Source organism: Ambystoma mexicanum, chromosome 9, assembly GCF_040938575.1.
Source record: "Ambystoma mexicanum isolate Mex_15411 chromosome 9, UKY_AmexF1_1, whole genome shotgun sequence".
NCBI lineage: Eukaryota > Metazoa > Chordata > Amphibia > Caudata > Ambystomatidae > Ambystoma > Ambystoma mexicanum.
In genome coordinates, this window is record NC_090931.1 from 1,525,355,406 (window position 1) to 1,525,643,763 (window position 288,358).

At 48.2% G+C, this 288,358-nt stretch overlaps 1 pseudogene; it reads left to right on the plus strand.

Annotated features, from left to right (window-relative positions):
* The first annotated feature begins 100,883 nt into the window (after window positions 1–100,883).
* Window positions 100,884–225,407, plus strand: LOC138489418 (zinc finger protein 850-like; annotated as a pseudogene).
* The last annotated feature ends 62,951 nt before the right edge of the window (window positions 225,408–288,358 follow it).

Genomic DNA, 288,358 nt, shown 5'->3' on the forward strand with positions numbered 1-288,358 from the left:
TGGTGGGCTATCCATTTCTCAGGGAGGAGAGTGGCAAGTGAGGCAGTGCCATGGTGTGTGTGATCCATGTCTCAGGAAGGAGAGTGCCATGGTGTGTGTTTATTTTTATTTTATTTTATTACATTTGTTATACGCCCAGACCCGGGGGTATCACGGCGTAGTTACAGACAATGGGAGAATGCAATCTTAGAATGAACACAGAGGTACACAGGAGTAGCAGTCAATAATATACAACAATATACAAAATAGTCAGATATTATACAACAATATACAAAGTAGTCAGATATGTACAATTAATTGGAGCGTATTAGTGCTCTGGTTCAGTTAGTACTTATTGAAGAGCCAAATCTTCAAGAATCTTTTGAATTTAGGGAAGGAAGTTTCATTCATGATGTGGGTGGGTAGAGCGTTCCAATGTCTGGGGGCCAGTGTTTTGAAGCTACTACCCCCTGCTTTCTCTCCTTTGTATCTGGGGGTTTCAAGGTATGCGTTTTTATTGGACCTGAGGAGTCTGGTCTGGGGCTTCATCATGACTGTGTTGTTGAGGTATTTGGGTGCTTTGTTAGCCCTGCATTTGTGAGTGATGCTCAGGGTTTTAAATATAATTCTAGCTGCTTGGATGGGGAGCCAGTGGTGGTCTCTTCTGGTGTTAGAGATATGTTCAGATTTTTTGATGCCTAAGGCTGCTCTGAGGGCTTTGTTCTGCATGAGTTGAAGTTTGGCTATGTTGGCTTTGGAGGTGCCAAGGAAGAAGATATTACAATAGTCTAGCTTAGACAGTATGAGTGATCTGGCTAGAGTAACGCAGTTATTGGCTGAGAGGAATTTACGGCTGAGGGAGATGAGTTTGGAGGTGTAGGAAGTGGACGAGGCTAATGTGTTTACTTGTTTAGACATGGATAGTGTTGCATCTAAGTAGACGCCAAGGGTCTTGATTTGTTTAAGAACAGGGATTATGGTTCCATCGATGGTGAATGATTTGAAAGCGGGCTCAAGGGTATTGACTTTGCTGGAGAAGCCTAGTATGAGGAGCTCGGTTTTGTCATCGTTGAGACAAAGGCTATTATTAGCCATCCAGTTTTGAATGAGTGAGTAGATTTGGTTAACCAGGAGGGAGTCTTGTTCGTGATTGCCTGAGAGAAGAATGAGGATTTGGGTGTCATCGGCGAAGTTAGTATAGATGACACCCATGGCATCCAACGCTGCGAATAATAGCTTAGTATAGGCATTATACAGAGTGGGGGATAGGCAGGAGCCTTGCGGCACACCTGCCGGGACAGGCACTGGGTCTGCTGATTCTTTGCCGATGGATACTCTGGAAGTCCTATCAGCCAATAATGATTTGATCCAGTTGGTGGCATTCTGAGCTAGGTTGAAATTGTTTGCTAGAGTGTTACAGAGTTTATCGTGGTCGACCAAATCAAAGGCCGCTGAGAGGTCCAGGAGCATCAGTAGACAGAGTTTACCTGCTTCTCTAGTGGCATCCATTTGGATCTTCAGATCAAGGAGGGCTGTCTCTGTGCTATGGTTGGGACGGAATCCTGACTGACGGTCTCCTAATAGTTGATGGTGTTCCAAATGGTTCTGAATTTGGCAGTAGGCTATTTTATCAATTATTTTTAGGAGAAATGGGACCGTTGTAATAGGTAGTTGGTGGGTATTGACGGGTCCAGGGATGTTTTTTTTAGAAGTGGTGTCACCCAAGCTTTTTTGATACTGGTGGGGACTGTGTTTGTGAGGAAAGAGGCATTGATGAATTTGGTGATGATGGGTGTAAGGGTGGGGGCACAGAGTTTCACTAGGTGGGAGGGGAATTGGTCTTCTTTACAGTTGGAGGCTTTAAGTTTCATTATGGTGTCAAATACTTCTTTGTTAGACACTGGTGTGAATTGAAATGGGGGGCCAGTAGTGGCATTTGATGTGGTCATTGATATGGTGGGTGGAGTTTTGTCAGCTAGCAGCGTTTTTTTACTATCGATTTTATTTTGCAGTAGGAGGATTTTAGTTGAGAGGGCGTTTTGTATAGTGGTGCACCAGTCTTTACTAGCGTTGGAAGGTGCTGAGGATTGACAAGGGTTTTCAAGCTCTCTAAGGATGGTAAACAGTTCTTTGCTGTCTGAGGAAGCATTAGTAATACAAAGGTTAAAGGCATTGGCTTTTTGGGTGATTATTGCTGATGTATATGTTTTGTTGACGTCAGCGAAGGCTAATGGCGATTCTGGGGTATCGTTTTTCTTATGGAGGTGTTCAAGTGATCTTTTTCTGCGTCTTAAGGCTACAAGTTCCTCATTAAACCAAAAACAGTAACGTTTGTCAGGTCTACAGGTTTTAGTGGAGATGGGAGCAAGTAGGTCAATAGTTTGGGTAAGGCATTGTTGGTATTGTTCTAGTTTCGAAAGTTTCTGGTTTTTTTGGGGGTGATATGATCTGTACTAGCGTTGTCTATAGTGAAGTTAATTACATAGTGATCTGACCAATTGACTGGGAGGATGGAGTCAATGGTGACTAGAGAGTTAAGAGTGAGAAGCCAGTCCAAGGTTCTTCCTTTTGAGTGGGTGGGTTTATCTATCAACTGTACGAAATTCATTTCTGACATGGCTGTATAGAATGTAGATGCATCCGAGTCCAGGGGGTCATTGTATCCTAGGTTAAAGTCACCGAGGACTATGCATTTAGTTTTAGGCTTGATGAGGGGAGTTAGGAGTAGCAGGATGTCCAAGTCGGGGTGTGTATTTTTATTGGGTGATCTGTACACCGCTAATAAGTTGGTAGTGGTTTTGGGGTTGGAAGTATACTTCACTAGTAGGAGTTCATAACCTTGTATCTGTTCTATTGGGCAAACTCTGATTTCCAGAGTGGTTTTGGCTGTTATGGCAACTCCACCTCCTTGGGTGTTTGTCCTGTCTGTTCTAAGGATGCTGAATCCCGGGGGAATGGCAAGGGCTAGAAGTGGTCCTGCCGCTGGGATGAAGCCAGGTTTCAGTGACCACCAGCATATCAAGATGTGGGTCCTCGTTGAGGTCATGGATATCTATTGCATGGGCACCTAGTGAAGGGGCATTGATGAGTGCACTTTTGAGGGTGGAGGTGAGGGCAGTGGGTGGTGTGTTACCTAAAATGGGGGAAAAATCAGTGGTTTTGTTCTTGGTTTGGTATTTGAGTGGTGCTTTGTGGAGGCTTTTGTGTTGGAAGTTGATGGGCGTGGTGTTTAGTTTGGTCAGTGTATTGGGTGTGGTAGTGAGTGAGGTAGCTAGTAGGGACATTTTAGTTCTAGATATGAGTCTATTGAGTCTTTCAATACCCAGAATGGGTGTGGTCCTATCATTAATGCTAATAGGTTTGGTGTGTTTGTATGTGGACGGGTTGGGACTGAGGCACGGGAAGTCTGAGGTTGCTGCATTCTTGATGGTGGCAGGTGTAATGTGGGATTGAGGAGATGGTATGGAGAAAGGGGGGTGTGTGGGGAGGAAGGGGTGGGGCAGGGGATAGGGAAGTGGCGTTGACAACCTAGTCTGGCTAATCCTTCACCAACCTTGATGAAATGTCCTCTTATGCATGGTGTAGCACTAGGGACTTATCAAAAAGGGAACATGATAATGGTAAGGAGAGCCAGCATTATATTGGTGGGGGCTGAGTGGGCAGAGATAGAGTTCAATGAACTATTTAGGCACATGGGTTAAATTCAATAATCTGTGATCCATGTCTCAGGGAGGAGTGTGGCAAGTGAGGCAGTGCCATGGTGTGTGTGATCCATGTCTCAGGAAGGAGAGCGGAAGGTGAGGCTGTGCCATGGTGGGCCATCCATTTCTCAGGGAGGAGAGTGACAAGTGAGGCAGTTCTATGGTGGGCTATCCATTTCTCAGGGAGGAGAGTGGCAAGTGAGGCTGTGCCATGGTGTGTGTGATCCATGCCTCAGGGAGGAGAGTGGCAAGTGAGGCAGTGCCATGGTGTGTGTGATCCATGTCTCGGGAAGGAGAGCGGAAGGTGAGGCTGTGCCATGGTGGGCTATCCATTTCTCAGGGAGGAGAGTGGCAAGTGAGGCTGTGCCATGGTGTGTGTGTATGATCCATATCTCAGGGAGGAGAGTGGCAAGTGAGGCAGTGCCATGATATGTGTGATCCATGTCTCAGGAAGGAGAGTGGCAAGTGAGGCAGTGCCATGGTGTGTGTGATCCATGTCTCAGGGGGGAGAGTGGCAAGTGAGGCAGTGCCATGGTGGGCTATCAATTTCTCAGGGAGCAGAGTGGCAAGTGAGGTAGTGCCATGGTGTGTGTGATCCATGTCTCAGGGAGGAGAGTGACAAGTGAGGCAGTTCTATGGTGGGCTATCCATTTCTCAGGGAGGAGAGTGGCAAGTGAGGCAGTGCCATGATGTGTGTGATTCATGTCTCAGGAAGGAGAGTGGCAAGTGAGGCAGAACCATGGTGTGTGTGATCCATGCCTCAGGGAGGAGAGTGGCAAGTGAGGCAGTGCCATGGCTTGTGAACCATGCCTCAGGGAGGAGAGTGGCAAGTGAGGCAGTGCCTTGGTGGGTGATCCATGTCTCAGGGAGGAGAGTGGCAAGTAAGACAGTGCCACATTGTGTGTTTTCCATGTCTCAGGGAGGAAAGTAAACTGCTGTCTCTAAACCACCTGCTCTGCTGTCTCTGAACCACCCAGTCTAATCAATCACTGTCAGCCCAAGTAACATGCAGGGTCTAAGCTGCCCACTGCCCCCCTGCCGGCCTCTGCCAATGCACTCTTATCATGCATTGCCACCCCCCAGCCCTCTGCAGTAAAAAAACAACTAGCCGCACACACCAGGCACTGCCCACCCTCAATCGTATGCAGTCTACACAACTCTCTGTCAGTACTCTGCTTTCCCTAAACTCCCAGCTTTCCCTCAGTGCTCTTCACTTTCTTCACTGTACCCAGACACCGTCCCCAACAATGCATTGCTATCTGTATACCCCCCACTTTGTCCAGGCACGTTATCCCCTCAGTGCTCTACACTTTCTAAATTACTCACTGTCCCCAAGTGCAGCTACCTGTGAGTGCTCTGCAGTCTGTAAACTCGCCACACTCTCCAGGTACTAACACCCCTCAGTGCTCTGCTGTCTGTAAACTCCCACCTATTTCCAGGAACTGTCACCACTCAGTGATCTGCTGTCTCTAAACTACTCTCTGTCACCAGCCACTCACCCCTTGGGTACAGGGACGCCCTCCCGCAGTATGAAGAGCTACCATGAGGCAGTATATGAGGGATTGGCATAAGCTCCTCGACCTCCCCACCCTTTGGGTGTGCTGTTGACAGGGGGACATGGTGAAAAACACTTTCAATGCATGGGTGACTTAGGAAGTTGCCACAACACACCCTCATCCACAGGAAACCTACCTCTGGCAGCTGCACACTCCATACATCTTTCTCAAGTGGTATTGTTCTTCCCTTCAATGCTTGTTGGCTACCAGTGGAGTCTTTCCCCACTCTCTTGCTCCACTAGAGACATAGGAAACAGCCCCATGCTGAAGATCCATGCCATGTTGGACCTTTTGCCTGAACCTAAGATGACGGACCAGCTTCTTAAGTTGACAGTCACTGCACAGAGAATGCAATCAAGAAAAATTGCCATCAATGGAGTATTCAGAAGATTCACATGGCAACCATTAAAGAAAGATGCCAAACACCTGCAGGAGAACGAAAGGGAAGTAACAATTCCTTTTCTTGGAGATTGACAGACCAGGGAATAGCCAATCAAAACTTTTGGTGAAAAATAAAAAAAATAAACATCACTTCACAATAGCCCGCAACGTTGTACTCAGCGGCATGGCCCAGTTTGCCGAGCTAAACTGAGAAGGTGCAGAGGAAGAACACAAACTTGGTCAGAGCCAGGAGGGCAAGGTCATGTCCCAGAAAACAGTGCAAGAATAGACCTTTCTCACAGTGTTTCCTAAAGCCCAGAATGGTGCACCCATAATCCTTTGAACCTGAAAGACTAAGATGTGGAAGTGGAGAGAATGCAAAGAGCCTGCTTATGGCTACATCTCAGATACTGGCAGGGACCAGCTTCAGGAGGAGACACTGGCCCAGGAGGGAATCCTGTGGCTGCTGTGTTACAATAACACTGCCAGACAACAGCTTTCTACAAGAGGGAGCATGTGCCTGCCAGTGTGAGTGTGTTGGCAATATCTCATAGCTGTATGAGGACGACTGAGCATTGGGCCTGCTGTGATGAATCCCGTGGAGTAATTACGGATCCCCAGCCTGAGACCTCCTCCCACGTGGCCAGGGGACGGCAGCTGCTACCTGATCCTGACCCTGCAGGTGTTATTATGAGGCAGGATCACATGTGAGGAGATGGCTGTCGGGGAGATGTGGTGACTCCATCAGGAGGGACGCAGTATACGTCCCTTATAAATGAAGAAGACCCTATAATTCATAAATTCCCGATGGCATGTTGTCACTTTTCAAATCCTTTCCAAGCTGAATACCATTGACACCTCCTATGTACACAATACACACATAACATCTCATGTCTCTGATGGTTTTGGACTAAACAGAAATCCCAAACAAAATCACAGTAGAATTCCTATTAATCCTATGGATCCCAACTCCCATAATGCCTCAAGTACTGAGACGAGGTTGATGAAGAAAGAGTTTGTATTGAGTGGAAAAAACCCTAAGCTAAACACGCATACTAGTTGTTGCAATGTGGTTCACCTGTGCGCAACATTTAATGAAGGTTTACACTTTCCAACAGTAGTCAGAAAGAAGAAAAGCAGCTTGGGCGAAGCTGGAAGCAGAACCGCCAGTGAAGGCAGACGTACAGGAACGAACCGTTCTGAAGGAGGCAGGTACTTTCAAGCTGCTGCTTGTCAACATTTCTAACAGGAGTGGCAGGAGATCCAGGGGAGCATGGCAGACTCCAGGGAAGAGCCACAAAGGTACCGGCAGCAGCAGAGAGGCTGTCAAGGACACAGTCTCGCTGAACAGCAGCAACTTTACCAGTGAATGAATGCAAGGCCGGTGGAAGAGCTGAAAGAGTGTCTGCCAAGCGGAAGACGCCATTCCCGAGTTAAGACTTCATCACGCCAACATACCATGGTCGGATACACTATGAAACACTGGTGAGCTGGCCCAATGATGGTGGGAACCCTGGGGTGTACCGACAGGCACATGGACGATTAAAAGTGCATTTTGAATATCGACCAAGTAAATTAGACAGAATTTTGGAAAATTCCTCATACAAAAGACATCAATATGGGGAAAGTTGGAGCAAATATTATCACACGCAGATGAATGTTATTGAACAAGCTGTACGACAAAAATGCACAGGTCTGCATATGTGAGAAGTTTATATGCGGAAAGCTGGAGCAAGAGTTGCTATAAGCAAAGGAACACTAGTAAAGAAGTTAGAAGACAGAAGTTGACCAAGTCTACATGTGTTAGATGTCCATATGGGGATGCTTAGGGCAAGTAGTATTTGAAGTCAATGAAGTATAGACAGTGCAGGTGTACAACTGTGCTTACTGGGAAACAGAGAGAACATTAAAACATGCCCTGATAAATAACATATATCAGGCAGTAAGCCTTTTGGGGGGGGCAGGAGAGTACACCAGGGGATCTATAAAACCCAGAAGCAGATTACTGGCAGGGGAGTACACCAGGGAATCCACTTAAAGTGTATGAGAGAAAAATAAATTGTGAAAAGATACCTGGCAGGAGAGTATACCAGGGGGTATTAAGAATCTACTGGCAAAGTCATCCTTGAGACGCTGTTTTATAAAAGAGAAATGTTTACCATCTTTGGAAATATATTGTGTAAAAGAAACACTTTGGCATCCTTGAGGAATTTGTGTATGGAAGAGGAAGCATTGTTTGGAAAAAAGACACTTTTGCCAACATTCCTGAATATTCCAGGGGCAGGGAACTACCCTCTGGATTCACTGACTTCTCCTTGGAAGACACCATTTCTGTTGGATTAATTTTCTATGTTCTTTACATTTGAACACTTGTTGGCTAAACCTACATCAGAGGCACATTTCCTTGCACTTTCAGTCGTTAATTTCTAGTGTGAGGGTCATATATGTTTGGACACAAGGAGCCTCATCACAAGTTGGGTGGTATCCTGGCGGTAATACCACTGGAATACCGCCGGGGCAATTAGCGTTACCTCCAAGCCCTCTGGCGCTATTAGCAGTAACTGTAATTCCCCACTCCCCATTGGGTCCATTGAACCCCATAGGGAATTTCTAGCGCAATTAGCCCGCGCTAATAGCGCGCACTAGTAGCGCAGTGCTAATTGCGCCCAAAAATTGGAATTTTCCTGGTGGATTTACCCCCAGCTATGAAATTCAGTGAAAAAACTTTGTTAAAGGGACATTATGGTTAAGTTGCGCTACTAAAAACCTATGAAATTCAGTGAAAAAACTTTGTTAAAGGGACGTTATGGTTCAAAGTAAAACCGAAAAACCCCAAAATCTTTATCGTGTCTTACGTTTTTGCTACACTTCTTCAAAAGAAGTCTTTCAGCACAATCTCTGTCTGTCAAGGTAAAAAAAAAATAGAACCTTATACTGGGAGTCGTGGGCCTCTCCGGGCCGTGAGAAAAAAATGGAAGCAGCTGACCTTCACTGTGAACGAGCATAAATGCTTACTTTGCAACATTCTGTGTAAAGCCATCTGTGAGAACTTGCTGTTTACACCTTTGTATATTGTTTGCGTGCTAATAAAAAAAGTTTGTTTAAGGGACGTTATGGTTCCAAGTAAAGCCAAAAAAACCCTGAAATTCGCCAGTTATGGTAAGCTAAGCAACCATAACTCGCGCCACCACCGTGCACTGCTAACACTAACACCCAGGACATCAAAGATGACATCACAAATGTCATTGATGACATCAATGATGACATCACATGTCTGCCTCTCCCTTTTTTCCCTTTACTGACATATCTAGGCCACTGTAATAATGAGGCACACAGAAATGGAGGTGAGTAAGAGCTTTATTCGAGGCCCCCGGGGTAGTCACAGTGGAGGCACCAACTGGCGAGGCACTCTCAAATGGAATATACATGCACGAGGTTCTAAAGAGACTCGTGCATGTATTACCATAACATCTCCCCCACCTAAGGCAAAAAGAAAAAAGAAAAGCAAGGGGGAAAAAACAGGAAAGTGAGGGGGAAAAAAGGGGGTCAAGTGGGAGAGGCAGAGGGAAGATGGGTAAACTGGGGTACATTAGTAATAGACATAGTCATTGTTGAAGTTTTGGATGATTTTGCGGTTCCTTCTGGACATTCTTCCAGTGGGGACTCCTTGATGCATGGAGTGAGGTCTATCATTGTCCACATGTTCACGGAGAGATTCTCTTAGGGGATGTGAGGTGTGTTGTGATGGTCTGTCAGGACTGTTGTCCTTAGATATGCTGGTCTCTTGGATGTCTTTTGTTACTTTTATGAGATCATCTCCAGACCATCTCTTTCCATCATCGAAGATGACAGACTTCCCATGACAACTCACAACTCTCTGTGGAGGTCTGAAGATGGATTCACCCTTGAGGGTTTTCTTCGGTTCTTTGACACATACCCAGTCTCCTTCACGAACCATCATCTCTTTTACTCCATGTCTGGAGTCGTATTGTCTTTTTTATTTTGCTTGTTTTTCTCTTACTGTCTTTTGAAGTAGATCCATGTTCACCCTTGCTTCTCCCATGTATAAGAACATCCACGCCGGTCTAAATCGGTTGGTTGCAACCCTACCTCGCATGAGGGTGAAGGGCTCTATGTTTGTGGTGGTGTGTGGGGTTGTTCTATACGCATGTAAAGCTTCTTTGAGGGTTTCTCTCCACGGGAGGTTGTTGGCCGTGGCCAGTTGAACTACGCTCTTCACGAGCCTGTTCATGCGTTCCACAAGTCCGTTGGAAATTGGATGGTACAAAGATGTTGTTATGTGGCTGATGTACCTTTTCTTGAGGAATTCCCCAAATTCCATAGACATGAACTGAGACCCGTTGTCCGAAACCACTTCCTTGGGGTCTCCCTCCCTGTTGAAGATCTCTGTCAGGAAATCTGTGACTTTCTTTGAGGTCACATTGTCCTCAGCTATTCCCCATTCTGTCCATTTAGAGGTGTAATCGACAAGTACTATGATATATACTTTGACTGTTTCGAGGTTCGCGAATGGACCCATGATGTCGATTGCCAGTTTAGACCACACCTGTTTGGGAGGTTCAATAGGCTGTAAGGGGGTCTTTCTTAAGATCTTGGACTTGTCACTCATGGCACACGTGGAGCAGTTTTTGACCAGTTCTTCTGCTTCTTTCCACATTCCTGGCCACCAATAGTTGTTTCTCAACTTGTTTTTCGTCAAGCTCCTTCCTAGGTGACCTTCGTGTGCCAGTTGGAGTACTTTTTTTCTGAGTTGGGTGGGTGGGATTACTCGATCGCCTCTGAAGATATGCTCATCGTCCATTGATAATTCTTCCTTGAAGGGAATGAAGGTAGTTAAAGCCTCTCCCGTTTCCACCCAGTCATTAGCTATCGCTTCCCTGATTTCTCGCTGTTCCGGATCAGTATTGGCATTAATTTTCCATTCATCTCTCGAGATGGCAGGGTTTACGACAACTATGATGTCTTCATCTGGAGATGCAATCTCAGTGTCGATGTTGGTCGATAATCTGGAAAGACAATCTGCTACTTGGTTTTGTGGACCAGGAGTATAGCATAGTTGGAGGTTGTATTGCATGATGTCGAGGAACCAACGTCTTATTCTCGGTGATATAAGGTGAGGGGTTTTGGACTGACGGACATTTACTAGAGGTTTATGGTCTGTTTTCAGTATGACGGGTAAGCCCCAAATTAGGTTCCTGAAATGCTGAAGAATCCACCTCAGACCTAGAGCTTCTCTCTCAATGGTGGAATAGTTTAGTTCGGCTCCCCTCAGTACTCTTGATGCAAATGCGATCGTCACGATGTTCTTATCTTGTTGCTGTTCCAGGATACCACCCAGTCCGGTTTTACTTGCATCTACGGATATGATGGTTTGGCTTTACAATCGAACATTCATAAGGCTAGAGCTTGGTTAATTTGGAATTTGATTTCTTCGAATTCGTTCTTGCATTCAGTGGACCATATGAATTTGGCTGCCTTCTTCAAGATGTTCCTCATGTTTTTGGTCTTATCAGCATAGTTGTTTATAAACTTGGAGTAGTATTCTGTCATCCCGAGGAAACTCCTTAATTGGTCTTTACTTTGAGGCTCGGCGATATTCATTATGGTGTCCATGAGTTTCCTCTTGGGGCTGATGCCGTTGGCGTCAATGGAATGGCCCAGGTATGAAACTCGGTCGCACTTTATGTTGCATTTCTCTAATTTCAGTGTGAACCCACTTTTTTGTATGACCTGTAGGACACCCACAAGTTTTGCGTTGTGCTCTTCTTCTGTACTGGCTGATATGAGGATATCATCTTGGAAGCAGTGTATGCCATCAAGTCCTCCAAATAGATGTGACATGAGTCTCTGAAAGACTGCTGCGGCTGAAGCGAGTCCAAATGGCATTCTATTAAACATGAATGCACCGAGAGCTGTGACAAAAGATGTTAGGTTCTTTGAGCTCTCTTCCAAAGCTATCTGGTTATAGGCTGAGGAGAGGTCCAGAGTTGTAAAGTATGTTGCAGGTTTCATGGTCGATAGGAGTTCAGATATATTGGGAAGTGGGTGTCTGTCAACCCATATGTTTTTGTTTAGGTCTCTCAAGTCGACGCACATTCTTATGGAATCGTCCGTTTTTTTTACTAAGACAATAGGGACAAGCCATTCTGAACTCTCGATGGGCTGTATGATATTTTCATCGCAGAGGCGCTTAAGTTCTTTCTTCAACGCCTCTTTTGTTCCAAAGGGAATACTGCGGACTCATTGGGCCACTGGGACAGCACCTCTTTTGAGGATTATTCTGTGTTGGAAACCTTTTAGGAGTCCAATCTTGTCGCAGAACACCTTGGGGAATTGTTTTGCTAGATTAGATTTGATGTCCATATCATTATTGAGCACACTCAGCACAGGGATTTCTTCTCCAGGGTGTATTCTTACTCGAAGGGCGGCTTGTTCTTCCCATCCCACAACGGAGGAGCCATCTTTGGCTACAAAGAGTTTGCAATATGTTTCTCTGTCATGGAACTTGAGGTTCACCCACACATATCCCATTATCTCGAAGGGTGTTTTTCCATAACCGGTAGCTCTTACACAAGTTCTTCGCAGGTCATGTATCTTGCCAGAGAGTACACTCAAAAAGGTCTTGAGATCCACGATGGTGTAGGGGGAGCCAGTGTCTACCATTACTGGTAATGATATGCCGTTGATTTGCATTTTGACCCAGGGGCCGTTGCTCTGTTGTTGGGATGTTACAGTGAGTATTTGTACCGTTTGTTGCATTGGACTGATAGATAACATGTCATTGTGCTCTTGGTTGCTTTCAATGACTCTCACAGAGGACGGTCTGGTGAAAGGTCGCCTGGTGAGATCGCCATATCTGGTTGTCTTTCCCCATGTGTTCTTGCAGACTTTGGCAAAGTGTCCAATCTGGCTGCACTTAAAACACTCCATAGCGATGGCGGGGCATTCTTTGTCAGGATTTGCATGCTTGTACCATCCGCACCTCTGGCAGCGCGTTGGATTCTGGGAGTTGTATGGCCTCGCTCTGTTTGAGACAAATTTCGAACCCCTTGATGGCGGAGCCTTTCTTACTGCTGCTACTAGAGGCTCGTAAGGCTCGGACTCAGGGCTGACACATTTGATCTCCACACTGGTCGTGTGGTCACGTCTTTCCCTCATGCATCGATCTCCCAATTCCATGCTTCTTGCTATCTCCGTGGCTTGGTCCAGGGTGGGATTTTTGGTTTGCCACAATTTTTGTTGGATGCGTGGATCAGCCACATTCAGCACCAATTGGTCTCTCAAATACTCATCACAGACACCTGTGAAACTGCAGGTTGACATAAGCGCCCTGAGGGACGCTATGTATGAATCAATAGACTCGCCTTTGAGCTGCTTTCTGGAAAAGAACCTGTATCTTTCCAGTACTACGTTGGTCTTGTTGCCAAAATGACTGGTGAGTTTGGCCAATGCTATGTCAAACTTGCGGTTGCCATCTCCTCCCATGTTGCCGGGTTCAGGAAGGGTCCTGAAAAGTCTCAGTGCTTCTGCCCCTATACAGTTCAAAAGGGTCGCCTCCTTGAGGTCATCATTGAATTTGCTGCCCCCAATGGATCTGAGGTAGACGTGGAATCCATTGATCCATTGTTCCCATGGGCAGGTTGGGCTCCCAGGGCATGGAAGAAACTTGGTGGGAGGCGGAACGCCCTGCATGGTGGTGTGCCTGATTCTAGGTTGTAAGTGGTGAGGAATGGCGTTGAGTGGCACCAGTTGCTGTAGTGATAGGCAGAGGTTTGCAGTACTGTTGGCAGTTAGCAAGGAGGCGCTGGGATACAGTCCTTATAGAATTGCTTGAATGGCAGGGTGGGACCCCATTCAGAGAATGCCCAGGTGTATCTGTACTGCAGAGTCTTTAGGCTTCAGTGTATGGATGGTCCTTAGTACAGATTGTGACCTCACAATGGGCTGGGAGCGCAGGTTGGCTGGTTCAGGGGAAGACCTGATGGAATGTTCAGTTGTGATGTCACAATGGACCAAGATAGTGAGTAATTAGTCCCGGAAGGTCAGGGTAGTCATTGAGAGAATGAAGACTGCTAATGCTGTGTGTGCGTTGCTGGGCAACAGCTAGCAGCTTTTGAAAAAGATGCGGGGTTCTGCTCAGGGCAGCGGTGAGGGTTTTACACAAAAAAAATGCCAGCAAAAGGAAAGCGCACATTTCACCTCGTCCGTTTTACACATAAAATGCCAATGAAAGGAAAGTGTGAGTTTCACTTCGTCCTCCCCCCTCCTCTGACCTGATAGATGGACAGCTCCTGCCGTCTGAAGCACTTTTAGAGTAGGGCAGGAGTGCAATGTGTGCCACTCTGAACTCCCAGCGGGGAGGAGCGGCACCTTTTCCAGTGTAGAACTGAAGGTGGGGGGAAAGGATGTCGAGGCCTCTCTTGGCAGCGCCCGCAGCGGCCTGCCTGTCAGCTGTCAGCAGAAGTCGGCAGCAGTGAAAGGGGGGGGCTGTGCTCGCAGTCAGGTGGCATGATACGCTCCCGGGGGTACTGTGCCTCGTCGCCATTGTAATAATGAGGCACACAGAAATGGAGGTGAGTAAGAGCTTTATTCGAGGCCCCCGGGGTAGTCACAGTGGAGGCACTCTCAAATGGAATATACATGCACGAGGTTCTAAAGAGACTCGTGCATGTATTACCATAACAGCCACATAGTTTTCTTCAGTAACAGTCAGGAAGTAAAAAAATGAAAAGGTACTATATTTGTAGACTTAGGGTCAAGTCACATCATATGAAACATATACATAGTGGAAGACACAGACTTGAAAGAGAGCAATCCTTTCTGTGCATGAAGATAATCATTAGGGTTATCAGCACTTTCTCATAGTTTTATTTTTATTACTCTACCTTCCCTGTATATGCTCATATTTGTATACATTGTACTCACTCTCCTTTCCTTTGGGTGCAGTCACATCATGTGATACACATACATGTGGTAAGTAGCAGCTTTGAAACAGAGCAATCATTTCTCTGCATAAAGATAAGCAGTTAGGTTACAAACTCTTTCTGCTACTACTTTTGCTTTTTTGTTTACTTCACTTTCCCTGTATATACTCATATTTGTATGTGTTGTTGTCTCTTTGTGTTTTGTCTGTAATAATTATGTATTAAGTGAGTTTTATTATCTACTTATTACATGTTTCACAGTACGCAAAACTCTAATAAGGAAGCAGTTATCATTTCAGTATTCAACATGGCAAGATTATGAATATGGCACCTTCATCATGTATGCTGCACACACTGCCTATGTTTCTGCATGAGTAGCTTAGTATACTGGATAGAACTTCAGAATAGAATGCTATTTATATCAATGCATTGCTTAATGCACTAATTAGCTCATGATATTTATCCCAATGATCCTTGACAGTTTTTGGTCAGCATTATAAGAATCCCTTGTACAGAGTTTTTATGAAAAGTAAATGCACATGTGATGTCATCAGTGATGTCATCAATGACATTTGTGATGTCATCTTTGATGTCCTGGGTGTTAGTGTTAACAGTGCACGGTGGCGCGAGTTATGGTTGCTTATCTTACCATAACTGCTGAATTTCAGGGGTTTTTCGGTTTTACTTTGAACCATAACGTCCCTTTAACAACGTTTTTTTACTGAATATATATATATATTACACAGTCCAGTAAGTTGCTAATCCCATAGGAAGAACACTTTTTGGGCAGCTTATAACTTCGCTCCCCTTTGACGAATCATCAGCAAACTTTGCAAAATAAGTATATGTCCCACTCTGAATTTGTTTGCAAATTGTGGTGAGGTTTGGTCCAGGGGGGGCAAAGTTATAGGGGGGTCCCAACATTTATTTTTTTCCCATAGACCTAATGGGAAAAACTTTGCTCACGCCTACAGCTCAAACCGCTGGACGGATTTCCACCAAATTTGTGGCAGGAGCGGCGGCTTAGTCCCGAAAGCGTGCTTTTGTTAATTTGGTGTAAATCCGTCCAGTCGTTTTTTTTAAATGGCCAAAATGTAAGGCAAAAGCATTAGTGATATCTATGTCCGCTCCGCGGACACACTTCCCTGTTCGCTCCGTGGACAGGACACCAATTGGTCAATCGGCTTGCATCATGTCCGCGGACAAACATGTCAGCCAATTGGCTGGAGTGAGGCGTGAGGTGCGTCACATTGTTTCGATGCGCCCGCCATCTTGATCCACCGACAGCGCGGCGGCGAACAGAGGCAAAATGCAATTTGGGGAATTGGTTGGTGTGCAGAAGTGCTTTGGGAGGGTTGGGGAGTAAGAGATGAGTGAAATATTGTATTTGTTTAGGTGGCAGGTGCCCCTGATGTGTTTGCCATGTCCGTTGGCTTCGCAGCTGTCCGCGGACATAATACAATCACTACTAGCTATTTTACTTTAGTATGATGTTGGTTTTGGGTTGTTAGTAGAGGATTGATTGTAATTAATATCCCCTATAAGCAGCCCACATACCACAGTCAAAATGTTTGGTAGCATAGGTGTGTTATGCTGCAGTGGTTGTGGCCAGGGCCTAGAGTCTTGGGTGCATGGCCTAAGACTCTAGACACTGGCCACAACCACCACAGCATAACACACCCATAGAATCAAACACCCATCAAATATCCACAACCCAAATGTTTGTGTACTGTTTCATTTGTAGAGTTTGTATGTGAAGTTGTGGCTTGGATATGCCAATTAAGATTGTAAAATTTGTAATAGGACTGCGTTATAAGACACCTTTGGAAGTAAATATTTTGTATTGTGGTATATGAGTGTGTACATTTTCTTTGAGATCTAATGGTAAATAAACTACTTTGCCACAAATACCTTTCACTAACTCAAAGGGAGGTAATTTTGCTGTTTTTGGTTGAAGGCGTATTATTGCTTGAAACCGGTGCACTGTTTTAATTATGATGCTCTCATATAAATTTAGTTGTTGCAGGGGTTTTGGTAGTGGGAATAATTCCAAGTTATTTGTGATAGCACGTGAAGATGTTTGGTTGTTGTCAAGTTTTGCAGTGCAGTAAACGCAAAGTATTAAGGGGTCAGTAATTTCATATTTGTTTTCTGCTGTAAGGTTGATAGCTAATTGGAACCATTTGGAATCTTCATTGCCTTCTATTTTGTACGTTATGTCTACAGGTTTTGTGCTACTTTTATAAAAAGTCCTGCGGCAACACACACACATGGTTTGGTACTTCAGCGGAGGTACTTTTAAACTTTAGTATTTCTTTTTTGTATGTGTTTAATAGAAGGTTGCTATTTGTACAGTAGTTGCTAGTTCGTTGTAAAGCTAATGCATTTTGTAAGTGGCTTTCGCTTCCAAAATATTTTCTCTGCATATGGTCTATTTCTTCGAGTAGTTGTTTAGCTGTACCATGTAGAAGATTGTTATTTAAATTGGCTAGTGCTAAATCAGGACTTTTGGCAAAGTACAGTTTATGGACCAGATTTCTTATAGTGATGTTTTGATATCATTTTGATGTGGTGGAAGGTGCTTTTGCAAATAGGTCCTGAAATGCAGGCTAATGAATGTCCTTGTAGTCCTGGGTATTTGCGCACTGGACAAGCATCCATATTTTGTAGTAGTTTCATTTTGAATTTGTCTCTGCTTTTTACATACTGATTGGGGAAGTGGCATAAAGATTTGAAAGATTTTTTGGCAATGTTACACATTGATGTGCACAGCCATTTGTAGACTGGATGTTTTGGTTCAGTAGAATGGAGAGGTGATACTAAGTTTTCTGGGGATATTTTTTGAGCAGAGTTTCTTGTTCCATAATGGTTTTATTAAGTTTTTCATACCCTCGTCTACTGCTATGTATGGCAATTGGGTTTGTTTGCTTATGTTTATATGTTTCTTCATTAAAATATGATTCTGTACTCGTGGTGTTACTACATTCACCTCCACAGATGTTTAAGAAGCTATTTCTGTTGATATTTTGTTTATTAAGAAGTCTTTTTTGTAATTTAGTAGTTTGTTTTGTTAGTGGTTTCATTCTGTTTAAAAATAAAATAAATAACTTCCTTTTGGGAAGGATTGCACTGTCTATGAGAGCGTTTAGGATTACTTTTCTACGGAAGTTTTAAGGGTTGTCCATTATTTCTCTCCTGTTTTTATAAGGTTCTTAAGAACTCTGTGGCGGAACATTTTTTGTAAAAAAAAATGTCGGTATGGTTACTTGCTACTACATCAAGATTTATAGGTGCAGTGTTAGCAGTAGTGGTAGCTGAAGTCTTGTCAATCACTTTCTGTTTCGTTTTACATTTTGATAGAGGAGGCAAAGTTTCTGTACTGGAAGCTTGTTTTGTTTCGCTTAATGATTGTATTAGCTGTTTTGTTTGAATTTTTTGTACAAAATCTGCTAGAGAAGGATGCTTATTTTGGACACTTATTTTGATTTGCTCTACTTCTCTGTTGCTTTCTACGGAGTTGAATTTTGGTAGGCATTCTTTGGGGTTTGTTGGAGAAAAAAAGAAAATGTGGGTTGGGCTGTTGTGCAGTGTATGTGTGCTTTGTGCATGAGTGTCTAAGTATGATGGTAAGGATGATTGTGGAGGTGTGTGATTGTGCAATGGGCACTACATCAAGTTGGGAAGGTTATTCTTGTATTTGTGTGTTACTATACTGGGCTTGAGATGACAATATAAAGTATGCACCTGGTAAGGGGAAGCACTTATACTACATCTAATTGGCAAGAGTTAATACTCTTCTTTGTTCTACAATATTAACATGCTAGTGGTTTTGAGTAACAGTTAGAACATTATGTTAGTATTGTACTTACTTTTTTGTATGGAAAGAGTAGGTTTCTTCTAAGTCCTTGCTCGTACCTCAGACACTGCTGCTTTTCAGGAGAGTGGCCTCACTGCAATTGTAAAAGAAAGAAGTTAGTGAATATGTGTGTTTATAGCACTTTTGTTAATGTACAGATTTTATTGTTTGTTTTTGTAGTAGTGTTTTCTTAAAACTGAGCATAGTATGCATATGCACTTTCCTTTGCCTATGTGCATCCTGTGTATTTTATTTAGAATCTTTTAGTTGAATTTGTTTTACAAATGAGTACAATAGTAAATGTACACACACACATTTGTTTTTTAATGTTATGTTTTTGGATGTTAAGAGATAGAATAAATAATCATATGCATGTGTTTCTATTTTTACAGGGTAAATGGCAGAGATTGTACAGAAAATCATGCAATGTATGCATTTGTGAAGGTGTGGGAAAGAAAGCAGTAGGATTTCATAGGTAGTGGTGTTGTTTGAGCTGAGAGCCTTTGTAATGATATTGTCTGTCTGTGTGTGCTTGAATGAAGATGCATGTACTCATCCTGGCTGCGTGTAATTATATAACACAATGGACAGTCTTTTTCATAATTATACTGTTATTTCTGTCATCTTTTAATATGAAATAACATTTTTTTTGATAGCTGTGTGAGTAAACAAAAGTCTGGAGAGCAGACAGGTTTGCAATTGACACTTTGCATCTAGACAGGATTGTGAATGTTAGCACATGCCACACATAGATAGTATTGTGAAAGTCAGCATGTGCCACACTTGATGGATCTTGAATGTTAGCATGTCTCACACTTAGATGGAATGGTGAACAGTAGCATGCGTAACATCTAGACAGGATTGTATATGTTAGCATCTACCACACTTAGATGGAATTGTGAAGGTTAGCCTGCATCACATCTTGATAGGACTGTGAACATTAGCATCTGCCACACTTAGATACAATTTGAATGTTAGCATGTCCAACACTTAGATGGAATGGTGAACAGTAGCATGCGTAACATCTAGACAGGATTGTGAATGTTAGCATCTACCACACTTAGATGGAATTGTGAAGGTTAGCAAGTGCCACACCTAGAATTGTGAACACTAGCCTGCGCCGCATCTAGACAGGATTGTGAATGTTAGCATATGCCACACTTACACAGAATTGTGAATATTAGCATGTTAAATATAATATAACCCACTAACCAAAAATACTTAACACCTCTACATACTTATCTCACTCAGAAAACTCACACACCATCTCTCAGACAACATCCCGCACGCACTTCACAACACTGCAACAACACATAAGCTGCACCAACAGCACACGCGGACTGACATCGATCTGATACACGCACCAAAGCTCAGCACCCGGTGTATACCGAGTTGAAGCTGACAGCAGAACACCACTCCTCTCACTATTATACTCCCTCTTCACCTTACTAACCCATCCCACCTTCTCATTTGCAGATCCGCCAGAGTGCCTGGGGACCAACTCCGTTGGTGACGGTGTGCGGTACAAATACCTTTAAAATTTAACTTCATTATAGCAGATGGGAGAAATTACAGTAAGTTCATTTTACAGTTTATACATGGTAAGTGGTAGTTACTCTGTTTATATGTATTCCTAGAAGAGCTGTACATGTACTGTGTAGAAAATATTCATATCTGTAGTCTGTGTTCGTGCATGAGTCTGCAAGTGGAAATCTTGGGGAGTTTTATAGTAGTTGTTGCTGTAGGTCTGTTGCAATGACAACCAAATTGTACTGAGAGTGGTCAATAGTACATCTAAAGTGCTGATCTGTGATGATAGAGTTAGATGTAGAGTTCTTGAATGTGATTGGTGGATGATTGTGTGACTGTTTAACAGTAGCCAATGAGGAAATGGTGCAGAGAGTGAAGTGGAAAGAATAGAAGCGCTGCCCAATATTACGCTCATCGCAGACACTGCAGGTGTCCGCGGGCAGGGCCTGCCACATCCAGGGTTTCTCAGCAAATGCAGCATGGAAAGGGGACTGTAGGGATCAGCAAATCAGATGTTGAGGTTGTGGTTTGTGTTGAAAGAGGATGTGTGTACTGAAAATGGTAGAGGCGGAGAAAATCAGGTTGTTGGTGGTTGGAGATATGTTTGTGCATGGTTTGGAGTAGTGTGCTAAATGTAGGAATGTGGCAAACAATTTTGATGTTAAAGGAGTGGAGGTGGTGTATAGCACTGTGCCTGGTTTTAATGTGCAGGGAATTGTACACGTTTGTGGAGATATGGGCAGGGTAAACATTCCACATGTAGTTGTTTTGCACTGTGGTTCTTTGTATTTGGGGTATGTCACTGCCCATACTTTGTTGGCAGCTTTGGAACCTTTACTTCAGGCAGTAATGAACATATTTTCAAATGCCAGGGTTATTTTTTCTGGTTTAGTACCTAGGGCAATATGGGACAATAGTTTTGTTTTTTGTCCTCAGCAGGTGGAAAGAGGAAGATGTAGGGTGAGCTTTATTGAGGTAGGTTGCAGAACTTCTCATTCTCTGTTTTACAGTAATGTTGGTGTCATTATATTTGACCCATCCACACTTCTTTTTTATAGATGCAGTGTTGTGACTTCTATTGGTTGTGGCTCCTGCATGGTAGATTATACCTACTGTTGTGAAGGTTTTCTTACCAAGTGATAGTTTACCATGTGTAAATACAGTTAGCTTGCAGTTGTTTTTGGTACCATCTGCATTGTAACGTAAAAGCATTACTATTACGTATTTCCTATGTGTCTGTATTTGTAAGGTGGCAAGACGCCCACACCGTTCATCTCGCTAGTGACCGAAAGTGGGATAGTACAAACACACGTGTGCAAATTATAGACCTCTAATATATAACTGTGGTCAATTTGGCCAGGGTCCGTGGCGTGGCCGGAGGGGGTTGCAGCAGGGTTTGCTCGGACATTCTCATACGAGCACATTTTTTCAGGGCTCGAGACTTGCTTCTTTGGAAAATGTTTACTTGATTTGACGTATGAGGAGGAGATGGGATGAGGTGACAAGTGGTGTGGCCTGACTGAGGGAGTCGCTGGGAGAGTGCAAAGTTCTCTAGAGGAACAAAATAAATCCCTAGAAATGTCGCCCGCATTGGTGAATGGTAGCAAACAATTCATATGTTTTTCAAAAATATTTGTAATGCCACTGTGGTCTGAAGGGCGATTGGCTCCCATTCTGAGTGAAGGTCAGTGCTGTAGAATTTTTGTTTCCTAGCTGAGCAAACCCACGCATCGTACACAGTATAAGGTTCAATTGTTTTTCGACCTTGAAACAAAGGGAGTATTCCGAAAAGAATGCATGAAGGGAGGGATGTAACTGTTTCAAATATGATAATGTTCACCATTCAAAAATTGGACAAAGGAACATCTCATTTCATTTTATGAAAATTTGTTGACCTGAACGGAGTGTCTGCATTACGCCGATAGAATGGAAATGCCGAATATTATGTAAGTTTTACTTTCGACGATTTTATCGACGAACTAGTCAAATAATCATTCGCTGACCATTATTGGTGGGTTACATTGTATTCGGATGTTGTGTGTGGCATATTGCAACAGCACGCAATTACAACTTGTGTGTGTATTTGGTTTTGTCCTGGGTACATGGGCAGTCCACATCGAGATGCGGTTACCCCAGTTTCCACAAACGCGTAATTCAATGCTAATATTTAATTCAAATTTCATTTATGTGTTCTGCTTGGCCTTATCTTGCTCCCTGATTGCAGCGTCAGCCTCCGCATCTCATTTCGAGCTGACCATACTCCATAGCAGTAACTTCTGAAGCAAATTGAAGAGTACTTTGCATGTTGTTTTGTCTGAGTTCCCATTGTTTAACGTCCGTGTTTATCAATAGTTGTAACAGCCAAATTGATGGTTAAAATTGTAAACTGTAATAAAGATTGGCTACTGAGACACATTGCTGTTATCTTTTTTTTAAACAGCTACATCTTGGCTTTCTGCGATTGTCATGGATTCCAGATACCAACTGATGTTGATTTTAACCGTCAGCTGCAGATACATGTGAATGGGTGGATCAAAGTGACGCTTTTTCGGGACGATCGCCATGGTCCGATGTGCCCTTACGCTGTACCAGCGATAAGGAGCAACTTGACATTGCTTACGGTGACCTAGCGCCAAGTTGATGCCAAAGCCTTGCGATTCACAGTGCGTCCAATGCGCTTCTTATACCCAAAAGGAACACCGCATGACTCATGATGTCATCAATGATATTTGTGATGTCATCTTTGATGTCCTGTGTGTTAGTCTTAGCAATGCACGGTGGTGGCGTGAGTTAAGGTTGCTTAGCTTACCATAACTTGCGAATTTCTGTTTTTTTTTTCAGTTTTACTTCGAACCTTAACGTCCCTTTAACAATGTTTTTTTCACTGAATTTCATCGGTTTTTAGTAACACAACTTAACCATAACGTCCCTTTAACAATGTTTTTTTTCATCCACTAAATATAAATATAGATAATGGAAATGTGACAAATGTTTACTAAGACTCCCTTACCTTCCATGTATATAACATAGAAAATACTAAACCCCCAGCCCCGCTAGTGATTTGGATTTCCTCGGACCGAGCGCATGTCCGCAGGTGCACGCTTTCACCATCAGCACTATCCAAAAACTTAGAGGGTATCTTCCATTATTGTATCATACAATAAAAACACACAAACATATTCAAAAAGCACCACATAAACACATTAAATTTAATAATAAATAATAAGTGGAAACTGTATATGTAAGACACCAACCATCCACTGAAGTTGCATTTCCAATATAATGGAATATACCAAAACAAATAAATATGCCTCCAACTGAATTACCTCCCAGAAACTGCACAGCAAAAAGCAAGAGCATACTTACACACCAGTAACAGCAAAAGTTTGTCAAAAAGTAGGAAGTACACTACATTTATTTCATATACTTATACATGTTCTGTATTATGTACACTAAAACTAATATATATATATATGTTTTTTAACACAGAAATGTCCAGTACTTTGGAATCACTGGTAGAGAATTTCCCACGAGACGAGATGAGTGAAGAGAGTGATAATAATGGTAGACACAACATTTCTCTATATAAACCAATTAATAACCATTACTTTATATGTACTTAACACATTTTTTTTAAAGACCTGAAAACCAATAAAACTAATATACCACAATAGATAATAGAAGACCCTCTCAAACGAATGGAACTGAAAATTGAATTATTACTACAAAACTTCAATCAACGAAAAGAGTGTATTGTGGACCACTAAAGAAAGCATTAAATACCACTGTCCCACATGTACCTGTTCCCCCTCTCCATGTCCCAGCCATCTATCCCCAAACCCTCTGCAACAACTAAATTTATATTAGAGCATCATAATTCAAACAGTGCACCTATTTCAAGCAATATTACGCCTCCAACCAAAAACACTAAAATGACCTCCCTCTGAATTAGTCAAAGGCATTTGTGGCAAAGTAGTTTATTTACCATTATATCTCACAGAAAATGTACACACTCTAGGAGTGCAACGGGCAATAGATCAATCTTTAATTGTCTTAGTAAATGGCGTACCGACAAAAGACAAAAATATTTGGCAACAACTCGTAGACTTACATAAAGTTAGACAAGCTCTGCAATATCTAAAAAACAACAATGAATACTACAAAGAAATTAATATTTAAGAAAACCTAAGAGAAACCATTGAAATAATTCAAGAGTCACCAGAAACTGGTCAATTTGAACTTCTAAATCCTACTACAGAATACAATATTTTAGACCATTATACAATTCATCCTTTACACTCTAAAGATGCTATAGATGATGTACTTGAAACGTACCAAATGCGACAAGCCAAAGGATCTCCCATCAGCATATGGGAAAAAGGTATAGAAGCACAGGCCTTTCTGCTACTCTTTCCTAAGTCCTCCTTGCAGGAACCATTTCCCATTCCCATTTGAGCCCCCATAGGGCTCAATGGGAATGGGGAGGGATGTAACAACGGCACATTACAAGTGTCCCGTTGTTACCTCCCTCTTCCCCTTGCGGGACACAGAAAAGACGTCTGGTTTTACCAGACGTCTGATCCGGGTCCCGCAAAGGGAAACTCGTAATCAGCTCTCCTGTAATGAAGGGGGCCTACCCATAACTGCCCCTTTCATTCCGGGAGTGCCAGGGTCGTAATGAGGCCCCATGTGTTAGTATGAACAAGATACAGAAGACTTTGCTGTACTGAAATCACAAGTGAACAATGAACAGCGTAGCATTTTCCAAGAAATTACAAAACAAATTGAACATGGTGTGGAACATGAAAATAAAAACTTTACCTGCCAAGACTACAAACCTATATTACTATATGTGAGTGGTGAAGCTGGTTCAGGCAAAACATTCTTAATCAAAATCATCAGCAAGTTCCTTCAACAACTGACAAACAAAAAACTGTCAGCTGTTGTAACTCCTCCCACAGGTTTAGCTGCCTACAACATAGGCGGTGTCACTTTACACTGATTACTACTCCTTCCAGTAGAACACCAAAACAAATTAGACTATTACAAACTTTCCACAGAAGCTGCAATGGAACCACGCAGAGTTTTCAAACAAATGAAAATGCTGCTAATAGATGAGGTGAGCATGGTCTCCAACCTAATGTTGGCTTTAATTCACCTCAGATTACAAGAGGTCCTCAAAACAGACTACGACCAGCTCTTTGGAGGAAAACACAGTATTGTTTTCAGAGATCGTCAATTGACACCAGTGAAAGCTGAACCTATTTTTAAAACCTTAGGGCACAAACTGTGCCGTAAAACTCTTGGCAGCATAGGAAATGTAAACCTTTGACAACATTTCCAATACAGAGAATAAACTGAAAACATGCGCCAGTCTGCAGACCTCACATACACCAACATTTTAAAAAGTATTAGAGTTGGTGTACTATCTCAAGAAGCACAAGCAATATTGAAAACCAGGCACATCCATGCACTCTATGGCCATAACTCATGTGCTACTGATGTGATGCAACCATTAGCACACAACAATGTCAATTGTATGTCCTTGATGCCAACTCTTGCGAGCTGTTCCAAATTCAATGAAACAATGTTGATAAAAGAAATGCAACCAATAATTGAAAATTGCTCCACAGATAAACTGGACGTGCATGGTATGACAGTACCCATGTGTCAACAAGCCACAACAAGACTAAATACCTTAGAAAACTCTATCTCCAACACAGCTGGTTTGGAGAAAATATTAAAATATCTTTAAACTGTAGAGTAATGCTTAAACGTAACCTTGCTGTGGAGCAAGGACTAGTTAATAGAGCACTTGGTACAGTTGTTGGTTTTCAAACATACCCACGTGACAACAACATTCAATTTGTCAATATTCTCTTTGACAAACTATCAGAAGTTAAAAGGATAGGACACTCAGCAGCCCGCTTCCTTCTTTTCAAAGACATGTATGTATGCAGAAAACAATTTTCACTAGCTCTAGCATACGCAATGACCATTCACAAATCACAAGGTCTTACCCTAGATAAAGCATTAATAGATATTGGTAGCACAGTCTTTAAAGAAGGCATGAGCTATGTAGCACTATCACGCTTACGTACACTTGACGGGCTATTTCTAATCAACTTAGATGCAAGTAAAGTAAATGCTGATATTCCTTGCATTCTATAATACAATAGACTATGTTCACTCTACACTCCCCATCTAAAAACCTATCCTGTTCCACAAGAAGCAAAACGTTGTAAAAGAAAACTACTTCAAACTGAAACGATACAGGATATCACTATAATTCCTCCTAAGAAAAGAAAAGAAACTAATACTTCATCAAGTACCACAATCAAACAAGAATCTAGTGGTCAAAGTAACTCAACTACTTCTTCAAAAAAGCAACGCAAACTCCAAACAAATGACTTCCACACAGAACTATCTGGTCCATTAAAATTTTCAAATGTAACTGCTGTAAATTACTACGCAAATGTAGCAATAAATATTCTATTCCAATTGCCACCAATTATTGAGAACATTTACTTACACAGTACAGAGCAATTGTGTTTGCAGAGGTTAGTCGTTCATAGAAATGCAACCAACAATCCTGACAATATTCAGAGTGTTCATAGAATAAGACAAGAATTGGACTGAAATTGTCAAATTCACTATCAACTCACAAGAAGATCCAGAAGCATTTTAATGTACTTACTACACATACTGGACAACAAAAACATACCTATAAATTAAATCTTTCAGATTTCATACATGTGGAAACATACATGCACTCTCTGCAACCATGTGGCACAGGAAGAAGTCCCTAATGAACGCTTCGTGTATGTATCCATACCTAACTGTGAATCCATTCCATTTCAGCAAGGAGAGCGTTTACTTGTGGCTCTAGCGTGAGATTGTTGTCCATCAGGACTCCCAGGTTTTTTACAATCAGCGAGGGTGCTGGGGTAGTCCTGAGTTCCTTTGGCCAAGGGATGAGTTTGTTTTCTCCTCCATTTTTATTGACCATCATTATTTCAGTTTTGCCTGGGTTGATTTTGAGGGAGTTGGAGTTCATCCAGAAGAATACATTGTGGAGGCAGTTTTCTAGCATTGAGTTTATTTCCGGGTTGTCTTGTATTTTGAAGATTATTTGTGTATAGTCAGCGTAGTTTTAGCAGGTGAGGCCGTGGCTTTTGATGATTCTGATAAGTAGATACAGGTAGATGTTGAATAGTAGCGGGGAGAAGGATGATCCTTGTGGTACTCCACATGTGGAATCTCTCGGGCTGAATTTCAAGGGTTTCATCCATATGGTTTCCATTCTGTTTGTTAGGAAAGATTTGATCCATAGTAGGGTGGTGTTTGTTATTCCAAGTCCTTCTAATCTCGTTATGAGGGTGTCATGGTCGACTGTGTCGAATGCTGCCAATAGGTTTAGGAGTATAAAGGCAGTGCTGTTGTCCGAGTCTGTGTTGATTTTTAGATCATCCTATATTGAGAGTAGAGCCGATTCCATTCCTCTCAGTGGTCTGAAGCCAACTCCCCGCAGGAGCCCTGCTCCCTCTCCTACCCAGCAAGAAATTGGATCCACAGCAGTAGCTGCACCATCGTCGCCCACCAGCAGCGCATACCAGTAAGGTACAACACCACGAGCAGCAGTCCCATCGGTCCCGGGGACGCTTGTATTCTACTTGCCCAATTTTACTTTTATTGCAAAGTCTGCCTGAATCCAGCATGGCGACTCTGAAAATGGCCGCATTCTCGTTTTCGCCCGGTTGCTAAGCAACCCTATCCACTCCGGCACCGGATTGGCTGGAAGCCACTACAAACAGCTTTACCCTCCCAATGTCTGTGCAAGTGCCCCCGACACCCCCCTCATAAGCTTGATTTGTGGTGGTTTGCACCGTTTTGACTGTTTGCCCATTTCTATGCTATTCTGTGCTAGCATGAGGCCAGCGCCTCCTTATGTTTCCTCGCCATACCTAGCCTGTAACTGCATGTGCCCGTACTGACAGCCTACCTTACCCTTTCAGGAAACTGGTCTGATCAAGGCCATTGCCTTTCTATGTTTGTTTGCCTGCCTTATCTGGTTCTGTAATGGCCTGTGCCCAGATCGATTTGTTTGATTGACCACGTGTGAACCTGTTTAGAACGAGTCCAGTGCCTCCCAAGGTTTGCCTCTCCTAACTTGTTCTGTCCCCCACTGACTGCTCGCCTACCTCTCTTGGAAACTTGTTCAAACAATGCTAGTGCCTTAATGTTCGCTTGCCCTAACCTGATCTGGCGTGGCTTGTGACCCGTACTGGTTGCTTATACATGTACTGATTGATTGCCTACCTCTTGCCCTATTGACTGTCTGCCAATTCTGCTAAGTTACTTGAAGAAGTATGGTTAGTGCCTCTTATTGATTGCTGCCTACCACTGCCATTATTTCTATCATTTAGCCTTTGACTGACTTTCAGTCCTAGCCTCACATGGTGATCTGACCCCAAACATTGTTATCACATCCTATAGCCACCGAACATTATTAACTCCTAGAAAGTGCTTCGCTAACACATGTTAACATGCTCCCGCGAGCCTGTAGCCAGACTGTCTACATCATAGCCATCCTACAAAACATTATGTTCCACTCCATGTTACCACACTTACCCACCCTGGCACTTACCTGTAACTTACATAAAACTACAGCTACTAGACTATTTTCAGACATGAATGACCGTAAATCCCCTCTACCAAGCAATCCCTGCCCAACTACTCATAGGAACCTACGTCTTAGAGCTAGATTAGCCAAAATCTATGAGCCCCCCCATCAGTTCTATCCCTACTACAATAGGACTAAGGACTACGTCAACCCGGCCCTGCCACACAAATATAAACTCAAACCTAGCTCCTAACTCTGAGCTTATGCCAACAAATAGATCAGCTAAGCATAGCAAACCTAAATCGTCACAAGTTAGCCATCCAACAACGACTACCACCCCGAATTCTCAGATCAAGGGAGCCCTAATTAAAGCAAGATCTCTAGTAGCACATGCTACACAAATTGCTGACCTGATCATAAGAGAGGACTTTGATTTCCTCGCCATCACTGAGACCTGGCTACGCCTTGCAGCAGGCCCTATGCTCATGTTAGCAGTCCCAGACGGCTACTCCATATTGAGACAAGACAGATTAAAATCTAGAGGAGGTGGTATCGCCATCATCTACAAATGTAGCCTCCCTATGAAATTAACCACTCCTATTGATGTCCTCTCATGTGAATTACTTTCTGTTAAAGTCCCTCTCACTAATGCTCAGACCCTCAATATCCACGTGATCTACCGCCCCCCAGGCCCTCCCGGAACTTTCGAGGATGACATTAACACCATTTTGTCCAGTAACTTTAAAAGCTTACTCAAGTACTTGTACTTGGGGACCTTGACATGGGTTTTAATGACCCACCAGACCAGCTCACCCATACTACATTCAATACCCTCTTAGAAATAGGCTTTACCCAAAGAACTAATGAACTCACCCACAATAAAGGCAGAATACTTGATTGGGTGGCAGACCACAACTGTCAAGCCAATATCCTCTCTATCTCACCTCTAGCTTGGACCGACCACCACCTTGTGTCTTTCATGCTCTCTGCAAACAGACCCCCACCGCCACCAGCTACCAGGGCTCCACCTACGCTAACCAGAAATAAAAAGAGCATTACTGTGGATAGGATTATCCCGGCTTTACTCCCTACCCTCAACACGCTCCCAGATAACTTGGATCCCGAGTTCTTGGTCAAAGAACACAATAAAATTATGACCGCCTTCTTGGACTCAATCCCTCCCCTCAAACTCAGACCAAGAAAACCTAAAACTCACCTGAATAAATGGTTCACACCATTCTTAAAAAACAAAAAAGAAGTTGTGAGGCTGCCTGGAAAAAACTACCTTCAGCAGCTAACAAACTCAAACTCTCTAAACTCTCATCCCTCTATAAAAAAAGAAATATGTCTAGCAAAACGCATATCCTTCGATACGCGTATATCCCAAGCCAAATCTAATATGAAGAAACTATTCTCCATTCTCAAAGAATTAGAGACCCCCATAGCACCCCCTGACACATGCATTAAAGATAAAAAATGGTGCTCAGAGATCCAAAACGCACTAGCCAACAAAATATCCACCTTAAAAAAAAAAGAATTCTAGCAAAAGAGCCTCCTTAAACGACTCTACCCAATCTTAAACAACTGAGAGTAGTACTGCCAACAAATCCACCCGATTCAACTTTACCAAAGTTTCTATTCTCGAAATGGAAAGAATGATCCTGTCCCTGAAACCGTCTAATTGCCAGGGCGATCTCTGCCCCGCACAGCTCATCAAGGATGCAGCCTGAGACCTCTTTCCTTTCATTACAAAGCCTATCAACGTGTCCTTTGCCACTGGAACTATCCCTACCAACCTTAAACAATCCTGAGTACTCCCACTCATTAAAAAAAAACACGCTTGACCCATCTACACCAACCAATTACAGGCCAATTACGACAGTACCTTTTCTTCTAAAAATCCTGGATAAGGTGGCCTATGTACAAATCCAAAAACACTTGGAATTACACCACCTACTGGGAGCCAGACAATCAGGATTCCGTCCTCAGCACGGAACAGAGACAGCTCTTATCGACCTTAAGACCCAAGTTTACGAGCTTAGAGACAACAGCAAAGCTGCCCTACTCCTCCACCTAGACCTATCGGCCGCATTTGACTTGGTTCACCATACTATTCTCTGCAACCACCTTAACACAGCGGCACACTTTTCTGACAATGCAATTACCTGGATTAGATCCTTCCTAAACGGTAGAACCATGAGGGTTTTTTCTCCCACAGCAGCTGCAGACCCCATGCCAATTACTTGTGGCGTGCCTCAGGGCTCTTGCGTCTCGCCTACATTGTACAACATTTTTACCAAACCCATTTTCGATGATCTGGATCATCTCGGTATCATCTATACTAATTATGCAGATGACACCCAGATCCTCCTCCCGCTTTCTGGGGATTACGAAATGGATTTGGACTTGGTGAATAGAGTGTACATTATCATCCAGGCATGGATGGCCACACATGGTCTATGCCTGAATGATGATCAAACTGAACTCATCATCCTGGGCACCACATCCAGCCTAAGAAAACTAGGACCTGATTACTCCTCTTTTACAATTGATGGCAACACTATTAAAGTAGGACATGAGGTAAAAACTCTAGGTTTTTATCGTGACTCAAACCTCACATTTGTCAAACAAGTTAACTCACTAGCGTCCTCCACGGCCTACACTTGTAAACTCATCAAAGCCTTTTCTCTCTGAGACTAGTTGCACTACACTAGCCAGAGCCCTCATCTTGTCTCGCTTGGACTATTGCAATGCTTATCTGGGGTCAACTAAAGCCACTATTAGAAAAATCCAAACTCTGCAAAATAATGCTCTTAGAGCGCCATTGGGCATGTCCAGAAGAGACCACATTTCCGAGATTAGCCGACAGAATAACTGGCTTCCAACTAACGATAAAATCCTCCTCAAAACTCTGTCCCTTACCAACAAATCCCTTAACGATGCTGCACCCACCTACTTGGTCGACAGATTCCACAGACAGATCTCCTTGAGACCTTCTAGAACTGCTTATAAAGATTGCCTCTCTATTCCTAAGTTTAATCGGTCTACAATCGGTGGCAACAGCTTCCCGGTGTAAGCAGCTAAACTGTGAAACGCCCTACCTCCCACACTGAGATCTGATCTACCCTACCAAAACTTCAGAACTAATTCCATCTTGTGGCTGAAAGCGAATGTTCAGTAAACACAGTAAGTAGCTAGGATTCACTGCCAGGAGCCACTACTATCTTGCACCTATCTGTATACTTGTTCACTTACACCCCACTATCACCTGTACCTGCATGTACTGCTGTTGTAAGTAAGTTGTATGTATCATCTGCACTCTTGATTCTGCACCAGCCACCTGCAAATAGGTCCTATCTGTATGTACCTTGTATTTAATTCATGTATGTAAATATGTATGTAAGACCTGTATGTAAATACCTACTCTGTTGTAACTAAGCTTTGCATCTACTTGTAACTGCTGTGCCCTGTTACCCGAGGGTATGTCGTGCATTATAAATAATAAAACAAACAAACAAACTTGTGCCTGGTCTAGTAGGCCGTGCTCCTCTATAAACTCTTGGGTTGTTTTGTATAGGTACATTTCGAGCAGCTTGGCTGTATACGGGATGTTGGAGATTGGTCTGTAGTTGGAGAAGTCCTCTATGTTTCCCGCTGTATCTTTGAGTAGTGGTCTGATGTATTCAGTTTTGAAGGGTTGTGGCACTTTCCCAGTTGCGATGGAATGGTTGAGGACGTTCCTGTGATATTCCATGGGCGTTCCTTGTTTAAGAATTGATTTGTATATGTCTGGTAGGCAGGGGTCTTCTGGGGACCCTTGAGTTATTGCTTTCATTCACCAGTTTGATGAATGTCTCCACTGATATTTCTGGAAATCTTCGTAGTTTGTTTGGGTGTTCCTCATGGGTGTAGGCGGGGGTCGTGGTCTGGTCAGACGGTCTGGTTTGTATAGTTTGCTGGATGTTGGTGATTTTGTTTTTGAAGTGGTCTGCAAAGTCATTGCAAAGTTTTGTGGACGGAGTTGGTGTGTTATTAAATCCCAGAGGGTTTTTGATTTCGTTTATGATTTTAAAGAGTTCTTTTTGGGTGTTTGGTGCTTCGAAGATTCGGTTGTCGTAGTGTTTCCTCTTTGCTTTTTGTATTTCCTTTTTGTATGCCCGGTTGTGTTGTAGGAATTCTAGTTTGTTTGCTGCGTCGTTTTGTTTTCTCCAATCAAGTTCAAGTCTTCGGTTTTTCCTTTTCATGGTGCTAAGTAGTGGGGAGAACCATTTTGCCATAGACCGTTTATTAGAAGATGTGAAGGGTTTTTCTTTGGCGATGTTGTCTATAGTAGTTATAATCCAGGAATGCAGCAGGGTTACCTTTTTATCCAGGTCATCTTCTTCCATGAATGTTGGGTTTTGTTTGCTTAGCTCCAGTAGTTCATTCAGGTTGGAGTTTTTGATGGTTCTCCAATTTCTTTTCATGGTGTTCGTTGTTTTGTCTGGTTGACTGTTTGTTGAGGTGATTACGAAGGGGATGATGAGGTGGTCGCTCCAGGGTATTTGGATTGGGGGTGCCGTGGTAAGGAGTAGTTTGTTCATGAAGATTGCGTCCAGTGTATGCACTGCGGAGTGGGTTACTCCTTTGACTAGTTGTTGTAGGTCCATTGTTGGTAGTTGGCTGGTTAGCAATTTTTGTATGGTCGTGGTTTCTCCTTCGAACCAGATGTTGAAGTCTCCGAGGACTATCAGGTGATTGTGTTTGATGGCTAGGATGGTGATTGCTTCTGTGAAGGCGTCTACGAAGGTTGCGTCGTAGGTTGGTGGTCTATATATTAGTATGAATTTCACGTTTGTTTTGGGGCTTACTGTTAGACATATTTATTTATTTATTTTTATTTATTTGCATTTGTAGAGCGCACCTGCAGCCCAGAGGCATCGTTGCGCTTGTTACAAGAGTTTTCAAAGAATTTTCAGTAGGCAAAGTTACATGTGACCGAGAGGTCTCTTAGCTACAAGTATAGTATTCATACAGTCTCCGTCCCCACTGATCGAGTTTTGGCTGGTGGCAGTGGATACTACTTTTTATATTCGACCGCAAATATATCTCTATGGGATTTTCCCATTGTTCGAGGCTACCAACTTTAATTATTTAATTCTTATAGCCGCGAACATACCGCTGGTTTATTTATTTAATATTAATTCACCGGTTGGTATTTTTTGCCAGAACTCGATTCTAAAATGGCGTTTGTGTTCTCTTCTGTGACTCCAACCCAAGTTGAGCCCTTTGTTCCACTTTTTGGCGGGCTTCTCCACAGAAGCCTCCACAAGTGGTGCCACTCTGTCTGGGTACCATAGGGGGTGTGGGAGGGGTTTAGGCACCCTGGACTGAGTTACCTTGGTAACTCAAGTCGCACTCTTGTGTGATTGGCCCAAGTGGTAAGCCGGCCGGCTCACCACTTAGCATGTTTGATTGACAGCTAGGCTGAGTGAATGGGGGTGTGCTGCATAAAAGCAGGGCTTTGGGGACTGGAACTTCAGAAGTCGCCACAGGACCTAAGAATCCGAGGAGGAAGAAGCTGAGCAGACCTGCAACGACGACACCACCGGTGGAGCCCTGCTGAACCGTCTCACCACTTTTCCCGACGACAGAGGAGATCTCCAGTCCGGAGAGTCTTCTTCCTTTGACTGGTGGGGATAAGCAGTTTCGCCTTCTTTTCACCTTCCTGGAGCATCTCGTGGCCGCCTTGCCTGTGCCAAGCACCCCAGCAACCAGAATACCACGGTTTACCACTACCACGAAGAGAAGGGTAGTACCTTTTAACCGGAGGACTCGACGGCTGGTTTCTTCCCTGGCAGTGCAACGACCTTCATCTTTCCTCCACAGCGAGACCTCTTCTTCCCCTGGATGAGACACCGACTTGCACCTGCTGCTAGGAACAACTGCCCCCGCTGGAGCTTCCTTCACACTTAAGGTACTGTGTCCCGCCTGGCTTCCCTTGCGACAGATCGTTCGGGGTGACAGTAAAGCCTCGACTTTCTAACCTAGACTAGCCTGGGACAACCTAGCTAACTTTTCCTGACTTGAATTTCATCCTTTTTGTGCAAACTATCTACAAGACTCTTTGGGCATAACCCCACTGTGTGAACCTGGACCGCTTCTGCTTGCTCTCTCCAAGAGTGGGCCTTGCAATTGACTTCCTTGCTCTCCAGTAGAACTCTGCCTATCCTACCTTACTGTGGTTCTTTGTAAAAGTATTGAAACTTGTGTGCCGTTTTCCTCCCTTTTCTTTACAACTTATTAGAGGGTCATCCTATGTTAAGCGCTCACCTCTGTCTGAAAATAAGTGGTGTTTCTCACTAAAGACTTGTCTAATAAGTGAATAGGGTTGTATATATATGATAGTGACTGTGTGCTGAATTTACTCACCTCGTTTTTGCTAGTGTAAATTACAAGTGCGTTTTTAAATAAATAATTATATACTTTTACACCAAAGCTCTGGTCAGTGTTTGTTTGTACTACTGTGTCCCTGTACCTATTGTGTATACTCTGCATACTGTCTAACTCTTCTTGAGGGAAGTCTGACTGCTCATCCACAGCTACCAAGTGAATCTGTGTGGTACAGACTGCTACCAAGTGGCTTTACAGGCAAACACCTGTAGTCTTAAATCTTTTGCAGTGGTCCCTAAGGGAACTGCACAGGTTTCTGCCTAACACTGGTGTACAGCGGTGGGATTTGTATTGAGTATACAATTTAGTGTGCTTAAAGATACCTTAGTGCAACTAACCACAAAGCGTAGCACTAAAAGAAGTATTTTCTAAGACCTGTCAACTATGGAAAGTTATAGTCAAGAGTCCCTTGCTACAAAAACTGCTGATTGTTTAAGAGTTCTCTGTAAGCATAAGAATCTCCTGACTAAAGGCAAGAAAATGGAGCTAATAGAAAGGTTGTTAGCAAACCAAAGTCTGGATGGTGGTTCAGAGGAACCTACCATTCCAGCAACTGTAGATAACAGCAATGATATTGATATGAATGTTAGTATTGATAACTTTGAGTCAGAAGCAGAGGAGGAAGTTGAAGATGTTAAAGTTGTCTCCCCTGGGCCTCTACCTGCCCTGCCAGCTGTACCTACTGGACCCTTAACAGGTCCCACACTTAATCCTCAATATATGGAACTAGAAAAAATGAAGCTTGAATTAGAATTTAAAAGAATTAATGCTCAAACAGAACAACGGAACCAAGAACTAAGGCTCAGAGAAATGGAGCTCAACCATGAGCTAGAAATGAAAAGATTGTCTGTGGAAAGTGCTTCTCTCTCCGAATCTTCTAGGAGTTCCAGTCCCAAAAGACCCTGGATGCCTAAGGAGTTGGTGGGTATGTATGTACCTAAGTTGGATGTGTTGGACTTGTTGAGTTTGTTTGAATATAATCATGGGCTCCAGAACATTACAGGAAATTAGTTACTTTCCTGGTTGTTCTCTAGGATCCCCCCTGTTGCAACTGATGTGGTAATGGAGTTGGGGGAGGAGAATAAGAAGGATTATGAATGTGTGAAACTAGCTTTGATAGCTAGATTTGGGAAGACCCCTTCCCAGTACCTTAAGAGGTTTAGGACCCTCAAAAAGAATGATGGTACCCCTTGGGCTACCTGGGTCAGTGAGTGTTTGAAAAACCTAGAGGGATGGATTAAGGGTTACAAGGTGAACACTTATGAGGGAATGAGAAATCTTGTAATGTTGGAGTCAATTTATGATGCCTGCTCTCCTGAGCTCAGACAGCACTTGGTTGATTCAAAGGAATTAGATCCTAGAAGACTAGCTAAGGCTGCTGACTTGTGGGTTGCCAACAGGGTTACACACAAGGATTCAGGGGTCACTCAGAAAAAGGATGAGGGAAAGCAGCCACCAAAAGGGAACCAAGAGATTTTTAATACCTCCCAACCCAAAGAAGGCCCCAAACAACAAAATGACCAGGGTAAACCCCAGGGTAAACCACAACAGGCTAGTGTACCTTCTGGTCACAAACCAGAAGGAGGTCAGGCCAAGCCACCCTTCCAGAGAGCATTTGGAACATGCTATCTCTGTGGGGCAACTGACCACATCAAAGGAGATCCCAGATGTAAGGGTAAACCTACAGGGATCAGCACAGTCTCCTTAGCCTTCACTCCTGAGGAGGAAGTCCAAATGGCTAGTGCTCACTTTGAGGTCTTTGCTGAAGAACCTTTGGGTCTTCAAGCAAGTGTAACAGTAGAGTCCATGGGTCTGGCTAGTGATCAGAATAGGAGTGTGTACAACTCCATACCAGAAAACTCTAAAGTTTATTATATGGACAGTGTTCTTGTCATTGGTCAGGATACTCCTGCCAGGCGACACTCTGGGGCCAGCAGAACAGTAGTTGATGAAAGCTTTTTCAGGCCTGAGGATGTTGCTAAGGCACCCAAAGGTCCCACTAAGATGTCTGGAGGCCCTGTCCAAATGGTTCCAATTCTACCAGCCCTCATTCAGTGTAATGACATGACAGTATTGATTCCTGTCAGTGTTCAGACTGAGGTGCCTGGGAGAGTCCTGTTGGGGAATGATCTAAGAACTCTAGGAGTAGTATCCAGTACCCCCAGGCCTCCCAGTATGGAGACCCAGAACCAAACCAAATTGGCTAGAGAGGCTAGCTTAAGGAACCACTCTAAGCCTGTGTGAACTTCTACTGAGACCCCCACTCCAAGCCCTGGTGTTGGTAAGTTGACCTCTGGCCCAGGCAAATTTCAGGCTAAAATGTTAGGGAAATGGGAGCCCCAACCAAGCTCCATCATTGTTCCCCCAGTTTTAGAGTCTGTGACTCCCCCTGCTTCTGAGGAAGAGGTGGATAGACCTACTGGAACCCTAACTAGGCCTAAGAGAACTGGTAATTCTCGGTGCTGGTGGAAAACCAGAAAAGAAAAGTCTAATGCCAAAAACCTTCAGACTGTTGGACCTTCCACAGAAGACTCCAACCCAATTCCTAGTCTTAAGGGGGAAACTCCTAAAGTAGGTAAAGGTAGATCTAAGAGGAAGGAGAAGCATGTACCTTGCTTATCTCCATCCCCTCCAACCAAGAAGCCAAAAACCCAACCTTCTCCCAACAGAGAGGTGGTGAGGACCTCTGGAGGCCCCTCTAGATCTAAGGGAATCCTTTATAAGGACCCCTCAAAAAAGCCTAACACAGGTTCAGAAGTTGTACCAACTTCTGAGGGACTGGTCAACCAGATCCCCTATAACTTTAAAAAGACTAATGTTCCTCAAAGGGTTTGTAGGTCATATAGCTTACAAAGGAAAACCTTTGACTCTACCACTGAACATAAGTTAGGGTGTCACCACCAAAATGCTGATGGTCTCTCTAGGGTGTTTATACCCGACTAGAGGTATGAGATTCATCCAGGTGTGGATCAAATCCTCCTGTCCCTTAGTCTGAGGGCGGGGCAAGTGTTAGGGAGAATTCTCTGTAAGGGCTAATTTCCCAAACCTAGTGAGTACCCCAGCAGCTTTGCTGGATTTTTGGGGTTTATTTTTATCTCCTGCTAAGAGTGAGACTCTGTTTACTCCCACTCTTGGACATGATTTTAGGTGTTCCTTTATCTTTCCATGTGTTTAATGGGCTATGGGGTCTTTTACTCCATAGGGTCTCATGTGTTTTTTATGTGGTTTACACAGCACCCTCTGTGCCGTAACCCAGGGGTGTCGTAGCGACCCCCCAACATAGACTCTATACCCTGGGACTGACTACTGTCTCCCAGGGCATGTAAAGTCACAATTGGCTTTACTAGTCCCAAATTATGAACATAAACCAGTACAAACCATCATATTGTGGACGTAATGGCCGGGGCAATTCGATTGCCCCGGGGTCTGTTGTTCGAGGGGGCACGTCTCCGTCCCCCCTGATCGAGTTTTGGCTGGTGGCAGTGGATACTACTTTTTATATTCGACCGCAAATATATCTCTATGGGATTTTCCCATTGTCCGAGGCTACCAACTTTAGTTATTTAATTCTTATAGCCTCGAACATACGGCCAGTTTATTTATTTAATATTAATTCACCGGTTAGTATTTTTTGCCAGAACTCGATTCTAAAATGGCGTTTGTGTTCTCTTCTGTGACTCCAACCCAAGTCGAGCCCTTTGTCCACTTTTTGGCGGGCTTCTCCACAGAAGCCTCCAAAAGTGGTGCCACTCTGTCTGGGTATCACAGGGGGTGTGGGAGGGGTTTAGGCACCCTGGACTGAGTTACCTTGGTAACTCAAGTTGCACTCTTGTGTGATTGGCCCAAGTGGTGAGCCGGCCGGCTCACCACTTAGCATGTTTGATTGACAGCTAGGCTGAGTGAATGGGGGTGTGCTGCATAAAAGCAGGGCTTTGGGGACTGGAACTTCAGAAGTCGCCACAGGACCTAAGAATCCGAGGAGGGAGAAGCTGAGCTGACCTGCAACGACGACACCACCTGTGGAGCCCTGCTGAACCGTCTCACCACTTTTCCCGACGACAGAGGAGATCTCCAGTCCGGAGAGTCTTCTTCCTTTGACTGGTGGGGATAAACAGTTTTGCCTTCTTTTCACCTTCCTGGAGCATCTCGTGGCCGCCTTCCCCGTGCCAAGCACCCCAGCAACCAGAATACCACTGTTTACAACTACCGCGAAGAGAAGGGTAGTACCTTTTAACCGGAGGACTCAGCGGCTGGTTTCTTCCCTGGCAGTGCAACGACCTTCATCTTTCCTCCACGGCGAGACCTCTTCTTCCCCTGGATGAGACACCGACTTGCACCTGCTGCCAGGAACAACTTCCCCCGCTGGAGCTTCCTTCACACTTAAGGTACTGTGTCCCGCCTGGCTTCCCTTGCGACAGATCGTTCGGGGTGACAGTAAAGCCTCGACTTTCTAACCTGAGCTAGCCTGGGACAACCTAGCTAACTTTTCCTGACTTGAATTTCATCCTTTTTGTGTGAACTATCTACAAGACTCTTTGGGCATAACCCCACTGTGTGAACCTGGACCCCTTCTGCTTGCTCTCTCCAAGAGTGGGCCTTGCAATTGACTTCCTTGCTCTCCAGTAGAACTCTGCCTACCTGCCTTACTGTGGTTCTTTGTAAAAGTATTGAAACTTGTGTGCTTCCTTAACCCTGCCTTTTTCCTCCCTTTTCTTTACAGCTTATTAGAGTGTCATCTTATGTTAAGCGCTCACCTCTGTCTGAAAATAAGTGGTGTTTCTCACTAAAGACTTGTCTAATAAGTGAATAGGGTTGTATATATATGATAGTGACTGTGTGCTGAATTTACTCACCTCGTTTTTGCTTGTGTAAATTACAAGTGCGTTTTTAAATAAATAATTATATACTTTTACACCAAAGCTCTGGTCAGTGTTTGTTTGTACTACTGTGTCCCTGTACCTATTTTTTTTTTTTTGTAACATTAGTTTATTACAACAGAAAGAAAAACTTTTTGTTACATTTGTGCCACATCTCCTCAAGGCTTTTACTAGCTAAAATCACTAATTATGTTTCAAGTGTTTAACTGTAGTGCGTCCATAAAGTTTATTATTGCGCAGGTTAACTGAGTATTAAAACCTGCGATCAGGTAACACCACCAGGAATCCATGTTTCCTGACGAGGGGGCAAAACGATCTAAATGCAGACTACGCTGCGCTGTAATGGCACCACAATCCAATATTAGATGTCTCACCGATTCTTGGCCAAATTTGCAGAATCTACATTTTGCCGTCTGCACCAATGGATCATTTCTCAGGAGCTGTAACTCCCTAGTTTTATATAGATTAAGTCTCATCCGCAGGAACATGTTACGATGGTATTGTGATGGGAATGTCTCCAAGTATTTTGGAATTGCATCCAGTTTATTTAGCGCAGTTCCAAGGTCCAAGGAAGTTGTCAGTTTATTCCGGCGTTCTTCATTTCTTAGCCAATTATGATGACGAATTTTTTTCTTCGCAATTTGGGGGCGAAGTAGTACAGTTTCTACAGAAACTACAGCATCTTCTAATACAAGAAGTAGTTTTTTCTCCCACTCCTTTAGTAACAGTGCAGATGAATGTTCAGAAACAGAGTGTAGTATTTCATAAGGTTTTACTACCGTCTCCATCCGCATTTTCCTAAACATGGAGATTAATTTCCACAGAACAGTTCCATATAAGGCCTCAATACATAGCTCATATCGTATTGCCACAACTGATGAGTTATTTGGTAGTCTCAACACTTTACGCCAAAAGCTACCTTCGAGCTTGTCCCATAGGTCTTTTGGAAGATTCCAACATGTTTCACTCCCAAAAGTTATTGCGGGAACTACTTTTTGAAGGTAAAATGATAAAACCGGTTTTAGAGTAAATTTGCCGTAAGCTGCATGCAATTTTGCTCCTTGTAATGCAAACATTTTCATTCGGGTCACCAAGTCTTGGCTCCACTCCCATTCTCGAATTGAGTTGTTAAACAGAACACCTAAGTATCTTATATTGTCAGTTGTCGCAAGAGGTTCATTATTTATCTTCCATTCGAAGTTACCTGGCTTCTTTGATTTACTTTGACCCACCTCGATGATTTTTGATTTTTTGATATTGATTCGTAGGTCATTTTGTATGCAATACAGCTGAAATTCATTTAGCAAACGCTGCAGTCCAATAGGAGTAGAGTCCATAAACACAATATCGTCGGCATAAACAGCCCAACTCAGTTCATGACCATTCACCAACGGAGGAAAAACTCTTAGTTCACTTAATGTTAAAGGTAGATCAGAAATGAAGAGCTTAAACAGCTGGGCTGCCAAAGGGCAACCCTGTTTAACTCCTCGTTTTGTCAGTATCTCATCAGATAAGTCGCCTTGTTCGTTTAGCCGGACTCTAATTGATGTATTTGAATGTAACGCAATCAGCGGGGCCAGCAGCTCATTTGGACATTTCCAAGCACAAAGTTTTTTCTACAGCAGGTTGCGATTTATACTGTCGAAAGCCTGGCTCAGATCTATAAAGGCGATATATAGTTTCCTCTTACGCCTTAATGCGTCTAGTTTTAGGCAATTCAGGAGCATCAAGTTAAGCTCAACTCCCACACCTCTTGTGAATCCGGTTTGACGTCCATCAACAGCTGCTACTTCTTCGGCCCAGTGAGCAAGACATTTCTGAAGAAAGGACCCAAATACTTTCCCGATTGTATCCAAAAGGGCAATTGGGCGATAGTTGTTAGGATCGTCTCGATTGCCCCTTTTGAATATCGGGACAACCACCGCCTTGGACCAAGAATCAGGCAGCACTCTTTCCAGAGCAATTCTTTCGAATAAGATACTCATCAGATTTGCCCATATAGAGCTGTGGTTTTTTAGCATCATGTTTGAAATACCATCAGGGCCGACTGCTCTGGAAGAGTTTAACTTCTGAATTGCCTGTTTAATATCTTCCTCTGAGTCTGCCACATTCCATCTTACATCAGGGAGTTCTGGTTGGGAGATCTTGATACAGTTGCAATCATCAAATATTGTAGTAAAATGCGCCACCCAGCTTGCTCCACTTACACCATTTGACATTGCATAGGTATGTTTAATCCCACCGGTGTTTATTATCTCCCAAATGTGTCGACTATCTTTTTGCAAAATAAGTTTCAACATCTGTTCCGCTTGAGCTTGGACTCGACTCAGATTGAAGGATTTCATCCAGTTTCGGTAACGCTGTTTTCTTTTTTGAATTAGTATGTTATTACAGGAGTTAGGATCCCTTCTTAAGATCCTGATGTCGTTTCGAAGATTTTGCTTCTCTCGTTTTATAATTGGGTTAAAGGTATGTTTTGGTTCGACATCAAGCCCTTTTCGTTTGTTGGGCCTTGTTTTGTATTGATGTAATAACAATGTATAATTTATCTTTGCCGATATGTCGGTCGCGTTAGTAAAACGGGATTTTATCTTACCCAGCTTTGGTACATTCAGACGTAGCCTGTTGGCTCCATTGTTTATGGTAATTCTCTCCGGGTATTTTATCGAGGTTGTTTGTTGAACTTTCAGCCATTTCAGCATTAGTGCGTCATGGTCGCTTTTTTCTGTCTCGGTAACTTTGAGAGTGATTATTTGGTCCAAAAAATTCCTAGATACCCAGATATAATCGAGCGTCTTCATGGAATCTCCTCTCTTCCAGGTAAATCCTGGGGGGATGTCGCCACGAGTGCAGCCATTCAGCATAGAGCAATCTCTAAGGGCCAGTTCCTTTGCCCATCTTTCACCCCGATCCAGCACATGTTCGATGCTCCTTGATGTAGTTGTTATGTTTTTTGTCAGTGGTTTATTTACCCAAGAATAGTTGAAATCCCCACATATTATAATTGCAGGATCAGTATATAAGAGTAAACATTCGTCGATTGCAGACATAACCTCAGAAATGAATCTAGCTTGTGATATCATTGCTGGATTCCAATAGATATTCACTACCAGAATCACCTTGCCTTTGGAATTTAAGAACCTGGAGTTTTGAATTGTCGTAACTTGTGCGAACATGTTTGGATTTTTAGTTGACAGAATCTTCCAGTCCTCACTGTTATTTATCATGGTGATCAACCCAGAGAAAGGGCGGCCAAACAAGTTCTTTCCTGCCGGATTAAGAAAAACAGTATATCCATCGCACACTGGGCATTCACGTAGCCATGTTTCTTGTAAGCATATAATTGAGGTTTTATCTGCTAATTGCCATTGACCTTCAAAAAGGTGGGAAAAGCCTCGTGTATTCCATGACATTAATTGGTTATTAATGTCAAAATCCTCCACGCTAAGCTACTGTCCAATTTGATTTGCGTGACTTTGGCACGGTGATCGCTGTATCCTCATGTGGTCCCAAAGTTCTTTTCTTCTTTTTTCCTTCTGTGTTTGTTCCATAGTAGAATGTGGGAAACTTGCTACGTCCTGAGCATCATCACATATAATTTCGAAGCCGAAGAACAGTAAGTCGGCAGCAGCATCCTTTACGGCTTCCTTTAACGTGCTTGAATTAAGATGCAGGTTTACCCAGTCCAGATGGTCTTCAGAAATATACTCAACGACCGCTATGTCATCTGATTTGATAGCTCGGAGAGTAGGTATGCAGTGTAGAAGTGTTAATATGTTCCGACGATTCAGATTTACTTCTTTTTGTTCTAACAGGACATTTTTAATTTGTATTTTCCAGATACCTCTCACAGATGGAGCATTCAACTCTGTGTTTTCCAAATTAGACTTTCTGCCAAGTTTTTCGATTTGTGCTCTTGTTAATTTCGGATTCAATTTAGCGCACATGTCATTTTGTTGGTCATGGGCAGCTGTCGATTTACTACTCTGCTCTTTTGTTTCCATGCCTATTGGCAAAGGCAGAAGCACCTTTTTGTTGTTATTGTTTGCTTGCCCACTTACTTGTGGTGGAGTGACCATTCGAAGGCTTGGTCTAGGCTGAATCTCTTTTGCCTTACTCGAGTCACCCGATAATTCTTCCACCATAGTGGCAGCCACTTCTTTTTCTTCGTCATCGTCAATTGAATAGGTTGAAAGATCACATAAGTCAATAGATGACTCAGATATTTCGTCATCATTACACCCTGAACTGTCTCTTGTTCTTTTCAAGCACCGTTTAGGCACTCTCGTTGATTCAATTTCTTTTATAGCATTAACAGGCTCCTTTAGTTGTTTCGCCTGACGTTGAAACATAGACAGGCGTGGTGGTGTTGATAAATTCCGTATGAATTTTTTGCTGCCCATTTTTCGCGCACGTTTGGCCACTTGCCTCTGGGTGGATTGCGTCTGTAGATTTTTTTCCCCTCTCTTTTTCTCCATGAGTTGGTTTTTGCTCGCTTTCTCTGCTGTTGTAGATTTATTGAAGATCCCAAATGATAGTATTTCAGATAAGTTTCCTGGAACTGCTCTTTCCACGTCAGTCTCTGATGACCGTTCCCCTTGTACTAGCTCCGGCTCCGCCGGTGCTATGATAACGGCATCCTTATTAGTATTGTCAGGTGCCTCTTGCTGGGACAGTGGGTTGAGCTGAGCACGCGACGTTTGCTTTTTGCTTGCATCATTTGAATTCAAGCCCTTATCACTTTCGTCTGTGACATTATTCTCAATATTCGTTTGCACCTTAGCTGGCCATGCAGAGCCCATTTTACAGCTAGCCAGTCCTGAGGGCTTGAAACAAGGATTTAGAGTCGCGCCGGGCTTACCATTTGATGAATCAGTCAATAAAGGTAGTCTAGGTAAGTCGTCGATTCCTGCGCTTCCTGTCCGACTATTGGTTGGATTATTATGACGCATCCATTTTGTGCACTCAATTACTGCATCAATCAAGCCCGCATTATCACCATTTGCCTGGCGAGCAAGTTCGCATAGTCTGCTTTGCCATTTTAGAGATGTTTCAGCTTCATAGTCCATTCTGTGCGTTATTGCTTGCGAAAAGGTTTCTAATGATGAGATCTTGGCATTTACAGAAGCCAAAAGCGTCAATTGGTCACTCACAGCATCATGCAGGTATTCATACAATTTCATGAATGGTAACAAGGCAATTGATGTTGCAGCTAACACATTATTGTGAATTTGTATTCCAGCCGCTGTGGATAGCGAGCTTTTAGAGGGGGGATCTGACCTTTCTTGTTCAGAGACATCTTGGTTCTCTACAGGCGGGACTCTCATTTCCTTGCTCCGACCAGTCAACTTGGAATTACTCATGATAGCTCTGGCCTCAACATCCTTTGAGCCTACTGGTTCCATGTTTGCATCCGATTTTTGAAGTATCAAGTTGTCTATAGCTGACATGGACCCCTCAGACCTGAATGATGTGTTCCAAGATGAATTACGTACTAATTCATTGTCTGCTGGTTCTTTTCTAGATGAGTGTGCCGATTGATTATGTCGAAAGCTGTCATTCAAACGCTCGTAGGTTGCTAGAAAGTCGGCTTTTAGCCTTGTGGCCAGCCTAGCTTCGCGTCCTGACAGTTCAGTCGATGGTACTACTGTAGGTATCTTTCCTCTAGAGGGGTCTTGTGAATTTTGTCTCTGAAGTGTCTGTGTTTTATTTGTGCCCACAGCCTCAGGGCAGATCCTTTGTCTAAGATATTTCTCCGCCGCTGTGGTAGTTTCAGGTGACATTGCATTCGGCAATTCAGTTGGCATAGGATCAAAACTCGCCCCCCCACCTGAGATTATTTCATTTGCTGGGTTAGAACCAACTACCTTCATAGTACTGGAAGGTGTTGCTGGCATAGGTACGTTTTTTGTGCTAAGTGGAAATATTGGAAAGAAGGGTGCAGACTGCATTCCTGTTCTTCTATGATCTGCCAAGGGGGTAGGCAGTGAGACTTCAGTCTGAGATAGGACATTTGGAATGTTAATACCCAATAAATCGAGGTCAGTTGGTTCAAAGGGAGAGATTTGTGGGGTTTCATAAGCGTCAATATAGACCGAGGGCGAAAAGGGTTTTTCCGGTTCAACACTGCTGCTCTTAAGATTGTCTGTCTGCATATTTTGACAAAGTGCTATGGCATCATTTCTACCATTTCTCGTGCAAGCAGTCTCTGTCTGCGGAAGACCCACAACTGTTTGTGACAGATATGCTAAGGAAGGCACTGTGCCTTTCAACGGTCGACTGATTTCCAATCTGTCCACCATTATAATAGACCCAGTTGATACATTTTGTACAGACAAATCCACCAGGCTTACCTCCTTGTTTTGCCTCAACGGTGGCTTCCTTCGATGTAGCAGTGATTTTTGTCGGGTCTGTGGTCCCTCCTTCAATGTTGTGGTCATCATTTGTGCTATGATATAGTTGCAACTCAGCCGTTACCAGGATGTAATCCAGGAAAAGAAACTTGTGGGAAGCGTATATGTTCAAGCGTGTGATACTAGCTCCAGATGCTACAGCGCCAAACAGCCGCACAACAGCCGTTGGCCTTTACCCCTGTCGGGCTTAACGCCGCGAGGGTGGTAGCCTCGGTCTTTTGTGGGCGGCCTGTGTCACGTGATGAGTCACGTGCCTGCCGTGGCCCCGCCTCCTCCAGGAAGCGCAGGAAAGCCGACAGGAGCTTCGTTCTTACTCGCAGTGCCGGGTAGATGAGGATAAGGTATCCGCTTCAACAAGTACACTCCTTCAATTAGCCAGAGCACAGCGCTCGGGCGGTAGCCTCGGTCTTTTGTGGGCGGCCTGTGTCACGTGATGAGTCACGTGCCTGCCGTGGCCCCGCCTCCTCCAGGAAGTGCAGGAAAGCCGACAGGAGCTTCGCTCTTACTCGCAGTTCCGGGTAGATGAGGATAAGGTATCCGCTTCAACAAGTACACTCCTTCAATTAGCCATTGTGTATACTCTGCATACTGCCTAACTCTTCTTGAGGGAAGTCTGACTGCTCAGCCACAGCTACCAAGTGAATCTGTGTGGTACAGACTGCTACCAAGTGGGTTTACTGCCAAACACCTGTAGTCTTAAATCTTTTGCAGTGGTCCCTAAGGGAACTGCACAGGTTTCTGCCTAACAGCGAGACAGTTTTGTTGTGGAAGGAATGGTCTGGCTGCAATGATGATTTTAGCGTAGTAGGCTGATGATGTGGAGATGGCATTCACTTGTCTGTCCATGGTGAGGTTTGAGTCTAGGTAGACACCAAGTGTTTTGACATGGTCAGACACCTTGATGGGTGTATTGTCAATAGTGAAGGAGGAGTATTCCTGACTGAGGTTACCCAGGGTGGTGGGTGAGCCGATGAGTAGGAGTTATGTTTTTTCGCTGTTTAGGCAGAGGCAATTGTCAGCTATCCAGGATTGGATAGTTGAGTATATAGCCGTGAGATTAGACATGTCAGTCTTGTAGTCACCTGTGAGTGGGATTAACACCTGCGTATCATCCGCATAATTGGTGTATGATATGCCCATGGCATCCAGGATGCTAAACAGTGGCCTGGTGAAAAGGTTATAGAGCGTTGGCGCTATGCATGACCCTTGTGGGACTCCACATTTAAGGAGGCTCGGGGTGGCAGAGTGTCATAAATCACCAATGTATCAACTGAAAAGGATACAGTAACCAAAAAAGGATACACTTTAGTAGGGCTTTCACGGATCCTATCTTCACACGACTTGATTGAAGGCAGGTCAAATTAGACCTTCCAAATGATACAACTCTCTGACTGGATAAAACAGGCAGAGAGATGGATCACTGGAAAGGGCGTGGGATTTGTACAGGAAGTAAGCCTAAAATAGATAAGTATCATAAGACACTGTCCCAAATTAAATACTAAGAAACACAGAATTGGAATCAATCCAAACACTGACCTTAAGGCTAAACTGAAGAATTCCAGGACGATATCTTGTAGAGTTCCAAGAGTAGAACAAACGACAAAGGAAGGGGAAGATTAGTAAGGGAGACTTATCCCAAACGGCACGAGGCTCTCGCTAGATACCGGGTTGGTGCACCACAAGGTAGCGTCCAATGTACTGTGCACATTCCCTTTCCATTAGTTCATGAAATACTTCCTTTCCCACAAAGAACAAAATAAGAATCTCACCTGTTGATTGTCACAGGTACCAAAAGTTCGAAGAAGTTCAGAAAAACACGTACAGGATTGCACGTGACAGCATACACGCAGCCAAGCCAGGCGCGCCTGTAGACAGCGGTTCCGCGTGTAGATTCAGACACGCGACCAGGATTTACGCAGCTCTGGACAGCCGCGCCTGTAGGTAGCGTTTCCGCGTGTAGAATCAGACACGCGAACAGGATTCACGCAGCTCTGGACAGCCGCGCTTGCAGACAGCGTCCGCGTGTAGATTTGGCATGTGAACAGGATTCCCGCAGCTCAGGACAGCCACGCTTGCAGACAGCGCCCGCGTCTAGATTTGGCACGCGAACAGGATTCCCGCAGCTCAGGACAGCCGCGCTTGCAGCCAGCGTCCGTGTGTAGATTTGGCACGCAAACAGGATTCACGCAGCTCCGGACAGCCGCGCTTGCAGACAGCGTCCGCGTGTGGATTTGGCACGCGAACAGGATTCACGCAGCTCAGGACAGCCGCGCTTGCAGACAGCGTCCGCGTGTAGATTTGGCACGCAAACAGGATCCAAGCAGCTCAGGACAGCCGCGCTTGCAGACAGCGTCCGCGTGTGAAGTTGGCACGCGAACAGGATTCACGCAGCTCTGGACAGCCACGCTTGCAGACAGCGTGTGGAGTTGGCACGCGAACAGGATACACGCAATCCAGGAGTTAGCGTGTGGAGGAAAACACGCTCAAATTAGGCCAAAGAAGTTTGCTGACAGGAATGCGAGAACGCAGGTCCGGAGTTCAGCTATAAACGCCAAAATTGACTTAATCAGAAGCAGCGAATGGAGTTTCCACGCTGCTTATGTACGCACTGCCGTGATACACGTGACGGACCTAAGTCACGTGAAAATTAACGACGTGAAAAATGCAGACGTCGTTTTCCGGGCAATGTATCGAACAACCTCCATTTTGAGTAAAAAGGTCTACTGGTTCTGTGGGCGTAACTCATCTTGTATGGAGAAGTAGTTCCTGGTCCAGGGGTGAGTCCGGCAGGCATGACAGTGCCACCCCCCAAAGGAGCAGCTTCTCCCCTTTTCGAGTGGAATCGCCTTAATAAAGCAGGAGCATGAATGTTCGACAGAGGTTCCCAGGATCTATCCTCGGGACCGTAACCTTTCCAATCTACCAGATAAAATGGTTTTCCAGACCGCAACCTCATGTCCAGAATGTCATGCACTTCATATTCGTCAGACCCTTTCACTGAAATAGCAACAGGCCGTACAGGTAATCTAGTAGCATCCGAACACGGTTTGATGAGTGATACGTGAAAAACGGGATGCACTCGCCACCGTTGTCGCAAAGCTAAACGGACAGCAGCCGGATTTATAACTTGGAGAATTTCATATAGCCCAATGTATTTAGGCAACAATTTCCTTTTGCCGGGTATTCTCAAGTTTTTTGTGGACAGCCATACCTTCATTCCTGCTTTGTAGAAAGGTGCAGCAATTCTATGAGCCTCGGCATAGTACTTGTCTCGTTTTTTAGCTTGTTCCAATTGCTGCTCAACTTTTTTCTGTAGACTTTTAAGATCCCTAAAAGTACGTCCTGCTGCAGGAGTGTCCAAAGACAAACTGGAGTCAAAAGGAATGGAACGTGGGTGTTGCCCATACAAAGCATAGAAAGGTGAAGTACCTATAGCACTATGATGGGAATTGTTATAGGCGAACTCTGCTGCCGGCAACACATTGAGCCAATCTGATTGAAACTGCAAGCACAAACATCGCAGATATTGTTCCATAGTGCTATTGACTCTCTCAGTCTGTCCATCCGTTTGAGGGTGATAAGCACTAGACAACCTGTCATCAATTAATAAGGCCGAATTTAGTGCCTTCCAAAAACGTGACGCAAATTGTGATCCCCTGTCAGTGATGATCACTGAAGGCAGACCGAAAAAACGGAATATATGCCGGATGAATAAATCAGCCAGACCAGCAGCTGTTGGTACACCAATACAGGGGATGAAAAGCGCCAATTTTGGAAAGTAGTCCACTACCACCCATATGGTATCGTAGCCTTTATTTCTTGGACGTTCAACCACAAAATCCATTGATATCATGTCCCATGGTTTTTTGGGAACGGGTAGAGACTGGAGTAGCCCCACTGGTTTGCCAGGAGTAGTCTTGCATTGACTGCATACTGAACACGTTGAAACATAATTTATAACATCTTGTGTTATAGACGGCCACCAACACCATCTTTTCAAAAGTTCTAGAGTCTTCTTCTGTCCAGGATGGGCGGCAATCAAGGAATCATGACCCCAACTGAGGGCTTTTTTCTGAATGGTATCAGTTGGTAGATAGAGTACTCCTTTTTTAAAAGGCAAACCATTGTATATATCAATGTTCAATTCTTGGATCAATTGTGGATTTAGTTTCACCCACTCCTGTAATTCGTTTTTTAGAGACGGTTGTGCAGAACAACTACATATCCCGTGATCTGCCAACAGCTTGTTTTGTCCCGATGATTCCTTCACCTCTTCACCGATACGAGACAAAGCATCAGATTTGACATGTTGTCTGGCAGGGCGATAAGTAATTTGAAAATCGTATTGAGCAAAGAACACATGCCATCTGGCCTGTCTAGCTGTGAGACATTTCATGGTTTTAAACGACTGAAGGTTTCTATGATCGGAATACACCGTCACCTGTTTTTTGGCCCCAAGAAGATGATGTCTCCACTCTCGGAAAGCATCTTTGATTGCAAGTAATTCACGCTCAGTGACAGTATAGTTCTGTTCATAAGGGGTAAGTTTACGTGAAAAGAAAGCAACTGGATGCTCCTCCTTAGTTTCTGCACAAACCTGCGAGAGTACTGCTCCTGTAGCAACACTGGATGCGTCTGCTTCAACGATAAACTGACCATCCGGATCAGGATGCTGAAGTACAGGTGTGGTTGTAAATGCTTCTTTTAACTTCTCAAAGGAAGCTTGGGCATTTTGGTTCCAACAGAATGGAATTTTAGAGCTAGTTAAAGCTGTCAGTGGGGCCACTGTTTTGGAAAAAGAACGTATAAATCTGCGATAGAAATTCGCAAATCCTAGAAATGACTGTAGTGACTTGACATTGTGTGGGATAGGCCGATTCAATATAGCTTTCACTTTAGAATGACTCATTCGAACACCATGATTGGTAATGTCATAACCCAGAAATTCCACTTCTTGTGTATGAAAAACACATTTCTCGGCTTTAACAAAAAGAGTATTCTCTCTAAGTCTTTGTAAAACAGCTGAGACGTGTTTAACATGTTCTGGAAAGGATGATGAATATATCAAAATGTCATCCAAGTAAATCACCACGAATTGATCCATCATATCTTTGAAGATATCGTTCATGAAGAACTGAAATGTGGCTGGCGCGTTACAAAGACCAAAAGGCATCACTAAATATTCGTAAAGTCCGTACCGCATCTTAAAAGCGGTCTTCCATTCGTCTCCTTCACGAATGCGAACCAAATTGTAAGCGCATCGCAAATCCAATTTAGAGAAGTACTTGGAAGTTCCTAATTGGTCTAACAGGACATTAATTAAAGGTAACGAATACTGATTCTTTATGGTGATGTCATTAATAGCCCTGTAATCAATGCAAGGCCTTAGGTCTCCTTCCTTCTTTGGAACAAAGAATAAAGGAGAAGCAGCCGGTGATTGGGATGACCGTATGAATCCCATATCCAGAGCTTTATTGATATATTCTTTCAAGACAGCATCTTCTTTGAGAGTCAAAGAATAAACTCGACCAGTAGGAATTTTAGCTCCAGGAATTAGTTCAATTGGACAATCATATTGCCTATGTGGAGGAAGCTGTTCTGCCTGACCTTTGTCAAACACATCGGCAAAATCTGCATATTCACTTGGTATGTGCGTACCTTTTGGATGTACCACATTGATAGCAGAGATCCCCTCAATGGAGGCCAACATATGGGATTTATTTGATACCACCTGGCTGGTAAAGCAATGTTCGTTGCAAAAAACTGAAGGATATTGGATCAATCCCGTAACCCAGTCTATTGCGGGATTATGAAGAGTCAACCAATTAAGACCTAGTATAATTTGGTATTGAGGAGCCGCAATGACATCGAAGACTATCTCCTCCGAATGACCATTTGATAAAGTCATCTGAATAGGTACAGTCTCCTGAGTTACCATACCGGAAATCAAGATTGATCCATCCACTGTATTAACAGTTTCAGGTTTGTTCTTGTCTATAAGGGGTATAGAACATTTCTTGGCATACGTGATATCAATGTAATTATTAGTGGCTCCCGAGTCAACCATAGCCTTGGAAGCTAAGTCTTGATCATTGAAACGTAACATCATCTCAACTGCTATCGGTGCATGAGTTGGAATTATAATGGAGTCCGATGTAACACTCGACACAGGGACTCCTGCTACTGTCGAGCTTTGGCGTTTCCCGAAGGCTTAATTGGTCTTTTAGGACATGCCGCCAAGAAATGCTCGGAGGAACCGCAATACATACACAAGTTATTTCTCTTTCCGTTCTCTCTTTCGGCTTTAGACAACCGGCCTCTCACTGCGCCAATTTGCATTGGTTCAGGATCATTCGAAGAATGTGCCGGTGGATCAGAACGAACTGATGCCGGAAGAAAAGGTTTTTTCTCTCCTTTTCGGGCATTTCTTCGGGCGTCAATTTGTAAAATCAAATCAAGAAATTCTGAAAAACCTGTAGGAACCACTGGAACCGTGGACAATGCGTCCTTGAGTTCTTCTGAAAGACCCTTGTAAAAAACAGCCATCTTATTGTCTTCCGGCCATCGGGTTTCGGCCGTTAATTGGTTGAATCGCGCAATGTAAGCCAACAGAGGTTGAGTACCTTGTTGTAAATTGAACAACTCCAGATTTGTGGTTTGGGTAGCATAGCGCATATCAAAGACTTTATTCATAGCCGCCAGAAGATCATCGCAATCGTACAACAAGGGGCTATTGGACTCCAATAAAGGATTTGCCCAAGCAGCAGCTGTTCCCCCCAAATGAGAAAGCACGAATGCTGCTTTAGTAGTAAGATCAGGAAACGAATTAGGCCGGCAAAGGAAATGAAGTCGGCACTGATTAACAAAGGTTCTATAGGTTTTAGGATCACTTGTGAACCTTTCCGGAGGAGCCAAGAGAAACTGTGTGGGCATAACCACTTTAAGAGTTTCCTGTGATAATGATGGTGCCGTAATCCCAGATCCAGATGCAATGGCTGCTGGAATCTGCACTCCCTGAGGAATGACTTGCATGGCATCTTGTATAACATCCATTCGATGCCGTATCATATCCTGTGCCGTAATCATTTCATTTCTCAAGTCAGAAATTAACTGAGTCAAAACAGTTATAGGATCCGTACCCTCCATGGCTTCTGATTCTGTCATAAATCACCAATGTATCAACTGAAAAGGATACAGTAACCAAAAAAGGATACACTTTAGTAGGGCTTTCACGGATCCTATCTTCACACGACTTGATTGAAGGCAGGTCAAATTAGACCTTCCAAATGATACAACTCTCTGACTGGATAAAACAGGTAGAGAGATGGATCACTGGAAAGGGCGTGGGATTTGTACAGGAAGTAAGCCTAAAATAGATAAGTATCATAAGACACTGTCCCAAATTAAATACTAAGAAACACAGAATTGGAATCAATCACACTGACCTTAAGGCTAAACTGAAGAATTCCAGGACGATATCTTGTAGAGTTCCAAGAGTAGAACAAACGACAAAGTAAGGGGAAGATTAGTAAGGGAGACTTATCCCGAACGGCACGAGGCTCTCGCTAGATACCGGGTTGGTGCACCACAGGGTAGCGTCCAATGTACTGTGCACATTCCCTTTCCATTAGTTCATGAAATACTTCCTTTCCCACAAAGAACAAAATAAGAATCTCACCTGTTGATTGTCACAGGTACCAAAAGTTCGAAGAAGTTCAGAAAAACAGGTACAGGATTGCACGCGACAGCATACACGCAGCCAAGCCAGCCGCGCCTGTAGACAGCGTTTCCGCGTGTAGATTCAGACACGCGACCAGGATTCACGCAGCTCTGGACAGCCGCGCCTGTAGGTAGCGTTTCCGCGTGTAGAATCAGACACGCGAACAGGATTCACGCAGCTCTGGACAGCCGCGCTTGCAGACAGCGTCCGCGTGTAGATTTGGCACGCGAACAGGATTCCCGCAGCTCAGGACAGCCGCGCTTGCAGACAGCGTCCGCGTGTAGATTTGGCACGCGAACAGGATTCACGCAGCTCCGGACAGCCGCGCTTGCAGACAGCGTCCGTGTGTGGATTTAGCACTCGAACAGGATTCACGCGGCTCAGGACAGCCGCGCTTGCAGACAGCGTCCGCGTGTAGATTTGGCACGCGAACAGGATCTACGCAGCTCAGGACAGCCGCGCTTGCAGACAGCGTCCGCGTGTGAAGTTGGCACGCGAACAGGATTCACGCAGCTCTGGACATCCGCGCTTGCAGACAGCGTCCGCGTGTTGAGTTGGCACGCAAACAGGATACACGCAATCCAGGAGTTAGCGTGTGGAGGAAAACACGCTCAAATTAGGCCAAAGAAGTTTGCTGACAGGAATGCGAGAGCGCAGGTCCGGAGTTCAGCTATAAACGCCAAAATTGACTTAATCAGAAGCAGCGAATGGAGTTTCCACGCTGCTTATGTACGCACTGCCGTGATACACGTGACGGACCTAAGTCACGTGAAAATTAACGACGTGAAAAATGCAGACGTCGTTTTCCGGGCAATGTATCGAACAACCTCCATTTTGAGTAAAAAGGTCTACTGGTTCTGTGGGCGTAACTCATCTTGTATGGAGAAGTAGTTCCTGGTCCAGGGGTGAGTCCGGCAGGTATGACACAGAGGCCGAGTCAGAGAAAACTTTCATAGCCCTGTCTTTGAGAAAGGAAGTGATCGAGTCGCGTGCTTAGGGGGAGAAGTTAGCCGCAGAAGCAAGCTGACCGCACAGCGTGTTGTGGTCGACCAGGTCGAAGGCAGCTGATAGGTCCAGGAGTAGGAGAAGTGCAGGTTTGCCTATATCTCTCAGGTCGTCCATTTCGTATGATTTGGGATTCGCATTTATCGATGTTTAGTGGGTCTTCCAATTTGATATCTATGTGTTCATTGTGAATGTTTGCCAGTCCTCCCTTCTTTTGGTTTTTCTGTTTACTTGGAGGCATTTGAAGTATTCAGGCAGGCAGTTGTTGAGGGTGATCTTGTAGTTGTCGTCTAGCCACGTTTCTGTTGCAAACAGGATGTCGATCCCTCCGTCACAGAGCAGATCGTATATCTTGGTGGCGTGTTTGGACATGGACCTTGCATTGATGAGGTTGCAATGGATCTTTTTGGTGTGGTTTTGCTTGTTAGTTGTTCCTGGTTTTGGTTTGTGGTTGTTTGGTTGCGGTGCATCGTTATTGGCATGGATGAGGATCAGCGAAGGCTGCATCTTCATTGTAGGAGGCCGTATGAGGATCAGCGAGGGCTGCATCTTCATTGAAGCGGTCTGCTGGATTGAAAGCTTAGCTGTTCAGTGTTGTTGCTTCTCCGCTTGCGTCGGTTAGGTGAAGGTCTGTGAGGGGTTCTTCTTCGTTGAATTGGTCAGTTAGGTTTATGTTTGGGTTGCTGGTTATAAGTTCTCCATCGTCGTTATGTCCGGTGTGCCGCTGGTGTTGAGGCTGTCCTTCTGTTTTTGTGATGTATGGGGTGATGGGGTCGGACTCTATCCACATACTTCTTGGGTGCTCCCATCTTTTTCCTGGTTGTCTCGGGCTGTTCCTTATGTAATAGTAATGCTTTTGCGTTACAATGCAGATGGTACCAAAAACAACTGTAAGCTGACTGGATTCACACATGGTCAAGTATCACTTGGTAAGAAAACCTTCACAACAATAGGTATAATCTACCACGCAGGAACTACAACCAATGCAGGTAACTACACTGCATATATAAAAAAGAATTGTGGATGGCTCGAATGTAATGATAGTACCATTACTCTAAAGCTTCAACCGACATTCCATGTGACAACAGGTAGGACTTATTACTTCAAGTGGCTCGTATATGTTACACTTTAAAATCATATTATGCATGGAAATTTTATACATTGCTTTTTAAACAGTGTACAATGGCAATGTCCGTCGATCAGTAATGACAGATTTGAATATACATTTGCTTGACAACTTTACATGTAGGTGTTCTGGGATGGGCAAGGGTCGTTCCATTCTAATATGAATATCCATTTTAACGTGAACAATCAACATTATAGGTTGTGAGCCTCCTCACAAATGGCTTAGAAGCATGGACAGAACTGGGTGGCACACGGGTTTAACATTCATGTCTGCTTCAAACGGGGAACAGTACTGGGGGTTATGTACACATATATCATGGGTGTGGGGGTCTGTGGGAGGTCAAGGCATTTTGGATAGGGACAGCTTTGTTTTTCCCAGACCTCAACTTAAGGTCCGGTCACCGCCAGGGCAGTGATGTACTGCGGAAGGTAAATGATACAGTGTGTGTTCTGTTTCTTGTTCGCGCCTAGTTGCTCGTGAGAACAGGCCTTCAGTGGAGCCGCCGTGGGGAGGAGGCTGGGCAAAGTGCAGGCTCACTGTGCGCGGTCAAGTGGGGGAGAGCTGCAGCTCTGCAGGCTGCTTGTTCCACTGTGGCCTAAGTTGGTGTGCTCAAAATGGAATCTAAGTGTATTACAAAATGGCGTCTATACCCTGCTACAAGGGGGCCATGCAATCTCATGCGTTGGTCCGCAGCTATCCCACATCCTGGGCCCAGGCGCATGGGTGGCAGGGGAAGAGTCACAAGCCTCACGTAGGAGAGGAATGAAAGGGGAGGGGGGTCCTAAAGACCTTTCCTCCCAGACATTTCCCCCCTTTTGTTACTTAAGTAATGAATATTGTAACTCACCCAACCTTCTTCATTCCTTTTCATCGGCTACTGCCTCGTCCCAAGCTGGTGTACCTTTTATTGGCATCCAGGCCCTACATACTCCCCGGAGACTCTGTCCTGCTCTGGCATATTTGTCTGGGGTGCAGGTCATATAGATACATCCCCCATCCCCTTCCAAATCTACCCATACCTCCTTATATCATGCTCATTCCAGGGGCTCCCTTATTGTCGTGTGATACAATCTGTCCACTACATCCCTGTCATAGTACAGTGCCACCATTCTATACTTGGGTTCAGGGTCGTCACCTGTTTGTACCTGCTCCTCCTGTGTAATCTGCACTGCTCCTTTAGCATTGCCCATTGTCACCATCATCATTGTACCATTAGGAACCATGTTTGCGCAGCACCGAAGACCTAGCTGGCACACACAAAAAATCAGGAGCAAAAATACTATGATGGGTATCAACATTTGAACAGTCATTCCGAGCCAGGAAGGTACCCATGAACATTTTTTGTCAAACCAAGAGCTTGGTTCCACACCTCCTTCCTTCTTCATACGCTTGCCCAGGTTGTGCACTGCTGTGATAACGTAAGACAGTGCTCCGTTGTCCGCATCTACAGAAGGCGCGAACGTGCAACATGCCTCCTAATTTCTCGGCAAACACCTCCACCCATCACCGTTAACAGGTCTACGATATACCTGTTCTGCATTGTCATTAGCCGCAGGGCCCTTAGCTCCACCTTGATCACGTTGAACCCTTCTTCAGTGTCGTTAGCCAGTTGGATCAGATCCCAGCATGTGATCTGAAGTCACTTTGCGTTGGCTCGTGCTTGGATACTGGGGACGAGGGAGGCAAATAATGTTTCAGCTGAGTTAAATAGCCGGAACCTGTCTGGAATTTGCGCCAAGAGTTCTGAGGAAGCTTTGGATATGTAGTTGGATGATCTCTGTTTTCGTGATATCAGGCTTTGTACGTTGTCCGCGGATAGGGCATACATTACCGTCTCTCCTGTTGGTGGTGTGTGTTCTGGAACTTGGACGGCTTGCAGTTCCTTTGCCCCTTCGATATGGCTCTCTGAACCACCATCAGGGCAGAGTGCAGCGTTGCCAAAGAACATGTGCCCCTCCAGGATTGTGGAAGGGCGGCTGTCCCTTTCTTCATATCAGGAATGATGAGTGTTTTGTTACAGTTCTTGTTTGTACCCATGTTGTTTTTCCCTTCACCAAGGAAGCATAGTTCATATGGAATTTCTTTTTGCAGTTTGAAGGGTTTTTCCAGGGCTGTGACCCAAGTGAGCTATGTGATGTGCTCGGCCCATACTGGTGTGCATGTTTTCTCGACCCATTGCAGTTTTTCTGCCGCCTGCCCTCATAGTGCTTCTGCTTTGCATTTCACTTGTTCTTCTTTCCATTTGTTTTCCGAAAACAATTTTCCTTTAATAACCAGAAATGGTTCCTTCAAGCATATCACTCCTTTAGGTCTTGAGTAGCACTTTTTTTCATTCTGTAGCATTTCAAAAGAGAACGTGTGTGCCTGGTAGGTGTTCTTTATTCTACATAAGGTGAAATGAAGGAGCTACTGGGCGTCTGCAAGAGGCAGTTCTTGGGGCAGGAGTACCTTAGGTGTACCGGAGGCATGGGGTATTAGAGAGCATATGTAGCAGCTCTCATTGGTCGTTTGTTTGGATGTGAGACTCATGTCTGTATACCATTTATTTGACTGGTGCGGGTGCCTGGGGTCTTCTATCGTGTCTAGCCCCAGGCCGGAGTACTCGTAATATTTTCTCCTCCCAACCGCCCTTGTTCTCCGATTGCTTCTGGGGTGTACTCGTTCATGCTCTAAGACATGTGGTGTTGGAGTAGTCTCACCCGCCCCCCCTTTTCCCACTCGTCATATAGGGCAATAAATCTTTCAGTCATTTCCACATTATCTTCCTTTATACCTGTGGGGGACCCATACTTTATAGAAGTTTCAACTGTACCGTGGCAGCGGTGGTGGTTGTGTCATACAGCCAGGATAAAGCAGAAATTTTCAATCATTTAACTCGTGAACACTATATGCAGAGGCATTGGGTGGGGACATAGGACGTGGGGTTACTCGCTTGATGTCAGTAGTATTTAAATGTTGTGTACCATCATGGTGGGTGTCATGCCCCATATGAGCTGGAAGCCGTCCCATATAAGATAAGTTCCTTGTTTGATCATGCTGGTTCCATTCCCTCCCCCCTCATTTATATCGATAGATATAAATGTCACTGCCCAGTGTAAAACTAGACCAAACATCAGTGTGAAAAATATTACAGCATATACAAACAGGCCACACTCATACGAATATCTGCGCAAGTCAAAATTAACATTCCCATTTCTGTCTGCCCTAACAACGTTCATAGCGGGCCCAATCTGTTGCCATGGTTTCTCCTGCATAGTGAAACATAAAAGTGCATTAAGCATCCCAAAACATTTTAAAACATTTACTGTAGCATTTTCATTTGTCAATTTTAGAGAAAGAAGTGAACATGTAAGCATGAAGGTGTATATAAAGAGAGAGAAAGAGAGAGAGAGAGAGAGAGAGAGAAATATAGATAGAGATAGAGATAGAGATAGAGAGAGAGAGAGAGAGAGAGAGAGAGAATAACATGTCAATAATCCATTATCAACATTATGTACATTACAGTAGTAATTCATTTAATCTTTATGTGTCACCTGGGAACTGGTAAAGAGACACTTTTCTTTCCTGCAATTATTAAGTCTGTGTTCCCTCCACATCTACTCTCCCTTCTCCTTCTGGTGTGACACTGTTGTAAGCCATTCACACGTCTGTCAAATGTATCCAGTATCTCAGGCCTTTCACTTTGACTGCAGTTGGTATGCAATACACTACCTTGTATGGGCCATGAATTCTTGGAGCATTCCACCTACAAACGAAACTCCTTATGTACACCATCTCCCCTGGCATCAACTGACCTGATGGGCTATCTACTTCAGGTCTCGTTGTTTCACTAAATTCCTCGCGTGTGAATGGGGGTGCTAGTTGTTTTGCTATCATACGGGCTGCCTTTGTCAGCTTTGTCAAGTATTCATTGAATTCTTCTCCTAACACTGTAGCGCTTCTGTGGGTGTCTGAATGTCTGCAGAGTGGAGAAATTGCAGTGTGCATGCGTCTTCTTGTCACCATTTTATGGGAGGTCCTTGCTGAGCTGAATCCTCAACTCAAACAAGGCAAGAAGTAAGCAGTACACCCAATTTTTCTTGAGTGTAAAACACAACTTTGACAACCTCCCCTTAAGGAGGCCGTTGATCTTCTCAACCACGCCATTACTTTGCGGGGGATAAATAGTGCACAGTTTATGCTTAATTCCTAGCAGGGCAGTAACCTTCTTGAACAGATCATTGACGAAATGTGTGCCATTATCAGAGCGAATTACGTTACAAATTCCCCAGCGCGGAAACTCTTCCCGCACTAAAAACTTTGCAGCGCACTTGGCATCCGGGTGGGCACTCGGGCCTGCCTCTAGCCATCTTGAAAAAGGACAAAGCACCACTATCATGTAGCGTGACCCATTGCATATTTCTCCCACGTCTGCATAATCAATATGCAGCTCCCTAAAGGGGCCTGTTGGCTTGGGCAATGTTCCTCGCAATGTTCTCAATGTAATTCCTGAATTGTATATTTGGCAGGTTGTACATTCCATTGCAAGTTTTGAAAGTTGTTCCTGCAACCCTGGGATAAACCAATTCTCTTGTATCTCAGCGGCAATGTGCTGTTTTGCATTGTGAGCTGGAAAGTGAAGTTGTTGGAACGCTATATCTAGTAGTAATGTGGGCCATTACTACTTTACCTGTATTGTTCTGTTGCCACAGGAGGTCTGTGGATGACTGGCTGCACCCCCTTTTTTCCCATAGCTCCTTTTCCTCTGGTGACGCCCCGTTTTGTACTTCTAATATTTGAGATATGGGCATTGAGTTATAGCCATCTGGGCAATCCTCTTCCATGGTTTTCTGTATCAAGTACTCACCTGTTCTTTGTTTTGTTAAGTATGATGCCTCCTTCGCGGCTACGGCTGCTGCCGCTTTTCCCAAAGAGATGACGTCAGTATTGTTTGTATGGGCCTGGCACTTCACTATTGCTACAATTGTAGGTTCTTTTAGTGCTTATATCAACTGTTTCAGTAACTCCGCGTGTTGCACAGGGGACCCATCTGCTCTATGAAACCCTCTTCTCCCCCATCTAGCCAACCCCCTGTGTACTGTAGTGGTCATGTAGACCGAGTCTGTATAAATTGTGACGGCACACCCCTTGGCTGCATGTAAAGTTTCAATGAGTGCTACTAGCTCTGCTGCTTGTGCTGAATAGTGGGCTGGCAATCGTTGCTGGACGAGTACTTCATATTCATCTTTCTCTAGTCTTACAACAGCTATTACCACATGTTTTTCTCCTGTGTCTGAATTGATTGATGCTGACCCATCTATGAAGTATATTTCTCCTTCAGCCAGTGCATTTTCACTTACTGTGGGCGTATCCCCATCCTCTCCTCTGTATGTTGCACAATCATGTGTTTGCATGTCTTCCTCTGTGCATGCTTCTTTGATAAATGTTGCAGGATTAACTGTTTTGCATTTTACTATGTGTATGTTGGTGCTGAACAGAATAACTTCATATGCTGTGGCTCTCTGAGTGGTCAATGTGCTTTTTGATCTTTCTAATATGGCGAACAGTGAATGTTCTACGAACAGGGTCACGGAACATCCCATCACAATTGTTGCACTCTTTTCAATTGCGAACGCTACGGCTGCGAGAGATTGCTCGCAGGCGAAGTGTCCTTGCATCACTGCATCTAGTGTTCCACTGTAATAGGCCAATGGTTTGTGCCCCAGAGATGTCTTTGGGTTAGGACCGCTGTCATAATTGTCCCATTGCAATGTGAAAATAAGTAAAACACACGTTCGTAGTATGGGTTCGCGAGTACTGGGGCCATTGAAATTAGCTCCTTGATTATTGTGAAGGCCTCATCTATTTCCGCTGTCCATTGTATTTCTGTGTTTTCTCTCTGTGCTTCCTTGAGTCCCTGCAGTAATGGCTTTGTATATCCTGCATATTCTGATATCCAAGCCCAGCAGTAGTTAAACATGCCGAGGAATTTCTGCATTTCTTTCACTGTTTTGGTTTGCTTACTGCTTTGCTGGCAGCCACCCTGTCTGGTACGATTCGTTTACCATCCTTTGAAATCAGTTGTCCCAGATACAACATTTTTTGTTGACAGTATTGTAATTTTTCTCTGTCTACTTTATAACCCTTGTGGGCCAACAATGTCAAAAGGGTAATAGAATCCTTCCTGCACTCATCCTCATTTTTTCCACGAATCAGCAAATCATCCACGTACTGAATAATTGTGCTTTCTATGGAACATTTCCTAGATCTTTGTGTAAAATCCTGTTGAATATACTTGGGCTTTCACAGTACCCCTGGGGCAACCTACAATGTTTGTACCTCTTTCCTCCCAATGTAAATGCTGTCAGATATCGGGACTCTTCAGCTAGTGGTACTGAGAAGAATGCATTCTTCAAGTCAACCACTGTGAAACAGGATGCATCTTTCGGTATACTGCACAGAATTGATGCAGGGTAGGGGACCAATGGGTACTCTTTCTGTATGACATCATTAAGTGGGCGTAAGTCTTGGATCATCCTCCAGGCCCCGCCCTTTGCTTTCTTGATGGGGTAAATGCAGGTACTGCATGGTGAATTTAATGCACAATTATTCCCTGTTCTAACAATGCAGTGATCTTTTCTTATATCCCTTCCTCTGCTTCCCAGGACAGTGGGTACTGTTTTACTCTGGGCAGTAATGCTCCTTGTTTGAGTTTTATCTTAACTGGTGTTACCTCATGCAACAGTCCCACATCATGTGGGCCGGTGGTCCACAGGTCAACTGGTACTGATTGCAAGTCACTGTCAAAAGATGATGGTGGCGCTCCTACCACTGCCATCAGCTGCACTGGTACCTGTCTTGTCTGTATCATAATGTCACAGGGGATTGCTATCTCCATTATTATTTCCCCATCACTGTCTGAATCTGTGAAGAGGTCTTCGTTTGATCATTCTTGCAGCGCAATGTTTGCATTGATGCACAATACTGTGCACCACTGGCAGCCATGTATGTCCATTCCAATAACTGCTATCCTCTGTGATGATACCTGTACTGCATGCAAGTCTAATGACATAACTGTTCCTGGCACTATCTCTGGACGTACTACAGGGCAGAAAACAAACTCTGCAGGCACCCTCCATTCCTGACGCTTCAATTCTGGGACCACTCATGCCAGTGTTTTCAACCCCTGAATAAACATGTCTGGGTCAACTGGTATGCCGCGTACTTCTAGCGCTGTTCCGCGTGTGTGTAATACCAACATGACTCGCAATGGGCAGATCCCAGGTGTCGAGCTAACTATCCCCCTTTTGGTGAAAGAAATAGTCATGTTGAGCTTGCTGAGAAGGTCCCTCCCCAGCAAGTTGATTGGAGATTGTTCATAATACAACAGGGGAGCTTGTACTGTTTTATCCCCCACTGTTACCCCTGCATCTCCAATTTATGATTAGATAGCGGAAACCTACCTTCTCGTAGGCATGACTTTTCAGCTCCTGAATCTACCATAAAAATGAATTGTTTGTTTCCTATCTCTGCCCCTATCAATGGTTCCTCTGATGTATTGAGGGTCGTCGATAGTACTGGACACGCAAGTGCTCTCTGTGGGCTGTCCTATGCCGGGTGTCTCGTGGTACCCCCTTGCATGAAAACATTTCCTGATAACATGGTCACCCCTCCAAAGGGTGCAGGTACGCCATTTGCGGCTGTGGCGAAAGGGTTTCCCTTTGTGTATGGCATGTGCTTGTGGCATTGTGGGTGTTGCTGGATATTATAAGTTTGCTCCAGACAACAAAAGCAGAACTACCTATTTGCGCTTCGCTTAAACTTGATCAAGACCAAAGATAGAATCAGCCACTGGGCAGGTTCTGGTGAGACGAACACAAAGTGTCCGCTTTGTTTCACCAACAAAGAATCAATAAAACATCTTACTTTATTTTGCCCCGCTCTCCGAGCGCAGAGAACCACTCACCTAGGCCTATTGCTCGAAGGACTTTCAACGATGGCCGCTGAAGAGTGGTGGCAACTAATGTTCTATGGGGTAAACAAACAATTGATCTTTGCACTAACATTGTTCCTGGTAGACATAGAGAGAGGCTTGGAAAATATAGACTCTGAGGGTCTAAGAGCCTGAATCAGTGGGTCCCTTATCATTACAGCAATCACAGGAATAACTCGAGTCAATGGTAAACTTGAGGCATGCTTATTTTTCAACAGACAAAGTACAGTGATGATACACACTCATTCTGATATTGACACTAACAGGCCGATTCATGGAATAAATGTGCGCCGAAAATTCCGGCGCAGAGGGGCCTATACGTGCGCTGCGCCGAAAAATAGCGAAAAGCGCAGGGAAACCAGCGCACGTCGATTCATGGAAGTCCGTGCGTAAGAAAAGCATAGGACGTGCGCTGAAAAAGTGTGCGGCGCACGCCGGCGCACAGGTCAACCAACGGCGTGCGCCACGGCCACTGCGCTATCACTCCGAGCGCAGCGCACAGCTCTAAAGTAGGCGGAACACAGGGCGGGACACTCGGAATGGGGAATAAAATGGGGCACAACACTCGGAATGGGGAAGAATGTGGGCGGCACGGGGAAGTACAGGAGGCAAGTGCGCGGAACGCCCACACGCTCTCCGGCAACACGTATTCATGGATTCGAACAGGGCAAAACAGCGCTCGATCAAACCAGCGCACAGGCCCAAAAACGTACGCCACAAGTAAGCAGGCGGTAGCGTCCCGACGCACTCAACGAAAGTGCGCCAAAACCTGCGCCAACAAATACCACCCACATACAGCAATGGGCCATACCGTGACCCCAAAGGACTAATGATGTGCAAAGGTGTACGCCATTTACACGGACACCCACTGTTCAAAAATTCGCGCGTGTGTGTACAACGGGTTGCGCGAGAAGTCACTCGCGCGATTGCCCTGGGTACGTGTATCCGGGGGTGCGGGGAAGTCCCACACGCGCCCTGGCCACGTCGATACCAGGGGTGCGTGTGAAGTTCCACACGCGAAAAGCCAGGGTACGTCATTTACAGGGGTGCGCGGGAAGTTTCACACGCGAAAAGCTAGGCTACGGGAATTCCAGGGGTGCGCGTGAAATCCTACACGCGAAAAACTAGGGTACGTCATTTACAGGGGTGCGCGGGAAGTTTCACACGCGAAAAGCTAGGCTACGGGAATTCCAGGGGTGCGCGTGAAATCCTACACGCGAAAAACTAGGGTACGTCATTTACAGGGGTGCGCGGGAAGTCCCACACGCGATTACAGCAGGGTACGTGTATTTCAGGGGTGCGCGGGAAGTTCCACACGCGATTACAGCAGGGTACGTGTATTTCAGGGGTGCGCGGGAAGTTCCACACGCGAATAGCCTGGCCGCGTGTATTTCAGGGGTGCGCGGGAAGTTCCACACGCGAATAGCCTGGGCGCGTGTATTTCAGGGGTGCGCGGGAAGTTCCACACGCGAATAGCCTGGGCGCGTGTATTTCAGGGGTGCGCGGGAATTTCCACACGCGAATAGGCTGGGCGCGTGTATTTCAGGGGTGCGCGGGAATTTCCACACGCGAATAGGCTGGGCGCGTGTATTTCAGGGGTGCGCGGGAAGTTCCACACGCGAATAGCCTGGGTGCGTGAATTTCAGGGGTGCGCGGGAAGTTCCACACGCGAATAGCCTGGGCGCGTGTATTTCAGGGGTGCGCGGGAATTTCCACACGCGAATAGGCTGGGCGCGTGTATTTCAGGGGTGCGCGGGAATTTCCACACGCGAATAGGCTGGGCGCGTGTATTTCAGGGGTGCGCGGGAAGTTCCACACGCGAATAGCCTGGGCGCGTGTATTTCAGGGGTGCGCGGGAAGTTCCACACGCGAATAGCCTGGGCGCGTGTATTTCAGGGGTGCGCGGGAATTTCCACACGCGAATAGGCTGGGCGCGTGTATTTCAGGGGTGCGCGGGAATTATCACACGCGATTTGGCTTGGTACGTGTATTACAGGGGTGCGTGCGAAGTTACACACGCGATTAGGCTGGGTGGGTCCTGTCACCCTCGATGGCCCCTGCAGGCAGCCCACAAAACAGGGGACTACCCTGCACACCTGCTCATGTCTCCCACCACCCCCACCCCCCCAGTCACCAGGGGTACCCTCCACCAGGCCCCCACTCATGTCACCCACCACCCCCACCCCCCCAGTCACCAGGGGCACCCTCCACCAGGCCCCCACTCATGTCTCCCACCACCCCCACCCCCCCAGTCACCAGGGGCAGCCTCCACCAGGCCCCCAACCATGTCTCCCACCACCCCCACCCCCCCAGTCACCAGGGGCACCCTCCACCAGGCCCCCAACCATGTCTCCCACCACCCCCACCCCCCCGCCACCAGGGGCACCCTCCACCAGGCCCCCACTCATGTCTCCCACCACCCCCACCCCCCACCATCCAGGGGCCCCCTCCACCAGGCCCCCACTCATGTCACCCACCACCCCCACCCCCCCAGTCACCAGGGGCACCCTCCACCAGGCCCCCACTCATGTCTCCCACCACCCCCACCCCCCCGCCACCAGGGGCACCCTCCACCAGGCCCCCACTCATGTCTCCCACCACCCCCACCCCCCAGCACTGTGGGGAACCTGCCAGCAGGCCCCCACACATGTCCCCCTGGCCCCAGGTCCTGACGATACACAATCATGGCAGTAATGGCCAGCATACCCAGCACAAACACCCAGGCAAGGATTGCATCCACCCACATAGTGAATGCAATCACATGACACAACCCCAATGCCAAGTATGCAAAAGAACACATGTCCGTCACACACACATACACAATGGGTGCAAGTGAATGTCAAAACCCATATCATGACATGTAACAAACCAATGAGAAAATAACACAAGTGTAAGAAAATATAAAAAATGTATTAAATACCAAAAATAAGTGAAATTTTCAAACATACAACGATGTGGCTAAGTAAATAAATGGTCCATGTCCGAGAACAAAAGTGATAAACAAAAAAACAAAGGAAAAAAAAATTAAAATGAATTTGTCCAAAGCAATATCATGTAATAGGAAATTAATGAAAAACCATTACGTCATGGTGAAAACAATAAGAAATTAAAAAAATGTATCTCCCAAAAAAACAAAACTATATACAGGAATGTTCCAGGGTCCATGAGCCCAACACCAAAAATGAAACCTACCACTAACTAATGAAAAATATATGTACAAAAAAGTGGCCATTGTCCGAGCGGTCCAAAATAATAAAAATAAATAAAGGAAACCTAGCACTAACTAACTAAATAACTATATACAAAGGCAGCGGGCAAGTCCTGCGGCTCACTTGGTGATGTTGCTGGCCAGGGCATCATCGAACTCCATGTCGATGTCCTGGAGGCGGGACTCTGTCCTGGCCCCGAGGTCTCGCAGGGACAACCCCATGTCCACCTCAAACTCCCTGCGAGCTTCCTCGAGGCACTCAGCCCGCCTCAATGCCTGACGCATGGAGAACTCCGCCCTGACCATGGTGAGCCGCTCCTCTTCCGCCCGCTGCCGCTCCGCACCTATCCGCTGGCCAAACTCCTCCCACACGGAACACACCACCATCCCAGGGTTGCCCTGCCCTCCGGCCGATGCCTGCCCCTCGGATCTTGATGGCCCCGAGCCATGATGCCTCCCACGTCGAGCCCGCTGCTGCCTCCGACGCCACTGCCTCTGCCAGCACGACGGCATCCAGGCTGATGGAAACCACCGACGCCGTCGTGCACGTGCCCTGCCCGATGATGCCGTCACATCTTCCATCTGCTGGGGTCCACTTGCTGTGTTGTCCACCCCTGCTGGACCTCCGACTCCCAACTGTGGCAGGGATGGGATCCCCACCGAGCTGGCTGCATTGATCGGGGCAGGTCCACAGGGGGCCCTGGTGGCATCTGGGCCGGAAGACGGCAAGGAGAATGACCGGTGGATAGCCTGCACAGAGGAGGAGAGGGCCGTCAGATTGGCCAACACATGCAGGAAACCCCCGAACATGGCCGATCCCAATTGGGCCACGTCGGCACGGTGCACTTCGTGATGACGTGCGTGCTCCTCCCGGGAAGCACGCACGTCATCACGAATCACAGCCGTGCGCATCGCGACCCCAATCAGGACCTTCTCCACGCGGCCAGGGGTTACCACGTCCGCAGGTGGAGGGGAGTCAGGTGACATGGACATCCCCTCTACCTGCGGACGGGCCTGGGACGGGGCATCCCTGCTGGTGCATGGTGGTGCACTCACAGGGTCAGGGACAGTGACATGCACAGGCCCCTCCACGGTGACCTGTGCTGCCTCCTGCCCCTGGCCCTGGACTGCACCACTTGCACCAGCAGGGATGCTCCCACCAGGCCCCATGTGTGCACCAGTGTCGGCCTCCTCCTCCTCTGTGCAAACCACCAACCTGGATGGCTCCTCACCGTCTCCCGCCGTAGCAGGCCCCTGTGGGGGCTCACCCACCCCTTCCGCTGCAGCCGTGGGGGCATCCCCGCCGCCTTGCTCCACAGCGCCGTCTCCGCCCTCTTCTTCACTAGCCGCTGCGTAGAGGGAGACAAAGGACACAAGCATCAGGCTACTGTACAATGGTCCCCTAGACAGGAAGCAATAGCAGATGAGCACCACTGTCAAAGTACACTTCCATCATGTCCCTCCACAACACATGGGTCAGTCCAGGCAAAACACACACAGTAACAGGCATGGTGCATGCCATGGACATTTCCATGCATGTCCAATGGACTCTAGAAACATTCAATGATATGTAACTCACATGCATCATGGCTCATGCATATCACATGCACACACTTCACCTCAGTCACATCCATCTGGCCCCAAACACACCGAACACAGGCGAAACAAGGGTAAGTTGGGTGCGTCACTGAATCTGTGCATTGTCACACACATGTGTCATGCATCCATGGCATGCACAAGTCACAGACACGCAGGTCAGGCACACAGACATGGCTACCATATATGTACCTGGCATCAGCACCCATCCTTCACCCCCATCCATGTCCAGGTACAGAGACTGGCATGCTCTCATGTCCAAAATCTGCATAGGGCTCCCCATGCCGCATTTCAACACATGCAACAACCATGTGGGTCACACATCACTGGTCGCACATGCATTACCATGATGTCCCTGCACACATACATGCATACATGGCCCATGGCACACATACAGGCAAGTATCATAGAACCAGCACACCGCAACATGCCCTGTCTCACACAGTAATGCTTGGACACATACCGCTCAACTCCAGACGGGCCTCCCTCTCAAGGACCTGGGCGTGGAGCGCTGGGCGTACGCGTTCCAGGACCCTCTTCTGGATGGAACTCATGCGGCCCCGGCCCCCCTCCACGAGGCGCCGGGCCTTCACAAGGGTCCTGGACCTCAAGTCCTCCCAGCGCTTCTTGATCTTCTGGACGTTGCGGGTTGCCACCCCCTCCGCGTTGATGGCAACCACACAGTCGGCCCAGATCCTCTCCCGTCCTTCCTTGCTGGCGCGGGACGATCCAAAGAGGGCATCATACTGCCCCAGGACATGCTCCACCAGGACACCAACTTCGGTGGCAGTGAAGCTGGTGCCCCTCTGCCCATCTGGCCTGGGGTTGCCACTGGTGCCAGATGTGGAAGTGCCCGACATGGCAACCCCAGAGGCAGGTGTGGGTGGGCAACTGGGTCCTGGGGCTGGGCTGTGGAGCGATGTAATCCCAGTTGGGAGTCTTCAGTTCCAGCAGGGGTGGACACAGCAACTGGACCCCTGCAGATGGCTGATGTGCAGGCACCAAACGGGCGTTCCCCACTCAGCACGTGATGACGGAACACACGTGGAAACACTGCACGTCAGAGTGTCATCCCGTGATTGGCCTATGTACGTGTATTTCATTGCGTGTAATTGGACAAAAGTGCGCGTACACGCGATTGGCCTATGTACGTGTATTTAATGGGTGCGCGGCCACTTACACACGCAAGTACGTCAGCGAACCTGTATCCCGTGGTGCGTGTGAATTTCCACACGCTATTGGACTGGGAACTGGATTCCAGGGGTGCGCGGGTCACACGCTGTGTCCCGTGGTGCGTGTGAATTTCCACACGCTATTGGACTGGGAACTGGATTCCAGGGGTGCGCGGGTCACACGCTGTATCCCGTGGTGCGTGTGAATTTCCACACGCTATTGGACTGGGAACTGGATTCCAGGGGTGCGCGGGTCACACGCTCGCCTAGAACACGCGCAAAGCATAAAATTGCGGACTTTAACAATAACAAGCTCAGACGCCAGGATGAACATACCGTTCCTAGCAGCAGTGGCAGTGGGCTACCAAAGGAGGAGGAGGAGGATAGTCAGGGCCAGAATATTCACACCCAGAACCAGCCTTTTCGGGATGCCTGATGACCAGGTGTATGGGAGGTACAGGTTTCCACCACACATCATACTGGACCTGGTGACTGAGTGGGAGGATGACCTCACATCACCCACCCTGTGCTCCCAAGCACTCAGCCCCCTGGAGAAGGTCCTCAATGTACTGCACTTCTTAGCCACTGGATCATTTCAGCGGACAAGTGCCATAGTGGGTGGGGTGTCACAGGCCACCCAGTCACGCTGCCTACACCATGTCTTGAACATCATGACTGCACGCCCATCAGTCCGCAGGCACATATACCTGCCCAGAACACCTGCAGAAAGGCATGCTGCCGCCCTGGATTTTTACGGAGTGGCACGATTCCCCAAAGTGCTAGGTGCCATCGACTGCACCCATGTGGCTCTACGTCCCCCCAGGGCATCAGAGCACATCTATAGGAACCGCAAGCACTGGCATTCCATCAACGTGCAGGTAGTATGTAATGCCAAGGGAATCATCACCTCAGTATATGCCAACTATCCCGGGTCCACCCACGACAGCTTCATTTACCGAATGTCCACCCTATGCCGGGACATAGATGCTGGGCGGCATGGCGATACATGGCTGCTTGGTGAATATGTATGCCACTGCACATGCATGCATGTTGGATACTGAGCAAGGTCACAACCCCACCAATGATACCAATCACCACCTCCACAGGGGACAGTGCCTACCCTCTCAGCCCCCACATGATGACGCCAATTCGGAACCCCACCACGCCACCCCAGGTAAGATATAACACAGCCCACATTACAACCAGGGGCATAGTGGAGCGCACATTCGGAGTGCTAAAGTCACGCTTTCGCTCCCTTGACCGTTCTGGCGGGCAGCTGTTATACGCTCCCCCAGTAGTGTGCAGGATCATAGTGGCAGCATGTGTCCTGCACAACGTTGCAACACGCCGGGGCCTGGCCGTGGACATGGTGGTGGCCCCACATCCCCAACCACATGCACAGCCGCTGCGCATGGGAGGGGAAAGGGCACGGGGGGAGGCAGCCCGTACACAGCTAGTGGCTAATTACTTCACATAGAAATCACACCCCTGTGGAGTGCACACTGCCCTGGCACATTCCATCTGACAATCAATGATGACTCAACCTGACACTGATCCTGAATGTCTGGAGAATGAACCGGGAATACCATGTCAGCCTGAGATTGTTCACCTGGAAGTGTCACAATGTGTGCATCCCTACCCACACAGACACCACCAATGCAGTTTTGTGAAGTTACACATTGAAGCAGCTAAAATGAATACCCACTTGCAAAATGCAACAAGAGGACAGTGCCATGTCAGCCAACCCAACCCCAGCACCGCCACACGACACACCGTGCCATGTCATGCTAATTGCAGGTAAACAAAGTAATCCCCACAACATGACATCAGTCTCACTATGTACAGTGGCACTATTAGAAACCTGCAACACCTGAAATGCTCACAGCAATGCCGGACCAACAACATACTTGAGCACGTAGTACCATTAACATGACATCACAAATGTTACATATTAGTAGTCTCACCACCTGGAAATGCCTGCACTCCCACCACTACCAACTGTGCAGTGTTGTCGCCATGTAGAGTTGTAGGTGCACTGCTGCCAACATGGTCCCCATCTCCAGACTAGAGGTCCTTGTGTGGACATGAGGAAGGGACCTGCAAATTGGGAGGTAGACACAGAAGAAGAGTTACACATCAATGCAACATGCAGTGTACAACACAACAGCAATATGCACTATGAATGTATACACAGTATTGACTACAGACTGGCCACACAGCTCATGGGAGTCCAACGTCACTGTGTAATTCACTGTCACTTGGGCACACCCTTTGCAAGCCCATGGAAACGGGAAGCAGGAGGGGTGTGTGTGACTCAAACCCAAGCATCTGAACCAAATACATTACAAGCCTGCATGTGCCCAGCCACAATGCAGCGTATGCCCACAGGAACCACGGAAGCCAACAGATCGAAGCCAACAGATCGAAGCCAACAGATCGAAGCCAACAGATCGAAGCCAACAGATTGTCCCAAAAAATGGGGAATAAAAGAAATCAAAATAAAAATAAAAATAAGAAACAATCAAAAATGGCCATTGATGGGCCCGGGGGGGTTGGGGAGGCCACCCAGGAGGTCCGAGGACAGGATGCACACCAGAACCCACCTGCGTGGATCCTGGGAAGATAAAACACCTCCATGGGCTCATGGCCCACACGGCTACCCTATTGTGGGAGTATCACTGCTGTCGCTATTATCACCCTGTGCAGCTGCATCCGGAGGTGGTTGCACTATGGGAGGCAGCCCACGCAAGGCCCTAGTCTGCTCCTCCATGGCTGCAAGCATGCGGGTGTGGTAGGTCTGGTTCTGGAGGATGAGTGTGCGGAGGTCCCCATGCAACAACTCACGGGATGCCCGGACCTCCGCCCTCGTTGCCTGCATCTCAGCTGAGAGCGTACGGGTGAGACGCTCCAGCTGCTGTTCTGTCCTTTGGTGTGTTGAAGCCTCAAGCTCAACAAGAGTCGTCCTGAGGTGAAGGAGCTCCTGCCTCAGGGCTTCCCTGTGGCCCTGGGACTCAATGGAGATGGCCTCCTGCAGAGTCGCCAGTGCCGCCCGCCTGTCCCTGTTGGACCCCAACATGTCCTCCCTGTGTGACTGGCAGATGGAGTCGGTTGCCTGCTCTAGTCGCTCCATCAGCCTTTCTGGGGGGACAATGGAAGTGGCCACCCTATCCATGGCCTGAGCCATCATCTCGGATGATGCAGCCTGTTGGGTAGCCATACCGTAAATGGATTGCTCCCATGCGGTATTGCCGGGTGGCGTACGGCCACCACGTCGGCGGGCACCACACCTGTCTGGGGCAAGGCGAACTGCGCCTTGCTGTGCCGGCACTGCCTGAGGCTGCAGGACTGCATTCCCCCTCTGATCTGCTGGCCCAGGAACAGGATCAGATGTCGCGGAGTGTGACCCTGCATCCGTAACCACCGAAGGCGTAGCTGCCAACACTGACATCCCCATGGAGGGTACTGACCCTGGTGCAGGTGGGTGAGACAGAACAGAATCCCTCCCTGGAACACTCACCTGCGACGGCACGTAGGTCTCATCCGAATCAACACCTGAGTACAGCTCGGGGGAGGTGCAGCCAGAGACACCCCTTGAGAGCACGACCTGCAGCACTTGTGGGTTCTCACCCACCACCACACCACGTCCCTCACTGGTGGTTGGTCGGCCCTGGGACACCTCCTGGGTCTGCACCATCTCCACAACCCCAGTAGTATCAGGTGCGTCTTCCCCTGCAAAGACATGAAAACAAAGAAATGGAAACAGGCATTAGCACCATGGCACACATTGAGGGCTGAGAAGCAAGAGAACCAGTACTTGATTGACACATGTCCCACATGACTAAAACCCTCCCATGCATGCACCCTCACTGCGTATGAAGTGCAGGCAAATGGCACACACTGATGACACCAAGATGGAAGATGAACAAATTTTCTGCATGCTGCCTGGCAGTGGCATCACACATTGGCCTGTGATTGGCAGGTGAAACACACATGCCATCACACAGATGGCATGTACCATTGCTATTGAGTGAAGATGGAGAGGAGGGCAGCACCTATTCATTCAGTCCAGTTCCCGCATGTAATAGCTTTTCTAATTCTAACAGGTCAGATTTTTCACCTGGAGCTGCCAGTCTGAAATGGTCAAATTGCACAGGGACATGTGTGTACAAATGATATCCAGGTAACAAAGTCACTCCACTTTACCATACCCATGTCAGACATGTGACTAGTGGACAGCGACCTGCCTAGTGAAAGTGGTGGAATGCAAACAAACTGACTGAATGAACAGTGAAAAAGAAGCAAATATGTTGTGTCAAGGTGACACTTCAAGGGCAACTGGCGTGCAGTTGTGCTAGATGTCTACTGTTGGCAGAAGGGATACTGCTATGGCCAAATGCAGCTGCGCAGGAAGGATTGCATGAAGCACATGGCTGACCCATACGACTCAGGCGCACACACTCTCACCTGGCACCCGAACAGAAGCCCTCACACACACACCATGCACATGGATGACACACACATGCATGTGCACTCACCGGACAATGCCTCGTAATCAGCCAGATCTCCCACGCCTTGGATCTGTTCCTCCGTGACGTAGGTCCCAGCGACTGACTCATGTGGAGTGAGTTCCATGTCTACTACTGGAGACCCACCTCCAGTCACTAGAGTTGCAGCATGACTTGAGGCCAGCTTACTCTTTGCCCTGCGCTTTAGGTCATTCCAGCGCTTATAGCAATCATTGGCTGTGCGCCTCACGATTCCAAGGGCACTTACGATGTCCGCAACAGTCTGCCAGTGTGCCTGGCGTTGTGCAGGTGTGGTCTTGGATCCTGCAACAATGACCATCTCGTTGTCATGTCCGGACACATACTCGACAAGTGCATTCAGTTCGTCATCCGTGAAGCTGGGCTTCCTGGACGGGCCGGACTGTGTAGCCGTGTCTGGGGCATCAGCCAGTGCGGGACGAGCACTCTTCCTCTTCCGCTTGGAAGGTGGTGGTGATCCTGAGTGTCCTGCGCCGCTCTGGACACTAGGGGCAGGGGCCCTGGTGGACTCTGTATCAGGAGTGTGGGATTGCACACTCAGCATGGGAGTTGGTGCAGGCATTGGCTCTAGTGTGATGGTGTCAGGGGGAATGTCAGCAGCATGGACTAGGACCGACACTGTCCTGGCTGGGTGTGTGAGGGCTGGGGTGGATGGAGCCGCAGCTGCCCCTGCAGCCTCTCCGCCCTGCCTCCTTGGTGCAGCAGATGACCTTGCTGCCCCAGATCCACGTGGCATGATGGCATCAACGTGCACCAGCGCACGTGTCGTAGCCCTGCTGACCTGGAAGTCAGCCATGGAGTCAGCCAGGTCTGGTGCCACAATGGGCTGGTCCAACAAGGGCTGAGCATGGATGGTGTCAGCCACTTCAGCCTCAACGGGAGGGGGGGAGGGGGGAGGGGGGGGGATGATGGGTGCCCTTGACTGGTCCTCCACACATGGGGGGACAGGCTCACCCTGCAAGTTACGACCACGTCCCCTACCGGATCCACCACGGCCACCACTTGTGGCTCTTCCACCTTTGCCACCCTTACGGAATCCTCGCCTCCCAGCCATGGCACTGATATTAATGTGCGTATGGGAGTGGCTGTAGACAATTGTCCTGGGCAATTGGGGGTCAAAGGGGTTGGGTACCAGATGGTAATTGTACCCTAGTGCTCTAGCACGGCTGATTGTAACCACTGGGGAAAGATGACGGGTCACGCACAGGAGGCCCAAAAAAGGGAGATGACGTGCACGCAACCCCTCCTAGACCACGTGTGCAGAAAGAAAAACCTGCACTACGCTGTGGCACCCAGTAACACAAGAATGAACGTATGCGTGTCACACGCAGCCTAGAATGACCTCTGAAGGGGTAGGCTACACACGGGGCAAGCACAGAAGTTGGATACGTGCGTGACTCACCGTCTGCCAGGTAAAAGAGCGTGAAAAATGAGCGCGTTTGGCTGGCTAAACCCCCGCCAAAAGAAGATGTGTACGCTGTCTGAGAAGACAGGACAACAGTAGAAGGGGACACTGTTTGAGGGAACAGGCCCAGGTAAACCAGTAAAAGAGAAAAAAGAGAAAAAGCTGTCAGAGGTAACAGGGAATACGAACTGGAAACGCCGTGAAGTAAATCGCGTGTGAAAGGACAAGAAGTACAGAATTCACCCACTCGCTCTCCACGAAAAGCACGTACAAGGAAATGGTGTTCTACATGTACCTTATATACAGGCCCACACGTACAGCGTCACTTACGCGGCGTGTACGTTCACCAATCACACGCTTTGTCACTCCTGCGTGTAGATCCATTTTCACCAATCACACGCTTTGTCACTTCTGCGTGTAGATCCATTTTCACCAATCACACGCTTTGTCACTTCTACGTGTAGATCCATTTTCACCAATCACACGCTTTGACACTGGGACGTGTCACGCAACAATTTCCTGCACGTGCAGGTGACTATAGGCGCGCATATGCTGTTGACGGGTTTACGCGCTAAGGGCCTTTGCTGACGTGTGGGATTTCACTCCCTATCAGGCTGTCCACGCGTTCACACACGAGAGACCACGCTCCTGGCTAGGAGGCCAAATTACTGCCCCCCAGAGCCCTGAGCACGCTCCCACCTGCCATCTGCTGCTGCCTGACTGCCTGCTGGCCACGTGCCCCACAGTGCTGGTGGGTGGGGGTGTTGGGAGACATGGGTGGGGGCCTGGTGGAGGGTGCCCCTGCACTGGTGGGGGTGTTGGGAGACATGGGTGGGGGCCTGGTGGAGGGTGCCCCTGCACTGGTGGGGGTGGTGGGAGACATGGGTGGGGGCCTGGTGGAGGGTGCCCCTGGTGGCGGGGGGGTGGGGGGGTGGGAGACATGGGTGGGGGCCTGGTGGAGGCTGCCCCTGGTGGCGGGGGGGTGGGGGTGGTGGGAGACATGGGTGGGGGCGTGGTGGAGGCTGCCCCTGCACTGCTGGGGGTTGGGGGTGGTGGGAGGCATGGGTGGGGGCCTGGTGGAGGCTGCCCCTGGTGGCGGGGGGGTGGGGGTGGTTGTAGACATGGGTGGGGGCGTGGTGGAGGCTGCCCCTGGTGGCGGGAGGGTGGGGGTGGTGGGAGACATGGGTGGGGGCCTGGTGGAGGCTGCCCCTGGTGGCGGGGGGCTGGGGGTGGTGGGAGACATGGGTGGGGGCCTGGTGGAGGCTGCCCCTGCACTGCTGGGGGTTGGGGGTGGTGGGAGGCATGGGTGGGGGCCTGGTGGAGGCTGCCCCTGGTGGCGGGGGGGTGGGGGTGGTGGGAGACATGGGTGGGGGCCTGGTGGAGGCTGCCCCTGGTGGCGGGGGGGTGGGGGTGGTGGGAGACATGGGTGGGGGCCTGGTGGAGGCTGCCCGTGCACTGCTGGGGGTTGGGGGTGGTGGGAGGCATGGGTGGGGGCCTGGTGGAGGCTGCCCCTGCACTGCTGGGGGTTGGGGGTGGTGGGAGGCATGGGTGGGGGCCTGGTGGAGGCTGCCCCTGGTGGCGGGAGGGTGGGGGTGGTGGGAGACATGGGTGGGGGCCTGGTGGAGGCTGCCCCTGGTGGCGGGGGGGTGGGGGTGGTGGGAGACATGGGTGGGGGCGTGGTGGAGGCTGCCCCTGCACTGCTGGGGGTTGGGGGTGGTGGGAGACATGGGTGGGGGCCTGGTGGAGGGTGCCCCTGGTGGCGGGGGGGTGGGGGTGGTGGGAGAAATGGGTGGGGGCCTGGTGGAGGCTGCCCCTGCACTGCTGGGGGTTGGGGGTGGTGGGAGGCATGGGTGGGGGCCTGGTGGAGGCTGCCCCTGCACTGCTGGGGGTTGGGGGTGGTGGGAGGCATGGGTGGGGGCCTGGTGGAGGCTGCCCCTGGTGGCGGGGGGGTGGGGGTGGTGGGAGACATGGGTGGGGGCCTGGTGGAGGCTGCCCCTGCACTGCTGGGGGTTGGGGGTGGTGGGAGGCATGGGTGGGGGCCTGGTGGAGGCTGCCCCTGCACTGCTGGGGGTTGGGGGTGGTGGGAGGCATGGGTGGGGGCCGGGTGGAGGCTGCCCCTGCACTGCTGGGGGGTGTGGGTGCAGGGGGACATGAGCAGGTGTGCAGGGTAGTCCCCTGTTTTGTAGGCTGCCTGCAGGGGCCGTGGAGGGTGTACAGGGAACACCTGTGAGGACCCACCCAGCCTAATCGCGTGTGACTTCCCACGCACCCCTGTAATACACGTACCCAGCCAAATCGCGTGTGATGATTCCCACGCACCCCTGTAATACACGTACCCAGCCAAATCGCGTGTGATAATTCCTGCGCACCCCTGTAATACACGTACCCTGGCTAATCTCGTGTTGAACTTCCCGCATACCCCTATAATACACGTACCCTGGCCAATCGCATGTTAAACTTCCCGCGTACCCCTGTAATACACGTACCCTGGCTAATCGCGTGTTAAACTTCCCGCGTACCCCTGTAATACACGTACCCTGGCTAATCGCATGTTAAACTTCCCGCATACCCCTGTAATACACGTACCCTGGCTAATCGCGTGTTAAACTTCCCGCGTACCCCTGTAATACACGTACCCTGGCTAATCGCATGTTAAACTTACCGCATACCCCTGTAATACACGTACCCTGGCTAATCGCGTGTTAAACTTCCCGCGTACCCCTGTAATACACGTACCCTGGCTAATCGCATGTTAAACTTCCCGCATACCCCTGTAATACACGTACCCTGGCTAATCGCGTGTTAAACTTCCCGCGTACCCCTGTAATACACGTACCCTGGCTAATCGCATGTTAAACTTACCGCATACCCCTGTAATACACGTACCCTGGCTAATCGCGTGTTATACTTCCCGCGTACCCCTGTAATACACGTACCCTGGCTAATCGCGTGTATAACTTCACGCGTACCCCTGATATGCACGTTACCCGCTTTGCGTTCCTTGTTTGGCAGCCCTGTAAACTGGTCCATGGTTAGCGCAGCCCTTTGCGATGATTTAGCGATTTTGATGGCTTTTCCTTGCGCGAGGGCGTTCTTGGGGGCGTTACTGGCGCTGCTGCAGGGTCGCTGCGATACTCTGCGCCACGGCTGGTTTGGGAGCCTAAAATCCATGAATACGCTGTGCGCCGGATTCGGTTTTGGCGCACGCGGCTGGCGCAGACTATCGCACGCGCACGCTGTGCGCCAGCCGCGTGCGCTACTTGTGCGCTGAATTCTATGAATTACCCTGTAAGTAACTTTGTGCAAAGTGCACATTTTTCTTTCTTGTTCCATTGTTTAAAGGTTTGTATAAGCCAATGAAAATAAAACAAATAAAAATTCTTTCCATGTTTTGGATTATATGCCAATGTTTACACTTATTGTGCTGCTTAATCTACATCAAAATTGTATTTAGTCTGTAATGTAATGCTGTCTTGCACATTTTTCATATCCTGATGGCTAACCATTGGGAACTGTTCCATTATTCCCCTTAATAATGTAGGTTGGAGGCCATGTTTAGGATAAGATGAATTGCTGAGCCTTGTTTAGACAGCTCCGTCTGAAACATTGGTATGCATTAGGTCTCTTTTAAATCATGTTGTTTAATCTACCTCAAAACTGTATTTAGTCTGTACTGATATTTTGCACATTTTTCATATTTTAGGGGCTAACCATGGGATCGGATTCATTATTCATTTAAATAATGTAACCTGGAGGCAATGTTTAGGATAGAGCAGAATAATAGAGATTTGCTTAAACCGCTCCTTTTGGGACACTGGTTAAGTTCAGGCCCCTTTTACATATATTGTTTTTATATTGCTGATGTAATGTTGTATTGTTCACCTTGTAAATCATGTCAGAATTTATATTGTTAAATGATTTTATGACAATGGTTTATGTATTTACTGGCAGAATGACGAAAGTTGAATAAAAGCCTAGTCATGATGATGATGATATAAGAACTGAGGGAAGCAGGACATTCCCAGAATCCTGGCCACATACAGCCAGAGCTTCCCTGACTGTGCTGGAGCTGTGATTCAGGCTGTTTGTGAAAGCGTTGGCTCTGGTGCTGCCACCGGCCACACTGCAGTTGGCTGCACAGGAGCCGTGATTCTGGCTGTTTATGAAAGCTTTGGCTCTGATGCTGCCACCGGCCACACTGAATTTGACTGCACAGGAGCCGCGATTCTGGCTGTTTGTGAAAGCTTTGGCTCTGATGCTGCCACCAGCCACACTGCATGTGACTGCACAGGAGCTGCGATTCTGGCTGTTTGTGAAAGCTTTGGCTCTGATGCTGCCACCGGCCACACTGCATGTGACTGCACAGGAGCCGCAATTCTGGCTGTTTGTGAAAGCTTTGGCTCTGATGCTGCCACCAGCCACACTGCATGTGACTGCACAGGAGCCGCGATTCTGGCTGTTTGGCTGTTTGTGAAAGCTTTGGCTCTGATGCTGCCACCAGCCACACTGCATGTGACTGCACAGGAGCTGCGATTCTGGCTGTTTGTGAAAGCTTTGGCTCTGATGCTGCCACCGGCTACACTGCATTTGACTGCACAGGAGCTGTGATTCTGTTAGGGGACTGTCATGGAGATGGTCAGGGGTTGGTGGTGCACTTGTTTCTCCTTGGTTTGTTTTTGCTGTTGTATATATTTCCCTCATGCCTTCCCTCTCCACCCCCTGCACTTCTGGACCCTGGGGACAGCACATGGAGCGTGATAAAGACACGGGCCATAGACATCATCACATTATGATTGGGAAGCTATCAGTAATGGGGTATATTGTGCCTCTGGTACTTAATGGCATCATAAACTCTAGCTCCACTTTGTCTATCAGATTTTCCTCAGGACCTCTAGATGGAATATAGTCCCATAGTCAATAGCTACTCATTGGTAATTCTATTGTTCTCCAATGAATTTCCTGGTTTAGAAAAATACTGCATCAAACTGTGAAAATTAAATTCATACCCAAGTCTCATCTGTTCATGTATGAGGGCAAGCATGATTATATTTGCACTCAATATTGTACATGTAGCTGTGTAGGATTCTCCCAACAAGTACATTTTTCCATGTCTCTCTCCTGATTGTTGAAGGCTCAGAAGCGTGGCTTCTCACAGGATCACCCAATGAGTTTATGAGTGGGTTTTCATACGAGAATTAACAGCTTGCAGGTAGATCTATTGATTTTCAGGCTGCACGTTGACATAAAATAATAAAGGGTACCTCTTCTTCTTTCAACAGAGAATGAGCAGCTGTCAGAAGATTCATCCTGGGGGAAGTCATATGAGTGCACGGAATGTGATGAGCACTTTAATCACACATCAAAGCTAACAATGCATCAGAGATCCCACGCATGGGAAAACCTTACAAGTGCTTGGAGTGTGAGAAAGGTTTACTTAGAGCTCACATCTAACCCAGCATCAGCAGAGCCATACTGGGGTACGGCCATACCAATTTACAGAGTGTGGGAAAAGCTTCATCCAGAGATCAAATCTGTATCAGCATCAGAAGATCCATACTGGGGGCGACACTACAAGTGCTCAGAGTGTGATAAAAGCTTCACTTCTAGCTCCTATCTGCACCTGCATCAGAAGATCCATACTGGGCAGCGGCCATACCATTGTACAGAGTGTGTGATAAGAGCTTCACTCAGAGCTCAAATCTGCGGAAACATCAGACTAGCAGGATATTGGCCACATTCGCATACACACACTACTTAGACATGGGTGACTAGCAGGATATTGGCCACTTTCACATACACACTCTACTTAGACATGGGTGACGAGCAGGATATTGGCCACTTTCGCATACACACTCTACTTAGACATGGGTGACTAGCAGGATATTGGCCACTTTCGCCTACACACTCTACTTAGACATGGGTGACTAGCAGGATATTGGCCACTTTCGCATACACACTCTACTTAGACATGGGTGACTAGCAGGATATTGGCCACTTTCACATACACACTCTACTTAGACATGGGTGACTAGCAGGATATTGGCCACTTTCGCATACACACTCTACTTAGACATGGGTGACTAGCAGGATATTGGCCACTTTCACATACACACTCTACTTAGACATGGGTGACTAGCAGGATATTGGACACTTTCGCCTACACACTCTACTTAGACATGGGTGACTAGCAGGATATTGGACACATTCGCCTACACACTCTACTTAGACATGGGTTACTAGCAGGATATTGGACACTTTCGCCTACACACTCTACTTAGACATGGGTGACTAGCAGGATATTGGCCACTTTCACATACACACTCTACTTAGACATGGGTGACTAGCAGGATATTGGCCACTTTCGCCTACACACTCTACTTAGACATGGGTGACTAGCAGGATATTGGCCACTTTCGCCTACACACTCTACTTAGACATGGGTGACTAGCAGGATATTGGCCACTTTCGCCTACACACTCTACTTAGACATGGGTGACTAGCAGGATATTGGCCACTTTCGCATACACACTCTACTTAGACATGGGTGACTAGCAGGATATTGGCCACTTTCACATACACACTCTACTTAGACATGGGTGACTAGCAGGATATTGGCCACTTTCACATACACACTCTACTTAGACATGGGTGACTAGCAGGATATTGGCCACTTTCACATACACACTCTACTTAGACATGGGTGACTAGCAGGATATTGGCCACTTTCACCTACACACTCTACTTAGACATGGGTGACTAGCAGGATATTGGCCACTTTCGCATACACACTCTACTTAGACATGGGTGACTAGCAGGATATTGGCCACTTTCACATACACACTCTACTTAGACATGGGTGACTAGCAGGATATTGGCCACTTTCACATACACACTCTACTTAGACATGGGTGACTAGCAGGATATTGGCCACTTTCACCTACACACTCTACTTAGACATGGGTGACTAGCAGGATATTGGCCACTTTCGCATACACACTCTACTTAGACATGGGTGACTAGCAGGATATTGGCCACTTTCGCATACACACTCTACTTAGACATGGGTGACTAGCAGGATATTGGCCACTTTCACATACACACTCTACTTAGACATGGGTGACTAGCAGGATATTGGCCACTTTCACATACACACTCTACTTAGACATGGGTGACTAGCAGGATATTGGCCACTTTCGCCTACACACTCTACTTAGACATGGGTGACTAGCAGGATATTGGCCACTTTCACATACACACTCTACTTAGACATGGGTGACTAGCAGGATATTGGCCACTTTCACCTACACACTCTACTTAGACATGGGTGACTAGCAGGATATTGGCCACTTTCACATACACACTCTACTTAGACATGGGTGACTAGCAGGATATTGGCCACTTTCGCATACACACTCTACTTAGACATGGGTGACTAGCAGGATATTGGCCACTTTCACATACACACTCTACTTAGACATGGGTGACTAGCAGGATATTGGCCACTTTCGCCTACACACTCTACTTAGACATGGGTTACTAGCAGGATATTGGCCACTTTCGCCTACACACTCTACTTAGACATGGGTGACTAGCAGGATATTGGACACATTCGCCTACACACTCTACTTAGACATGGGTTACTAGCAGGATATTGGCCACTTTCACCTACACACTCTACTTAGACATGGGTGACTAGCAGGATATTGGCCACTTTCACATACACACTCTACTTAGACATGGGTGACTAGCAGGATATTGGCCACTTTCGCATACACACTCTACTTAGACATGGGTGACTAGCAGGATATTGTCCACTTTCACATACACACTCTACTTAGACATGGGTGACGAGCAGGATATTGTCCACTTTCACCTACACACTCTACTTAGACATGGGTGACTAGCAGGATATTGGACACTTTCGCCTACACACACTACTTAGACATGGGTGACTAGCAGGATATTGGCCACTTTCACCTACACACTCTACTTAGACATGGGTGACTAGCAGGATATTGGACACTTTCACCTACACAATCTACTTAGACATGGGTGACTAGCAGGATATTGGCCACTTTTGCATAACTTTAATGGCTGAAATGCACACATGATTAATAGCACCTCCCAAAATCTCCAAAATGTTTGGACTCCTGTACCTCCGAGTGCGTTCAACCAAAAGCGTGTCAGGACCATAATAATGGTGAAAGGCGCTATAACAAATGACAAGATGAATGAATGAATGAATGAATGAATGATAAACAGCTGTAACCCAGCAGAGGCCCTATCAAACCTCTCTTATTCATAGTGGTCCAGATAAGATTTGCAAGCCAGAGTATTTTACGCTATATTTTTTCAAGTTGGGAGTTAAATGATTTTTTAGAGACTACAAATCTAAATCCAATTCCCAATTGGAAAATGTTATAAGTCAGTACAAATACATTTTAGCTGGAAAAATAATTATTTTTAAATGTAAAGTTTGCATTGGATCATTATATGAACCTTTCACAAAAGTAGAAATAGATGGCATATAAGAAACATCATAAGATCATCACACATATTACAGACCGGTAACATACACACTAAGAATGAATACATTGCATACCTAACTATTGACATACTATTTATGCCATGTGTGCTATAGCTTTACAAACATGTCCTATATAACTAGTCCAGTTTTCTCTAATCTAACCCAACATTTCTCTGGGCTTCTTTGCCTAAGCATGTGCCTCTCTTTGGGGCTTCAATCCACACTTGCACTGGAGGGCAGCCTTCCTACACTTGCACTGTAGTGTGCAGCCTACCGACACTTGCACTGTATTGTGCAGCCTTCATACACTTGTACTGTAGGACAGCCTTCCAACACTTGCACTGTAGGGCAGCCATCCTACACTTGCACTGTGTGGTAGCCTTCCTACAATTGCACTGTAGGGCAGCCTTACTACACTTGCACTGTAGGGCAGCCTTCCCACACTGGCACTGTAGGGCAGCCTTCCTACACTTGCACTGTAGGGCAGCCTTCTAACACTTGCACTGTAAGGCAGCCTTCCGACACTTGCACTGTAGTGTGCAGTCTTCCTACACTTGCACTGTAGGACAGCCTTCCAACACTTGCACTGTAGGGCAGCCATCCTACACTTGCACTGTGTGGTAGCCTTCCTACAATTGCACTGTAGGGCAGCCTTACTACACTTGCACTGTAGGGCAGCCTTCCCACACTGGCACTGTAGGGCAGCCTTCCTACACTTGCACTGTAGGACAGCCTTCTAACACTTTCACTGTAAGGCAGCCTTCCGACACTTGCACTGTAGTGTGCAGTCTTCCTACACTTGCACTGTAGGGCAGCCTTCCTACACTTGCACTGTAGGCAGCCTTCCCTCACTTGCACTGTAGAGCAGCCTTCCTACACTTGCACTGTAGGGCAGCCTTCCTACACTTGCACTGAAGTGTGCAGCCTGTCTACACTTGCACTGTAGGGCAGCCTTCCAACACTTGCACTAAAGTGTGCAGACTTCATACACTTGCACTCTAGTGTGCAGACTTTCTACACTTGCACTGTAGTGTGCAGCCTTCCTACACTTGCACTGTAGGGCAGCCTTCCTACACTTGCACTGAAGTGTGCAGCCTGTCTACACTTGCACTGTAGGGCAGCCTTCCAACACTTGCACTAAAGTGTGCAGACTTCATACACTTGCACTCTAGTGTGCAGACTTTCTACACTTGCACTGTAGTGTGCAGCCTTCCTACACTTGCACTGTAGTGTGCAGCCTTCCTACACATACACTGTAGGACAGCCTTCCTACACTTGCACTGTAGGACAGCCTTCCAACACTTGCACTGTAGTGCAGCCTTCCAACACTTGCACTGTAGGGCAGCCATCCTACACTTGCACTGTGTGGTAGCCTTCCTACAATTGCACTGTAGGGCAGCCTTACTACACTTGCACTGTAGGGCAGCCTTCCCACACTGGCACTGTAGGGCAGCCTTCCTACACTTGCACTGTAGGGCAGCCTTCTAACACTTTCACTGTAAGGCAGCCTTCCGACACTTGCACTGTAGTGTGCAGTCTTCCTACACTTGCACTGTAGGGCAGCCTTCCTACACTTGCACTGTAGGCAGCCTTCCCTCACTTGCACTGTAGAGCAGCCTTCCTACACTTGCACTGTAGGGCAGCCTTCCTACACTTGCACTGAAGTGTGCAGCCTGTCTACACTTGCACTGTAGGGCAGCCTTCCAACACTTGCACTAAAGTGTGCAGACTTCATACACTTGCACTCTAGTGTGCAGACTTTCTACACTTGCACTGTAGTGTGCAGCCTTCCTACACTTGCACTGTAGTGTGCAGCCTTCCTACACATACACTGTAGGACAGCCTTCCTACACTTGCACTCTAGGGCAGCCTTCTTACACTTGCACTGTAGGGCAGCCTTTCTACACTTGCACTGTAGTGTGCAGCCTTCCTACAATTGCACTGTAGTGTGCATCCTTCCTACACTTGCACTGTAGGGCAGCCTTTCTGTACTTGCACTGTAGGACAGCCTTCCAACACTTGCACTGTAGGGCAGCCTTTCTACACTTGCACTGTAGGGCAGCCTTCCTACACTTGCATTGCGGGGCATCCTTCCTACACTTGCACTGTAAGGTGCAACCTTCCTATACTTGCACTGTAGTGTGCAGCCTTCTTAGACTTGCACTGCAGTGTACAGCCTTCCTACACTTGCATTGTATGAGTTCCCAGCAAGCTTCTGTAGCCCCTGGTAGGGTTGTCCAGGATATTTTGCATTCACCTTAATCACTTGGCGATGGAAGCTGTGGTGTTGTGACCATCGTTAGGGCTCAACAGTAACGAGCCTGGTAAACAGCTTGCCTTTTAAGTTAATAGATGCAATGCTCAGAGGTACAGCAGATTGTACATGTTCCTGTAATTAGGGAACCCTCTTCTGCAATGTTAGGCAGAGACCTGTGCAGTTCCCTCTGGGACCACTGCAAAAGATTTAAGACTACACGTGGTTGGCAGTAAACCCAATTGGTAGCAGTCTGTACCACCCAGATTTACCTGGTAGCTGTGGCTGAGCAGTCAGACTTCTCTGAAGAAGAGTTAGGCAGTATATAGAGTATTCGCAATAGGTCAAAAGAACACAGTAGAACAAGCAAACACTGACCAGAGCTTGGTGTAAAAGAGATATACTTATTTATTTACAAGCACATCTAATAAACACACTGGCACTAAGTTTTAAGCAGTTCAGAAACACGGTCACTAAAAGATATACACTCCCTTCAACGATTAATAGACAACTCTTAGTTAAAGCAATACTTATTTTCAGACAGCGGTGAGCGTTTAACGCAGATGACCCTCTATTCAATCAGTAAAAAAAAAGGGAGAGAACGGCAGAGCAAAGATAGAAACAGATCCCAACACTTTTAGAAGAACAGTATAGGAGGCAAAGGAAGGTTAAAACCGTAGAGTCAAAGTTCAAAAAGGCCGGACCCGCTTTAAGAGGCTCCTGTCGAAAAGTGTCCAAGGTCACACGGTTTGAAAGTGAACAAACAGTCTCGCAAAAGGTTCGTAAAAGAGTTGGACCAAAGAAAGGGACTAGTTAGATGGTCAAGGTGGCCAGCCCAGTCCAGAAGGTTAAGGGATTATTATTACCTTGTAGCAATCTTTAGAAAGGGAGGCCTGGCGGACATGGTACCTTAAAATGGTGAGAACGCTCCAGCGGGGGCAGTTGTTCCTGGCAGTGGGTACAAGTCGGTGCTTCGTCCGGGGGAAGAGAGGATCTCGTCGTGGAGGAAAACAGGAGTCCGTTGCACTGCCAGGGAAGAAACCAGCCATGGAGTTCTTAATTAAATGGAGCGGTCCTTTTATTCGCGGTGCAGGGATACGTGGCTATCCGGCTGCCGGGGTGTTTAGCACAGGCAATTCGACCACTGGACGTCCTGGGATGCGAAGAAGAAAGCAAACTGGTTGTGCCCACCAGTCAAGGGAAGAAGACTCTCCAGCAGGGAGATCTCCTCTGTCGTTGGGAAGTGGTGAGTCGATTCAGCAGGGCTCCACCGGTGGTGTCGTGGTAGCAGGTCAGCTCAGCTTCTCCCTCTAAGGATTTTCAGGTCCTGTGGCGACTTCTGAAGTCCCAGTCCCCAAACCCCCATTCATTCAGCCTAACTGTCAATCAAACATGCTAAGTGGTGAGTGGGGTGGCTCACTACTTGGGCCAATCACACAAGAGTGCGACCTGAGTTGGCAAGGCAACCTGGTCCAATGTGCCTACACCCCCTCCCACACCCCCTGTGGTACCCAGACAGAGTGGCATCACTTTGGAGGGCTTCTGTGCAAAAGCCCGCTAAAAGTGGAACAAAGGGCTCAACCGTTGGTTTGGAGCTACAGAGGCGAACACAAACGCCATTTTAAAACCGAGTTTTGGCAGAAAATACCAACCGGTGAATTAATATTAAATAAATAAACCGGCGGTATGTTAGAGGCTATGTTAAAAAGTATTAGCCTCGAACAATGGGAAAATCCCATAGAGATATATTTGCGGTTTAATATAAAAAGTAGTATCCACTGCCACCAGCCAAAACTGCCCCCTCGAACAACAAACCCAGGGGCAATCGAATTGCCCCTACCAGTACGCCCACAATATGATGGTTTGTACTGGTTCTGTTAGTAATTTGGGATTAGCAAAGCCAATGGTGACTTTACATGCCCTGGAAGACAGTAGTCAGTCCCAGGGTATGGAGTCTATGGTGGGGGGTCACTATGACACCCCTGTGTTACTGCACGGAGGGTGCGGTGTAACACACATAGTAAAAACACATGAGACCCTATGGAGTAAAAGACCCCATAGCCCATAAAACACATTAACATTCAAAGGAACACCACAAATCATGTCCAAGAGTGGGAGAAAAAGAGTCTCACTCTTGGCAGGAGAAAAAACCAAACTCCAGAAATCCAGCAAAGCTGCTGGGGGACTCACTAGGTTAGAAAATTCAGCCTAAACAGAGAATTCTCCATAACATGCAAGTCACTGTTCACCAAGAGCAAAATGAAGAGCTGCACTGCCAGGGGTTTAAACTGGACTCCTGTGCAGAATATAATCAGAACATACAGTTTAAGGATGTATAGTATAAAGACAAGGAGGCCCTGCCCCTCCAATGCATTTTCCACATCACACCACTCTCCCGTATGCTTACACTTTTCCGGCTCCTCTGCTAGCCTCCAATACTAATTAACAACTCTCTGTAGAAAGTGAGGGAGTGTAGCAGTAACACATTCACTGAGATATCTGCATACCCACAATACTTTTAAAGCAAAACATATTTAAAGCCTCACCATGATATTATGAGCAGTTTAAGAAAATGCAATGAATCGGCGTACACACAATTATTCTGCAGTACATACAAGATTGTATGCAACATACCCCACTGTCATATTGTTGGGTAGGATTATACAAGTGCTCAGCAAAACCTTTTTTGAATTTCAGGCAGTTACCATATCATTTGTTAAGGTCTATGTCCAATGGAATATTGAAAACCTGGAAAACATGCACTGTGTGTCAAAAGCAATCCAGCTGTCTAAATACCCAATGGGCCTCATTACGACCCAGGCGTTAAGGGGTTAACGATGCCGTAAAAGGTTGTGGCGCCGTTAACCCCTTAACGCCTTACTACAAGGTCCCTTTGCGGCTCCCGACCTTAACGGCTGGTCTGTACTAGCCATTAAGGTAGGGACCCGCAAAGGGACCTTGAAGGTAATTACGGTACCGCAATTTGGGAATGGGGAAGGGCCAATGGTAAATGGGGAATTACCGCCCCGCCAACCTTGGAATGGGGTGGTAATTCCCCATTTCACCATGGCGGGTTCGGTAAGTTACCGGCGTTAGCCATGGCGCTAATAGCGCCATTGGTTAACGCCAGGGTCGTAATGAGGCCCATTGTCTTAACATTATGTACAAGTAATGCCAGGCATAGTCCTTATCCCTTGTCCCTTACAGGCCGAGTAAATGATATTGTAATGTTACTATCCACTTATAGGGTAATGTTAGCAATGCTTAAGTAGGAGACGCTGGGTATGACAGTTACCTACTCTACATCCTTACAGGACAAGCTAATATTTTGGTTTTATAATGTGTTAACTTGCAAGAGTACAGCTTCAAAGTGATTGTGTCATAGAAGTACAAATGATAGGAAGCAAGGGATGAGGTTACGCATCCAAGTAGCCGGCATACTTACAGTCGGTATCCATCCAAAGACTGGAGGGGGTTTATGTACTCCTGCCCTCTATATGGCAGAGTAGAAGCACAGGGGACACCAGACAAGATTCTCTACATGGTAAACATGAATGAGCAATGAAGGCTTAAGCTCTCAGGGGTGATGCGGGCTGGTTCTTAAGTACAGTGTAGAACCCAAACACCCACAAAGGAATGTTTACACACTATATAAATAAGGCTCAGAATATATATATATACACAATCAATAACACATTTTGTGCTCAGACAATAATAGAAAGATACATATATACAATATTGATGGTAACAGAGTTCTTCGACGGGCCGTCAATGGATTCCTTTTTGCGTGAACTCCCTTTAAGGCAGGAGCCACGGGTCATCGAAATTCCAAGAAAACGGTTGAAGAATATATTTGAGACGGCTGCTTCGGTTTTCGCAGTGCTCATTGAAGATTAGTCGTGGACGCCCTGCAAAGATGAGGCATGCGGTGGACCTCAGTGATGAAAGTTCGATGCCACAAAGCAGTCAATGAAGAACGTAGACCTAGCAAGGGCGTTGTGTCATCTGTGTTCTGCTTTGGCGAGGGTTACTTGACCACTGCTGGCTTTCGGATCTTCGTCGTCGTCGTCTTTGTGGACTTCGGGTGGCAGGAAATCCATCTGCGGATTCTCCTCAGTTCGTCAGCGACCTTGACTTTCTCTGGCGGAACAAACCGGTTGACGGTGATGAGCAAGGGAATCCTGGATTTCAAAGTGTCTTAGGCAATGGAGCCTTGCGCCTTCGGTTGACGAGATTACCGCGATCCTCTGAACTTCGGTTGACGGTGGTGGTTGTCGGGGGGGATGGTCGCCGACATCCTGGCGATTCACTTCAGATTCCTCAGTGGTCTCCGGTCGGCAGCCTTTTGAGGACTGACTTCCAGGGAGCCTTGGTGAAGGTTAGCTGGTGCACAATCATCCCTCTTAGCTCGCAAAGAGGTCTCCTAGCCAGGTTCTCTCTGGGTCAGTTCTTGGAGACACAACAGCTTTTCGATTGTGTTAAACGTAAGCAGCAGCAAAACCTCCTTCTTCTTGCTGGGCTTCAAGGTAAACATCAAGTATTGACTTCAGTGAGAGGTCCCCAAATATACTGTTTGGTCTCTCATTCACTCTGCTGGGTCACACTCAGTTAACCATTCATTCAGAAGGGCATTCAGGCAGGCAGGCAGCCAATCAGACTCACCGTGTATTCAGGCCATTCACTTCTATCCAGGTACCCATACCACGGAATGTGGATTCGGACAAGCACTCTGCCTTTCAGCACACAACACTGCATTCATACCAGTTTCAGGCAGGGCAGTCTCATTCTTAGTGTCACACACACAGATACCAGACACCCATAACATGAAATGCGTATTTGTCACACACTGCATTCACCAAGGTCCCACCCCACGGGCGTACCCTTAACATACAGTAATTGGGAAGGCTTCAGTCAGTCCGGCGTGGACTTCCCCACAATACCATATATGGAACTTCCACCCAACAGCCAATCAGGAGAAGGGACAGAGTCGGGGCTTCCCGGGACTTTGGGAAAACAAGGTAACAGCTGATGGAAAACAAGAGGATGTTGGGGCCATCTCATCCCATCAGGAATCCCCTGATTCCTATGGCAGGGCCTGGGTATCCCAAAATGGAGGATACTCAGAGCACCTATCAAGTTCGGCATGGAGCTGCCACCAGACCATACCCTGCTCTGTGGGACACACACAGGTGCCCAAAAACATACACTAGGGATACTGAGTTGTACCCACACCCATGAGTGCCATAAAGGTATCCCAAGGGTCTCTGTTCACCATGACCAAAAAGAGGAAGAGCTGCACTGCCAGGAGTCCCACATGGACTCCTGTGTAGAAAATAACACAGAACACACATGATAAAGGATTACAGGACAAGGATATGGAGACCCTGTCCCTCCAATGCATTTCCAGCATCACAATCCGATATTTGAGCATTCAGCTACATAGTGCGGGTGACGCTCTTGCTAAGATACCGAGTGTAACATAAATTCTGGTGCTTAAACGTTATTCATATTAAAACAAACCTAGAACAAGTTGATGTAGGTAAACATATGGTAACATTTCGTAGAACAAAGGGAGGCAGAGGCAAGGTTGTCCGGTAATATCTAAATGAGTCCTGGGGCAGAGGCCAGAGTCATAATTTATAAGTGTGTTAGAGTCAAGTATAGGATTCATGGGTGGGGAGGGATGGTTATTTGGTTGCAATGTGCAGATCTTCAGTTAATGGAGCCACTTTTGCATATTTGGTCTTAACCTCTTGAGGGTGTTTTCGTGTTTTCAGGTTTTTAAGTTTCTAAGGTCACGTTTGCATAGTAGGGTAATGTAAATAGGCTAGACCAGCATATCAAGACTAGTTCATATAATGTAGCTGTCTTGAAGTAACTGCTGTGGCTTGTGTCTTATTCATTCTTGAGAAGATGTTACTTGTCTGTGAGCGCTTGTAAAACTCTTCTGAGCGGCACCCAGATGGAAGCTGGGCAAGCGCACATGCGCACAGCTCAGAGGGAACATTGGTTGTAACTGTTTACCCGACTTCTCACAAACAGGAGGACGGCTGAAGAGGTGGAGGTTAAGCCGCTTAATAGGATTGGTGATATGTTTAATTTGATTAATAAGCCTGTCGCTGACATATAACCCATACTGGTCAACTCCACCTTTTTCAATATTTAGCCATTTGTCTGCAACTGCTGGATCTACTGTATTTATGCCGTCAAGTACCATTAGATCACAGCTGGTTTCACTGAGGGGGTTTACCATATCTTGTATTCTATGAGTAAGAGACTTGATATGTTTTGCCAAAGCCATCTGTGAATGCTTGTTGTTCTTGTGGTGATGCTCATCTTTTTCCCATCTCTTCGTCTTTGTAGAATTAAATTCTTCAACTTAGCGGGACATCTCGGGACCATAAACCATCCCACGATGCAGAGGTGTTGAATTTTCTGCCAGACCTTCAGCCCTTCCATCACCTTTGACTGATGTGTTATGTTGTTCATGAACTTGACCAATAGCAATTGCAGAGAACGAACGCTTTGACTTTTTTGTGGCAAATTTTCCTTTCATGAATTCTGCATAGGTGTTATTGTGATGCTTTTTAAGTGAAATCATGTCACTTAAGTGGACAGGAATCCATTATGCATAGTGAGTGTGGTCCAAGGAAAAGAACTAGGGAACAATCCTGGATAGCGCCTCTAATTAGAGCTGGAATTCTCCTTCTTGTATCGCTCTTACAAATGTCATAAAAAGGAGTTCTAGATTTAGAATGATATAACAGAATCTAAATTGGGTACATACATCACTTCTCCCTTTACACCAGTCTTCAAGTGACTTAACTTGACTGCTAGCCTCTATGGGGATCATTACGAGTCCCCTACCACCTGATTCCGAGGTCCCCCAACGGGAACCGCAAGGGACGTGTGGTCAGACCACATGTCCCTTGCGGGTCCCGTGAGGGGACCAGGCCGCTAATTACGGGCCTGCCATTAGCAGGCCCGTAAATAGCGCCTTTCCAATTCCCATTGAGCCCCATGGGGGCTCAAATGGGAATGGGGAATGGCTTGTTCAATGGGGGCTTACCAGTCCCGCCAGGGTCGGACTACACCGGTAAGTCCCCATTGAACAACACCGGTGCCGGACCCGCTATTGGTGGCAGTCATGGCGCAAATAGCGCCATGATTACCACCAATCTCAGTTTGAGGCCCTATGTCTTGGCTGTTGTCGTTGTAGGCCTGCTGTGGAAGTAAATAGAGACGGTGTCCGGTCAAAGGGTCGACTACAAAGGGTCGAATGGTCAAAGGATCGACACCAATGGACCGAAAACAAAAGGTTCACATTTTTTTTTTGATTTACATTTTTTTGGGGGGTTTCGTTTAGGGAAAAAAGTGGTGTTTACCACAATAAACAGGGATTGGGGGGACCCCCCCAACAAAAAAAAAAAAATGTCAAAAAATAAATAACATTTTTTTTGATCCTTTTGTTTTCGGTCCTTTGGTGACGACCCTTTGACCATTCGATCCTTTAGTTGTCGATCCTTTGACCTATAACCAATAGAGACTACTGTTTATGATCTGATGATCCCTATGGGTACGAGTCACATGAAATCCTTTTATAAACGAATCTGCTTTTCCAGTTGCAGTAATGTTAGCCGAACAAGTGCTCCAGTGCTCCCACTTTTATCCAATACATTTACAAGACCCTTGCGAACTGCCATCTCAATTTACAGCACAAATATTACAATGAATTGGTTGTCGCCATGAGTTGTTGGCCAGTTCCACTGGATTTGTTTTGCCAAAGCATAGAGTGGCTGGTCAAACATATGATTGGAATCTTACTGGGATTAAGGCCTTCAATTGCTGGTTTCACAATAGCCATTGAATGGTGAATCATGGCCACTGACATAGCATGGTCTGGGAATACAGGAAGAAGGGAAGAAAGTGTTAATTCACAATATTTTGGCATTTCATCTTGTTGATTTGCGTGGTATGCTGCCCAGGTGATTATTTCCTTCCCCTGTAGGTTGTCTCTAGTCAGAACCTGTGTTACATGCTTCAGCCAAGTGTATTCCTTCACCATAGCTTGCGGCGTAACTTGGTAGTTCACTAATTTCTCTTCTACTGTTGGCAGAGGACAATCAGTTCTCATAGGAGGAAGAGGGTGTACGCTGCTGTAGCACTCAGGAAGATGTTTATTCACTTTCTCGGCACAAGGATTTTTAGACATAGGGCCTCATCACGGGTTTGGTGGTAACCCTTAAATCCGGCGGTAGCGCTGTTGCCGCTGGATTTAAGGGTCTGCCAAATCAGGGCTTCGGCCGATTTCTCCCCAGCTCTGAGCTGGGGGGAAATCTGCCGAATATTCGCGCTTATACCGCCTGCGGGAAATCCGCCGGCGGTATGAGCGCATACATTTCCCCATTGAGCCCAATGGGGAATGGGGCATTCCCGAATGGGCTCAATAGGGAATGGGGATTTCCAAATCCGCCAAACCCGTGATCCGGCGCTAATAGCGCTGGTGGGTTTGGCAGTAGGGCAGATAGCACCAGCGCTATTAGCGCCGGCGTTACCGCCCAACTCATGATGAGGCCCATAGTCTGCTAAATCCCAGTAAAATTGTCATCTGGATGTTGAAATATTGATGTCCCTGTACCAAGGAAAGAGTCATGAGCTGTGGAAGTGCATGGATTGGGGTCTATATTGTCGACCACACTAGTCATGAAGAACCCTTCTTGTAACTGAAGAGGAATGACAGCATTTTCTGTTTGATTGTGATGACATACTTCATTGCCAAGTTCTAATGAGATGTGTAGCACACGGTTGTATGATATGCATCGGGAATTGTCAACAAATCACTTCCTTTTCTCAGACAGGCACAGTCTCAAATTGTTTACCTCTCTCTTTCGTGTGTATATAATGGGTTTTTGCCATTCATGTGCCTCCACTTGTGCTAAGACCTTGTCACACAATTATTTGGGCCTAATTACAACCCTGGCGGAACGGGTTAACGGGTGCCGCAAAAGGATGCGGACCCGTTAAACCTGCTCCGCCACATTACGAGGTCCCCTCGCGGGACCCGGTAAACACGCATGGTAAAACCAGGCGTGCTTACCGGGTCCCGCGAAGGGAAGAGGGAGCAAACAACGGGCCACTCGTAATCGGCCCGTTGTTTGCTCCCTCTACCATTCCCATTCAGCCCTATGAGGGCTGCAATGGGAATGGGGAAGGTCCGGGTTCATGGAGGGAGGAATTACCGGGCCCTCCGAACTCGGAATGGCCTGGTAATTCCTCATTCTGGGAACCCAGACCCGGGCGCGATTTCGGGCAATAGCGGTATGGCTACCGCCAAGGTCATAATGAGGCCCTTTGTGTTGTACTTCCTCCAGTTTACAGCTTGCTATGGCATGCTCCGTGCTCACCTTATGTTTCATCTTATTGATAAAGATTGACGTAGCCTTTGAGAGGTTACGATTGCTGGTTGAAACATTCTTTTGTGTCTGTCAATCACCTCTTCTAAAGGCCTCATTAAAAGTTTGGTGGTGCGGGCAAATATGGGTGGTCATTCCGTTACCACAACTTGTTTTGGTGGTAACGGAATTACAGCTGTTTTTCCCGTACCACCAAATCATACATTTGGAGGTACCTTCAACAAATACCCAATTTACCATGCAGTGTATCCGCCCCTGATGGTGAATCCACCAAAAGGCCAATGGAGTCCTATGGACTCCAAAAATGGGGAATTACCACCACTTGTAATCCTGTGGAAGCCCACAGGACCAAGTGGTGGTAATAGTCATTGAGTTTGGTCGTAATTCGGCAAATTTACTGTCATGATGAGGCCCCATTCTCTGGACCATCGTGACTTGTTTTTGCACGTTCGGTTCCTGTTTTATATTTGTCTTTCCTTCCTTCCGACATTCTATACCATTTTCTGACCATTTTCTCGTTCTTAATCCATTAAGAATGAAGTTCTCTTTTTTCCCACCAATACTATCCCCCCTCCTGTTTCCCCTCCATTTGTTCTTTTTTCCCCTTTGCATCTGCCCTTTTCCCTGACTGCCCGCAACCTTGGTCTTCATCTTGATACAAATCTTTCCTATGATCATCATATCTCAATTACGTCTTGTTCCTGCCGCTTTCATCTTTTCAACATCCGGAAAATAAGACCTCAGTGCTGCGAAGCTTCTAATTTCTTCCTTAATTTTCTCTCAATTATTTTACTGTTCTGTTCTTCTTTTTGGTCTTCCCGCCTCCAGTCTAGCTCCCCTTAAATCTATTTCATTCTCCCAATTTCCTTTACAAAATCTCCCTCTGAGCTGTGGCAAAATGTTGGTCATGCTACACAAGTTGTTATGCTTTGCAGGAACATGGTTGTGGAAACTTGGCAAACCTGCTGTGGTCTGCCAATCGGGGTACAGTGTCTTGTCCTTAAACTCTGAGGTCTGTTATCATTTTCTGTTGCTATTCCATGATATCACTACTGCAAACTAAACCCTGGGAAAGCTCTCGCCTTCCCTTGCCTTAGCCAATCCCTGCGCAGCATTCTGTCTGTGGCTGTGTGAGTGTTGCAATTCAGAATGTGTGTCTTCCAGCAAGGGTCTGCCTGCGGTTTCTGCGGTCGGGTGATGAGGAGATATTCTTTCTGCAGGAGAAGATAACTAAATTGTGAGCCCTACGTGTAATGGATTCAGCGAGTGTAAAATATTGGAAATCATGTATTCATCAATAGAAACACTTCTTCTATGTTTCCCTAATTGATGTTAAATGCAGCTGAGTTTAGATAAATTTACCCGACTATGTTGTTCTAAAAAAGGTGTGTTATGGCCTGGCTGAAGCATGGCTGCTAAGGCTCTTTGGACCTAAGCTTGAAGCCTTTTGCTAAAAGGGCTACATGCTTCGCTGCAGCACGCTTTCTCACAGTGACTCTCACAGCTTATATTGCTGTGTAGGTTTGGGACGTTGAATAAATGTGCCCATGTACTCATACTCTCCTAAAGTTATATGACAGGTATATGGCATAAAATAAAGTAAATTAGATAATGCTTATATGCTGATTTGAAAACGTCGAGTAAATATTATAAGCTGATAATCAAGTCCTATGCAAGGAAGCGGGTAATACAGACATGCCAACATTTTGGAGCCCCCGAGTGGGGGGCTTAACCACAGAAATCGGGAGAATGAAATTTCTCACAGAATTGCATTGGTGTTATAATTATTTAGGCAGGAGGGAGCAGTGAAAATAACAATATTCTTAATTGAAAAATTGAAGTCTCCCGCCTAAATCGGGAGGGTTGGCATGTATGTTAATTTGACCGTATGATTTTAGAATTTAATAAACATTTTGTAACTGTTCAATACATGCTAATGAATAAGCCTGAAACTCTTACCCAAAGCTGGTTTAATAACAACATTCTGACCCTCAGACATCTTAGGAGATCTGCCGAATGAACCTGGTGGAAACAGCCTTCACCAACAACACTTGCACTCTACAAATTGGCAGGGAAGAACTTCAAGGCCGCTGTTATCCATGCCAAATCCTCATACTACAACAAAATAATCTGTTATGCAAAATCAAACTCCAAGGAATTATTTGCCATCTTGAGGGACTTTTAAGAGTAAACCTCACACCAAAGCTGCACCACCCAAGGGCTCTGTCTGGTGCCAAGCAATCCACAACATGTTTATTGCCAAAGTTGCCTCCCACCTGCAATCTAGCACATATCACAACAACCAGACCTGTACCATGCCCGCCCCCACACCGTGAGCACAGGACTCCTCCTCACTCCTATCGCCAACCTCAAACAGCTTTCTCATTCGGCCCCAGCACTGTGGCCGAAATTACACAGATCCTACCTATCATGAGGCCCACCTCATGTAAGGGTGACTCCTGTCCCTCAGGTTTTGTAGTCAGCTGCCTTGACATCCTAGTTCCATGGGTGACCAAACTCATTAATCAGTCTTTCCTTAAATGGTGTGTCCCCCTCGACCTTAAAGAAACTTGGATCACTCCTCTACCTAAAAAAAGACAACCTGGACCCCATTCAGCCACAACACTATTGCCCAATCACCAATGTCTGGTTCTTCCTCAAAGTTATGGATCGAGTTGCATACTTGCAACTTCAGAAATTCATCAAGGAAAAGGGCATACTGGGCCACTGTCAATTTGGCTTTCGAGCGCCATACTCGAGCTTAAGTCTAATCGCTCCTCCATCATCGATCAAGGCCACCCGGCCCTGCCTATGCTGCTCGACCTTTCTGCCAACTTCGACCTGGTCGACCATGAATTGTTGGCGACCAGGTTGCAATCTCTGGTAGGTTGTTCAAGTACAGATACACAGTGGCTGGCCTCGTTTCTGGACCCTTGCACTGCCAGGGCCACCCTAGACGATGCCTGTTCCTCTCCTGCATTACTCACCCACAGGGTCCCCTAGGGCTCCTCCTTGTTGCCCACTCTGTTTAACATCTACATCCTCCCACTTCTGGTGATGCTTGGCAACCTGAGTGTCCTGTATACTAACTATGAAGATGACACTCAGGTCATCTTAAAACTCTCAGGCATTTACTCCAAGGATTCTCAGGCCATCAACTACATATATTCCACCATCCATTCTTGAATGGTGCCGAAGTCAATGGCCCTCAATGCAGAGAAAACTGGGATTCTTATTCCCGCATCTAGCCATATGCTGAAGAAACAGGGCCCAGATGATGCTAACGTTTCCATCACCAATGCCATCATTCCAGTTGCAATGAGTGTGAAAACACTGGGTGCCACCCTCCATTCTGAGCTCACCATGAGGCAGCACATCACCAAAACTTGTGCATCCTGTGGGCTTATCAACAAACTCCTCAGTCATATTCGCCCCTTTCTCTCTGAGAAAAAGATGTCTCTTCCGGACTCTTCCCTAGACAACTCACGGCTTGACTCCTGTAATTGTCTGCTGGTCGGCACCACCCAATCGAACTTCTCTGCTCTCCAAGTTACCCAAAATGGAGTAGTAAGAGCAGTTCTGGGTATCCCTAGATAGCATCCTATCTCTGAGGCAATAAGAAAGCTGCGTTGGGTGCCCGCGAGGCAACGTGTGTCTCACAAGATCTTGCCTCTTACCCACATGTGCTTGACCCATGACGCGCCTGTCTACCTTACAGAGCGTCTGAAGCTATACCTACCTGTGTGCTCCCACAGATCACAAGACCAGGCCAAGCTAGTCCAACCCAGATTCCGCCTGATCAAGTACAGGTGGACAAGCAATGCATCCCCTAATCTAAACCTTCTCTCTTCTCTTTCTGACGCTCACTCGCTGTTGTTTTGTCTTGTTCATTCTATGTGCGCCCTGAGGCCCTCGGGCCAGTTGGCACGTGGAAGGAAGGAAGGAAGGGAGGGAGGAAAAAAGGAAGGAAGGAAGGAAGGAAGGAAGGAAGGAAGGAAGGAAGGAAGGAAGGAAGGAAGGAAGGAAGGAAGGAAGGAAGGAAGGAAGGAAGGAAGGAAGGAAGGAAGGAAGGAAGGAAGGAAGGAAGGAAGGAAGGAAGGAAGGAAGGAAGGAAGGAAGGAAGGAAGGAAGGAAGGAAGGAAGGAAGGAAGGAAGGAAGGAAGGAAGGAAGGAAGGAAGGAAGGAAGGAAGGAAGGAAGGAAGGAAGGAAGGAAGGAAGGAAGGAAGGAAGGAAGGAAGGAAGGAAGGAAGGAAGGAAGGAAGGAAGGAAGGAAGGAAGGAAGGAAGGAAGGAAGGATTGATTCAAAGTCTGTCCGGATGTTCCAGCGCATTAAACCTGGCATTTAAGGAGAGATGGTAGACAAATGCCCAGGAGGAGGTGACCAAGACCCGGCCTGTAAAAGCGGCATTTGACTGATATCTGGCAAGGAGATTACTCTCACTCTTTCTCAAAGTGGTTCCGAGGGGACACAGGGGGCGTGGGGTGCTCTAGGAGCCATATAAAACAAATTTGGAGGAGCTCCGGTGGTGACAGTCTCTGCGCATGCTCAGGAGAGTAGTGTCTCCTGGGTGTGTGATCAGTGTCTCTTTTTCTTGGTGATTAGTATCTCCTGTTCTGCGCAGCCTCAGTGCAGTCCTGGGACCCTGCACATCACCCAGTCTCACAGGACATTCCTCTCTTCCTTAGTGCGTTTGCTCCGAATACTCCAAGAGGTCACTGCAGAGTAATCCATTAAGGATCTCTAAGGGAGGAATCCATTCAAGATCACTGGAGGGAAATCCAACCGAGATCACGAGAGAGGAATCCACCCGAGATCACTGGAGCAAAATCCACCCAAGATCACAGGGGAGAGGAATCCATCCAAGTTCACTGAAGAGACATCTACCCAAGCTTACTGGGGAGCACACCATCCCAGATCACAGGAGAGGAATGGCTGGGGAAGAGCCAGATGAGGTGAGGGGCCGCCTGGACTGCTGCTTTTGGGACAGGAGTCATTGCTGCCAAATGGACCCAAGTCATGGGGCTCATCTTCAGTCATCCCTTGTATTTTAGCCAACAATGCGGCGTTCTGGGGGTTGCAGTTTCACATGTTCCACTAAATATGGGCCTTTAAGTGTTAGAATTCCCAGCATGCAGCATGTTCATACCTGCCTACATTTGAGAATTATGCTCCACCCATAGCCATACAAGACTCTGCCCAGTTACACAAGGCTCCGCCCACATGTCAAAAAGGTAAACTATATTGAATGTGTGATCGGCTAAGTGCACAAAACTGCATCAACATTAACTGTGCCCTCAAAAAACACATTTACCATTTGTACAGGGCCCTTTTGCATTTGGAAGCATTACACTAATCTAGATAAAGGCATGTTTTCTAACATGTGCAGGGACTTCTTCTCAGGGACCTCCAAACATCATTTTGGAAATTTGCACCCACACACCATTCCATTCGGAGACGGCCTTCTAGGCTCTTTAATTTGATTCTGGGATTATACCCCTGGTTTCCCTGTTATAACTACAAGACTACACGTCCCAGAATGCAGTTCAGTCATTTCACACTGGCATGCATCTTGTTAAATAGGAGATAAATAAAATGTGCAATGCCTCATAAAGGGTAAACACATTGTTTTCATGTAAACCAAGCAGACATGGCACAGACTAGTATGCATTGCTAGTCTGGTATTTACTTTAGCATAGATGCAGATGATGGGGCTTTCGAATGCTAAGCAGCCCATCCCAGTGAGCTGTGGCTTGACAGGGAAATGGGCCATTCCCACACCCTTGCCTGCTAATGCCTGCAATAAGACGGGGTGACTTAAAAGAAACAAAGAGAATGAGGGGAGAATGCCTGCAGCCTGTATAGACCTACTGAGACATCTCACTAAAATTTTAGCAAGCCCTCCCATCGGTGCTTCGCTGGCAGAAACAAATAAAATTAACCCTTGATTAGAAAATCACAAACAATTTGAAAACCAACCTTTTCGGGGATGCAGGTGCGGCAAGTGTTGCCTTAGCCGTTTCAACGTTGACTGCTCCAGCCCTTCCAAGCCACAGCAACTCTCGGTGTGCTGCGACAACCCGGAGACTCCAAGCTCTTCCGCGGAGACCCAGAGAAGAGCATGAAAACCCTGAGTCTCTTGGATAAACCCAAAGGGTAGGCAGGTATGAGCGTGCTGTTGTCGAAACAAACAGGGCTGAAGGTGTCCTTTATGACATGGGGTCTTTCTCCAGGTGTGCAGCACGTATCATTGTATTTATGGGAGAGGAAGCTGCGTGCGTCTGTCAGAAACACTGTGCATAAAGTTGACGGGTGGACGGATGGCCTAACAGGGCACTTTACAATGGTAGTGAATAGTGGACAGGAAATGATGGAGGTGGCAGAGGAGGATAACTTGTGCAAGGGACATTATAGATTGCCAGTACACCATGTACATTATTTCATCCTGTTTCAGGAGCAAAACGCCAAGTTTTGAACAGTTTTCGGAATTTCAGATGATCCATTGTGTTGCATATCTTTTTAGGTAGGTGATTCCAGGATTTTGCTGCCAGGCGAGAGAACGAAGATCCCTGAATGTTCTCTTGTTGTAAGGTTTTGGTTCTAGTTGTATGTCATGTAGCAAAATAAAAACCTATGAAATTCAGTGAAACAACTTTGTTAAAAGGACGTTATGGTTACAAGTAAAACCGAAAATCCCCAGGAATGTGCCAGTTATGGTAAACTAAGCAACCACAAACCTGCAATGTGTCATGTGGGTAGGTTCCATGCTGTAGACACCGTAAAACATATAAAATATACATTTACCTTTATCTAAATATTATTTTCTTGTTGGAATTCCAGTGCGTTTTTACTATGAATAGAAAGTCTTGCATGAAAACCTGTTTGCAGGGGTCAAAATCCAATACCTTTATCCACCCAATCTTAATTCTATTTACTAAGGCTATGGAGACAATTTTACTAGCATAGTGTGGCCTCTGAAATATTTTTTGTTGAATTTTTATAATGTTTTTCAATAATATGTTTGGAGAAGAGTCAGTATGATACATTTAGTTGGTTACATTAACAACTAACTTTCTAGCTGAGCATCCTTCATTAGCAAAGATGGCTGCACAGCACCATTTGAAATCTGTACAGTTTTGCTTGATCTGCCCACGTGATATAGACCAGCACCTCGAGTGGACCTTTAAAATACACATAATAAGGCTTGATAATACCCCTAGTGCCGGACGTAGCCTCTGTTCTGGTTCTCAGGTGGTAAGTACACCATCATCTGAAGACATGGGGTTTGTTTTTGCACATAAATGCTCCTCGGAAAAAGGCTTACGTCGTACATGCACTGCTTTATGTGCATGCCACTGTGACAGGGCCGAGGAAAAACAGGCCCTGTCAGGGGAGGGAGTCTGATTTTCAATGCCGCTGCCGGTGCCAGAACAGACCCCCTACCCAGACCCTCCTTACCTTCATGGGCTCTTATTTGCATTCCACTGTGACAGGGCTGAGGAAAAACAGGCCATGTCTGGGGAGGGAGTCTGATTATCAACACCTCAGCCGGTGCCGGAACAGACCCCCTACCAGCCTCTCTTTACCCTCATGGACTCTTATGTGCATTCCACTGTGATAGGGCTAAGGAAAAACAGGCCCTGTCAGCGGAGGGAGTCCGATTATCAAGACCTCAGCTGGTGCTGGAATAGGGGTGTAACAGTATATTGGTATACCGTTATAGATACCATGAACAGCTTAATTGAACTATAATAACCGTCACGTTGTTTATACCGGTATACCGTTTTAGGGCCTGCAGCTATTACGTAAGCTTTTCAATCTGATTTGGAAAGGCTGCAGTAAGCAAGTGCTGTGCAGTCTGGATCTTGCACTGTGGGATGTGGCTTCTGCCAAGGGGGCTTTGTTTGCCAGACAAGAGCATAGGGAAAGTGAGGCCACATTAGTAAATGCAGCTTTGATGCTGTGACCGCTCTTTCACTGTGATCAGACGAGTCGGGTTAAAGATCAGCCAATTTGTAGTTTTGGCACCAATTTGAAAGATGGGAAACTACACATCCCAGAATTCAAAGGGGGGCAATGAACTGGATACCCTTCTGATGCAAGTCCACAAAAAAAGTTAGCTCTGTGGACTGTGTGAACACTGGGCCTATCAGTGCTTTGTGCTAGTATATGAATTGCCTATCCTGCCCCCACTGTCCTTCCTGTAGATTTGCACATTGGCACCAAGTTGTTGCTTCGCTTGATCCTTCACCTGCCTTCTGCATATGGCACTGGACTCAAGCAGGCAGGACAGATACATTCAATTTGAAGTATCCAGAGTAATGGGGGTGAGATATTTCTCAGGTCTATCCTCGATTTGTGACACCATCCATGAAAGCATTCCTCTGTCTCAACTCACATGACAAGGGTCTTAATGGACTCTGATCTGGGGAAAATGGTAATGATGGGGTTGTGGTGAGGTGTTGGTCTAAGCCATATTTGTGCCGATATGTATTTTAACTTTGCCATTTTCCAAAAGTTTGTGCCACTATTTTTAAGATGGTAAATTAACATGTATTGAAAGAAATCAACAGCGCCCACTGAACGTTGTCCTGTTAGGATTACATGGTCAGTGGTGACTCCAACATCAGACCTTTATAATACACCAGGCAGATGGTAAACAAGCTATAGTGATTTGATCAATATGCAACCTTTCGGTGAGTGTGTGTTGGCTATGACATTTTGACAAAAGAAACACAATGACACAGGATTTCAGTCCTCACATGAGTGACTTTTCTCCCTTTAATGGAATAAAGCGTCATTAAAACAAACTCTTATGACTGATCACAGTAAGGGGTCATGATGCTCATGTCATGTGGTTCCAAAATAATGCGGGTCGAGGCCGATTTTCAAAGTGATGACCCGTGACTGAGCAGCAAGCTCATTGCTCAAAATGTGCATTTTAACACTTCCACTAGTCCCTCTTTCATTCAAGGTTATCGAGTGAGCGCCATGAAAGACCAAATCTGCAGCCGCCTTAGATTCCTTGAGGATCAGCTAAAAATGTACAGAGACAAGTTTCAAAATGCTGACAATTTATGACCTTTAAGAAAATATTTGTTAAGATTAGTTAACTCCTGCTATACTGCGATAACCATGATATACCGTCATTTGGCAAGAAGGTTATCATACCGCCATAAAACCAATACTGTGACACCCCTATGCCGGAATAGACCCCCTTCCTGCCCCTCCTTACCTTCATGGGCTCTTATGTGCATGCCACTGTGACAGGGGCGAGGAAAAACAGGCCCTGTCAGGGGAGGGAGCCCAAACCTCAACACCTCAGCCGGTGCCAGAACACCCCCCTTCCAGTCCCTCCTTACCTTCATGGGCTCTTATGTGCATGCCACTGTGACAGGGGCGAGGAAAAACAGGCACTTGCAGGGGAGGGACCCCGATTATCAACACCTCAGCTGGTGCCGGAACAGACCCCCTTCCAGCCCCTACTTACCGTCATGAGCTCTTATGTGCATGCCACTGGGACATGGCAGGAACACAGGCCCTGTCAGGGGAGGGAGCCCAAACCTCAACACCTCAGCCGGTGCCAGAACACCCCCCTTCCAGTCCCTCCTTACCTTCATGGGCTCTTATGTGCATGCCACTGTGACAGGGCCGAGTAAAAACATGCCCTGTCAGGGGAGGGAGCCCGATTATCAACGCCTCAGCCAGTGCCAGAAGAGACCCCGTCAAGCCCATTCTTGAATCGCATCCTTGGTGTCTCAAGTGCGCATTTCTTACTTTGGGCACAGGAGGTTGAGAGGGGCAGGGCAGGGAGTATAGCAGTACAGGTCTATTGATTCTCTGGTTGGGTAGGTAGTAGGTTTACTGTCTCAAGCGGGCATTTCTTACTTTGGGCGCAGGAGGTTGAGAGGGGCAGGACAGGCAGTGTAGCAGTACAGGTCCATTGATTCTCTGGTTGGGTAGGTAGTAGGTTTACTGTCTCAAGCAGGCATTTCTTACTTTGAGTGCAGGAGGTTGAGAGGGGAAGGACAGGCATTGTAGCAGTACAGGTACATTAATTGTCTGGTTTGGTAGGTAGTAGGTTCGCTGTCTATGGTGGGCATTTCTTACTTTAGGCACAGGTGGTTTCGAAGGGGCAGGGCAGAGGTTACTTCTTTTTTGATGAGCATTAGGTTGGGTGTGGAGGCATCCTTTCTCACAAGGGGTTTGGGTTGTTGTAGATGGTTTCGGGTAGTTGTGGTCTTGGGGTTTGTGTCTTAGGACGGTAATTGTGGCAGAGCTTTAGATGGGCAAGGTAAGTGGGATTATGTTGTGATGGGTAGGTTGGTGCAGTGAAGAGGCCGGTGAGCCTGTTGGGTGCACTTGTATCGCTGGGCTGGTTATAGAAGGCAGAGAGTGGGATTTGCTTATGGGAAGGTGAGGAGCCTTATTCACAGGCATGATTGCTCAAGCGTAGGTGCGTGTATGCTGTGGGAGCGGTCCTACAATAGTAGTAGTTTGAAGTGGGGGAGGAGCAAGGATGGGCAAGCAGAGGGGAGGAAGGTGCTAGGTCTGTGGTCAGGATAAGTGAGGCACACAATATCACCCCATAGTCGATAGCTACTCTTTGATCATTCTATGTGTCCCCAATGAATTTCTTGTTTTTGAAAAATACTGCATCAAACAATGAAAGTGAAATTCATGCCCAGGTCTCATCTGTTCATGTATGGGGAGCAAGTACAACTAGATTTGTACTCAATATTTTACGTGTAGGTCCGTGTAGGATTATCTCAACAAGTACATTTCTTCCATGTCTCTCCTGATTGGTGAAGGCTCAGAAGCGTGGGTACTCACAGTATCACCCAGTGAGTTTGTGAGCAGGGTGTAAAACAAGGATTAATAGCTCCCAGCTAGATCTATTGTTTTTTAGGCTGTAAAATGACATCAAATAATAAAGTGTCCCTCTGCTTCTGTCAACAGAGAATGAACAGCCATCAGTGGATGCATGCTGGGGAGACGTCCTACGAGTGCACGGAATGTGACCAGCACTTTAATCACACATCAAAGCTGAGAAGACAGCCAAGGTCAAACCCAGGGGAAAGACCTTTCAAGTGCTCGGTGTGTGAGAAATGCTTCAATCAGAGCTCACATCTAACCCAGCATCAGCAGAGCCATACTGGGCAGCAGCCCTACCATTGTTCAGAGTGTGAGAAAGGCTTCACGTATAGATTACATCTTCAGCAGCATCAGAGGATCCATACTGGGGAGAGACCATACCAGTGCTCAGATTGTGAGAAAAGATTCACTTATAAGTCACACCTGTACAGGCATCAGAAGATTCATACTGCGGAGCGACCATACCAGTGTACAGAGTGTGAGAAAAGCTTCATTCAGAGATCAAATCTGCAGCAGCATCAGATGATCCATACTGGGGAGCGACCATACCAGTGTACGGAGTGTGAGAAAAGCTTCACTCAGAGCTCAGAACTGAAGCAGCATCAGATGATCCATACTGGGGAACGACCATACCAGTGCTCAGAGTGTGAGAAAAGCTACACTAACAGCTCAGAACTGCAACAGCATCAGAGGATCCATACTGGGGAGAGACCATACCAGTGCACAGAGTGTGGGAAAAGCTTCACTCAAAGCTCACATCTGCATCAGCATCAGAAGATCCATACTGGGGAGCGGCCATACCAGTGTACTGAGTGTGACAAAAGATTCATTCAGAGATCAAATCTGCAGCAGCATCAGAAGATCCATACTGGGGAGCGACCATACCATTGTACAGAGTGTGGGAAAAGCTTCATTCAGAGATCAAATCTGCAACAGCATCAGAAGATCCATACTGGGGAGCGACCATACCAGTGTACAGAGTGTGATAAAAGCTTCACTTCCAGCTCACATCTGCACCTGCATCAGAAGATCCATACTGGTGAGCGACCATACCAGTGTACAAAGTGTGATAAAAGCTTCACTCAGAGCTCAAATCTGCAGAAGCATCAGAAGATCCATACTGGGAAGCGACCATACCAGTGTACAAAGTGTGATAAAAGCTTCACTTCTAGCTCACATCTGCACCTGCATCAGAAGATCCATTCTGGGTGGCGACCATTCCAGTCTACAGAGTGTGATAAAAGCTTCACTTATAGCTCACATCTGCACCTGCATCAGACGATCCATACTGGGCAGCGACCAAGGCAGTCTGCAGCAGTCTTCCACCTCAACAGCATCCTGTACTACTGCTTTCCTGTTCTGTTGGTCCCGCTCTCCATGCTCAAAAACACACTAGATATCGAGCCTGGGGACAAGGGAAAGGCCGTCCTCCATCTCCAGAGGACCATGTAATGCTGATTTGCTTTTCTGTTGGCCCAGCCCACCATGCTCCAAAAGACACTGGATAACAAGCACTCACCGAAGGCCGAAGAAAAAGCAAAGCAGCCCGCTGCACTCTGCGAAGGTCTGCAAGCATGTGAGGCTGTATGTTTTCAATACAGCCCCTGCTACGCCACCTTACTTCATTTGATACAGGCTCTTTGGACAACTAATGGTTAAAGTACTCAGAAGTCCAGCGGGTCTGGCCTATGATCTGCATCTACTTTTATTTTTAAAAATTAACATCATTTGGAGGCAGCACGGGCCGCGACAGACTAAAACTGCCCCTTGAACCAGTCGAGCATACAGCACTGACTTGATCCATATTTTATGATATTCTTTAACATTTACTTGAAAGAGTATGTTGAAGCATCAAGCTGTGTCACACATTTCACCTGTCAATGGCTCACAGAAAGTGGCCTGCCTGGTTGCTCTCTTAACAGAGTTAAACTTGTTAATGCATGAGATTGAGGGCCTCTTAGACAATATTAATAGTCCAGCTGCAGCACCTGTATCAGACCTCCCTGTTTCAGATAAGTAGTCAGAAGCACCGAAAGGGACACCATGCAAGAACTCTGTGAAAACCCACCAAACACAATGATCTTTTCCTAAATCGAAACCATGTCAAGTGGCACAGCGAGTAGAGCGCTCGCTTTGACATCAGTGCAGAGCCTGCGAACGCAGGTTCGAATCCCGGCAGCGCCAAACTCAGCGTTTCATCCTTCCGAGGTCGATAAATGAGCACCACACACCGTGGGTAATAATAAGCAGCGCTCAGATACCTAAGGGTTCGTAGCGCTATATAAATGCCAAATTATTATTATTATTTTTTATTTCATGTAAAGATACCACCAAATTACTGTCTAACCAAATGGTGGAGATAATTATACCCTTCCATTTGAGATGCATTGCACCATGGAGTGCCCAGTGATGCCTTGAAGTCACCAATTGTTCAATAATCAACCGTCAACTGGCAATTCAGAAGAGGAAGACTCCTTACAAGTCCCTTTTGTTATCTCTGAAGGAATCTGAATTTCCAGTTGCTTTGATCCACTCACTATTTTGGTCAAGGAGCAGTGAACTGTTATGGCGGACCCTAATCCAGATAATACTGTTGCCCATGATGAGCAAAATGGAAATCAAGTCCCAGATCCCTACGTTGCTCACATATTGATTTTGTTACTGGCTGAACTTAGAAGTTTGTGACAAGCTATTGGTGATTTAAAAATTAGTTTGTCATAACTAGATCTGAAAAAATGAACCACTTTGATGAATCCACCTGTGGGTAGGCCACCACCTAGGATCGCTGTATCTGCCCATTTACTGGTAACTAATCAAATGCCTGCTAACGGAATCCCATTTTCCAGGTGATTGAAAATCACATTAAAAACCATCCATCCCCAATCACGGGGTATATTCCACCTAGAAATTATGTGGTAAAAAAACCCAAAACCTCAGATGATGCACCTCATACTGTTGTAGGGAATGGTTGTTGTAGGGAATTGTTATTGGCCCAGGGGACATTATATACCAAAAAGACATAGGATATCATTACAAGCCTGGTAGTCCGGCAATAATGGTGCTGATAGCAACGTACTGGCACCCATTACGGACCACCAGAATATAAGAATGCCTGCAGGGGGCGGTGCTTCCGGCAGGTCTGACCTGCTGAGAGCACCGGCCCCTGCAGGCATGGTTTTCGACGGAGCAGGTGCTTCCATGTCCCCATTCCTGTGGAGTCCTTTGGGACTCCACAGGAATGGGGGCTTACACTTTCCGCCGCCTGACATCCTGGGCTGCTGGGACTTGTGATGTCCCAGTGGCACCGGTATCTGAGTCAGCGGAGCAGTGTTTCGAGTTCGGCGGCAACCCGCCGGTAGCACCAGCGGGTTACCGCCGACCTTGTAATGAGGCCCATAGTTTAAAAAAGACATTTGCCACTATGCATGCTTATAACCATAGTGGAGGAGTATTTATTATATGATATGATATGAAATGATAGGTTATTTATAACACGTTTAAACCAGAGGTTTCGTAGCGTGGACGCAGGGATCGAACCTGTGTTGCTTCGTGTCGTCTTGCTTCCAAGGAGAGCACGTTGCCATTGAGCTATCGACATACATGACCAATGAACCAACATTAATATCAGGAAAACTGGAGGGGAAAGACTGTCTTATCAGTAAGTGTATCTATTGGATATGCCATCAGAAAACACTGCTTGTCAATCATGAGAGAAGATACTATTGAAGCTAGGAGTTTTCACGCCACTGGGCAAGGTGGCCAAGATTATAAAAAAATGACCTTCCATAATGAGGAACTTGCATAGGGTCTTCAATCAATTGACTTCCTCACTATTCCTCCAGTTGGCCGTCACAGGCCTGGTGGATACGACGTAGAATCTTGGCATCGCCATGAGCCATTATGGACTCATCCAAGAAAGAATTAATTATAGTGCCTGGTTGTAACTTGATAGTAGACTATTATACAGTTAGAGTTTCCTCTGCACTGCTGTTCCAAATCCTCTTTATTTTATTTAAATTTACCTTGAATGCCGCAATCTGATATTGTTATGCAGTTTTCTAGTAATTAAATATAATAATTAGTGTGATTGATTGTGTATTACACATTTGAAATAGTTCAACTACAGCATTCATTTTATTGTTGTTTTAATTATGCATCTGTTCATCTATTTTCAATACTGCATATTTCTTGTTGTTTTGATTTATAGCCACTTATGTATTATGATTATCACTGTGATTACCCGTGCTAGTATCCATGGGACTGTGATGTTTTATGACTCATATTCTGTCTTATAAATGTATCAGTATTTGTTAAGGCTTATTGCTGTTCTGTACTTTTATGGTTACTGCTAATGCCTGCATGGATGATGCTCCAGGAAGTTCCCTCCATTCTGCAACCATTTAATGTTGTTGCCTAAAGAGTGATGTCTTATTTTGGTAGCTGGATGATGGTCTGGGGTTTGATAGCTTTAGTTACTTTCACCCGGTGAGTGTGTTGCAAGGACCCCCCTGGGCTTTGTTGCACTTTGAAAATATCTTTTTGAGGCCCCCCCAGGCCGCTTGCAGTGTTGCCTTTTCCTCCTGACTCTCTCGTTCCTTGATTTCCTTCTGTTCCCTCCTCATTCGTCCCTGCCCGCCCCCTCACCTGATTGGCTGCTTTGTGTTTTTTTGCCAGGCTTAGTGGCCTGCACTACCTGGGAGCGCCACTTTCAACCCAGTGTCCCAGGTGAGTGTGTGTTGCAAGGACCCTCCTGGGTCTTTTTGAACTTTGAAAATATCTTTTTGAGGCCCCCAGGGTCGCGTGCAATGTTGCCTTTTCCCCTGACTCTCTCGTTCCTTGATTCCCTTCCGTTCTCCCCTCCCTCCTCCCTGCCCGCCCCCTGCCCTGATAGGCCAGATTACCACTCATACCTGACCTTCCCAGGGCAGCCACTGCCTGGCAGCCCCTGCGGCTATGGGCCCCAATGCAAAGGGCGACTCCCACTAGTGTCTACAGGTGTCAGCAGGGTAAGCCAGTGGCCTGCTGTCTTCCAGCAGCTACTCAGTAAGGTAGGGGGGGCCCGGGTTAGGAGTGGCGCCTTCAGTACACCCCTTAGCAGACTCTCAATCTTGCTGTGTTTTCTCCTGTTGTTAAAATTGCATTGTGAAAGTAGGGCTGCTATGTGGCTCGCCTACTAAATAAGTACTCATCTGGCAAACCTTCCTACCACTATCTAAGCGCCTGTCAACTTGTCTTGTCTGCTTGCTCCTGCCCTGTGTCCCACTCCATTCCTCTTCTCTCCTCTCCCTACCTATTCTATAGTCCTCTTTGTCTCTCCTATCTTCTCCAATTGCTTCTCTATCGACAATCCTGCTCTCCTCACTAAATCTGGTAGGAACATTTTTAAAAAGGACATCCTGATCTCCAACCCAGGTCTCCCTATTGCTAACACCTATGTGCCTCCTCCAAGCAAACTTTCACTGACATCCTCTTTGTTGTTCCCTCACCAGACCTATGGACTCTACATATGGTTTCTGTGCTCTCTCCCTTCTCCTCCTCTCATATTAATGATGGCACCCGGTGAGAGGCCCTCTTGGCCTGCTTCCACTCCTCTAAGGTCATCATTTACATTTACTTGAATGGTACCGTCTCGGTCCAAGGCCCTTAGGCCAACCTTCTCCTCTTTGATAGATGCTTCCCGTGCCTCATCAATTTCCTTTCTTCTCTTGCTGTCCCTTCTCTCCCATCCACGGCTCCCATGCCTACCCATGTGGCCTTCTCCCTGGCTACCTTGCCCCCTCCTCCTTCCTCTTCTGCCTCCCCTCGGGCTGCTTCTACACCTCTGCAGGGCATACCTCTGATTTCTATCCCTCCCTGGAAGTCGTTCAAGGACGGCAACCTTCTCCACATCGGCACTCTAAACTCCTGCTCAGCTGTCAAAAGCTCCTCTGACATCTGCCACCTACTGGAGGAACCTGACCTCGATGTCCTCGGTCTCATCGAGACATGGTTCACAGCCAGCTCTGTCACAAGCTTTTACACTCTCCTCCCTGATGGCTACAAGATCCTCTCTGTGCCCAGATCCACCGTTCTGGAGGGTGTGAAGCCCTGATCTTCCCTGAGTGGATTCCTGCCTCTGTCATTCCTATGCAGGCCTACTCATCTTTCGAATGCCTCATATGCAGGCTCTCTTTCTCTCTCTCCTAGCCATTCCCTTACTCTGGCTATCATCTATCAGCTACCTGGTCATATCACTTATTTACTCTCTGAGTGGGCGGACATCTCCTCTTCCCTCCTGGTCTCAACCACTCATCTCTTCCTTCTTGGAGACTTCAACATCCACCTAGATGCTTCCTGTCCTTCCACTGGGCTCTTCTGTGACATCTGTGACTCTCTCTCACTCTGTATCCTCCCCTCAGGCCCGACTCACTCTGCAGGGCACATTATGGATGTTCTGATCTCTTCAGACCTTCCCCTTTCTATGCCTCTCACCACTCTTCTCTCCTGGAGTGATCACTTTCTCCGTTCCTCCCATCTTACCCTATCTACCCCTCAGGCCAAGCCAACTCCAGCACTGCCACCTACCTTCTCGGTTATCCGACCTATGAAGCATGTGTCAGTTGAGGCTTTTGCCGCCACTTTCTCCCCCTCTCTCTCTCTCTCTCTCTGGCTGACTCACACCCTGACACAGCCCTCTCCATGTTCCACTCTGCTATAACTGATACTCTCTATGTCTTTGCCCCTGTCATCCGCTTGAAGCCCAAAGCCAAGTGCAACTCTTGGTACGATTCAGACCTTGTCACCCTTAAATGCAAGTGCAGGGTGCCTGAGAGGAAATGGTGTGCTTCCTGCACATCCTCTGACAAACTGGCCTGGTGCCTGCTCCAAGGGCAGCATCGGCTCTCTGTCCACACCAAGAAGAGAGCCCACATCCAAGCCCACGTATCCACAGCATCTAACAACTCGGCCAAACCTTTTTGATGGAGCTGGCCAATCCTGCTGCAGTCTCTACCTCTCCTGTCCCCTCCCAGGCCGTCTACATGGCCGTGGTTTCTCATTTCATCTCTAAAACTCAGGACATCCTGTCTTCTCTCGCTTCCTCCCCCTCCTCCCATTATTCCCTGCTCTTCTTCTTGCCCTTTTTTCTGCCAACCCTCCTCCCTACTTCTCTGCCTTTCCCCTGTTCTCCTCAGACGAGGTTTCTAGGCAAGTCCGATCGATGAATGTATCGTCAGAACATGTTCAGCCCTGTTCCTCCAAAACCATCAAGGACCACATTGACAACCTGGCTCCAGCTCTGGCTGATTTATGCAACCACTCCTTCACCACTGGAGTCTTCCCCTCCCCCCTGAAGCACTCCCTTGTGCACCATCTTCTTAAGAAACCCTCTGCCGACCCTTCCTGTCTGGCTAACTATCGGCCAATCTCCATCACTCCTTTCCTAGGCAAACTCCTTGAAATGCTGGCCATCTCCCATCTTAATCTTCACGCTGAGTCTGTTAGTTGTCTCCATGACCAATAGTCTGGCTTCAGAGCTGCCAGAAGCATGGAAACTGCTCTCCTGAAAATCTGTGAATACCTGCTCTCCAACCCTGATTCCAACACCCCCTGTGTCCTCATCTTACTTGATCTCTCTTCTGCCTTTGACATGGTCAACCATGCCATCCTGCTCAACTGTCTCTGTGATAACCTGGGTATCATCGATCAGGCCCGGGCTTGGCTGATCTCCTTCCTCTCTGATCGACCTTCCAAGATCCAACTTGGCTCCTTCCTCTCCTCTATCTCTATATCTACCTATGGTGTTCTCCAGGGGTCTAACCTCTCTCCCTGGCTGTTCAACCAATAGCTGGCACTTCCTGCCCACCGCATTGCCACTCTCTGCCCCGACTTCCAGTGCTATGTGGGTGACACTCAGCTCTTTTTCAGGCTCCCTTCTGCCACTTCTTCTCCTTAACTCATCTCTGACTGTCTGTCTGCCATGCAGGAGTGGTGTGCCGCCAACGATCTCTGCCTTAATGACAGTAAGACTGAGATTCTCCTCATCAGCACACCTGCTCCCCCCTTTCCTGTCACTCTCTGGCCGGCCTCTCTTGGCCCTCTTCCTGCTCCCACCTGTGAGGCTAAAAACCGTGGGGTCATCTTCGACTCCACACTCCCCTTCTCTCATATCTATGACGTCTCTAAGAGCTCACACTACCAGCTGCAACTCCTCAGAGGTATTCTTCCTTTCCTCTCCTTCCCCCAGAGGCTCACTGTCTCCAGAGCTCTTGTTCTCTCTAGGCTAGACTACTGCAACTGGCTGGACTGCTGGATTTCTATATCTGCCTGCCTCTACTCTCCGCCCTCTGCAACTCATCCAAAACAGGACTGCAAGACTTGTCCTTGGCCTCAAGCCCAGGGATCGTATCCCTCCAGGACTGAAATCTCTGCACTGGCTCCCAGTGGCGGCGACGATTAAGTTCAAAACCCTCTGCATTGTCCACAAGGTCTTCTGGGGCCTGAGTCTTCAATACCTTCAACTCTCTCTTCCTAAATATCTTTCTTCTCAAGCTCTTTGCTCATCTGCCTCCAACTCCCTCAGGGTTAGTCACTTCTCCAAGCAGCAAGTTGGTGGCAGATCTCTATCTTCTGCTGGGGCGTCTCTCTGGAACAGCCTCCCTGCCTCTCTGAAACTTGAGGAGAACCATCCGGTTCCGGAAGCACCTCAAGACCTACCTCTTTGCTTCTGTTTTCTCGCCTCCTCTCCCCTGATGATCTCTTGGCTGATTCTGAAACTGCACTGGTTACCTCGCTACCCTCTGATCTCGGGACCAGGTCCCCTCGCTGCCAGTTGCACACCTGCTCTGCCCCACTGCCAACCCTTGCACTCAGGGACTGTTTCTGTATCCCTACAGCCCCTTCTAGCACTTGACACCTGTTGTCTGCACTTACCCCTGCAATTGCTGCCTGCTGTCCGCACTTTTATTTATTATTTATTGTCTTTATTTATATTACTGTTATCCCATGTACTGCACTGCCCCAACCCCTCCCCCCCCGCACTTTTTCCCCTTCCCCCGTCCCCTGCACTTGCGCGATCTGAATGTCACCCGGCCTAGTAGGATTGCTGTCTCTGTCTTCCCTCTGTTTCCCCTCCCTTGCCACGTCACATCTTGAAACACTTGTGTATAGGCGTGTTATAAATCTGTCATGATGCCTGCCCCCGGAAGACCAGACCAGGCCCAGCAGCCCCGGAAGCAGGCATCATGCCACTTGGAGCATGCCCAAAAGCCCCAGTTAGGGGCTGTTTGGGTACAGTCCTGGCGCCTATGGTGCCAGGCTCATAAAGATAAAGTCAGTCCTGGCGCCATGGGCGCCAGGCTCATTATTGATAACTTACCTGAAGCAGACCATGCTGCATACTCACCTGAGAGAGACCATGCTGCGTGAAGACTCAAGCCAAATGAGGCTTAGGAGGGACTATTTTACTGAAGGGACTATTTTGTTACTTGGGTGGAGCTGTGGAAGAATACTTACCTGGATCTTCTTCCAAGGCTATTTAAACCATGCCCGGACAGCCACACGTGCTTCACGTTATTCTGCTTGCTGCAGCGTAACGCTCACCGTGTTTTCAGCAGCTCCAGTCTTCAGCCACGCCCGCTTCAGTCCTGGGACTCCTGAAACAAGAAGAAAAGAAGGATAAAGGTTAGAACAGGAGTTTTCACTTTAATCCTTACCTGAATCCTGATCCATTTCGCCACGGAGCTGAAAGACAGAAGTCTTTGAAGCATTGCTTCGCATTCCTACGGTGCCGCGCTGAACTCACCTGCTTGGCGGTACTTCAGCATTCCATCACGCTCTCTCCATCTCGAGCCGCCCTCCGACACCTAAGGAGACAAAGACAGCAAGGTGAGCAAGGGGACTCTCTAAGGCTATACAAGCTACCCCCAAGGGCTTACCAGATTTACCACGGGGGGTACTCACCTCATCTCGGGTCGGCGCAGTCAACTCTGCTTCATCGCCGTACCCCGGCCCCTAAGGGGAAAACCACAATAGACTTACCTGAATCTTACCAATTGCCATTTGGAAATCTTCGAGTGGATTAATCGGCAACCTGCAAGGAATCGGACAGAGTGAAGATCAGACATTTGAACTCTTATGAACAATTGGACTTTAGAGTCAATACTGGAACTCACCAATTCCTCTACGCCAGTGAAGTAACTGGTCATCAACGCGCCCCTGCGGTCGACGCAGGATAGAGAGCTCATCCTTCCAAACCATCAGGTGAGACTAAGGAGGGGACATCAAGAGTGATCTGTGGGAAGACAACGGGAGTGGGGAAGGTGGGTTGACACTCAATTCCACAGGTGGTTAATTCCCCTTCTCCTTTGCAGAAGAATATTCCTGCGAGCCAGACAAACTAGGCAGAGCGGGCCAGTCCAGTCAGTCATCTCGGCGCTACACGTCACACTGGTGGAAACAACAGCGACCCAGTTCCGGTCGTCGCCCCCGTGGGAACCAGGTGAGCGTAACAGAACGCGAAGACTACCCACAAATACCCACCTGGGCGTCATGGAGACCTCGGAAACTGATCACTTGGCCCAATTATTAGGGGAATTAAGGGCCGAAGTGCATTCCGCTCGCCAAGAAACCAATGCCCTCAGGAGGGAACTGATAGTGTCAAAAGAACGAACTGATGAGTTGGCCAGACAACTATTACAGAGCCAGACTGGACAAACACCTCTACCAGGACTTGGGGCAAGTCCAGCTCCTGTACCATCGAGTAACCCGGTGCAGATAAATTTACCTGGAGGTGTTCCTTTGGCTCCGACTGAACGCTTTGCCGGAGACCCAAAAGGGTTTGCAACATTCATGAATCAATGCCGCTTGCACTTTTTATGTAGACCTGGAGCTTTCCCAAATGATCAGGCCAAGGTAGCCTTTGTACTGTCATATCTCAGCGGCAGTGCGGCGGATTGGTCCATTCCACTAGTTAACCAGGATGACCCGATTCTTCGAGATTTCCAGGGTTTTCGAACAAGCATGGAAAGACTATTCGCCCGACACTCCCGAGGACAGGCTTTGGACAACGAACTTTTATCCCTACGGCAAGGTAACCAGGATTTTTTATCTTACATTGCAACTTTCAATAGATTAGTAGTGGAAACAGAATGGCCTGAAGCCAAGCGAATCACATTATTCCTTCGAGGACTTCGGGGAGAACTCAAAGATGTTTTGGCCCAAATCGTGAACCCGCCTCAAGACTGTGCTGAATATATATTTCCTTTCTGTGAAGGTACAGTGAGCAAAAAGCAATGGCTGCGAACACTCAATGTGGTCAATAACCACTGAACAGGTTATCATGCCTTGTTCTTTCGAGAGAGGGGCGCCTGCAACCTTTTTTGTATTGTTGAAAGGAACTTGGGGTTAGTCACCCTAGGTTACCTGGGGGCAACCAGACGTGGACTCCCTGCTCACTGTGCTTAGAGAGGCTCAGCTTCACCTCACTGATGATGCCCAACAAGGCTGAAACACGTGTATGGGGTTGCTGATGGTACTCTTGTTCAGAGAGGAATTGCCATAGCATTTCGGTGCTGGACTGCCCTTGTGGGCGGGACAAAGACTGATATGCAAATGGATATTTCCCATCTGTGAAGGTACAGTGAGCAAAAAGCAATGGCTGCGAACTCTCAATGTGGTTAATAACCACTAAACAGGTTATCATGCCTTGTTCTTTCGAGAGAGGGGCGCCTGCTACCTTTTTTGTATTGTTGAAAGGAACTTGGGGTTAGTCACCCTAGGTTACCTGGGGGCAACCGGACGTGGACTCCCTGCTCACTGTGCTTAGAGAGGCTCAGCTTCACCTCACTGATGATGCCCAACAAGGCTGAAACACGTGTATGGGGTTGCTGATGGTACTCTTGTTCAGAGAGGAATTGCCATAGCATTTCGGTGCTGGACTGCCCTTGTGGGCGGGACAAAGACTGATATGCAAATGGATATTTCCCATCTGTGAAGGTACAGTGAGCAAAAAGCAATGGCTGCGAACTCTCAATGTGGTTAATAACCACTGAACAGGTTATCATGCCTTGTTCTTTCGAGAGAGGGGCGCCTGCTACCTTTTTAGTGTTGTGCTGAATATATAGATCTAGTGGTCCAGCTCGATCACAGACTTCAAACCAGGAAGGCTGGCCGAACCAAGTTTGAGAACAGGGTGTTGGTTAAAACCCACGTAAGCTCCAAGGGAGTAGATGTCTCAGAACCTATGCAAATCGGGGGGGGTTAAAGGACCCTTAACCCAGAAGGAAAGAGATAGAAGACGCAATTATGTTTATATTGCGGAACTACTGGTCATTTTCTTCGGAACTGCCCTGTAAAACCACCCAAGAAAGTTATAAGAGCAGCAGACGAAAACCATGTGAAATCTGACTCGGGAAACGACACGCCCGGCAAGCGTAGAGGTCCGCTTGCCGAGCTTAAAGAAGGACACTCTGACCTCGCATTTCACCATACCCATGGTCCTTGTAGATCCAGAGCAGCCATCACGCATGCACGCGGTAAAGGCGTACGTAGACAGTGGAGCCATAGGAAATTACTTGGACTGGGAATTGGCTACCAGGATGAATCTATCTCTCACCCGCAAGACCACGGCCGATGTTGTCACCACTGTAGATGGAACGGAAATCGCCTCTGGACCCGTAACTCATTCCACTGCAGAGATGACATTGCTGAGTCAAGATGGGCATCGAGAGGCTATGATGTTTGACTTAATCAAGGCCCCACAGTTTCAGCTGATACTGGGGATACCTTGGTTGGAAAAACATAATCCCTGTATTGATTGGCGAGAGAAGAGACTAACCTTCCCAGAATGTGCTCACACCTGCTACCCAAGGAAAACTCAAAACTCAGTCCTGGCCCCAGTAATTCCAGTAGCCATACAATTACCTGTTGAATACCAAGACTTTCAGGATGTCTTCCAAAAGGAACAGGCAAACACCTTACCACCTCACAGATCGTATGATTGTCAAATAGATCTTATACCTGGAGCACAACCACCTTGCAGCAGAATCTATGCCCTTACGGAACCCGAAAATCTTCATTTGCGCCAGTACCTAGACCAGTACCTTGCTAATGGCTTCATTCGCCCGTCCAAATCCCCTGCATCTTCAGCTTTGTTCTTCGTACCGAAAAAGGAAGGCAACCTTAGAACATGTATAGACTACCATGCACTGAATCAGATAACCATCACGAATCGATACCCACTGCCTTTGATCCCAGAACTACTAGACCAGGTGAAGGACGCTTGTATATACACGAAACTAAACCTTCGGGGGGCATATCATCTGGTACGTGTCAAAGAGGGTGACGAATGGAAGACTGCTTTTCGTACCAAGTACGGACTATTTGAGTACCAGGTGATGCCTTTCGGACTATGCAATGCACCAGCAGCCTTCCAGTTCTTCATGAACGATGTCCTCCGAGAGCTTATCGACGTTTGTGTGGTTGTTTACATCGAAGACATCTTATTATACTCTTTATCAGAATCTGAGCATGTAAAACACGTCCGAGCAGTCCTAGAGAAGTTACGCCAGCATAAATTATATGCTAAACTGGAAAAGTGCATCTTCCACACTACGGAAGTGGAATTCCTTGGATTTATTCTGACCCCGAGAGGAATCCGGATGGATACACGAAAAGTGGATGCCATTCTTAATTGACCTTCGCCAAGTTCAATCAAAGGATTTCAAAGCATGCTTGGCTTTGCCAATTTCTACCGCAGGTTTATCCCGGACTTCTCGCACATTGTACATCCCATTACAATGCTATTGCGAAAAAACAAACGCTTTGTGTGGACAGAGGAAGCCGAGAACGCCTTCCAAGAGTTAAAAGCTAAATTCACATCTGCTCCCATATTAAGACACCCGCGCCCCGACCTTCCCTACATAGTGGAAACAGATGCATCCAGTTCAGCCATGGGAGCAGTCCTTTCCCAAAAGGATCCCGAAACTAACCAGCTTAACCCAGTGGCGTTTTGGTCAAGAAAATGTTCAGCCCCCAAATTAAACTATGCCATAACCGACAAGAAGCTGCTGGCCATCAAGTCCGCCTTCAAGGCTTGGCGGCACTATCTACTGGGTGCCAGACATACCATCACGGTCATCACCGATTACCGCAACTTACAATACCTAAAGACAGCCAAAGCCCAATCTTCGCGCCAACTCCGTTGGGCATTGTTCTTCGCCGAGTTTGATTTTGTAATAACCTATCGACCAGGTTGTAAGAATGATAAAGCAGACGCCTTGTCCCGGATTGGAATGGGAGAAGCAGAAATAACTTTGGAACCCGTACCCATAATTCCGGAACAGAGAATCCTTGGCCTGACATCCATACAGACACTGGAGGACATTCAAAACAAGATCCACCAACTCTTTGATTCCGTTGCCCTACAGGACTGGGCAAAGAAAGGTCCAGAGTACTCTGTCATCGATGATTTATCTTATTACCAAGGCCGGCTATTTTTACCGCAAAAGGAACTACAGGAACTTGTCATTTCCCATTACCATGACACCTTAATAGAAGGGCATCCGGGTATTGCAAAAACCGAAGCTAAAATTAGGAAGCAATTTTGGTGGCCCACCTGGCGAAAGGATGTCAAGTCATTTGTCATGTCTTGTGGCATTTGCGCACAAAATAAAGGGCAAAAGAAAAAACCTGCCGGATTATTGCAACCATTAGACATACCACCTACCCCTTGGCATATCTTGTCATTAGACTTCATCACGGATTTACCCCGTACCAAGGTTACAATACCATTCTAATTATTGTAGATCTTTTTTCTAAAATGGCCCACTTCATTCCTTTAAAAGGGATACCTTCAGCTTCAATCCTGGCCAAGCAATTCCTTGAAAATGTTGTCCGCCTGCATGGCTTTCCTTCAGTGTTAATTTCAGATCGGGGCAGTCAATTAATTTCACTTGTTTTGGAGGAAATGCTGCCAACTGGCACAAATTGATGTTAGGCTTTCAACCAGTCACCACCCTCAGACCGACGGTCAAACGGAGAGGACCAACCAGACTCTTGAACAGTACCTCCGTTGTATGCTACATCAGTCTGAGGGGAATTGGAAAGACATTCTGTGGATCGCAGAGTATGCATACAATAATTCCGTACACTCAGGAACTGGACAAAGTCCTTTTTTTACCATTTATGGGCACCATCCTCGAACCTCGGATTTGGACTCACCCCAGCATTTAGAGATGCCCGCAGTGGACCATTTCCACGCTGTTATTACACAAGCCTTTAAAGAAGCAACCATCCATTTGCAAAAGGCTAAGGAAAAATACAAAAAGGATGCGGATCAGCACAGAAGTGAAGCTCCTCAATACCAAATAGGGGACCAAGTATGGTTAGCCACTAAGCACTTACCACTCAAGGGGACTCGGACCTTTAACCCCAGGTATTTGGGACCTTTTTCTGTCAAGGCAATTATTAACCCAGTGGCCATCAAGTTGGACCTACCTGCTCATATGCGAATCCATCCCGTCTTCCACGTGTCTCTTTTGAAGCTAGTGCAACCAGGAACTAGGCTAACCACTCCACCTGAACCTATCCTCATAGACGGGGAGCCCGAGTTCGAAGTCAAGAATATTTTGGACTCAAAAAGAGTGAGATCAAAACTCTTTTACCTAATTGACTGGAAAGGTTATGGTCCGCAGGAAAGGTCTTGGGAACCTAGTGACCACGTGCATGCACCTCGTTTAGTGAAGAGGTTCCATTGGGAATTTCCAGACAAACCACGGCCAAGGGGGAGAACGACTTTAGGAGGGGCCTTGAGGGGGAGTGCTGTCATGATGCCTGCCCCCGGAAGACCAGACCAGGCCCAGCAGCCCAGGAAGCAGGCATCATGCCACTTGGAGCATGCCCAAAAGCCCCAGTTAGGCGCTGTTTGGGTACAGTCCTGGCGCCTATGGCGCCAGGCTCATAAAGATAAAGTCAGTCCTGGCGCCATGGGCGCCAGGCTCATTATTGATAACTTACCTGAAGCAGACCATGCTGCATACTCACCTGAGGCAGACCATGCTGCATGAAGACTCAAGCCAAATGAGGTTTAGGAGGGACTATTTTACTGAAGGGACTATTTTGTTACTTGGGTAGGGCTGTGGAAGAATACTTACCTGGATCTTCTTCCAAGGCTATTTAAACCACGCCCGGACAGCCACATGTGCTTCGCGTTATTCTGCTTGCTGCAGCGTAACGCTCACCGTGTTTTCAGCAGCTCCAGTCTTCAGCCACGCCCGCTTCAGTCCTGGGACTCCTGAAACAAGAAGAAAAGAAGGATAAAGGTTAGAACAGGAGTTTTAACTTTAATCCTTACCTGAATCCTGATCCATTTCGCCACGGAGCTGAAAGACAGAAGTCTTTGAAGCATCGCTTCGCATTCCTACAGCGCCGCGCTGAACTCACCTGCTTGGCGGTACTTCAGCATTCCATCACGCTCTCTCCATCTCGGGGCCGTCCTCCGACACCTAAGTAGACAAAGACAGCAAGGTGAGCAAGTGGACTCTCTAAGGCTATACAAGCTACCCCCAAGGACTTACCTTATTTACCACGGGGGGTACTCACCTCATCTCGGGTCGGCACAGTCAACTCTGCTTCATCACCGTACCCCGGCCCTTAAGGGGAAAACCACAATAGACTTACCTGAATCTTACCAATTGCCATTTGGAAATCTACGAGTGGATTAATCGGCAACCTGCAAGGAATCAGACAGAGTGAAGATCAGACATTTTAACTCTTATGAACAATTGGACTTTAGAGTCAATACTGGAGCTCACCAATTCCTCTACGCCAGTGAAGTAACTGGTCACCAACGCGCCCCTGCGGTCGACGCAGGATGGAGAGCTCATCCTTCCAAACCATCAGGTGAGACTAAGGAGGGGACATCAAGAGTGATCTGTGGGAAGACAACGGGAGTGGGGAAGGTGGGTTGACACTCAATTCCACGGGTGGTTAATTCCCCTTCTACTTTGCAGAAGAATATTCCTGTGAGCCAGACAAACTAGGCAGAGCGGGCCAGTCCAGTCTGTCATCTCGGCACTGGTGGAAACAACAGCGGCCCAGTTCCGGTCGACGCCCCCGTGGGAACCAGGTCAGCGTAACAAAATCCCATATCATATAATTTCTTCTGTGGGTCGATGCTTTGGTGGTGTTGATATTACTTTAGGTGTGCTGCTCAGAATGTGGTAGTGTTCTTTACTTTTGGCTGTGTCCTTAGGATGAGTGGATGATTTGGTTATATAAATTGGTGTACGCATCGTTTGTGGATGCTGTTTCTTTCCTTTTCTGCTACTAAAGTTCTAGCTTCTTCTCAAATTGTTTCCCTACTGTTATTTCCTTCTACTAGGTCTTCATGCAGTTCATCTCTCTCCTTTTTGTTCTATCTATAACTCAGGTGTTCGCCTTCTTTTCTCGTTATCCTCCTGCCATGCTGCTGCCCTTGCTCTTGCCTCTCGCCTATGGCTTCCCTTTGAGTCACGGCTGTTGTTTAACTTTCTTTGTCTGGTTTTCAAATGTCCTCACAGTCTTGCCCCCTCTTTATCTTTCTTCTCTTATTTCTTTTCATGTTCCATCAGGTCCACTTCATTCTCAGTTCTTTTTCTTCTCACTGTTCCTCCTTGTCCTATTTCTGCTCTTTTTTCTCTTGTCCCTGACATGCTGGAACGTGCTTTCTTTTCTCTTTAATGTTTGTCTTCTTTTCCTGCCTTCTGCTCACATCTTAAGACCTTCCTGCTTACTGGTTAACCTGAGCTTTTCAGTTTGTTGTACATGACTTGTACCGATTTTATCTCTGTGCATCTCTTTGGCATATAGCACTATATAAATAAAAACCAAATCAATCTTTGATCTTTCTCTTTTCAACAAGTCCCTACCTATGGAGAGGTTTAAGAGTGTTACATCTTGGGCCCCTATAATTCCCAACCTCACCCACTTACCTATGGAGTACTCCAAGGATCCACACACTAACCTCTACATTTCAAAATTTACATGACAACCCTACTTGACATCACCAATAAATCTGGTACCCCTTGCTACAACTATGTGGATGACACGCAATTAATCTAAACACTTGTGAACCCCCATTACCAAAACGGGTAAGAAGGTTCCAGGCTGTTTGTAGTTTTTTTGGTGGGGGTTTGTCAGTGTTTTCAGGGGAATTTTCAAATGGTTTTTGTGCCGGTTCAACCTTTAGAGAGGACTGCTTTTGGTGGTGTAGTCCTTTGTTTGTTTCTGCTCCTTTTTCCTTGCTCCTCCCATCTTGATAGCAATTGGCTGAATGAGTCAGGGGTGGCTGTTGTTTGTAAGTGGTGTTCCCTTGCTTGCAGTTAGTAATCCATTGGCATCCTGTACAGCAAGCACATGGTACGAGGTTCCCAGCCTTTTTTAGGTCTTTTTGGGGGGTTTTGTCTGTGGTTTTAGTGGAATTTCCAAATCGTTTTAGTGCTGGTTCAACTTCTTGAGAGGACCGCCTTTAGGGTGTAGTCCTCTGTTTGTTTCTGTTCCTTTTTCCTCTCACCTCCCATCTTGATAGCAATTGGCTGTGGGAGTCAGGGGGGCCTGTCCTTTGTAAGTGGTTTTACCTGGCTTGCAGTTAGTAATCCAGAGGCCTCTGCCTGCTTTTCACTCCCTCCGATTGGCCTGTGTCCTTGGACACATGAACAGGAAACACCCTTCTTCTCCAACCCTCCCAGGGCAGCCTTGACCGGGCAGCTGTCAGCTAAGATCCTGAGGCAAAGGACTGCTCCCTCCTAAGCAGCTCCACTCCGTGTTGACCCGTGTTCTCCTGGGGCACCCGACGCAGAACACCTAGAGCGACAGATAAGGTAAGTACAGTGTGGGCAGGGAATACAGCCATTACTGTACTCCAGTAAAACCATGCCACTCTTATTACCCAATGTCATATAGCCTTATCTTGCTTTTGGCCCATTGGTTTTACTCCGCCACATCTTGCAGTCCGCCTACTTGTGTGTGGTTGACTTATCTTACATTTAACCTAATAGTGTAAGGTAGCCATATTTAGCATTTAGCATAGGTGTGTAAGGTAGCCATATTTAACATTTGGCCTCTTTGTGTAAGGTAGCCTTTTCTTGCATTTAGCCTATTTGTATTATTCAGCTATATCTTGCATTAGACATATTTATGCATGGTAGCATTATCTTGCATTTGACCTAATTGCGTAAGGTAGCCATATTTTGAATTTAGCTTATTTGTGTATGGCAACCTTATCTTACATTTAGCATTAGTGCATTAGGTGGACATATCTTACATGTAGCCTATTTGTGTAAGCTAGACATGTTGAGAAACATTGGTGACATGAGTAGCAATAATTGTGGCAGGGAGCCCAAATCAAATGCATTAAATACAGATACAGTTCAAAAAAGAAAAAGAAAAAAGAGAACACTGTTTTTTTAAAAACAATCAGAAAGGGAGAAACAGGGGTAAAGGGCCAGGCAGAAGACGGGAAACACAATAAATATTACATGAATGTCACATTAATTGCCGATGTAGAAGGATAATCTCATGATGCCCGGAACAAGTTGTTGGGGAACAAGAAAACCAACGAAAAAGAGTTGCTGATTAGCAATCTGGGGCAACAATTAGAAAAAACGACTCACATACTGGGACACTACTATAGTGATAACCTTATAGTGCTCACAGAACACTGTTCTTGGGTTGATAGCTACCGTAATTGGTGAAGAAAACCCCTTTATCTCAGATCCGTGTCACACCCGTGAGCAGTTATTCAGGAAGTACTTAATGGCAAGGTTGACCCAAGAGATAGAAATGCTAATGATAAATAATAGGCGGGGTGTCCAACAACTGCTTCCTATCTAAAAAAAAGGGAAAACATGCAGAAGCAAGAAGTGTGATGAGGATGGGTAAGCCAGATAAAAAACGGACTAACGTGTGTAGCGCGTGGCGTGGAAAGAATAGACTGTTAGCAGAGAACCTAGTATAGTTACCGTAAATGATATGAAGCTGGCGAAAAAAGGAAACCTTCCAATGGTTAGGTGCGGATAAATGTCTGAAAACGCGAATGCGCGGTCATTTCTAAAAACAAGATGGGTAAAAAAGAGCAATATAATGATGATGAAAAGATGACAAAAGATACAGCAAGATTGCATTAGAGAAATCCATCTCTAATAATCCCTAAACTGTATGTAAGACAAAGAGGTTATCCAGTCCCTACATTGCTCAAAGCATCTCAAAAATATCTATCAACAAACCAAGCCGACTTACTGGCCTCAAAATCTCTAACAGATACTCAACTTAGGCCCAGTTCAATTTCTACGCAGTTTTCAAGGGACTCATCGGTTCTGTTCAAATTGGCCTCCAAACATTGGCATCTCTTGCATTTGGATCCAGATTTAACACCTTATATCTCACAGAAGCCTAAATATACCTTTACCAAAGCTAATACCCTTCGCAACAGACTCAGTCCTTCTTTCTTTGATCCTTCGGATGCCAAGATACATCCAACATGGCTGAAGCAACCTGTTGGCTTTTTCAAATGTGGGAGCTGCAACCAGTGTCAATATGCCTATCATAATTGCCAGGAATTTTTTGATCAAATTGGGACTAAAATTGCAATCAAAGATTTCATCAACTGCAAAACCAAATTTGTAGTTTATGCTATTATATGTGTTTGTAATAAACTATACATAGGGAGCACAATTAGAGAACATCTCTCTAGTCTCAACAAAACAGATGTCAATTTACCTCTGGCGTTACATTGGCAAACAGAACATCAACTGGCCAAAAAAGCAGACATACGCTTTTTAGGTTTGGCAAAAGCCATAACTAGCAAACGTGGTGGTAACTTATGTATGAAATTGAGGCAACTAGAATGTAAGCTTATTTGCCATTTTCAATGTACCACCATCGGTCTAAACACAGATCACGAAATGCATGTTTTTTTGTAAACAACTTTGCAAACTTTGTTTTGTTTGTATTTACACTTTTACCGATACCTTGCCAATGGAATGAATCAATAATATATCTAATGAACAGTATACTCAACAAGTACATTCCAGTAGAATGATTTAACTAACTACATCTCTGTTAGCAACCTTACCTTTGTAGAATTAATTGCATCCATAATATATTGTTTGTTTTGGGTCTACTTGTATTTTTCAATGAGATCATTAACATTACCATTGCCTTGTGCTTATTGATATCACCTAATTTGCAACTGTATACCTATGACTAATGCCCTCCTCTGCCACCTTATCTTCTGCATAAGTTATTTCACTTTGAATATTACTTTCAACACATTCAAGCTTCTTGATGTACTGTGGGAACATGTCTTTAATTAATCATCATACAATTCTTTACACATTACAACCGAGCAATTACGCCACTCTTCTACCCATACTTTCTTACTTATTTTTTTTCGCTATACATCAGCCATACCTTCTTTTCACACATACTATGTTACTCATCACTGCACGAACATAACCTTTTTCTTTTTCTTCTAGTAGGAGTCAACTTCATATGGCACTTTCTTACACGCTGCATTCCATATGTCGATGTCATTCTCATTTATACTTGCCAGCATAAGATAAAATACATTACTCTTTTGCCTCAGAAGGGATCCCTTTATTCTTTTACATTATAGTGTCTGATTATTGTTTTTTCTACCTATACATAATGCAAATTCTAGTCTTCCAACTTATTTTTGTTTACCTCATGTCCCGGCGTTTTGCGTGACACGCGTGACGTCATCGTAAAACGTGCATGTGACGTCACGGGCGCGACGCAAGTGTGACGACACAACGCAGTCAGCATTGCATTAAGCTACTGCTTCTTTGCATTTGCCACAGACTTGGTGCACGTACATGATTCAAATGGGGATTGGGCCCCTTCACATTGCATGAGAGCAATTACTGCCTTTCAGATACACTTTCCTTTGTCCTTATAGTATACTTTTAGACCAACATAATGGATATGCACAGACAACCACAAGTCTCATACTTTGTCTATGGTCTTGATTTCTTATAGAAATGGAATGCTGACTAATTTACCTACACGTCCTACAAATACGTTTTGATCATTCGATTTTGAACCTTAGGGTAAGTTTGTTGCCACATGACTCACCCTCTTTTTCACTTTAGTGCTTACATATAATTTAACTTTTCGGTTTCACTCAACCTAGGGTTTTTCCTTATTTTCCCAGGTGGCCTTTTTGTACTACCAGCCACCATTCTACAAATGTGTCCTTTCACTTACCTGGAAATATGGTATGCTTTGCTTCATATCACATGTTCCCACATGCACATTTTGAACCTTGTACCTTTTCTTGTTACGTATTTCTAACGGACGAAAGTGCCTATTATCATTTCTTGTTTGATATTGTCTTTTTCTTTTGATACCCGTGTTGCTTTCACATCTGCAAACCAACTACTGAATCTTGGTATGAAATCTTATTTACATTTTATTTTGGATGCAATGTTATATGCTTATGATTTACTGTTCACATTGCCAAAATGTCATGGATTTCTTTTTGCCTTTTTTAATGATGACACTTTTCTTTCTTATGTTAAATGTCTACATTGTTATTCTTCAAATATTATTTTTATTACTGTATAGCCTTGATAACGACCTGGAAGGTCGAAACACGTGTCGGCTGTTTTTTGACAAATAATCTTTGTAACCGATATAAAGATCACATTCATTATACTATAAGAACTGATGTGAATGAATATTTATTTTCACTTAGACTACAAATACTCTGGATTTGTGCATTGGATCTACCTTCAATCTCCATATTCAAGCATGGAAAGTACATTCATTGCACAATTGACAAAAAGCACCATTGGGAGAAAAGCAGAGAAATGCACGTGTACACTGAAACAGTGCTATCTGTAAATTTGGATAAATGAATGAAACAACAAAAAAGAATGTCTGCACTCATGTAGTGAGCATCTATGTGTAAGAAAGTTAACACAATTCCACACACACTAACATTCTCCTTTCCAATCTCTACATCTTTCTGCCCTTTTTCACACTATACTATGACTTCCACTAATCCATTTTCAAAAGAAATAGTGCAAAACATCTCACACACTTCAAGACTGCAACCCCATAGGCCACAGTTATCACTACAGCACTGGTGTCATGCGCCGAGGGCGCCTCCCTGCTTGGAGGCTCTGGAGGACTTGGAGGTTTTCCGGCCATTAGGTGGTGCCGTTATTCTACCCTCACTACTTCCGGGTTTGTAGGTCTAGTTGTTCTCTTTTCTCTTGCATGCCAGGCCTTCAGCATTTAACCCCTCCCCTTTCTGCGTCGCGTCGCGTTGTAACCTATTCGCTTGCCTTGGGTTAACACGCTGTTCCTGTCTTCCCTCTCCTCTCTTTTCCCTGCCTTCCTTCCCTTTCCGTGCCAATTTTGTTACTGTCCCGCCAGTTCTGACCTGCTCGCGACAGTCCTTGCCTTCCTTCCTTTTCCGAGACTTTCTGTTTTCTCTTTCTGCTTGCCGGAACCGGCTTTCCCCTCTCCGGCGGCTGTTGTTGTTATTTTTTTTGCTCCTTAAAGGATCCCGGTTATTTTTTCTCCTTCGTGGAGCCAGGTGTTCTGATTCTTTCTGCCTATGCTGGGAACTTCCGACGCTCCTAATTGCTGGAGGAACTACCATCTATTCACAGTCTTCAGATATACGATCCGAGAGGTTTTTTCTGACTTCCTGGCTTTTTCCTCTCCAAGGGCTTTTCCGGAGAGGAGCCCATCGGCGCCCTTTTGATAAGGGTTCCGTTGTGGCTTCGCTCCGGGGAAGACCCTATCTCTTCAAAAAGAAACAAAGAGGACGACAAGAGACGGAGTATCAACCGGACAGCATGTTCGAAGAAACAGGTGAGGAGGAGGGGGCATTGTCTGAATTAGAGGCAGAAGAGTCCTCAAGTTCAAAAGTTGGCAATTGGCCCCAGACCAACACACACACACACACACACACACACACACACACACACACACACACACACACACACACACACACACACACACACACACACACACACACACACACACACACACACACACACACACACACACACACACACACACACACACACACACACACACACACACACACACACACACACACACACACACACACACACACACACACACACACACACACACACACACACACACACACACACACACACACACACACACACACACACACACACACACACACACACACACACACACACACACACACACACACACACACACACGCGTTTTATAAACACATCTCCTTATATCTGTCATACACACAGCAGCAAAACTTTCCCACAGGAACACACACATACCAGTACAAACTTCCCAAACAAAAGTAACAGTCATTTGCAGAATCACACTCTACGTATACCTGCCCTCATATTCAGGCGCTCATGCACAGTACACACACATACATTGCACAACTTCCAAACCCACACTTTCCTTTTTTCTCCAAAGGAAACAAGACAATGGGCCTCATTCCGAGTACGGCGCTAACCAATGGCGCTATTAACGCCTTGGTTGACGCCGTACCCGGACCGGCAGCGCCTTGGTGGATGGCGGAATCACCGCCCCATTCCAAGGTTGGCGGGGCGGTAATTCCCCATTCACCAAGGCTCTTCCCCATTCCCAAATGAGCCCCCATAGGGCTCAATGGGAATGGGGAAGATGCAAATAACGGTGACCGTTCATTACGGTCACCGTTATTGGCTTGGAGGCCCCTTTGCGCCCTCGACTTTAACACCTGCTCAAAGCAGGCGTTAAGGGCGAGAGCGCAGAGGGAACTCGGAGTATGGCGGTAAGGGATTACCACCACCGGTCTCGTTACCGGTGGCCGCTATCCCTTACCGCCATACTCGGAATGAGGCCCAATGCCTACCAAAAGCAAGTCTGTAGAAAACAATGCAGAAATAAAATAAAATAAAACTCAAAGCATGCAAAATGACCATCCACCTCTAGCAGACTTTGTACAAAAACTAAAATAATTCAATATATTAAGACAAATGCAACTACCACTTGTGCTAACACTACATCAACCAACATTAACATAGCCACAAGTAAGCAGTCCAGAAAATCTATTTTACAAAACATTTTCCACCATAGAATCCTTCTGAAACATAAAAACAGGGTTCGATCCCGCTCCCCCTTCAAACTTACCACAGAAAACTCAACCTGGAAGCTCTCATAGACAGTGCAGTGCTCCTCAAAAGGAAATTATTTATATTAATTTTAAACAGAATGAAACCACTAACAAAATGAATTAGTAAACTACAAAAAGTACTTTGCAACATCCTCAATATCAACATAGATAACTTTGCAAACATCTATGCAGTTGAGTGGATTCACAGAACCAGCACAGAGCCATATTTCAATGAAGAGGCAGACAAACAAGAGCAAAGAAACCCAATTGCCATACACTCTGGGAGTGCAACGGCCAATAGAACAATCTTTGATTATCCTAGTGAATGGTGTACCTACAAAAGACAAAAACATTTGGCAGCAACTAGTCGACTTAAACAAAGTTAGAGAAGCCCTGCATTATCTTAAAGCGAACAATGAATACTACAAACAAATAAACATTGAAGAAAACCTGAGAGAAACCACCAAAATAATTCAGGATTCCTCATCAACTGGACAATATACTACAGACTCCAATATTTTAGACCAGTATGCAATTAACCCACTGCAATCCAAAGACACCATAGATGATGCACTAGAAACATATCAAATGTGGCAAGCCAAAGGATCTCTAATCAGCATATGGGAAAAAGTGTAGAAGCACAAGCCTTTCCTCTACTCTTTCCTACTGGAAAGGGTGGAAGGTATGATGAAATATGCACACAAATAGCAGCATCAGAATACCGCTCTTTACGAATGTATTCTCAAGACCCCAGATTCAGACAAAACATTGAATACATATTCCACCTCCTCTTTGAAAGCGAACTAGCAACTCTATGTTACAGAGTTGCACACGCATTGAAAACAGGTTCCAATTTTTTAAACATGTCTGCCACGCAGCTACTTCAAAAGGTGCAAGAGAAAGATTCAGTTTTACTGTCAAGTATTACAAATCTCTTGGCAAACATGCGTGGTACTAAAGAATACTGGTTCCGACATCACGCAGATGTACGGTATATGTTACGCAACCTTGGCCCACCCAAATGATTTGTCACTTTAAGTTGTGCAGAGTCAGAGTATGCATGGGAAGAATTGCACAATTTCCTACGCAAAGCAAATGAAAACAAAGCAGGATAGACATGAAAACACCAGGATATCTCTGCTCTCATGACCCTGTAAATGTGTCAAGATACTTCCATCATTGCTTTATTGCCATGCTGCACTTCATCTGTAATAAAACAATTCCTCCCCTCAGGAAGAGCAACACTTCTTTTGGAGAAAAGAATATCAATCTAGAGGAGCACCATAATCCACTTCTTTTGTGGATTAAAGATGCTCCTAAATTTAGTCAAGACAGTGATTCCACTATTTTGCAGTTCATTCACAAATATGTCACTTGTGAAATCCCTTCAGAAACTGCACTTAGTGACCTACATGCACACAATTTGCTGTTTCAAATAAAAAAGTGTGGCAAGTACTGTCGGTGCAAATATAAAAACAAAGGCAAATACTACACCAAATTCTGCTTTGGTTTCCCTAAACCAGTCTCAGCAAAAGGACAAGTAAACAGCTTCCTGTCTACTGTTAGACAAAGTATGAAAGGTAAAACACCTAAGAACACATACTACATAAAAAGAACCGAAGCATCAACGTACATCAATGTTACAATCATTTCCCTCCAGTGGAATGCAAACATAGATGTGCAGTACATTGCAGACAATTCCACTGCAGTTGCACGATATGTCACAGCCTACTTAACCAAAGCTGAGAAAACAGAGCTGAAAGACCTCTGGGATGACATATCATCTGACAAAACACTGTCACAAAAATGATACAGCTTTGACATAAAAATGCTCTCTCATAGAGAATGTGGCTGCTATGAAGCCCCTTACCATTTAACCGGCACAGCCTTGTACGGAAAATCTGCATCCAGAAAAAGAGTTCTTAAATTGTACCAAGACATATAAACAATAGCCAAAAACAATCCCAACAGCCAGGAAATTTTGAAAAACAATTTATTGGACACATACTACCCAAACAGGAGTACTGCTTTGGAAACAATGGGCCTCATTCTGAGTCGGGCGGTAGGGGTTACCGGGCACCGGTAAGGAGACCGGTGCTGATATTCCCCTACCGCCCAATTCTGAGGTCCCCTAACGGGACGCGTAAGGTACGCTTGGTCGAACCAAACGTACCTTACGGGTCCTGTTAGGGGACCAGGGCGCAAATAACAGGCTTGCCATTCGCGAGCCCGTTATTTGCACCCTCCCCATTCCAATTGAGCCCTATGGGGGCTCAAATGCGAATGGAGAATGGTTTGGTCAATGGGGACTTACCGGTCCCTGCAAGGTCGGAATGGACCGGTAAGTCCCCATTGACCAACACCGGTGCCGGACCCGTTATTGGTGGCAGTCATGGTGCAAATAGCACCATGACTACCACCAATCTCGTAATGATCCCCAATGTGTCTGTACCACATCATCCAAAACGTCTCAAACAAAAATTATATTAAATCAGATGAGAAAAAAAGTAAATACATAGTCAAAGGTTATGAGGGCAGCCTGGTTAAACTTACCAAACACAACCTTATTAATCATATGAAGCTATCATTAAAAATTCCTCAATCAAAAACTACCACCAATCTCGTAATGATCCCCAATGTGTCTGTACCACATCATCCAAAACGTCTCAAACAAAAATTATATTAAATCAGATGAGAAAAAAAGTAAATACATAGTCAAAGGTTATGAGGGCAGCCTGGTTAAACTTACCAAACACAACCTTATTAATCATATGAAGCTATCATTAAAAATTCCTCAATCAAAAACTACCACCAATCTCGTAAGGATCCCCAATGTGTCTGTACCACATCATCCAAAACGTCTCAAACAAAAATTATATTAAATCAGATGAGAAAAAAAGTAAATACATAGTCAAAGGTTATGAGGGCAGCCTGGTTAAACTTACCAAACACAACCTTATTAATCATATGAAGCTATCATTAAAAATTCCTCAACATAGAGAACTTTACTACATGTCCCCACTGCAACTTTTTAACCATGGAGAAACGAAGATTCATTGGACACACATGCCTCCTATAAAGATACTTCAATGCAAGTGAAAGCACTCTAATAGATATACAGTTTAAAAAGTATGAAAACATGTTGGACAATGAACACCAAAAATAAGAAGAACTTCAAGCACAGGGAGTGTTTGGCCGAGTGTTTGGTCACTTCTGACTGTCCTGACTGCGCTGAGGAGAACGTTGAAGTATGTTTTGCTGCCAATTGTTAAAGGGGGAGCTGCAGTTGCCAAAACACCCGCCGTGAGCGGAGGGTCGGCGGAGTGTTTGGCCGAGTGTTTGGCCACTTCTGACTCTCCTGACTGCACTGAGGAGAACGTTGCAGTCTGTTTTTGCTGCCAATTGTGAAAGGAGGAGGAGCTATGGTTGCCAAAACACCCGCCATGAGTGGAGAATCGCCGGAGTATTTGGCTGAGTGTTCGGCTGTAGTGAAGGATGTGACGAGGATAAACAACTGCGCTCAGCTCATCCCCAACTGGAAGGACTGCTGGAAAAGGGATGGAGCTAAAGACTACGAGGTGACTAAGAGGTAAACCGGGGCCGGTAAGTGTCATGACCCTTGCCCCTGGCCCTCACTGGCAAGTCAGCCTTCCAGTTAGGGCAAGGTCAAAGGCCTTAAAACCTCATCCTAGACTCTCTTGGAATCAGTCCTGGCGCCTTTGGCAACAAGCTCATAACCATCATGAAGACCAACATTAGAATGGGACTATTTACTTCGGACTATTTATCTTGGGGGGTTCAGGCAACATGGAGGCACACACATAGCTCAGTTACAAGGAACTGAGCTATGCGGTCTAGTCTTTTGGGTGTGGCAGGCCTGCGACTACTTTACCTGGACTACTTTGGGTGTGGCAGGCCTGGGATTATTTTACCTGGACTACTTTACCTGAGACTATTTAAACCGCAACCAAACAGCAGAACATGCTTTGCGTTATTCTGCTGTGGGCAGCGTAATGCTCACTGTGTCCAGTTCTTGATGCCAGTTTACCTGAAACCAACGACCTGCAATGAGAGAAAGAACACTACGAAACTTAGCTGGAACAGTATCCTGTCTTCAATCCATTGCTGACTTCAGTTCCACTCACCTGAAGGTACGAACTCCATCATCCGGCACCGCATGCATCCTGGAATACCATAACCTGGAAAGAGGAGAAAGAAAGACAACATTAGTAAGTGTTTACTCACGTTTCCTCCCGAAGGAAGAAAGCCACACAATTCCTACCTGGGTAGTCATCTGCTGGTCATTATCATTGCTGGAACATTACGGCGCTCGGTGAGGAACATTGAGACCTGCAAGGAGAGGTTAGCAGGTTAGCAATAAAAAAGGAGAAACAGCGCTGCGCATCGCGCATTACTCACCAGACAGCATCGCACACACCACGCTTTCGCCTACTGGCCCATGCTCATCTTCAAACTGCATGACAACACCAAAATACCTTTCCATACCTAAAAGAAAAGAAGCAAGACATTATTATTCGAACTAAGAGGAACATAAGAACTGCATAGAAAGACTGTAAAGCAGCAAACTATGGAGTCGCAGCAGGTCTGGATTCCCAAAGCCCCCCTTGCACCGGTGAAGTAACCGGTGAAGTAACTTGGTCGCTGCTCGCCCCCCACATCTACGTGCCCCTGCCATGAGGAGCAGGACAGAGAATCCACCTTTTACGATATTAAGGTGAGGAGAAGGCCCAAGGGGGGAGGAAGGAGTTGAAGCAAAGGGAGGTGGGAAAACATAAAGACAATCTGGTATTGAATCCAGCTCTCCTATATTGCAGACCCATCTTTAACCAGAGGCCTTACCAAGGGACAGGGAGAGGGTTCGAGAGTGCAAATCATCCAACCAGGGCCGGGTGGTGTCCCTGTGGATACCAGGTGAGCGTATCAGCACGCTGAACTGTACACTGTCCACTTTGGTGTTGTAGACGGACAGGAGACTGTGGGGATTATCCCTTTGATCCTGCCAGACATGCCCTAAATTAGCTCACATAGAAGACTTATTTAAACAAAAGAGCCACAAGGAGGGTGGTGAGGAGTTGCGCCAGTGCTGCAGGGGTTCAGGCGAGATTCTAATCAGAAACCTTGAACCCCGAAAGGAGCCAGCAAACAGCACTGTGGCTAGGGTAGCCCTCGTAGGAGCAGGGCACTTACACCCTTCCGAAAACCTGGGATCCATAAAGCCCATAAAGCCATAAAGAGGGGTGACTCTGGTAAGTTAATGAACTACTGGTACGTCTTGACATAAACTGGCAAGTAAATGATAGTGCTGTCGGACAGCCCAACATTGGAAAAACAGTGTTTGGGGAGCACAATCACCCTAACTCACTCCTAGCTACCACAAATAACAATGGAGCAAACCAATGGGGCTCCCAAAGATGACGGGACCCCAAACATGTGGGGTTTTATGATCAGCACATTGGTCATGGGGAGATAAATGGAGGAGCATCGGAAACAGAGACAGACCCTATGGAATGTGTGATTCTGGAGACGAGGAAGGGCACAGGGTCTTGTCTTAGACAAGAATCGTGCCCTGTCGACATCAGGTTGGAGATAGGTGCCAAAATGATCTCATCGGACAACATTCTGCAAAAAGATCAGGGTCCAGGTGGTTCAAATGAAAGTCCAAGGATGAACAATAACAAGGATCTAGAGGCAGCTAACATAAGAGAGGGAGCAAAGGAGATGCCACACGGCGAAGCTATGCAACCTGTAAATTTGACAGCTGTGGTCCGGGGTGACCGGCATGAAGAAGGATTGGGGGGCCCATCAGATGAGATGTGTTTGACCGCTATCTTGGCCTCCCCTCCCAGGGTCTACAGATTTGGTAAGGTCAACACGGGCATCCGCCCACCTCCAAAAAAACGACCACATGCCATCAATATAACTCCTTGGAAACTCTACACGTTACCCCTGGATATGTTAAATTCTAAGCAAATATTTTTCTTCCGCAAAACGGAGCAACACAAAAATTCTTCTCCAGTGCAACCACAGAAATAAATAATAACACCTTTGCTTACTGAAGGCCTAGTGCCTACTCCTGATAAGCTGAAGGAACCTAATAACTACGTCAATCCCAGAAAACCTGGCACCAATAGTTTGGAGTAAACACTGTCTGAACCTGAAGGACGACCTTGTAGGGAAAAATCGGAGGAGGACGCTAGACATTTTAATCAAATACAAGAAGCAAAGTGTGACCAAGTAGTGGAAACAGCACCTTCAGATGAGGACATCCTAGTGGCAATGGAAATGGCCAATGTTGAGGAAAGGCCCATGAAAAAGTCATGTATTGATGTAGAGCTCATAGCGGCATTGACTGTAACCCTAACTCTATATATGAAGCTCCACGAGATGCTAATGATCAAATAAGAGATCAATCCACCCTAATATCTATGTTACATTCAAAGCTGATCGTCATAGAAAGATTTGTGACGGCTATTAAAGCAAACCTTGAGAAGAATACAGAGCAAATTGTGAATATTTTACGTAGCATAATTGATCCCATTATAGAAGAAAATGTAATAGGAGAGCGTATATGGACAAATCGAAACAGGCAATCATCATTTTGGATGTTAATATAAAACCACAGCGAAGCTAAAGAACAACGGATGCTAAGCTGGTGGCTACGGGGAACCCGAAAGTAGGGGTAAGCAGAAACAACGAAAACAACTTGACGGCCCAGCTTTCGGACTCTATTCAAGATAAGGGACGGGAGAGCCCACTCACTGGTGAATAAACGATACTGCCCATGTAGAGGCAAGAGGTGCACAACTCCGCCCTGCTCAGATAGTCAGTAAGACAAAATGTAATCGACCATCAGAAGATAATAAGGACTCAGGCTGGTTCAAGCAGCAAAAATAAAAAAAAGCTCGATATTCTCTAAACTGATTGAGGTGGGGCAAAAATTACAGCAATTACAATCATTGAACACAAAAAGACAGTTTCTAAAAGCAAGCCTGCTAAAACAAAAGAAACAGCAGAAAAAAAATGTGGCGCCGATATCATATTCATTGAACCGAATCCCTATCACCCAAAACACTACACATCAGGTAGATAACACATGAAGAGCTGCCAATGAGGCGGCTCCGAAGAGCTTGGAGAACTCTGAATTAATGCAGATAGTAACCTCAAGAGATGAGTCGGTTCATAGTAAATCGGGTTAGACTAGTCCAGAACAAAATGGGCCCTATATTGATCCAAATGAGGAAGAACAAAGAGAGCTACTCATGAATTTGTCCACCTATATGATAATGGAGGGTGAAGACACAACCTCTGAGAATGAAAAGAGAAACTCTGTATGCCAGGTTAGGGCCAACCAAAGTGCAGTTACAATGGACTATGAGGGTGACTCAGACAATGAGGAACCTGTAATACAAGACACTCCGGGAAGGTCGAACTCAACTTCAGATAGAAGAAAACAAATTAAAGTGCAAAACTATCCCCATATATCGAGGATGAGAACCCAGAAAAAAAGTATTGAAGAGGAGGAAGGCGATGAATGTCTACCAGAAAAAATCATGTCCATGAAAGCCCAAACAAGCCAGAAAAGAAGATTAGTTAATAACCATTCGCCCCTGGCAGAAGCAAAAAAGAAAAAGGAGTATATTGTGTCAGATTCGGAAGACGAGGAATTGACCTCTAAATTTGTACCATTAAAATGTAGGGATTGTATAAAAAGAAAACTTAGTGTATTTCAAACAATGGATGAAAAAAGAACGACTATAGACAAGCAAATTAAGAGAAACAGAGCAGATACCAGATCCTTAAACAGGGTTGAAAGCCCTGTACAGAAAGGAGGGACCCCGCCATAAAACCCGCCGTAAAACCCAAAGACAATACTACATACGACTATTGACAGAGCGTGTCCTGAGGCGAAAGGATGATCTAGTGCTAAATAGGGCAAACATCATGCAGCTGATACAACGTAATCCCTTTTTGAGAGATAATAGTCTAGCGACTTCTATCTAATCGAATTCCTGGAGGACAAATTACTTGATAAGGCAATAATTTATATGGCCTCCTGTGGGAAAAAGAACCCTCTCATGGAAGCTGCACTTAGATAAATACCCATGGGCTTTTCAGTGTCCGAATATGATGGAGAGGAACTACAACAGGGAAAACAAAATAAAAGACAAGAAACTATAAAGCCAGCCTGCAGAAAGAATAGAGAGAAAACACCAGAAGACATTAAGGGCTCGATTCATGGAATTAAATTGCAATGAAAAAGGGGCGCTTGCGTGCAAAATGCACGCAAGCACCCGTTTGGCGATTTATGGAATACAATGCGCGGGGCTTACCGAAGACTTGCAAGGAATCCACGCGGATCCAACAAGTCACTGAAACACTACGAATGCCTTGCACCGAAGGTGCATACCGTCTTGTGCAGTTACTCAAAAAGGGGGCGGAACACTTGGAATGGGGAACAACAAGCGAAAATGTGGGTGTAACATGGGAAGTATCTATTGTGAAGGGTGGGCACTGCTTCCTCGTTCACTTGACCAAACAAAATTAGTACAAAGTATCATAGTGCATCTTGACACCTTGGCACAAGGTTACTATATGCAAACAAAAGAGAGGAACCAGAAACCAATCTGATTCCAGGTGCGCTCACTCACTGCTCTCCAAAAGACCACGTGACACACATGAGGATTTGGGCAGGAGGCTCACCAGCAGGAAACGTACTGGATCGACAGATTAGACTCTCTAAGTCCAGGCGGAATTAATGAAGAGATACACTATATCTGTTTTTTGTAATAAGTATGGAGATACTACAGTGACAGTCGGGACTGAATGAACTTGGATGATTGCAGAAACATTGAATATCTCTAACTTGGTTATCTTCGGTGGGTCGTGAGGCAGAGATCACATTCCCTGCCTCACATCGACACTCACTGTTCCACAGTTTTTTGTTTAGCTTTTTTGTTTAATATTTACAATTGTGCACTGTGTGATACTGTCCATCATTTTGACCATGTCACCACTGTGCTACCAATTGTATTGGATACACCTGAGATATGAACATCTCCCTCATTATATCAGTAAGCTAAATGGGTTAATCTATTCGACTACAGCTGTGCTGCAGACACTATGGCCCTCATTACGAGGTTGGTGGTAGTCATGGCGCTATTTGCACCATGACTACCACCAATAACGGTACTGTGTCCGGTAAGGTGAGATGGGGGCTTACCGGTCCAGTCTGACCTTGGCGGGACTGGTATGTCCCCATTCACCGAACCATTCCCCATTCCCATTTGAGCCCCAATAGGGCTCAATGGGAATGGGGAAGGCACTAATAACGGTACTGCAAATTGCGGTGCCGTTATTGGCTGTGATTTCCCTTAACGTGTCCCGTCCATAACGCCTGGTTAGACCAGGCATTAAAGGAGTGACCCGCTAAGGGAACTCGTAGTAGGGCGGTAAGTGATTACCGGCACCGGTCTCCTTACCGGTGCCCGGTATCCCTTACCGCCCTACACGTAATGAGGCCCTATGAGTAACATTACTTCTAAATACCACCACTCTTTGAAACTAGTGATAACTGCATACACATAGAGACACAGAGACAAACTTTCAATTTGCTGGCTGACTGAATTAAGATGCTGTGAGGCAGTGGTTGCTTAGCAACAGATGTAAACAGCAAAATGAGCACCATATCCGCATGCGGTGGCGGTTGCTTTTTCTCCCTGTTGCCTTTTTTCATCCAGGGGTTTATGATATGTGAATAGAGCCAGGATTGGGGTAAGCCACATGTTAACACACAGAACAAAGCAGTATGGGTCGTGCACATTTTGAGCTTTTATGTAGGTAACAGCTTGGTTTATTTTGAGTCATTTTCCCTGTGACCGCACAACTACCGCTCGGGTAGGAATGTGCCAGTTACTTGATTGTATGAATGCATCAAAAGCAACACTTTGATGTGCTGATATATTTGCTTGAACAGACAGTGTTTCTCCCTCTCTTTCCATGGGCCTCATTACGAGTAGGGCAGTAAGGGATACTGGGACCGGTAAGAGACCGGTGCCAGTAATCCCTTACCGTCCTACTACGAGTTCCCTTAATGGGTCCCTCCTTTAATGCCTTGTCTGACCAAGCGTTATGGACGGGACCCGTTAAGGGAAATCAGAGCCAATAACGCTACCGCAAATTGCGGTACCGTTATTAGCTACTTCCCCATTCCCAATTAGCCCTATGGAGGCTCAAATGGGAATAGGGAATGGTTTTTTCAATGGGGACTTACCGGTCCCGCAAAGGTCGGACTACACCGGTAAGTCCCCATTGAACAAGACTGGTGCCGGTACCGTTATTGGAGGCAGCTACAGTGACCCACGGACTTCAGGTGCAGGCGCATGAAGTCACGTAGGTTGAGCGAGCAGCACACCAGTATTGGATTGAGATTGTTTATTTATTCCAACATGGAATACAATTGTTTGTCTCCTGTTTCTTTTCTTTTTGCTTTCCTTTATGCTGACATAATTCTGGCGGAACAATGGTATGTGGAAACCTTTGTATCTTTGTTCTTGAAATGTGTGCTTTGGATCTGGAACTGTTGTGATTTGTGATTGTTTTTGACACATTTATATGAACTCATTTGAAATGAAGATACATGCATGGTTATATATGATGATGCAAATCATATGGTAACAATGATAACACAATGCTGTTGAGTTATATGAACAATAGACAGGGCCCTATAGCCCTGACGACGGACGATGTCCAAAATGCATTGGCAAAAAACCTTTGTGGCACTACAAAGTCAGGCAATCCTTGCGTCTTGTCTTTAAATATTGTGAAGAGAGAATTCCCCATGATTTTACACAAACTGTGTTTTTGATTTTGTTTATGTAAATAACTACCACTGAGGAATTTCCTTTAAGCAACTCCTTTTCGAGAGCAGTGAGTGAGCGCACCTGGAATCAGATTGTTTTCTGGTTCCTCTGTATTGTTCGTAACGTGGGAAGTACCACAGTAAAACACTTGCAACGCCCACAGGCGCGCTTACAGCACGTATTCATGGAATCAAGCCGGGCTCCCCGGCGCACGGAGAAAGACGTGCAAATACGGAACCACTGTAAGAAGAAATGGAGATGAGGCATGCACTCTGATTCCCAGTCAGATTTACCTGCTAAAACAACAGTTAGTCTTCTCCTCCAAACGTTTTCTTGACTCTATCAATCATCAGGGAGGCTGTGTTTCTTTTCCTTTTCAGGTGTGTCTGGTTAATTCTCATTAAAGTCTCAATACGGAAACATGTCTGCCACGTGAAAGCAGGTGTAAGCAACACTGTGCATGACAAAAATGCATAAAAAGGCAGCACGAAAAAGCAACGCAAGTATACAGTTACGATGAATGTACCATTTTACGCAGCAGTGATCGTGGGACACCGCAGGAGGAGGAGGATAGCCAGGGCCCACATTTTTCTACCCCGGACTGCCTTTTTGGGATGCCTGATGACAGGTCTATGGCAGATATAGGTTTACACCTCATATCATATTAGACCTGGTCAGGAAGTGGGAAGATGACCTCACATCACCCACCTTGTGCTCCCAAGCACTGAGCCCCTTTGAAACGGTGCTCAATGTACTGCACTTTTTTGGCCACTGGGTCATTTCGACAGACAAATGCCATAGTTGGGGGCATTCCACAGCCCACGCAGTCACGCTGACTACACCAGGTGTTGGCAGTCATAACTGCACGTCCCTCAGTCCGTAGGCACATATACATGCCCAGAAAACCCGCAAAAAGGCAGGCCGCGGTACAGGACATTTATGCAGTGGCACACTTCCCGAAAGTGCTTGGTGCCATCGATTGCACCCATGTGGCTGTACGTCCACCTAAGGCTTCAGAGCACATCTATCACAATCGAAAGCACTGGCATTCCATCAACGTGCAGGTTGTATGTGATGCCAATGGAATCATTACCTCTGTATATGCCAACTATCCAGGGTCCACCCATGATAGTTTCATATTCAGAATGTCACCCCTATACCGGTCACTGGAAGCTGGGAGGCATGGCAAAACATGGCTCATCGGTGAGTATAAATGGCCCTGCAAATGCATGCATGTCACAAACAGATAAAACCACACCACTGACAAACCATGTCACTTCCATAGGGGACAGTGCCTACCGTCTGAGCACCTACATGATGATGCCAATACGGAACTCCACCACACCACCCCAGGTAAGATACAACGCAGCCCATATTGCCATTGTGGAGCGCACATTCTGGGTGCTCAAGTCACGCTTCCGCTCCCTTGACAACTCTGGTGGTGAGCTACTATATGCACCACTAGTAGTGTTCAGGATCATTGTGGCAGCATGTGTCCTGCACAATGTTGCAACATGGCGTGGAGTAGCTGTGGACATGGTGGTGCCCCTACATCCTCAACCACATGCACGGCGGCTGCGCATGGGAGGGGGCAGGGCATGTGGCGAGGCTGCCCGTACCCAGCTTGTGGCACAATATTTCACCTAAAAGCCAACCCTGCGGAGTGCACACAGCCCTGGCACATACCAGGTGACATTTGATGATGATAAAGGGACAATCATCTGTCCCAACCTTACCACCCTGAGAATCTGTCCTTGGAAGTACTACATTGTGTGCATCCCTTAGAACTTAAACCAATTCAATCAGTTGTGTGCCAAAAGGAACACATGGAAGATGAGGTATGCCACTAACAACATGCCAAAGTACACATCTAAATGCTGTTAGGTCACCCAAGCACTCCCACACTTCATAGAACCTGGTTGTCACACCATGGCATGGCATGCAATGTCAAAAGAGATGGGAAACACATAGCACTACTGTCCCAAAGCGCTGAACAATCAATGGCACTAGTTCAGAAAGAACAAGGTGGAACAAGACTGACAAAGAAATTATCTTGGTTTATGGGGCACGAAAAATTGTTGATATCACAGAGTGTAAAATATCTTGGCATGACCGTTAGTTCCTGCCTTAATGACGGCCCATGGATAACGGTGACTAAACGCAAATGCAAACAACTGGCGAATCAAGCCTTAGTGCTAAAAAGGAGATTTGGAAGATTTTCACTTAAAGTCGTTCTGCGATTCTATCAACAAAAGGTAATACCAGTACTAACGTACGGGGCAGAAAATGCTCTGGGTTGCTCATGGGAGGTGTGGTCCTCGCTTGAGAACACTTTTTGGACCAAAGTACTGGGATTACCGAAAGGTACATCGACGGCTTCCATTCGATATGAATTATCGCTAATCTCTATCCACGCAAGAGTATGTTGGAGCCTGTTATCGTTATACCGGAAAACAAAAGCATGCAAACAAATTCCGCAATTTGAAATCTTCCACACTGCCAGTTCATCAGCCCCAGGCATAATGGCAATATGGCTGAAACGCTGCGAAAACTTGATGGCAGGATTTGACACCAACCCAGAGCTGCTTCAAGGTAATCCAGAAGCAGCGAAAACAAAAATTTGGCGGGCGGACTGGGAGTTGACATGCTCTGAAAGAGGGGCATCTAAGATGTTGAGCGAGGTACCACCTTATGCTCAAGCTTTTAATGGCATACAAAAATACATTGCATTATTCCCAGATCCAAATGCTAGAAGGTTGTTTATGAGTTTTCGGCTTAAAACGTTCAAAACGAAAGAACGACTGAGAGCATGGTCAGCCAATGCAAATTTGAACCCGACATGGCGATGCTGTACACAAAAACTTGAAACTTTAAAACATTTGGTACTATTTTGTACTAATCTACGAACAGATAGAAATCGATACCTGGGCCTTTGGAGTGAGCCTCATCCATCTCTTAATGCCAAAGAGTGGTGGCAACAAATGTTCTACGGAATAGATATGAAATTGGTATTACCACTGACTCACTTTTTGGCGATAATTGAAAATCGTTTATTGATCTAAGTATAATATAAACGTCGTGGCCTGGTCCTCTAGGGCAGTGATCATGCAGGACTGAGATGACATGATGGCTCTGAGGTCCGCATGCAACACCTCACAGGATGCACAGAGTTCCTCCAAGATTGTATGAGTCAACTGTTGCATCTGCTGTTCTGACCGTCTACTGCGGGCTGCCTCAAGTGCAGCCAGTGTAGTTCTGAGGTACCTGTACTCTTCCCTCAGGGCGTCTCTGTGGGCCTGACCCTCTGCAACCAGGGATGTCTGCATAGCCCTCAGTTTTGCCCGTCGGCTCCTGTTGCTTGCCTCCATGTGCAGCCTGTGTGAGTGGCATGTGGACCGCAATGCCTGACGCTGGAGCTCCACCTGTCTTTCTGGGGGATCATGGAAATGCCCACCCTATCCATGCCGTGAGCCAACATCTCATATGAAGCACCCTGTAGTTGTGCAACAGTATACATGCGCTAGCAGCCTCACGGCCACCGTGTTGGTGGACCCCACGCCTGCCTGGGCCAAGGAAACCTGGCCCTTGATGTGATGCCACTGGCTGTGGCTGCAAGACTGCATCCCTCCCTTGATCAGCTGTGCCAGGAACAGGAGCCAATACTGTGGAGCGTGACCCTGCACCCGTAACCACCACAGACGGACGTACCAACACTGATTGGCCTTCTGAAGGGTCCTCCCCCCGCAGATGTTTGGGATACAGGTGAGTGCATCCCAAACATCTGCTGGGGGGACGACCCCTCAGAGGGCCAGTCTGTGTTGGTACCCACAGTTTATGCACTCACCTGTGACAGCACAGAGGAATAAAATGATGGTTTACCACCAGAGCCAGAGGTTTCTTCAGAGGCAGACTCATGCTGAGTCCGGACCTGGATGGATTGTAGCACTAGTGGATCATCATGGGCTGCCACACCACGTCATCCACTGATGCTTTGTGGTGGCTCAGTACCCTGTTCATCCTCCACTCCACCTCTGCATCCAGTGCCTCATCATCTGCACACAGACAGAAAAAACCATGAAGACACATGTAAATATCATATCCCACACACATAGGTATAACATGTCATGTCAGTCATGTCACAAACTCACACACGTATGCAGTGTCAATGGAAGGGATGGGTAGCATGAAAGAAGCAATGGATGTGTGTTCAAGGGCTCAACAACACATGTAGTGCATGGTGCATAGCACCTGCTTCACACACAAGGACCTGACTGACATAGTACAGTCACCAACATTGCTGATGCAAATACAAAGATGTCACGTAGCATAGCTATGCCTGAACTGTCAAACAGCATGAGATGGAACTTGATGACTACTGTCCCAGAGCCATGTACAACGGGCGTGACATGACATGACATGGAATTCACAAATTTAAAATACACAAGTGTCACAAGGTGCAACAATGCTAGGGTGGTGGAATCGAGTAAAGGCAGACACACTGATTCCATGAGGCCAGGTCACATTGATATCACGCGGGTGAATAGGCACGTTGAAGGAGAGACCTGGGTTGGAAGGGTGAGGGGGCAGAGCAGTAAATGGGTACAGCCTCAAATTAAAATATAACTACGTAACCAGTAACGAAAATGTTGTGGGCTGGTGGCAGTGGAAGGGTAAGTGCAGACATCTGGCATAAAGTGCTGGTAGTGTTTTGCAAGGATACAATAAACAGCCCCCAAGTGCGAGGGATGCCCGGGAGGCAGTGCATGGGTTCAACTAGTGGCTCAGAGGGCCGTGTTGGAGATCGGAGTGTGGGCAGGTGACTAGTGCATTCTCTCAGTCATCCAGGACTCCAGCAGGGGAGAGGAGGAAAGAAAGCACAACACATGGGGAAGCATCAGATGTGCCTACAGACCCTGAGAACGTTCAGCTTCAATTCCATTGAGGCAGGGAGGCTGTACCAGAGGGAGGCCCCAGCAGAAGATAGACATTAACCACCAACTAATTGCGAGAAGTAGCCACTGACCCGGAAGGAGTAGGAGAGGGATGATTTAAGACCATGAGAAGGAACCACATTTGGAAGATAGTCAAAGGAATTGTGTCCCTAGGATCCATAAGGCCTTGTGGACAATACACAGGGTTTGAACTGAACAGTCGTAGCTACTGGGTGCCAGTGCCATCATCACAGTCCTGGGGAGATACAATACCTGGCCCCAAGACAAAAGTATAATTATCACAGGCCTGTAGTAGATGAGTTGCAGAGGGAAGAGTAGAAGCACAGAAATCTTGGTAGAGGCAGTTGCAGTAGGCTGGCATATGAATGACCCATCCACTGGAGACAGTGAGCTTTTGGGGGAAGGAGAGGAAAGGAAGAATACCTCTGAGGAGTTGCAGCTGGTAGGGTGACCTCTCAGAGACATCAGAGATGTGAAGAGAAAAGGCAAGTGTGGAGTGGACGATTATACCAGGCTATCTGCCATCACAGGTTGGAGCTGGAAGAAGGCCATGAGAGGCTGGACAGAGAGTGAGAGGAAAGGAGGGAGCAGGTGTGGTGATGAGGATTGTCACAGTGTGTAGCTCGTCGTTTGCATGCAGTCTGCAGGACAATAAGCCCACGTAAGTCCACCCTGACATGGTTCACCAATGGCAGTCATACAAATGCAGGCATAAGTGCCAGACAATTGTAACACGCCATTCAATCAACATACACATGTCTTGGATGCACACGCTTCACCACTCACCGGATATTTCCTCATAATTTGGCAGGTCTCCCACGCATTGGATCTGCTCCACATCAATCATATCACTAATGAGCTCTTCACGTGGAGTGAGCTCATCCGCCTCTTGTGGTGACCCACCGCCAGTCACCGGAGTAGAGGGTAAGTTGGCAGCCATCTTCTCTTTGGCTTGGCGCCAGAGGTCATTCCAATGCTTCACTACCTCAGGAGCGGTGCACCTCTCATTACACAAGACGTTTCATTCTATCCGTGACACGCTGACAGTGGGTCATACATTGAGCAGGCATATGTGTGCTCCCTACCAGCACAAGCATGTCATGTTTGTGTTCCCGCACGCAGTCCATAAGGATCTGGAATTCCTCATCATTGAAGCTCCTCTTCCTCGACGAGTGGGTCTCCTGTGCCGTGCCTTGGGCTTTAGCCTGTCCTGCTACTGCACGCTTCACCTTCTTGCAAGATTGTGCAGATTCTGTGTGGCTGAGACCACTTGGGTCAGTAGGGGCTGGAGCACTGGTGGACGGGGCTATGGCATCACACACTGATGCTGGGACAGTAGGTTGCATTGCAGGTAGCCATACCTGGGTGCTGGTGCCAGGACCTTTCACTGCACGTCCCTTCCCCTTGGACACTATGACATCTGCCCCTGCATCCGGGTAGACCAGTGCCGTGACCAATGCAGGCCTGGCTGGGGGACCCAGAGCTTGGGTGGTGGGGGCTGCAGCTGCCCCTGCAGCTTCCTGACCCTGGCTGATGTGGACAGCAGATGGCCCTGCTGCTCCAGGACTCCGGGCTCTGGGGTCTGGCGATGACCATGTTGCTCCTGGATCCTGGGTTCTGGGGACATCAGCATCAGCTGCATCTCCCTGACCTTGTTGGGTGGGGGGCATGGCTCTCCCTCCACGGGCCCGGGTACTTTGGACACCTCCGCCACCTCCACCACCTTGGCCACCTCTGCCACCCTTCCCACTTGTTGCCCTCCCACTCTTGGCACTGATGGATTAGTGCAATGGGAGGCACAGCTATCAATTGTCATGGGCAATTGAAGTGAGGGGCAGTGTATGTGATGTCAGCAACGCTCAATGTAACCCCTGGGGAAATATAAATGGGATGCGTAACGTACATGCACCCCAAAAAAGAAAACTATGTGTACACGACCCCTAGGTAGCTCTGGTGAATAGAACAAATGTTATGCAGGACGCTGTGCACCGAGCAACACAAAAAATGCGTATACGAGGGACACGTAAGGTACTGTGATGTCAAGAATGGAGGTATGCAACACGCAGGGTTACTCACAGTATGCAAATTGCATATATGACTCACCGTTAGCCTCAGAAAATAGGGAAAAGCACCCGCGTGTATACGCAGAGGCAAAACCCCCACCAAAACAAAAAGCTTGCACTGTCGCAGTAGTGAACAAATCGTGTGGCAATGCAAATATCTACAAAGTCCATACATCTCTCTGCTGATGTTCTCCTACACACTCGTTTATCCCGAATCAGAATGTGAACGCCCAACATTCAGCGCGTGTCACATAATTTACGCGCTTAGGCTCTTTCCTCTAATGTCACACTAACCTGCTCTTTCCGCACGTACGGGGTCACTCTGTTTCCGGCTGCCCACGCGAGTAACTCGGAAGACCCACGCTCCTGCCTACCAGCCAATGTACCTGCCTCCAACTGCCCTGAGATGCCTCCTATGAACCATCTGCTGCTGCCTGCCCACTGTGTGTGCCTGCTGCCAACCTGCCCTGCAATGTTGCTGCCTGCTGTACAGCCATTGCCAGTGCTCCTGTCATTGGACCTGTGACCACCACTGCTGATCCAGAAGACTCCCAACGTGCCAGACTACCGCTCCACAGTCCAGCCCCAGGACCAGCTTGCCCACCCACACCTGCTTCGTGGGTTGCCATGTCTCAACCACCATCTTCAGAGGTCAGTGGCAACCCTATGGCAGCGAGGCAGAGGGCTGTCAGTTTCACTGCAAGAGAAGTTTGTCCTGGGGCATTATGATGCCCTCTTCAACCCACCAACACAAGTGGGCAAGGAAGGAAGGAAGAAGATCTGGGAAAGATTGTGGGTGCCTTCAACACTGAGGTGGTGGCACCCCAGGATTTCCACCACTTGCACAAGCGCTGGGAGGACCTGAAATCCAGGACCCGCAACAAGGCCCATCGCTTCCTCCAGGCAGGTGACGACCGAGGGGGCCGCCGGGCCGGTTGAACACCACGGCCATGTGGGTCCTCGAGAAGTTTTACCCAGAGCTACATGCCCAGGTCATCGATTTGCAGCACCATCTGGAGTCAACTGGTAAGTGTCCATGTGTTGGTGGCCTCCACTGTGCATCTGCATGTTGATGTGTGTTGGGAGTGTGCACCTTAGTCTCACCGCAAGTATGCCTATTTTACGGATGTCTGTGTGCATGTCCCAGACAGTGCTGCATATGTGTTCTGTTAAGCATGCTTGATTCCAACGGTGTTACTTTTGCAATGTGCATTGTGATGCAGCATATTCGGACGTGCATGTGGTTGCTTACATGTGTCTGAGACGTGGCCGTGTGAGAGGTGTGATACATGGGTGCTGTCGTCAACATCATGGACAGGCATGGGGTATATGTGCATGGGTCTGAGATGTGACTGTGTAACTGGCCACCAGTCCTGGATGGATCGAACTGGAGCATTAGAATGTGTGCACTACTCTTGCTGCTTGATGGATGTTGAGGGGACTCAGATGTCATAGCTCCATGCACTGCTTCAGGGCTGTCAGGTGATGTGTGTGAATGCAATGTGTATGTCCCATGATGCATGTGAGGAGCATGCACAATGGTTATGTGCTGACAGTGCCTTGTCCAAGGATGTGATTGTCTGTTGTGAAGGACAGGCATGTATGTACATGTATGTACATTGCATGTACCTGTGTGTTGTAGGGGGTGATTATGGTTGTGACCTTTGCAAGTTTACTTCATGTGCATATGTCTTGTGCAAAACACACATAGGGACAGTACCCTGTTGTTTGTCTTCTATGTCTCCTTATCCACAGCGACGTTGGAAGAAGAGGGCGGAGAAGGTGTTGTGGAGCAAGGCAGCAGGGATGCCTCCAACAGGCTCAGACACAAGGCCCACTCACTCTCCCAGGTAATTACAACTTTGGGGAGCAAGGAGACTGGTGCCGCATCAAAGACGTCAGCCGCAACTGCTGAGGGGAGGTCCAAAAGGGTGAAGGTAGACATGGACTCCTCAGCAGCAGAGGGGACAGGTGAGCTCACGAAGGGCAATCCACTGTGGAAGACGCTCGGGAGGCATCCAGTTTGGCGGGGGAGGAGGCCGCATCAGCCCAGTCCATGGGGCCCGATGGGGGTTATGAGGTGGGTGTGACTGGTACAGTCCAGACTCAGGGGCAGGAGGCAGTGCAGGTTGCCATGGAGGTGCCTGTGCCTAATCCTGCCCCTGGGACTGAAGTTGCACCAGTATGCAACTGCCAGCATGCCCTAGGCCGGAGCCATCTGCTGGTGTTGGATGTTTCCACACAAATGGAAACTCCAATGCATGCGCATAGCGCAAATAAAGACAGGGTGGAACCGTTGCTAGCCGCTATCGCGAGGTGTAAAGGCACCATTTGTGCTGATGTGCAGGCTTACCATTGTGGGCTTGCACATCATCACAATGAGGTCTGGCGTCCCCTTAACTGGCTAGCTACATTCCAGGTCTCAAATTGGGTGAGTGGGCTGGCCACTTACGTGACCCCCTCCTCATCTTCCTCCTCTGTGCGCCAGTCATCCTCCCTGGTGCCTTCCGGCCCAGATACCAACAAGGTCCGCTGTGTACCCGTCCCACCCACGCGGCCCATCTGGTGGGGATCACATCCCCGTCAGAGTTGGGAGGTGACGTAGGATCAGCCGAGGTGATCACCACGCAGATCCAGCTGATGACAGGAGCCGTGGAAATGGAGGGAGAGCAGGCACCAAGGAGCAGGGCATGTGCACAACAGCCCCGGGGGATTTAATCATCCAGGAGGCTGTCCTTAAGGAGCAGGCACCGGGCTATTTGGCAGAAGCAGGCTCGGAGTAGGAGGCTACAGTACTTAGGGCATTCCATCTCAAGGAGGCAGGTATCGGGCATCAGGCCAGATGCAAACGTAGACCTTTGTCGAAGGATGTCTTCCATGTTGGAGCATTACGGGCAGCAAATCGGGGCAGATCGGCAGCAGGCAAAGGTGGCAAAACTCAGCATAGGCAGGGCGGAGATTTCACTGCGTCGGGCAGAGAGGTGGGCTGAGGTCATCAAGGAGACTTGCAGGGAATGGTAGAAGCTGGCGAGGGCCATGTTGGAGTCCCTGCAATCCCTCGAGGTGAGAGGGGAGGCCTGCTGGGGGGAAGTGGATGCAGTGTGTGATGATGGCCAGGCTGAGACATTGAGAGATCATGGTGAGGAGAAGGACTAGCCCGCTGCCTTTGTAAATAGTTCTTTAGAAATAAGTTTCCTTAATTTATTTTTATTATTTGGAGATTTTGGACTATAGTTGTTTGTGTGTGAATTACCTTTTGTATCTTTTATGATTTGGAGTGCTATTTGGACTTTGCTCCATGTTTGTGTTTACTTGTGTTTTGTATTTTTGGGATCAACCTGCCGGAATGGATTTGTTTTCTCATTTTTATTATTATATTTGAAGACTTTTATGGACATGGAGCTCTTTTTAGACCTTTATTTTTTTCATGTACATAATTGGAAGCTTAGTTTGGATATTTCAACTTTGTTTTTATTTCTTCTGTACATATTAGTATTTATGATTTGCACTGTGTATGGCTCAGTACAACTGGATAATGTAATTTCTTTTGATTACTCACAGTAATAGCTTCTCTGACTTATTTTTGAAAAATGTACTGGTTTGTTACACGGTTTGATGTCCATGGTAAGGGCCATTGTTGGTCGTGTGTGCTTACTTGCATACATGTGTCTTGTTTGCTATCCATTTGCGTGGGGCATATACACATGTGGATGACCAGTGGATGCGTGTGAAGGGGGAGTTTGTGTGTGCACTGTGAAGTGTCATTTGCTTTCACATGCGCAGCATCACTGTGTATTGGTACTCACTGTGTTTGAGGGTGGGTTTGGGGGGGGTGACTGATTGGAGTGTAAAATGTTCACAATATTTGACCAGGATTTGCTTGATGTAGTTTAACACACATGTTGTTCTTTGCCCTTCACCAACATGTGTTTGTGCTGTTTTCATTGTCTGTGTTGTCTGTTTGCCATGTACTCAATCAGAACTTAAGTGATTCCTCTTTCATTGTGCTTTTGGTACTCCTTTGCCCTGATAAACTCCTGTCTGAATTTGCAATGGTCACCTGGCCACCCTCTGAACTTGTACAAAGGTCCCCTCGCCCGCCACTTGCACACCAGCCCTGCCTCCCTGGCATCCCACTAATTTGGAATGCTTTTATGTATGCCAACAGACACCTACCGGCACTTAACAGCTGCTGACTGCACTTAGGCTTGGACTTGCCAGCAGCTGGCTACAGTTTCTTCATTTGCTTTTATGTTCGATATGCCATGATGAACTTCACATGTACCGCAAAGACCCCTCCCCCCTTTTCTACTTCCCCACTTCCCATACAATGGTGCCATCTCTATGTCAGCTGCTCTGACAAGTTTGTTGTCTCTGTCTTCCCCCTCCCAGGACTCTTTTGGGCTTTGGAGACTTGTGTCTATGAGCATTATGAATGACATGCCATTTGATAAGACGTCATGTCATGTACTTTACACATGGGAGTAATGTTGGCTCATTGGGGCTCAGGCCGTGACCCACCTGGCCAGTGTCTGATCATGTGGCATACAGTGTGGGTGTTTGAAATTCAGTCACTGTGTGACTATTTCGACATGGGGATTATTGATAGGACTTTGTCACATTGGCTGCTGGCCCTCACTTTACCATTCACTTGTGTGATGTGTATGTTGGGATATGGTGGCAGACAGCAATTGTGTATCACATGCTGACACACTCAAGGATGTGGGCCAGGGGTATGGATTGGTTTCTGTTTGCAGGATATATTCAGACCAAGGGGTTCAGGGTGGAGTCACTACACGGCAGTCAGGGTGCTCGACACGCCATTGATGATATGCACATGTGTCAGTATGTCAGCATCCAGCATGCAGGTGGGTCCAGTCTGCAGAGGGCTGTCTGCAGGGTGGTGTCATGGGTGATGGGGGCTAAGGAACCCATGTGGTGTGGGCTTCCCACAGGGTGGCATCACAGGTGAATGGGGCTGGGGGGTACCATGTGGTGTGGGATACCTGCAGGATTGCATCACCAGTGATGGAGGCTGGGGGGGTCCGATGTGGTGTGGGCTGCCTGCAGGGTGGCGTCATGGGTGATGGGTGCCCCATGGGGTAGGCTTCCTGCAGGGTGGCGTCACCATTGATGGGTTGTGGGGGGGTCCCATGTGGTGTGGGCTGCCTGCAGGTTGGCATCATGGGTGATGGGGGCTGGGGTAGTCCCATGTGGTGTAGGCTTCCTGCCGGGTGGTGTCACGGGTGATGTGGCTGGGGGGTCCCATGTGGTGTGGGCTTCCTGCAGGGTAGCGTCATGGGTGATGGGGGATGGGGGAGTACCATGCGTTGTGGGCTGCCTGCAGGGTAGCATCATGGGTGATAGGGGCTGGGGGGTCCCATGTAGTGTGGGCTGCCTGCAGGGTGGAATCACGGGTGATGGGAGCTGGGGGGTCCCATGTGGTGTGGGCTTCCTGCAGGGTGGCATCACATGTGATGGGGGTTGGGGGTCCCATGTGGTGTGGGCTTCCTGCAGGTTGGCATCACAGTTGATGGGTGCTGTAGTGTCCCATGTGGAGGGACATGCATGCAGGCTGTGGTGATGGGGGCTGGGGTGTGGGTGTCCCTTCAGGAGGGGTCTGCTTCCAGTACATTTTTGCAGGTATTGCAGGTTGTTTTGGAGCGATTAGTGTGCGCCCGGGGTATGCGCTGACTCTTCATGCAAATTGTCAGGGGTGCGCTTGGGGTACCCAATGAGTTTTCACGTGATTTGTCAGGGGTGCGTCCGGAGTGCGCAATGAGTTCTCACATGATTTGTCAGCGAAGCGTCTGGGGTATGCAATGACTTTTCACGCGATTTGTCAGGGCTGCATCTGGGGTATGCTATGAGTTTGTTACACTCACCTGATATCCCCAGGGGTGTCTGGAAGGCTCTGAGATCTGGAACCCTGGATGCGTAGTTGCCTATTGCTGAATAATGAATCTGCAATTACAGAAGGGAGAATTTGTGATAACTGTCTCTAATGATTGAATCTCCCACCCCCCTCTGACCGATTCCCTTCCCACTGGGTCTTTCTCACCTTAGTTATTTGTAGTGTGAGCGATCCATCCTGCGTTTCTTGTGCAGGCGCGCTTGACATTTGTTGGCGAGCTGCCCGAGTTGCTTCACTGGTGCAGTGCGTCTTTCTTGGGCCCCGGCCTGCTGTGACCTCGAACCTGCTGATAGGCAGGTAGGTTTGTTAATTGTAAGTCTTTGTTCTGTTTGTGGTTTGTTAATATCTTTATCACCTTATTTTCAGGTGCAAAGGTCTTGCTGCTGGTGTGCTGAATGGAGAGACACGTTTTTAGGTAAGAGAAAGCACGAAGCGCAGCGCCTTTATTGTCTTTTAAAGCTAACCTGTGTTTTCTTCTTCTTTCTCCTCACAGGCAGCTGTGGTGCTTCGAGTGGATGAGAGCATGATGAAAAAAAACTGGCCCCCGGAATCCGTTAAAGTAAGTAAAGTGCTGTGTGGTTGTTAAATATTGAAAGCGAACCTGAATACGTCTCCTTTTCCTTTGCAGGATGTTGCTGTGGTGCTCCAGATGGAAGCACAGCGTGGCGCGATGGAATTGAGTTGAGACTGATGGAGTTTGATGTTTTGGAAGCATGCGCGTTCTAATATTGTTTTCTCCTTTCTCGTTATTGCAGGTCGCCATGTGTCGAGCAGAAGCTGTGGTAGCGGTTTGCCAGAAGTCCTTAAGCTAGTACTCACAGGTGAGTGATGTTTCTTCTTCTCTCGGTTTCCACAGATTGTAGCAGCCCGGTTGAGATGATGACTGCTGGATGGTGTATTCTCAGGTAAGACAGAATAATCTTGTTCTTGTTCTTGCAGGACTACAGGAAGATGCTGAAGACCAAGAGCTGGACATGGTGAGCGTCACGCTGCTAGTTGCAGAATAACGCAAAGCGTGTTCTGCAGTGAGGGTGTGGTTTATATAGCCAAGGTAAAGTAGTACCAGGGAAAGTAGTTCCAGACCTGCCACACCCAGAACACTAGACCCCATGACTTGGTTCTTAAGAACTAGGCTGTGTGGTTGCTTCCATGTTGGATTTAAAGACCCATGCAGTCAATTGAAAGTAAGTCTCGTAAGTATCTCCTTACAGTACATGAGCCTGGTGCCAGATGCGCCAGGACTGGCTCCAGGAGCCTTTTTGCAGAAGTCTTGAGGCCCTCGGAGTAAATGTGGGGCTTGCTTGTGGCAGAGCTTGTGGCCCCAGATAGTGGTCATGACAGCATTCCCTCCCAAAGCCCCTCTCATGGTATTCTTGCTGTCCGGTCCTGGTTTGGTGGGATTATTCAGGTGAAATCTCTTAATCAGACATGGTGCATGGATATGTTCACTTGGTTCCCATGTTCTGTCTTGAGGCCCGTACACTTTCCAATCCACTAAATAGTATAGTTTATAGTTTAGATCTGCTACGTTTTGAATCCAGGATGTCCTTAACTTCAAATTCAGGCTCTCGATCAACTAGCAAAGGCTTTGGTGGGGTTATGACTCGGGTCCCGGGTTGGACAGGTTTTATAAGTGATACATGGAATACCGGGTCGATTTGCATGCTTGGTGGCAAGGCCAATTTGACGGCCACTGTATTTATCACAGATTTGATGGTGTAGGGTGCTAGATATCTTGGACAAAAGGTCTGGTTCCTTTAATGGGCACATGTCTTGATGCTAACCAGACTTTGTCCCCAAACTGGTAATCGGGAGCCTTCCTTCGGTGTTGGTCTGAAAGAAATTTCTGTCTGTCTTTGGCTTGCTGTAATTGTTCAGTTGCCTTTTTGAAGGCTTGGGTTATACTTGTGTGTAGAGTCTTTACCGCTGGCATTTACAAGGTTGTGGGGGAGTCTAGTTCCATATATTGTGTAGAACGGGCTTTGTCCTGTGCTGGTGTGTATGGAGTTGTTGTATGCGTATACTGCTATCATTAACAAGTCTTTCCAGCTCTCTTCCACTTGGTGCAGCATGCAACGTAGATATTGTTCTAATGTCTGGTTTGTTCTTTCTGTTTGTCCATCCGTTTGAGGGTGATGGCTAGTGAATAATCGAACATCGATTTGTGCCAAAGTACAGCATTTCCTCCAGAAATTGGATACACATTGGCTTCCACAATCTGAGATTAGGACTGAAGGAAAACCATACAGTTTTATAACCTGTTCAAAAATACCTTTGCCAGACCAGTAGCGTTAGGAAGTACTTTGAACGGAATTAAATGTGTTATTTTAGAGAACAGATCTACAACCACCAAGATGGTATTAAATCCTAGACAGGGAGGTAAGTCTGTAATAAAATCAAGAGAAAGAGTATGCCAGGGAGCCGGTGGAATATCCAGTGGTTGTAGAAGGCCAGCTAGTGTCTGCTTTTGTGATTCATTTTGTGCTCATACCCCACAGAATAGAACAAATTGAACAATGTCCTTACGGCAGGTTGGCCACCAATAATTCTGCTTAACCTTGGCTAGAGTCTTAGCAATTCCGGGATGGCCTTCGATCAGGGAATCGTGATAACTAGACATGACCAACTCTTGCAGATCTTTATTTGGTAGATATAGGGCCTCATTACACGGACGGCGGTGGACCAAGGTGCTACTAGCACCTTGGTCCATGCCGGTAAAATACCGGCACCGCCTTGGAGGAAAGGGGAATTACCGCCCTATTCCAAGGTTGGTGGGGCGGTAATTCCCCCTTCCCCCATTGCCCTTCCCCATTTCCATTTTTGCCCCATAGGGCATAATGGGAATGGGGAAGGTGCTAATTTCGGTACCGCAATTTGCGGTGCCGTAATTAGCTCCCTAGTCCCTTTGCGGGTTGGTTTTTAACACCTGCAAAAAGCAGGCGTTAAAGTCTCCAACCCGCAAAGGGACCTCGTAGTAAGGCGGTAAGGGTTAACGGTCACTGGTACCATTAACGGTGACCGTTAACCCTTACCGCCGTCCATGTAATGAGGCCCATAGTCGTTCCCTGAAGTATGGTAATCCGTCCAGAACCGTGTGATGTTCATTTTGGGAATTCCATTTTTGCAAGATCTCGGGGTTCATTGAGGATCGAGTCTTATCTTGAAGTTCACATAGAGTCAATGTGGTAGTGAGTCCCAGTAATTTATCACTCGGGATGATGGCAACAGGGTCCAGGGTACTGTTCATTTTTTCTTCAACACCCATACGAGATAAGGCATCGGCCTTCCCATTCCGAACTCCCAGTCAGTATGTTATCACGTAATCATATTCTGCGAAGAATAAAGCCCACCGTAATTGTTGTGATGATTGAGCTTTTGCTGACTTTATGTATTGAAGGTTTCGATGATCTGTGATTATTGTGATGGTATTTCTGGCACTTAATAGGGCCGATTTTATTGCTAACAATTCTTTGTCTGTAATTGCATAGTTAAGTTCTGGTGGTGAGAATTTACGTGACCAAAAGGCCACAGGGTGTAATTGGCCCGTTTCTGGAACTCTTTGAGAGAGAACTGCTCCCATAGCTACCCTGAAGCATCAGTTTCCACTAAATAGGGGAGGTCTGGGCGAGGATGTCGTAGTATTGGCATGGAGGTGAATCTTTTCTTGAGTTCTTGAAAGGTCTGTTCCATTTCTTCAGTCCATTGGATTTTTTTGTTGTTTTTTCTCAATAACGATGTGATTGGGTGTACTATCTGTGAGAAATCTGGAATAAATCGGTGATTAAAATTTGCAAAGTCGAGCATGCTTTGGATTCCTTTAAGTGAAGAAGGTGACGGCCAATTAAGGATGGCATCAACTTTGTGTATATCCATCTTGACTCCCTTTGGCGAGAGGACAAAACCGGGAAAATTCAACTTCGGTGACATGGAAGGAGCATTTCTCGAGTTTAGCGTACAGTTTGTGCTGGTGACATTTTGCAAGGACTGAGCGAACATGTTCAACATCATCCATTTCAGATGGGGAATACACCAGGATGTCGTCAATATAGACCAGGGCACAGACATCGATTACATCCCGCAATACATCATTCATAAAGTATTGGAATGCTGCAGGAACTTTGCACAGCCCAAAGGGCATTACCTGATATTCGTACAGGTCATAATTGGTGAAAAATGCGGTTTTCCATTCATCCCCTTTCTTTACACGTCCAAGGTGGTATGCTCCTCTGAGGTCTAGTTTGGTGTAGATTTGGGCATCCAAAAGATCCGGGATAAGAGGCAAAGGGCAGCGTTTTTTTACTGTGATTTGATTAAGTGCGCAGTAATCGATACAAGTCCTCAAATCTCCTTCCTTCTTTGGTACTGTCAAGCTCCTGTGTACCCTCCCAATCCTCCTCACCTGATTCCAGTGAAGTAAGGTCCTCGGATACTACTGTATCCAGATGGTTTGCTCTTCTTTTTCTTGTCGGAAGATGGCTTTTCTTTCCCGGAGGCCACCTTGGCAGAGCTGGAATCTGCCCTTGGGGGACCCCGGGGAGCCAGCCCCAAGGCAGGGAAAAAGCCAAGTGGCGGAAAAAACTCTGATGTCCAAGAGTCCTGATTGGATTGAAATGTTCCGGAGTGCAGAGTAGAAACAATGGAGATCTTAGAACTGAAACGCTGCAGCCGGAAGTATGAGCAGCTATTCCCAGGGATCGGAAGCAAGAGCCTCCGAAATGGAAACAGGATAAAGAAGTAGGGAAAAAGAGGAACACGGAGAGTCTAAAGTAGGTGAGTGGTGCGGTAAGCAGTAACTAACCCCAAAACCAACAATGCGGAGGTCCGCGTAAGGATCCCTGGCGCACAGGTGCTCCAGGCATAGAGAGCGGAGTGCCGCTGAAAAAAGGAGGCGAACAGCAGGAAACGAAGGTAAGAAATGAGCGGAAGAAACCCAGTACCAAAACTGGAAGCGGGATAGTAGGAATACCGGCAAGACGGCGAAAGAAAGTAACGCGGGAAAAGTCCAAAGGTACGGAAAGAAAGAAAGAAACAAACCTAGTAGGGAGGCAGGATCAGAGATACACACAGAAAAACAAGGAAGAAAGTCAGGGCGAAACTGACAGGTATGAGGACTAAAGTTAAGTCGCACAGAGCGTTGTGCCAAGAACAACAGATACAACGCAATGAGCGAGGGGGCGGGGTCTGGTGATATACCAGATGCCGCCATATTGGATGAGGACTAGACCGGGTGGAGCGCTAAAGTCAATGCCTCCAGCGCTCCCACAGCTTCCACCCGCAGTTCCTGAGAGTATACCCCCGTCTCCTCGGAATCCCCCCCCCCGGCTTTCCGGGATGTAGTTGATGGAATTTTCTTAGCAATCGGGGGGCATGAATGTGGGAGCTTGGTTCCCAGGACCTCTCTTCTACAGGGTAGCCCTTCCAATGCACAAAGTATTGTACCTTGCGATATCGTGAATCAACCAGGTAGGAAACCTCATACTCATCAGGAACTGGGGCTACAGGAGTTTGCACTCTAAGAAACCATCTCTGAAAAGGGTCTTCCTTGTGCAGTTTCAGGAGGGAGGTGTGGAAAACTGGATGAACCCTCTGGAGATATTTGGGTAACTTAAGCTTATAGGCCACCAGATTGATTCTGGATAAAACGGGAAAGGGACCCAAATATCTTGAAGAGAATTTACCAGTGTGAACCCATTTTGGCAGGAATTTGGTAGACAACCAGACTAACTGACCTGCGTTCCAGTCTGGGTTGTTACGCCTGCCCTTGTCGGACAAACCTCTTTTATGATTGTTGACTAGTTTCGTGTGCCTTCTTGGCTAAGGTATGTACTCCATGTAGGTCCTTCAGTATACTGTCTAGGGCAGGTACACTGGTTGAAGGTCTGTTAGCCCAAGGTAAGTGGTGAGGATGATAGCCATAGGTACAGTAGAATGGGCTCATCTGGATGGTCGTATGGATGGAATTGTTATAGGCGAATTCTGCCTGTGGAAGGAATCGAAACCACTTGTCCTGCTGGGGGCTACAAAAACATCCTAGGTACTGTTCGAGGCTTGCATTGAGCCTCTCCATTTGCCTGTTACTCTGGGGATGTTACCTTGAAGAAAGAGCTCTGTGAATACCCAATGATTGACAGAGCGCTGACCAGAACCTGGAGGTGAACTGAGAACCTCGATCAGATACAATGGTCCTGGGTAAACCATGAAGACGAACCACGTCACAGAGGAAAGTGGCTGCGGTTTCTGGTGCTGTAGGTATATGGGAGAAGGTGGAGAAATGAGCTAGTTTACTGTAGGAATCTACCGTAACCATAATTACGGTCTTATCATATGATCTGGAGAGGTCCACAATGAAGTCTATGGAAATGTGCTCCCACAGACGTTCTGGCAACTGTGGCTGTTGCAATAAACCAACCGGTTTCCCTGTTTGGTACTTGCTAGATGCGCAAACAGGGCAAGAGGATACGTATTCCTGTGTGTCCTTCCTAAGGGTGGGCCACCAGAATCCCCTGTTAAGTAGTTCGTATGTCTTCCTGATTCCAGGGTGGCCTACCAGGGGGGCATTGTGACACCAGGAAAGTACCTGTCTCTGTAACTGCTTAGTGGGAATAAAGAGAGCAGAATCATGGTAAAAGAGACCATCACTAGCCTGAGTAACAGTAGAAGGTAATCCGGCTTGCACATTATACTGTGGGATCAGATCCTGAAGCAAAAGGGAGGCTGATGCAACTATCTTGAGGGCCGGAAACATCAGTTCGTGATTTTGATCGTTCCCCGAGTCTTCACCGTATCTGCGGGACAAAGCATTAGCCTTTTGGTTCTCCGAACCTGGAATGTGAGTGATTATAAAGTCAAATTGTAGGAAGAAGTAGGCCCACCTGGCATGACGGGCATTTGTGCATTCCATCTGTTGAAGGATTTGTAGGTTGCGGTGGTCGATGAGGATGAGGAAGCTATGGGCCGCACCTTGCAGTAGATGGCGCTATTCTTGGCAAGCTAACTTCATAGCCAACAGTTCTCTCTCAAGGACAGAATAGTTCCGTTCACTGCTGGTCAACGTTTTAGAGTAGTAGGCAACCGTGTGTTCTTCCCCATCATCAGCCTTCTGGAGTAGAATGGCCCCTACTGCCCCAATGGAAGCGTCTGTATCCAAGATGAACTGTTTAGCCTGATCTGGTTGGACGAGGATGGGAGCTGAAGTAAACAAATCTTTTAGTCGTTGAAAGGCTTCTCTAGGGTTTATGTCAAAGATGTATTTGACTCCCTTCTTTAGAAGTGATGTGATGGGTAACACTACGTTGGAAAAATTGGGTATAAAACGTCTGTAAAAATTTGCCAACCCAAGAAACCTTTGTACTTCTTTGACGTTCAAGGGTTCCTTCCATTCCACTACGGCCTTTATCTTCTTTGGGTCCATCTCGATGCCGTCCTTAGATAGAATGAAACCTAAGTAGGATATAGTAGTCACCTCGAACTCACACTTCTCTGGTTTGACCAGCAGTTGATGGGTTTGTAGACGAAGTAGTACCTCCTTGACAAGTCGGCGGTGGTCTTGTAAAGTGCGAGAAAATATCAATATATCGTCTAGGTAGACGACAACAGACAGAAACAGCATGTCCGAAAATATCTTATCCATGAACCGTTGGAATTTCGCTGGCGCATTTACCAGCCCAAAGGGCATCACCCTATATTCAAAGAGCCCCAAAGGGGTACGGACGGCAGTCTTCCATTCGTCGCCTTTTCCTATCCTCAAAAGATGGTATGCACCTCTTAAATCAAGCTTGGTAAAATAGACAGCCCCCTGGATTGCCTCCAGGACTTCTCTTATCAATGGCATAGGGTATCTGTCGCGAATGGTGACTTGATTTAGGCCCCTGTAGTCTATGCATGGTCGTAGTTCAGAGGTGTCTTTCTTTGGGATAAAGAACAAGGAAGCCCCACAAAAAGAAGTGGATTCTTGGATAAGTCAGTTTTGTAAATTAGCGTCCAGGTAGTCTTTGGGGGCACGTTTTTCTGGCATGGATAATGGATACATGTGACCAAAAGGCACCACTGCTTCCGGCGTAAGGTCTATGGAACAATCTTCATTCCTATCAGGGGCTAAGATTCTTGGCAGGGTATCTTAGAACACCTCAGCATATTCCTGGTATTGGAGCGGAACAGAAGACACGGTCACTGTTCTGATGGTGTTGGTTTCTTCTTCATAGGATTTTTTGACAGGAAGTTTCATGCAGTTAGATCGGCAGTAGGATGAGTTAAAACTCACTCTGTTGGACGTCCAGTTGATGGTGGGGTTATGCCGTCTCAAACAAGGTATCCCGATAACCAGGGGGAAGTGAGCTGCCCTGATAAGATCGAAAACCATATACTCTTGATGATCTCCCAGTTTCATCCTCAATGGAATAGTCTCGTTGATTATGGGACCTGAAGACAACGGTGTACCGTCCTCTCCTTCGACTGGTATGGGTCTTGGCTTAGGTCTTGAGGGTACCATCTTCTCCTTGGCCCAATTTAAATTGATAAAGTTATCCGCTGCACCGCAGTCCAGCATAGCCAAAACTTCTATGGGTCCTGAATCAGATAGCCAAAGGTGTACTCTGAATACCATGAGTTGATTGTCGTCTGAATCCTCTATTGGTTTGGAAGAGTTGCAAGGGTGGCAAGTGGCTCCCCCGATACTTCCCTTGCGTAAGAACGGGGGCTGGAGTTTTCCTTCCTCCTGGGTGGTACTTCTGGACAGTTCCTTAAGAGATGTTTGGAAGAACCACAATACATACATACCCAGCTTCACAACGTTGTCTTCTCTCTTCCTGGGTTAACGGTCCTCGCATGGATCCAATCTGCATTGGCTCTTCCGTAGAATCAGACCCTCCAGTTTATAGCGATTTTGCGATCCTGCAAAATGCCGCAAAAACGGCAGTTTTGCGCAAAATGCCGCAAAAACGGCCGTTTTGTGCAAAAACATTATCTTTAAAAAAAAATCTTTTTTTTTTACATTATTTTTTTTAAGTAATCTGCAACAATTACTGTTTTAAAAAAATAATACTCAGGGTGCCAGGTTCTCAACTTTTTATTGCACAAGAAATTAACAGGCCGATTCATGGAATAATAAGCACGGCGCAAGTGGCCAAAAACGTGCGAATCGCAGTGGAATAGCGAAAATCGCAGTGCAAGTGCGAAAATCGCACGAAAAGCAGCGCACATCGATTCATGGAAGGCCGTGAGCGAAAAAACCATCGGATGTGCGATAAAAAAGTGTGTGGCGCACGTTGGCGCACAGGCCATCTAACGGCGTGCGCCAGGTTACAGCGAAAATCGCACAGGCCACAGCGAAAATCGCACATAGCGCGGCGCACGCAACAAAAGTAGGCGGAACACGGGGCGTACCACTCGGAATGGGGAACAACTTGCCAAAATGTGGGCGTCACGGGGGAAGTACAGGGTACAAGTGCGCGGAACGCCCACACGCTCGCCTACAACACGTATTCATGGAATAGAATAGGGCAAAAAAGCGCACGCTCAAACCAGCGCACAGGCACAAACACGACCGCCACAAGAAAGCAGGCGGTAGCGTCTCTGCGCCTGTAAGAAATGTGCGCCAAAAGGTGCGCCAACAAATAGCACCTATATACAGCCATGATGAATGTCCTATACTGTGGCCCTCCAGGACAAATGACGTGCAAAGGGGTACCCACAAACACAGACACCCGCTGACAGAAAAAAAACGTGTGCGTGTATACCGGGGTGCGCGGGAAGTCTCACATGCGAATTGGCAGGGCATGTGAATTTCAGGGGTTTGCGGGAAGTTCCACACGCGATTTGTCAGGGAACGTGGATTGCAGGGGTGCGCGGGAATTTCCACACGTGATTTGTCAGGGTACGTGGATTTCAGGGGTGCGCGGGAAGTTCCACACGCAATTTGGCCGGGTACGTGGATTTCAGGGGTGCGCGGGAAGTACCACACGCGATTTGTCAGGGTACGTGGATTTCAGGGGTGCGCGGGAAGTTCCACACGCGATTTGGCCGGGTACGTGGATTTCAGGGGTGCGTGGGAAGTACCACACGCGATTTGTCAGGGTACGTGGATTGCAGGGGTGCGCGGGAAGTACCACACGCGATTTGTCAGGGTATGTGGATTGCAGGGGTGCGCGGGAAGTTCCACACGCGATTTGTCAGGGTACGTGGATTGCAGGGGTGCGCGGAAAGTTCCACACGCGATTTGGCTGGGCACGTGTATGACAGGGGTACGCGGGAATTGCTACACGCGATTTGGCTTTGTACGTGGATTTCAGGGGTGCGCGGGAAGTTCCACACGCGATTAGTCAGGGTACGTGGATTTCAGGGGTGCGCGGGAAGTTCCACACGCGATTTGGCCGGGTACGTGGATTTCAGGGGTGCGCAGGAAGTACCACACGCGATTTGTCAGGGTACGTGGATTGCAGGGGTGCGCGGGAAGTTCCACACGCAATTTGGCCGTGTACATGGATTACAGGGGTACGCGGGAATTGCTACACGCGATTTGGCCGGGTACGTGGATTTCAGGGGTGCGCGGGAAGTACCACATGCGATTTGTCAGGGTACGTGGATTTCAGGGGTGCGCGGGAAGTTCCACACGCGATTAGTCAGGGTACGTGGATTTCAGGGGTGCGCGGGAAGTTCCACACGCGATTTGGCCGGGTACGTGGATTTCAGGGGTGCGCGGGAAGTTCCACACGCGATTAGTCAGGGTACGTGGATTTCAGGGGTGCGCGGGAAGTTCCACACGCGATTTGGCCGGGTACGTGGATTTCAGGGGTGCGCGGGAAGTACCACACGCGATTTGGCCGTGTACATGGATTACAGGGGTACGCGGGAAATGCTACATGCGATTTGGCCGGGTACGTGGATTGCAGGGGTGCGCGGGAAGTACCACACGCGATTTGTCAGGGTACGTGGATTTCAGGGGTGCGCGGGAAGTTCCACACGCGATTTGGCTGGGCACGTGTATGACAGGGGTACGCGGCAAATTCTACACGCGATTTGGCTGTGTGCTCCCAGGTATTACCTGTACACCCTCCACGGCCCCTGCAGGCAGCACACACCACAGGGGACTACCCTGCACACCTGCTCATGTCACCCAGCACCCCCACCCCCCAGCATCCAGGGGCACCCTCCACCAGGCCCCCACACACGTTTCCCACCACCCCCACCCCCCAGCATCCAGGGGCACCCTCCACCAGGCCCCCACCCATGTCTTCCACCACCCCCACCACCCAGCCACCAGGGGCAGCCTCCACCAGGCCCCCACTCATGTCCCCCACCACCCCCACCCCCCAGCATCCAGGGGCAGCCTCCACCAGGCCCCCACACATGTCTCCCACCACCCCCACCCCCCAGCCACCAGGGGCAGCCTCCACCAGGCCCCCACCCATGTCTCCCACCACCCCCACCCCCTAGCCACCAGGGGCACCCTCCACCAGGCCCCCACCCATGTCTCCCACCACCCCCACCCCCAAGCATCCAGGGGCACCCTCCACCAGGCCCCCACACATGTCTCCCACCACCCCCACCCCCCAGCATCCAGGGGCAGCCTCCACCAGGCCCCCACTCATGTCCCCCACCACCCCCACCCCCCAGCAGTGCAGGGGCACCCTCCACCAGGCCCCCACTCATGCCCAACTCATGTCCCCCTGCACCCCCACCCCCCAGCATCCAGGGCACCCTCCACCAGGCCCCCACCCATGTCTCCCACCACCCCCACCCCCCAGCCACCAGGGGCACCCTCCACCAGGCCCCCACCCATGTCTCCCACCACCCCCACCCTCCAGCCACCAGGGGCAGCCTCCACCAGGCCCCCACTCATGTCCCCCACCACCCCCACCCCCCAGCAGTGCAGGAGCAGCCTCCACCAGGCCCCCACCCATGTCTCCCACCACCCCCACCCCCCAGCATCCAGGGGCACCCTCCACCAGGCCCCCACCCATGTCTCCCACCACCCCCACCCCCCAGCAGTGCAGGGGCAGCCTCCACCAGGCCCCCACCCATGTCTCCCACCACCCCCACCCCCCAGCCACCAGGGGCAGCCTCCACCAGGACCCCACTCATGTCTACCACCACCCCCACCCCCCAGCAGTGCAGGGGCAGCCTCCACCAGGCCCCCACTCATGTCTACCACCACCCCCACCCCCCAGCATCCAGGGGCAACCTCCACCAGGCCCCACTCATGTCTCCCATCACCCCCACCCCCCAGCAGTGCAGGGGCAGCCTCCACCAGGCCCCCACTCATGTCCCCCTGTACCCCAACCCCCCAGCATTGCAGGGGCACCCTCCACCAGGCCCCCACCCATGTCTCTCATCACCCCCACCCCCCAGCCACCAGGGGCAGCCTCCACCAGGCCCCCACTCATGCCCAACTCATGTCCCCCTGCACCCCCACCCCCCAGCAGTGCAGGGGCACCCTCAACCAGGCCCCCACCCATGTCCCCCACCACCCACACCCGCCAGCATCCAGGGGCAGCCTCCACCAGGCCCCCACACATGTCTCCCACCACCCCCCAGCCACCAGGGGCAGCCTCCACCAGGCCCCCACCCATGTCTCCCACCACCCCCACCCCCCAGCCACCAGGGGCACCCTCCACCAGGCTCCCACCCATGTCTCCCACCACCCCCACCCCCCAGCATCCAGGGGCACCCTCCACCAGGCCCCCACACATGTCTCCCACCACCCCCACCCCCAGCATCCAGGGGCACCCTCCACCAGGCCCCCCCACATGTCTCCCACCACCCCCACCCCCCAGCAGTGCAGGGGCACCCTCCACCAGGCCCCCACCCATGTCTACCACCACCCCCACCCCCCAGCCACCAGGGGCAGCCTCCACCAGGCCCCCACCCATGTCTCCCACCACCCCCACCCCCCAGCCACCAGGGGCAGCCTCCACCAGGCCCCACTCATGCCCAACTCATGTCCCCCTGCACCCCCACCCCCCAGCAGTGCAGGGGCACCCTCCACTAGGCCCCCACCCATGTCCCCCACCACCCCCACCCCCCAGCATCCAGGGGCAGCCTCCACCAGGCCCCCACACATGTCTCCCACCACCCCCACCCCCCAGCCACCAGGGGCAGCCTCCACCAGGCCCCACACATGTCTCCCACCACCCCCACCCCCCAGCCACCAGGGGCACCCTCCACCAGGCTCCCACCCATGTCTCCCACCACCCCCACCCCCCAGCATCCAGGGGCACCCTCCACCAGGCCCCCACACATGTCCCCCACCTCCCCCACCCCCCAGCAGTGCAGGGGCACCCTCCACCAGGCCCCCACACATGTCTCCCACCACCCCCACCCCCCAGCAGTGCAGGGGCAGCCTCCACCAGGCCCCCACCCATGTCTCCCACGCCCCCACCCCCCAGCCACCAGGGGCAGCCTCCACCAGGACCCCACTCATGTCTACCACCACCCCCATCCCCCAGCAGTGCAGGGGCAGCCTCCACCAGGCCCCCACTCATGTCTACCACCACCCCCACCCCCCAGCATCCAGGGGCACCCTCCACCAGGCCCCCACACATGTCTCCCACCACCCCCACACCCCAGCATCCAGGGGCAGCCTCCACCAGGCCCCCACTCATGTCCCCCACCACCCCCACCCCCCAGGAGTGCAGGGGCACCCTCCACCAGGCCCCCACTCATGTCCCCCTGCACCCAGGTCCTCACAATCACCAACCATGTGCGTAATGGTCATCCTCCACAGCCAAAAGGCCCTACCAAGTAACCCATTCACCCACATGGAAAAGGAAATTACATGTTACACCCCCAACGTACATAAAGCAAATGAACCCATGTCTGTCACACACAATGGTTGCAAATGAATTGGAAAACAGCCAACATGACATGCATGAAACCAATGAGATGATACCACACAATGAAGTATGAAAACAAAATTGTAATAAAAAAATATGAATGCAAATGAAATGAAACAAACTAAAATGCCAATGAAAAAAAGAAAAGGTGCATGTCCGTCCAAAAAAATTAAAAACACCAAATCCAAAAAAATAAAGTCACATTAAAAATGAAATCAATCCAACAGAATAAAAAAATCCAAACACCATTGCTCCATGGAGAAGAAATAAAAAATGAAAAAAATCCAATGAAGAACTATGTACAAAATATCCAAGGGTCCATGAGCACAACTGAACAAAGGAAACCAACTAAAAACCCTAACAAAAATGCAACTATATACAAAATGTGGAGCTGTGTCCGTCGACTCCAAATCATAAGAATAAACAAATGAAACCTAAAACTAAAGAACTATATACAAAGGCGGCGGGCAAGTCCAGCGGCTCACTCCGTAGTGTTCCGGGCCAAGGCATCATCAAACTCCTCGTCTATGTCCCGGAGGCGGTCCTGTTCCATGGCCCCGAGGGTCCGCAGGGACGACGCCATCTGCTCCTCCAACCCCCTGCGGATTGCCTCGAGGCACTCGGCCCGCCTCAGGGCCCTCCGCATGGAGTTCTCCGCCCTGACCATCGTGAGCCGCTCCTCTTCCGCCCGCCGCCGCTCCGCACCTATCTGCTGGCCCAACCGCAGCCACACGGAAGACACTTCCTGTCCTGGGTCCTCCTGCCCTCCGGCCGATGCCTGCCCCTCCGATGTTGTTGGCCCCGAGCCATGATGCCTCCCACGTTGACTCTGCTGCTGCCTCCGACGCAACTGCCTCTGCCAGCACGACGGCATCCAGGCTGATGGAATCCACCGACGCCGTCGTGCACGTGCCCTGCCTGATGATGCCGGCACATCCTCCATCTGCTGGGGTACAGTTGCTGTGGTGTCCACCCCTGCTTGACCTCCGACTCCCGACTGTGGCAGGGATGGGATCCCCACCGAGCTGGCTGCATAGGTCAGGGCAGGTCCACAGGGGGCCCTGGTGGCATCTGGGCCGGAAGACGGCAAGGAGAATGACCGGCGTATAGCCTCCACAGAGGAGGAGAGGGCCGCCAGATTGGCCGACACATGCAGGAAACCCCCGAACATGGAAGATCCCAATTGGGCCACGTCGGCACAGTGCTCTTCGTGATGACGTGCTTGCTCCTCCCGGGAAGCACGCACGTCATCACGAATTGCACCCGCGCGCATCGCAACCCCAATCAGGACCTTCTCCATACGGACACGGGTCCCCTCGTCCGCAGGTGGAGGGGAGTCAGGTGACATGGACATCCCCTCTACCTGCGGACGGGCCTGGGAATCCCTGCTGGTGCATGGTGGTGCACTCACAGGGTCAGGGACAGCGACATGCACAGGCCCCTCCACGGTGACCTGTGCTGCCTCCTGCCCCTGGCCCTGGACTGCACCACTTGCACCAGCAGGGATGCCCCCACCAGGCCCCATGTGTGCCCCAGTGGCGGCCTCCTCCTCCTCTGTGGAAACCACCAACCTGGATGGCTCCTCACCGTCTCCCACCGTAGCAGGCCCCTGTGGGGGCTCACCCACCCCTTCCGCTGCAGCCGTGGGGGCATCCCCGCCGCCTTGCTCCACAGCGCCGTCTCCGCCCTCTTCTTCACTAGCCGCTGCGTAGAGGGAGACAAAGAACACAAGCATCAGGGTACTGTACAATGGTCCCCTAGACAGGAAGCAATAGCAGATGAGTACCACTGTCAAAGTACACTTCCATCATGTCCCTCCACAACACATGGGTCAGTCCAGGCAAAACACACACAGTAACAGGCATGGTGCATGCCATGGACATTTCCATGCATGTCCAATGGACTCTTGAAACATACAATGATATGGAACTCACATGCATCATGGGTCATGCCTATCACATGCACACACTTCACCTCAGTCACATCCATATGGCCCCATACACCCCAAACACAGCGGATACAAGGGTAATTAGGCAGTTTCACTGAATCTGTGCATTGTCACACACATGTGTCATGCATCCATGGCATGCACAAGTCACAGACATGCAGGTCAGGCACACAGACATGGATACCATATATGTACCTGGCATCAGCACCCATCCCTCACCCCCACCCATGTCCAGGAACAGAGACTGGCATGCTCTCATGTTTAAAATCTGCATAGGGCTCCCCATGTGGCATTTAAACACATGCAACAACCATGTGGTTCACACATCACTGGTCGCACATGCATTACCATGATGTCCCTGCACACATACATGCATACATAGCCTATGTCACACATACAGCCAAGTATCAGAGAACCAGCACACCGCAACATGCCCTGTCTCACACAGTAATGCTTGGACACTTACCGCTCAACTCCAGACGGGTCTCCCTCTCAAGGATCTGGGCGTGGAGCGCTGGGCGTACGTGTTCCAGGACCCTCATCTGGATGGAACTCATGCGGCCCCGGCCCCCCTCCACGAGGCGCCGGGCCTTCACAAGGGTCCTGGACCTCAAGTCCTCCCAGCGCTTCTTGATCTTCTGGACGTCGCGGGTTGCCACCCCCTCCGCGTTGATGGCAACCACACAGTCGGCCCAGATCCTCTCCCGTCCTTCCTTGCTGGCGCGGGACGATCCAAAGAGGGCATCATACTGCCCCAGGACATGCTCCATCAGGACACCAACTTTGGTGGCAGTGAAGCTTGTGCCCCTCTGCCCCTCTGGCCTGGGGTTGCCACTGGTGCCAGATGTGGAAGTGCCCGACATGGCAACCCCAGAGGCAGGTGTGGGTGGGCAACTGGGTCCTGGGGCTGGGCTGTGGAGCGATGTAATCCCAGTCGGGAGTCTTCAGTTCCAGCAGGGGTGGACACAGCAACTGGACCCCTGCAGATGGCTGATGTGCAGGCACCAAATGGCAGGGCACGGTGGCAGCAGGCAGGCAGGCAGGCAGGCAGCAGCAGATGGCACGTGGGAGGCTGCTCGGGGCACTGGGGGGCAGTAACTCGGCCTTCTGGGCAGGAGCGTGGTCTTCCGTGTGTTTTCGCGTGGCCAGCTTGATACGGAGTGATTTGGCACGTGAAAATCCTGCACGTCAGCGTGAAATTCGAGGAAAGGCCCTTAGCGCGTAAGCGCATCAGCACGCATACGCGATTCTATTGGACCAAAGGCCCTCAGCGCGTAAGCGCGTCTGTGACGTGACCCGCACGGGTGTTTCCCACACAACACGTGATGACGGAGCACACATGGAAATACTGCACGTCGGAGTGTCATCCCGTGTAATTGGACAAAAGTGCGCGTACACGCGATTGGCCTATGTACGTGTATTTCAGGGGTGCACGGGCACTTACACACGCAAGTACGTCAGCGCACCTGTATCCCGGGGTGCGTGGGAATTTCCACACACTATTGGACTGGGAACTGGATTTCAGGGGTGCGCGGGTCACACACTCGCCTACAACACGCGCAACGCATAAATTTGCGCACTTACAAAATAACAAGCTCAGACGCCAGGATGAACATACCGTTCCTAGCAGCAGTGGCCGTGGGCTACCAAAGGAGGAGGAGGAGGATAGTCAGGGCCAGAATATTCACACCCAGAACCAGCCTTTTCGGGATGCCTGATGACCAGGTGTATGGGAGGTACAGGTTTCCACCACACATAATACTGGACCTGGTGAGTGAGTGGGAGGATGACCTCACATCACCCACCCTGTGCTCCCAAGCACTCAGCCCCCTGGAGAAGGTCCTCAATGTACTGCACTTCTTAGCCACTGGATCATTTCAGCGGACAAGTGCCATAGTGGGTGGGGTGTCACAGGCCACCCAGTCACGCTGCCTACACCAGGTCTTGAACATCATCACTGCACGCCCATCAGTCCGCAGGCACATATACCTGCCCAGAACACCTGCAGAAAGGCATGCTGCCGCCCTGGATTTTTATAGTGTGGCACGATTCCCCAAAGTGCTAGGTGCCATCGACTGCACCCATGTGGCTCTACGTCCCCCCAAAGCATCAGAGCACATCTATAGGAACCGCAAGCACTGGCATTCCATCAAAGTGCAGGTAGTATGTAATGCCAAGGGAATCATCACCTCAGTATATGCCAACTATCCCGGGTCCACCCACGACAGCTTCATTTACCGAATGTCCACCCTAAGCCGGGACCTAGAAGCTGGGCGGCATGGCGATACATGGCTGCTTGGTGAGTATGAATGCCACTGCACATGCATGCATGTCAGATACTGAGCAAGGTCACAACCCCACCAATGATACCAATCACCACCTCCACAGGGGACAGTGCCTACCCTCTCAGCCCCCACATGATGACGCCAATTCGGAACCCCACCACGCCACCCGAGGTAAGATATAACACAGCCCACATTACAACCCGGGGCATAGTGGAGCGCACATTCGGAGTACTAAAGTCACGCTTTCGCTCCCTTGACCGTTCTGGCGGGCAGCTGTTATACGCTCCCCCAGTAGTGTGCAGGATCATAGTGGCAGCATGTGTCCTGCACAACGTTGCAACACGCCGGGGCCTGGCCGTGGACATGGTGGTGGCCCCACATCCCCAACCACATGCACAGCCGCTGCGCATGGGAGGGGAAAGGGCACGGGGGAGGCAGCCCGTACACAGCTAGTGGCTAATTACTTCACATAGAAATCACACCCCTGTGGAGTGCACACTGCCCTGGCACATTCCATCTGACAATCAATGATGACTCAACCTGACACTGATCCTGAATGTCTGGAGAATCAACCGTGAAAAGCATATCAGCCTGAGATTGTTCACCTGGAAGTGTTACAATGTGTGCATCCCTACCCACACATACACCACCAATGCAGTTTTGTGAAAAACACATTCAAGCAGCTAAAATGAATACCCACTTGCTAAATGCTACAAGAGGACAGTGCCATGTCACCCAACCCATCCCCAGCACCGCCACACAACACACCGTGCCATGTCATGCTATGTGCAGGTAAACAAAGTAATCCCCACAACATTACAAGTGTCACAATGTACAGTGTCCCCAATTGAAACTTGAAACACCTGAAATGCTCACAGTAATGCAGGACCAACAACAAACTTGAGCAGGTACTACCATTAACATGACTTCACTAATGTAATAAATTAGTAGTCTCACCACCTGGAAATGCCTGCACTCCCACCACTTCCAACTATACAGTGTTGGCGCCATGTAGAGTTGTAGGTGCACTGCTGCCAACATGGACCCCATCTCCAAACTAGAGGGCCTTGTGTAGACATGAGGAAGGGACCTGCAAATTGGGAGGCAGACACAGATGATGAGTTACACATCAATGCAACATGCAGTGTACAACACAACAGCAATATGCACTAGGAATGTATACACAGTATTGACTAGACTACCCACACATATAGTGGGAGTCCAATTTCACCATGTACGTCAATGTCACTTGGGCACACCCTTTGCAAGCCCATGGAAACGGGAAGCAGGAGGGGCGTGTGTGACTCAAACCCAGGCATCTGAACCAAATACATGACAAGCCTGCATGTGCCCAGCCACAATGCAGCGTATGCCCACAGGAACCACGGAAGCCAACAAATTGTCCCAAAAAAATTGGGAAAAAATAAAATAAAAATTAAAATAAAAATAAAAAAAAATCAAAAATGGACATTGATGGGCCCGGGGGGGTTGGGGAGGCCACCCAGGAGGTCCGAGGACAGGGTGCACACCAAAACCCACCTGTGTGGATCCTGGCAAAAAAAAACACCTCCATGGGCTCATGGCCCACACGGCTACCCTATTGTGGGAGTATCACTGCTGTCGCTATTATCACCCTGTGCATCTGCATCCGGAGGTGGTTGCACTATGGGAGGCAGCCCACGCAAGGCCCTAGTCTGTTCCTCCATGGCTGCAAGCATGCGGGTGTGGTAGGTCTCGTTCTGGAGGATGAGTGTGCGGAGGTCCCCATGCAACAACTCACGGGATGCCCGGACCTCCGCCCTCGTTGCCTGCATCTCAGCTGAGAGCGTACGGGTGAGACGCTCCTGCTGCTGTTCTGTCCTTTGGTGTGTTGAAGCCTCAAGCTCAACAAGAGTCGTCCTGAGGTGATGGAGCTCCTGCCTCAGGGCTTCCCTGTGGCCCTGGGACTCTATGGAGATGGCCTCCTGCAGAGTCGCCAGTGCCGCCCGCCTGTCCCTGTTGGACGCCAACATGTCCTCCCTGTGTGACTGGCAGATGGAGTCGGTTGCCTGCTCTAGTCGCTCCATCAGCCTTTCAGGGGGGACAATGGAAGTGGCCACCCTATCCATGGCCTGAGCCATCATCTCGGATGATGCTGCCTGTTGGGTTGCCATACCGTAAATGGATTGCTCCCATGCGGTATTGCCAGGTGGCGTACGGCCACCACGTCGGCGGGCACCACACCTGTCTGGGGCAAGGCGGACTGCGCCTTGCTGTGCCGGCACTGCCTGAGGCTGCAGGACTGCATTCCCCCTCTGATCTGCTGGCCCAGGAACAGGATCAGATGTCGCGGAGTGTGACCCTGCATCCGTAACCACCAAAGGCGTAGCTGCCAACACTGACATCCCCATTGAGGGTTCTGACCCTGGTGCAGGTGGGTGGGACAGAACAGAATCCCTCCCTGGAACACTCACCTGCGACGGCACGTAGGTCTCATCATCCGAATCAACAGCTGAGTACAGCTCGGGGGAGGTGCAGCCAGAGACACCCCTTGAGAGCACGACCTGCAGCACTTGTGGGTTCTCACCCACCAGCACACCATGTCCCTCACTGGTGGTTGGTCGGCCCTCGGACCCCTCCTGGCTCTGCACCATCTCCACAACCCCAGCAGTATCAGGTGCGTCTTCCCCTGCAAAGACATGAAAACAAAGAAATGGAAACAGGCATTAGCACCATGGCACACAATGAGGGCTGAGAAGCAAGAGAACCAGTACTTGATTGACACATGTCCCACATGACTAAAACCCTCCCATGCATGCACCCTCACTGTGTATGAAGGGCAGGCAAATGGCACACACTGATGACACAAAGATGGAAGATGAACACATTTTCTGCATGCTGCCTGGCAGTGGCATCACACATTGGCCTGTGATTGCCAGGTGAAACACACATGCCATCACACAGATGGCATGTACCATTGCTATTGAGGCAAGATGGAGAGGAGGGCAGCACTTATTCATTCAGTCCAGTTCCCGCATGTAATAGCTTTTCTAATTCAAACAGGTCTGATTTTTCACCTGGAGCTGCCAGTCCAAAATGGTCCAATTGCACAGGGACATGTGTGAACAAATGATATCCAGGTAACAAAGTCACTCCACTTTACCATAGCCATGCCAGACATGTGACTAGAGGACTGAGAAATGCCTAGTAAAAGTGGTGGAATGCAAACAATCTGCCTGAATGAACAGAGAAAAATAAGCAACAATGTTGTGGCAAGGTGACACTTCAAGGGCAACTGGCGTGCTGTTGGGCTAGATGTCTACTGTTGGCAGAAGGGATACTGCTATGGCCAAATGCAGCTGCGCAGGATGTATTGCATGAAGCACATGGCTGACCCATACGACTCAGGCGCACACACTCTCACCTGGCACACAAACAGAAGCCCTCACACACACACCATGCACATGGATGACACACACATGCATGTGCACTCACCGGACAATGCCTCGTAATCAGGCAGATCTCCCACGCCTTGGATCTGTTCCTCCGTGACGTAGGTCCCAGCGACTGACTCATGTGGAGTGCGTTCCATGTCTACTACTGGAGACCCACCTCCAGTCACTAGAGTTGCGGCATGACTTGAGGCCAGCTTATTCTTTGCCCTGCGCTTTAGGTCATTCCAGCGCTTATAGCAATCATTGGCTGTGCGCCTCACGATTCCAAGGGCACTTACGATGTCCGCAACGGTCTTCCAGTGTGCCTGGCGTTGTGCAGGTGTGGTCTTGGATCCTGCAACAATGACCATCTCGTTATCATGTCCGGACACATACTCGACAAGTGCATTCAGTTCGTCATCCGTGAAGCTGGGCTTCCTCGACGAGCCGACTGTGTAGCCGTGTCTGGGGCATCAGCCTGTGCCGGACGAGCACTCTTCCTCTTCCGCTTGGAAGGTGGTGGTGATCCTGAGTGTCCTGCGCCGCTCTGGACACTAGGGGCAGGAGCCCTGGTGGGCTCTGTATCAGGAGTGTGGGATTGCACACTCAGCATGGGAGTTGGTGCAGGCATTGGCTCAAGTGTAATGGTGTCAGTGGGAATGTCAGCAGGATGGACTAGGACCGACACTGTCCTGGCTTGGTGTGTGAGAGCTGGGGTGGATGGAGCCGCAGCTGCCCCTGCAGCCTCTCCGCCCTGCCTACTTGGGGCAGCAGATGACCTTGCTGCCCCAGATCCACGTGGCATGATGACATCAACGTGCACCAGCGCACGTGTCATAGGCCTGCTGACCTGGAAGTCAGCCATGGAGTCAGCCAGGTCTGGTGCCACAATGGGCTGGTCCAACAAGGGCTGAGCATGGATGGTGTCAGCCACATCAGCCTCAACGGGAGGGGGGGAGGGGGGGATTATGGGTGCCCTTGACTGGTCCTCCACACATGGGGGGACAGGCTCACCCTGCAAGTAACGACCACGTCCCCTACCGGATCCACCACGGCCACCACTTGTGGCTCTTCCACCTTTGCCACCCTTACGGAATCCTCGCCTCCCAGCCATGGCACTGATGTTAATGTGCGTATGGGAGTGGCTGTAGACTATTGTCCTGGGCAATTGGGGGTCAAAGGGGTTGGGTACCAGATGGTAATTGTACCCTAGTGCTCTAGCAAGGCTGAATGTAACCCCTGGGGAAAGATGACGGGTCATGCAACGCACAGGAGGCCCAAAAAAGGGAGATCACGTGCACGCAACCCCTCCTAGACCACGTGTGCAAAAAGAAAAACCTGCACTATGCTGTGGCACCCAGTAACACAAGAATGAACGTATGCGTGTCACACGCAGACTAGAATGACCTCTGAAGGGGTAGGCTACACACGGGGCAAGCACAGATGTTAGATACGTGCGTGACTCACCGTCTGCCAGGTAAAAGAGCATGAAAAATGAGCGTGTTTGGTTGGCAACACCCCCGCCAAAAGAAGATATGTACGCTGTCTGAGGAGACAGGACAACAGTAGAAGGGAACACTGTTTGAGGGAACAGGCCCAGGTAAACCAGTACAAGAGAAAAAAGAGAAAAAGCTGTCAGAGGTAACAGGGAGTACGAACTTGAAACGCCGTGAAGTAAATCGCGTGTGAAACGACAAGAAGTACAGAATTCACCCACTCGCTCTCCACGAAAAGCACGTACAAGGAAATGGTGTTCTACACGTACCTTATATGCAGGCCCACACGTACAGCATCACTTACGCGGCGTGTACGTGCTAGGCCCATTCCCACCAATTACACGCTTTGTCACTTCTGCGTGTAGGTCCATTTTCACCAATTACACGCTTTGTCACTGCCGCATGTACGCTCTAGGCTCATTCCCACCAATTACACGCTTTGTCACTTCTGCGTGTAGGTCCATTTTCACCAATTACACGCTTTGTCACTGCCGCGTGTACGCTCTAGGCCCATTCCCACCAATTACACACTTTGTCACTTCTGCGTGTAGGTCCATTTTCACCAATTACACGCTTTGTCACTGCCGCGTGTACGCTCTAGGCCCATTCCCACCAATTACACGCTTTGTCACTTATGCGTGTAGGGCCATTCCCACCAATTACACGCTTTGTCACTTATGCGTGTAGGGCTATTTCCACCAATTACACGCTTTGACACTCGGACGTGTCTTTCATTTTTTTCACACGCAACATTTTCCTACGTGTGCCCAATTCAACGTGCACGTGACTTCACAGACGCGGATACGCTGGTGACGCGTTTACGCGCTAAGGGCCTTTCCTCGAATTACACGCAGACGTGTTGGATTTTCACGTGCCAAATCACTCCGTATCAAGCTGGCCACGCGTTCACACACGGAAGACCACACTCCTGCCCAGAAGGCCAAATTACTGCCCCCCAGAACCCTGAGCACGCTCCCACCTGCCATCTGCTGCTGCCTGACTGCCTGCTGCCCACGTGCCCTGCCATTTGCTGCCTGCACATCAGCCAGGGGTGCTGTTGCTGTGACCACCCCTGCTGGAACCAAAGACTCCCGACTGCTTTTCCATCGCCCCACAGCCCAGCCCCAGGACCCAGTTGCCCACCCACTCCTGCCTCTGGGGTTGCCATGTCGGGCACTACAAAATCTGGCACCAGTGGCAACCCCCGGCCAAGGAGGCAGAGGGGCACCAGCTTCACTGCCACCGAAGTTGGTGTCCTGGTGGAGCATGTCCTGGGGCAGTATGATGCCCTCTTCGGAAGGTTGCGCGCTGACAAGGAAGGACGGACTCGGATCTGGATGGACATCGTGACTGCCATCAACGCGGAGGAGGTGGCAGTCCGCGACTACGAACGTGTCAGGAAGCGCTGGGAGGACTTCAGGTCCAGGACCCTCAACAAGGCCCGGCGCCTCATGATGGCAGCGGATGCTAAGGGGCGCCGGGGCCACTTGTCGGAAGATCAGATGAGGGTCCTGGAACGCATATCCCCAGCACTCCACATCCAGGTCCTTGAGAAGCAGACACGTCTGGAGTCGAGCGGTAAGTGTACATGCATACTGATTGTAAGCTGTGCGTGTGGTGGTGTGCCAGGAGTGTGCAGGTTGAACATGTATTTTTATGTGGCCAAGTAGGGGGGGTGTACAGGGACGTGAGGGTGACACATGCGAGGGGTCTCATGTGTGACACATGGATGGTGCTTGTGTGTGTGGGCTTGCATGGCACAGGATGTGGAGGAATGATTGTCAGGTGTGACATGGATGTTGATCGAGACACTGCGACAGTTGGCGGAGGTGTACACATGCATGCAAGTTTGGTGTTGTGTGTGCATGTGTAGTGTACTCCCTATGTTGCATGTGATGTGTGGATGACCTTTGGCTGCTCATGCTGTTGTATGTGAATGGATGGTGCTGGCTGTTGCATTATGGCTGTGGTATGGCTCATGTGTGCAAGTTGAAATGACATGTGTGTTGGGGATTGTGATGCCATGTGTGAGGTTTACCAATGCCACTCATGTATAACTGTCATGTGTGTATGAGTCCATTTTACAGTGCCCTGATGCCTGTGTTTTCTTTCTCCCTGTCTGCAGCGTCAACTGATGAAGAGGGCGGAGAAGGTGCTGTGGAGCACAGCGGCAGGGGTCGCACCACCAGCCGGAGACGCAAGGCCCGGATCCCCTCCCAGGTTGTGATCTCGTCGGGGAGTGAGGAGTCTGGTGCTGCGTCCCAGGCCGCAGCTGCCGAGGGGAGGTCCAAGAGGCGGAGGTCGGAGTTGGACTCCTCGGCAGCAGAAGGGGCAGCTGGGACCCCACAGGGCCCAACGGGGGAAGATGGCACGGAGTCATCCAGGTTGGTGGGGGGTTTGGTGGAGGAGGAGGCCATGCAAGCGACAGTGGCGGGGTCTGGAGGTGGGGATTCCACTGGTGCTAGTGGTGCAGTGCAGGATCAGGAACAGGAGGCAGCACAGGCCGCCGCGGAGGTGCCTGTGTGCAATCCTGTCCCTGCTCCTGTCACTGCATCATCTTGCACCAGCGGGGATGCCTACCTCCAGACCCGTTCTCAGGGAGAGGATTGGCGTACAACACCTGGCCTTCCTCTCCCTGCGGATGTGGCTATCCTGCACCAGGTTGAGCCTGTCCAGGGTGGGGTGGTGTTGCGTCAATGGGCCATGCGAGCTGACCTGCAGTCTTTTCATGATGAGTCTGCACGTTTTCTCGCATGGCTCGTTGACCGCGTTGACCCACTGGGACAGCTCACCAGGGCTGGATTCCTCCGTTTCCTGGACCTTGTTCCGACCCCCTTCTCCACAGAACCCCCTATGCCCCAGTCGTCCTCCATGCCATCTTCCCACCCATGTGTCACCTGGGTGCCCTGTGGAGCTGCCTCCGACCGTGCGGCCAGGCTGGTGGACAACAGATCCCTGCCACAGTCGGGAGTCGGACGTCCAGCAGGGGTGGCCACGTCAACGACTGCACCCCAGCTGGAGGAGGATGTGCAGGCACCATCGGACAGGCACATGGACAGCAGCAGCTGCAGCAGCAGGAGGCTGTAGGTGGGAGCCACGATAGCTCGGGGCCTTCAACATCGGAGGGGCAGGCATCGGCCGGAGGGCAGGAGGACCCTGGACGGGAAGTGTCTTCCGTGTGGCAGCGGTTGGGCCACGCCATAGATGCGGAGCGGCGGCAGGCAGAAGAGGCACGGCTCACGATGGTCAGGGCGGAAAACTCCATGCGGAGGGCCCTGAGGCGGGCCGAGTGCCTCGAGGCAATCCGCAGGGAGTTGGAGGTGAACATGTCGGCGTCCCTGCGGACCCTCAGGGCCATGGAACAGGACCGCCTCCGGGACATAGACATAGACAAGGAGTTCGATGATGCCCTGGCCCGGAACACCACTAAGTGAGCCGCTGGACTGGCTCGCCGCCATTGTATATAGTTATTTAGTGATAGGTTTCCTTTGCAGTTTATTTTTCTTTGGAGTCGACGGACACTGCTCCACCTTTTGTATATAGTTCCATTTTTTTGGTAGGTTTCATTTATTCTCTTGGGATGATGGACCCTGAATACTTTGTACATAGTTGGACTTTGGATTTGGATATTTTTTTAAGTATGAATATTTTTTGCCATGGAGCAATGGTTTTCTATTTCTTTTTTACCTTCATTTACTTTTCATGGACTTGAACTTTGGAAGATATTTTTTCGTATTGTCATTTATTGTTTCATTTTGAGAAGAGAGGGCCTGCTTAATTTTTTAATTATTTGACTTGTGTATTTTGGTTGATTTTGATAGCCATTGCTGTTGCTTTTAATACATTATTTTGATTTTTTAATTCTTCAATGTGTGGTTTCATCTCATTGTTTTCATGCATGTCATGATATGGGTTTTCAGGTTCACTTGCAACCATTGTGTGTGTGTGAGACACATGTGTTGATTTGCATTGTTTCCATTGGAGTAGTATCATGGGCACATGTAATACTTGGTTGTGTCTTTGGGCTGTGGTGGCTGGCCATGAGGCACATGCTTGAGGATTGTCAGGGCCTGTGGGCAGGGGGACATGAGTGGGGGCCTGGTGGAGGCTGCCCCTGGTGGCTGGGGGGTGGGGGTGGTGGGAGACATGGGTGGGGGCCTGGTGGAGGGTGCCCCTGGATGCTGGGGGGTGGGGGTGGTGGGAGACATGAGTGGGGGCCTGGTGGAGGGTGCCCCTGCACTGCTGGGGGGTGGGGGTGGTGGTAGACATGTGTGGGGGCCTGGTGGAGGGTGCCCCTGGATGCTGGGGGGTGGGGGTGCAGGGGGACATGAGTTGGGCATGAGTGGGGGCTTGGTGGAGGCTGCCCCTGGTGGCTGGGGGGTGGGGGTGGTGGTAGACATGGGTGGGGGCCTGGTGGAGGCTGCCCCTGCACTGCTGGGGGGTGGGGGTGGTGGTAGACATGGGTGGGGGCCTGGTGGAGGGTGCCCCTGGATGCTGGGGGGTGGGGGTGCAGGGGGACATGAGTTGGGCATGAGTGGGGGCTTGGTGGAGGCTGCCCCTGGTGGCTGGGGGGTAGGGGTGGTGGTAGACATGGGTGGGGGCCTGGTGGAGGGTGCCCCTGGATGCTGGGGGGTGGGGGTGCAGGGGGACATGAGTTGGGCATGAGTGGGGGCCTGGTGGAGGCTGCCCCTGGTGGCTGGGGGGGTGGGGGTGGTGGTAGACATGTGTGGGGGCCTGGTGGAGGGTGCCCCTGCACTGCTGTGGTGTGGGGGTGGTGGGAGACATGGACAGGGGCCTGGTGAAGGGTGCCCATGCACTGCTGGGGGGTGGGGGTGGTGGTAGACATGGGTGGGGGCCTGGTGGAGGCTGCCCCTGCACTGCTGGGGGGTGGGGGTGCAGGGGGACATGAGTTGGGCATGAGTGGGGGCCTGGTGGGGGCTGCCCCTGGTGGCTGGGGTGTGGGGGTGGTGGGAGACATGGGTGGGGGCCTGGTGGAGGGTGCCCCTGGATGCTGGGGGGTGGAGGTGGTGGGAGACATGAGTGGGGGCCTGGTGGAGGGTGCCCCTGCACTGCTGGGGGGTGGGGGTGGTGGTAGACATGTGTGGGGGCCTGGTGGAGGGTGCCCCTGGATGCTGGGGGGTGGGGGTGCAGGGGGACATGAGTTGGGCATGAGTGGGGGCTTGGTGGAGGGTGCCCCTGGATGCTGGGGGGTGGGGGTGGTGGTGGTGGGAGACATGGGTGGGGGCCTGGTGGAGGCTGCCCCTGCACTGCTGGGGGGTGGGGGTGGTGGTAGACATGGGTGGGGGCCTGGTGGAGGGTGCCCCTGGATGCTGGGGGGTGGGGGTGCAGGGGGACATGAGTTGGGCATGAGTGGGGGCTTGGTGGAGGCTGCCCCTGGTGGCTGGGGGGTGGGGGGTGGGGGTGGTGGTAGACATGGGTGGGGGCCTGGTGGAGGGTGCCCCTGCACTGCTGGGGGGTGGGGGTGGTGGGAGACATGAGTGGGGGCCTGGTGGAGGGTGCCCCTGCACTGCTGGGGGGTGGGGGTGGTGGGAGACATGGGTGGGGGCCTGGTGGAGGGTGCCCCTGGATGCTGGGGGGTGGGGTTGGTGGGAGACATGGGTGGGGGCCTGGTGGAGGCTGCCCCTGGATGCTGGGGGGTGGGGGTGCAGGGGGACATGAGTTGGGCATGAGTGGGGGCCTGGTGGAGGCTGCCCCTGGTGGCTGGGGGGTGGGGGTGGTGGGAGACATGGGTGGGGGCCTGGTGGAGGCTGCCCCTGGTGGCTGGGGGGTGGGGGTGGTGGTAGACATGGGTGGGGGCCTGGTGGAGGGTGCCCCTGCACTGCTGGGGGGTGGGGGTGGTGGGAGACATGTGTGGGGGCCTGGTGGAGGGTGCCCCTGGATGCTGGGGGGTGGGGGTGCAGGGGGACATGAGTTGGGCATGAGTGGGGGCTTGGTGGAGGCTGCCCCTGCACTGCTGGGGGGTGGGGGTGGTGGTAGACATGGGTGGGGGCCTGGTGGAGGCTGCCCCTGGTGGCTGGGGGGTGGGGGTGGTGGTAGACATGGGTGGGGGTCTGGTGGAGGCTGCCCCTGGTGGCTGGGGGGTGGGGGTGGTGGGAGACATGTGTGGGGGCCTGGTGGAGGCTGCCCCTGCACTGCTGGGGGGTGGGGGTGCAGGGGGACATGAGCAGGTGTGCAGGGTAGTCCCCTGTTTTGTGGGCTGCCTGCAGGGGCCGTGGAGGGTGTACAGGGAACACCTGTGAGGACCCACCCAGCCTAATCGCGTGTGATAATTCCCACGCACCCCTGTAATACACGTACCCAGCCAAATTGCGTGTGATAATTCCCACGCACCCCTGTAATACACGTACCCAGCCGAATCACGTGTGATAGTTCCTGTGCACCCCTGTAATACACGTACCTGGCCAAATCGCGTGTAAAACTTCCCGTGTACCCCTGTAATACATGTACCCAGCCAAATCGCGTGTGATAATTCCCGCGTACCCCTGTAATACACGTGCCCTGGCTAATCGCATGTAAGACTTCACGCGTACCCCTGTAATACACGTACTCTGGCCAATCGCGTGTTGAACTTCCCGCGTACCCCTGTAATACACGTACCCTGGCTAATCGCGTGTAAAACTTCCCGCGTATTCCTGATATGAACGTTGCCCGCTTTGCGTTCCTTGTTTGGCAGCCCTGTAAACTGGTCCAGGGTTAGCGCAGCCCTTTGCGATGATTTAGCGATTTTGATGGCTTTTCCTTGCGCGAGGGCGTTCTTGGGGGCGTTACTGGCGCTGCTGCAGGGTCGCTGCGATACTCTGCGCCACGGCTGGTTTGGGAGCCTAAAATCCATGAATACGCTGTGCGCGGAAATCGGTTTTAGCGCACGTGCCTGGCGCAGACAATCGCACGCGGACACTCTGCGCCAGCCGCTTGCGACACTTTTCTGCGAAATTCTATGAATTACCCTGTAAATGCGCTAACACATCTTATCACTTGCGCCCCAAAAAAGTGCAGCCCAATCCACAAGGGACACATGAATGGGCACATTTTATATGTGCGCCCATTCAGATGGCCTTTTTCACCTCCTTGATCAAATAAAGTGGCGTTTCTGTCAATTTAAAAGCACATCCCTCCTTTCCAAGCAAGATGCACTTTTAAATGTGCAGAAATTGTAGGCAACCCTACACGCACGGGATGTGGGGCTGCCACTGCATGACAGGGTCTTTCCTGACCCTGTCATGCATTTCTTTTAAGGTATGAACCACTGCTGTGTCGCTTGCATTTCTGTTCCTCAAACAGGATAAAAATGCATATTTTGGGTTGCATTTTACAGCGGCAGGCACCTGGAGGGCCTGTCCCTGTGAAAGGCGCTGGGAACTTGCAGAACACTGTCGGGAGAGCGATTCTATTCAAAGTACTGCCCATTTTGATGACAAAAATCAATTGAATGTTACAATTTGACCTATTTCGTCCAGTACTATTCGATCGATTTTTATAAATACTGAACATGTGTTGCGGGGGTGTCACCCGCTCCCCATGTTCAGTATTTTTGGTCTAGGGTGGTTGCACAAGTGTTTTCCCCTTTTTCCTCAAAATTGGAGGCGGGGACAGAAAAAAAAGAAAATATTGAAAAAGGGACCCTGCGGAGTCGGATCCTACCCGCGTTAGAGGGATGGATCTGGCACCGCAGGATTGCAGGGGAAGCGGCAGCGACCAAGCAGTTAAGTAGGGGGGGTGGGGTGGTGGTGAAAGGTGTAAAACAGGGAATTTACAATGGATATATTTGTGGTTCGGCCCAGTCTGAAATATAAATCGGATAAACACGTTTACATCAGATACATACAGATTCCGACACAGAGGTTTTTCTCAATTGCAAGCATTTAATACAAATAACACTATAGTGGGTGAGCAAAGAAAGATTACAATGACAGAGAAAAATAAATATAAGTCATTGTATTCCTCAGTTGCTGACAATTTTTAAAACAGAATGATCATGTTTATATAGCTAGGTACCAGACATCACTCCCACACTATACGTGCCTAGACATCTCGTGGCAGATCCATCACCCCTCCATCACTTCTGTGATGATTTCCCAGAATTGGGTCAGAACGGTATATGCAGAGAGTAAAAAGGCAGTTGTTTGTCATAATGCATCACATCCAATGTTACGGAAAGCAAATGCTATTTGTAAAATCAGGAAGGAAAGCGAGCAGCGCAAACGTTTACTGTGTACAAAGGTTAAAAGCAGCAGAAATAGGGAAGTGTTTCTGCCAGTCTCGTTGTATTAATAAAATGGTTTACTGTAAATGTATCATTAATGTCAGCAGAATTTTCTCACATCTGGGATGAGCTGATGTACTTTCAACACGCATATCTCGGTGCGAGGTCAGGCTGTTTATCTTGAATTCCAGCGAGCGTAAGCAAGTTTTATGCATTGTGCAGTTTTAAGCAGGGACCTCTAACGTGAGGCCTAATATTTTAGCTTTGTGTGTTAAAGCAAGGAGGCCTAATCCTTTGAATGGTGTTTGTAATTGGCCCCTAGCAGATTATGTCTCCTTCAAACAATATTGTTATGAACTGATTAACAGATAAAATTGACATTTCCACAGACGGCCCTTAATCAGCTCAACAATATTGCTATACTAAAGTTACAGAACTGCCTCATATATCTCCTCATCCTGGACAGCTGTCTGTGAAACATACTCAGTGGCATCACTAGAAAAGGGATCAAGAGGTAAAGAGGTGCAAGGGGAAGGCCGAGGGGGCAAAGCAGGTCTTCCTATGTCTATTTCAGTAATCTCAATTTGCATTAGTTCCTGTATAGCGACATCCTGCATCATCAGTGCAACTCCTCTGGCACCATGGAATGGTCGTGGGGCACACAATTGGGCTAGATATTGGCAGCATGCAGGTAAGCAATTAACAAAAAGGCAGCATCCCAGGATTATTAGTATCCCTGTAAGCAGTATCATTCCTATCTTCCAACCCCATAGGCTAAATAAACCCCAAATGGAATGTATATTGTCCCATGGTCCAGTTTCTACGTGAACCTGGGAGACAATCCCACAGAGCCTTTTTATGGACTCACGCACAGAGGTGGAAGCATCGTATACATAGGAACAGCAGCTATACCCTATAATTTTGCATGTTCCACCGCTCTCAGCCAGGATCATGTCTAGCACCATCCTGTTCTGAAGGGCCACTAGCCTAATAGCTTGCATTTCAATAATTATGTTTTCTAAAGCATCTGCTGTCTCAGAGATTGTGGCCTACAAGACCCTAGCTAACCTCCTAATATCACAGGAGTTAATAGCGGGGCCAAACCAGGGAATAAAAGCTTTCATAAAGTCACCGGCTATGTCTGCTGCAGTATCTCCTTGGTTCACCACACCCCTTCTGGAGCGTGGTAGGGGCTTAATGACAGGTTGTGGAACATCATTGTTTTGCTTAACAGGTATGGCTGGCAATACAAATCCTAGATGGCAACGTCCTGACCTACCCTTGGGAAGCCATGTGTGCGCATGACTACCAAAGATAAAGTAAATAGAATCCCCCACATACAAAGGGGCATCCATAGAAGGATGTAGGTCAGGCATGTGGTAGGTCATTTTACAATCTAGGCTATATCCCACATCATAGGCCCCAGAAGCTTCTATACAGATACTAACTTGGACATCTAGGTTTCTTAATTTAAGGAATGCAATCAGGTTTGTGGTGGGGGAGTTCACACTAAATTCATCAGGAGAATATAGTTCATTATCAGGAAAGGGTGAAAAATAAGATGAAAAAGGAAAAGTAGCATTGGACATAGTTACTAGATCACATCGGCCCCTTTTAAGGACATCCTTATCAAAATCAGAGTAAGCGCTTTTGTGATTCAGAGCAGTACCACTCTTGGTGCTAAACCCTAAAGACAATTGTCTGAGGGCAATCACTATCTCAATACGTGAGAATACTAAATAAAGCGCATAGCAGGAAGGCAGAAAAGGTAAAGGTATCTGTAGCAGGGGCATTCCTTCCCCCACATAGGCAGGTAGCTGCAAGCAGATCCAGCAATCAGAATTCTTCACAATATCATGAGTGTGATGAAGCAGGGAGATAAAAGCATTCTCTCTTATTTGTTCCTTATGATATAATTCTTCCAGTGAAGGGACAGATATAGGTATGGGCTTAGCAGAATATGGGGTTTTGAGCAATTTGTCTAGGAAAAAAAATAAACTGAATAGGAAAACACTCAGCAGTAGTAGAAATGACAGAACCTTGGGTTTGGAGCGATATCAAGGTCTGGATTCAGGAGTAGGTGTGTCATAGATACTGTTTGGCATTATGAGAGAGTTTCTTAAAGGAAATACTCTAACAGGCTGAGGCAAGACAAGGGTTATAGGAGTTTCAGGAGTGTTCATATGTCTCACCCCAAAGACAGTTCGTTAAAGATGTCGGTATTCACCGCCCTGGACAATCCGCAGAGAAGGCAGCAAAGTCAATTCAAGAAAAGAAGCAAGCGTCAATCAGCACAATTACTTTAGTTTTCTGTGGCCTGAGGTTATATCGTGGTCCCTCTGTCACTCCTGTGATGTCTTTGGGAGGCACGATACCTGGGGAAACGTTGCACGGAGGTAGTCTTTGGGAATTATCAGTCCCTTGCGGCACAGATTCTTCCCATAGTAACTCTGTAGAGGTATTCCCAGCCAGAAATGGAGGAGCCCGCTTCACGTGGCTGGCATGTATCCAGTTACGATGTCCTTCGCACTTGACAGCAGTCTGGGTGGCTAGTAGGACCTGAACTTGGCCCTTCCACCGTGGTTGTAGACTGGATGATCTCTGAAAGTTCTTGGTAAAAATCCAGTCGCCAGGCTGTATGGAGTGGCCGGATCCTTCAAGAGGCTTTGGCAAAAAGTTTTTCACCTGTTTATGAATAATAGACAACCTCTTAGTAAGCTCCAAACAGTAATCGCTCAACAAAGGATAAGGGACATTTGACAGTTTTCTTGGACTTGGGATTCCCCATATATTTGCTGGTCGTCCCATTACAACTTCAAATGGTGACAAACCTACTCCTGAATGTGGGACAGTACGTATGGACATTAAGGCCAGGGGCAAAGCATCTACCCACTTGAGGGGGCTACTGGCACAGATTTTTGCCAATTTGCTCTTCACGGTGGAATTGAAACGTTCACATAAACCAGCTGCGGCCGGATGAAAAATGGAATGGAAATTTTGTCGTATTCCCAAAGCCTGACACACTAGGCGCATTGTCTTATTAACAAAGTGAACACCATTGTCACTCCAAATTGTATGGGGTAGTCCATATCTTGGAAAATACTCTTTTACCAAAGCCTTTGCAGTGCTTAAGGCAGTATTATCCACCATAGGGAATGCTTCTGTCCATTTACTGAACATACATACTAAAACTAGTACATATTTAAATCTCTGACATAGAGGCATTTCTATGAAATCCATTTGAATGCATTTGAATGGTAACTCTGGGGGTCTGAAATGACCTCTAGGGACAGGTGTACCCTTTCCTATGTTGTGTGTTAAGCAGGTAATGCAATGTTTACATTTAGCTACAGCTGTTTTCCGAATGTTTGTGTTATACCATACTTCTCCTAGTAAGGCTACAATTGCATCTGCACATATATGGGAGTGTCCATGTGCCATTGTGACCATCATAGACACATATTTGTCTGGTAACATCCATAATCTCCTATCAGATTGGTATACATAACGACCATCATCAAGGGTGGCTTTGCTGTTCCATTTCTCAAGTTCCTCTTTGGATGCGTCTGCTTGTATTTGTCTGACACATTCAAGAGAATGATCAAATTCAATATTTACTGGGGCATTTACTGATACGTAGGTTAAAGTGGCAGGTGCTTGGGCAGTCAATTTAGCTGTCTTATCAGCGAATGCATTACCTTTTCCCACATCATTTGTCACTTTCTTATGAGCGCTGCATTTAATAATTGCTAGCTTTCTAGGCACTACTAGTGAATTCAACTATCTTGTGATCAGCATATCAATGCTCTATTTTGATACCATGAGAAGTAAGAAAACCTCTCTCAGCCCATAATTTTCCAAAATGATGTGCCACACCGAAGGCGTACTGGCTGTCAGTATATATATTCACTCTTAAATCAAGACTGAGCTCACATGCTCGAGTTAATGCAATGATTTTTGCTGCTTGGGCAGAGTGCTGTGGAATTTTGCAACTTTCAACCACTGTTTTCAATGTAGTAATTGCATAGGCAGCTGTGGAGCTAACGCATGATAATTTAAAACATGAGCCATCCATGTATAGGGTTCCATCAGGTTCACTTAAAGGTATATCAGTTAAATCTACCCTTCCCTTTGTCTCCTCCTCTGTTGTTAGGATACAGTCATGCAATACAGTGAGGTCATCAGAAGGGAGGGGTAGCATTGTGGCTGGGTTCAGAGAATGACACCTTTTTATCGCTATGTGTGGTGCAAGTAAAATCAGTTCATATCTGGTCAACCTAGCATTAGTCATATGCTGAGTTTGTGTTTTGTTCATCAGTATATCAATAACATGAGGCACCATCACTGCCAATTGATGTCCTTGCACTATACTTTCAGATTGTTTCACAGAAAGTGCAGCACCTGCCATTGCCCTTAGGCATCTAGGTAAACCCCTAGCCACTGTGTCTAAGGTTGAAGAAAAATAGGCACAAGGCCTGTTTTTATCTCCATGGAGTTGAGTTAATACAGATAACGAACATCCAGATCTTTCATGCACAAACAAGGAAAAACACTTAGCATAATTAGGGTTCCCTAAAGCAGGTGAGTCACATAAAGCCTGTTTTAGCATATCAAAGCTTGCTTGGTGTTCTGGTAACCATGGCATTGGAGTTGGTGTCTCTTTGGTAGTGAGATTAAGTATGGGTTTTGCTAAGAGAGAAAAATTGGGAATCCATTGGTGGCAAAACAACGTCATTCCCAAAAATCCTCTCACTTCTTGCTGTGTGGTTGGAGCTACTGTATTGAATACAGCTTGTATTCTCTGTGGATGTAATCTCCTTTCTCCCTTTGATAGGAGATGACCCAAATAAGTAACTTGTTTTTGGCAAACCTGTAACTTACTCTGAGAAGCTTTATGACCCAATGGTGCTAAGAAATTCAATAATTGGACTGTACAGTTTATGCATTGTTCTTTGGTCTCAGCAGCTATAAGCAAATCATCTACATACTGTAAGAGCGCTGTGCCATCAGAAAGTGAAAAACAATCTAGCTGTGCTTTTAAAGCTTGACTGTAAATACTTGGACTCTCTGTATAACCATGTGGAGCTCCACAGAATGTATAAGACCTTCCTTCAATATTAAAAGCAAACAAATACTCGCTATCCTCATGGATTGGAACTCTTAAAAATGCGTTCTTAAGGTCTATTACTGTAAAATACTGGGCAGCAGGGGGGATCATGGTAAAAAGAGAAACCATGTCTGGTACAACTGGAAATTGAGGTAGTACTATCTTGTTAATACACCGCAAATCAATACCTAATCGCCATTCAGGTGTTGCATTCTCGCTAACCTTCTTCCGAATGGGAAGTATGGGGCTGTTACAGGGGCTGCCTGCAATTTGTTTGACAATGCCTTTAGCTAAGATATCTTGTATGACTGGACAGATTCCTTCTAGTGCTTGTTGTGTTATTTTGTACTGGGGTATTCTTAGGTAAAGAACATTATCCTTTAATGTAATGCGAACAGGTGCTATCTGGAGACACCCTACATCATTTTTACCTTTCGCCCATACCCTCTCATCAACAGTTAGTAATTCATCAGGAAGTACCTCTGTGGTAATAGCATTGTAAGCACAGCCTTTTTGTAGGTAATCAGACATGCAAGTGAGATAGACACCATCAGGGGTACAATAAATTGTAGCATGCAATTCTTTTAGCAGATCCATTCCCAATAGATTCAATGCACATTTGTTAGTAAGCACAACAGGAGCAAGACATGAAATAGGTCCTATAGAGAACTGGATAGGCTCTGAAATGGGGCTATGAATAGGGGTATTTGAAAACCCTACTGATGTATTTACTTTCCCAGAGAGGGGTGCAGTAGGTACCAATTTATGGGAGATGGGTGTATGGGTAGCCCCGGTGTCAAGTAAGAACTTCACTTTTCCTGGCTTTGCATTTTTAAGTGCTAATTCAACATAGGGTCCTTCGGGGTCCACTTGTATTTCCACTCTCCCTTTTCCCTCTCTTGGGCATCCCTATTCTACATAATCATCTGAATGTGTGTCATCTTCATAGTAATCTCTTGCTGAATACTGTTGGCCTTGTCTAGGATTGAAATAATTCTGCTGCTCTTGGATAGTTTTTACCTCTTCACTGTTACCTTGTCTCATCTGGCCTCTGGAAAAACCACGTCCCACTGATCTCCCTCTCCCCCTTGGTCTTAGAGGGCATTCCCTAATCCAATGGTTACTCGATTTACAATAGTGACATCCTTCATCTATACCACTCCTTCCATTGGATGGGGGTGCACTTCCTCCCTGTCTTCCTCTCAGCATACCTCTTGCTGTCTGCATCTGTCCCCTTCCTCTCGCTGGAAATGCTTTTTGCATTAATACTCTAGTTTTTAAACTATTAAGATTTCTATCTTTCTCAGTCTTTTCTTTATTGTGTCTATCTGCATAATATCTGGCCATGGTCAATATTTGAGCAGCATTCTGGGTTGGCCATGTAGATTCATACGTTTGAATATCATTCTTAAGATAAGAAAGGAGCCCTTCTACAAAGTGCGAGCAACATCCCTTTTGTCCTTCGGTCGTACTTAAATCCAATCTGCTAAAAGAGCTAAAAGCCTGCTCTTTCCTGGTAAAATAATTTTCAACTGATTCTCCTTCATTCTGTTTGCAATGAGTTAACTTATCCCAGTTCATCTGTTTTCGGGGTACTATCTGTTCTATCCTTCTCGTTATGTATTCTGGCAAGGCTAGGATAGTCTTGTGTAAAGAACCCTGCCCATCCCTGTATTTGGTCACTTTTTCATCCTCTAAATCAGTCCATGGGAGGTTCTTCACTATCTTGTTTTCTACATTGTCTCCAAATATCTGGGGGTAAAATACATGAGAACAATTGATCAATGTCATTTATTGTGAGAGGTCCACTCTTTAGCATTCGGTTGGTTTGACTATACCATTGCTCTGGATTTTGTCTACTATCTGGAAAATCCTTGGTAAAAGATAATAATTCCATTCTATTCCACGTCACATGAACCTGATGTGTGGGGTTGCTGCTATCAAAGCCTGGTACTTCTCTCATAGGGTTCTAGTGCATTACTGATTTTTTTAAGGGAATTGTTTCAAGCCACATAAGCAGTGTAACTATAATATCTGAACAGTCTTCTATGGAAATGATCCCTTTTTGGCTATTCACATCCATTTCCCTGTACTGGTCTGGAAGATCATATGCTTCATCCCTATTAATCAATTTTAGGCTGACCATACTTTGTTGCATAAGTAATCTACAATTTCATTTGCTACTGGCTGTTCAACTTGAGGTGCATTATCCCTGGCTATTTTAATGCCTTCCGTACTTTTGGCCAAACAAGCATTTGCAAAACATTTTGCTTCATCCTTCTGGGATGTAGTTATGCTTCTAGTCTGGTAGGCAGAGGTACTTGGTGGAGGAGGGGTCTCCTTTGACTCCCCACTCCCTTCCAGGAGAGAGCAAGGAGGCGGAGGAGCTCTCTTAGTGGAGAGAAGGCATTCTAATAAGGGATCAGCCTCTTCATCTGTCTGTATCATAGGTGCAGAAGCCTCAGTACATGGTTTGGATACATATGCTCCTACCGTGCTTAGAACACACTTTCTGTTATCCTGTTCCCATCCTTCCTTTAGTTTCTGGAGCTCATAGGCTTTTGCTTTATCCCTCTCTGGTTGTGGCTTTTTATCCTTAAACCGTGCTTCTCTTCTAGATTTCTGTCTGGCATAATCCTCCCAGATTTTATAAATTTCCCACTGAAGAGGTCTTATCTTTTTATCTCCTTCTGCCAGTAGTGCCTTCCTGAGATATGCAATTCGGGCTAAATCAAAAGAGCCATAAATCGGAAAAGACAGGGCAGGATCACTGGCTTTGGGGGGATATTTGTGCCATTCTCGTAAGAACAAAACTGTGCCTAACCCTTTTTTTACCATCAATTCCCAACCCGCACTGCCCATCGGCGGTGGCGATACGTGTTGTTCTAACTTATTCAAGCGCTTACTTGTGCAACAATTCCCTTTTGTACATGCATTTCCCATGATTACTCAATTACCTGTTATCGGCGCGCCTAGCGTTGTTCGCTAATCTCTGTTACCTTGCGTAATGTCTGTACTTAACTCGTGATCACAAGGATTATAACCCCTAGGGCATACTTAAGTGTAGTATTTCCCCATGTTATAATACTAAATGCAAATAAAACAAAAAATTAAATAAATAAAACGGAAAGGGGGAAAAAAAATGACACGACTTTCATTTCTCAAATAGTCATTCAACAGCTAGAAATATTCTCACCGGATTTCAGATGTCATCTATCTCGCCAGCACACACGCCAGCACACACGCACGTCTGTGTCGGAACCTCTCAGAAAACGTTGCACTGGTCCTCAGATGGGTGTTCAGACGGAAAAAAAACCTTTGGTCACAAACAGATCATCTTGTTGAGCAGTTAGTTGCAGATGCGGGCTGAGGGTTTTGTGGCTGCTAGAGCACAAGCTCCTTTCTGAGCAGAGGCCTCCATGGTGAATTCGTCAAACCGACAATCCTGCACTGGTGAACCGCTGGAAACAAAAATCCAAGCTGGATCTGTCTGTCACCGAAGTCTCACCACCAGAGTTCGCCAAATTGTAAAACAGGGAATTTACAATGGATATGTTTGTGGTTCGCCCAGTCTGAAATATAAATCGGATAAACACGTTTACATCAGATACATACAGATTCCGACACAGAGGTTTTTCTCAATTGCAAGCATTTATTACAAATAACACTATAGTGGGTGAGCAAAGAAAGATTACAATGACGGAGAAAAATAAATATAAGTCATTGTATTCCTCAGTTGCTGACAATTTTTAAATCAGAGTGATCATGTTTATATAGCTAGATACCAGACATCACTCACACACTATACGTGCCTAGACATCTCGTGGCAGATCCATCACCCATCCGTCACTTCTGTGATGATTTCCCAGAATTGGGTCAGAACGGTATATGCAGAGAGTAAAAAGGCAGTTGTTTGTCATAATACATCACATCCAATGTTACGGAAAGCAAATGCTATTTGTAAAATCAGGAAGGAAAGCGAGCAGCGCAAACGTTTACTGTGTACAAAGGTTAAAAGCAGCAGAAATAGGGAAGTGTTTCTGCCAGTCTCGTTGTATTAATAAAATATTTACTGTAAATTTATCATTAATGTCAGCAGAATTTTCTCACATCTGGGATGAGCTGATGTACTTTCAACACGCATATCTCGGTGAGAGGTCATGCTGTTTATCTTGAATTCCAGCGAGCGTAAGCAAGTTTTATGCATTGTGCAGTTTTAAGCAGGGACCTCTAACGTGAGGCCTAATGTTTTAGCTTCATGTGTTAAAGCAAGGAGGCCTAATCCTTTGAATGGTGTTTGAATGGTGTTTGTAATTGGCCCCTAGCAGATTATGGGCTTCATCCTTACCGCCTTACTACGAGGTCCCTTTGCAGGTTGGGGAATTTAACACCTGCTTTTTGCAGGTGTTAAAAACCAACCTGCAAAGGGACCCAGGGAGCTAATTACGGTACCGCAATTTGCGGTACCGTAATTAGCGCCTTCCCCATTCCCATTATGCCCTTTGGGGCAAAAATGGGAATGGGGAAGGGCAATGGTGTAAGGGGGAATTACCGCCCCGCCAACCTTGGAATGGGGCGGTAATTCCCCTTTCCACCAAGGCGGTGCCGGTATTTTACCGGCATGAACCATGGCGCTAATAGCGCCATGGTTCTCCGCCATCCGTGTAATGAGGCCCTATGTCTCCTTCAAGCAATATTGTTATGAACTGATTAACATATAAAATGGACATTTCCACATTTTGGTACATTTTGGGTTGTTTGGCTGAAGTGCAAATCAATTTGCAGCGAAATTTACTATGGTCAATTCCGCCGCAAATAATTACACTTCGGTCAAACAACCCAGAACACCATTCAAGGCAGCGGGCCAGCGCACAATTTGCGCTACAGCTAAAGCCTGTGGAAATGCGCCAGTCACCTTTGAGAGTAAGGTGACCTGCTCATTTCCAAAAATGGGCTGTCTAAAAATAGCATATCTTCCGTTCTTTTTTTTAAATGCCCCATTATTTGAGGAACTGGGTCAAAATCTACATTAAAAAAATAAAAAAAATGGTTACACTGTGAGAGAGAGGGAGAGTGATGGGTGAGATGTGAAGTGATAGGCAAGAAAGCAGAGGGAGAGCAGTGTGTCAGAGGAGGAAACGCTTCACAAGAGAGCAGAGGAAGCAGTGATGCGTTGTGGGCCAGAAATCTGACAGCGAGCAGAGGTACAGAAAGTAGAGGGAGCGTGTGGTCTGTGAGCTAGAAAGCAGAGAGGAAGCGGTTGGCCAGAAAGAGGCAGTGAGCTGCAGATTGGGAAAAAGAATGAGGGAAGAGTGTGATAGAATGGGAGAAAGGATGCAAGATGCAGAAGCAGCACAAAAGAATGAAGGACTGTATATTGCGGGAGGAATTGTAGAGTGTAAGGTGTGAGTTGGGAGTATGATTTGGAGTGTGGCAGAGGCTGGGCAGTGCAAATTGTGACTTGACAGTGTGACATAGCACATGAGTATTTGTATGACAGAGTGAGAGGTTAAGGAATTTAAGTTGTGATGGAGAGTTGGTGAGATGTGTGTTGGTGAGAGAGGTGGGTGGGTGTTTGGGGGATTGGAGAACATAGAAGGGGAATATTTTCAGCATTACAATTGATAATGCTCAATTTAGTTAATACTATTAAATAGGCATGAACATTAAACCAGAAATGTAGCCAAATGAAACACTGTTCTGCCAAGCCAGAGGCATCTGGGACTCTTCCTATTAAATTAATACAAACGATACACAATAATGATACCCTGGCTCTGTTGTAGCCTTGTACTCTCCTATTTCCTGCAATGTGGCAATCTTACACCCTCCAGTTAATACCAAATGTCCCGCAAAAATGCCGCAATAAATAAAGGTTTGTGCCGTAAAATTTGCCATTTCATGCCGCAAAATCCAGGAAGGTCTGTAGAATGCGTGTTCCTAGGTGATGGTGATTGGGAAGGCGGTGTGGATGCCTGAGGAACGCTGCAACCTCTTCTTCTTTCCTGGCGACATTCTAGTATCCGATACTCAATGTGTAAAGACAGTGTTACCAAATCCTGAAAAGAAGCCGTCCTGGCCACTCTGGCTAGTTCATCCTTAATCTTGTCTTGGAGACCTCGGCGGAAAATTGTCTGTTTCGCTGAGTCCAGCCAGTCGGATTTAGCTGCCAGCCTCATAAAACGGGATATGTACGTCTGTAGGTCTGTGGTTCCCTGCCGTACATCGAGTATTGCTTCCAAAGAGCTGTACAGCACTTCTGGTCGGTCAAATCGCACCTTAAGCGCTTCCACAAAGTGGTCAAAGTTGTTTAAGGAGGGATCATTCCCGGTGACCAAGGGAGTGACCCAGGATAGAGCATTTCCCATAAGATTGGCGATGATGAATCCAACTCTGGATCGAGTGGTGTCATAGGCATAAGGTCTGAAAGTGAAATGGACCTGGCAGGCGTCAAGGAAGTCCTTCAGACCCCCAGGATGTCCGTCGTATTTACCGAAGGACAAAGCCATGGGTGGTAAGTCCCCCTGGTCCTCGCGACGCAGCACCACTTGCTACCTCAAGCCAATATTCTCATTTCATAAAGCCTGTACTTCAACCGTAAGGTTCTGCATGGCAGCCACCAGTTCTTGATACTGTTCCAGGGATGCCATGGGTATCTTTAGGCGTTGTATGCTGTCAAGCTCCTGTGTACCCTCCCAATCCTCCTCACCTGATTCCACTGAAGTAAGGTCCTCGGATACAGTACCAGATGGTTTGCTCTTCTTTTTCTTGTCGGAAGATGGCTTTTCTTTAGGCTTGTGGTCCTTCCGTTCGTGTAAATAGGGTCTGGCTCCCCCAGAGGACACCTTGGCAGAGCTGGAATCTGCCCTTGGGGGACCCTGGGGAGCCAGCCCCAAAGCAGGGAAAAAGCCAAGTGGCGGAAAAAACCCTGATGTCCAAGAGTCCTGATTGGAGTTAAACGTTCCGGAGTGCAGAGTAGAAACAATGGAGATCTTAGAACTGAAACGCTGCAGGCCGAAGTATAAGCAGCTATTCCCAGGGATCGGAAGCAAGAGCCTCCGAAATGGAAACAGGATAAAGAAGTAGGGAAAAAGAGGAACATGGGGAGTCTAAAGCAGGTGAGTGGTGCGGTAAGGAGTAACTAACCCCAAAACTAACAATGCGGAGGTCCGCGTAAGGATCCCTGGCGCACAAGTGCTCCAGGCATAGAGAGCGGAGCGCCGCTGAAAAAAGGATGCGAACAGCAGGAAACGAAGGCAAGAAATGAGCGGCGATAGATGCAGAAATAGTACTAGAAGTGAACCGCAAGGCAGCGGAAGAAACACGGTACCAAAACTGGAAGCGGGATAGTAGGAATACCGGCAAGACGGCGAAAGAAAGTAACGCGGGAAAAGACCAAAGGTACGGAAAGACAGAAGAAACAAACCTAGTAGGGAGGCAGGATCAGAGATACACACAGAAAAACAAGGAAGAAAGTCAGGGCGAAACTGACAGGTATGAGGACTAAAGTTAACGCAATGAGCGAGGGGGCAGAGTCTGGTGATATACCAGACGCCGCCATATTGGATGAGGACTAGAGTGGGTGGAGCGCTAAAGTCAATGCCTCCAGCGCTCCCACAGCTTCCACCCGCAGTTCCTGAAAGGTACGAAGAATAAGGGGGATGCTGCCGGTAACTTTGACGGGCGGATAAATCCATTAGCCAGGTATTGATCCAGATAAGACTTCAAGTGGAGATTTTCGGTTTCCGTAAGTGCATACATTCGACCACAAGGAACCTGTGCGCCAGTTATCAGGTCGATCTGACAGTCATAGGGCATATGTGGCATTTATGTGTTAGCCTGTTCCTTCTGAAAAATATCTTGATAATCTTGATATTCTCTTGGTAAGGTGTCCATTGGTTCCATGAACCCTGACGCTATTCCTTGGACAAATTTCAGGTTTGACTGTGGTATAGCTTTCGGGTAGCAAGTATGGGTGCATTCGTTAGAAAAGGTCAGTCTCTTTGCACACCAGTCTATGTGGGGATTGTGAGTTACTAACCTTGGCATCCCTAAGATCAACCGGAACTGTGGAGCTTTAATGAGGTCAAATGTGATTGCTTCTTGATGTCCATCCTGACATAGAAGGGTTAATTCGGTTGTGCATTGAGTTACTGGACCCGAAGCAATTTCTGTACCGTCAACAGTAGTTACCTTTTCAGTTGTTGGGTTTGTGCATTAGGGAAGTCCCATTTCTGCTGCCAGATCTCGATCTATGTAATTATCAACTGCTCCGCTGTCTATATACTCCTTTATGGCATGCATCCGCGATGGTCGTTGGTGATTGATCAAGATTACTGGTAGGGTGAAATGTGAGGTGTGTGACTCATCCTTCTCGCTCGACAAGTGGACCTCTACGCTTGCCGGGCCTGGTAGTTTTCCGACTCCTTTCCAACATCTTCTTTCTCTGTAGCACCTACTACCTTCCTTGGAGGTTTCACTGGGCATTCTTTGAGGTAGTGACCCGATTTACCGCAATGTAGGCATAACTGAAGCTGTCTCCTCTTGTCTCTTTCAACCTTGGTTAAATGTGGTCGTACTCCTCCAATCTGCATGAGTTCTGTGGTATTTTCTGATGGACGTTGAACATTATCTTTTGAATGTACGTACATGGCACAGTTTTCGAGTCTACTTCAGTCTGTTCTTCGATCCTGTAATCTGTGGTTCAACTGCACTACCAGGTTGATAAACTCTCCACAGTCTTTAGGTGGGTCTTCCACTTGAGCAAGGACATCCTTCAGGTCTCCTCGCAAGCCCCGATGGAACAACGTGGTTCTTTTATCTTCAGGCCGTCCCGCTTCCACGACCAGTCTATTAAAGGTGGCAATATAAGTCAGCAAATCTTGATTTCCTTAGGGGAGGGACAGGAGTTTGTTATCAAGAGCTTGTCCATGCAAGTGTCAAGCAAATAACTTTTCATCTCCTGTTGAAAACTCCTGAGGTCCTGCAGTAAAGGGTCATCCCGGGTCACTGAAGTTACCAAACAAGTCTGCAGCACTTCCACTCAAATATGATAACACGAAGGCAACCCTCGCCTGGTCGTTTGGGAAAGCCCCAGGTCTACAAAGAAAATGGAGACGGCACTGGTTCATGAATGTTGCGTACCTTCTGGGGTCTCCATTAAATCGTTCTGGTGGTGCCAGGGGTACTGCTCCCAGCAACGTTATCAGTGCTGGGTTGACTGATGATGGTGTAGCAACAGATGGGGCAAATCCGGGCAATGAAGCTTGCCTCGCCTGTGTTTGTAGTAGCTGTTTGCTTAGTTCATCAGTACGGTCTTTTGTGACTATTAACTCTTGTCTTAAGGCATTGGTTTCTTGCTGGGCTGCGTGTACCTCAGCGCGTAATTGTCCCAAAATCTGGGTTAACTGGTCAGTTTCAGATGTCTCCATGACACCCAGGTGGTTAAGGTTTAAAAGCTTTGTGTACAGTTACGCTCCCTGATATCCCCGGGGGCGTCTGGAAAGTTCTGAGATCTGGAATCCTGGATGCGTAGTTGTCCAGTGCTGAATAATGAATCTGCAATTACAGAAGGGAGGATTTGTGATAGCTGTCTCTAATGGGTGAATCTCCCACCTCCCTCTGATCGATTCCCTTCCCACTGGGTCTTTCTCACCTTATTTATTTGTTTGGTGAGCTATCCGTCCTGCGTTTCTTGTGCAGGGGCGCTTGATGTTTGTTGGCAAGCTGCCCGAGTTGCTTCACTGGTGCAGGGCGCCTTCCTTGGGCCCAGGCCTGCTGTGACCCCGAATCTGCTGATAGGCAGGTAGGTTTGTTAATTGTAAGTCTTTGTTCTGTTTGTGGTTTGTTAATATCTTTAACACCTTCTTTTCAGGTGTGAAGGTCTTGCTGCTGGCGTGCCGGATGGAGAGGTACATTTTTAGGTCTTTGTCTTTTAAAGCTAACCTGTGTTTTCTTCTTCTTCTCCTCACAGACCGCTGTGGTGCTGTGAGTAGATAAGAGCGTGATGAAAAAAAACTGGCCCCCGGAATCCGTTAAGGTAAGTAAAGCGCTGTGCGGTTGTTAAATCATGAAAGCAAACATGAATACGTCTCCTTTTCCTTTGCAGGATGTTGCTGTGGTGCTACGGATGGAATCTCAGCATAGCACTATGGAATTCAGGTGAGACTGAAGGGGTTCGTTGTTTTGGAAGCAGGTGCGTTCTAATATTGGTTTCTCCTTTTCTTGTTATTGCAGGTCGCGATGTTCCAGCAGCAGCTATGGTAGCAGTTCGACGGAAGTCCTTAAGCTAGTACTCACAGGTGAGTGATGTTTCTTCTTCTCTTGGTTTCCACAGATTGCAGCAGCCCGGTTGAGATGCTGAGTGCTGGATGATGTATTCTCAGGTAAGACAGAATAATCTTGTTCTTGTTCTTGCAGGACTACAGGAAGATGCTGAAGACCAGGAGCTGGACACGGTGAGCGTCACGCTGCTAGTTGAAGAATAACATGAAGCGTTTTCTGCAGTCAGGGTGTGGTTTATATAGCCCCGGTAAAGTAGTACCAGGGAAAGTAGTTCCAGACCTGCCACACCCAGAACACTAGACCGCAAGGCTTGGTTCTTAAGAACTAGGCTGAATGGTTGCTTCCATGTTGGATTTAAAGACCCATGTAGTCAATTGAAAGTAAGTCTGGTAAGTATCTCCTTACAGTACATGAGCTTGGTGCCAGATGCGCCAGGACTGAATAACTTTGCAGAAGTCTTGAGGCCCTCAGAGTAAATATGGGGGCTTGCTTGTGGCACAGCTTGTGGCCCCGGACAGTGGTCATGACAGCGTTTTCACGCGATTTGTCAGGGGTGCATCTGGGGTATGCAATGAGTTTTCACGTGATTTGTCAGGGCTGTGTCCGGGGCACGCAATGAGTTTTCACACGATTTGTCAGGGGTGCTTTCGGGGTACACAATGAGTTTTCACATGATTTGCCAGGGGTGTGTCCGGAGTACGCAATGAGTTTTCACGCAATTTGTCATGGGTGCGTCTGGGGTACGTGATGAGTTTTCACGTGATTTGGCTGGTGTGCGTCCGGGGTACACAATGAGTTTTCATGCAATTTCGCTGAAGGGGCTGTATGCGGGTTCAGGGATGGCGCTGGGGCTTGCACAGCATTTGGCATTTCACTTGCTTTTTCCTGCTCATAGGGGCGTGTTGGGAGCGTTACTGATGCAGCTTGTGTTTCCCTGCGCCACGGCTACTGAAGTCTCGGGCAATCCATGAATGTGCGTGCCATGCAATTGTTTATCTGCTTCTCGTTGCGCGGCGTTTGCACATTTTCTGCGCAGGATTTTATGAATCGGGCCCAAAATATAAGGCTGTGCTACAAATAACTGTGGACAGTCGGAAAAGAAGGAACCCATGACACAGGGTCTGCCTCATGCAAGAAAAGGAAATGGAAGAAAATTAGACCTGGTTAGCTGGAGTGCTGGCTGGAATAAAATTGATTACATAGCTCACAAAATCCAGAGCAGCCTGTCAGCCTAAGGACCGGTGCAGGGACCTTTTGCTGGCATCATGGAATATGCAAGGTGTTGCCCATCTCTTTAGCACTAGTGGTCTATGTTTTGAAGATTACAAAATAATCTGTCTTCAAGCGACATGGCTGTGAGAGCTTCCCCTACTAGAGGGATATTCTGTCCATGCATTTAAGTGATTGACGGGTCGCCCTATGGCTGGCCTGTTAATTGCTGTAAAGAACTCCATAAAAATTCAGGTGATTAAAGAATAATGCCCTTCGCCATGGATTCAAGCTATCTTAGTCGGTGCTGGTCCGAAGGTGGTACAACCAGTGAAGATTCTCTTAATATTCAACCTTCATTGGAATCATTTGGGAACAACAGGTGTAGACTTTGTGAAAACAGTTAGACACCATAGACAACGCAAGGGAATTCAGGTGTTACATGGAAATCCTAATATGTAGAGACTTAAACACCCATTGCTTTAATGAAAATTCAATTGAAATAACAATCCTCCGGTAAACCCTACAATGCATATCATAAAATGGATTAGTTGGAGAGCAGAATTAGAAGAGATAAACATCTTCATGGTTAATGGCCAAATAGATGCCACATAGATGGTGATATCCCCGCCCAATCTACCCGGAGAAGAGGCAAGGAGCAACACATTCTTGATTATCTGTCCACTTCAGAACACCTATATGCAAACCTAAACAACTTCAAGATCAAGAAAACAGAAAAGCGATCACGATATATTGGTACTGTCTATACGGAACTGGATGAATGATAAGCCCAAATAAGGAGTTACAGACTTGTATATTGAACAAAGGGGGAACAGATTGCAAATCGACAAATGCACAAATGGGTATAAAGGGATGGGCCAGAATTTACTGGCACTCCTTGGATGTCGAGGTAATGAGGAGGAGAAAGATTTTGAATAAGAACCTGAAGCAAGCCAGAAAAAAAATCCAGGGTATTACCATTATTAGAAAATTGAAGCAGCAATATAAAAACTGGATAATAACCCATAAGTGGCTTCTATACCAACGTGATGCTGAATCAGTGCTCTGCCTGGTTTCAACGAAAAACACCCAGGGAATTTGGAGGATTTTAAACAACCTAAATGCACCCCAAAACACGTTGACTACAAATGAGGTATCAGCCGAGGTCTGGTGCAAACACTTCGAAGGCCTGTTTAATTCAGATAAAGGGCCTCATAAGGACCCTGGCGGTAAGGGGTTTGCGCCAGCGTTAGCTGCGCCGACCCCTTACCGCCAACTACGAGTTCCCATAGCGCCATGGTCATTTTTCCGCCCGCTTTTTGCGGGCGTAAAAATCCATGGCGCTATGGGACCTTGGTGTTAATTACGCCACCGTAATTTACGGTGGCGTAATTAACTCCTTCCCCACTCCCATTATACCCTATGGGGCCGAAATGGGAATGGGGAAGGGTAAATGGGTCAATGGGGACTTACCGCCCCGCCGACCTCGGAATGGGGCGGTAAGTCCACCATCCGCCATGGCGTAAACGGACTTTACGCCATGGCCAGAAAGTCCGTCGATGGCGGAAAAAATCCGCCAGGGTCGTAATGAGGGCCAAAGAAATGATAGATGAGCTGGTGCTATCGAAAACCGGTTGGTTCTTCTCGACAGAAAGATCAGAAATAAAAACCTTGATCCTGATGGCAAGCAACTCAAGAGCTCCAGGGCCCGACGGCCTGACAAATTGTAACCTAAAGGAGGATCCGGATGGATGCGCAGGAGTAATGTATGGTCGTTTCAAGGAATTTAAGATAACTAAGATGATCCCTGCATCATGTGGTTCCTCCATCGTTGTTCCTATCGTTAAGAAGGGCAATAGGTCTGATCTATCTAACTATGGGCTTATCGCCCTTCTAGATGTAATCGACAAGATTCTCGGGGCCTTAATTCTGAAGGGCTTTAATATCTGGAAAATAACCTCAGGACACTATAAGAAATGGCAGGCTGGTTTTAAGAAGGGCATAGGTACCGCTTTAAACCTCTTCTTAATTAATCAAATTAAAGCATCTGTGAAATCAAAAGCTAAAAGGAGGGTCTACTTAGCCTCAATCGATCTGACACAAGCTTTCAATACGATCGAGACATCTAAACTGTGGGGCAAGTTGAACATAGGGAAGTGTCCGAGGGACATAAGAGAAGCACTTATGGTCCTGCACACTAACACAAGCTTTCAAGTGAGATTGGATACAAGTTGTCATCTAACAGACCCGATAAGAACAACAAAGGGCTTGAAACAGGCATGCAGATTGTCCCGCTCATTGTTTAACCAGTTTATTTCTGACCTACCAAACGCCTCCAATGACGTCAGAATGTTCCCTCCCAGAGTAGCCTGAGAAGCAGTGGGAAGACTGCTATATGCAGATGATCTAATTCTGTTAAATCAGACAAAAGTGGGTCTGCAAAGACAATTAGATGCAACCACACAATATTTGAATGACAATGGCCTGAAAGTTAATGTGGCAAAATCACAAATTCTATTGCTGAGAGGGAAAATCTGTCACAAGCTTTTGAAAAAACAATCTTGGTCTCTAAAAGGGGAAAGAATCCTCTTACTTAAATACGCTCGCGACCTTGAATACATCCAAAAAATAATTACTGAAAGACCCAGCCAAAGTTAAAAGAAACCCTTTGGATCAAGATTGGCTCAATACAAGAGAGAAGGTCAGAGAATTGAAGCTCTATGGCGATAAGGGCCTTGAACATAGAGCAAGAGTCAATCCCCCACGTTTGGAAATATTCCCCTGCAAGCGATGGAGAGCAGAATTTATGTGATTTCAGTTGAACTTGCTGCCCACTCGAGAGCTTTTGGAAGCAAAAAAAAGAAAGAAAGTCTTAGAAATTATGAATACAGACACTGTGAAGGGCAAAGGGAGACGCTGAAACACCTGATCTTGTTATGTCATGATTTAAAGCAGCAGAGAAGTAGATAGTTGAGAAGAATGTTTACGCAATTTACTACAAGGTCAGTAGAGGACTGTGGTCAGCTATTCCCATAGGTGAAAGCATTTCTTTAACTCTTTCCCTTCTAGCCTTTTTTTGAAAGTAGTGTTTGTTATGATAGATATAAGAACTGACGGAACAGGTGTCGATGTGCCTAAACAGGGGAAGCAAGGCAATTGTACATAGAGGTTGACTCTGGTGGAACTCATGTAGACTTGCCCAAATTGTTTCGCAAATTCTGCTTTTTCTTTTTGGTTCTTATTGAACCTACTGTGTTTTAGTGAAGGTGATGGAATGCTTCCTTGGTTTGGACTTTTTTTATTTTTTTTATTTTCTTCCTTCTTGTGAGTTTTAGTTTTGAAAACTTTTTCAGTTTTCTTTTTTCTCTCTTTTGTTTTTTAATGTACATTGTGTTTCATTGTGATGTTTTGATAAATAGCTTAAGGTTTATAATTGTAAACCAAATGCTAATAAAAAAATAAAAAAAGAACCTCAAGCACAACTAAATGTAGACACTCCTGAGAGCAATCGACACTCAAAGTAAATGAATAAGAATTAGCCCTGACTGAAGATATATGAGAAAAACAAAACATTTTTGTAACTGCCAGGGCAGGGAAATATCGAACAGACATTCAAATTCTAGTGGAGTGAGTCCATGATTTTATGGTGGTTACAGAAAGCAAAGAGAAACAATGTGTTACGACTCTCTTCAATAGTCATTGGCTGGCGTGAGTTACTGTATATATGCTTCCATACATTACGCAATTTCATTTGCCTATTCTACCCATGTGATGTAAGTGACGTACATGCTAGTTTGCTCATATTCAGTAAAGTCATATCCTTCCCCACATTCTATGTTTGGATAATGATTGGTAAAACATGTAAAGTTCAGTGTTGATATTCAATTGGCTGTTCCAGGAGGGGTAGATGTGGAGTGAGTACGCTCAGAACTTTTAACCAATCGGAATGTGAGATGTGACAGTGTAACACAAAGTTATAACAATTAAGTTCCGTCCTAGATAATCTATGCGGTTGGTACCAGAATATGGCTCCCATCATTATGAACTATGTACTATCGGGTCATTTTTTGCAACTCTCTTGGTGAAAAGGTTACTTGCATGTACTTCCTGCTTCTCACGATTGCATTTGTCCAGACCCTGACCTTACATGCTGAGGTCTAGCTGCGGACAAAATGTGTTCTTACAAAATTGTGCAGATCCGTTGGTGCATGTGCAGTGTATATTGCCATGCATTTGTCTTTGTTCACTATTACATTTAGGTGGTGTGACTTAGGTGTGAACTACTATACTAATCACTGGTTCCTATATGATTCTATTACATGAGTACTGATGTTTGTTCAAGATGTGGTTCTATGAGTTGGACTTATCATTGTTGCATGCATGTGATGTGAGCTACATGTAAACTTCTGTGTTGATCAATTCCTACTTAGGATTTAATTGTGGATAACAGTGTCTTGCATAACTGCTTGTTCATAAAAGAGAACTCTGTAAGCGCTATTTGCCCTAGAGAGGGCAGTGGTTTTATTCGATCAGTCTATCTTTATGGACATGCTTTTTAATTTCTTCCTACTCTACTTCTGCCAACGTCTGACCTTCATTAAGCATACATGTCAACCCTCCCGATTTGGGCAAGAGACTCTCAATTTTTTCCCCAAAAAGGTGCTATTTTCTACATTCTCCCTCCTAAAAAACCTCTAACCGCAATACAGTCCATTGGGAAAATTGGAGTCTCCCGATTTCTGTTACAAATTCTCCCTCTCAGCTATGGCACAATGTTTGGTTATTCTGCACAAGTTGTTATACTTTGCAGGAACATGGTTGTGAAAACTCGGCAAACCTACCCGGTCTGCCCAATCGGGGTACAATGTCTTCTCTTTAACCTCTGGGGTCTGTTATCATTTTCTGTTGCTCTGGCATGATCTCACTACTGCAAACTAAACCCTGGGAAAGCTCTTGCATTCCCTTGCCTTGGCCAATCCCTGCGCAGCATTCTTTCTGTGGCAGTGTGAGTGTTGCAATTCGGAATGTGTGTATTGCAGTGAGTGGCTGACTGATATATATATATTATATTAATATATTTAATATTTATATTGCGCCGGTAGCTCGCGAGCCTCGGGGCGCAGAAACAAGGACACGAGAACGGACGGAACAGATAGTGATTAGACAGAGCAGACGGGACAGTCACATAGAATTAAGCTAACTGAGGCATATGCCGTGATGGCCGTTTATTTGAAGATATGGGTTTTTACCTGTTTGCGAAAACGCGAGTAGTTGGTTTCCAGTCTAAGGTGGTCTGGTAGGTTGTTCCAAAGGTTGGCTGCAAGGGTTGGAAAGGCTCTACCTAAGCCACTTTTGAGTTTGTGAGGTGACGTAGCAATTTTAACAAGTTGGGATGATCTCAGTGTTCTATTAGGCACGTATGGTTTGATCCTAGTTTTTAAGTAGATTGGTGCCTTTCCGTAGATGCATCTGTGAACGATGGTTAAGGTTTTGAAATGCACCCTATCTTCGATTTTCAGCCAATGAAGCTCTCTTCTGGAGTTGCTGATATGTTCTGTTTTAGTTTTGAGCTTGACAATTCTTACCGCGTTGTTCTGTACAATTTGGTAGCTTTGTAGGCATTGCTTGGAGGCACCCAGGACTAGAGCGTTGCCATAGTCAAGGCGCGATAAGATGGTGGCTCTTGCTATGGTCGCACAATTTTCCTCGGATATGAAAGGTCTGATGGCTTTTATTAGACGGAGGTGGTAGGCACAGTTTTTTTGATGAACTGTACTTGGGCGTCTGCACCCAACGATGCTTCTAGCAGCATACCTAGGGTTTTAACCTTGCTTAGGACCGGAATGGGGGTATCTTTAATGTGGAAGGATGTGTAGGATGAGGGTAGCTTAGCACGAGCAGAGGATGAGCCGAAAATCATGAGTTCCGTTTTTTTTCCGTTTAGGCACATCCAATTGGAGTCCATCCATTGCTCCACGTGGTTGTATATCGTGGTAAGTTGCTCGCTATCTTTCTGATAATTGCCACTTAGTTAGAATACAAGCTGTGTGTCGTCAGCATAGTTAGTGAAATAGGTGTTTATGTGGTCTAGAACAAGGCATAGGTATTTTAAGTAAAGATTGAACAGTAGGGGTGACATACTGGCCCCTTGGGGAACTCCACAGAGGATTTCTTTTTCAAGGGAGAACTTGTCCCCCCAGTGCACTCTGGATATTCTGTTTTTTAGAAAGGACATTATCCATCTGATGGCTTCATCAGAGCAGTTGGTGGTCTTTTTTAGCGCATTCTGGAGTAGGTTATGGTCGAGGAGATCAAATGCGGCGCTGAGGTCGAGTAGAACGAGGAGGCCTGTCTTACCCTTGTCAATAATACCGAGCATTTTGGTCTGCAGATCTAACATGGCCGTCTCGGTACTGTGTGCGGGGCGAAAACCAGACTGCTGTGGGTGGAGGGAATTAGATTCCTCTACGTGTGCCTGGAGCTGCATGGTGGCGATCTTATCCATGATTTTGAGGATGAAGTTGCAGTTTGTTATGGGTCTGAGATTATTCGGATCCCGTTGGTCGAGATTGGGTTTTTTTACCAGAGGGGTTACTGTGACTTTTTTGATGGCATTAGGGACTTCCTGGTCTCTAAAAGAGGCATTAATGATCTTTGTGCAGTGTTTCCTGCAGTGGGGTGATGAGGAGATGTTAGGGTGAATTCTCTGTTTAGGCTGAATTTCCTAACCAAGTGAGTCCCCCAGCAGCTTTGCTGGATTTCTGGAGTTTGTTTTTTCATCCTGCCAAGAGTGAGACTCTTTTCCTCCCACTCTTGGACATGATTTGTGGTATTTCTTTGAATGTTAATGTGTTCTATGGGCTACGGGGTATTTTACTCCATAGGGTCTCATGTGTTTTGCTATGTGTGTTACACCGCACCCTCCATGCCGTAACACTGGGGTGTCCTAGGTGACCCCCACCATAGACTCCATACCCTGGGACTGACAACTGTCTCCCAGGGCATGTAAAGTCACCATTGGCTTTACTAGACCTAAATTTACTCACAGAACCAATACAAACCATCCTATTGTGGACGTACTGGTCGGGGTAATTTCGATTGCCCCTGGGTCTGTTGTTTGAGGGGGCACTGTCCCGTCCCCCCTCGTCGGGTTTTGGCTGGTGGCAGTGGATACTACTTTTTATATTCGACCGCGAATATATTCCTATGGGATTTTCCCATTGTTTGAGGCTAATACTTTTTCTATGTAGCCTCGGTCATACCTCCGGTTTATTAAATTAAAATGAATTCACCGGTTGGTATTTTCTGCCAGAACTCGTTTTTTAAAATGGCGTATGTGTTCGCCTCTGTAACTCCAAACCAAAGGTTGAGCCCTTTGTTCCACTTTTGGCGGGCTTCTGCACAGAATCCCTCCAGAGTGGTGCCATTCTGTCTGGGTACCACAGGGGGTGTGGGAGGGGGTTTAGGCACCCTGGACTGAGTTGCCTTGCCAACTCAAGTCGCACTCTTGTGTGATTGGCCCAAGTGGTGAGCCGCCCCGCTCACCACTTAGCATGTTTGATTGACAGCTAGGCTGAATGAATGGGGGTTTTCTGCATAAAAACAGGGTTTTGGGGACCGAACTTCAGAAGTTGCCACAGGACCAAAGAATCCGACGAGGGAGAAGCTGAGCTGACCTGCAACGACGAAACCACCAGTGGAGCCCTGCTGAACCGACTCACCACTTCCCAACAACAGAGGAGATCTCCCTCCTGGAGAGTCTTCTTCCCTTTGACTGGTGGGAACAACCAGTCCCTTGCATTTTCTTCGCTTCCAGGACATCTAGTGATCGAATTGCCCGTGCTGAGCACGCCGGCAACCGGATAGCCACTAACCACTGTACCGCGACCAAAAGGTGGTGCCTTGTGACTGAGTACTCCGCGGCTGGTCTCTTCCCTGGTGGTACAACAATCTTCAACTTTCCCCTACGACGAGATCATCTCTTCTTCTGGCAAATCCCCAACTTGCATCCACCACCAGGAACAACTGCCCCCGCCGGAGCTGTCTCTTCACTCTCAAGGTACTGTGTCCGCCGGGCTTCCCTTGAACCAGTTAGCGTGAGGTGTCTTAAATCCTTACCTTTCCACTGGGTCGCCTCCAGACCTTCTTAACTTTTGTTCTAAAACTGGTCCAACCTTTCTGTGACATTTTGCTATAAAGACTTGAAGTGCATTTCCACTGTGGTATTTTTGGGACATACCGCCTTGCCTCTCTCCGAGTGGGCCTGGCCTCTGAACTTTGTGATCTATAGTAGACCCTGCCTTGCTTGCCTTGCATTTGCTTTGTAAAAAAGTGCTGGAACTGAGTTGGTTTCAAACCCTGCCTTTTTCTCTCCCTTTCTAAGAATACTAGAGTGCCATCTAGGTTAAGCACTCACCTCTGTCTGCAAATAAGTGGTGTCTTGGAACCTAGACTTGTCGAAATATTGTTATGGGATTGATATATACTTATAGTAACTGTGATTGAAGTTGTTTGCCATATTAGTGCCAGTGTGTTTTTCATAGATGTGTTTTTAAATAAATAATGATATATCTTTACACCCAAGCTCTGATCTGTGTCTGCTTGTTCTACTGTGTAAATTGCCCTATTTTGTATACTCCAAATACTGCCTAACTCGTCTTGAGAGAGGTCTGACTGCTCAGCCACAGCTACCAGGTAAATCTGCGTGGTGCAGACTGCTACCAATTGGGTTTACTGCTAACTCCTGTAGTCTTAAACTTTTTGCAGTGGTCCCAGAGGGAACTGCACAGGTTTCTGCCTAACAGGAGATATTCTTTCTGTAGGAGAAGCTAACTCAATCTTGAGCCCTACGTGTGATGGAGTCTGCTAGTGTAAAATAGAAACACTTCTTCAATGTTTCCCTAATTGATGTTAAATGCAGCTGAGTTTGGATAAAGGTACATGGCTATGTTGTTCTAAGAAAGGTGTGTTATGGCCTGGTTGAAGCACGGCCGCTAATGCTCTGTGGACCTAAGCAGGAAGCCTTATGCTAAATGGTGCTACATGCTTCGCTGCAGCGCGCTATTCTCACAGTGACTCTCGCGGCTTATACATCTGTATAGGTTTCAGACGTTGAATAAACGTGCCATGTTCTCATACTCTCCTACACTTATTTGACAAGTATATGGCAAAACATAAAGTAAACTAGATAATGCTTATATGCTGATTTGAAAACGTCAAGTAAATAATTTAAGCTGATAATCAAGTTTGTAATTGTTCAATACATGCTAATGAATAAACAGTCAGTTTGCATTGTATAAGCGGTTTACTGATGATTAAAGAATACATTTACTGCTTGTTGGAGGGAAAAGCTTTAAACTGCTAAGGAACTGTTATTTAAACATTCCAACTGCCTGAGAAGTTTCTGAGACATGTTAAGTAGCATTTCTCTTTGTCCAGGAGAGAGAGAGAGAGAGAGAGAGAGAGAGAGAGAGAGAGAGAGAGAGAGAGAGAAAGAGAGAGAGAGACAGAGAGAGAGAGAGAGAGAGAGAGAGAGAGAGAGAGAGAGAGAGGTCATTCCAAGTCTGTTCACTGATGCTCCAGTGCATTATTTTGCCCAGGAGGAGCTGACCAATAGCCGCATACATGCCAACATTCTGTGACCAAAAATCTGTAGGAATCTTAAAGTTTCAAAAATAGTCAGGCGAGGAGGTAATGATAGGAATAGGGCGCGTCAGCAGCCCATTGTCATTGAAGGAGCCCGCCGCAGCGGGTGCATTCAATGACAATGAGGCGCCTGCCACGCCTTCTGCCATCACGCCAGCTCGGGGGAGCCCTTGAAAGACTCGCCGGAGTTGACGTGGTGGGGGGCTAATGGCGCCTTTTGTGAAAGGGACTCGCGGCGGAGACGCGCCCTTAGCCCACCTCCGTGGGTGCCTTTTACATCAAAGGCCTGCATGCTGCGCCTTCTCCCGCTACGCCAGCTCGGGGAAGTCCTTGAAAGACTCTCCAGAGCTGGCGTGGTGGGGTGCTAATGGCGCCTTTGGCCAAAGGCACCCGCGGTGGAGGGGTGCTTTTAACCCACCGCCGTGGGTGCCTTTGACATTAAAAGCCTGCATGCTGCGGCTTCTCCAGCTATGCCAGCTCGGGGAAGTCCTTGAAAGACTCCCCCGAGTTGGCGTGGTGGGGGGCTAATGGCGCCTTTTGCCTAAGGCACCCGCGGCGGAGGCGCGCTTTTAGCCCACCGCCGTGGGTGCCTTTACATTAACAGCCTGCATTCCACGCCTTCTCCCGCTACGCCAGCTCGGGGGAGCCCTTGAAAGACTCCCCCGAGCTGGCGTGGGCAAAAAAAAAAAATTTTAAAAAATAAAACAAAATAATTTTTATTTTTATTTTTTTTACAAAAAAAATCGGTATTTGGTGTCAAAAAATCGGTAGGCGGTAGGACTGCTTAAAAAGCGGTATCCTACCGCCTAAATCGGTAGGGTTGGCAAGTATGTAGCCGTCCTGTAAAAGCGACATTTAACTGATATCTGGAAATGAGATTACTTTTTCTCTAAGTGGTTCCTTAGGGCCACAGGGCTTGGGGTGCTCTTGTAACCAATTAACACAAATTTGGAGGCGCTTCAGCGGTGACAGTATCTGCGCATGCTCTGGAGAGTAGTGTCTTCAGGTCTTGTGATTAGTGTCTCTTGCACTCGGTGATTCTGCCTCCTGTGCTTGGTGATTAGTGTTTGCTGTTCTGCGCAGCCTCAGTACAGTCCTGGGACCCTCCACAACACCAAATGTTCCGGGGAGTCCCTCTCTTCCTTAGTGGGTTTGCTCTGAATCCTGCAAGAGGTCACTGCAGAGTAATCCATTCAGGATCTCTGGGGAGAAATCCACCCAAGATCACCCGAGGGGAATCCACCCAAGATCACAGGAGGGGAATCCACACAGGAACACTGGAGAGGAATCCACGCAAGATCACCCGAGTGGAATCCACCCAAGAGCCCTGGAGGGGAGGCCATCCCAGATCACTGGAGATAAATGGCTGGGCAAGAGCCAGATGAGGTGAGGTGCCTCCAGGGTTGTTTCATTGCTGGCAACTGGACCCATGCCACGGGGCTCATCTTCAGCCTTTTAGCCAACGATACTTTGGATCCTGGGAGTTGTAGTTGCATGTGTCCCACTAAATATGGTCCTTAAAGTGTTAGAATTCCCGCCATGCAGCGGTGCTGTTGTCTAAACCAACAGGACTGGCTAAAGGGGCCCTTCATGACATGGACTCTTTTTCCAGGTGTGCAGCACGTATAATCGTAGTTGTGGAAGAGAAGGACGAGTGCTTCTATCAGAAACACTGTGCATAGGTTATAAGGTTGGTGAGTGGACCAATGGCCTAACAGGGCACTTTAGAATGGTGGTGAATAGTGAGCAGGAAATGATGGAGGTGGCAGAGGAGGAAAATACAAGTGGAAAACCTGGGTGAGGGGCAGTATAGATTGCCAGCACACCGTGTACATTATTTATACTTATAATCCCCTATAAAGGAAGGTGGCGTTGGGAATTAATAGGGAGGGGTGATGGTACTGTAGAAGACCTACAAGTCTCCTGCAACTCAGGTGAGTCTCCAGCAACAAAGCGCTGTCGTCCGGCCTCTGCTATTGGCTGTAATAATGGAAATAAATGCACTGCCTGGCAACCACTCCCTCAGGCATTCTGTGTGGCAGCACCTAGGAGAGGGGTGGGGTGCTGTGCTGAGCACTGCACATGCCACGTTTCTCTACTGGCTGTAACCCTCACATGTGTCACTCCAGGAGCCCTCTTGTACCTTGTACTCACCCATGGGTGCACACAAGTAGGTTTAACATTCCCAGCGGATCCCAAATGTAAGCCTCCATTATCCAGCAGCATTGTAACACACTCACTGTTTGTGCATTCTCTATTATATTAAGTGTTCAATACTCTGATAAGTTCTGCACATGTACAGATCCCCAAATGTACACACATCAATAACTTGAGACCCGGCCTATCCTCCTCTAAAATTCTGTGGGTCTCTCAAAAATTACGAGGTCCTCCTCATATGGGAAAAGAAATATGAGACATATGGCTACACCAACAGAGAAGCAGATGTTGCCGCCAGTTATCATCAAAGCCAAACTCTGAGGCTGTCTGCATGAGCGCATATGGCTCCCTACATGCATGGGTGAGCCTTGTGAAGAATTAAATGAGCATCTCAATAATGTGCCTTATGTACTTGGCAATTCAATCATACATCCCATCTATCACAAAGTTATTTGTCAAAGATGCATCTCTGTGGTCATTCATATGTTCTCCAAAATGCTCTTTAATTTTATGTGAAGCAGTAAAGAGCCCTCATTAGTGCTATTTATCCCATTACCTTTTCTACAATGGGTATTTACAATACAATTGGAGTGTACAGGATTGTGCTTCTTAGAGTGACAATCGTATCAGGAAAGAATTTGTTTGACTGTGTTTTGTTTTGCATCAAACCGTACACATATTATAAAAAGCAAATTGACATCATATATACATAATTAATTGCAAAAAAGTTATCATTACAATTGATTTTGAAAGATAAATCATCTATAAATTAATCAAACACATCATGTACCTACCGTTATAGTTAAGAACAATCATTAGAATACATTTCATTCATCTAATATCAGAAAATAATTAATATGGTTTTTCTAGGTTTTAATAATGTACTTTACAACATAAATGTAACATTTGTATTATGGTTACAATACTTACGGGAAGTGAGAATAATACATGAATATTTTAAAGTGTTTCTTTTTAATATCATCTTTTACAAAAATTACACACCATTTTATGTTTCAAAATGTCCTCACTTCCGGGAATGGGGTGTGATCCGATTAAAATCAATGACCTGCTTCTTCTGTGAGCTCCAAGGGAATGCTTCATTTTGCAGGCGGGTCACTGGTTGCTAGTGCTGCAAAACCTGCATATATATTACAATCAGCACAAACACTAATACTTTAAAAAAAAATGGAAGATACAAGCACATTTGCAGAGCCTGCCGCCTGGTCCTCTGGCGACTTAAAAGGTCTGTTATAACTTCAGCACTTCCCCTGTGGGCGGAGTCTATCCACATCCCCCTCAAATCCTGCAATCGGACAATGCACCCCAGTGTGATACAGGGCAAACACAATGACCAAGTATGTGTCCAAATGCTAGGCCGTTCCCCTCCTATGAGGGTGCTGCTGTCCTCATATTACCATTAACCGTAAAGAATCACCTCAACTCCTCCAAGACAGTGCTTGTGCTCTGGTTGTCCTCCTTTCAGCAGCAGCGGGAGTGTATCAAGCAAACAAGCACTTAACAATGCAAATATCTCCTACAGAGTTAGGGGGAGCCATCCTGCATGGAGGCTGTGGGTAGCAGAGCCATCCTGCCGAAGGGGGTGGGTAACTGAGCCATCCTGCATGAAAGCTGTGGGTAGCAGAGCCATCCTGCATGGAGTCTGTGGGTAGCAGAGCCATCCTGCCGAAGGGGGTGGGTAACTGAGCCATCCTGCATGAAAGCTGTGGGTAGCAGAGCCATCCTGCATGGAGGCTGTGGGTAGCAGAGCCATCCTGCATGGAGGCTGTGGGTAGCAGATCTATCCTGCATGAAGGTGGTGGGTAGCAGATCTATCCTGCATGAAGGTGGTGGGTAGCAGAGCCATCCTGCATGAAGGCTGTGGGTAGCAGAGCCATCCTGCATGAGGGCTGTGGGTAGCGGAGCCATCCTGCATGGAGGCTGTGGGTAGCAGAGCCATCCTGCTTGAAGCGGTGGGTAGCAGATCTATCCTGCATGAAGGTGGTGGGTAGCAGAGACATCCAGCATGATGGCAGTGAATAGCAGAACCATCCTGCATGAAGGCTGTGGGATGTGGAGACATCCTGCATGAAGGCAGTGGGTAGCAGATCTATCCTGCATGAAGGTGGTGGGTAGCAGAGACATCCAGCATGATGGCAGTGAATAGCAGAACCATCCTGCATGAAGGCTGTGGGTAGCAGGATCATCCTGCATGAAGGTGGTGGATAGTGGAGTCATCCTGCTTGAAGGCTGTGGGATGCAGAGCCATCCTGCATGAATGCAGTGGTTAGCGGAGCCATCCTGCATGAAGGTGCTGGGTAGCGGACACATTCTGCATGAAGGTGTTGGGTAACAGACCCATCCTCCATGAAGGCAGTAAGTCATGGAGCCATCCTACATGAAAGCTGTGCATATCAGAGCCATCCTGCATGAAGGTAGTGGTTAGTGGAGCCATCCTGCATGAGGCGGTGGATAGCAGAGCCATCCTTCATGAAGAAGGTGGGTAGCAAAGCCATCCTGCATGAGGCAGTGGGTAGCGGAGCCATTCTGCATGAAGGTGGTGGGTAGCAGACACATCCTGCATCAAGGAGGTGGGTCGTGGAGCCATCCTACATGAAGGCTGTGGGTAGCAGAGCCACCCTGCATGAAGGTAGTGGGTAGCAGAGCCATCCTGCATGAGGCAGTGGGTAGCAGAGCCATCCTCCATGAAGACGGTGGGTAGCAAAGCCATCCTGCATGAGGCAGTGGGTAGCAGAGCCATTCTGCATGAAGGTGGTGGGTAGCAGGCCCATCCTGCATCAAGGAGGTGAGTTGTGGAGCCATCCTACATGAAGGCTGTGGGTAGCAGAGCCATCCTGCATGAGGCAGTGTGTAGCGGAGCCATCCTGCATGAAGCGGTGGGTAGCAGAGCCATCCTTCATGAAGATGGTGGGTAGCAAAGCCATCCTGCATGAAGCAGTGGGTAGCAGAGCCATTCTGCATGAAAGTGGTGGGTAGCAGACACATCCTGCATCAAGGAGGTGGGTTGTGGAGCCATCCTACATGAAGGCTGTGGGTAGCAGAGCCATCCTGCATGAAGGTAGTGGGTAGCAGAGCCATCCTGCATGAGCAGTGGGTAGCAGAGCCATCCTTCATGAAGGCGGTGGGTAGCAAAGTCATCCCGCATGAGGCAGTGGGTAGCAGCCATTCTGCATGAAGGTGGTGGGTAGCAGACCCATCCTGCATCAAGGAGGTGGGTTGTGGAGCCATCCTGCATGAAGTGGTGGGTAGCAGAGCCATCCTTCATGAAGATGGTGGGTAGCAAAGTCACCCTGCATGAGGCAGTGGGTAGCAGCCATTCTGCATGAAGGTGGTGGGTAGCAGACCCATCCTGCATCAAGGAGGTGGGTTGTGGAGCCATCCTACATGAAGGCTGTGGGTAGCAGAGCCCTCCTGCATGAGGCAGTGTGTAGCGGAGCCATCCTGCATGAAGTGGTGGGTAGCAGAGCCATCCTTCATGAAGATGGTGGGTAGCGAAGCCATCTTGCATGAGACAATGGGTAGCAGCCATTCTGCATGAAGGTGGTGGGTAGCAGACCCATCCTGCATGAGGCAATGCGTAGCAGAGCCACCCTACATGAAGGCTGTGGGTAGCAGAGCCATCCTGCATGAAGGCGGGTATCGAAGCCATCCTGCATCAAGGCAGTGGGTAGCAGAGCCATCCTGCTTGAAGGCAGTGGTTAGCAGAGACATCCAGCATGAAGGTAGTGGGTAGATGAGTCATAATGCATGAAGGTGGTCGGTAGCTGAGCCATCCTGCATGAAGGTGGTATTAAGCGCCTAGATGCCTCCGGGCCGGTGCACTATACAAATGTCAAAATAAATAAATAATCAATAGCTGTGATATCATGGTCAAGCTTCCAGTGTTTCCTCTACCTCCCCCGTGTCATAGCAGAACTGGGAATCGAGGCCAAGAATCATCAAATGTGTTACCCTTGACTTGCCCTCTTTGAAGCCTAGTATTTACCATCTAATTCTGTCCGATTTGGTGCGGCTTTTGACCATGGAGCTTCCTCATGAAGAGGTCTACATTGTATCTGATAACCTTGTTACTTACATACAACCCTTCATCACTAAACCTAGCCATTGCGTCAAGAAACATACCATTAAATCCGGTTCCATGAAGACGGCAAGTTACCAAAAGGGAGGCTTGTGTGTTAACAAGATTGAGTGGTGGCGTCTGAGAGCCCATTATAAACTCCTGATTAAGCAGAAAAAAGATAATTTAGTACGTCTGTGGGAAAGACTGCAGGAAGCTTCCGTCAGTGGGGACGCCTGTACATGGGAATAATGAGGGGGGTAGTAATGATCCAGGTGCTAATATCACACAGAGTATTTGTTAGAATCACTTGGCTTGATAGAGCAAGTGGATGTCCTGAGGAACTCGTTAATGCAAGTGGAGGATGGGAGTTCAGTCAGTGAAAGTAACCTGACAAACAACTCCAGACTTGGGTGTTGCAGGAGGTCATAATGAACCACAGTTGGGTGTTTGGCTCTGGCACCCCAAATGAGCCCTTGCTCCCCCTCCTCTCTGACCTTGACTTCCCCATTGACTGATAAAGCGCTACTACAATTACCCTGCATAAGTACAAACAGAAATAATAACGCAGGTCCTCTAGAGACTGTTCCAAGTTGCATTGAATCTCTTTTTCTCCAGGGCCTCAGTTAGTGATCGATGCACATTTATTTCGCAATCACCCTCACTATTCACATCTGAGCCTCAGGGTCATAAGCAAATGGCCTCACTACTGGATCTTTCCCTGCGGGATGTTTTGCAGGTAGAGGAAGGCTTTATTAATATGCATCCTACAGCACAAGAGGCCCCTAACACACCTGGTGCCCTCCACGCTCTGAACTTTACCCTCTCCCAAATTGCGAACTCGTACGATTTAATTGCAGAGGAGGTTCACAACCAACGTTCACGTTTAAATACAATGTCCTCTAAACTTGCATTCTTAGAAGGATTTATTTACGGGAGGACACAGAGTACGGGGGAGCGTACTGAACCCACTGGTTCAATGCAGTCTGGTCTGGGGGTAGGGCATCAGTGAGTGGGGACAAGAATAGGTGAATTCATTAACTTGCAGGCTGAATAGGTAGTAGGTTCACTGTCTCATGCAGGCATTTCTTACTTTGGGCGCAGGTGGCTGGGAGGGGCCCGGCAGGCAGTGTAGCAGTACAGGTCCACTGATTCTCTGGTTAGGTAGGTAGTAGGTTCACTGTCTCATGCAGGCATTTCTTACTTTGGGCGCAGGTGGTTGGGAGGGGCAGGGCAGGTGGCTGGGAGGGGCAGGGCAGGTGGCTGGGAGGGGCAGGGCAGGTGGCTGGGAGGGGCAGGGCAGGTGGCTGGGAGGGGCAGGGCAGAGGTGATTTCTTTTGGTGAGCGTTGGGTGGGGAGGAATCCTTTCTCATGAGGGGTTTGGGATGTTCTGGGGCAGTTGTGGTCTTGGGGCTGTAGCTTAGGAGGCTAATTGTTTCAGAGCGTTAGATTGGCAAAGTAAGTGGGATTTTGTTGTGATGGGTAGGTTGGTGCAGCCGGTAGTGCAGTGATGAGGCTGGTGAGCCAGTCAGATGCGCTTGTATGGCTCAGCTGGTTAGAGAAGACAGAGGGTGGGATTTGCAGATGGGAAGGTGAGGAGCCTTATTCACGGGCATGACTGTTCAGGTGTAGGTGAATGTATGCTATGGGGGCGGTCCTACAGGAGTAGTAGTTTGAGGTGGGGGGAGGAACAAAGATGGGCATACAGAGGGAAGGAAGGTGCTTGTTCTGGGGGTCGGGATAAGTGAGGCACACAATATAGTCTCATAGTCGATAGCTACACATTGAGCATTCTATTTGTCCCCAATGAATGACTTGTTTTGGAAAACTACTGCATCAAACTGTGAAAGTGAACTTCATGCCCAGGTCTCATCCATTCATGTATGGGGCAAAAACGACTAGATTTGCACTCAATACTGTAAGTGTAGGTCTGTGTACGATTCTCCCGACAAGTACATTTTTTTCATGTCTCTCTACTAATTGGTGAAGGCTCAGAAGCGTGGGATCACCCAGTGAGTTTCTGATTGTGTTGTACAATGAGGATTATCAGCTCTGTGGTAGAGCTATTGATTTTTAGGCTGTATGATGACATAACATAATTAAGGGTACCTCTGCTTCTTTCAACAGACAGAGAATGAGCACCCATCAAAGGATGCATCCTGCGGAGAAGTCCTACGAGTGCACAGAATGTGTTATGCACTTTAATCACACATCAAAGCTGAGAACGCATCAGAGATCCCACACATGGGAAAGACCTTTCAAGTGCTTGGTGTGTGAGAAATGCTTCACTCAGAGCTCACATCTGCACCTGCATCAGCAGAGCCATACTGTGGCGCGACCATACCAGTGTACAGAGTGTGAGAAAAGCTTCACCCAGAGATCAAATCTGCATCAGCATCAGAAGATCCATACTGGAACGCGACCATACCAGTGTACAGAGTGTGATAAAGGCTTCACTTCTAACTCATATCTACACCAGCATCAGAAGATTCATACTGGTGAGCGACCATACCAGTGTACAGAGTGTGAGAGAAGATTCACTCGGAGCTCAGAACTGCAGCAGCATCAGAGGATCCATACTGGGGTGCGACCATACCAGTGCTCTGAGTGTGATAAAAGCTTCACTGTGAGATTAAATCTGCAGAAGCATCAGAAGATCCATACTGGGGAGCGACCCTACCAGTGTACAGAGTGTGAGAAAAGCTTCACTCAGAGCACACATCTGCAGCAGCATCAGAGGATCCATACTGGGGTGAGACCATACAAGTGCTCAGAGTGTGAGAAAAGCTTCACATATAGCTCACATCTGCAGATGCATCGGAAGATCCATACTGGGGAGCGGCCATACCAGTGTACAGAGTGTAATAAAAGCTTCACTCAGATCTCAAATCTGTACCTGCATCAGAATATCCATGCTGGGGATCGATCCTACCAGTGCACAGAGTGTGGGAGATGCTTCACTCGGATATCAAATCTGCACCGGCATCAGAGGATCCATACTGGGGAGCGACCCTATCTGTGTACAGAGTGTGATAAAAGCTTCACTCAGAGCTCACATCTGCAGCAGCATCAGAAGACCCATACTGAGGAGCGACCATACCAGTGTACAGAGTGTGTGAAAAGCTTCACTCGGAGCTCATATCTGCAGCGGCATCAGAGGATTCATACTGGGGCGTGACCATAGCAATGTACAGAGTGTGAGAAAATCTTCACTTGTATCTCTGTTCTGATTGTGCATCAGAGGATCCATACTGTGTCAAAGCCAGATCAGTGCACAGAATGTAAGAAAAGCTTCAGTGACCCCTCTGCCCTGAGCAGTCATCAAATGATCTACGCTGGAGAGAAACTCACACTACTGTACAGAGTGAGAGAAGCTTCATTCATGTAGTTAAAAGCCATATATATGTTGGGCAAGGACTCCATGACAACAGTGCATAATTTATTGTAAATATAAGCAAGAGATATTTTGCAAAGAAAACCATGTATATTCTTTACAGTTTCGCATATGAAACAGGCTCTTTGGACAACTAACGGTTAAAGTCCTCAGAAGTCCAGAGGCAGCAGAGGGGTTGGGGGCCAGACTAAATATACCCCTTGAGCCAGTCATGCATACACCAGTGACTTAATTACCTATTCTATGATATTCTTTAAACTTTACTTCAAAGAGGATGTTGAAGCATCACGCTACGCCACACATTTCACCTGTCAATGGCTCACACAAAGTGGCCTGCCTGGTTGCTCTCTTAACAGAGGCAAACTTGTAAATACATGAAATTGATGGTCTCTTAGACAATATTAATGGCCCAGCTGCAGCACCTGTATCAGACCTCCCTCCTTCAGATAAGCAGTCAGAAGCACCAAAGGGGACAACATGCAAGAACTCTGATAAAACCCACCAAACAAAATGATCTTTATCTAAATGTAAACAATGTAAAGATACCACCACATGACCTAATTCTTCCATTGCAATCCTATTGTGACCCCAACACTGTCTAACCAAATGGGGAGGTGTAATGATGTCCTTCCAGTTGAGATGCATTGCACTCGGAATGGTCCAGAGATTGTCCAAAAATCAACCATCAACTGGCGATTCACAAGAGGAAGACTCCTTGCAAGGCCGGTTTGTTATCTGTGAAGCAATCAAAATTTCCAGTCGCTTTGATCCACTAATTATATTGGTCAAGGAGCAGTGAACTGGTATAGCAGACCCTAATCCAGATAATGCTGTTGCCACTCCTATGTTGAACCATGAGGAGCAAAATGGAAATCAAGTCCCAGATCCCTCGCGTTGAGCACACAGTGGGGGGCTTGTTCACATTGATGTTTGTTAGTGGCTGAACTTAGAAGTTTGTGACAAGCTATTGGTAATTTAAAAAAGGAGTTTGGCATAGCTAAGAAGGATCTGAAAACCCTAACTACTTCAGGAATCCACCGGTGGCTATGCTGCCACATAGGATCGCTGTACCTAACCATTTACTGCTAACAAATGAAATTCCTGCTACCCAAATCCCATTTTCCAGGTGTTTGCAAATCATATTAAAACCATCCATCGCCAAAACCTCAGATGATGCACCTCATACTGTTGCGGGGAATTGGCCCAGGGGAGATTATGTACCAAAAAGACATAGGGCCTCATCGTACTGGCACCCTTTCCATACCACCAGATTAGGAAATGCGTGCAGTGGCCGGTGCTCCTGGCATCGTTTTCACGAACGCACCAGCACAGTTAGCAACGGATGCAGTGCTTCCACTTTCTGCTGCCTGACATCCCCTGCCGCCGGGACTTGTAATGTCCCAGAGGCACCAGTATCTCAGTCGGCAGAACAGTGTTACAAGGTCGCCGCAAACTGCCTATACCACCGGCGGGTTAGCGCCGACCTTGTAATGATGCCCATAGTTTTAAAAAAAACATTTGCCACTATTCATGTTTAGAACCATAGAGGAGGAGTATTATACGAGACGAATGAACCAAAATTAATTTCAGGAAAAAAGGAGCGGAATGACAGTCTTATCAATAAATGTATCTATGGATTACTCCATTAGAAACACTGCTTGCCAATCGTGAGAGATGATACTATTCAAGCTAGGTAGTTTCACTCCACTGGGGAAGGTGGCCAAGATTATAACAAACTGGCCTTCCGTAATGAGGAACTTGCATGGGGTCTTCAATCATTTGACTTCCTCACTATTCCTTCAGCAGGCCGTCACAGGCCTGGTGGATACGATGTAGAATCTTGGCATTGTCATGAGCCAATATGGACTCATCCAAGAAAGAATGAATTAGAGTGCCTGGTTGTAACTTGATAGTAGACTATTATGCAGTTAGGGTTACCTCTGCGCTGCTGTTCCTAATCCTCTTTCTTTTATTTAAATGCACCTTGAACGCCGCAATCTGATATTGTTATGCAGTTTTATAGTAATTAAATATAATAATTAGTGTGATTGATTGTTTATTACACATTTGAAATAGTTCTTCAACTACAGCATTAGTTTCATTGTTGTTTTAATTATTCATCTGTTCATCTATTTTCAATACTGCATATTTCTTATTGTTTCGATTTGAATTATGATCGTCACTGTGATTACCTGTGCTTTTATCCATGGGACTGTGATGTTTTATGACTCGTATTCTGTCTTATAAATGTATCGGTATGTGTTAAGGTTTTAAAATTCTTGTATTGAATGTATTTATTCATGTTCTGTACTTTTATGGCTACTAAAAGAAGATGTTCTGTGTTTTCCATCAGTAGTCACTCGGGTGAGTAACTTCTCCTGTGTTCGCTGAGCTCTGAGTGGTCAGTGGTTGTCTGGTATTCCCCGGCTTCCGCTGGATTCACCTAATGCATGCATGGATGATGCTCCAGGGAGTTCCCTCCATTCTGCAACCAGATCAATATTTGGGATGCAATAGCTTGACTCTAGCTTTGTTCTGGTTCTCGATAAATGAACAGGTGCTGTTCTTTGGTGTTCTCAGTGGGGAGATGGTCTGATTTTGCATTTTGCAACTTTTTTTCTGGGTTACGTCAGTACTTGAGTGTTGAATGTGTGTTGGTTGACCTAAGCTTTGCTCTTGGGAGAGTCAACCATTTAATGTTGTTGCCTAAAGCGTGATGTCTTCTTTGGGTAGCTGGATGATGGCCTGGGGTTTGACAGCTTTAGTGGATTTCTTCTGTGGGTGGATGCTTTGGTGGTGTTGATATTACGTTAGGTCTGCTGCTCAGAGTATGGCAGTGTCCTTTACTTTTTGCTGTGTCCCGGGTGAGTGGATGATTTGGTTATGGAAATTGGTGCATGCAGTGTTTGTGAATGCTGTGCATTGCTGTTGGTGTGTCATTAGGGACTATTGGATGGCTTTGCGTTGATTTTGTGCTGGTCAGTGGTATTGCCTTGTATTTTACCTTTTTGTTAAGTTTCAGTGGTTGAGTCTTTAGCCACGGCAGCAATGTTAATGCCTGCTGCCCTATCAGTTCTGACTGGTTCTACGTGTCTTGTGAGCACTATGATCTTAGCAACCTCTGTGCCTTAGTGCTTCTGATTTGGCTGACCCTCTGTCTGGTCATCTAGATGTTAGCCCTACCACACCCTCTGAAGCCCTACCATGAAACACTTAGGGTGGTAATGGAGTCTCTGGGATGTCAGATTCCTAATTTCAACCCCACCTCTCAGGAAACAGGAACACTGGCACCGTTTTATGTCTTCAAAAACAAAGAAATGAAATATTCCTATTAAGCCTGGAGTGCTGCATGAGGTCAGGAAGATTTGGGAGGCCCCCCATTCAGTGGCTCTTATTCATAAGAAGCTGAATGTGAAATGTACAGTACCAGTCCCTCAGAAGTTGTGCCTGTTTTCAATTTGCCTACACATTCCTCAGTGTAATCATCGGTCTCTGTTCAGGGGAAACCCCCCTCAAAGCAGCGTCTTCAGTGGTCCAGCCCTCCTTGACGCCTTCATGCAAAACAGATAAGGCCCTGGATGCAGGGTTCAAAACAGTTTACTTAACTGGTGCTGTACACCTCAGACAGTAGACTCTGGTGCTGTACACCTCAGACAGTAGACTCTGGTGCTGCACACCTCAGACAGTAGACTCTGGTGCTGTACACCTCAGACAGTAGACTCTGATGCTGCACACCTCAGACAGTAGACTCTGGTGCTGCACACCTCAGACAGTAGACTCTGGTGCTGCACACCTCAGACAGTAGACTCTGGTGCTGCACACCTCAGACAGTAGACTCTGGTGCTGCACACCTCAGACAGTAGACTCTGGTGCTGCACACCTCAGACAGTAGACTCTGGTGCTGCACACCTCAGACAGTAGACTCTGGTGCTGTACACCTCAGACAGTAGACTCTGGTGCTGCACACCCTCAGACAGTAGACTCTGGTGCTGCACACCTCAGACAGTAGACTCTGGTGCTGCACACCTCAGACAGTAGACTCTGGTGCGATCCCAGCTTTATGTAAGGCAACATTTAGGAAAGAGACAGTTCGCCCACAACTGTCCTGCAGAAAGGAGACATCAGTTCTTGGTTGGGATGTCAGATGATATTGTGAACTTGGTAACTGGGCATGTAGATACTGCCTCTAGGGGCATGTGACTTGGTTTGGATTTGCTCATGGGCCTGGCTTAGAAGAGCTAAATTGATATGGAGGCACAGGAACAGGACCCTCTCATTTGATGGGCTTTTCTCCCACCACGGATGACGAATTGCACAAAGAGAAGGCTGAGTTGGCCATCGCAAAGCCCTCTCAATGCAGTCATCCACCTCGGTTCAGAAGAGTGGTCATGCCAGATGCTTCCAGGGCTTCCATAATAGATCCCAGAGTCATCACTCGTGGGGCTCCTCTTCATAGGTTCCTTCTAAGAAATGCCAGAGGTGAGCAAAATATGTTCAGATCAATTCCGTCCTTAGCCGACAAGGTGAATAATTGGCAGCCTCCAGGCCCATTGCCTTGATTACCCAAAGGGGGCAGAATCTCCTTCCTTCTGGTCTGGTCCTGTATCAGGTCACACCATTGGACCATACCTGTAGTCTGCTTGGGGTACAGACAACCTCCACCCCCTCCCACAACTCCCACCTATGTTGCTGCCTCCACCTTTTTAGATCTAAAAAAAGTGTCCAAGCTCCTGGCTTTGAAACCAATAAAGACAGTTTCTTCTTCCGCCATAGGAGAAGGCTTCTACCTGTGCTGCCTTATGTTTCTGAAGGAGGACAGGGTGGCTTGGAAAACACTCTTCTCTTACCTCTTGCCGCCTTCTTGCAATTCAGTCTTGGATGTCGGCTCACTTTCTTCTTTAAACCCCCCCAAGACTGAAGTTCTTTTCTTCCCTGTTACGGCACTGCCTCCCCCTCTATTTTCTTTCCCCCCTCTCTTTCCATTTCTCTTTCTGCCTGTAATTGGTCATTCTCGACTCATCTCTTTCTTTCTCTCCTCATATTTCTGCTTTCTTCCGCTCCTGTCAGTTCCAGCTTTCCAATATTCGGATGGCTAGACTATTTCTTTCCTTTTCTGCTACTAAAGTTATTTTTCCTTCTCTATATTTTCCCTACTGTTATTTCCTTCTACTAGGTCTTCCTGCAGTTCATCTCTCTCCTTTTTGTTCTATCTATAACTCAGGTGTTCGCCTTCTTTTCTCGTTATCCTCCTGCCATGCTGCTGCCCTTGCTCTTGCCTCTCGCCTATGGCTTCCCTTTGAGTCACGGCTGTTGTTTAACTTTCTGTGTCTGGTTTTCAAATGTCTTCAAAGTCTTGCCCCCTCTTTATCTTTCTTCTCTTATTTCTTTTCATGTTCCATCAGGTCCACTTCATTCTCAGTTCTTTTTCTTCTCACTGTTCCTCCTTGTCCTATTTCTGCTCTTTTTTCTCTTGTCCCTGACATGCTGGAACGTGCTTTCTTTTCTCTTTAATCTCTGTCTTCTTTTCCTGCCTTCTGCTCACATCTTAAGACCTTCCTGCTTACTGGTTAACCTGTGCTTTTCAGTTTGTTTTATATTACTTGTACCGATTTTAGCTCTGTACATCTCTTTGGCATATAGCGCTATCAAATCAATCTTGGATCTTTCTCTCTTCAACACGTCCCTACCTATGGAGAGGTTTAGGAGTGTTGCATCTTGGGCCCCTATAATGCCCAACCCCACCCACTTACCTGTGGAGTACCCCAAGGATCCACACACTCACATCTACTTTTCAACATCTACATGACACCCCTACTTGACATCACCAATAAATCTGGTATCTCCTGCTGAAACTATGTGGATGACACACACGTTATCTCCTTTGTGAACCACCCATTACCAAACCATGCAAGACATTTCCAGGCTGTTTGTAGTCTTTTTGGTGGGGGTTTGTCTGTGTTTTCAGTCGGATTTCAGAATCATTTTTGTGCCGGTTAAACTTCTAGAGAGGACTGCTTTTGGGGGTGTAGTCCTTTGTTTGTTTCTGCTCCTTTTTCCTTGCTCCTCCCATCTTGATAGCAATTGTCTGAGTGAGTTGGGGGTGCCTGTCCTTTGTAAATGGTGTTCCCTGGCTTGCAGTTAGAAATCCATAGGCATCCTGTACAGCAAGCACCTGGTAAGAAGTTTCCAGATGGTTTGGGGTCTTTTTGGGGGGTTTGGTCTGTGGTTTTAGTGGAATTTCAAAACTCTTTTAGTGCTGGTTCAACTTCTGGAGGAGACTGCCTTTGGGGGTGTAGCCCGCTGTTTGTTTCTGTTCCTTTTTCCTCTCTCCTCCCATCTTGATAGCAATAGGCTGTGGGAGTCAGGGGTCCCTGTCCTTTGTACGTGGTTTTACCTGGCTTGCAGTTAGTAATCCATAGGCCCTGTCTGCTTTTCACTACATCTGATTGGCCTGTGTCCTTGGACACATGACCAGGAAACATTGAGCCTATTTGTGTAAGGTCGCAATATCTTGCATTTATCCTAGTTGTGTTTTTCAGCCACATCTTGCATTTCAATTATTTGTGCAAGGTAGACCTATCTTGAATGTAACCTAATAGCGTAAGGTAGTGTAAGGAACTCATGGTGGCAACAGTAAAGGCAGACACAAGTGATCACAGTTCAAGGGTGTTTATTGAACAATTGTCATGTCTCACAGGAGACGTTGGTCCTTTTGGCAGCGTTGGAACCTGGTAGGCATTGCCCGTATTACTCCTTCCATCATGGAAGGCCTCACTTCCTGCAGTGTTTCAGCTTTGTTTTTCAGCTCTCCACAGAGGACTCTGCCACCAATGCCAGGGACTGCATATCTGGCGTCTCATTCCACGCTTCGGCGTGTTGCTTCTCCTCCAGTTTCAACGCTCCGTGAGTTTGCCTATTCTCCACTGTTCTGTCTCTTTGCTTATATGTTTTTCAGCCTTTAGTACTCTCTAGTCTATTTTCAGGAACAGTTGTTTATTCGAGTTACGTCCTCGATTCCCGTTCAAAAATAGATTTTCACCCCAAGATCCCCCGAGACAAAAATAATTTGGGTATGTTTTTGCGCTGATTCCACAGTGTAATAATATTTACAACAACAGTAAGTTTGAAACGTACCCACTCTTTGCAATTGTAGCATTCATTCCGTTCCCGAATTTGCTACAGAAACTTGAGACGCCATCTTCCTTCATAGACGCGCGCACGTGTTCCTTTTCAGATCTCCAGACAGTGCTACAGTCAGTGGTACATCTCGCGAAAGACGCTGGTGCGCCGGCGGTAAGATTCTTTCTCTTCTGTTGAAACCTCACTCGTAGTATTATAGATCTATGTTCCCACGGCTATCAGGGGTTAATTGTGTACTCTTTTCGCTACATCTAGACAGAACAAACCTTCTGATTTGCTGTTCTTTCCCCGCACAAGACTTTCCACTTCTGGTAGTAACTTTATCTATTCAGGGCCTTCTGTCTTTCTTTAGGGTTTTCATCTACCCTCCAGCACTAATCCATTCCCTCTCTATCTCTTTACTGCTAGATGTAGCTCTTCCTTTGGATTACGCCTGAAGACAGCATCAACGCTTCAGCTAATAGAACACCTCTCTGCCTTAGAAGCAGACAGGGTTTTATTCCCCAGAGGGTTTCCCTGGCGTTCTTACCCCTTCCTGGTGCAATTTGCTATGGGAAGGAAGTGGACCTCCAGGAGGCTTTCAATTTCATCTACTCCTGCCCCGGATTCAGGTCAGCGGACCCTGTCCTAGGTGAGTTTAATAATGATCAATATAGATTTGACAGTGTTTGACATTCGATTATTATAACAATAAATACAGGGTGGAAAAACGCCTAACTTGATCCTAAATCTAATATGGGAGCAAGCATCGACCATCAAATGAAAATAAGGCAGTCTTTGTGGCGTCTTGTCAAAATAAATGGCCTATACTAAAAAAAAACTATTGCCAAATCCTTACAACTAAATATAAAAAGAGTGTGGGGTAGAGTTTTCTAAAGAAAGAAGGGCTCTCAAATAATATGTCAAGATGTAAATGCCTGGGGTATCCCTTTGCCACATTTTAAGCATGGGATAAGGAACAAGTTACTTACCTGTAACTGTTGTTCTCCAGCATGGGTCTGGCATGGATTCACATGCTCATGAATATAAGAATACATAGCAGTATACACATGCACAACCACGGGAGGTGGCAACAGGCTCAACATTAAGCAATACAACAACTCAACCAGGCTCACCTTAAGCAAACAGGTTGCGCAGCACTACTTGGCCGACCCTGGACTCCTGCCTGGAGTCCCGATCGATGCAGTAGAATCTTGTGAAGGTGTGCGTCGACCTCCACGTAGCAGCCCTGCAGATGTCCAGCAGGGGCACACCAGACAGGAACGCCGTGGTAGCAGCGATCGCTCTGGTCGAATGGGCTCTCGGACGGCCGGGCAGCGGTCGGTTTGCCAACCGGTGACAGTGCATGATGCGGCTGGAGAGCCATCTGGAAATAGAAGCCTTCGAGAGAGCCTTCCCTTGATTCACAGGTCCAAAGTTCACAAACAGCTGCAATGTCTTCCGAAAACTCTTCGTGCGGTCCACGTAGAACTTCAGCGCTCTAGCCACATCCAGCGAGTGCAAAGTCCTCTCGGCCGGAGACGAAGGCGACGGGAAGAAAACTGGCAACACCAAGGGCTCGTTGAGGTGGAAGTCCGACGGTACCTTGGGCATGGAGGCTTGCAAGATAGGGCCTGGATCTCTCCCACTCGTCGTGCGGAGGTGATGGCCACGAGAAATGCTGTCTTCCATGACAGGAACTTCAACGGCGCCGAATGCATAGGCTCGAATGGGGCCCCCATGAGCCTGGTCAGCACCACGTTGAGCTCCCACGCCAGGGCAGGGGCCTTCACCAGCGGGAACGATCGGAATAGTCCCTTCATAAATCCCTTCACCAGGCGATGAGACCACAAGGACGCCCGTCCTGTAGTTCTGGTGTATCGGGAGATGGCAGCCAGATGTATCTTGTTGGAGGCGTGAGCCAGTCCAGCTTTGGCCAGCGACAGTAGGAACGGCAATACTTGAGGGGCCGTAATCCGCAGAGGGTTAATCTTCTGTGCACGGCACCAGACAGAGAACCTCTTCCACTTATGTCCATAGCATTTGAGAGTTGAGGACGCCCTGGCTTTTGCAAGAACCTCTCTGCAGTCAGCCGGGATATCGTATCCTCCAAACTCTAGTGCTGCAGGAGCCAAGCCTGCAAGTTCAGAGACTCCGGGTCATGATGAAGAATGGCGCCTTCTTCTCTGGAGAGAAGATCCACGTCCGTCGCCAGCTTGATAGGTGGGGATGCTGACAAGTCCAGAAGGTCCGGGAACCAGATCTGTCTCGGCCACGCCGGTGCAACGAGGATCCTCCTGCACCCGGACCTCTTGAGCTGGTTGATGAAACGGAGCAGCAAAGGCAACGGAGGGAACGCATACAGGAACAGGCCGTCCCAAGGGAACGAGAAAGCATCGCCCATGCTCCTCGGTTGTGCGAACCTGCTGGCGAACCTCTGGCACTTGGAGTTCATCGCCGTCGTGAACAGGTCGATCTGGGGTTTGCCCCACCGTTGAACGAGCCGATCCACGTGGTCCTGGCATAGTTCCCACTCGTGGCACAAGCGCAGCTCCCTGCTGAGTGAGTCTGTGATGGTGTTTTTTATTCCTGCCAGGTGAAAGGGAACCAGAAACATCCCATGGGCGACGGCCAAGTGCCAAAAAACTTGGGCCTCCAAGGATAGGGCTGGGGATCTGGTGCCTCCCTGCTTCTGGATATGGAACATCGTGGTGGTGTTGTCAGTGAAGATCCTCACCAATTTGTCCTTGAGGGATGGAAGGAACGATTTGAGTGCCCAGAACACGGCTCGTAGCTCCAGGATGTTGATGTGGAGAGACCTCTCCTCCGGGAGCCAGAGGCCTCTTGCGTGGAGATCTCCGGTGTGGGCCCCCCATCCCTCCAGGGAGGCGTCCGTCGTAACCGTCTCCTGATACGCCGGGGCCTGAAAGTCCATGCCTGCCGGGAGGTGCGCACGGGCACCCCAACATAGAATCGCCCAACGGAACATCTCGTCGAGTGGGATCCTGTCTTCGAAGCTGCCTGCCGCTTGAATCCAGCTGGCGTCGAGGAACTCTTATAGCGGACGCATCCAAAGTCTGCAAAGGGGCACAAGGTAGATGCATGAGGACATCATCCCGAGGAGGGACTTGATAGACCTCACTCTGGCCACATCCGTGGCGAACAGGCGCTGCACCTTGCCCAAAATGGCCTTCGTCCTTTCTTCCGACGGAGATGCCAATCGCTTCATTGTATCGAGCTTCGCTCCCAGAAACAGGGCCACCTGCGACGGGACCAGATGGGATTTGGGGTAGTTGATGGCGAATCCCAGCTCTGTGAGCAGGCGGTCGGTCCTCTCTGTGTGTTCGACGGCGAGTTCTCTTGACCTGGCACGGATTAGCCAGTCGTCCAGGTAGGGGTAGACATGGATCCCTTGCAGGTGCAGCTGCGCCGCCACAGGTGCGAGGCACTTGGTGAACACCATGGGTGCCGACTTTAATCCGAACGGCAGGGCTCTGAATTGGTAGTGACGCCCCTGGACTACGAATCTGGGGAACTTTCTGTGTCCTTTTAGAATGGGGATGTGGAAGTAAGCATCCTCCAGGTCCAGTGACGATAGGAAGTCGCCCTCCTCCAGCTGTCCCAGCACGTGCTGGAGGGTGACCATCCTGAATTTCTGTGCCTTGATGTACTTGTTCAACCGACACAGGTCCAGGATGGGGAGCCAACCGCCTGTCTTCTTTCAGATGAGGAAGTATCTTGAGTACACTCCGGAGCCCCGTAGCGTCTTGGGGACGAGCTCGATGGCACCTTTCTTGAGCATCTCCCTTACCTCCAACAGCAGTTGAGGGACGTGATTCTCCTTCCTGGCCATGGGAGGAATGCGAGGACACTTCTTTTGAAATTCTAGCGAGTGTCCGCGGGCCAGGGTGTCCAGCACCCAACGGTCGGTGGAGATGGACTCCCACATGCTGACGAACTTCGTCAGCTGGCCTCCCACCGGGGTGCTTCGGTGGGGGCCCGACGCTACGGCCGGTTCAGTCCTGCTTGGAAGAGGCCTTGCCGCCTTGGCCTCCTTGCCGACGGCAGCAAGACCCTCCTTCCTTGCCGCGGCCTCTGTAGTCCTCCTAGGACGAGGAGCGGGCCGCCTGTAGAAGAGCCACCGCTGGATCCCTTGGAGGCTCCCTGTCTGCCGCCAGAGCTCCGAAAGGGCCACCGTTGCTGAAGGACCCCTAGGGCTCGGGCTGTTTCCGTGTCTGTCTTGATGGCCTGGAGGGACTCATCCACCGTCTTTCCAAACAGGTTGTTGCTGTCGAACGGCATGTCCAACACTCTGGTCTGGACGTCCTGGCGAAAGTCTGTCACCTTGAACCATCCTCGTCGTCGGAGGCAAACCCCGTTGCCCAGTTGAAGAAATCCGGTATCGGCAATGTCCGTTGCCACTGTTATGGCGTGATCCGACGCCACTTCACCTTCCTGCAGAATCTGTAGGGCCTCCGCCCTCTTGTCGTCCGGTAGGAAGTCTAGCAGAGGCGCTATCTTGAACCAAAGCTCCCTGTTGTAACGGGCCACAATCGCTAAGGCATTGGCCGCCTTAATCATCGTCGCCGCCGACGAGATGACTCGTCGTCCAATGGAGTCCAACTTCTTGCCCTCGCGGTCCGGCGGGGAAGTGGAAGTTGAAGCCGCCGCACCCGCTGCTTTCTTCTTGGCCACTGCCGAGACGACAGAGTCCGGCGTGGACTGGGCCCTGAGGCACAAGGGGGCGGAATCGGGGACCCAGTACTTCTTCTCGTACCTGTCCCTTTTGGCGGGTGTCGTGGAAGGGTTCTTGATGATAGCCAGCCCCTCGTCCCAGATGTCGTCTAGCAACGGCACCGCAAGGACCGTCTTTCTCCTGGCCTCTCGTCATTGGTAAAGAAAACCTTCCTTTTTCTGTTCCTCAGGGCAGAGCTGGAAGAGCTCGGATGCCCTGGCTATCATGGCATGAAAAGAGCCAATTTCGTCGGGCGGAGAGGCCCGAGGGGGGGGGTGATGACGGGATGTCCGTTGTATCATCGCCGCCGTCATCGTCTGTCCCCGTTGCTGTATCCGTCGCCGTATCCTCCCGAGGGTCCGGCGAGGGGGTTGAGGGGTCCACAGGCCTCGTGGGCACGAAGGGCGGATCGGGGGTGGACTCTCCTCCGCTTGTTCGGAGGGCTTCCCGACGGTCCTGGTTCTGGATCCTGCGTCGGGGTCCGTGGTAACCTCGTCCTTATCTCAGTACATAAGGATTGGATCGCCAACAAAATGGCCACTGAGCTATCCTGGGGCTCAGGATGGCTGCTCCACTGGTCCCCTCTTCGTCGCTGATTTTGACATTCTTCTCTCATCCTTCTTCTTCGGCTGTGGTCGTTGTGAATATATATATATATTTTTTTCTCCTGTGTTTCTCCGGACATTGAAACAGTTCAATTAATGTCTACAGTCTTTTATGCCAGTTGCTATCTGCCTTGATTACTTTTTCATTTGGCAAAGCCTCCGTGCATGTTGCACATTGCTCTATAGTTTCAGAGCAACGACCTTTGTGCCATGTGCGCCCCGCTTGTTCGCTTGGGTTCCTGACACATGGACTTAACACTGAAGAGTTGCGTTTCGTGAGCTGTCTAGCTTGCACAACTCTTACGCCACCCTCCTCTAGGACTCCGGTTCCCACTTCATCCGAAAATAGGAAACAGAGGCAGGAAATTCACAAAGAGATGAAAATGTGATCACTCCTTCTTTCTGCTCCGCAGGTTGTACCGATTTGCTCCTGGTACCGGGTGATCAACAAAATAGTGCGAATGCACTTCTAGTTTCAAGCTCTGAGTCAGCCTGGGGCACAATGGCAGATGATGATGAGTGCCCAGGCGACAATACAGGGTGTGGCTCAACAGGAGATGGTGGGTGCCACAGATGTATGCGCTCGATGTTCACAAGCAGTGATGCGCAATCTGCTGCATAACGTTGAGGCACTCTTTGTCCTTCCGCTCTTATGGCAATCTCATCAGGCTCTGTGCTTCGAACAGGAAGCTTTCGTGGCACAGGACTGGCAATGGCATTTTTTCGTTTCTGGAACCGTTGCTGTCTCTTTCTTGTCTTTGTCTCGATGAGTTGACGTGCCGAATGGCGATGGCACTTTCTTGGCGCCTTGCGTCCATCCACGCGTAGTGCTGTCTGCGTGGTTAAGAGAACTTCGTAGGGCCCACGCCACCTAGCTTTAATATATGTCCTCGGCCCATATCGCATCGGTAATGCCTCCTGCATCTGCCATCGGTAATGCCTCCTGCACCTGCTGATGAATCAAACGTAGTTTTTTTTTTACTAACAAATTACAATAAATGCTGAGTACAAGGTCTTTAACCTTCGTCTTTCTCCTTGACTGAGGTGCGTACCACACATTCATTTGTTTCCCCACTTTTTTTATTTTAATGAGTGGAAGAGACCCAGTTCTGGCCCATACTAACATTCACATGCCCTACCCCAACCTAATTTTCTAAATGCACTTCCCGTTGGAGTGACTATTCCTTTTCCCATATTGTGCTGTATTGACAATATCTTGTTCACCCAACTACTCGATTCTGCATAGCCCTTGGCCCATTACTGTATTTCGTCGGGAGTGCCCCCACCTGTATTTCTTTAACCATCATAATTCTATTATCTATTATGCAGGGCACTTCCTCCGATCGTACTGTCAACATTTCTGTATTTAAATCAGTGGTAGTTTGTTTCAATGTCTGTAAATGCGTTTCCTTTTCCCACATTACATGTCACTTTTTATGTGCCTCGCATTTCATTATTGCCACGTGTTTTGGACACGTAAGTGCAGACCGTAATCGCACAATCAAAGGGCCATGTTGTATTCTAGCCCCATGCGATGTTATGAACCCTCTCTCGGCCCATAATCGGCCAAAGTTATGGACTACGAAAGGCAGACTGGCTATCAGTATAAATATTTACACTTAAGTTCTCTGAAATTTCACAAGCTCTTGTTAAGGCAATTATCTCTGCTGCTTGGGCGGAGTTATAAGGAATCCTATTACTCTCCACAACGCTTTTTTAATGTGGTGACAGCGTATGCAGCAGTTGATATGCCGTCAGGTAATTTAAAACAGGAGCCGTCACAAACCAGTTCCCCTTCTGATTTTTTTTTAGGGGTGTATTACTTAAATCAATTCTCCCCTTCGTTTCTTCCTCTGTAACCATTAAACAATCGTGGGGAGGCAATTCAGTCCCATAAACGTTTTCTCTGGGTTTGGGCATTAGTTCTGCTGAATTCAAAAGCGCTAGACCTCATTATTTGGATGTGGGGCGCGAATAAGACAATTTCATATCTAGTCAATCTAGCAGAGGTGAGGTGTTGCGTTTGTATTCTATTGAGTAGAACATCTATGGCATGTGGCACCATCAAAATTAAGGTGTGCCCCAATACCATTCTTTCTGTTTGTTTCACTGACGCAGCAGCCGATGCAACAGCTTGCAAACATCGGGGTAGTGCGCGCGCTACAGGGTCCAGCGCAGAAGAAAAATAGCTGCACGGCCTATTTCTTCCACCTTGTTCCTGTGTTAAAACAGATAACGCGCATCCTTCATTTTTCATGCATTAATAGCTTAAAAACCCTTCCATCATTCGGTGCGCTCAAAACTAGAGCAGAACTTAAAATGGTTTTTAGCAAATTAAATGCTTTCTGACATTCTTCATTCCACTACTAAATCACCACTGCATCCTTCTTCGTTAATCTCACCATCGATCCATAGCCAAAACGAAAGTCACAATTCACTTATCAACAATATAAAGCCATGTCTATCATAGCTCTCACATCTTTCTGTATCATTGGAATAGGCATACCAGAAATGCTTTTTATTTTGACAATACACGTGATTTCTTTACACTTAGTTTATGGCCCTCTGCAGCAGCTAGATGAGTTAATAATAAAATAATACCTTTCATCTGCCAACATTTTGTACTGCTCAATTCGCAGTAGCATTATTCCTCTTCTTTTGTATTATTTGTTTTCAAGCATTTCGCATCATTGATATTCACGGCCCAAATATAAGTTGGCATTGTACTCAATTCTACTTTTCTTTTTACATGTTTATAATCCTAAAATATTCTCTCTACAATACTCTGTTAACGGAAATAGACAATGTTCAGTAAAAGACCCTATTCTGCTTTACTGAAATAAACCCCTCGTTCGGACCCCTATTCTGGGCTGCTCTACTGGGGTTGCAACTACAGTGGTAACAACCCATCATCCGATGTGTAATCACCACTGTTATTGCAGTATGCACCTGTCCGAGTATCAACAATGTTCCCCCTTCCTTCTCTGTTTCCCATTTGTGCACCCTGCTCATTTTCACTCCAAGTAGTTACATTGAAAGCCTGGCCTCCATTTAGTGCTCCATTCCCTTGATCATTCTAATGCTGCTGCATACAATTTCTGTTATGACCATTTGTTCGCCCGTGCCCTCTGCGAGACCTTCTCTGACCATCTCCGCATCTATTTTGTAAGTGCGGACATTGTGCTCGCCAATGTCCTTCCTCCCTGCAATATGCACATTGGTTTAATCCCAAAGGCCCTCTATACGTACTTGAATTTCCCCTGTTCCTGTCTTGTCCTGCTACCTGCTGAAGTAACACCCCTACTATCGTTCACAGGGCTTCTATTCTCATTTGCAAAGGATACTCATTACATATCTCATTTATTTCCCCTACCGAAGTGTTAGGGCTTGACATCCATCTCAACGGGAGGGGGTTGAGCGATGGCTACTGACGTACTCTGTTTAGTTCCACCCCTCGGACCCTGTTTTTTTTCAGTCAAAATTTTGTTTGTGAATTCGTCTGATGTGTGTAGCTCTCTTTTCGAATCTATTTTCTCTCTGTTTAATTCATCGCGTCGTTTTGCCTTTCTCAAGCCATTTCTCCACTCCCCCTCCTCCTTTTCCTCAGCCTGCTCTGTTTTTGACTCACGCCTGCGCGCATATTCCTCTCCACTTCTAAATCTGAGCATTGCTTCCCTCCTCCAGTCCCTAAGGATGTCAAGTGCCTCAGGGCGTGCTCTTTTACTTATCAATACCTTTTCCAGGTTATCTTACGTCCCATCTCAAAACTCCCATGGCTCGGCCACTGAAGGTCTGCCTGTTTTCTGGTTTGCTTATGACAACTCTCACACAACATTATCGCTCCCATACCATACTTTATGTACATCTCATAAGCCGGCGTTCCTCCCGGGGGTGCTTCCTGGCCAGTTTTCAAAGATTGTTCACAGCAGCGGAAAAATCCCACTAAAGTGGACAATACCCCAGGCATGTTTTAACCTTACCCTTGGCTAATCAAACTTACTCTGGGTGTTTGATTTTGCAAAATCAACTCAACCAATATCAGGATTACTTACGAATAGGGGCACGACTCACCTGATCAATCAATTTGTCTTCTTCAAGACACAATTCGTCCGTATACTGACGCAACCAATGACGTCGTGTCTGCGTATCTCGGCTCTGCCTCGTTTTCGGGACCCTCGCCCGCTTGTCCGCTGGCCAAGGACGTCGATCAGGGATCAGCGGTGCGCAGATCTGCAAAAGGAGTCTCTCATTGCTTTCACAGGGGCCCCCGTACACCTCTCGATCCCGGCTCTATCGCTCCCATCCTCGCCGTTCTTCCGCCTTCCTTATGTCACAACGTACACGATGGAACAAGTGGGGAAGGGTCCCTATTCGGGCGCCATCTTGAAGGGGCCCCTGAGGGACCCTCCAATGTGGAAACAAGGCAAAGTCACCACACACGAATAGATACGTCAAACACGAGGTTCCGTTCCCAAAATCTAGGGTTTATTGCAATACAAAATAGTCCCAATTGGACAAGTGGTCTCACGCCCCGCGACGTGTGTCTAAACAGACCTCAGGGGACGCAAGCAAACAAAAAACGTACATCAGTTACATATATACAAGGAGCACCTTACAATCAGCAATGACACAGTATGACACATTTGATACCACCCCCAATTCATTTCCCTTTGAATTAGAGGCGATGATTGACCAGTGTGACAAATATGACACCTTAGACCACCATATTTAGTAACAGGTTGCAATCTCCAGTTTTACAGACATCATTCTTTGTTTGCGAGAACACAGCGTTTCTGTTTCTCATAGGCAAGCTCTGCGTAGGAGACTGGCGCATACCAGGCCTCCAAATCTCTAAGTTTCGATTCTCGCTCTGAAGGTCAGCCCGCTTTCCAGGGCCTCACTGGGGTCAGAAAGGGGGGCCGTAAAGACGAACATAATTCAACTCTTTAAATGCTAGTTTCGTACATTGCTATTCTTTCAAGAGACTCGCTGGCATTTATGTACTGATTAAATGCCTTGCTCCCTGTCTTCAAGGATATATGAGGGAGGGAATCGGGCATTTCTGTCTGGCTCTCCAGTGTAATGTTTCAACATGTTTTCGTAGCCTTGGACCATTTAAGTGAAATAATATCTACAGCAAAGCAGTTTTACATGAGGCAAAGAGGCAACGTTAAAGAGAACAGAGAGAAAACAAAATGGCGATTCTAGTCATCTTAAAAGGGCCGCACTCTAGCTGGGCCAATAGCTGCGTAATAACTAATGAGCATGTATTCTTCGGCCAACCAATTATCCTACATCTCCTTCCACTCAAGGGGTGTCCAGTTTTCCTGGACTGACAATAGTTCTTCAACCTGGGGATCCCCCCTTCCGTGCTCAGACCTCTCTCGGACATCAGCCTCCCTCTGCAGGGTTCACTATGGCATTGTGGTGTTTAGGGTGATGGTTTCTCACCCTTGGGTCCCCCTCTTTGGGGTGCAGACCTCTATCGAATCTCAGCCACCCTCCGCCGGGTTCACTATGGCTTTCCTCTCCTTCAAAAATCTGAATGTCTTTTTAAACAGTTCCCGTGGACAGCCCTCTGCCGGGTTCACATTTGTCAGAAAACTGTTTCTAGGGGCTTTAGACTTTTCCCCTCTTTGTCAGCATCCCTCTGCTGGGTTCACTCTTTCCAACTTCATCAATCATACCTTTTGTAATCACCTGTCGGTCAAAGTCTTTTGAATGTACAGAGGATTTTGCAAGACCCCTGTATGACCACTTTAACCAATCCTTCCCAAGGCCTTCTGGTGTTTGCAGTTTCACTAAACACAGGATAGACCACAGTCTCTCAAGTGAGCACCCACATGGTGCCGAACCCCTCTGCAGCTGTCTCCCCTTGATTCTTAACAGTTCTTTGAACTTCTCTCAATTTGCTACTTTGCGGCTTTCACTCAACACAGTTCGGTTTTCATCAGTTCTGCCCTCGACTCACTGGCTGTTATTAACCGTTTGGCTGTTCGGAGTATCTGGAGTCAAGGTCGGTACCCCGGAGACCAGCGTCTCTTCCCGGCTTGGTTATCAGCAGAGGAGGGTCTCATGTACCGTTGACATCTTCTGCAACACACGCTGGCTATTGTTCGGGGCCTTACGTTTCCTTCTGCGGAGGGTTAACGGGCCTAGTCGGAAAGGGCGAGGTTGCTTCTGTCCTTGTAACCCCCTCAGTATGTGCCGTCTTTCTCCTCCTCTTGAACTGCTGTGCTGAGTTAGCTCTCATGTCGTGCCATCTGCCTTTGTCATAGTGTGCTTTCAGGCTCCACCTTTTATACCTGTGAGGAAGGGAAAAGGCTGTATAGTGTAGGTGATTCTTGTCAATTGCCTTACTTTGCCTGACCCTTGGATTGTGACATGTCAGGTAAACAGTTTTAGTGTTGCTTCGTTGTCATTTGTGTCGGTCAAAAGTGTTTGTGTCAGAAAGGGTGGGGGTTCGAGTGTCAGAATATCCTACGGGATATAGAGAGGAGAGGCGTTGCATGGGATTATAAACCTCGTACTAGAGGTGTTTGTGGTGATCTCAGAAGGGTGGTTTGTGTAAGGTTTGGGAAATGAGTAGGAGGGTTTGTGGAAACGGTGGTTGTTGGTCACATTCGACTGGGAGTTCGGAAAATGATAATAGGACAGGATCGGTAGGTTTGTGAAGCAAAGGGGAATAGCCGAGATTGTGAACTGAACAAAGGGGATTGTGGGAACAGTAGTGTTTTGTCAAGATGCATTGGGTGTTTGGGAATGAATTATCAGAGGGACGTGAAGAAGAATTATTTGGAATATCCATGTAGAAGACAGGATAGCAGGGATTCTGGAAGTTGTCATTTTTTATATGGTTTTTGATGGCAGCAGGGTTTGGGCACCTATGAGACTTATCAGATATGGAGGGGCCATTGCTTTTGGACAAGATGGATTCATTGGGTGGAAGGGGTGCAAATGTAATACAGCCTACAAAGGCCTCAAGGATTTTGTCCTCCTCTCGTTTGTCCTCGGTATAATACTGTGTCCCACCTGGGGCATTTGCCCGAGCATAACCCCAGGTTCCCCTATCCAGGTCATCCTTCCTCACTGGTGCACCCCCAGGAACTGGATCCAACAGCGATGTCTGTGTCCTGGCCACCTGGATAAAGGATTCCGGGTCTCTACTTGGGAGAACACCCTAGGTTTCTCACAGTAGCCATATTTATCATTTAGCCTATTTGTGTAAGGTATTCTTCACCAGCATGGGGTCTTTCATGGATTCACATGCTCATGAATATTCCCCGTCGTCAGGCTGGGAATCCTCAGTAAAAGTAAAAACTGTTTCAGTTTCATTTATAAACTGTCTTTCTTCTATAAACCAATCACTGAGCTCTGGGTCATACTGCCCCCAGCCAATGACTGTCCTCTCCCTTAGCCCCTCCTATGGCAGCCATCGTCAGATCTTTACTGCACGTTCAAGTGTTGGAGGGCCTTGCATTTCGCTCTTCGAGCTTTCTGCATTTGTTTTTTGCTAGGAAAACTCTGTTTCCTGTTCAATTGAGCCTGTGTGCTCCATCGCTTATCCTTCTGATTAATGAGGACCCGTTTTTGGCATCTTTCATCACCCCTCAAGGGCAGAAATTGTTGAGTGTTCTTCTTGGACGCTTCCAGAAATCTTCAGGCCTACATCGCGCAGGAGCATGTTGGAGGAGAAGAAGGACAGAGCTTCCCTCTTCAAGCTGTGCACCAGATGTGGTTTGCAGAATGTTTTGTTCAGATGACAAGCATTCCCAGTGCCTGTATTGTCTACACCCGGCGCATAAAGAAGAAGATTGTGAGATCTGCTTTGGCTTTACCAAGCACACAATGAAGGATCGACATGTCTGGTTTGCGGCGTGACTCAAGACCAGGCCCTCTAGCCTGGGTGATTCTCAGGGGCATGACCCTTCAGGATCCAGCCAACCTGAGTGGGCTTCTAAGTCCTTTGAGGGCTCTCCATCAATGGGGGCCCAACACAAGGCCAAGCACGGCTAGCCTGCTTCGGTCGGGTTCGCCACGCAAGCGGGTTCGCGATGGTCAGGGCACGTTCATTGTCTCCGTTGCCCTCGATCTCCAGCCACCGCTTCAGCTCTTTATCCAAGAGTAAGTCAGCTACCCGGGGAAGCTGCGGGAGACAGCAGAGAAGGCCAAGCAGGGCAAGGTGTCTGAACTGCCCGTGAATTAGAAGGCCAAGCAGGACAAGGTGTCAGAACTACCCATGAAGGCGAAGGCCAAGCAGGACAATATGGCTGACCTGCCCGTGAAGGCCCAGGTGATCCAGGCCAAATCCTTCTCCTCGATCGAGATGGTGATGGCCTCCTTTTCGAAGGCAAAAGTAGCTGACCCCGTCCAGAGTGTCTCTCCCTGCCAGGCGAGAGTCTTCATTCAAGCCAATAGAAAAGACTCCGGCGAAGAGGATGCCGGACCTTAGCCCGAAACCGAAGACGGGGGCGGAGGATTGGAGAAGAACTCCAGGACACCAGGACACAGACATTTTTTCGTCCATCAAAGAGATGCCCGCCGGAGGCGGAGGCGGCAGTGATGACGACGACATGGGCGCTGAGACTTATTGCAGGATATCCTCTCAAAACTCCACACGATGGTGTCAGAGAATCAGAAGAGGTTGCTGACAGCTCCACCAGCGGCACCACCAGTGACCCTGTTGACACAAGGGCAGCCACCGGCGAAGAGGAGGAGGAGACATCCTACACTCCATTCCAACCATCGCTGCCCTCCTCCTCTAGGGGCATGGGGACGGACACAGTGATGACGGATACATTATATGGCGCAGGACTCAGAGATCCTGCATCACCGGCGCTGAGAGCGTCTCCACTGAACGAAGTGGGATCTTTTCATTCCATGATTGCCTGGGCGTCAGAGATTTTTGGAGATTTTTCCAGCTCACCCCGGAGGAGAAGAAGAAGGAGGTCTTCCTGTACCAACGCCAGGAGGCAAAGAGGAAGACTACCCTGTCAGTACCGCTACTGGATGACGTCTGGGATGAGGGGATCATGCTGCTGAAGAACCCTGCTCCAGCCCCAGCAAAGAAAGACCGGCTTCAGAAAAAGTACCGGGCACTGGAATCTGCACCCATGTGTCTACGGTCTCAACCGTCACCGACTCTGTGGTCTCAGTGGCCGCCAGGAAGAAGTAATTGAGTTTGTCGTCTTCTTCATCTGTACCCCCAGACAACGAGGGGAAGAAATTGGATTCCATGGGTAGAAATGTAATCTACTCGGCGGCGGTAACGGTAAAAGCGGCCAACGCCTTAGCGAATGTGGCCAGATCTGACGGGGAACTTTGGTACAAGATGGCTCTTCTCCTGGGTTTCCTCCACAATGACAAACGGGACGAAGCTTTGGAAATCCTCCAGGAAGGTGAGGTGGCGTCATACCACACCATCATGGTGGGCCTGGAAATTGCAGACACAGGTTTTCGCCAGATGGGCAATTTGGGTTTGGCTTAGCCATTGTGGCTATCTGAAGGCCACCACCTTCAGGCAGGAGGTCTAGACGAGGGTCCTGAACATGCCGTTCGATGGAGACACCTGTTTGGGAAGGCCATGGATGAATCCCTCCAGGCCATCAAGACTGACACAGAGACTGCCCATGCCTTGGGCATTCTGCAGCAACACTGGCCTACCTTTCGTTCGTCAGGAGGGAAGTCTAGCAGGTCTTCAAAGAGTTTTGGCGGGGGCTCATCCTCTTACGGCCATCCCTTCCATTCTTCAACCCAGGAAGCCAACAGGGGTTGCTCCAAGGCCTTCGGAGGTGGCCGCTGTTGTCGTCAAGGCTCCCATGGTGGCTGGCCTACCGTAAAGCAGGACTTACCTGGCCAAGATGTCGGGCCCCCACCCATGTACTCCGGTGGGAGGCCAGCTGGCGAACTTCATCAGCATGTGGTAGACTATCTCCACTGATCAATGGGTGCTGGATTCTCTCGCCCACGGGCATACATTAGAGTTTTAACTGAAGTGTCCTAGAATACCACCGGTGACCCAACAGGAACAACACATACCTCAACTGCTTCTGGAAGTTTGGGCCATGTTAAAAAAGGGGGCAATAGAGCTGGTTCCAAAGCGACTCTGGGGCTCCGGAGTTTACGCAAGGTACTTTCTCGTAAGAAACAAGTCTGGGGGCTGGAGGCCTATCCTCGACGTTCCATGGCTCAACAAGTACATAAAGTCACAGAAGTTCAGGATGGTCAGGCTGCAGCACGTGCTCCACCAGCTGTAGGAGGGGGACTTTTTGTTGGATCTAGAGGACGCGTATTTCCACATCCCCATACACAAAGGACACCACAGGTTTGTGTGCTTCGTCGTTCAAGTGATGCACTACCAGTTCAAGGCTCTTCTCTTCGGAATGAAGTCGGCGCCCAGAGTCTTCACAAAGTGCCTGACTCCGGTGGTGGCCCATATAAGACGTCAAAGGACATCGCCGTCGACTACACGACAAAAACTGTCCGACTGCTGACAGAACTAGGGTTCTCAGTGAATAATGCAAAGTCCTGCTTGACTCCATCGCAGGACGCGCAGTTTCTGGGATCCAGGCTCGACCCCCTATCCTGCCTGGCATCATCGTTGGAGGAGAGGATATCGCCCATCTTGGCCAAAGTGCAATGGCTGTGCACTGGGTGTCACCACTGTGAGGACCATCTAGTCGCTACTCTGCATAATGCCATCATGCATATAGCTGATTCGGCTCTGCAGGTTGCGGATGCGCCCTCTACCAGAAGTCCTCGATGCCCGTTGGGTCCAGGTGTCCAGAGGCTTCCAGTAATGGATTGTGCTCAACAAGGAGTTCCGGTGAGCGATAAGGTGGTGGGGCGTGTGCTCCAAAATCGCCGGAGGCACGATATTTCCTGTATGAGGAGACGGTCACGACGGATGCTTCCCTGGAAGCATATGGAGCCCACACCGGACGTCTTCACGCCAGAGGCCTGTGGCTGCCGGAGGAGAAGACGCTACACATCAACATTCTCAAACTATGGGCAATGCTTTGGGCCCTCAAGTCCTTTCTGCAATCCCTCAAGGGCAAAGTGGTGAGGGTCTTCATGGACAATACCACCACAATGTTTTACATGCGGAAACGGGGGAACCAGATCTCCAGCGCTCTCCAAAGAGGCACAGGACTTTTGGCACTGGCCCGTCGCCCAGGGTATGTTCCTCATTCTGCTTCACCTGGCAGGAGTAAAGAACATTGTCGCTGAATCTCTCAGCAGGGAACTGCACTCGTGCCACAAGTGGGAGCTTTGGCAGGATCAAGTGGACAACCTTTTCCTCAAATGGGGCAGTCCCCAGGTCGATCTGTTTGCGACAGCGACAAACATCAAGTGCCAGAGTTTCGCCAGCAGATTCCCCCTAGCCAGGTAGCATGGGGTATGCATTCTCATTCCCTTGGGAAGGCCTGATTCTGTATGCATTCCCTCCATTGCCATTACTTCTTCGAGTCATCAGTCAACTCAGACGGTACTGGTGCAGGACGATCCTTGTCGCACCAGCGTGGCCTAGGCAGATCTGGTGCCTGGACCTTCTCAGCATGTCAGCGTCCCCTCCAGTCAAACTGCCAGTGGTTGCGGATGTTCCTTGCCAGGGACAGAGGTGCAGTTCTGCACCATGACTCGGGATCTCTGATCCTGAAGGCCTGGCTCCTGCAGCATTAGAGTTCGGTGGCTACGATCTTCCGGCGGACCGCAGGGAGGTACTCATCAAGGCCAGGGCGTCATCTATGTTAAAGTGCTATGGACACAGATTGAAGCGATTTGCTACTTGGCGCTGGTCGCAGAAGATCAACCCTCTGAGGGTCACGGCCCCTCAAGTACTTCTGTATTTACTGTCATTGGCTAAATCGGGACTGGCTACATCAAGGTACATCTGGCGGTTATCTTGCGCTACACCATATCTCTGTGACAGTCTTCACTGTTGTTGCACCGTCTAGTTAAGGAGTTCATCAAGGGACTGTTCCATTTGTTCCCGCTGGTGAAGGCTCCGGCCCCGGCGTGGGAAGTCAATGTGGTGTTGACTAGGCTCATGGGAGCCCCATTCGAACCTATGCATTCAGACCTGCGCAAGTTTCTGTCATGGAAGACAGCGTTCCTCGTCGCTATCACCTCGGGAAGACGAGTAGGTGAGATCCAGGCCCTGTCATGCAAGTGGCATTACTTCGGCTGTATCACTCAATGTCACCGGTTGGCAAACCGACCGCTGCCTGGCCGTCCGAGAGCCCACTCTACCAGAGCGATCACTGCTACAATGGCGTTCCCGTCTGGTGTGCCCATGGTGGACATTTGCAGGGCTGCTACGTGGAGGTCAACACACACCCTTACAAAAATTCTACTGCATCCACAGGGATTTCAGAGGTGAGTTCAGAGTCGGCCAAGCAGTGCTGTGCAACCTGTTAGCTTGAAGGTGAGCCTGGTGAAGAGGTAAGGGATTGCTTTTTTTGAGCCTTGCCACCTCTCTTGGTTGTGCATGTGTATACTGCTATGTATTCTTTATTCATGAGCATGTGAATCCATGCCAGACCCCATGCTGGAGAGGGAACAAGTTACTTACCTGTAACTGTTGTTCTCCAGCATGGGTCTGGCATGGATTCACATGCAAACCCTCCCGCCTGCCCCTCTGCGGATCTTCACTTGGTCATGCTGCCACTTTACGTGCTACCAAATCTGAAGATGGCTGCCAGAGGAGAAACTTAGGTAGAGGGCAGTCATTGACTGGGGGCAGTATGACTCAAAGCTCAGTGATTGGTTTATAGGAGAAAGACAGTTTAGAAACGAAACTGAAACGTTTTTTTCTTTACCGAGGATTCCCAGCCTGATGACGGGGAATATTCATGAGCATGTGAATCCATGCCAGGCCCATGCTGGAGAATGAACAGTTACAGGTGAATAACTTGTTCCTTACCTTGTTTTTGGCCCATCTGTGTTAATCAGCCACATCTTGCATTTTGTCTATTTGTGTACGGTCGTCATATTTAGCATTTAGCCTATTTGTGTAAGGTAGCCATATTAGCATTTAGCCTATTTGTGTAAGGTAGCCATATTGGCCTGCATTTAGCACTTAGATCGCCTGAAAAATGTAGCACTGCTCCTTGTACATAGATGGAACCCAGGAAGTAGCCATTGTTGTTTGTACAGCTAACCCCGTTCTCCTCTTTGCACACTGCGCCTTCACAACTTAGCTGAAGGCACACCCTACACTCACTTATAACACAAACACTAGTGCACATCACTTCTGCCATAAGAATGAAGCTACTTTTTAGGAACAACATTAGAACTGTAACTTCCCACATAACCCGCTATCCTCTCAAACATAATTCCCCCTTTAGTCCATACTATTCCTCTGCTGCGCCCATACACATTCTACTTAGACAGGGGTGACTTGCAAGGTCTAGGCCACTCTTGCATAACTTTAGTGGCTGAAATGCACACACGCATAATAGCACGTCCCAAATTCTCCAATAATTTTGTACTCTGGTACCTCCAAGGGTGTTCAAGCAAAAGCGTGGTAGGACCATAATTATGGTGAAAGGCTCTGTAACAAATGACAGAATGAATGAATGAATGAATTGATGGATGAATGAATGAATGAATGAATGAATGAATGAATGAATGAATGAATGAATGAATGAGAACCAGGCTGTAGCCCAGTAGAGGCGCTATTGAATATCTCCTATACCTAGTGCTCCAGATAGTTGGGGTATTTTACTCAATATTTTTTTAAGTTGGTAGTTAAATGATTTTTTAGGGAGTAAAAATCTAAGTCAAATTCCCAGTGGGAGTATTTTGTACATGAGTAAAAATACATTTTAACTAGAAAAATAAGAATGTTTTTGTAATAATTTATTAGAAATAGATGACATATAAGAAACGTCATAAGATCATCACACAAATTACAGAAAGCTAAAATGCACACTAAGAATGAATGCATGGCATACCTAACTTGACATACTATGTATGCCATGTGAGCTATAGCTTTACTAAAATGTCCTTTATAATTAATTATAGGACCAAATATTGTGAGTCCAGGTTTCTCTAATCTAACCCAACATCTCTCTGGGCTTCTTTGCCTAAGCAAGTGCCTCTCTTTGGGGGCTGACTCATCCCAGAAACTCTCGCAGTCCTGGAATGTTTAATTGCCTAGTCCACATCTTTGTTATGATGCATGGAAACCTGTCAAGATGCATCCGGGTGGTGTTGTCCTTCACGTTGGACCAACACCTATCGCCTCCTGGGATGGATTATCCATCATGCGTCTTCATGTCCGTCCAACACCCATCACCTCCTGGGATCAAGCCACTTTATGTTATTCCAAGACCCATTGCCTCCTAGGATGGGTTAGATGTAATGCTCCTTCTTGTTGGTCCAACCCCCATTGCCTCTTGGGACGGGTTAGATGTCATGCTCCTTCTTGTTCGTTCAACACCCATCACCTCCTAGGATCAGTTAGCCATCATGCTTTTTCATTTTATTCCATCACCCATTTCCTCCTGGGACGGGTTAGATGTCATGCCTATTCATGTTAGTCCAACACCCATTGCCTCCTGGAATGAGTTAGCCGTTATGCTCCTTCATTTTGGTCTAATGCCCATCGCCTCCTGTGAGATGTTAGCCATCATGCCACTTCATTTTGACCCAACACCCATCACCTCCTGGGATTAGTAGCCATCATGCTCCTTCATGTTGGTCCAACACCCATTGCCTCCTGGGCCGGGTTGGCCGACATGCTTCTTTATGTTTTTCTAACACACATCCCAACCTGGGAGGGGCTGGTTGTTGATGTAGCTGTGGGTAGGCCATCTGGAGACTTCTCCTACTCTATAGGCCCATAGCTGTTTATGGGCTGGGACTCTCTCCCCCAGGTTCTTATGGGAGACTGTGTCATTTAGTACTGCAGATAGGAGAAACAATTGTACCTTTGCTGATAGAACCATGCATTTTGGCACACTTTTAGACCACACCATAATGAACATTTTTGGCTATGTGGCCATCTCAAATTTGGCAGCCCTTTTAGAATATGGTGATTAGTTGTCATAAAGATATGTTAATTTGTGTAGATATTCATTGTTCAATCAATTACTTGTGATCATTTGATGCCTATTGTACACTTTAGAAATATAAATGAAGCCCAATAGTAAATAATCATGGTTATTATTCATGTTTTATAGCAGAATATATGAATTACAGCTTAAATAAGAGAACCTGGACAGAAGGGATTAAAGTCAAATGCATTTGATTGACCTCCCAAGCTATGATGATCCAAAAACAATTGGACAGTTTACAATGATCACAATCTTTTCCTTCTACAATCAAAAAGCGGCCCCTAACAGAAGTCTAAAGAGAATTGGTTCATAGGGAAGGAAAAAGTAGAAATAGTGAGTGAATATAGGTATCTGGGGGTCAATATAAATTCTAGCGGAAGTGAATTACCGTATAAGCTAGATATAGTGAACAAAATGAATAACCTGATATCCCAAGTGATAATATTATCCAGAACCCATTGCACATTTTCCTGTAAACCTTTGCTGATCTTTTACACACAAAAGGTGATCCCAGAGGTAACGTATGGTGCCCAAGCTAAAAAGAAATCACAGACCGTCCTAAATGGGAACAATTAGAAGCCACATTTTGGAATGCAGTTCTGGGTTTACCTAAAGGTGTGCCTAGCTTGAGCATCCGATATGAACTGGGTTTGAGTTCATTACAATCAGTAGTTGACTGGCAGACACTGTCCCTTAATAGAAAATGTCTAACCCATGAATTACATAAAGGCACACTAATTCCAGTATTATGAACTGCTATCACAGAGGTGTATGGAACTAATTATCTTAATACTTGGAAAGATCTTTGTGTATCACTATTAAAAACAAATTGACATATATGAGAAACTACTTATGGAAAATCTGGATGGTGCGAAATGAAAGTTAAATGAAAGTGAATGGATTAAATTATGGGCCGATTGTCAGAGATATCATGTAATGTAAGTTTGGTGCTTTGGAATTAAAAAATGAAAAGATATACCATAATATTTATAAAAATTCCCTGACCCTGCATATAGGAATGGCCTGAATCTCTGGCCAACAAAATCTGTGCTGGCAGTATGCTCAAGAGATCAGGAGCAATCGACTACATGTTGTTTCTGTAATAATGATTCAATAAGTGACACCTTGAAACACCTGTTGACAGAATGTGCAGCCTTGACACTGCTAAGAAAGGCTTGCTTTCTAAAATTCATTGATGGTTTTGATTTCTTATCATGTGATGAAATGTGGCTACACATTTTTACAGCGTAACAAATATCTCTAAATGTAGCTACAGTGACTTTTTTAAACATTTTGAATCTTTGAAAGTACAAATGTAAGTATTTGTCTTGTTAGATTTATTTACACATAACTATGAGATATTTTTATTTAGTAATAATGTGTGCTTATTTGTATTTTTGTGTAACTGATTACGATTATAATGTGCATTTTGTAAATTTCTTTTTTGACTTTTTCGCTTTCTTTAAATGATTGTGTTATTTTCGATTGCTGTTATTTTCTGATTATTTTGAAAAGGTTAATGTTTTATCCAAATCAAATGAACACATTTTAATAGTTAAAAAGTGGCCCCTATTATGAGCTATAGTGCTGAAACTGCCCTGAACACGTGATGGAGGGACATTCAGCCTCCCAAGATCTGTGGTTGCATAGAGACAGAGACCCTTCTTCCCTTCGAAATACTAAAAAATAGGGAAAATCAAAAAAGATTGGTTGGCGGATGCTTGGAAAAGTAAATGCGGTGAGTGGTTAAACCATTTTGAGCTTTCTGATGAAGTCTTAATAACAAGCTCTTGTAAGAAAAATATCATCTTACAAATTACCGCTGAATATGGTGCACTACAAGACATCTATGAACCAACTACCAAGATATCTTGCTAAATTTCCTAACCCCAAATGTCGTGATCTCTTCATGAGGTTGAGATTTACAGGGTAATTCATAGAATTTCGCAGAAAAGTGTTGCAAGCGGCTGGCGCAGAGTGTCCGCGTGCGATTGACTGCGCCAGGCACGTGCGCTAAAACCGATTTCCGTGCACAGCGTATTCATGGATTTTAGGCTCCCAAACCAGCCGTGGCGCAGAGTATCGCAGCGACCCTGCAGCAGCGCCAGTAACGCCCCCAAGAACGCCCTCGCGCAAGGAAAAGCCATCAAAATCGCTAAATCATCGCAAAGGGCTGCGCTAACCCTGGACCAGTTTACAGGGCTGCCAAACAAGGAACGCAAAGCGGGTAACGTTCATATCAGGGGTACGCGGGAAGTTTTACACGCGATTAGCCAGGGTACTTGTATTACAGGGGTACGCGGGAAGTTTAACACGCGATTGGCCAGGGTACGTGTATCAGAGGGGTACGCGTGAAGTTTTACACGCGATTAGCCAGGGCACGTGTATTACAGGGGTACGCGGGAATTATCACACGGGATTTGGCTGGGTAGGTGTATTACAGGGGTACACAGGAAGTTTTACACGCGATTTGACTGGGTACGTGTATTACAGGGGTGCGCTGGAATTATCACACGCGATTTGGCCAGGTACGTGTATTACAGGGGTGCGCTGGAATTATCACACGCGATTTGGCTGGGTACGTGTATTACAGGGGTGCGCGGGAATTATCACACGCGATTTGGCTGGGTACGTGTATTACAGGGGTGCGTGGGAAGTTACACACGCGATTAGGCTGGGTGGGTCCTCACAGGTGTTCCCTGTACATCCTCCACGGCCCCTGCAGGCAGCCCACAAAACAGGGGACTACCCTGCACACCTGCTCATGTCCCCCTGCACCCCCACCCCCCAGCCACCAGGGGCAGCCTCCACCAGGCCCCCACTCATGTCTCCCTGCACCCCCATACCCCAGCCACCAGGGGCAGCCTCCACCAGGCCCCCACTCATGTCTCCCACCACCCCCACCCCCCAGCCACCAGGGGCAGCCTCCACCAGGCCCCCACTCATGTCTCCCACCACCCCCACCCCCCAGCCACCAGGGGCAGCCTCCAACAGGCCCCCACTCATGTCTCCCACCACCCCCACCCCCCAGCAGTGCAGGGGCAGCCTCCACCAGGCCCCCACCCATGTCTCCCACCACCCCCACCCCCCAGCCACCAGGGGCAGCCTTCACCAGGCCCCCACTCATGTCTCCCACCACCCCCACCCACCAGCCACCAGGGACAGCCTCCACCAGGCCCCCACTCATGTCTCCCACCACCCCCAAGCCCCAGCAGTGCAGGGTCACCCTCCACCAGGCCCCCACTCATGTCACCCACCACCCCCACCCCCCAGCCACCAGGGGCACCCTCCACCAGGCCCCCACTCATGTCTCCCACCGCCCCACCCCCCAGCCACCAGGGGCAGCCTCCACCAGGCCCCCACTCATATCTCCCTGCACCCCCATACCCCAGCCACCAGGGGCAGCCTCCACCAGGCCCCCACTCATGTCTCCCACCACCCCCACCCCCCAGCCACCAGGGGCAGCCTCCACCAGGCCCCCACTCATGTCTCCCACCACCCCCACCCCCCAGCCACCAGGGGAAGCCTCCACCAGGCCCCCACTCATGTCTCCCACCACCCCCACCCCCCAGCAATGCAGGGGCAGCCTCCACCAGGCCCCCACCCATGTCTCCCACCACCCCCACCCCCCAGCCACCAGGGGCAGCCTCCACCAGGCACCCACTCATGTCTCCCACCACCCCCACCCCCCAGCAGTGCTGGGTCACCCTCCACCAGGCCCCCACTCATGTCACCCACCACCCCCACACCCCAGCAGTGCAGGGTCACCCTCCACCAGGCCCCCACTCATGTCACCCACCACCCCCACACCCCAGCAGTGCAGGGTCACCCTCCACCAGGCCCCCACTCATGTCACCCACCACCCCCACCCCCCAGCCACCAGGGGCAGCCTCCACCAGGCCCCCACTCATGTCTCCCACCACCCCCACCCCCCAGCAGTGCAGGGGCAGCCTCCACCAGGCCCCCACCCATGTCTCCCACCACCCCCACCCCCCAGCCACCAGGGGCAGCCTCCACCAGGCCCCCACTCATGTCTCCCACCACCCCCACCCCCCAGCCACCAGGGGCAGCCTCCACCAGGCCCCCACCCATGTCTCCCACCACCCCCACCCCGCAGCAGTGCAGGGGCAGCCCCCACCAGGCCCCCACTCATGTCCCCTATCACCCCCACCCCCCAGTCACCAGGGGCAGCCCCCACCAGGCCCCCACTCATGTCTCCCACCACCCCCAAACCCCAGCAGTGCAGGGTCACCCTCCACCAGGCCCCCACTCATGTCACCCACCACCCCCACCCCCCAGCCACCAGGGGCACCCTCCACCAGGCCCCCACTCATGTCTCCCACCACCCCCACCCCCCAGCCACCAGGGGCAGCCTCCACCAGGCCCCCACCCATGTCTCCCACCACCCCCACCCCGCAGCAGTGCAGGGGCAGCCCCCACCAGGCCCCCACTCATGTCCCCTATCACCCCCACCCCCCCAGTCACCAGGGGCAGCCCCCACCAGGCCCCCACTCATGTCTCCCACCACCCCCACCCCCCAGCAGTGCAGGGTCACCCTCCACCAGGACCCCACTCACGTCACCCACCACCCCCACACCCCAGCAGTGCAGGGTCACCCTCCACCAGGCCCCCACTCATGTCACCCACAACCCCCACACCCCAGCAGTGCAGGGTCACCCTCCACCAGGCCCCCACTCATGTCACCCACCACCCTCACCCCCCAGCCACCAGGGGCAGCCTCCACCTGGCCCCCACCCATGTCTCCCACCACCCCCACCCCGCAGCAGTGCAGGGGCAGCCCCCACCAGGCCCCCACTCATGTCTCCCACCACCCCCACCCCCCAGCAGTGCAGGGTCACCCTCCACCAGGCCCCCACTCATGTCACCCACCACCCCCACACCCCAGCAGTGCAGGGTCACCCTCCACCAGGCCCCCACTCATGTCACCCACCACCCCCACACCCCAGCAGTGCAGGGTCACCCTCCACCAGGCCCCCACTCATGTCACCCACCACCCCCACCCCCCAGCCACCAGGGGCAGCCTCCACCAGGCCCCCACCCATGTCTCCCACCACCCCCACCCCGCAGCAGTGCAGGGGCAGCCCCCACCAGGCCCCCACTCATGTCCCCTATCACCCCCACCCCCCCAGTCACCAGGGGCAGCCCCCACCAGGCCCCCACTCATGTCTCCCACCACCCCCAAACCCCAGCAGTGCAGGGTCACCCTCCACCAGGCCCCCACTCATGTCACCCACCACCCCCACCCCCCAGCCACCAGGGGCACCCTCCACCAGGCCCCCACTCATGTCTCCCACCACCCCCACCCCCCAGCCACCAGGGTCACCCTCCACCAGGCCCCCACTCATGTCTCCCACCACCCCCACACCCCAGCAGTGCAGGGTCACCCTCCACCAGGCCCCCACTAATGTCTCCCACCACCCCCACACCCCAGCAGTGCAGGGTCACCCTCCACCAGGCCCCCACTCATGTCACCCACCACCCCCACCCCCCAGCCACCAGGGGCACCCTCCACCAGACCCCCACTCATGTCTCCCACCACCCCACCCCCCAGCCACCAGGGTCACCCTCCACCAGGCCCCCACTCATGTCTCCCACCACCCCCACACCCCAGCAGTGCAGGGTCACCCTCCACCAGGCCCCCACTCATGTCTCCCACCACCCCCACACCCCAGCAGTGCAGGGTCACCCTCCACCAGGCCCCCACTCATGTCACCCACCACCCCCACCCCCCAGCCACCAGGGGCACCCTCCACCAGGCCCCCACTCATGTCTCCCACCACCCCCACCCCCCAGCCACCAGGGTCACCCTCCACCAGGCCCCCACTCATGTCTCCCACCACCCCCACACCCCAGCAGTGCAGGGTCACCCTCCACCAGGCCCCCACTCATGTCACCCACCACCCCCACACCCCAGCAGTGCAGGGTCACCCTCCACCAGGCCCCCACTCATGTCACCCACCACCCCCACCCCCCAGCAGTGCAGGGGCAGCAGGCAGTCAGGCAGCAGCAGGTGGGAGTGCTCGGGCTCTGGGGGGCAGTAGTTCGGCCTTCCGGGCAGGAGCGTGGTATTCCATGTGCGTACGCGTGGCCAGCTTGGTAGGGAGTGATTTTGCACGTGAAAATCCTGCACGTCAGCGTGAAAACTGAGGAAAGGCCCTCAGCGCGTAAGCGCGTCTGTGACGTGACCCGCACAGGTGTTTCCCACACAGCACGTGATGACAGAGCACACGTGGAAAGACTGCACGTCAGAGTGTAATTGCGTGTGATTGGTGGAAATGGCCCTACACGCAGAAGTGACAAAGCGTGTGATTGGTGGAAATGGCCCTACACGCAGAAGTGACAAAGCGTGTGATTGGTGGAAATGGCCCTACACGCAGAAGTGACAAAGCGTGTAATTGGTGGAAATGGCCCTACACGCAGAAGTGACAAAGCATGGAATAGGTGGAAATGGCCCTAGCGTGTACACGCCGCCTAAGTGACGCTGGACGTGTGGGCCTGTATAAAAGGTACGTGTAGAACACGTTTTCCTTGTACGTGCTTTTCGTGGAGAGCGAGTGGGTGAATTCTGTACTTCTTGTCGTTTCACACGCGATTTACTTCACAGCATTTCAAGTTCGTATTCCCTTTTACCTCTGACAGCTTTTTCTCTTTTTTCTCTTTTACTGGTTTACCTGGGCCTGTTCCCTCAAACAGTGTTCCCTTCTACTGTTGTCCTGTCTCCTCAGACAGCGGACAAATCTTCTTTTGGCGGGGGTGTTGCCAACCAAACGTGCTCCTTTTACACGCTCGTTTACCAGGCAGACGGTGAGTCACGCACGTATCTAACATCTGTGCTTGCCCCGTGTGTAGCCTACCCCTTCAGAGGTCATTCTAGGCTGCGTGTGACACGCATACGTTCATTCTTGTGTTACTGGGTGCCACAGCGTAGTGCAGGTTTTTCTTTCTGCACACGTGGTCTAGGAGGGGTTGCGTGCACGTCATCTCCCTTTTTTGGGCCTCCTGTGCATTGCGTGACCCGTCATCTTTCCCCAGGGGTTACATTCAGCCTTGCTAGAGCACTAGGGTACAATTACCATCTGGTACCCAACCCCTTTGACCCCAATTGCCCAGGACAATAGTCTACATCCACTCCCATACGCACATTAACATCAGTGCCATGGCTGGGAGGCGAGGATTCCGTAAGGGTGGCAAAGGTGGAAGAGCCACAAGTGGTGGCCGTGGTGGATCCGGTAGGGGACGTGGTCGTAACTTGCAGGGTGAGCCTGTCCCCCCATGTGTGGAGGACCAGTCACGGGCACCCACAATCCCCCCCCTCTTACCCCCCTCCCATTGAGGCTGATGTGGCTGACACCATCCATGCTCAGCCCTTGTTGGACCAGCCCATTGTGGCACCAGACCTGGCTGACTCCATGGCTGACTTCCAGGTCAGCAGGGCTACGACACGTGCGCTGGTGCACGTTGATGCCATCATGCCACGTGGATCTGGGGCAGCAAGGTCATCTGCTGCACCAAGGAGGCAGGGCGGAGAGGCTGCAGGGGCAGCTGCGGCTCCATCCACCCCAGCCCACACACACCCAGCCAGGACAGTGTTGGTCCTAGTCCATGCTGCTGACATTCCCCCTGACACCATCACACTAGAGCCAATGCCTGCACCAACTCCCATGCTGAGTGTGCAATCCCACACTCCTGATACAGAGTCCACCAGGGCTCCTGCCCCTAGTGTCCAGAGCGGCGCAGGACACTCAGGATCACCACCACCTTCCAAGCGGAAGAGGAAGAGTGCTCGTCCGGCACAGGCTGATGCCCCAGACACGGCTACACAGTCCGGCCCGTCCAGGAAGCCCAGCTTCACGGATGACGAACTGAATGCATTTGTCGAGTATGTGTCCGGACATGACAACGAGATGGTCATTGTTGCAGGATCCAAGACCACACCTGCACAACGCCAGGCACACTGGCAGACCGTTGCGGACATCGTAAGTGCCCTTGGAATCGTGAGGCGCACAGCCAATGATTGCTATAAGCGCTGGAATGACCTAAAGCTCAGGATAAAGAGTAAGCTGGCCTCAAGTCATGCCGCAACTCTAGTGACTGGAGGTGGGTCTCCAGTAGTAGACATGGAACTCACTCCACATGAGTCAGTCGCTGGGACCTACGTCACGGAGGAACAGATCCAAGGCGTGGGAGATCTGGCTGATTACGAGGCATTGTCCGGTGAGTGCACATGCATGTGTGTGTCATCCATGTGCATGGTGTGTGTGTGAGGGCTTCTGTTCGGGTGCCAGGTGAGAGTGTGTGCGCCTGAGTCGTATGGGTCAGCCATGTGCTTCATGCAATCCTTCCTGCGCAGCTGCATTTGGCCATAGCAGTATCCCTTCTGCCAACAGTAGACATCTAGCACAACTGCACGCCAGTTGCCCTTGAAGTGTCACCTTGACACAACATATTTGCTTCTTTTTCACTGTTCATTCAGTCAGTTTGTTTGCATTCCACCACTTTCACTAGGCATGTCGCTGTCCACTAGTCACATGTCTGACATGGGTATGGTAAAGTGGAGTGACTTTGTTACCTGGATATCATTTGTACACACATGTCCCTGTGCAATTTGACCATTTCAGACTGGCAGCTCCAGGTGAAAAATCTGACCTGTTAGAATTAGAAAAGCAATTACATGCGGGAACTGGACTGAATGAATAGGTGCTGCCCTCCTCTCCATCTTCACTCAATAGCAATGGTACATGCCATCTGTGTGATGGCATGTGTGTTTCACCTGCCAATCACAGGCCAATGTGTGATGCCACTGCCAGGCAGCATGCAGAAAATGTGTTCATCTTCCATCTTGGTGTCATCAGTGTGTGCCATTTGCCTGCACTTCATACGCAGTGAGGGTGCATGCATGGGAGGGTTTTAGTCATGTGGGACATGTGTCAATCAAGTACTGGTTCTCTTGCTTCTCAGCCCTCAATGTGTGCCATGGTGCTAATGCCTGTTTCCATTTCTTTGTTTTCATGTCTTTGCAGGGGAAGACGCACCTGATACTGCTGGGGTTGTGGAGATGGTGCAGACCCAGGAGGTGTCCCAGGGCCGACCAACCACCAGTGAGGGACGTGGTGTGGTGGTGGGGGAGAACCCACAAGTGCTGCAGGTCGTGCTCTCAAGGGGTGTCTCTGGCTGCACCTCCCCCGAGCTGTACTCAGGTGTTGATTCGGATGAGACCTACGTGCCGTCGCAGGTGAGTGTTCCAGGGAGGGATTCTGTTCTGTCTCACCCACCTGCACCAGGGTCAGTACCCTCCATGGGGATGTCAGTGTTGGCAGCTACGCCTTCGGTGGTTACGGATGCAGGGTCACACTCCGCGACATCTGATCCTGTTCCTGGGCCAGCAGATCAGAGGGGGAATGCAGTCCTGCAGCCTCAGGCAGTGCCAGCACAGCAAGGCGCAGTTCGCCTTGCCCCAGACAGGTGTGGTGCCCGCCGACGTGGTGGCCGTACGCCACCCGGCAATACCGCATGGGAGCAATCCATTTACGGTATGGCTACCCAACAGGCTGCATCATCCGAGATGATGGCTCAGGCCATGGATAGGGTGGCCACTTCCATTGTCCCCCCAGAAAGGCTGATGGAGCGACTAGAGCAGGCAACCGACTCCATCTGCCAGTCACACAGGGAGGACATGTTGGGGTCCAACAGGGACAGGCGGGCGGCACTGGCGACTCTGCAGGAGGCCATCTCCATTGAGTCCCAGGGCCACAGGGAAGCCCTGAGGCAGGAGCTCCTTCACCTCAGGACGACTCTTGTTGAGCTTGAGGCTTCAACACACCAAAGGACAGAACAGCAGCTGGAGCGTCTCACCCGTACGCTCTCAGCTGAGATGCAGGCAACGAGGGCGGAGGTCCGGGCATCCCGTGAGTTGTTGCATGGGGACCTCCGCACACTCATCCTCCAGAACCAGACCTACCACACCCGCATGCTTGCAGCCATGGAGGAGCAAACTAGGGCCTTGCGTGGGCTGCCTCCCATAGTGCAACCACCTCCGGATGCAGCTGCACAGGGTGATAATAGCGACAGCAGTGATACTCCCACAATAGGGTAGCCGTGTGGGCCATGAGCCCATGGAGGTGTTTTATCTTCCCAGGATCCACGCAGGTGGGTTCTGGTGTGCATCCTGTCCTCGGACCTCCTGGGTGGCCTCCCCAACCCCCCCGGGCCCATCAATGGCCATTTTTGATTTTTTCTTATTTTTATTTTTATTTTGATTTCTTTTATTCCCAATTTTTTTGGGACGATCTGTTGGCTTCCGTGGTTCCTGTGGGCATACGCTGCATTGTGGCTGGGCACATGCAGGCTTGTAATGTATTTGGTTCAGATGCTTGGGTTTGAGTCACACACACCCCTCCTGCTTCCCGTTTCCATGGGCTTGCAAAGGGTGTGCCCAAGTGACAGTGAATTACACAGTGACGTTGGACTCCCATGAGCTGTGTGGCCAGTCTGTAGTCAATACTGTGTATACATTCATAGTGCATATTGCTGTTGTGTTGTACACTGCATGTTGCATTGATGTGTAACTCTTCTTCTGTGTCTACCTCCCAATTTGCAGGTCCCTTCCTCATGTCCACACAAGGACCTCTAGTCTGGAGATGGGGACCATGTTGGCAGCAGTGCACCTACAACTCTACATGGCGACAACACTGCACAGTTGGTAGTGGTGGGAGTGCAGGCATTTCCAGGTGGTGAGACTACTAATATGTAACATTTGTGATGTCATGTTAATGGTACTACGTGCTCAAGTATGTTGTTGGTCCGGCATTGCTGTGTGCATTTCAGGTGTTGCAGGTTTCTAATAGTGCCACTGTACATAGTGAGACTGATGTCATGTTGTGGGGATTACTTTGTTTACCTGCAATTAGCATGACATGGCACGGTGTGTCGTGTGGCAGTGCTGGGGTTGGGTTGGCTGACATGGCACTGTCCTCTTGTTGCATTTTGCAAGTGGGTATTCATTTTAGCTGCTTCAATGTGTAACTTCACAAAACTGCATTGGTGGTGTCTGTGTGGGTAGGGATGCACACATTGTGACACTTCCAGGTGAACAATCTCAGGCTGACATGGTATTCCCGGTTCATTCTCCAGACATTCAGGATCAGTGTCAGGTTGAGTCATCATTGATTGTCAGATGGTATGTGCCAGGGCAGTGTGCACTCCACAGGGGTGTGATTTCTATGTGAAGTAATTAGCCACTAGCTGTGTACGGGCTGCCTCCCCCCGTGCCCTTTCCCCTCCCATGCGCAGCGGCTGTGCATGTGGTTGGGGATGTGGGGCCACCACCATGTCCACGGCCAGGCCCCGGCGTGTTGCAACGTTGTGCAGGACACATGCTGCCACTATGATCCTGCACACTACTGGGGGAGCGTATAACAGCTGCCCGCCAGAACGGTCAAGGGAGCGAAAGCGTGACTTTAGCACTCCGAATGTGCGCTCCACTATGCCCCTGGTTGTAATGTGGGCTGTGTTATATCTTACCTGTGGTGGCGTGGTGGGGTTCCGAATTGGCGTCATCATGTGGGGGCTGAGAGGGTAGGCACTGTCCCCTGTGGAGGTGGTGATTGGTATCATTGGTGGGGTTGTGACCTTGCTCAGTATCCAACATGCATGCATGTGCAGTGGCATACATACTCACCAAGCAGCCATGTATCGCCATGCCGCCCAGCTTCTAGGTCCCGGCTTAGGGTGGACATTCGGTAAATGAAGCTGTCGTGGGAGGAGCCGGGATAGTTGGCATATACTGAGGTGATGATTCCCTTGGCATTACATGCTACCTGCACGTTGATGGAATGCCAGTGCTTGCGGTTCCTATAGATGTGCTCAGATGCCCTGGGGGGACGTAGAGCCACATGGGTGCAGTCGATGGCACCTAGCACTTTGGGGAATCGTGCCACAGCGTAAAAATCCAGGGCGGCAGCATGCCTTTCTGCAGGTGTTCTGGGCAGGTATATGTGCCTGCGGACTGATGGGCGTGCAGTCATGATGTTCAAGACCTGGTGTAGGCAGCGTGACTGGGTGGCCTGTGACACCCCACCCACTATCCACTTGTCCGCTGAAATGATCCAGTGGCTAAGAAGTGCAGTACATTGAGGACCTTCTCCAGGGGGCTGAGTGCTTGGGAGCACAGGGTGGGTGATGTGAGGTCATCCTCCCACTCACTCACCAGGTCCAGTATGATGTGTGGTGGAAACCTGTACCTCCCATACACCTGGTCATCAGGCATCCCGAAAAGGCTGGTTCTGGGTGTGAATATTCTGGCCCTGACTATCCTCCTCCTCCTCCTTTGGTAGCCCACTGCCACTGCTGCTAGGAACGGTATGTTCATCCTGGCGTCTGAGCTTGTTATTGTTAAAGTCCGCAATTTTATGCTTTGCGCGTGTTCTAGGCGAGCGTGTGACCCGCGCACCCCTGGAATCCAGTTCCCAGTCCAATAGCGTGTGGAAATTCACACGCACCACGGGATACAGCGTGTGACCCGCGCACCCCTGCAATCCAGTTCCCAGTCCAATAGCGTGTGGAAATTCACACGCACCACGGGATACAGCGTGTGACCCGCGCACCCCTGGAATCCAGTTCCCAGTCCAATAGCGTGTGGAAATTCACACGCACCACGGGATACAGGTTCGCTGACGTACTTGCGTGTGTAAGTGGCCGCGCACCCATTAAATACACGTACATAGGCCAATCGCGTGTACGCGCACTTTTGTCCAATTACACGCGATGACACTCTGACGTGCAGTATCTCCACGTGTGCCCCGTCATCACGTGCTGAGTGGGGAACACCCGTGCGGGTCACGTCACAGACGCGCTTACGCGCTGAGGGACTCTGGTCCAATAGAATCGCGTATGCGTGCTGACGCGCTTACGCGCTAAGGGCCTTTCCTCGGATTTCACGCTGACGTGCAGGATTTTCACGTGCCAAATCACTCCGTATCAAGCTGGCCACGCGAAAACACACGGAAGACCACGCTCCTGCCCAGAAGGCCGAGTTACTGCCCCCCAGTGCCCCGAGCAGCCTCCCACGTGCCATCTGCTGCTGCCTGCCTGCCTGCCTGCCTGCTGCCACCGTGCCCTGCCATTTGGTGCCTGCACATCAGCCATCTGCAGGGGTCCAGTTGCTGTGTCCACCCCTGCTGGAACTGAAGACTCCCGACTGGGATTACATCGCTCCACAGCCCAGCCCCAGGACCCAGTTGCCCACCCACACCTGCCTCTGGGGTTGCCATGTCGGGCACTTCCATATCTGGCACCAGTGGCAACCCCAGGCCAGAGGGGCAGAGGGGCACCAGCTTCACTGTCACCGAAGTTGGTGTCCTGGTGGAGCATGTCCTGGGGCAGTATGATGCCCTCTTTGGATCGTCCCGCTCCAGCAAGGAAGGACGGCAGAGGATCTGGGCCGACTGTGTGGTTGCCATCAACGCGGAGGGGGTGGCAACCCGCGACGTCCTGAAGATCAAGAAGCGCTGGGAGGACTTGAGGTCCAGGACCCTTGTGAAGGCCCGGCGCCTCGTGGAGGGGGGCCGGGGCCGCATGAGTTCCATCCAGATGAGGGTCCTGGAACGCGTACGCCCAGCGCTCCACGCCCAGATCCTTGAGAGGGAGGCCCGTCTGGAGTTGAGCGGTAAGTGTCCATGCATTACTGTGTGAGACAGGGCATGTTGCGGTGTGCTGGTTCTATGATACTTGCCTGTATGTGTGCCATAGGCCATGTATGCATGTATGTGTGCAGGGACATCATGGTAATGCATGTGCGACCAGTGATGTGTGATGCACATGGTTGTTGCATGTGTTGAAATGCCGCATGGGGAGCCCTATTCAGATTTTGAACATGAGAGCATGCCAGTCTCTGTACCTGGACATGGGTGGGGGTGAGGGATGGGTGCTGATGCCAGGTACATATATGGTAGCCATGTCTGTGTGCCTGACCTGCGTGTCTGTGACATGTGCATGCCATGGATGCATGACACATGTGTGTGACAATGCAGAGATTCAGTAAAGCAGCCAAATTACCCTTGTATCCGCTGTGTTTGGTGTGTTTGGGGCCAGATGGATGTGACTGAGGTGAAGTGTGTGCATGTGATGGGCATGAGCCATGATGCATGTGAGTTACATATCATTGAATGTTTCAAGAGTCCATTGGACATGCATGGAAATGTCCATGGCATGCACCATGCCTGTTACTGTGTGTGTTTTGCCTGGACTGACCCATGTGTTGTGGAGGGACATGATGGAAGTGTACTTTGACAGTGGTGCTCATCTGCTATTGCTTCCTGTCTAGGGGACCATTGTACAGTGCCCTGATGCTTGTGTTCTTTGTCTCCCTCTACGCAGCGGCTAGTGAAGAAGAGGGCGGAGACGGCGCTGTGGAGCAAGGAGGCGGGGATGCCCCCACGGCTGCAGCGGAAGGGGTGGGTGAGCCCCCACAGGGGCCTGCTACGGTGGGAGACGGTGAGGAGCCATCCAGGTTGGTGGTTTGCACAGAGGAGGAGGAGGCCGCCACTGGGGCACACATGGGGCCTGGTGGGGGCATCCCTGCTGGTGCAAGTGGTGCAGTCCAGGGCCAGGGGCAGGAGGCAGCACAGGTCACCGTGGAGGAGCCTGTGCATGTCGCTGTCCCTGACCCTGTGAGTGCACCACCATGCACCAGCAGGGATGCCCCGTCCCAGGCCTGTCCGCAGGTAGAGGGGATGTCCATGTCACCTGACTCCCCTCCACCTGCGGACGTGGGAACCCCTGGCCGTGCGGAGAAGGTCCTGATTGGGGTCGCGATGCGCACGGCTGTGATTCGTGATGCCGTGCGTGCTTCCCGGGAGGAGCACGCACGTCATCACGAAGTGCACCGTGCCGACGTGGCCCAATTGGGATCGGCCATGTTCGGGGGTTTCCTGCATGTGTTGGCCAATGTGGCGGCCCTCTCCTCCTCTGTGCAGGCTATCCACCAGTCGTTCTCCTTGCCGTCTTCCAGCCCAGATGCCACCAGGGCCCCCTGTGGACCTGCCCCGACCAATGCAGCCAGCTCGGTGGGGATCCCATCCCTGCCACAGTCGGGAGTCAGAGATCCAGCAGGGGTGGACACCAGAGCAACTGGACTCCAGCAGATGGAGGATGTGACGGCATCATCGGGTAGGGCACGTGCACGACGGCGTCGGTGGTTTCCATCAGCCTGGATGCCGTTGTGCTGGCACAGGCAGTTGCGTCGGAGGCAGCAGCAGGCTCAACATGGGAGGCATCATGGCTCGGGGCCATCAACATCAGGGGTGCAGGCATCGGCCGGAGGGCAGGAGAACCCTGGAATGGGAGTGGCTTCCGTGTGGGAGCGGTTGTGCCAGCGGATAGGTGCGGAGCGGCAGCGGGCAGAGGAGGAATGGCTCACGATGGTCAGGGCGGAGGACTCCATGCGGAGGGCGCTGAGGCGGGCTGAGTGCCTCGAGGGTCTTCGCAGGGAGTTTGAGCTTGACACTGCGTTATCCCTGCGGGACCTCGGGGCCAGGGAACATGCCCGCCTCCAAGCCATTGACCAGGAGTTTGATGATGCCCTGGCCCATGACAACAACCAGTGAGCCGTCCGAATAGCCCGCTGCCTTTGTATATAGTTGTATAGTTAGGGTTAGGTTTCCTTTGTTTTTTTGATTTTTTTTTGGTTGCGATTGGACAATGCACCACTTTTTTGTATATAGTTCACTTTTTAGTTAGTAGTCATAGTTAGGTTTAATTTGGTAGGGCTCATGGACCCAGGATGATCTTCTTCATTGGCTTATTTTAATTTTTCAGATTATTTTCTTGGACATTCATCTTGTATTGTTTGATTTGCTTTGTGTTTTTTCTTATTTCATTTCCATTCTACTTGCTGTTAAATACATATTATTTTTTTAATCTTCAATGTGTCGTATCATCTCATTGCTTTCAGGCATGTCATGTTGGGTGTTTTGTCATTCACTTGCAGCCATTGTGTGTGACAGACATGTGTTCAATTGCATTATTTAAATTGGGGGTGTAACATGTAATTGCCTTTGATATGTGGGTGGGTGTGATAGTTGGTTGGGCCTTTTGGCAGGGGAGGATGGGCATTACGGACATGATTGGGGAATGTTGGGACCCAGGTGCAGGGGGGCATGGATTGGACATGGGTGGGGGCCTGCTGGCAGGTGCCCCACAGTGCTGGGGGGGTGGGGGTGGTGGGAGACATGAGTGGGGGCCTGGTGGAGGGTGACCCTGCACTGCTGGGGTGTGGGGGTGGTGGGTGACATGAGTGGGGGCCTGGTGGAGGGTGCCCCTGGTGGCTGGGGGGTGGGGGTGGTGGGAGACATGAGTGGTGGCCTCGTGGAGGGTGCCCCTGGTGGCTGGGGGGTGGGGGTGGTGGGTGACATGAGTGGGGGCCTGGTGGAGGGTGACCCTGCACTGCTGGGGTGTGGGGGTGGTGGGTGACATGAGTGGGGGCCTGGTGGAGGGTGCCCCTGGTGGCTGGGGTTTGGGGGTGGTGGGAGACATGAGTGGGGGCCTGGTGGAGGGTGCCCCTGGTGGCTGGGGGGTGGGGGTGGTGGGAGACATGAGTGGGGGCCTGGTGGAGGGTGCCCCTGGTGGCTGGGGGGTGGGGGTGGTGGGTGACATGAGTGGGGGCCTGGTGGAGGGTGACCCTGCACTGCTGGGGTTTGGGGGTGGTGGGAGTGGGGGCCTGGTGGAGGGTGCCCCTGGTGGCTGGGGGCTGGGGGTGGTGGGTGACATGAGTGGGGGCCTGGTGGAGGGTGCCCCTGGTGGCTTGGGGGTGGTGGGAGACATGAGTGGGGGCCTGGTGGAGGGTGACCCTGCACTGCTGGGGTGTGGGGGTGATGGGAGACATGAGTGGGGGCCTGGTGGAGGGTGCCCCTGGGGGGTGGGGGTGGTGGGAGACATGAGTGGGGGCCTGGTGGAGGATGACCCTGGTGGCTGGGGGGTGGGGGTGGTGGGAGGCATGAGTTGGACATGGGTGGGGGCCTGCTGGCAGGTGCCCCACAGTGCTGGGGGGTGGGGGTCGTGGGGGACATGAGTTGGACATGGGTGGGGGCCTGCTGGCAGGTGCCCCACAGTGCTGGGGGGTGGGGGTGCAAGGGGACATGAGTTGGTGCTCATTAGTTGAAGGAGACATGTGCCTTTGCTGGGGGGCATGCCCATGGTGGGTGGGCTGCCTGCGGGACATGACCAGGGATGCAGGGTAGTCCCCTGTGGTGTGGGCTGCCTGCAGGGGCCGTGGAGGGTGTACAGGGTACACCTGGGAGGACCCACACTGTCAAATCACATGTGGAACTTCCCGCGCACCCCTGATATACACACGCCCAGGCTATTCGCGTGTGGAACTTCCCGCGCACCCCTGAAATACACGCGCCCAGGCTATTCGCGTGTGGATTTTCCCGCGCACCCCTGAAATACACGCGCCCAGGCTATTCGCGTGTGGAACTTCCCGCGCACCCCTGAAATACACGCGCCCAGGCTATTCGCGTGTGGAACTTCCCGCGCACCCCTGTAATACACGCGCCCCCAGGCTATTCGCGTGTGGAACTTCCCGCGCACCCCTGAAATACACGCGCCCAGGCTATTCGCGTGTGGAACTTCCCGCGCACCCCTGAAATACACGCGCCCAGGCTATTCGCGTGTGGAACTTCCCACGCACCCCTGTAATACACGCGCCCCCAGGCTATTCGCGTGTGGAACTTCCCGCGCACCCCTGAAATACACGCGCCCAGGCTATTCGCGTGTGGAACTTCCCGCGCACCCCTGAAATACACGCGCCCAGGCTATTCGCTTGTGGAACTTCCCGCGCACCCCTGAAATACACGCGCCCAAGCTATTCGCGTGTGGAACTTCCCGCGCACCCCTGAAATACACGCGCCCAGGCTATTCGCGTGTGGAACTTCCCGCGCACCCCTGAAATACACACGCCCAGGCTATTCGCGTGTGGAACTTCCCGCGCACCCCTGAAATACACGCGCCCAGGCTATTCGCGTGTGGAACTTCCCGCGCACCCCTGAAATACACGCGCCCAGGCTATTCGCGTGTGGAACTTCCCGCGCACCCCTGAAATACACGCGCCCCCAGGCTATTCGCGTGTGGAACTTCCCGCGCACCCCTGAAATACACGCACCCAGGCTATTCGCGTGTGGAACTTCCCGCGCACCCCTGAAATACACGCGCCCAGGCTATTCGCGTGTGGAACTTCCCGCGCACCCCTGAAATACACGCGCCCAGGCTATTCGCGTGTGGAACTTCCCGCGCACCCCTGAAATACACGCGCCCAGGCTATTCGCGTGTGGAACTTCCCGCGCACCCCTGAAATACACACGCCCAGGCTATTCGCGTGTGGAACTTCCCGCGCACCCCTGAAATACACGCACCCAGGCTATTCGCGTGTGCAACTTCACGTGCACCCCTGGAATAGACGCGCCCCCAGGCAATTCGCGTGTGGAACTTCCCGCGCACCCCTGGATCTTCCCGCGCACCCCTGGAATACACGTAGCCCGCTCCCCCAGGCCCGATCGCGTGAGGAACTTCACGCAAACCCCTGTAATACACGTAGCCCGCTCCCCCAGGCCCGATCGCGTGAGGAACTTCACGCGAACCCCTGTAATACACGTAGCCCGCTCCCTCAGGCCCGATCGCGTGTGAAACTTCACGCGAACCCCTGATATACACGTAGCCCGCTCCCCCAGGCCCGATCGCGTGTGAAACTTCACGCGAACCCCTGTGATGCACGTACCCTGCTGAAATCGCGTGTTAGACTTCCCGCGCACCCCGGTATACACGCACACGTATTTTTTGTCAGCGGGTGTCCGTGTTTGTGGGTACCCCTTTGCACGTCATTTTTCCTGGAGGGCCACAGTATGGGACATTCATCATGGCAGTATATAGGTGCTATTTGTTGGCGCACCTTTTGGCGCACATTTCTTACAGCCGCAGAGACGCTACCGCCTGCTTTCTTGTGGCGGTCGTGTTTGTGCCTGTGCGCTGGTTTGAGCGTGCGCTTTTTTCCCCTATTCTATTCCATGAATATGTGTTGTAGGCGAGCGTGTGGGCGTTCCGCGCACTTGTGCCCTGTACTTCCCCCGTGACGCCCACGTTTTGGCAAGTTGTTCCCCATTCCGAGTGTTACGCCCGTGTTCCGCCTACTTTTGTTGCGTGCGCCGCGCTATGTGCGAATTTCGCTGTGGCCTGTGCGATTTTCGCTGTGACCTGGCGCACGCTGTTAGATGGCCTGTGCGCCAACGTGCGCCGCGCACTTTTTTATCGCACATCCGCTGGTTTTCTCGCGCACGGCCTTCCATGAATCGACGTGCGCTGCTTTTCGTGCGATTTTCGTAATTGCACTGCGATTTTCGCTATTCCACTGCGAATCGCATGTTTTTGCCCACTTGCGCCGCGCTAATTATTCCATGAATCGGCCTCTAAATATTCTACCCACCATGGAAGTCCTCAGTGTGAGGAGATTGAATGGTAATATGACCCCCTCATGTAGATTCTGTAAGGCGAGAGAAAAGATTTAATCATCAAAACATTTGATCATAGGTTGTGATAGTATTGCAATAACGAGACAGAAACATATGAGTGAAGTTGATAAGCATTACAGAACACACTACATGGATGAGTGGAGGAAATTGATTATAATTGGGGAAAATTACTCTGATATTCTCTGTGAGGACATTTATAGAGGATGTGCTAGAACTCTCATTGAATTTAAGTGTAAAAGAGAAGGAAATACAAACACAAATTGAAGATGTAATGGACTGTATGTTAGTTAACTATTCTTTTTTTATCTGCATGTGTGCTGCATTAAAACTGTGATTTGTTTTCTGAGTGATGATGTGTGCCCATGTTGATGGGTGGTAAATTATTTTATGAAAGTTTTGTAATAAAAAAAGAAAACATATACATTCATTGATTTAGTCAAGGCAAGAAAAACAAAAGCATAAACACATTAACAATTATTGATTGATGTTTATGTAATGGAAATACAGTGTTGTATATTACTGAGTTTTATGTAATTGTTCAGTATTGAATGAATGTTGATAATATTCTTCAAACCGATTATTGATACTAACCCCCTCCCATTTCAGTCAGTACAAAGAGCAGTACACTGTATTGTGTAGCCTTTCTACACTTGCACTGTAGGGCAGCCTTCCTACATTTGCACTGTAGTGCGCAGCCTTCCTACACTTGCACTGTAGTGTGTAGCCTTTCTACACTTCCACTATAGGGCAGTCTTCCTACACTTGCACTGTAGTGTGCAGCCTTCCTATGCTTGCACTGTAGTGTGTAGCCTTTCTACACTTCCACTGTAGTGTGTAGCCTTTCTACACTTGCACTGTAGTGCAGCCTTCCTACACTTGCACTGTAGTGTGCAGCCTTACTACACTTCCACTGTAGTGTGTAGCCTTTCTACACTTGCACTGTAGGGCAGCCTTCATACATTTGCACTGTAGTGTGCAGCCTTCCTACACTTGCACTGTAGGGCAGCCTTCCTACACTTGCACTGTAGGACACCCTTCCTACACTTGCACTGTATGGCAGCCTTCCTACACTTGCACTGTAGTGTGCAGCCTTCCTACACTTGCACTGTAGGGCAGCCTTCTTACACTTGCACTGTAGGGCAGCCTTTGTAAACTTGCACTGTAGGGCATCCTTCCTACACTTACACTGAAGTATGCAGCCTTCCTACACTTGCACTGTAGGGCAACCTTCCTACACTTGCACTGTAGGGCAGCCTTCATTCACTTGCAGTGTACTGTGCAGACTTCCTACACTTGCACTGTAGGGCAGACTTCCTTCACGTGAACTGTATGGCAGACTTTCTACACTTGCACTGTAGTGTGCAGCCTTCCTACACTTGCACTGTAGGACAGCCTTCCTACATTTGCACTGTAGGGCAGCTTTCCTACACTTGCACTCTAGGGCAGCCGTCCTACGCTTGCACTGTAGGGCAGCCTTCCTACACTTGCACTGTAGGGCAGCCGTCCTATGCTTGCACTGTAGGGCAGCCTTCCTACACTTGTACTGTAGGGCAACCTTCCTACACTTGCACTGTAGGGCAGCCTTCATACACTTGCACTTTACGGCAGCCTTCCTACACGTGTACTGAAGTGTGCAGCCTCCCTACACTTGCACTGTAGGGCAACCTTCCTACACTTGCACTGTAGGGCAGCCTTCATTCACTTGCACTGTAGTGTGCAGACTTCCTACACTTGCACTGTAGGGCAGACTTCCTTCACATGCACTGTATGACAGACTTCCTTCACGTGCACTGTAGTGTGCAGCCTTCCTCCACTTGCACTGTAGGACAGCCTTCCTACACTTGCACTGTAGGGCACCTTTCCCACACTTGCACTCTAGGGCAGCCGTCCTACGCTTGCACTGTAGGGCAGCCTTCCTACACTTGCACTGTAGTGTGCAGCCTTCCTACACTTGTACTGTAGGGCAACCTTCCTACACTTGCACTGTAGGGCAGCCTTCCTACGCTTGCACTGTAGTGTGCAGCCTTACTACACTCCCACTGTAGTGTGTAGCCTTTCTACACTTGCACTGTAGGGCAGCCTTCATACATTTGCACTGTAGTGTGCAGCCTTCCTACACTTGCACTGTAGGGCAGCCTTCCTACACTTGCACTGTAGGACACCCTTCCTACACTTGCACTGTATGGCAGCCTTCCTACACTTGCACTGTAGTGTGCAGCCTTCCTACACTTGCACTGTAGGGCAGCCTTCTTACACTTGCACTGTAGGGCAGCCTTTGTAAACTTGAACTGTAGGGCATCCTTCCTACACTTACACTGAAGTATGCAGCCTTCCTACACTTGCACTGTAGGGCAACCTTCCTACACTTGCACTGTAGGGCAGCCTTCATTCACTTGCAGTGTACTGTGCAGACTTCCTACACTTGCACTGTAGGGCAGACTTCCTTCACGTGAACTGTATGGCAGACTTTCTACACTTGCACTGTAGTGTGCAGCCTTCCTACACTTGCACTGTAGGACAGCCTTCCTACATTTGCACTGTAGGGCAGCTTTCCTACACTTGCACTCTAGGGCAGCCGTCCTACGCTTGCACTGTAGGGCAGCCTTCCTACACTTGCACTGTAGGGCAGCCGTCCTATGCTTGCACTGTAGGGCAGCCTTCCTACACTTGTACTGTAGGGCAACCTTCCTACACTTGCACTGTAGGACAGCCTTCCTACACTTGCACTGTAGGGCACCTTTCCCACACTTGCACTCTAGGGCAGCCGTCCTACACGTGTACTGAAGTGTGCAGCCTCCCTACACTTGCACTGTAGGGCAACCTTCCTACACTTGCACTGTAGGGCAGCCTTCATTCACTTGCACTGTAGTGTGCAGACTTCCTACACTTGCACTGTAGGGCAGACTTCCTTCACATGCACTGTATGACAGACTTCCTTCACGTGCACTGTAGTGTGCAGCCTTCCTCCACTTGCACTGTAGGACAGCCTTCCTACACTTGCACTGTAGGGCACCTTTCCCACACTTGCACTCTAGGGCAGCCGTCCTACGCTTGCACTGTAGGGCAGCCTTCCTACACTTGCACTGTAGTGTGCAGCCTTCCTACACTTGCACTGTAGGGCAACCTTCCTACACTTGCACTGTAGGGCAGCCTTCATTCACTTGCAGTGTACTGTGCAGACTTCCTACACTTGCACTGTAGGGCAGACTTCCTTCACGTGAACTGTATGGCAGACTTTCTACACTTGCACTGTAGTGTGCAGCCTTCCTACACTTGCACTGTAGGACAGCCTTCCTACATTTGCACTGTAGGGCAGCTTTCCTACACTTGCACTCTAGGGCAGCCGTCCTACGCTTGCACTGTAGGGCAGCCTTCCTACACTTGCACTGTAGGGCAGCCGTCCTATGCTTGCACTGTAGGGCAGCCTTCCTACACTTGTACTGTAGGACAGCCTTCCTACACTTGCACTGTAGGGCACCTTTCCCACACTTGCACTTTACGGCAGCCTTCCTACACGTGTACTGAAGTGTGCACCCTCCCTACACTTGCACTGTAGGGCAACCTTCCTACACTTGCACTGTAGGGCAGCCTTCATTCACTTGCACTGTAGTGTGCAGACTTCCTACACTTGCACTGTAGGGCAGACTTCCTTCACATGCACTGTATGACAGACTTCCTTCACGTGCACTGTAGTGTGCAGCCTTCCTCCACTTGCACTGTAGGACAGCCTTCCTACACTTGCACTGTAGGGCACCTTTCCCACACTTGCACTCTAGGGCAGCCGTCCTACGCTTGCACTGTAGGGCAGCCTTCCTACACTTGCACTGTAGTGTGCAGCCTTCCTACACTTGTACTGTAGGGCAACCTTCCTACACTTGCACTGTAGGGCAGCCTTCCTACGCTTGCACTGAAGTGTGCAGCCTTCCTACACTTGCACTCTAAGGCAGCCTTCCTACACTTTCACTGTAGGGCAGCCTCCCTACACCTGCACTGTAGGACAGCCTTCCTACACTTGCACTGTAGTGTGCAGCCTTCCTACACTTGTACTGTAGGGCAACCTTCCTACACTTGCACTGTAGGGCAGCCTTCCTACGCTTGCACTGAAGTGTGCAGCCTTCCTACACTTGCACTCTAAGGCAGCCTTCCTACACTTTCACTGTAGGGCAGCCTCCCTACACCTGCACTGTAGGACAGCCTTCCTACACTTGCACTGTAGGACAGCCTTCCTACACTTGCACTGTAAGGCAGCCTTCCTACACTTGCACTGTAGGGCAGCCTTCCTACACTTGCACTTTACGGCAGCCTTCGTACATGTGTACTGAAATGTGCAGCCTCCCTACACTTGCACTGTAGTGTGCAGTCTGCCTACACTTGCACTGTAGGGCAGCATTCCTACACTTGCACTCTAGGGCAGCCTTTCTACACTTGCACTGTAGTGTGCAGCCTTCCTACACTTGCACTGTAGTGTGCAGCCTAATTAGACTTGCACTGTAGTGTGCAGCCTTCCTACACTTGCATCGAAAGAGTTCCCTGCAAGCTTGCGTAGCCCCTGGTAGGGTTGTCCAGGATATTTTGCATCCACCTTAATCCTTCTTCTTCTACCCCCAATCACTTGGCGATGGAAGTTCTGGTGTTTTGACCATCGTTTTGGCCCAGCAGTAACCAGCCTGGTAGACAGCTCTTTTGTATGCTGATGAATCACATCTTGGGTGGGAGGTAGATTGTCGATTGCTCTACCTTTCCGAGTATATGGTGAGTGATTTTTCAGATCTTCAGTCACTCTATAAGCAATGATAGGAAACCACAATAGTGTCTCCTTTCCAAAGTCCTCTATTAAAATGCTTAGAGAACTTTGTTTTCTTTTTGTCTTTGGGCCTCGTTACGAGGTATGCGGTAGAGGGATAATGGGGCCGGTAGGAATGCCGGCCCTATTATCCATCTACCACTCCATTACGAGGTCTCCTTGCGGGACCCGCTAAGGACGCCTGGTTTTACCAGGCGTCCTTAGCGGGTCCCGCGAGCAGACCAGGATGCAAACAACGGGCCCGTCATTAACAGGCCCGTTGTTTGCATCCTCCCCATCCCCATTGATCCCTATGGGGGCTCAAATGGGAATGGGGATTTACCGGGTCCGGGTTCCCCGGAAGCGGAATTACCGGGACTTCCAAGGTCAGAATGGCCGGTACATCCCCATTCCGGGAACCCAGACCCAGTACCCAGAATAGCTAATAGCGGCATGGCTACCTCCATACTTGTAATGAGGCCCTTTGTCTCCAAAATATTGCACATAGCTAGAACAGCAGGTGTGTGTTGGCGTCCTGTATCTGTGATAGCCCGATAGAGATGGTTTTCCCACTCCTGAGGAAGGCAGCATAGTCACCTGGCACTGCTGAAACTGGTTGACTTCCTAAAGCGAGTAAACGAGTTACGCTTTACCACAGAGAATAATCTGGTACTGCCCTGTGGGCGTATTTCTAGAGGTTTCAGTCTGATACGCAATGGTTCACCTCAGATATTCATTATAGAGAGTAACCTGCTTTTAAAGATTGCACTGCATTGGGTCATGATAAAGACTGGGGACTCATCTTAATTTGCATGTTAAATTCAGTATATAATTACACTCATTATGTTGCTCAATCAGAGACAAGAAGCAGTGAGGATCAGAATGCCTGAGCCTCTGCTTTCAAGACACATTACATTGCCCTGTGACCAGAGCTGTGACCACACTTAATCAAAACTAGCCCTGCAGCTAAGAGGCATAAACACCACCCATGTTACTCCCTAAGTACCAACATGGGAAACAATGCACATACAGGAGCTAGCCCCGACTTCTAGGCACAAAGCTAGAGGGATATTTTTGGAGAAGTGACTATCCGATCAGTGACGTAGAATGAAGTATAATAATTATACTGCTCCATCTCATTGCAGTTTTTAAAGGGAAAGAACAACTTTTAATAAGCATCATGTGTCCATGTTGACAAAGCTAATGACTTGTTTACTCCCTGAAAAATCATTTGATTGCAAGTAGGGAGTACATTCTTATTAGAGCCTTGCCTGTAACCCAAGCACAGGAAGTGAAATGAGGGGGTACATAGTACAGCCCATAGTATTGACCGGCCTTCCACACCACAGCCTAGACAACATTCAACAAGAGCCTTACTGAGGTTTCTTATGGAGCCCCATTGAAGACCTTCACATATATTAGCCTCTGAAGTTAATAGCTGCAATGCTCCGAGGTACAGCAGAATATACATGTTCCTGTAATTAGGGAACCCTCTTCTGCAAGTCACTGTTATCAGTTAAACAAGATGCATGGGATGCTAGAGGCAATAAATGAAGAACATATGATTATAGTGCAAAGCCCACAGCAGCTGAACAAAGAAAGAAACAGAAGGTGCACTTCCCTAGACTGTTATTAGTATTGGAGTTTCGTATCCTTTACCAAGCAAACAACACGTTTCCATCACTGCACTGTACTGCAGAAACATTTGACTTGGTTTTTAAAAGATACTGATTTGTTCTTCACCCCTAGGAGTGTTTTCCAGTGCCATTCTCCACCACCAACCTGTAAAGACTGGTGCAGGGTATCTGTATTTCTGCCCCTATACATTTGGGGTAGAAGCACAGAGCACCCCAGCCAAGGTTCAAGGTGGTAGCAATGGATGAGCAACCAAGGCTGAGACTCAAGGGAGGTGATGCAGGCAGGTTCTTAAGTACAGTGAATGCCCAAGCCCCCACAATGGAATGTCACACACTATGTCATGTGCTAACACAGTTATTTTATATACAATAAGGTTCAAGTAAATATATACATCAATAAATAACACACTTTGCACTCAGGCAACACTATCCTAATAATGATAAATATATACACACCTATGTGGTACCACCATGGAATTTAGATTCAATTTAGAATGCACCAACGGCTGGCAGGTATTGAAAAGCACAGGAGTCATAAAGCAATGGATAATGGCTGTGACATTACTGTAGAAAGGCAGGTTAGGTTAGGAACATTGGCAGATTGCTTTCTTTAAAGTAGATGGGCAATACTGTGTGAGGATCCCCCCCGCCGGGCAACCTGTAAGGGAAACTTTAAGGTGTACTTTAGATTGTATACTACAGCCCAGTCCAAATACGTTCCATAATGCTCTGCTTCTTTTTCTACAGGACCCACTACCCCAAAGTACCTGGGAAGCCACAGTAGAACAGGATCCAAGACGAATCTGCGACCCCTGGATGATTCCTGAGGATGGAGATGCTCTTCCTTGTCCCAGTACCTTGGGTGCCTTGGCAGGCAAAGTGGTGGAGTTTCTTTTTTCGCACCTAAAAACACTTGTGTACAGGTGCATTATACATGCCACATCATATCATATCATATCTTGCCTTACTCAACAAAACGCCTCGAGGATGGCCCCCATTTGGAAGAAGGAGTCGCTGGAATGTCGATGGAGAGAAGAAAGGGGGAACCAAGCAGTGTCAGCTAGGCAGCGCTTTCAGTCTTTGCAGTGGTCTCCGTTTGTGATATTCAGCAACCTGGCTTTCAGCAGTCACCAACACTCGTCCGCATCCTGGGCACCACAGATAAACTACTTGGTTTCAAGAGGTTCAGAAACTTCTCTTCTGGACCCACAAAGATCCCTTCTCTGGACAGCAGGCACACAGGACAGGCTAACAGGACACTTCGGGTGAAGAGCAGCAGTTGCACGATGTTCCCTCGCAGCTCGGAAAGAGGTTGCCTATCCAGGTCCTCTCTGGTTCAGTTCTTGATCCAGCACAGAGGTTTTCTGATTTGCTGAAGAAATGCAGCCGCAGACTTCTTCCTCCAACTAGACTCCAGGATTTAAGATGAATTCAGCTTCAGCTTTAGGTTTCTTGTTACAGCTTCTGACAAGGAGGTGCGTGTGAGGGCCCCTGTTATACTAAACACTCCCCATTCACTCAGGCTGAGCCAGCAAATCACACACAAGTGAATTCATGCAGGCAGCACCCAGTCAGGCTCACAGGTATTCGGGCTATTCACCAGAAACCAGACACCCACAACGCAGTTTGTTGATCGGGGCTACTACCCAGCTTTTCAGTGCACCACACTGCATTCATTCCAGTTTCAGTCAGGGCTTGCTCAGGCATGTGTCACACAACCAAAACCAGACACAGCACAGACTGCATATTGACTACTCACTCAATTCAGGTAGGCTCCACCACAAGGGTGTACCCACAATAAGCAGCCCCTGGGAAGGCACCAGCCAGTCTGGTGGGAGGCAGCCCACAAAACCATATATGGTCCTTCCACCCAACAACTGTGCAGGAAAAGGCAATAGAGCCAGGGCTTCCTGGGACTTTGAGAAACGAGGGGGTAAGGCAAAGGAAACCACAAGACCAACCGTAGCTATCTTACCTTTGTGTAGGACTCCATTGTCTGCTATGGCAGGACATTGTTAACCCAAAAATGGAGGATACCTAGAGGCACGGTCACATCAGCATGTAGCTGCCACCAGCCCATACCCTGCTTTTTGGGCAACACACATGTGCCCAAAAACATACACTAGTAGTACAGGGATGCGCCCCTGCCCATGGGTGCCCTTGGGGTGTCCCATGGGTACTGTTCACCAAGAACAAAATGAAGAGCTGCACTGCCAGGTGTCCAACCTGGACTCCTGTGCAGAAAATAAGAAGAGCACACAGTTTAAGGCGGCATAGGACAAAGACAAGGAGGCCCTGGCCCTCCAATGCTTTTCCAGCATCACACCACCCTCCCCCACGCGTACCATTCTCCAGCTCCTCTGCTAGCCTCCAATACTAATTGACAGCGCTCTGTAGAATGTGAGGGAGTGTAGCAGTAACACATTCATTGGGATATTTGCAAACCCATAATACTTTGAAAGCAAAACATATTTAAAGCATCAGCATGATATTAGGGGCAATTAAGAAAATGTTGTGAATCTGCATGTACACTATTATTTTGTAGTACATACAAGATTGCATGCAACACACCCCACTGTCATATTGTTGAATTGGATTATACAAGTGCTCAGCAAAACCGTTTTTGTATTGCAGACACTTACCATACCATGGTGTATGTCCAATGGAACTTTGAAAACCTGAAAAACATGCACTGTGTGTGAAAAGCATTCTAGTTGTCTAAATATGCATTGTCTTTATACTATGTGCAAGTATTACCTGGCATAGTCCTTGTCCCGTGTCCCTTGCAGGCCGAGTAAATGATATTGTAATGTTACTCTCCACTTCTAGGGTAATATTAGCAATGCTTAAGTAGGAGACGGAGAGTGTGACATTTACCTACTAAAAATCCTTAAAGGGCAAGCTAATATTTTGGTCTTTCCTTCTTTCAGCTATTCTTTCTCGGGCCTATTTTATTCATGTACAGTTTTCCAGTATATGTTTTGGTCTTTGAATTTCTTTTTCAGGTCATGTCAACAAAAGTTATTTCTCCTTGTACTGTTCTTTTCAGCATAGTTCTCCGAAAGCATTTCCGATTTTCTATCCACCCGCTCACTCTGTAGTGTGGTTTTCACCTTACGTTGGTGCATCTCTTACGATGAATATTCAGGACCAAGTCGTCTTGTGGTGTTGAATGCTTTCTTCTGTGTGTGTCACTAGTTTGATATATCTGCAAGTATTTGCTAGGTGCCCTGTTTTGCTACATTTTAAACATGTTCTATACCACGGCAGCCACTCAGTGTCACTTGTCATGGTCCCTGATTGGCACACCTGTGCCCAACATATTATCACACGTTTTCTTCTTCCTCCTGCTCTCTAATCTTCTCCTGTCCTGCTGTGCCCTTCACTGATTGTCAGTGGTCTGGGTTCTTTCTTGATTTACTTTTCTCTCTGTACTGTTGCACTGTCCCTTTTCTTCTGGTCTGTCTGCAAAGTCATGGCTTCATCTGGGATAGGATATTTCTTCTGGGTAAGTTCCTCTCTCATTCTGTTGCTTCTGTTCTGCAATAGGCTTGCCTCCTAGTGGTGCTCGGTTATGACTGCCTAGGGCAGGTATCAGGGATCTCCTTGCCGCTGTTGCATGATCCACTCTCAGGGCCTCCAAGTGCACCTTAAATGTTCATGCTCCCTCGGCCCCACAGGATCACTAGCTCACTTGGACTGGACTTCTTGCTCTACAGCAAATTGCATTATCCTGGTTCTTCTGATTCCGCCTTGGTCTCGCTCTCCTTGACCTGCCGGGCAAGAGAGAGACACAGCGATGGAGAGATCCTGGGTCTAAATGAAAGACCTTTCTTAAGCCAAGTCTTAGCAAGCAAACAGTTTACAGAACGTCGACTCTAATATAAACATTTGCTAGCCCTACCCAGTCAAGTATAGGGCACAAAATAAAGTAAATCAGATAATGCTTATGTGTGGTGTAGGGAAGGAGGGGTCGTTTTGCCCCCCCTCCATACATTCAACACAGAAGGGATTACCTGCTCCTGCGATAGAAGGGGGGCGTGCCTCCCTTCCCCCATCACTGGTGCCAGAGAAGAAGTCCTGGCCCCAGTAAAAGGGGGCCTACTGCGGGACCCAGGCAGAGTCCATTTTGTGTAAACCTCAGATTCCATTTTGAAGTAGGCCGTGTTCCGATTAATGTGAAGCCTCCTCTCCCCTCCTGCAGTGCTGCGCACAGCGAACACTGACAGCCCCCACCTTTTCCTCTGGTGTCTGTGTCAGACAAACCCATTTCTCACGGATGCTCTAGCGTGAAGTGTTATAATTCAACAGTGTATTCTTTTCTTCCTTCCTCTGTGCTCATCACCCTGTGTGTGGCCGCGCTGCGACCCATCTATCTTCATAAACCTGGTCTTGCTCCTTTCACCCCCACCGTTGGGAGTTATTGCATGATTGCCCCCAGTGCCCCTCCTTTCCCACTTTCATGTGACGTTTGACCCTAAGTCGCTGACCACCCTAGAGTGCCCCCAATACAACTGCTCTCAAGTCCTCATATATTTCATCTCAAACTAACACCTATCAATCAAATGTCTTGAGCCCTTGAATACCGGTCAGATCTAGCTCACTGATAATGCCCTGGAGAGCAGGACCCCTGAACCTCTCACCTCTACAAAGGCTTGTACTGGAATGTGTTTATAGGTATTCCCACATTCTAGGGGTTGTTTATGTCTTACATTATTCATTCTGTGCCAGAACATGTTAAGTAGTTTAGTTAAAGACATTGACCCCCTCCCGCCAAGCTGACCAGACCTTTGCACCTCCCAGATGAGTCCGGCTAACCCACGTGCCACACGAAGCATCAGCTTGGGACCAGCCAATCCTGTGGAGACGGACATCATACTGCCATACTGTATTTGTGTTCTCTACCAATCCCAACATGATTCTGTGCCCCTATAAGGAAACATCACAGTCACGCGTCCAAAGTATATATTGTACAACCATTGTAATGTTTGGCAGAGCGCTCTCATAGCAGCAGAGTTCTCTGTATGCTGATTTTACATAAAGCCTTTATACTTCTCTAACCCACTCTTCTGGTCTCATTGCGTTCTGGATGTGTCCACTTACTAAAGTTTATATTTGTACTTTTGGCACTCTGAGCCTTTATTTGGTGACGCCAACGTGATCGTGGGTGCTCCGGGAGACACTGTGTGCCATGTGGCGAGATCCGGGGAGCCCCCAGCAAAACCATTGCCCTCTCCGGTCGGCCAGTGCGCGCATTGAAGAGGTTCCAAGGGTTCCGTCCATTGCAAATACCCGACTGCAAGCCGCGGGACACGGCGTTGGGAGGGCGACCCCGATTGTGGATACACCATGAACTGAGGCTCTCGGATCACCTTAGACACGTGAGTATTGGTTGTGAGAGAACTTAAAGGAGGGTAATGTGAAAAGGGGTAACAAGGTAAAAGTGTAACGGTGAGGGGACAACAAGGGAGTGGGATTGAGTGTGCAAGGGGACGTATGAGTGCTAGCTCTTGGGCTGTTTTCTTTTCTGTCCTTTATATGGCCATTAGGTTTTGATTACCGAGATAAGATAATAAGGGGAGAGTACGGGAACCTAGCTCCGAAAGGGGGTGGAAGGCGGCTCTGCGTAATAATGTCTTGACCAGTGTAGAGTTATAAGAAATGAGAATACAAGAGAAAAAGTAGGAGTCTTGCATAGTATGGAGACTTGGGAAACATTAGCAATTTCTTTTTCTGGTATGAGCATATTCTTTTAGAGGTTGGTCCAGAAGGGGCCCAGGGAGAGGTGAGCGTAGCGCGTGATTGTGGGGGGAGTGACATAGCATAAGGTAAACGCAAAAGGTGATTTTTAAAAACAAGGGTTTCTGTTACATGTTCAGTGTCAATAGTACAGTACGTCCAAGTTCATCCGCTGTCTGTTTGGTGTTAAATGTTGAAAGTATAAAATGCCAGCAATTAAAAATGTTTTGAACAGATAATGTCAAGGTTCATTGGTCTTGAATGAGCATGCAAATTATCTTTGAAAAAAGGTGTAAGGTAAATTGATCTTTCCAAATGTTTTATGGTGAAAACATTAAGTTGAATTAAGGAATTTCTGGTGATATTTTTCTAAAATGCGCACACTCACAGAGCCAAGGAGAAGTAAGGTAATATAATTGCTGGAACTACCCCATTGGTACATATCTGTCAACACCTGCCATTGTATAGTGAAAAAATAAAAAAATACCATGGCCAGTGGTTCACTGAGATTAAGGGGGAGGGGTCTGACCCGATCTGGCCGGACGGGGGATCATTTGACAAGAGGATATTGGATCTGGTGACAATACATTTGCTAGGAAAATATAGAGGGAAGCAACTGCAAAACAGATGGGAATTGTTAGATCTGTGGAGGATGTTCGAGGAAACTCCTCCTGTAGGGAACACAGAAAAGGAAGCACAGCCTGAGGCAACACAACCGTTCTGGCGGTAGAGGGGGGAGAAAAAGAAGAAGGGAAGCCCAAAAACTGTACCCATTGTTAACTAGAACAGCTGCGGGATACAGCGATCCACTTTATTTTCCACAACCAAGTGCACCTGCGACACCTGCCGCAGTGCCCCCACACTCCTATGACCCAAGGGAGTTGTATGGCCCGACCTTTGCACTGCCAGTAAACATTTAACTAGGGACTAAGAGGCACAATTGACCACCACTGAAATGGAGTTGAGAAGGTTAAGAACACGATAAAGGACAAATGTTAATGGGGGCGGGAAAGGGCCTTCACAGCCAGAAAGAGGGGTAGAGCAAGGGCCCCAAAAAGGACCACTGACACCATCACCATTCCCGACCAAGAGCCCCACAAATGTAACTGAAGACGAGTGGAAATCAGGAGAGTTTTTCTTCCACTTTAATAATAACCCGATAAAAGTAGTACGGGGCGGCAAGAAAGTAGCCAGGCAAGTGAGGAACAAGGCAGTGTAACATCGGAAAGGGAGATAGATGAGGTATGAAGCGATTTAGACAAATATGAGGAAGGAGTAGCAGCGGCAGGCATGCAATTCCATATGTGGACATACCTGAGGAGAGTGAACATCTGAGGGAAAGATGGCAGGGTAAGGTAAAGGAGTAGGGCGGGAAACATGATGTTGAGTAAGAAGAAAGGAATAAAGGTAAGTAAGACAGGAAAGAAGACAAAGTTACAGATGCCCCTCATTCACAAAGGACCGGGGAAACCCCATTATGTACCCTGGGCATTGATGGACAAAAATAATTTGTTGAAGGCGTTACCCCCACTTTCGGGAGGGGCGGGAAAGTGGATTTATGCATTCGAGAAACAGACAGCGGCATCCCACTGGCCATAGGGGATGTCAAGCGTTTGTTAGTGTCTGCTGTAGGTGACAAAGCAGACGCAGTATGGGTGAAGGTGGGATTCCCAGGTGTAACGTTACACTGTGACCGGCATGACGGTTCATCATTCAACAATGTGAGAGCCCAGGTGTGGGATGCCCTGCGGAGAACATTCCCGTACACCCCTGATTTACAATCAGTAATGCAATTCACTATGGGGGACGAGGAAGGGGCTGCGCAGTACATTCTTCGGGTGCAGGTCATGTGGAGAAGCGAGACGGGCATGGCTTGGGACCAGACTACCTCCCTTTTCTACTTTATCATCAAGAGAGGCCTCCCAAAGGAGGTGCAGAAGGCCCTAGATAAAAATGCTGGGATTGAAGACAAGGGTTGACCTGAAATACAGAGCATAATAGTACACCATTGTAGGAGGATCAAAGAGAAGGAAAAAGAAATTGCGCAGAAATGATTGCCAGACCAGGCAAAATTAGTACAGAACACGTTGGTGAAGGTTGCGGCTCTAGCCGTGGCCATGCCCGCCGACAGACAGGGGGACGGGGAGGAGGGGTCAGCCGTTTCACTGGCAAGGATGGTAGCGCAATGGGCAGCAAATGAGCAAGAGCAATGGGCCAGAGAGGAGCAGTATGGAGGGCCTCAATGGCAGGGGTGACCTGGAAGAGGAATAGATGGGTACAGAGGACAGAGGGGAGGGTATGGAGGACAAGGGCCACGAGGAGGAGGACAGGGAACATGCTGGAATTGTGGGAGGTAGGGCCACTTCTCAAGGGAATGCCGATCATGACCCATGGGGTACTATCAAAATGCCCAACACTCTTACAATGACCAACAGTTTGGACACCCCCACCCGGGGAGCCGATATGGATTACCAATGGGAGGGTCCGGACCACGGGAACAGTGGCACAATAGTGTTCAGCAAGGGTCTCACGGTCCACAACAGGGACCACAGGCACCACAACAAGGTATGCAACAGTGGTTAGTACGCCAGAACACCATGGGAAACACCCACACAAACCCATTTGTCACTATGGCGAACAAAGCACCAGCACCATTTCAAGGGACAGTAGTACTGGGAGAAAGTGCCTTCTCTTTCCCAGGCACAAACACACATCCCGATTAGGACAGCCCACAGAGAACACTTGCATGTCCAGTCCTGTCGACTACCCTAGGTCCAGACGAGGAACCACTGGTGGGGGCGGAGATTGGAAACAAGCAGTTCATCTTTATGTTGGACTCAGGGGCGTATAAATCGTGCCTAATGGAAGGTCGGTTTCTGCTCTCTGATAAGAGTTTGGAAATGCAGGGATTCTCTGGGGACATTTTAAAGGTTCCCTACACTAAAAATGTAGATGTCACAGTGGGGGGAAGACAGTGCGAGCACCCCTACTATATAACGAAGACTTGCCAATAAATTTGCTGGGGAGGGATCTCGTCAGTAAACTGAATATGACCATCTCCTTTACTGAGAGGGATGTGCTCAACTACAGGGGTATGCCCGCTCAGAGCCATGCTGATTTTTAACACCATAACAAATGAAATAGCAATGAGAGGGGTGCCCACAGAAGAAAACATGTTTATCTGTGGAATACAGGTGTTGGCTAGAGTAGTAAAAGGGCTAACACGTCAAGAATGGAGAGTACTGTCCGATTTCGTTTTTCGGTCAGTTGTAGCCCCCGAGATTGTGCCAGGAACAATCCTCTCATTAGACTTGCAAGGGGTGCAGGTGTCAGCTAAGCATATTGTGGCGATAGGACTGGACACGCATGGGTGTGAGTGGAGGACAGTGTTATGCATGGACCCCAATGTGGCACTGCAGGATTTAACTGATGAAGAGTTGTTCACTGACAATGACAATTATGGGGAAATAATAATGGAAGTTTGCATACTCTGTGATATTATGATACAAAACAGACGAGTGGCAAACCCACTCATGTCCAGTGTCAGTGCACCCCCTTCTATTTTTGAGGAAGACATGAAACAAGTGCCCCAGATTTTCTGAACTACAGGATCTCATGATGTGGGTTCCTACATGTGGTCACACCAGTGAAAATAAAAGTAAAACAAGGAGCAGTACTACCCAGAGTAAGGGAATACCCCCTTTCAAGGGAAGCAGAGGAGGGGATAAAAGAAACAATACAGGCCATGCTAGAACAGGGTATCATTGTACCCTCAAATGCAATACTGCAATTTTTCCAATTAACAAAATGAAGGGCGGGGCTTGGAGGATGATACAGGACCTACACCCACTTAATGACATCATACAAAAAGAGTTTCCTCTTGTCCCAAACCCAGCATCTATTTTGGGCAGTATCCCAAAATGTGTGAATTGTTTCACAGTGGTAGACTTGAAAAATGCTTTTTTCTCAATACCACTAGACCCAAGCTCCCGATACCTGACAGCATTCACCCTAGGGGGGAAAGATATGAACATTGCAGATTGCCCCTGGGATATTGTGAAAGTCTGAGTATCTTCAAAAGAATACTGCATGAAGATCTTGGAAACATAGATTTAAAGTGCACAATAATACAATATGTAGACGACCTCCTGGTATGCAGCAAGAGTGAAGAACAATGTAGAAATGACTCCATAGCGCTACTAAATGTGCTGGCTCACAAAGGGTACAAAGTGGATAAAGGAAAATTACAGTACTGTCTAGCAGAAGTGCTATACCTCGGTCAGCTAATATCAAAAGATGGAAAAAGAATAATACCAGATAGAGCAGCAGCCATTCGTGCCACATTAATGCCCACAACTGTAAAAGACACGCAGAAGTTTCTTGGCATATGTAATTACTGCCGAGCATGGATACTTGATTATGCTGCATACACATGCCCTCTGCTCCACACACTCAGATAAGCACAGAAAGAGAGTGCTCAAATAAAATAGACCCAAGAAATGATCACAGCATTTTACAATTTGAAGGCTCACATCTCACAGGCACCCGTTCTAGAGACCCCTGATTATGACTGAGAATTTTACCTATTTTCCCACTATGACGGAACACTAATGACAGCAGTATTGACACAAGAACATCATTGGGCCACAAACCATTGGCATACTACAGCGGCACTCTTGACTCTGTGTAGCAAGGGCATTTTGCGTGCGAACAAGCTCTCGCAGCAGCCGCCTTTGCGATTGAAAAAAGAACCACCATAGTGATGGGGTGCTCACTCACACTGTTTGTTGAACATTCTCTATTTGCAATACTTGAGCACTCAAAATCAACACTCACCACACAAAGAGCCACAGCCTATGAGATAATAATATCGAGCTCAAATATACATGTAGTACGCTGCAAAACTGTTAACCCCGCCACCTTCATTATGGAACCCTGTACAGTGGAGGACATGAAGACACATGATTGTGCTACCTATGAGGGGGAGGGAGATGACATTCCAAAAGCAAGTGAGAATGCCCTGGGTGAAGGTGAGGTGTATTTTTTAGATGGGTCAGCATCCATTGATTCAGAAACAGGTGAGAAACATGTCAGAGCAGCAGTAATAAGACTGGAGGGAGATGAATATGGGACACTAGTGGAAAAAAGACTTCCCTCTCATTACTCAGTGCAAGCAGCAGAACTAATAGAATTAATTGAAGCACTACATACAGCAAAGCGATGTGCAGTAACTATCAACTCAGACTCGGCATATGTAACAACAACAGTACATGCTGGGTTATCACGATGGTGATTAAGAGGTTTTAGGAGAGCCGACGGATCGCCAGTACAACATGCACAGCTATTCATTGACCTAATAGAAGCATTAGCAGAGCCCTCAGTGATTGCTTTAGTAAACTGCCAGGCACATACCATCAACAATGACATCATCTCTTTGGGAAACGTGGCAGCAGACGCCGCGGTCGAAAGAGGCAGCATATTTTACCAATCCTCTGGTGGCAGAATGTATACTGATAAACAAAACACACGACAACAAGGAGGAATGGTACAGCTCAACCCCCATTAAACAAATAATAGAACTAGAGAGGCAGACCCCAACAGAAGAACAAGAGATGTGGGCAAAGTGAGGGTGTATGCAATCATCAACAGACGTTCTGTGGCGCCAGGAACTAATGGGGAAAGTAGTAATGCCGGTGGAATTGTTACAAATAGCATTCCAACAACTACAATTCCCCACGCACACGTCAAAACAGCACATAGCAGCAGACATTCAGGAGGACTGGTTCGTACCAAACCTCCAGGAACACTTGACCAAAATGATTGTAGAGTGCATTACCTGCCAGACATACAATTGTGGAATGACACTAAGGACACTGCGCGGTACTCTTCCCCTCCCCGCAGGAATATTTTGAGAGTTACACATTGACAATGCAGACATGGGAGAAAGATACAACGGGGCAAGGTATCTTATCGTGGTAGTATGCCCATTTTCCCGCTGGGTGGAAGCAG